The sequence below is a fragment of the Prionailurus viverrinus genome, chromosome D3 (genome assembly GCF_022837055.1).
Source record: "Prionailurus viverrinus isolate Anna chromosome D3, UM_Priviv_1.0, whole genome shotgun sequence".
In the NCBI taxonomy this organism is placed as follows: domain Eukaryota; kingdom Metazoa; phylum Chordata; class Mammalia; order Carnivora; family Felidae; genus Prionailurus; species Prionailurus viverrinus.
In genome coordinates, this window is record NC_062572.1 from 44,663,236 (window position 1) to 44,935,803 (window position 272,568).

At 41.2% G+C, this 272,568-nt stretch overlaps 1 protein-coding gene, 1 long non-coding RNA gene and 1 pseudogene across 3 annotated transcripts; 2 read left to right on the plus strand and 1 right to left on the minus strand.

Annotated features, from left to right (window-relative positions):
• Window positions 1-10,607: 10,607 nt before the first annotated feature.
• Window positions 10,608-206,802, plus strand: COLEC12 (collectin subfamily member 12). Of its 2 annotated transcripts, XM_047828769.1 has the most exons (10): window positions 10,608-10,821; window positions 29,905-29,955; window positions 157,514-157,636; window positions 164,265-164,363; window positions 165,586-166,632; window positions 179,661-180,149; window positions 181,371-181,507; window positions 182,764-182,873; window positions 190,757-190,902; window positions 205,353-206,802. In XM_047828769.1, exons 1-10 carry the CDS (start codon window positions 10,815-10,817, stop codon window positions 205,370-205,372), a joined length of 2,229 nt encoding a protein of 742 aa, XP_047684725.1. In that variant the 5' UTR covers window positions 10,608-10,814; the 3' UTR covers window positions 205,373-206,802. The 2 variants fall into 2 exon arrangements, with proteins under 2 accessions (XP_047684725.1, XP_047684726.1); XM_047828770.1 differs by lacking the exon at window positions 164,265-164,363.
• LOC125149634 (RNA-binding protein PNO1-like) lies at window positions 79,230-79,938 on the plus strand (annotated as a pseudogene).
• On the minus strand, window positions 194,047-203,763 carry LOC125149635 (uncharacterized). Its single transcript, XR_007145989.1, has 2 exons — window positions 203,562-203,763; window positions 194,047-194,100 (listed from the first exon to the last, which is right to left on the minus strand). It is a non-coding gene; the product is annotated as an uncharacterized LOC125149635 (long non-coding RNA).
• Window positions 206,803-272,568: the final 65,766 nt, after the last annotated feature.

A 272,568-nucleotide genomic window follows, 5' to 3' on the forward strand; every position in this document is an offset into this window, starting at 1 on the left:
CAAGCCCAGTCAGGTGGCAGCCTGCTTGAGAATAGATGGCTGTTTTTAAGCTACTGAGTTTTGCTGTACAGCAAAAGTTTTGCTGTGGTGATAATTGCTAACACATTATACTTTATTGTATTCCTGTTCCCTAAGTGTTTTGAGAATTTGCATTTACAGGCTTACTTTGAATGGGAGGGTTTTGGTTTATTTTCATCTTTCTTCTCTGTGTTTATCACTACCTGTGTAATACTTTTCAGAAGCCTCCATGCAAGCTCCCTGGGCCCTATGTCCAAAGTCAAGTCTCATTGACTCTTCAGATCCTGGGCTGGGGCATGTAGTTGGCTTTACATTTACCATTTGGGCACCCAGGCTGAGAGACAGCAGATACTGGGTCATGTTCTTCTCACAACAGATCATCAGAGAGCAGGAGGGCAAGCCCAAGAGCATAGGTACATTTCAGGTTACTTCAAATATGGCCGAAGTGGACAAGCCCAAAGTCAAGAGGCAGGGAGTATACTCCACCCACCAAGATGCCATAGTAAAGGTGTGAACATATCATTCTATTCCAGATATGTTTTTTAAAAAAATCATACAAGTGACTGCAATGAATTTCATGCCAGTAAATTTGGAACACTACATGAAAGAGAAAGGTTTTGAAATATCTAGTAAGCAATTGGACATTTGTGGACAATGTCCACAAAAACTCAGAAAACTCCAGGCAGGAAGCAGAGGTCATCAAAAACAAACAGTTGTTGAAGACTTGAAGGCAGAACAGATGCTAAGATCTTTAGGACCATCCTTATTTTGAAGCAAGGTAGATAAGGAAAAGCCACATCGAAGATCACAAGAGTGACAGAGTTAGTAGGAGAATCAGAGACATGTTGACAGCTATCGGAGGGAAGAGAAAGGTTCAAGAAGTTGGGTGTCAACAGAAGAGAAGTTAAATGAATTAAGAATGGAATGCAAAGTGTCCACTGGAGTTGGCAGTTTGAACGGCTTGAATGACCTTTGTTACAGCAGGGCCAGCGCCACCGTGTGGCAGGAGACATGTGGGCAATGTTGGAACATTTAAAGAGGGAACAGTTCCTGGAAGTGGACACTGCAAAATGTAGATGACTTCAGGAGCTTGGCTCTGACGAGAAGAAGAGTTTAGGAAGTAAAGGAAGAATCTATAGAGAGAAAGAGAGATACAGAGAGAGAGAGAAATAATAGATGAGGGAGGGTGGGACATGAGAGCAGGGAGAGGTGGGGTTTGAGAACACAGCTGGGTGGAGAGCCGCTCCTGCATGGCAGATGAGATGCTTCTGCCTGTGATAATTAGGGGAAGTGGTGAGGCCAGGTGCTAGACAAGATAAGTTCTAAAGTGGTAGGTGTAGGGGAGGGCATGGGAACTTGAGGGGATTCCTGCCAGATAACCCCCGATTTTCTGTAGAGGAGGAGATGAGTTCATATCTGCAGAGAATAAGAGGGTGGGTGTCAAGCAGGGTCCTGGGGAAAGTCAGGAGAAGCTGCTAGGAAAATGGGGGAAATGGACTGCCCAGAGCACGCGCAAGGACACTTGAGAGAGTAGTGAGACCACAGCAGAATTAGCTATGATCTGTGCTGGTACCAGGACCCTAGGGTCTAACTTGTGGGCATTTTCCTTATAGCACATTAAACTCTAGGATTCTAAAGGGGGCCTGCGTGGCTAACTCAGTTAAGTGTCAGACTCTTGATTTCGGTTCAGGTCATGATCTCACGGTTCGTGAGTTCAAGCCCTGCGTCCAGCTCAAGCAGTGCGGAACCTGCTTGAAATTCTCTCTCTCTCTCCTTCTCTCTCTGCTCTTCCCATGCACTCTGTCTCAAAATAAATAAATAAAATAAACTTTAAAAATAAATAAATAATAATAAAATAATAATAATAATAATCCCTAGGATTCTAGGGATCTTATAAAAATTTATAAAGATTTCATTAGCTGTACCTTCTCCATAGACAATATTAAATAAAAGGTAAGAATTATCTTTAAGCTACCCACATTCCTATGTTCCTGCAGCATTGTAGATTTAGTCACAAAATTCCTATTCTCTCTTCCCAGTCTTAAGTTTTTCATTCAGCTAAACTGAAGTTATTGGAAAATCATATTCAATTTGAGATGGGTTTATTTTGAATACATTCAATAGGAATCTTAATGGAACATTATTCTTGATTGTCTTGGACTTAGAAAAGTTGTGGAACACTTCTGGGATTTAGTTTCTACTATATGGATACTAAATATTTCAATTGTATGTGATTGAAAATCCACAACTTTTATAATCTATAGAGCAAATCAGCTTAATGGGCAATGTGAGAATTCACTAGAAGCATAGGAGCAATCAACAATGAACACTTTTTCCAATTCAGCAAAAAGTCTTTGCAAATAAAATATCTTATTAAATTGTTTGCACTTTGGTGCTATTTATTATTATTTTATTATTTTTAATTATTTAAAAAAAAATTTTCTCCCAGCCCCTACCTGACCTGGTGCTCTTTATTTTTAAGTAAATCTTTTAGAATATTGATATGCACTATTCTTATGCGCTGAGAAAGCACATTCTAGGTAAAGAAAAATTTAACCTCAATGTATAATGTGTTGCTTCAATGAAGATATAAATAACTAAAGTGGAAAGAATTATTGGATCTTAATCTTGAATAAAAAATGTAGTGTAAAATGTAGTGTGGTCAAAAACTCCAATGGAAATGGCTAGTTATTTATATGAAGGAGTAAAATTTTGCCAATCGCGAAAGACTATAATATCAACAGATAATACCACATAGGAATACGACCACACTGTGAAGCCTTACCAATCTTGATATGCTTATTTAGAATTTGTAACAATTTTGACAAAAGCTTAGAGCAAGTTTACCTTTTCACCATTATTAATCAAATTATAGTATAAACAATATTCACAAAGTTAATGTTTAAATTACTTTAGAGAACAGATTATGTTCAAATATCTTGAACGGACTGTATTTAGTAACAATGTACATATGAATTATAAACAATTTAATCTATCCCTGAAGGTAGTTCTCTTTAGGCTTTCTACTATTTTTGTACTTGTTTGCTTTTAAAAATAAAACTCTCTTTAAAGATACTCTATCATTCAGCTTTAAAATTAATTTTACTAGGTTTTTCCCTACCCAGCCAAATCGTTATTTCACATGAAATAATTGAACAAGATTATTTTACCTTTGTTCAATTTGGTCTTCTGTTTTACCTTAAAAAAGCAAAATAGAAGATAATAAATAAGTTCATTAATTATGAGAAAATTACTACAATTTAGTGAGTTCCTCCTAAGTAATAGGTAATATGTGAAGTATTTAAACCATTATCTTTAATTCCTCACAAAATATTGCAAGAAAGATATTGTCCTGGGGTGCCTGGGTGGCTCAGTCGGTTAAGCGGCCGACTTCAGCTCAGGTCATGATCTCATGATTGGTGGGTTTGAGCCCCACGTCAGGCTCTGTGCTGACAGCTCAGAACCTGGAGCCTGCTTCAGATTCTGTCTCCCTCTCTCTCTGCCCCTCCCCTGCTCTTGCTCTGTCCTATCTCTCTCTCTCTCAAAAATAAATAAACATTAGAACAAAAATTTTTTTAAAAATGTAGCCCTCACTTCTTATAGGAAGAAAATTGATATTCAAATTAAGTGATTTCCCTAAAGCCTCAAGTATTTTCTGAATCCGATAAATAAGATACAGTACTGTGTATCAAGGGCTAAATAAACCATCATAGAAAGCACTCAATAAATGTCAGCTATGGCTACTGTTATTACTCTAAAGAAGGGGTTTACTTTAAAGTTCAGTGAAAGTTGATGGACAGATAAATTAGTCTAGCTTTTGCATCTGTTTCAAATGCATTTGAATACTCATTCATTTATTCATTCAACAAACATTTACTGAATGTTTACGATACACTGAGAATATCACTGTGGATACACAAAGATGTACCTCTGAGGTAATCCAGTAGTTTTTTTTAAGTTTATTTATTTTGAGAGAGAGTGTGTGTTTTGTGTGCAGGGGAGGGGCAGAGAGACAGAGACACAGAATCCTAAGCAGGTTCTGCATAGTACCGTGTGCAGAGCCCAAAGTGGGGCTTGAACCCACAAAAGCATGAGATCATGACCTGAGCCGAAATCAAGACTTGGATGTTTAACTGACTGAGCCACTGAGGCACCCTGAGGAAATCCAGTATTTTAAAAAGCAATCAGCTACAAATGCATGTGTGTGTGCATGTGTGTGTACATATATATATATGTGTGTATATATATATATATATCATATATATATCTGATATATATATATATATATATCTGATATGTATATATATATCCAGATATATATATATATCCTGATATATATATATATATATATATATATATCTGATCAGGATATTATATCCTGATATATATATATATATATATATATATATATATATATATATATCTGATCAGGATATTATATCCTGATATATATATATATATAATATCCTGATAGATAGATAGATAGATAGATAGATAGATATGTATGTATGTATTTGTAGCTGATCACTGTGAAAGTTGGAAATTCAGATGCCTTTTGGATATGACAATATATATCCAAAAGGTATCTGAATTTCCAACTTTCACATTTTCTGTGTGGTTATTTTGTACTTAAATAGTATTTGTATGTGTTTCATGTTAGAGTTTTTGAGCCAAAAAGGATCTTGGACATGACCTAGTCTAAAATCCTTCATCTTACAGTGAGAATCCTTAGACCCAGAGAAGTCAGAGGCCTGCCCTAAATCAGAGAGGCACCTCTCACAGAACTGGCCTTGGAGTCCAATTTGACTGGTCACCAGATGGTGGTTTTCTCACATCCAACACACTTCATCTCCAGAGCAAATGAGCGACAAAGCCAAATGAAACATGAAGCCAAAGTAAATCCCTCTCATCTATGTCACTGCAATAGACACATATCAAAAGCAAAAGTAAACTCTTAATTTTATTTTACACATGTCAATCTGAAACGTATAGGTGTTAAACATCTGAAGCCTGGTAGGAAAGCAATCACCAATGTTTTGAGAGCTGGAACAGAATTAATGATCATCCACCTCATAGCTCTCAGGTCATGATGAGGTAATTGCTGCTTACCTCAAGATACACCCTGGTCTCCAAACTGAGACTCAAAAGCCACGTTTCTGTTTTCTTGGCCCCTTGCCTCTTCACTGAACTTAAAAAGAGGCCCCAGTACCATCCCGAGAACCAAAGTGGTTTGTAGTCGGCTAGAGGAGCAATTTCAGACTCATCCTTTGAACGGTGAAACATCAAATGGAATAGAATAGAGAATTTGGGGATGAGCAGGGAAAGCAGCTCTCAATCAGAGCCCTTTTCCAAAATGCTGTTTGTTTAAACACTAAAGAAAAAGAACACGAACTGACAAAAACCTAAGCTTTTAAAGACCTGAAAACTACCTCTTCATCCAAAAAACCTTTTCATGCAGACAGAATGAGACAGAGCACCTCGTGTCCATTACAGCACCCTTAGTTTCTTTATGGGATCTTTACATTTTAGTGGACTTGCTTAACAGCACAATGACTCATCAGTCAAAATAAAGTCTATTCTTTGTCAAGTATGGGAGAAAATATGAAGTGACTCAGAGGACCAACCTGAAGAAGCCAATATTCTCAGAAAACAAGCTTATTCTCCTGAATAAGCAGAGCATGTGTCATCCACAGAGGGCTATGTTAAGGGATGTTCCATACATTCTGCTTTCCCTGCTCTGCATTTTTTGGGGCACTGTCTTCCATTGCTAATCCCCTTTCCATTTATTCGGTCTTTCACTTGATCGTTAATTGCTGGAAGCTGTTGCTACAAAGATGAAGAAGACGTGGTCTTTCTCTTAAGAAGCTCATAGTCTACTGTGATGATCTTCCAAGCTTAGTGAGCACAAAACTCAGCTGGGGAGTGCTAGAAAATGGAAGCACCCCAAACCTCTTCCTGAAAGATTCTGATTCAGGAGTCTGAAGGGAAGCCCAGCCATCTGAACTTTATAAAAACACCCCTGAGTGGTCCTGATATAGGTGGTTCCCAGACGCCATTGTTCAACCTACTGGTCTGGAGAGAGAGAGCATTTTTCATGTTCTTTTGAATCTCAACTAACCTTCAGCGCCCAGCTTTCCATGTTACCTTAGTCAGAAATCATCATCACCTTATTTCCTTCTGTGGCCTTTTATCTGTATGTCTCATGACACTGGCCATCTCCCACTTTCTGTCTTTACTATGGATCCTTTCTGGAATGTCTTATCTCACCTACCAGACTCCTGGATGAGGGACCATCTGACCCAAATTTGCATTCTCTGCAGCGTGAAGCACAGTACCAATTATTAGTAATCATGTAAGTCTTGCTTGCTGGATGAAGGGCCCATTTGTAAAAAGTTGTGCCTTTAAAGCGGATGTTGGGGCGCCTGGGTGGCTCAGTCGGTTAAGCGTCCGACTTCAGCTCAGGTCATGATCTCGCGGTCCGTGAGTTCGAGCCCCGCGTCAGGCTCTGTGCTGACAGCTCGGAGCCTGGAGCCTGTTTCGGATTCTGTGTCTCCCTCTCTCTCTCTGACCCTCCCCCGTTCATGCTCTGTCTCTCTCTGTCTCAAAAATAAATAAACGTTAAAAAAAATTAAAAAAAATTAAAAAATATAAAGCGGATGTAAATAAATATACTGATACAATGGAGAAAGGAGGATGTTTTCAGATGTGCAATGCTAGCTAGGCTCAGTGCTTCATAGGTGGAGTAAGTACAGGATGTTTGGGGAGACACTGAATAGCTTGGCTAAAACAGAACAAAAGGAGCTGTATAAGGAGAGGAGAAAAATGAGTGGGCAAATGGAAGGTGGTAGTAGCTCTGACAGTTGCTGGAAGGTACTGGCTGCCCACCAGAGAGGAAGTATACAGATGGTCAGAGATCAAGGTATTGGAATGATCCTGCCACAAACTGACTGCCACTCTCTCCCCTCCAGTGCTCTGTCCTGCCTTGGTCTTCCTACCCTATCAGCTTCTCCTTCACTCAAGGAGCCGATTGGGCTCAGCCTGGGTTCCCCATTTCATATCATAGCCTGGAAACTCTGTAAAGGTAGTAAGCTGGGGAAACTGTAGAGCTTCCCATCTCTCATCTGTCCTTCCTTGCCTCTCTAGCTGCTGCGTGTTGGAGACCGGAGTGGAGAAGCAACAGTGGGTGTGGGGAGGCCACCTGCAAGGTCCTTGCAAAATTCCAGTTGGGCTCGAGTGGTCTTTACATGGGAGATGGAAAGAGGTGGAGAAGTGTGAGATATGCGCTTTCATTAGTAAAAAGGAGATACCTAGCACAAGGTTGTGGGGAGGATTAACTGAGATAATGACTTCCCCAAGTTTATAAGTGTAGTGCGAATGCAGAACACAGGTGCTGCTGCTGGTGGTGAGGAGGCCTCCGTGTGACCTAGAGGCCCTGTAGCCCATTTCCACTGAGGAGTTCAAAGCATCTTCCCCAGTATGATTCAGTCCTTGCCAACTACCCTCTTCTTCTTTACCTTTCCCTTTCCTTCCTGAGCCCCAGCTGGGTCCTCAACTTCTCTCACAGATCTTGATCAGAGAAATCTTGGTCAGCTGATGATCTGCATGTGTCCACACCTTCAGCCCCTGAACCCTCCAGAGTGGGACTCAGAGGGGGTGGCAGGCAGGGGACCTGTGGGATGTACCTGGGGGGCTCCTGTGCTGAAAGAGGCAATCTTCCAGGGACCCTTCTTAAAACTGTCCTCTAAAAAATTGCCAGGGCACCTGGGTGACTCAGTCAGTTAAGCCTCTGACTCTTGATTTTGGCTCAGGTCATGATCTCACAGTTCATGAGTCTGAGCCCCATGTCAGGATCTGTGCTGACACCCCAGAGCCTGCTTGTGATTTTCTCTCTCTCTGCCCCTCCTCTGCTTGCATGTACGTGCTCTCTCTCAAAAATAAATAAACATTAAAAAAGAAGAAGAAGAAGAAGAATTGCCAAGCCTGCTTCTTCATCAGCAGGTCTGTGAGTCTGGCTCATTATAACTAACATCATAGGTTTGGGGTTTTATGGGATTTTCTTCAATCTCATTTTTTTTTTTTTTGGTTAGAATTTTTTTTGTGGTAAAGTACACATGAAATTTAACATCCTAACCACTTTTAAGTGTGCAGTTCAGTGGCATTAGGTACATTCACCTTATCACCCAACCATTACCACCATCCATCTCCAGAACTCTTCACCCTGCAAACCTGAAACTCTGTAACAATTAAATACTGTGTCCCCATTCTTTCCTCCCCTCAGCCCCTGGCAGCCACCATTCTACTTCCTGTCTTTTATGGATTTGACTATTCTGGGTGACTCATATAAGTGGAATCATACAGTATTTGTCCTTTTGTGACTGGCTTTTTTTCACTTAGCATAATGCCCTCATGTTCATCCGTGCTGTAGCAGGTGTCAGAATTTCCTTCCTTTTTAGGGCCAAGTAATATTCCATTGTTAATATATACCACATTTTATTTATCCATTCATCTATTGATGGCACTTTGATTGCTTCTACCTTTTGGCGATTGTGAATAAGGCTGCTGTGAACATGGGTGTACAAATATCTATTCGAGTCCCTGTTTCCAATTCTTTGGGGGCATATATCCAGAAGTAGTACTGTTAGATAATATGATAATTCTGTTTCATTGTTTTGAACAAGCACCATGTTGTTTTCCACAGTGGTTGCATCATTTTACATTCTTACCAGCAATGCATAAGGTTCTAATTTCTTCACATCCTTGCCAACACTTGTTTTCTGCTTTTTTAAAAGCATTTTTATTTTTTATAATAGTCATCCTAATGGATAAGAAATGGTATCTCATTGTGGTGTTGATTTGCATTTCCCTAATGATTAAAGATGTTAAACATCTTTCCATATGTTTATTGGCCATTTGTAAATGTTTGGAGAATGTCAGTTTGAGTCCTTTGCCCACTTTTGAACTGGGTTGTTTTTTGTGGCTGTTGAGTTATAGGAATGTTTATATATTCTGGATATTAGTCCCTTACAAAATATATGATTTACAAATATTTTCTCTCATTCCATGGGTGGCCTTTTCACACTGTGTCCTTTGATGCACAAGTTTTGAATTTTAATGAAATCCGATTTATCTATGTTTTCTTTTACTGTTTTTGGTGTCATAGCTATAATTTATATTTTTAAAATAATTTTTTAACTGAAATATTGGAGCCAGAATCCTCGCCATTTTTCAGCTGGGGAAATTATTACACAAAGAAACTGATGGATTTCCTCTATTCCAACATTGGTTAGTAAGTTCTGGGCTGATAATCCATAATCTGAGTTTCCTTTGGCCACCCTCACTTGCCCAGCAAGACAAGGCAGGTAACATTGGTGAGACCTGGAGCAAGTCCCCAGGGACCCTAACGTTTAATCAACTCCTGAAGTGAAATAAAAAGTGTTGTTGTTTTTTACCTTTTTCTTTGCTAGTCATGTACAAGTTTCCCCGCTGGTGTTGACAAAAGAAGGACTCTGGAATGGAGAGGCTAAAATATTTTAGAATGTATTCATTTCTGGGCACTACCTTTTTCTAGAGCAGAATTCTCTGTTTAGAATGAATCAGTGGGTTGTTTACACCGCGTTACCAAATCCTCAGGAGAGGAAATCTGAAAAGCTGTAACCACCGCCCAGGCAGAATTGTATTCCTTTTGCTGTGTTACTAAGTGCATGGTGATTTTTCATTCCATCCTTGTTGAAGAAGTCTCTCTGCACCTCCCTCCCCACAGATCCACTCACCACTGAAACTTTTAAAGCAATAAAGCAACGAATGGGTCTGCTTAGGAGGTTCTAAAAGGGGGGGGGTGGTGGAACCCACATTGGGACAACATGACGGGCCACAATGGAGGGAACTTACGAAGAAGCCACTCAGTAGCCCAGCATCCCTCAACCTTATCGATTCAGGGGAGGTGGGTAGAAGGGTGACTTTTCTAAACCAAGGGGAGCGGAGAGGATTTTTTGGTCTGTGTCTTTGTGTTCTTGAAGGTCCAAAGTTGTAATCCTGCTCGGAGTTCTGTAGGGAGAGCATGTAATTGTGACTTCGGATTTAGCGACAGCTCTCCCGGGGTGACAGCGCGGTCGCCTGTGCCCGTTCTTCCTTCGGGTGTCCACAAGCGCACCTGGAAACTTGGAACCCCGAAGACGTTCTCATCTCGGTTTGATCTAATCCCGGATGCCCCAGAGACTTTTGGGGAAGGGACATGCTTACTCCGCCACCCCGGTGACACTACCGCTCCCCAACTCTCTCACCCCACTCTCTAGGTAGTTTGGGGGTCTAGAAACAAGCCCAGCAGCGGCACTTTTCGCGCACACCAAGGGTGAGCATTTGACCGACTGGAAGACGCCTTCTTCCGACATCGTTCTGCCGCTGGTGCGACGAGAAAAGGGAGACCCGGGGCGAGACACCGCGCGGGGGAGAGACCGGGCGAGAAAGCGACTGGGCAGGGGCGAGCACGGGCCGGAGGGCGGGGCGGGCGCGGGAGGGCGCGAGGGGGCGTGGGCGCGGCGGCCCGCGCGCCCCGGCGGGCCAGGGGGAGGGGCGCTGGCGGGAGCGGCGCCTCCCGCCCGGGGTGAGCGGCGCGCGCGGCAGCCCCGCGGCACAGAGCGCCGAGCGGGGAACGCGGGCGGGTGGCGGCGAGGAAGGGTTGGAGCGCAGACGGCCGACGCGCGGCGCGGCTGCCATGGACGCGCAGTGACCCGCTGTTTAGTGCGAACTTCCTCGGCTGCGCGGAGCTCCCTGGCTGGCGGTGCGTCTCCTCGGTCACCATGAAAGGTAGGGCGGCGGCGGCGGGCTGCGCTGGGCTCCCGGCCCGCAGGGCGGGCTTCGGGACGCGCGGGAGGGGGCGGAGGTGCAAGCTGCGCGAACTTTCTCCAGGCGGAGGGTCGGAGGAGATGCGGCGCGTGGATCGTGCGTGCACGCGTGGGGCGCTCCTCCGCCCCGCAGTTCCGCACGGCAGGAGACCCAGGGGTTCGGGTTTGGGGGCGTACAAGTATTCCTCTCCCCATCGTGTCTCTCTGCGAAGTAGTTTGAAGCCCTAAGTCGTTGTTTACAGATTCCAGTTCCCAACTTTTTAATTGAAAAAACATGCCGAGGAGAGTGGAGGCATCCTCATTCCTCCCAGTCCGTTTTCCGCTCTGAGGCGCTCCACACTGTGTTTGGGGGTCCTCTCCGCTCGGCTGGTGCAGTTTCCCCATCTGAGAAGTCGACGTGCTGCCAGCCGGGTGTTTCCTTCGGGACTCGGGGATGTTCTCGGTGCGCCCTCCCCACATCTGGCAATGATTAGGTGCCCGCGGAGTTCAGCTGGCTCAGAAAATGCGTTTGGCATCTTTCTCCATCAGACCCACCGATTGGAAAATAACTGCTCTCGGTTCCGCGTCCCTTCCATGTGCTTGCCTGTGCAGTTGGTGTGCCCACGTGTGCTCAGAGGTGACACAAATCATTCCGTTGATCGTCTCCTGGGCGGTGTCCTCTGCAGGCCGGTTTAGGGGAGTGCCAGATGTTATCGTACCTTTAAGCGGAATCACAAGGATGAGGGCTTTGCAGGGCAACTTTCTATTTATTAGAAACAACAGAATTCTGATTTATATGTGGGATAAATAATTGCAACGGGCATCAAAAGGGAATCATTTCGGGATGGCCTGGCGTGGTGTTTACACAAGACTGGAGTTTCTAGTTTTGTGCTAGGATAACACGGGCCGGGCTTGAGTGAGGGGGCTGGGTGCGAAATGCCATGTGACCGCCGTGACCGAATTTCCAGCCACCAGAGACCACGCGATGCGATCGCTTTGACTTGCCAGGGCTGTGGTCCGAGGGAGGTGTCTGGGAAGCCCCACACGCTTGGAAAGTAACTTTTGCCTCTAGCGTTCTCTGGAAGGAAGTTCTCGCTAAAGTATCCGGAGCGATACCGTCCTACCAATTAGCTGCCCTTCCAAGGTGTTAGTTTCCTAGTCAGGAGACTCGAGGAAAGGCAGGGACTGAACTCCAGGTGAAAAGTCACCCTCCCCAGAAGAGAAACGAAAAGATATGATACAATTTTCTGGCTAGGGAATTTCAAAACGCAGTGGTGTGTGTTTCTTGTTTTTCCACTCAGTTTGTCTTCTCTCATTTACATTTTAGGAAACACACTTTCCTTGGCTAGCACTGATTAAAGGATCCTCCCAGAAAGGAAAGAGTTCACATGGCTAAATGTTACTCTGGGGCTCAGTTACCTTCATATGAGCCAGAAGTTAATCTTATTGCTGGTCCCTGAGGCCAGTAGTTTTTGAACTTTTGGGAAGATCAGCTCCCATCTGGGCTCCTGAACCCTGAAAATTTTATGCTTTTTGACTGGGTAAATGACCATTACTGCAATTTGGGTATTTTTAAGTGTTAATTCAAATCTGCCAGGAAGACACACCTGAAAGTCCTAAATGTACATTTGTGAAGTTTCCGCTGCATTCTGGACCAGCTTGCAGACCCCCCTGGAGAAGTCTCATTGCTTACCCTCTGTGATCCAGGCACTGTCTAAAGGCCCCACTTACCTTGTGTCCCAGTGGGGGAGGGGGTATAAGGTACTGGTGAATCCCAGGGTAGACTACTTGCTTTGAAGGCCTCTTTTCAAAGGAAATATTCTGTAAGAGATTTGCTTACCAACTATTGCCATATAACTTACATTCATTTGTCTGGTTACTGAGGTGGGGAAAGGAGAGGATGGTAATAATTTTTTAGTATGTACTAAGTGCCAACCCCTGTGCTACACCCTCTACAAGCCCTCTATCAATTAATCCTCAGTGGTATGAGGTAGGTATTTTAACTCCTACGTTACAGATGTGGAAACTGAGTCTAGAACTTATAAGAACTGGAGTCCAGGAGTGTGGTAAGCACTAAAGACAAGCTCTGCCAATTTCCCTGTGTTCCTTGGAAAGGCCTAGGACACCAGGTATGATAACTTCTGGTATAGACTAGAAGAAGACAACTAAGTAGCCAAGTAACCCACAGTAGGTGCAGCAGTCAGGAAGGGGGTGGATCCAAGAAATTGGACACAAGGCTTCTGAAGCCAAGCAGAGAGTGTATTTCTAGCCAAGGAGGAAGGCTGCCTTTACCGAGTGGAATTATTTTGACAATTTGCCATAGGTAACCAATCCAAAGTTTTCCTTGGGTTTGTGATTATGTCTCGTAGTTACTAACTCATTATGCTGAAGAAAGCCAATGTTTCATTAGACTTTAACTTCCCTAAATGATACAGGTCAATGACAAACCTTGCAAATGCTTAAAGTATTAACTTAAAACATTCTTTAGATAAATAGAAAATTAGTAGACTCCTTAGAAGTTACAGAACTTTTTTTTTTTTTTTGCTAAAGCAAAAATTTAGCTCCTGTACGAGTCCAATGCTTTTATAAGGTACCTATTTGACTTTATAATTCTGATGTTTCAACCTGGGACATCTATGTAATAAACCTGGCTTTTGGAGTGTAATTCCACATCTGCCATGAGCCACAGCGCCACCTATCTGTTGCATTCAGCAAGTACTTGTCTCTGTTTATTTCCTCGATCTCTGGAATCACAAGTACCAAAATAATGACATCATTATATCTTTTCCAGAAGAAAATTACTTGCCTTGTGCTGCAATACTCGAAGTCTTTCAAACTTATTAAAACATGAAGTTGTTTTAATTTATTTCCAGTTTCATTTTCAATTAGCTGTGCTACACCATAAATCTCATGGTTTTGGATAAATAGTCACATTCTTTTTGAAGGAATTTGACTCCTCCAGAGTTAGGTGTGTCATTATTAAATCACGTTTCTAGTTCTGAAAGTTGGGAATATTGGTAAGTTTTAATGCAGCAGCACTTGTTGCCTAAGAGATGGCCCAAAACAGCCACTAGCAACTGGGACCACAGTGGTCCAAACCACTGTTCTGATTTAACACAGGAAGGAGGTTGGTGCCATCAAATCATAGTATTCAGCTGCTTATTTTTGTGCGCCTGTATATAAACATTTCTGAAATACTGTTGGCAAGAATACTTAAAAAATGCACTGGTAAGCAATATATGTCTATTGCCAGTTGTTTTTCTGGACTCATGGACTCCTTGCTTTACCACTGTCTCTCTAAGATTTCTTGTCCTTAACTGGGATAAGTAAACAAGCGTGTAAGGGCCAGCCGCATTGAAAGCATCATGTTTTCTGAGGGGGAATGGAAACAAAATGAGGCCTTTTCTCCTTCACTGATTTGGAATTGGGGCTGACCTTCCTCTAGAAGGCAATTTTACAATCTAATTATACTTTTGACTTTTCATTAGTTTGGGGATGCTTAACATTCTTAATCTGAGGTTTAATTATTGCTAAGTATAGATCTTTTCTGTGGTCTCTGCAGTTTCCCAAGATTGCTCCTATGTCCCCTCCCCCCTGCTTTTTACCATGCAGTTCATCTACTGATAAGGGTGTGACTGGGACAAGCTGGCAGATGATAGCTTGCAAGCTACAGCATAACCAGGTGTCTAATTTTCTGAATTAATGCTTATTAAAATAGTATTTTAAAACAGTTGATGCAGCTGCTGCCAAAGTAAGTTTTCAGATGGGAAAATAGACATTTAAGTTTTGTGATAGAAAAAAAATATATTTTGCCTCAGGTAAACGCGGAATGTGAGTAATCTCTCAGGTGGCAAATCTGACACGTGTCTCCCCATGGTGGGAAGAAGGGGTGGGGTCCTGGGAAAGGAGGCCCAGAGTGGTGGTAGAGCACAGCCTTCTTGCTGGCCGTGTGTACCCATGGTGCTTTGGAGCTTCAGCTGGTGAGTCTGAGTGAAGAGAATCAGGCAGTCAGGGGGAGTGGGGGCTGGACAGCATTCTAGGTCTGGAAGGTAATCATCTGTGAAGAATCTAACCCCACCTGGGGTCAGCTCTACCAGGCTGTTTCTGCCCTTTCCATCTTCTGCCATTCTGAAGGCACCGGCTGACTCCCACTCAGCTTCCAGAGTTCCTGTCAATGGCCTGGAGGAAGGAAACAGGGTCATATGTTGGAAGATAAATGGCAGGGACGAGGTTGATCTGTACCAAGGGGTGCACTTGCTAACAACTTCTTAGGTATGACTGATGGCCACTTAATATGCCCAGTTATTATTTTTCTCTTTAATAATAGCTGACACTTATTGAGCACCTGCCCAGCCGAGTGTCCTTATTTTCTCCATTTTGCAGATAGGAAAAGTTTGGCTCAAAGAGATATAGTTACTTATCTAAGGGCACCTAGCTGGTCAGTGGGAAAACCGGTATTCAAACTCCGACAGTCTGACTCCAGAATGCACATGACACCTCTTGCTTAGACTCCTTCCTAGCCAAACTCTAATATTCCACTCAATCAACCCATCTTTGTTAAGTACCTACTGTGTGTCACATTCCACTAGATACTAAGTGAGCCACATACAGTCCTACCATCTGGACTCAGACCTATAATAACCTGGCATCAAAGGTCTGAAGAAATTGATGTGCTCTACAGCCAGCCACTAGAAGAGCCTCTTTAGATAGAAGCTCTTGTAAAAGATATATCATATTCCAGAGTCATTGCCATGTGTACAGTTTATCTTCTGGGAGGTTTTGCTTATGACTGATTGAATGAATGTGAGTGGCTCACTGAATCCAACAACTCTGAAAACAGCCTCTGCACCACAGTTTTGCTGACAGATTTGCCATGAAACAATGGAACATTGTCAGAAGTGTCATATTCGAGAACAGACTGTAACCATCAGTAGATGATCAGTTATAAGAAAAATACATAAAAATAGAATAGTAGTAGTGGTAGTAAATAAACATTATGAGCAACAGATAGGGAAATAGAGACATTCTTCATAGAAAGTATTTCATTCTTTACTGCTGACACCGCTGTTTCTAACCATAGCAACAAAGCTTGAGGGAGGTAACTTTTCAATCAGTGATTTGATTTCTGTTTAAGTGAGTGATATTTGAAGAGCCCAAACCAATATAGTGCCTTGAAAAGATCCTGCTGATTGCTTAAGGGTCCTTTGTAATTATATGGCAGTGAAAACCAGCGTAAACAGAAATAAGTGATATCAAATTAAGATGCCAAAGAGCTAATTCCTGAATTTATCATGAATATTCAGTTAATACTCTTTAGAATATAAAGGAAGTATGTTTTTCAGCATGGGAGAAGTTTTAAAAATTAAGTAAATTTATTGGACTTTGATATATTAAATATGACTCTTTTATGTTTTCTTGAATGAATGGTTTGGGACTATAACTCAGTATCACATGAGGTCATATTCACTAGACTGAGATTGGATATTTGACATTCTGCCTGACTTGTGTTTGGCTTTTGTGGAAGCAGTTGCACTTCTTTGGGCCTAAGTCACTTCCTTGTGACCTAGAAATGTTAAGAAACCGATATTTATGTAACAACGTATTATTCACAGGCAAAATAGTTCAACTTTATACCTGATAACGCATACTTTAAAATATAACCATTTCATAAAATGTAATTATACATAGTGACCCCAGGAGTTGAGCCTGATAATTTTAGTGTGGTGGCAAGGGGTGTGGACTCTGAAACCAGAGGACCTGGTAACCACATGAAAATTACCTAACCTCCCCTGGTTAGGAACATAGCCCCTGGTTTACTTCTCTGTCAAGTGGGGGATAGTAATGACATCTACCCAATGCCATTTTTATTTGTTCGTTGTGTGGAGGATTAAATAGGTTGGTATGGATTGTTTAGAATAGTGTCTAGCACTTAATGAAAACTCAAGACATTTTAGTTATTGTTATACTGTGTAATTGTTAACCTGCTGCCTCCTCCAGGCAGTAATAGAATTGCCAGTTATGAACCATTTAAGTTAATCAAGTGAAACAATATATACCATGAAGAAAAAATTTCAGTTTTGAGAGAAAAGTAATTTTCAAATTATAAATGTGTTAAAGCTGACCTCAGAGGCTGGAGGGAGCTGTGCTCTCTATAGGAACGGTGCTCACATTGGTCTATCTTTAGCTGTTGTCTCTAGTGTTATCGTCATCATTGTATTATATAAAAACCAGCCATACTGAAAATGCAGGGACCGTGTTTATAGTGAGTTTGTAAACTATGGTAAAATCATACAATTTTCTCATTTGTGGTAGTGGTAGAAAATTGATTAAATAAATTTGTAAATACATTTAATTTGCCTAAGAGCATGCAATTTCCAGGAGCACTATTGTTCATGCCTACTAATAATGACATACTATTTTTAAAGATATGTATCTCAAATCCAGTGTCCAGATTTATCCAGTAAAAATACGACATCAAAGAATCAAAACATAAAACAAATTCATCTCTAAGGAAGCATTAGGACAGAGGCATATATATATATATATATATATATATATACTGTATGAGATCATGTCTATTTCACTGGTAGTGTTGATTTCCTACTGATTTGTCATATTTGTATTTTATTATTTATGATTGGGCCACCAAATCTTAACTAGCTTTCACTTACTCTTTATTTAATATATTACTTAAATATGTTCAAATATTCTTTATATCAAATATATTCAAATATTCATTTAGTATATGATTGAGATCTATTCAAATATTTAGTACATTATATAGTATATTATTTACATTATTTAGTATATTATACAGCTCCTGTCCCCAAAGAGCTTGCAGTCTGGTGGGCAGAGCAAGGCTTATGCACAAACAATTGGAATCTAAGGTAAAAGGTGAAATGGGGCCTATGTGAAGTTCAGATAAATGTTGTTGGAGGACAGGAGGAGAGGGCAACCTGGCTGAGAACAGGGATAATTTCATTTGGAGGGATGATGCAAGCTGATTCATTACCTTGAATTATATTTCATATTTCAGATTGCATTATTCTAATTGTAATTGAAGAGGGAAATGGTACATCCAGGCACCGCAAAACCTTGAAGTGAGGCATTTCACTGTAGGAGGTGAGAGAAGATCACAGTTTTCTCAAACTTTGTCTCCTGAGCTCAATGTTGGTCCATTATTTGCAATTAATTATAGTATATCACTTTGGCATAATTGTCTGGATAACCTAAACAGAAAGTTAAGTGATTTCAAAACAAAACAGATGTATCAGTTGTTTATTTATTATTTGGGAGGGGGCTAGTTAACAAAGACCACTTATTTTTTGCATGCCTCCAGAGAATTGGACAGCATTAGTTTTCCTTGATAAATGACCCATGTATTTGAGGCCGTTTCAGAGCCCTTATAAAATCTGAGGCAGTGATTCGTCTGCTCTGGACTTTCTTATTATTAACCTGACAATGTGATTGGATGAGGAGGTCCATCATAAAACAAAGAGAGGCATGTCCTCTGCCCTATAATTAGCCATGAATGGTAGATGTGGGGATCAAGGTTTTGAGTGTCATATTTGTTTCTTACTTTTTAAGTTGTTAAAGTTGGCTCCCAGGGGAAATCTGGTTTAGCCTACACTCCCAATTTAGGGGTAAAAGTAACAAAAAAAAATCACCTCAATTTGTTGGACTATAAAGGAATGAAAAAGGTGTGGTATCTCTCTTTAGCCTAAAAGCAAGTATTTGCTGTTTTTATAAGAATCAGAACCATAAGTTATACCACAAATTGGGGTCATTTTATGTCTGTAATATTGACTTAAAAAAAAAAACAAACTTATACTATTGGACCAAAAAGTGATCCTTTTGTTATAAAACATAAAGTTGGGAAAGCAGCTGAATAATTGAAATAAATCTTCTGTAATATTTGGAGTAATCTACAAGTATTTAAATTGCTACAAATTCCTTTATCCATTTGGAGTAGGGTAGTGGGGAGGCCTGGAAGGCAGATCTAATTACCCCATCAAAATTATGCTGAACCTCAGTATTATATTACACTGCACTGAGCTCTTTCACTTGCAGAATACTTAACAACTATGGCCCAGAAATGCCAATGGGCAAACCAAACTATACAAGGGCCATGCTAGGTTTTATATTTATAAAGCTATGAAGCCAGGGCAGATAGTACTAGTACGGCTCTTAAGGTTAAAGAATGTCTGCCTTTGGGGCGCCTGGGTGGCTCAGTTGGTTAACCATCTGACTTCGGCTCAGGTCATTGATCTCACGGCTAGTGAGTTCAAGCCCTGAGTCAGGCTCTGTGCTGACAGCTCAGAGCCTGGAGCCTGCTTCAGATTCTGTCTCCCTCTCTCTGCCCCTCCCCTGCTCACACTCTGTCTCTCTCAAAAATAAAAAGAATGTCTGTCTTCAGTTTTTACAGCCCAAATTTGTTAAGATAAATCTTCTTCAATATCAGATAGATACTTCAGTGCCAGTTAGCTAGGGTCCAAATTGAACCCACCCCACATAATACTCTTGCTAGTCAAACTTCCCTGCTGTTGACCTCCCCCAAATGCTCACTTCAGACTGGAGCTTTGAGTCTTTTGAAACTTGAGCACTAAAGTAGTCCCTACCTGGGGCACCTGGGTGGCTCAGTTGGCTTAGCATCTGACTCTTGATTTTGGCTCAGGTTGAGCCCCAACATCACGCCCCATGTTGGGCTTCTCACTGAGCCTGCTTGAGATCCTCTCCCTTTCTATTTCTCTTTCTCTCTTTTCCTTCCTCTACGCATCCCCCCTGCTCAGGTGTGTTCTCTCTCTCTCTCAAACATAAAAAATAAAAAAATAAGTGGTCCCTACCCAAACCTAAAGCTATCTTGTATTTCATGAGCATTCAAGTTTTGTGATATTTATTTTTGTCCTTAAAGCAGAGTACCGCTGTTACCACCTCTGTCCTCTTACTTAGAAAGACCCCTCATGTTTATTAAGCATTAAGTATGTGTTGGGTGTTTCCCACATATCAATTCCTGTTTGCCTCCCAACAATAAGTGAGATAGGAATTATTGGTCCCATCTTATGGGAGAATGAGAGGCAGCCTTGAGTTTATGTTGCCAGACGAGGTGGAGCCAGTGTTCGAACCCAGGTCTTCTAATTCCAGAGCCCAAGCTTTGGCTGGCTCAGCCTGGCTTTAGGAGAAAAGTCCCCCAGAACAGCACAGTGGTGTCCAAAGAGATGCCCAAAATATTTAGTAACCCAGGTGACATTCTCTGGAGGCCACAGTTCTGCAGTGCCATGAAGGTGCCTCCACGCAGCAGTGGCCAGTGGAGGGCAACTGTAGACTCAGGGGTCCAGATGACACTGGGTATTTGGCTCCAGGGATGCAGGGGCATTTTTTCCTCTCCTCACCACCCAGACCTGCTGTGATAGGTAGTGGTGGTGGGAACCCACAGGAACAGCTTGCAGGAATGCTCACGGCAGGCAGCGTATGTTCACCAGCTGGTTTGGAAGCATGGAAACATTCTAACAGCTGGTAGGACTGTGCTGTTCTGTTCTAACAGTGATGGCTGTACAAGAGCTGAGACTGCATCGAGGTAGAAACAGCATAGAGTAGCCGATGGATACGCACATGTGGACAGCATCACTGAGCCTAGCCTCTGTCCACGGTCCTTCAGCCTGGCTCCTAAGGAAGTCTGAACTTGCTCTGTTCAGTTTGGCGTTTGTCAGAACATACTTTGTGCCAGGGATTTAAGGCTCTAAGTCCAAACTTCTTATTCTGTTGCTTCAGGTTGAACTCTTCACACTGGCTCTTTGGAACAGGGTGGACTTTGGACCTTTTTCTGGTCATCAGCACTTTCATTTTTGTCTACCTGACTTTTATCTTGCACCCACATTCCTTTGTTTTGTTGGCTTTATTTTTTTTTTAAATCAAAGTTAGAGATGTGTATATTTGGAAGAGTCAAAAAATATTTATTATGAATGAGATTTATTATGAAAAACAGCAGTTTCCTGCTGGCCCACCTTCATATCATCATTTTCCAGTCCCCAGAGGGAATCTCTTGAGAACTTTTTTAGCATTTTCTTTTGGCATTTACTTTTCTTGCGGTTATCCTCTGATGCCTAACAAACCATCCCCAAACCCTGTAGTGTAAAACAACAGCTGTGTATTTGTTCAGGATTCTGTAGTTCGGCTCGGCTTCTGCTTCCTGGGGTGTTGACCATGCTGGTCAGCCGCACCCCCAGGGCCGGGCATCAGCAGGGTGGCTGGAATGGCTTCTTCCCCTTCGTCATCTCTTGCTCTCCCACAGATCTTCTCTCCCAGGGGGGCCTCCAGTCCAGCACGGTCGTGGGACATTTCACATGGCAGCTAGTTGCCAAAGGGCGAAAACAGAAGCTGAAAGGCATCTGGGGCCCAGTTCCTGAGGTCACCCACTGCTACTTCTGGCAAATTCCATCAGCCAAAGCAAGTCACAGGGCTCTCCCAGATTCAAGAGAGTGGAAATGGGCTTGCACGTGGAGGGATGGAAAGAATTGTTGGTAGTCCTTTATGCGGATGATCTGTCACAACCCCTTGTCTTTAAGTGAAATGCTTGTGGTCTTCTCCTCTTCCTTATTACTATTAGTACTACAGCAGTACTAGTTAGCAATTAGTTAGCAATTAGTACTAATTGCTAATTGAGATTTAGGCATATATATTGACTCCCCTTTATAGCAGATAAGGTTTAGTTCTTTCACCCTTCATTTCCACCTAACAACCCTCATGGATGCCGTCTGTTGCCCTCCATCATCCCAAAATAGTTACATCATAATCTTGATTAAATCAGCATTCAGTGTTCATATTACTATACTTATATAAATGCTATTCACAGCTGACTCATATTTCCTTCATGCATAACTTCTCTCCTCTGGAGTTAACAATTCTCTTGTTTTATTTGCTTAGCTTCCTGTGTGTGTGTGTGTGTGTGTGTGTGTGTGTGTGTGTGTGTGTGTATCTCATCATTCATCCCCAGAGTCTCTTCCACTTTTCTGAATCTCTACACATGTGTTCACCTATAGTAGATATTCTCTCATTTCCATATTTTTGAAGAAATCTTCCCTGGAGCTTTCTGACCTACTCAGGGTTAGGGTTAGATTAGGGTATATGCATGTGTGCATGCACACGGATACACACACACGTGTTTTTCTAGCTTTGTTATTTTAGTGGAATGCATTCTCAAATGTCTCGAAGAAAGTGTTCATGAGAAGTACATTTTTGGGGACTGTGTAGGTCTGAAGACATCTTTGTATTACCTACTCATTCACTGGAGAGATTTCTGTGTAGGAAATAATTTAGCCTTAGAATTTTTGAGGGCACTGATCTATTTTCTTTTAGTTTTGCTATTAAGAAGTGTGAGTGTGAGGTCTTCCTTTCCTTTCCTTTCCTTTCCTTTCCTTTCCTTTCCTTTCCTTTCCTTTCCTCCTCCACTTCCCCTTCCCCTTCCCCTTCCTTTGTAAGCTTTTAAGTTTTCCTGTCTGGAAGTTTTTAGGATTTTCTTTTTGTCCTCAGTGTTCCGAAATTTTACAGTGATATGCTTTGGAGTAGATCTCTTTTCTTTGTGCTGGGAGGAAACTGGCCCTTTCACTCTGGAGACTCATCCTTCACTGCTGAAAAATTTTGTTTAGTTCTTCCTCTGATAATTATCTACCCCTGTTCTTTTACCTGAAACACTTGCTATTTGAATTTAAATATTGGATCCACTGAGTTGATTTTTTTTTTTTTTTGGCTTTGCTCTTTTCTATTTATTTGTTTCCCTTCCTTCCCAGCCTCTGGAATATTTCAGCTGTGTTTTCCAACTCTTCTATTAAATTTTTGCTTTTGTGATCATACTTTTAAAAAAATGTTTATTTATTCATTTATTTATTTAGAGAGAGAGAGAGAGAGAGAGCGTATGAGCAGGGAGGGGCAGAGAGAGAGGGGGAGAGAGAGAATCCCAATCGGGCTCAGTGTAGTCAGTACAGAGTCTGATATGGGGCTCAATCTCATGAACCAGGAGATCATGACCTGAGCCAGAATCAAGAGTCAGACACTTAACCAACTGAGCCACCCAGGTGCCCCTTTATGATCATACTTTTAATTTCCAAGAGCTTTTTCTTTTTCTCTTATGGTTCTTTTTTTAAATTATGCCATCCTGTTCTAATTTTATGGATATGTTATCTTCTCTTATCTCTCTAAGGATATTGGTAGAAATTTTTTATGAAATTTTTTTCGTCTCATATCATATGTCTTTCCTCCAAATTTCTTTATCTGGTTTCCTTTTTTTTTTTTAGTATTTATTTATTTTGAGAGAGAAAGAATGCATGTGCATGAGCAGGGGAGGGACAGAGAGAAGGAGAGAGAGAGAATCCCAAGCAGGCTTCGTGCTGTCAGTGCAGAGCCCGACGTGGGGCTTGAACTCACGAACCACGAGATCATGACCCTAGCTGAAATCGGACACTTAACCAACCGAGCCACCCAGGCACCCCTATCTGGTTTCTTTATGTTCATATTTATTTTTTTCATATTAGAGGCTGTGTCAGATGTCTGGGTCTTATCAGTAGGAACAGACTATGGTAAAGGTTGATTAGAACCTCTTTGTTTTGGTGGGTTTTGTGAACTGTGACTGTCACTCTAGGCTGAACTGGCTGAGCTGTTCCACTGGGGACCACCCAGAATCAGAATCATTCGTTTATTTTTCTCTTAACTGGTCACATTTCCCAGGAAAAGCCTTCCAGTCTTTGACCTAGAGGGCACAGTCTGGCTGACTGGGAGAGGAAGACCACATGTCTGGACATTCAGTGTGCAAACGTTCACCTTTTCTCTGAGTCCCTTGCAGTCCCCTCATCTCAGCTGTTCCTGGTGTCTTCTAAGCAAGATACCTTTTGTTTCTGACTTCTCTGAAAAATAAACTTAGGTCTTCTGCTGTAGTCAGGGAGGGACAGTCACTTCCCTTGGCAGGGGAATTGGGAAGTCCAGCTGCTCCCTGCCCCGCCCCCCCCCCCCCCCCCCCCCCCCGCTGCCCCACGTACCACACAAACCATTTAAAGTGTACAAGTCAGTGGGGTTTTTTTGGATTTTTGTTTTGTTTTGTTTTGTGTATTCACAGGTTTTGCAACCATCATTACAATCAATTTTATTTATTTATTTATTTTTTTATTTTTTTATTTATTTATTAAATTTTTTTAACGTTTACTTATTTTTGAGACAGGGAGAGACACAGCATGAACGGGGGAGGGGCAGAGAGAGAGGGAGACACAGAATCGGAAGCAAGCTCCAGGCTCTGAGCCATCAGTCCAGAGCCCGACGCGGGGCTCCAACTCGCGGACCGTGAGATTGTGACCTGAGCTGAAGTCGGACGCTTAACCGACTGAGCCACCCAGGCACCCCTACAATCAATTTTAGAACACTTTTGTCACCCAAGAAAGAAACCCCATACCCATTAGCTGTCGTTCCCCATTTTCCCCTAAAACTTCTAGCCATAGGCAACCTTTAATCTGCTTTCCAACTCTGAATTTGTTTAACATAGACATTTCATTTCATATACATGGAGTTGTACAACATAGTCTTTCGTGACTGGTTTCTGTCACTTAGCATGATGTGTTCAGGGTCCATTCATATTGTAACACATGCCAGCGCATCATTCCTTTTTAGGGCTGAATAATACTCTATCGTGTGGCTCTACCCTAATTTCTCCGTTCATCATTTTGTGCACATTCAGGGTGTTTCCACTTTTTCCTGTTATGACTAATACTGCTGCAAACATTTGCGTACAAGTTTTTGTGTGGACATGTGTTGTCATTTCTCTAGGATGTATGCCTAGAAGTGAAGTGGCCTAACCCTTAGAGGAAGTGCCAGACCATTTTCCAAAGTGGCTGTACCATTTTACGTGTCCACTGGTAGCATATGAGAGTTCTGATTTCTGCACATCCTTGCCAACATTTGCCATTTGTCTTTTTGGTTATAGGCAACTGCTTCTTAAATATATGTTCATCCAGTCCTCCTATTTTAGCCTTATGTTGATTCTCCCTCAAGAGTGACCTGTGTCCCAAATTCCTCAGCCTTTTCAGCATTCTGTGGTATAAAGCATTGCACCTTAGCTTTTCTGCTGCTAGCACAGGGTTCAGTTTCTTGGGACTGTGGTGTCCTCATGGTGTGGAACTCGAGCCCTCCTCCCCCCACTGCTGCCAGATTCTGGGTCTTAGTCTTGGTCTGACTCCTCACAAGCGGTGAGACCTGGGGTCAAGTTATGTAACTCCTCTGAGCCTTAGTTTTCTCATCTGTAAAACAGAGAAACATAATGAGTAGGAAGTATCTGACATATGGAAGATATTAACTAAATATTAGTTCTCTTATCTTCCCCAAATGTGGTGAATATTTAAAAAGAGGAAGATTTAATCTCTTTTCTTTAGGAATTCATCAACTGGTAGTAGAGATAGACACATATATAACTCTAATCTGCTGAGTTTCAACAACTATTGAGTACCTATAAGGTGCCATAAATGTGCTGGTTGCTGAGGGTACATACAATGCAACAAGTTTCCTGTTTTCAAATGGCTTTCTATCTGGTGGCGTGAAAACCAGCAACTGGAACATGGGATAGACGGAGGAAAGTGCTGTCGCACTGACCTAAAGGGAGTGTAGGGAAAGGAGAGGTATATTCTAACTGTAGGGTGTCACACACTTGGTCCTTAAGTTGATTGGAACATCTTCACTTGAACCCATGGTACCCTGAAATAGCAAGACTCAAAGCTGTCAATCATCAACAGAATTCTCTTCAGCGTTCTCTATCATGAAACTTCTGGCGAGTGTGGCTCTGTGCCACATACCAAGGAAAGTAAAGAAAACAAATAAAAATCACTTTTTGAAACAGGCAAACTGAAGACGGGGTAGCCCATAGGTATTGAAACAAAAATGCGGAAATACAGCTGTGGAAGCCTAAAAGCATGTGCCTATAGATATAAGTCTCACATTGTTTTAAACTTGTTTTGTTATTTTGTTATGTTAAGGTTATGTCCTCTCTGCAGACAAACTGCTGTTACAAGCAGGGATCAGGTTAGGGCCACGCCAGAACTTAGAGGCCTTTCATCTTAGCCAAATCCTTGCTTGTATAGGGGTGCAACAGATGTGTGGCTTAGGTGGTGTCAGAGACAGATTCTGGAAAGTGGCAAGTTGCTGAGGTGACTGGATATTCTCTAGGGAGAATATCCTTATTTAAGAACACCACTTTTGGGGGCCCTCGGTACTGTAAAGATAGTCTACAATGCACTTCCCTTGGGTCTACAGAGCGTGAGGAAAAGTTTTGAGAATAGAATGCAACGTTGCACATCATGTCAGGCTTATTTATCTTCCTCAAACCTGTCTGTCTGCCACTGTGGGCTGAATTGTAGTCTTTTCCCCTCTAAAATCTTCAGGCATTGCTTTCTCTTTCTGTCTCTCAAAATAAATAAAAAAAAAAAAAGAGGGGTGCCTGGGTGGCTCAGTGGATTAAGCATCTGACTCTTGATTTTGGCTCAGGTCATGGTCTCAAGGTTCGTGGGATAGAGCTCCTGTCAGGCTCTGTGCTGACAGCATGGAGCCTGCTTGGCATTCTCTCTCTTTCTCTCTCTCTCTCTCTCTCCGCCCCTCCCCCCCCCCCACTCTGCCCCTCCCCAGCTCATGCTCTCTCTCTCTCTTTCTCTCACAATAAATAAACTTAAAAAATAAAGCATTTAGGCATTAAGAACACTTGACCTTGTCCTCTCTCCTGGGGCTCGTGTAGCCTGATGTGGGTTGCCCACGCAGCCACAGAGCCATCAGCCCTGGCCTTTTTCTCTTTTTCCATCCCCTAAATGCCTGGCTCTACCACTAGCTTGAGTGGGCTGTTTGTTGGCTGCACAGCTGGGGAAACATGGCAGAGGGCTCTGGGGGCCAGCCAACTATGCAAATGAACAACAGATAAGTGTTACCTGACTGACTTCACCTGGCTTTTAAGGATACGAGAAGAGGATTCTAAGATCAACTGTTGAAAACATGAGTAAAACAAAGTTAAGTTCTTTTTCCTCTTTCATAAGGGTTCAAAAACCCTTGTGAATCGCCAAGAAAGGAACATACTATACAGTGTTTCCAAAATTCTCTTTTTTCCTCCAAAGAAAAAACGTTGAGAAGACTCGTTTAAGATGCCTCTCTATGAGACCTTCCCTGATCATCCACATGAGATGTGATCTATGGTACTTGACGTGTACCCCTTAGGTCTCATGATTTTCTGTCTAGTTGTAGAGTTGGACGAGATAGTTGTTTGTATTCTTTTAGTAGCCGCTGTAAGAAGTCCTGATCTTTTTGGAATGAGGCTTAAGACAAGAAGCAGGAGATCCTCCTTGAGCCCTATTAGGAGTCACCTGGAAGGCCTTTGTTTTCTCGAACCCCTAATAGGTTTGAGTATGTTAATTTGGAGACAGAGCTGAACTGTTTTAGTAACAAAAATATGAGACATTTGAAGTTCCCAGGGAAATTTCAGGAAGGAGACAAGAGTTAGTCAGACTAAATGCTGCATGGGAAAAAGATCAGAGAGGAAAAAGAAAACAAACAAACAAACTAATGGTAGGCTTGCTGAAAAGAAGCTTTGGGAGGAGAACAGAAATGTCTAACGGGAAATTGTAAGCTGTTTGCTATCAGAGGTACAGCATAAACCGCTCTTTTGTTTCCACTGTGTGATCCTCAGTGATGCCTCCTTGCTTCACAATGTCTGAGGAGTCTGTGAGTAGACTCCTCAGACGTGGCCTGGTGGAGGAGGGGCTGGACCTGGCAGGGGAAGCTGACATCTAGGTGACACCATTACCTGTCTTCATGCCTCATCAACCCCATTAGGCTATAAGCATATGTTTATTGAGTGAATAAATAAGTAAGTAAATGAATGAATGGATTTATTTATCTGCAGAAGCAGTAGATAAGGATTTCTCTTTAACTGAGACTAGACCAAGCCTTTCAGCCATTAATATGATAGGATTACTTAGTAAAGCTGGCCCAGAGGAGCTTAATAGGTATTTGTGAAACTAACCAGTCACCGAGTGACTGAGAAAGGTACTGTTCTCTTGGTTGTAAGCATGTTCTTCCATGTAGAAAGAACTAAAGCTTTAATCTTTTTTTAAAACAAATTTTGATGTTTATTTTTGAGAGAGAGAAGGAGAGAGATTGTGAGCGGGGGAGGGGCAGAGAGAGAGGGAGGCATAGAATCCAAAGCAGGCTCTAGGCTCCAAGCTGTCAGCACAGAGCCCAATGCTCGAACCCGTGAACCATGAGATCTTGACCTGAGCCAAAGTTGGATGCTTAACCAACTGAGCCACGCAGGCACCCCTAAAGCTTCAATCTTTGACATAAGAAGACTGCTTTAATTATGAAGACCTGGCCTTCTGCATTCCAAGCAAGATTTCTTCCCTGTTCTCTGAATAAGGAAACAATGGTAAAATACAGATACACACTTCTCCATTCTCTGCTGGAAGTAATTGCTCTCTCACCGGTGTTTTCATAGCACTTCACAACAAACTAGTGCTCTGAGGCCACCACATTGTATTACAGATACCATGCCTCTTGGGTTTTTCTATAACAGTTCAAGGTTCAGATACATCCAGGTCCTGCATTCCATTTGGGGCCTGAAAAAAATGATCTCAGAGGCTTTGTTTTCCCCCTCCTTGACTCTCTTTCTTGAAAACTTGTCAGCTTCTTCAGGGAAGGGACTATGTTCACTCATTTCTGAAGCCCCACTGCCTGGCAATCTCTGGTCCACAGTAAGTGCCAAATAAATGCTTTTGAACTGAACTGCATAATGGAGATTACTGAATGCTGGTGCAATAATGGTGACCAGCTCAAGAATAATTGGTTAGGGCTCCCTGGAAAGGCCTCATCTTGACACTTTACTTGTTGTCAGAAGTATCCTTTAAGTGCACAAGAAACTAGACCCACACCTGGCAGAACTATAAAGTAGGTTCTTTGTCAGTGTGATAAGGAATCACATCACATCTGTCTTGGGGGTCTGGATTTAGATCTTTTGGTAGAAAGCTTGGCTGACCTATCTCTTTTGTTCCAGAGGGGCTCTACATTTAGGAATTCCCACAGCAAGTCTGTCTTTTGAAATGTATTTACTGGAAAACCATCTGTTGGTCCTGGTTATCCAATGGAAAGGGAGTGGGAAGGGTTTGTTTGTCACTGCAGGAGCCATGCTGGGCTCCTGAGATGTCACATTTAGTGAAACACAGGACCCCAGAGCCTGGCATCTGAGAGGAAGGGCTTAAGACTCAGTTACGTGACGATAACATAACCCTTTGGACAGCTGGTTATTCAGTCATCATTCAACAAAATTCATTTAGCCCCTGCTTTGTGGCATGCACCATTCTAGGCATAGGTGATTCGTTCGTGAAACAAAACAGAAAAAGTTTCTGCTCACAGGATGCAGGATGACACACACACACATAAATGAGGAGGATATCAGAGAGTAATATTAAAGTAGGGTGGTGTGACAGGGAGTGTCTGGGTTGTGGTCTGGAAAGGCATCTCAAAGGTGTCACTCTTCAGCTGAGACCTGGATTAGTAGGAGTCTCATCAAGAGCAGAAGAAAGAGCATTCCAGCCAGAGGGAACAGCCAGTGCAGGAACCCCATAGCTTTTCTTAGAAAGTGTGGCATGTTTTCTGGGAGCAGAAGGACACGTGTTGTGGGCAAAGGGGAGGGTGGAGCAGGTGGGGGAGGGTGGAGAAGATGGGAGAGGGTGGAGCTGGTGGGGGAGGGTGGAGAGGTGGGGGAGGGTGGAGAGGTGGGGGAGGGTGGAGCTGGTGGGGGAGGGTGGAGAGGTGGGGGAGGGTAGAGAGGTGGGGGAAGGTGGAGCTGGTGAGGGAGGGTGGAGAGGTGGGGGAGGGTGGAGCAGGTGGGGGAGGGTGGAGAGGTGGGGGAGGGTGGAGCAGGTGGGGGAGGGTGGAGAGGTGGGGGAGGGTGGAGCAGGTGGGGGAGGGTGGAGCTGGTGGGGTCCCAGCAGCTGCATTCCAGGTTGGCCCTGTGCATCTGGGCCTTGCCAGGGTTAACACTGTGCCTTTGCTTTTCCTGCAGACGACTTTGCAGAGGAGGAGGAGGTGCAGTCCTTCGGTTACAAGCGGTTTGGTGAGTGCTGACCAAGCTCTTCTTCTCTGTGCTTGATACGAGATACGGTGATAGCGCCATTGCTGGACCTTTAACACACATGGATGTGTGTGGTTCCGAGGCCCAGGTTTGACTGGAAGTTTTGAGTTTCCCTGTAACAGGTGGACGATTTCTCCTAACACCAAGGGTAATGGTAATGGAGCAGAAGCCGTGCCCAGGCACGGAAAGTGATGGGATGCTCACAGGGTTCGCTGAATATAAACCAGTCGGCTTAATAGGCAAAACTTGATGAAAAAGGTAAATCTGTGACAGGACAGGAGCAAAAATACACGTGATTTCTCTATGTTGATATTGAGAAAACATCTCTGCCTCTTTTCCTCAGGGCTCCTTTTTCATAACCTAGTGTATAGTGAGAAGGCGGCTTTCTCCAGGCACCCAGCCAGACACAGGTGCCCTGTGGTGGCTAGATAGCAGCCCCCAGGGGTATCCACATCCTGATCCCTGGAACTTGAATGTTACCTTGTCTGGCAAAAGTTGCTTTGCAGATGTGATTAAGTTAAAGATCTTGAGATGGGGAGATTATCCCGGGTTATCTAGGTGGGCTCTAAATGCAAAGTGTCCTTATGAGAAGGAGGGAGAGGGATATTTGACGACTGACAGGAGAAGGTGGTGTGCTCTGAAGGTGGAGGAAGGGGCCACGAGCCAAGGAATACAGGTGGTCACTAGGAGCTGAAAAAGGCAAGGAAATGGATTTTCTGGTCAGAGCCTCTGGAGGGAGCAGGGCTCTGCCAACATCTTGATTCCAGCCAACTGGAGTGGATTTCACACTTCTGGCCTCTCAAACTGTGAGAGAGGAGATTTGTGTTGTTTTAAGCCACCACGTTTGTGGAAATCTATTACAGCAGCCGTAGGGAACCAAAACACGCTCCTCTGCCTCCCAGACTGCCGCACACAGTGCTCGTCTCTCTTTGACCATGCTTCTCATGCTCTGCAATTTGGTTTTGAACTGGCAGTGAACACTTAAAGTTCTGAAGACTGTTCAGAGGAGCTGGGGTTTTTCTGTCCAGGGTGTTTCTGTGCCTTGGCAAGAGGAAATGAAGAAGGATAGAGGAGGAAATAATGAGTGTGTGTGCATGTGTGTGTGCGTGTGTGTGTGTGTGTGTGTGTGTGCGTGTGTGTGTTGGTGGGGCAGGGAGAATGGGAGAGAGAGAATGTGAAAGAGAATGAATCTACTTCCTGTTGACTAAAAAAAAAAAAAAAAGTCTCCTGGCTGGATTTTGATTAAAGTTAACAGTCCCCAGCTGCTCTGGCTCCCTCATTGCTTTACATTTTTCCTTCTGGATATACACTTCTACATTTCTTTCTGTGAAAAAGTCGGGCTTTATGATGGGAATGCACTGGCATCAAGCCGATGGCCACTCCGTTCGTCCACTGGCAGGGATGCTCAGTACTTTCTCCCCTCCTCCACACTGCTGTTCTTTGCACATTACATGTTTCGGGATTGGTGCCCTGTGTTGTTCTGCACTGCCATGGTGGGTTCACTGAAGGTGGTAGCAGGAGCAAAGATGAACCCAGGAATTATAAAGGAAAGAAAAACAAAACAAAAATGACAAGGTAGAAATAAAGAGGAATATCAAACTTGTAAAAATAAGGCAAAATCAATGTTGACCTGCCTATTTTGGAAATCAGTAGATTTCAGATCTTTCTTTGGACGTTAGTAGAAATAAGAAGAGCCATGAGAAAATGTTTCCTTTAAAAAGAGTGACCTTGAGAGAAATTTTTTAAAAATTTCATGACTATGTAACTAGCTATGTAACTAGCTAGGTGGATGGGGATTTGGTGAAAAACACGCAAAAATGATAAGTTGCTGAAATATTTAATTTGTGGTGGTTACATTATGTGTGGAAATCATAGACTGATGACTCGGAGGAGGCATGGTAAAAACTTACCAATATTGGCGATCATGAGCAGAGAGGCGTGGCAAGAGTGTTAGCAAGTGGTCTGAGTGGGGTAACATATAGGGTCTGTTGTGATTTATGCAAATCACAACTTGAATTTAGACCACACATGAACCAGGGATTTGTTATTCACAGGGCAAAGGGACCACTCACTGTTCTAACAATTGTTATTTGGTGGCTTGCTTCCAAAGTTATTTGTATACAGTTATTCAGAAACATTTGCTACATGAAATCGTAGCAGTTTACATAATATTTTGCTTTTTTAAATTCAGTACAAAATTATAGTAAAGTGCAAAATGGGTGATCTTTTCTGGTAATCTAGTGTGGCATGATATTAGGACAACCAGCCCGTGTCTATTTGGGGATTCATTATTGCATTTTGGTTTTAAATAGGTCTTCTGTTTTTCTTCAGTTGCTCTTTTTTTTTAATGTTTTATTTATTTTTGAAAGAGAGAGAGAGAGAGAGAGAGAACGAGTGGGGGAGGGGCTGGCAGAGTGGGGGGACAGAGGATCTGATGCAGGCTCTATGCTGAGAGTAGCGAGCCTGATGCGGGGCTCAAACTCATGAATCAGGAGATGATGACCTCAGCCGAAGTCAGATGCTCAACCAACTGAGCCACCCAGGCGCCCCACTTCAGCCTCTTTTTATGTCACACTTGTTAGCCCCTTTCCCAAAGTTCTGGACAGGTGTCTGGGGAAGAGGCAGAGTTAAATCTCATAGGTTTGCCATGCATTTGCTTCTCTAACAGAGGCTTCAATGAGGGGAAACTTAAAGGTTAATGAAGTAAGCATATACAAGTTTTAATCAGGTTCTCAGGGTCAGCATTTCTTGGACTCAGTATGCAGAGCTAATTAATTTGGGATATAACTATAGTTACAGTTTGGCAGAGTTCACTCTCTGAAACATGAGGCACCTGTATGTTAAATTTTTACTTTCTAGAGATAAAGTATGATCTATACTATAATGATATCTTTCTACATATTTCTCAGCTACTGTTTTCTTCAAAATATCATGTGGCACTAGTATTCTTTATTGTAGTTAGCAGAAAAGGAAGGAGAATTACTTCATATTATAAGGGATAAATATAAATTTATAAATTTTGGAACTTGTGATAAATTGATCCAAGAATGTCCCCTGAAACCTTCCGATTAGTCATATGATCAACATGAATGCATCCCAGGTTTTGTTTTCTTAAATTTTTCTTCATGAAAACGATGTGGAGTAGAAGGAATGAAGAATGTCTTTTCTTCATTGAATGAAGGGCTAAGTGTATCAGAATTCCATAGGAGAAGGGGAGAAGTGTGGGAAGAGGGGTGAATTCCAGAACATGTGTAGAAATGATCATAGCAAATCCAGCTCACATTTGTGTATCACATTTATCTTTCTAAAGGACTTACATATTTTTCCTTCACAACAAATCCATGAGGACAGCAGGCCAGGTGTCATCTTTCCTGTTTGATGGCTGCTTTTCATCTTTCCTGAGACATTGTGGGGGCAGTGGTTAGGTGTATGGGCACTGGAACCAGGTGTGTGAGTTTACTCACCAGCTGTGTGACCTCGGGTTCATTAGTGTCCAAAACTGTGAAGTCTGTTTCCTCACTTATGAAGTTTGGATCATAATAGGCCAACTGCATGAAGTTGTGGAATTAGATATGATGCTGGGTTAGCACAGTGCCTTGCACACTGTGAGCATCCCGTAAGTGTTGACCCTTATTCTAATATTAGGTTCCTTCTTGGACCTTCTGGCCCTGTGGCTTGAACATAGTGCCTAGGATTTAGTAGACCTCTGGAACCTTCTGATTTCTAGCAACCTCATGAATTCTTATTCTATCATATCTCTTCCTTTACTGCTAAAAACTAGGAAAGGTGAGAAGATCTGGGGACAGCAGTCCTGTGCCCCAGCACCCTGGTGGGTTGTGTGTGCATCTCATGGTGAACATCATACTGGATGTCGCGGGCCCTCCCTCTAGAGCCTGCTTTGCTCCTTTGTGTGCTGGGGCAGAAGGGAGCCTAGACCAACTTTGTTTCCTTGGTTGCTTTGGGTTCTCTTGAGTTATCTTTGGGATATGATCTGGTATAATAATAGGATGTCCAAAGCTGGAATGGTAGAGGAGCAAGAGATACGTGGTTCCGTCCGTGAAAATCATGGGTAGATTTAAGGGTTGCAAGTGACCAACTGGGAGTGGCTAGAAACATTTGTTGTTTGTATTTGACAAAGCTGTGACAAAATTGCTTCCTCGGGGCTCAGCTATGAGGAGCATTAATAGCTATGAAGAGAAAAAGATCTGAAAAATTGCAAACTGTGAAAGAGTAACAGAAAGTTAAAGAAGCATTCTCTGTGGAGTAGAATTCTAGTCGTTTGGAAAAACTAAGTGAGGAAGTTCTGAGAGAACTATTTAAGGGATACAGTCCCAGAAAGGGTATCAGATGCCTTTTCCTAAGTATGTTCCGGGAAGTGTGCCCTTGAATAGTTTTGTTCGCCTACAACTTCACAGGCCCCCCTGTATTTAAAGTTTCAAACATGCTGGGCTTTTTCTTTTTCCTTTCTTTTCTTGAATGATAATTTCAGTTTAGCAAGAATATTTTAGCAATTTAACCTTCAGGCACGTGGAAACAGCCTGAGAAATCTATGTAGAATAGAGCCCGGTCCTGCTCCAGAATGCCCCCCCCTGCCCCACCCCTTACCTACACCATCCTCCAAAGACATAAAATTCAAATCAGTGACTTCAGTTAAATCACTGAGCTGTTTCTTGCCAAAAGTTTTAGAGGAACTGAATGTCTAAAGGTGTGGAAGACCACATAGGCTCCTGAAAAATAGTGACATATATTTGCTCAGTCAGACAGCCAGAAAGAAGAGTTCTTTCTGAGATACATGGTGCATTTCTGCTTTCAATGCAGAGGATTGAGAAAGTTTACCAAGAGGACGCTGAACTGTGTTTGGGAAGCTGCTCAAGATAAACCCTTGATGCCTCAACTTCTGGTTATTTGGGTTTGGGGACCAGGCTGCCTGTCTCTTCTCTCCCACGACTGTGCTAGAAGCCTGTCTTCCGTGGTTGGGTTTGGTGAAGGCACTGCTTTGAAATCATCCACCTCCAACAACAAAGCAGGGATCCCCACATCCCTCTCACCACGGCCTGCAGGACTGACACCCGCAGAGCTCACCGGGGTCCCTGAGAAGAATGCCAGGAATGTCCATCATTTCCTGTCAGGAATGACTCAATAAGCTCAGCATGGGGCTGGCCTTTCAGCTGCACCTTTTCCGAGCATCTCTGAATGGAAATGATATAGGATCAATTGCAAAGGACTGACCCTGGGCAGAGACCAGGTTAGGGCAGGAAACAGGAATCTGATTTCTTGGAAATGTTCAAGCCATTTGCATCACTTTGTGGGAGGGTTTTATTTATGTGGCTTTGTGAATGCTAATGGAGTTGATATTTCTGATTTTTTAAGAATTTGGTGTCAAATGGCTTGTGGAGAAGTAGACACAAAAGAGATTCTCAGTCAGAGTCACCTTGAAGGAGATTCGTAGAATATCTCACCCTACTCTCTGCTTCCAGTCAGGCAGGCGGGGTTCCTGAGACCTAAGAACGGGAGTTCCATGGCTGTCACTTTCTTTTAAATAACCTAAGCAGGTTTCCTAACTTTTATCATTAGAGATGATATTCACACCATCTCTTGCACCAGTATTTGTCCAGGTTTCACTTCTGCTCCTATCAAGGTCCTCCCTGCCTAGTCCTTCTAGCTCATCAGTAAAAAATTTGTTCCACATGGTGTTCCCATGTGATTATGATATTATTTTAACCATTTTCATGTGAAAGAAACCATTAAGCATCATTTCTCATTTCTCGGCTATCTATTATGTGTTAGGCAATTTCCCACTCATTAGTTCATTTAATTCTCTCAGAAATCCTTTGAAGTGGGAATTACCTGCAGTTTGCAGGTGAGGAGGACTGAAGCCCCTAGAGCTGAGTGGCATGGCCAACATTTGTATTCAACCTGACTTCAGTCCCCACGATCTCTCCACTCCATCCATGGCTAAGAAACACACAGATGCATCCATTCTCAGAGCATCTCAAGATTTAAAAAAAAAAATGCTTATTTATTTTTGAGAGAGAGAGCATGTGGAGGAGGGGTGGAGAAAAGAGAGAATTCTTTTTTTTTTTTTTAATTTTTTTAATGCTTATTTATTTTTGAGAGACAGAGCACAAGCAGGGGAGGGACAGAGAGAGAAGGAGACACAGATCTGAAGCAGGCTCCAGGCTCTGAGCTGTCAGCACAGAGCCCGATGTGGGGCTTGAACTCACCAACCACAAGATCATGACCTGAGCTGAAGTCAATCACTCAACCAACTGAGCCACCCAGACTCCCCGAGAGAGAGAGAATTCTAAGCAGGCCCCACATTGTCAGCGTAGAACCCGAGGTGGGGCTCTATCCCATGCACTGTGAGATCATGACCTGAGCCAAAATCAAGAGGTGGATGCTCAGTCACCTGAGCCACCCACGTGCCCTGCATCTCAAGATTTTGATGGGAAAACAAACGATCACATGTATATGTGGATTAAATCAGCAGCTGTTTATACATGGTCTCATGTTTCATAATTCATAATATGTATCGATTGAATACTTGAGCCCTGAAGTTTTCAACCGTTTTAAGTAGAATTCCTCCCTGCCCTTTCCTGGTTTGCATTTGCTTACGAATCCTGGTAAGAGTGTGGGGAGGGAGAATAATTTGTTTGTCCTACAGTTGGGTTGAAGCTGAATGTGGTTTGTTTTTATTTTTGGAAAAACTAAGGGGAAAAAAAAATCTCCTCAGCCATTTTTCTGCTCAGACAGCATGAAGGCATTAGGTTGTTTCCAGTGCTTGGTCGTTAGGGGTAGGGTGGGAAAGAGTGATTCCTTTTGGTAGCAACTCCAAGTAACTTAAAACAGATGAACTCTGAAATTTTCCTTGAAAGACTTGAGCTGTTCATTTGGAGGCCCCCCAGGGAAGGGAATGATGTCTGAGAGTCGTTGGTTTTGAGGGAAAACACAGTCCACAGCAAAGTGGTAAGCTGAAGGGCTCCTCTCCTCCCTCACAGTCCCTGCTGGTGCCTCTGCTCTGCAGGATGCCAGCTCATCTTTAGATTCCTGTAGTCTGGTTCACATGCTGGCTTTGCCCCTTGCCACCAAATCACCCACTCTTGAAGTACCACTTTGCTCATCTGGGAAATGGGAATAACAAGAAAACCTTCCTTGCAGGATGTGTGAGTTATAACACTTACAAGTAATACAGAAGAGGGGCCAGGTATATAGTCGGTCTGCACTGACCTGTGGCTGCTGGTAAGTTGCTGACAACTCTCAACCCTCTTGCCCCCTTCCCCTCCATTTTCCAGGCACCAGCCTCCCGTGTTTGCGTTACCTCGGCTCTCCCTTTGTGAAGCCTGGTAGGCCTCATGCCCTCTGACCCTTTCTGCCTTCTGTCCTCCCTCCATCAAAACCTCATTGCCCTCACTCCTATGTACTCTTCCCTGTACCAGGGTCATACTTTGTTCAGGGAATATCGAAGGAGTCTATTGTCTTTCAGGCCTTTTTAAAAATAATTAAAGACCTAGTGGCCACTAGCAAAGAGGATATTTTAAAGGGAAGAAACACATGCTGGGGGCTAAGAGTAGCTTTCTTGGAGAGGTGACATAGCATCCTCATGGCTGAGAGATGTACCCTGGCTTGAATTTCCGGCTTTGCCACTTAGTGGTGAGACAGCCTTGGGTAAGTCAGCCTCTCAGTGCCTCATTGTCCTCATCAAAAAATGGGGGTAATTCGAGTATCTACCTGTAGGGAGGTGAGAACTGAATGAGTTAAAATACTTAGAACAGTATCTTGCATGTAAAGAGGACTGCATACAAGTGTGTGTTATGAAAAGTGACGGAAATGGTCACACGGTGGCTGCTGCAGCGGGTCCAGGTTGGTGAAAGAATCTGTGTTTCAGTGTCTTTTTGGAAGCAAGGAAACTATCCCAGAAAGCCTTCAGTAGACCCTCTGTCACAGGTCATTGGCCAACATTGAGCCTCAGTCTTTTCCTAAGTCAGTATGGACGAAGGGAGTAGGGCTGGCTCTGGTTGGCTTGGGCTAATCATTTAGGTGTAGAATGTATAGTGAGGAATTAAGGACTTTGACCACTCTTATTATGTAGAACTTAATAGCCATGGTATTTAACATAATATTATATATAGTATTGTCATATTTATAATTTAATGTTAATTTAGACTGAGTAATTATTAATTATTAAATAACAATGTGATTTATTTATAATCTGATCCATTATTACCTATGCTTTGTTCCACTTACAAAATTGTCAGGTTTTATATAGCACATTGAAAAATTCAGTTTATTTACAAAATAATTACAAGTTTACTTTTCAGTGCCTTATAATTTTGTTATAAATGGAGCTACAAAGGTGTTGAACTCTCAAGAATACAACTCTCATGTTGTATTCTTAGTGAACACAACTCTTGCCACAGGAAACATTGTGAAACTGGTCTCCTGAGTCATAACTATAAACACTTTGTGCTTCTTCCGATGTTTTTCATTTTTTAGCCTTTTTATAAGTTTTTGAAAACTGACATTTGGCCTTGATTGAAACAAGCTTCTCTTTTCATATGCTATGATAGTTTTTTTTTTTGATTGGTGTAAATATTTCCATACACAGATCAATTTTTTTCATACACTGAGAAGATGAAGAACTGTAGACTTGTCAGGAAAACAGGAGAATGGAACTAGCAGTCTGCAAAAGTTCTGGCAGAAACTTAGAATACATTCTTATTCTAAATGCCTAAAGATGCCTCTGTTCTCTAATATTTGAGATAGACTTTTTATTACATTCTTGTTCTGTGAAGCAGGAAAATGCGTAAGTAAAATTACTGTTGACATTTTAGATGATAGAGTTTTCAATCCAAGCTCAGGCATTCAAAGCAGTGTAAGCGAGAGATAAACATATTCTTCCCCTTTGGGTTTTATTTCGTTTTGTACTTGGAAGAGGAAGTCCTCATGATAGCTCATATTCAGTACTTTACTGGGGCCTTTTGATGAAGAATATGAAGATATAGTTATTGCTCTACCTCACATTTTACATAGAAATCTTACTGTTGAATTGCTTTCGAGATAATTGAGGAGAGATGGAAATACTTATCATTCATATGAGCTCTCACTGACTACCCACCATGTGCTGTGAATTGCAGTACAAAGATAAAGAAAACAAGGTCCCTTTCCTGACTATTAATTGTCATTGGCATTTATAATTCACTTTTTTTCAATTTCTCAGAAAATAAGAGGTATAATAATCCTTATGAAAACAAAAAAAACAATGCTTTAAAAAATCTGCATACTAGTGATAGCCTACTTGAGAATCCTCATCAAAGGGTTCCCCCAAAGACTCATAAAGTATAGGGAGTTTAGAGAGAGCTGCCATTTTGTGATGGAAGTGATATGAACCAGGGTGTCAGAGATTTGTGAATAAATTCTGCAAGCGGGAATGGAAACAGAGTTGGGGAACAGCTGGGGGTTGTGGGAGGAGATATCCCTTGGCCCAGAGAAAAGGCGAGTGAAGCATTAATAGGAGTTTGGGGAAGAGATTCAGGCAAGGAAGATGGGCCTTACACAGTGCTTTTTTCTTAGGAAATAGATGCAGTTTTTGAGATTTGCTGAGAAATTGAAGCAAGCAAGACTCATGGGAAAATGTCATTCTTAGTCAAGGCAATATGAAAATGATGTGACATTTATTAACTATCCATAACGTGTTGGGCATCATGCACAGTAAAGAAGGGAGATGTAAGCTTTGCCTTTGGGAATTTCCGATTTAATGAAAAGCAGACCGTTTTCCAACACTGGTACATTTGCATAAAAGAAAAATATCAGCCAGCCCTACAAATTGTTTCCCCACCCGCCAGCAGAATTTCAAAAGGCACAATAGAGGGCACCACATGCCAGATGGAATGGGAGCCGTCTCTCTCTGTCTCCAGTGTTGCTGTTAGTTCGCTATTGGCAAAACTTCAGTGGTTTCCGGGTAAGGTTGGGACTCTCCTTTGTACCCGCCCCTTCCCGTCTGTGCAAGTGAAGAGGGCATATGCAGAGTCTCTTTCCTTTGCTCCACAGAAAAGATTCAGGATGAAGTGTAAGAATCTGTTTGATATGAGCCCGTGAAAGAAGGTTGGAAGGTAATTTCCGTCTCCATATGGTGTACACACCAGCGACCACAGCTGTTTCTAAACTGCTGCCATGTGAATCCACTCTGCTTTTTAACAGCAGCTATATTCGTTTAAAACACAGTTCAGAAAGTGTGCATAAAATAATTTGGTTTGGAAGCCTTCACTGTTTGTTGCACTTTTGGTAGACCAAAATGTGCCTCCTCTAAACAGTGAAGCCTGTGAATGAGGAGGTCAGGGAGACCAAGTGACCTTAAACTTGTGAATTTATACCACCAAGCCTTCATTTGCTCTTTATGGAAAGAGAGATAACAAAACCACCTACGTCACAGGGCATTATGAGGATTCTTTGATGTAAGTGAAGTACTTCTCAAAATGCCTGGCACTTACAAGGTATTCCACAAATGCTCATTACTAATCAAGACAGAAAGACAAAGATAGAAAACTAGATTTTGTGAAAATAACTGAGTTCAGTACTTCATTTGAGCTGTGTCTCTCCCACGCTGTCTCTCCCTCCTTCTCTCTGTCTACACATGCACACCCCCCTACATGTGCATGCATGACTGGATATTTGAAGAATGGAGTTCAGAAGTAGTCTTTTTTTTTTTTTTTTTGCATATGTATTAACTAACTAGCTATGTGAATTTACAAGATGATGTAAACTCTCTGTGTCTCAAATAAGCCAGTCTGCAAAATGAAGGGAGTAGAGTAGGTGATTTTGAAACCTTCTTTAGGCCATGCAGTGTTATGGGTGTGATCTGTAATGTCATCCAGAGCTCTATTCCACCCCTACGTTTTATTTTATTTTACTTTTTTTTTTTCAAGTTTATTTATTTTTGAGAAAGAGTGAAAGAACACAAACAGGGGAGGAACAGAGAGGGAGAGAGAGAGAATCCCAAGTAGGCTCCACACTGTCAGTGCAGAGCCCAATGTGGGGCTCGAACTCAGGAACTGTGAGATCATGACCTGAGCCAAAATCAAGAGTTGGATGCTTACCTGACTGACCCACCTAGGTGACCCTGATTTTACATACATAGTACTGGTTTTTACTTTTACTTACTTCAACACTTCAGAGTAAATATTTTGGTACCTTCCCTTTAGATATATTTTTCCAGTTCTCTGAAACAAAAGTTAGTTGGTAAAAATTGACAGATGGAAAACTCTCATCTCATTAGTTTTGTTCAAAATATTAGTGATCTCATGATTATTGGTTTTCCATTTGGTTCCCTTCATGTAACTTTAGAGGTACTGAAGTATTTTCTAGGCTTACGTGTTTTGAACTCACTTTATTCTAGATTTCTACACTCAATCATGGAAGATTCTGGTCCCTCCCAGCTTTCATAAAATCAGTGGGTAATTATTCAAATATACATGTCTACAAATTTAATAAAAAGCATAACGTTTCCATTAATAATCCCAAGAAAACTTGCACTTTCTCTCAGTTCAGTGATCTGTTTATATTTATCATATTATGAAATTTTTCTTTGTGCTTCTCATGTTAATGAAAGCCACATTGAATGAAAACATAAATCTACTAGTTATCAACAAAGGAAAAAGAAATCACTTGAACCATGCTCTGTATTGAGATGGCTTGCTGGGAGCAGTGACTTTCTTACCTTCTCAGGCTAATGACCAAGTATTAGAATCCATCCACCAAAGGAAAAAAAAAAGGTGCCAGGTGGTCTTCTCTGCTTTGGAGCTTTTTTCCTTCCTCTGAGATTGTGGTTATGTAAAGTGGGAACACTTATATTTTAAAAGCTCAGCTAGTCCTTCTCCCAGCTAGGATATTATTAAATTGATTCCTTCCCTCTCTGCCTCTTTGTATATAGTTAACCTCACGTTCAAAATAATGAATAAGTCAGCATTTAGAATGAAGGGAAGAAGAAAAGAGTATTAACTTTTTTGTCCTATTTTAATTGCAAATACCTACAAAAGGTGGATTCTGATAAGTTCAGAGTCTTTTTTTTTTTTCTCCCTGGCTGAGCACAAGGCGGGGGGGGGGGGGGGGGGTGGTTTTGGTATGTATACCTAGGCTGAACACGATGGGAGGGGATGGTATGTATACCCTGGATGAGCATGTGGTGGGGGCGGGGGTAAGTATACCCACGGTTGGAGAGAGTGGAAGAATTTGGGGTTCCAGGGTGCTCAGGGAAGCAACAGGAAGGGAAGGACCCATGCGTGGGAAGATCTGGAGGGAGCAGAGTGTGCAGCAGGTTTCGACATTGGGGTATGAAGTGATCTTATTTAGTCCTCAAGGGCAGGGCTTATAGGCAGAAGGGAGTGAACAAACCCTTGCATCCTTACAATTACTTTTTTTGTTTTTAAATATTTTTTCTTAGCCGTGGTGTAAGTTTAATGGGGACAGAGTGTCTTGTTCATTACTGTACCTGGGACAGTTCCTCAGCTCAATAAATATTTGAGAAAGGAAGAGTGATATGTTTTGTGTGCTTATGATGTGCATCGTACTTAGGGTGTTTTCTTAAATCTTACTGAAGCCCATGATCTGGTAGGCCTCTCCCAAAAGGTGCCTGCCTATGGACAAAGAATATTTTCTAAAGTTGAATTCAGGGAAGGCAGAGGCTCAGACCCCACGTCAAATAGTTATAGCACAGACTCAGATCCAGGAAAAGTAAAAGATAGCAGTGGGTAGGTCTGAGAAGGGAGGAGACAAACTCGAGCCAGCCTTGGGGAGGAGGAGGTCAGAGAGTGACTAGGGTCAAAGGGAGAAGACTGAGCAAAGCAGGGACCTGCTGAAGCACCTGGAAATCTCTAAGGTAGGACCAGGTGTCTCTTTGCTTCTTCAGAAAGATACTGGGACAGTTCTTTTGCTTCATTTGAATTTACTCTATTTCCATTAAACTTAAGATTATAGACCTCTTGTGAAGTACAAATACACTAGGAAGTTTTAGAAAGAATGGTGGTTCTTAATGGTCACCTGCACTTCAGGCTGCACTGTTTAATCAGATTACTTTCTCCATAAAATCTCGCTGAGGTCCTTGAATCTGTTGTTAATAAAAGGTTCATGTTTCATAGATATAAGAGGTTCAAGGAGCTTTGGAATGAAGGCACCTAGGATTGGGGAAGAAGAGTGTTGAGATGTAGAGCAGGAATTCAGAGAGGTGAGTGTGAAACACAAACTTTGCATAATGATTTTCTTTAGGTCTGTTCCTATCTCCCTTCTTTCCAGAAAGCAAGTGAGAAGAGGCCATCTTTAAGGAGGCTTGAGGGAGAGTACAGTCTGCAGTCTGAGGGGAAGCTACCTTTATTTAATTTAATTTAATTTAATTTAATTTTATTTTATTTTATTTTATTTTATTTTATTTTATTTTATTTTATTTTTCAATATATGAAGTTTATTGTCAAATTGGTTTCCATACAACACCCAGTGCTCATCCCAAAAGGTGCCCTCCTCAATACCCATCACCCACCCTCCCCTCTCTCCCACCCCCCCATCAACCCTCAGTTTGTTCTCAGTTTTTAAGAGTCTCTTATCCTTTGGCTTTCTCCCACTCTAATTCTCTGTATGGCTTATTTCACTTAGCATAACACTCCCCAGTTCCATCCATGTTGCTACAAAGGGCCGTATTTCATTCTTTCTCATTGCCACATAGTACTCCATTGTGTATATAAACCAGAACTTCTTTATCCATTCATCAGTTGATGGACATTTAGGCTCTTTCCATAATTTGTCTATTGTTGAGAGTGCTGCTATAAACATTGGGGTACAAGTGCCCCTATGCATCAGTACTCCTGTATCCCTAGGGTAAATTCCTAACAGTGCTATTGCTGGGGGGAAGCTACCTTTAGATAGAGGTCCCCAGAGCAACAGTGGTGAGCCGGAGGGCATGCCGGCTTCCCTGGGCCCTGGGGCTGAGCCCCTCTCTGCATGCTGGGAAGAAGGACTCCTCAACCAAGTTCTGTGAAAAGAGTTAACTTTCACTAGGAAGAGGAAGTTTGCATGATTCCTGGGCCCTCCATGAGAGGTCCTGGAATAAAATCCTAGAGTATCTGTTATCTACCTATTATATCCTACCCCTGTGCTAGAGTGTGGGATTGTATTGCTGAGACATGGCATCATTATTTATGGTCGTTGTGGTCTAACAGAGGAGGGAAAAAAAAATCAACATAATCATACTATAGTTTGAAAGATGTTTGAAAGGAAATAGATGATAGATAGAGGACCCAGATTCTAAGGTTACTAATTCTGCAGGGAGGAGAGCAATGTGTGATCAGAGAAAGGAATAGGGAAGGATGATTGTTTAAGGGAAGGGGCATTAAAATGAGGGAGTCCCTAGGCAGTCAGTGGGAGGGTCTCGAGGCAGAGACAGACTGAAGATACAGCAAGGGAATCAAGGAGCATTAAGTACCAGTCTTCTGTAATCCAGTGTCCAGTGATAGTTGTTAATGCTGTGTGGCTTAGGCTCCCAATATGTGCTCGATGCCCTGGAAGATTCAGAATAGTAAATCTTGGTCCCTGCGGTCAGCATGTTACAAGCAAGTTAAGGAGACAAAAGTTACTGACAGGTAACAGTAGCAAACAGTGCCAGTGAGTTCCAACAGTAGCTCTCTGTGGTGAAGGTGCGTCCAAAGGAAATCAAGAAAGGAAGAGGAAAACCATTGTAGTAGTCTGGAGCTCTGGGTGAGGAAAGCAGGAGTTAGCTTAGGGAGCATGTGGGGATGGGAGAAAAGGCCCCCAGAGAGGGAAACTGTTTTCCTGACTGGAGCTGGGGTTGTAGGGAGGGTGTGGTGGGGGGTGGGTAAGGAGCCAGGCTAGGGAGCTGAAAACCAGGACGAAAGAATTTAGACTTGATTCAGTTAAAATAGCCCGTCTCTGAAAGTGTTTTAACAGAGCAGTCTGTATAGCAAAAGGGGTATTAAGGGATATTGAGGGTGACTGATGTGATGTTGCCTCGCAATGCTACACAGAAAGAGGAGAAAGGGGCAGTGAGGGGACAGGGGATGGAGCTGTAGCTATCACCAGCGAACAGGCTGATAACATACTTGTGACAGTAGGAATGAAGTGAGAGAGACACTGTAATCTGTGACTCCAGGATGTCTGCTGACTCTTCCTGCGGTCGCTGATAGCATCTGGCACTGAGGTTCAGAGGTCAGCACGCGAGGCCGCAGCTCGGCACAGACCCTGCTCCCACCACAGAGGAATCCAGGCACTTATGTTGCTTAGGACGCAGGCCGCCACCTTTCATTTCATTGAGACAGTTAGGCAACTAATTATTTTTCTTTGTGGTTTGTTACTTTCTTGATTTGAATAGATCTTTTTGGTTTGGTTGGTTATTGGGAAGTGGCTGAAATGCAGCCATGGATAGTCAGGTACAAATAATAAGTGCTTTTTACGAAGCAGCTGTTACTTCACCAATGTGCCAGTGTGGTCTTGGAAACGTTTTTGGTTTCGGGGAAATAAAAACAACCGGCAAACCAAGCCTAGAACAAAACATTGTAAAAGAAGTATCAAACTATAAGGGAGGACAGTAGTCTGCGGGTAAGTAAATCGCTTTCTGGAAGCCCTGATGCTGAAGGCTGGCGCTAGGGTCCTAAAGTCTGAAGCTGATTTTGGAAACCCATCTTGAAGGGGTAGTGAGTGGTGAATGAGTGCTGAGCTGCCCAGGAGGATGGCGGGATTGCAGGAGGAAGCGGGACGTCACGGTATGAGCCTGTACTTCTGCAGACCTGTCACCCTGTCGTCAAACCCCCTCTCGCCAACCCTCCTATGGAAAGATTGGCTTTTTCCTTATTACCAGGGAGGTCTTCAGTCTGAGATTCTACCCTTTGTTTCTCTTTATAGCCTCTGTCTAGGGAGAAATTAACCTGGAGCTTCTCTGCTTTGCTTTCTTTAAATAGAAGAAACATACTTCAGCATTTCAGCCATTGTTTGTATTGGTAGAATGCCTCTGTATCCATATATCTGTGGTCACATGGGCAATCCCATATGAGCACTTGATAAAATGTGGTGTTCAGGGGCCTCATACATTAGGTGGAGTCGTCTTTTGTTACTTTTTTTTTTTTAAATAACAGCGTTACTGAGACATAACTCACATATGATTCAACTCACCAATTTAAAGTGTACAATTAGATAGTTTTAGTGTATTCAGAATTATGCAATAATCACCACAATCAATTTTAGAACATTTTCATCACCTCAGAAAGAAACCTTGTACCTATTAGCAGTCATTCCCCTCTTCTCCCCAACTCTTTCTACCCCTTTGTAACCCAAGCTACTTTTTGACTCTATGGATTTTCCTGTCCTTTTTGACTCTGTGGATGTTTCATATAAATGGCACCATTTATATGAATGAGCCTGGATGGCTCAGTCGGTTAAGACTCCAACTTTGGCTTAGGTCACAATCTCAAGGTTCATGAGATCAAGCCCCCCTTTGGGCTCTTTGCTGACAGTGTGGAGCCTGCTTGGGATGCTCTCTCTCCCTTTTGCTCTGCCCCTCTACCACCCATGCTCACTTGCTCTCTTGGTCTCTCTCTCAAAAATAAATAAACATTAAAGAAAAGTATAAAAAAATAAATGGAACCATACAAGGTCTTTTCTCTCTGGCTTATTTCACTTAGCATCCTGTCTTCAGGGTTCACATGTGTTGTACACGTGTCGGTACTTCTTTCCTCTTTATTGCCGAATAATATTCTTGTGTATGTGCCACATTTATTCACTGATCATTTGATGGGCATTTGGCTTCTTTCCACGTTTTGGCTATTATGAATAATGCTGTGAACATGGATGTGTAAGTTTTTGGTGTGGATGTATGTTTTCACTGCTCTTGGGGAAGTGTTTAACTTTGGGAGGAACAGCCAGCCTGTATTCCAAAGTGGCTGCACCACTCCTTCATTGTGTCCTTTAACCCCAAAGGGGGAAAAACCCATCTTCAATTACTTTGCTATAGTACAGTGGTGATTTGTATTAACTAGAGAGGATAGAGCTGAAATGATCTGAGAGTGGTTTTAGGTATGGTGTCATTTGTTTACATCTCCATATCTGTACATTACAGTATACTTCAGTTTGCCACCATGTGAAAAAGAAAACCCGGTTAATATTTCTGTTCTCTTTTCCCTAAGTTGGTGAGGTGTGGGGCAGGGCTACATCTGAGCTTGCCAGTGTGGTAGCCAGGGGCTTCGTGTGGCTACTGAGCCCTCAAAAATGTGTCTAGTTCAAACTGAGATATGCTGTGAGTCTAAAATCCACCAGATTCGGAAGACTTAATATGACAAAAAGAATGTAAAATATAACGATTTTTATATTGATTACACATTGAAAGGATAATATTTGGGATCTGTTGGGTTAAATAAGATATACTGTTAAAAATAATTTCACCTGTTTCTTTGTACCTTTTTTATGTGGCTATTAGAAAATATTAGATTACATGTGTGGCTTATATTTCTATTCGGCAGTGCTATTATATACTATTTTCTAGGCTTTATTTTTTGAATACTGGAAAAGAAAAAAAATTTAACTCTCTTTTGGGTAGATTCAGATGGTTATTGGCAAGTTTCTTTTTTTTTTTAATCACTAAAGAAAGAGCAGAAATCCATTTGCTCCTTGACTGAGAACAGTGAGTCAGCCTTCAACAGAAGGGTGCTGACTGACCAACTGACCAGCCTTCCTTCAAAATTAATTCATCACCTAACCAACAAAATAAGACAAAGCCTTCACAGAAAAAAGAAACGTGACCATAAAGACATTAAAACAAACTCCTGTGATAATCGAATATAACTCCTTCACTGACTCTCCCAGTAACATGCTGGCCTAGGACAGTATCCCCTCTCTTTGTATAGCTCAGGAAAGTGACTGGTGGACATTGCAGGCCAAGAAAGAAAAAAAGACAATATACATGTGGCAAGTTGTTGGGGAAATGTTGGGCGAGGCTGATCTTTCAACTAATATGTGTGGATACCATTTAATCGTAGAGTTGGCCCTGTGTTTCTCACCTGCCTTTTTTCGTTCAAGGTCAGTTTTCAGATTACCAGGAGAGCTATGTTGAAGGCGTAACATACTTGGCAGGCATCTTCTGTAAAGCACACGTTATGTACTGGTGTTTTTAATCTCAACTATTTGGACATAAGATTACCACTGGTGGTTTCATGATTCAGAAAAGAGAACAGACCTTTTTTTTGGCACCATCCCCAGGTAACATAATTTAGCTTGACTCCAGACCTTAAGACAGATAAATTCCTGAATTTTACTCCAGTGGGAAGAAAACTCCTTCCCCTTTGGCTGAGACTTTCGCTGATGTGTAAAATGAAACTTGGGGTGGTGTTGGGGGAATGGATTCAAAAGGTGAGACAAAGTCCATAAAACCTTAGGGCATAGAGTAAATGAAGAATCCTGATCTCTCCCATGGCCCATCCCAAGTGACCATGGAAGAAGAAGGAGAAAAATAGGTGGGAGCCAGTCAGGATTTTGTTCTTGGATGACAGCAGAGGGATTCCACGTGTCTTTAAATGATGTCTCTTGTCCAAAACATTCTTAACTGTTTTACTGATGTTGTTTCTTTGAGCTCACTGCCAAATCAAAATAACTAAGTCTATTTTCTTCTTTCTCTTGATGAGTTAGTAAGTGAAGGATTTGGCAGGTTACTCAATCATCACTCATCACTTGTCCATTTTAAAGGAAGAACTTTAGGGAAGTCCCCCTGGGAAGTACTGAGAGGTCATTATGGTTTACTGAAAAACGGGGTAATTAAGAGAGAGAATGATCCAATAAACTAATTTCTGTGTTGAACACATGTGTTTTATTAGATTTCCTGGTTGATTTTAGGGCCAACTTTACGAGCAATGATCCCCCTTTAAGAAGCTCCTCAGTATCCTTTTTCCCTCCTGTACTGTCCTACCTCCATAACTAAGAAGCATGGGAGAGTCAGGAAATTGTATCCTGGCCCTGGCTCTACTTCCATGAAACTTCTGGAAGGAAGATGGAGAAAAGAATAAGCAAAGGTATTCTAGCACATAGGCAATACTTGCTGCCCTAGGTGTGCAGAGGTAGCTGGTTTGGGGTCTCTTGACGTAGACCTGGCATTAGCAGAGTTTTAAGGTAGACAGAACTATCTCAAATGCTCCTCTTATCTACACTCAGGTTTTACATACCACGCTCTGGTCAGTCTCTTCCAGGCATCCTGCCCCTTCACTCTTTCAGGAACCTGCAGTGTGAGAAAAGCTGTCTGATTTAGGATTTAACTTTTAAATACATTCTATACATATGTACCGGGCACTGTGCATGCTTACTTTTCCAGGTGGTCATTCACTCAAAAGGAGACCTTGATGTAAGAGCCCTGTGTAACTCCAAACAAGAACACGCAACAAATGACCTTCCAGACTTAGAGCTGATTGGCAGGGCAAAGTCCATTTCATTGGTACCCTTCACATCTTAATACAAGATGAATTTCTCTGCCCACACCTAAGTCCCTAAGTCCCTAATCCATCTAAGCTCCTCATTAGAATCTGGGTGATCCAACTCTATCCACCTGTTATTTAGATAGCAAGTAAGAACCAGGTGTGGTGGTAGAGCACAGAGGAAATTGGAGAAATAGCTCCACTTGGGAAAGAGAAGTCTTGGGGAGTGATCATCTGGGGAGAGAATCTGTGGTCATAAATTCTTCAGACAAGAACATAGATGGGAGAAGTCCAAAATAAGGAGGGGCTTATTTTAACAGGTGGAACTGTCCAACAGTGATCCAGGCCGCCCCATAAGTCTCTACTTCCATCCAGAACTGCTTCCCATTAACAGAAGTGAAGGCTTGCCTTCTGCAGAGAGGGCCAGCCCAGATAGCTCCAGCAGGCTTCCCCTCTGCCTGGCCCCACCACCCTCCCATCTTCTCAGTTGTTTGGATAAGTCCGCAAACTCAGGTGGAGAAAGGAGAATTGCTCTAAATTGTCAGAAATGTGTGTCTGTTCAAACACGAAACTCAATTCAGTAGCAGTTAAAAAGATCATTGCTTTTTCAACATGAGAAACAAAAATATGTCCTCAGCGGGGTGTTTCAAGGGTATGTTAGGAAATGACTGATAGAATTTTTGGTCCTGACAGGGTCCTCTGAGAGCATTCTTAAAAATTGCTCGTTTTATAGATAAGGAAATTTAGAAGAGTAAAATAACTGCAAATGGTACCAAAAACAAAAAAAAAAAAATCACAAGCAAGCTGAACATTTTTCTCTTTTTTCAACTCAGACTTGAGGTTTATCTCACATCCATAGTCCTCCTCTTGTCTGAACTCTTTCCTGGCAGGGTCCAGCAGGTCCCTTTGCCCCAAAGAAAATGCGGTACCTCTGGCAAACCACATCTTTATTCAGCCTTAGACATATTTATCTAACTCAGTCGGAAGAACTTAAAAAGATAAATTTCCAATTCTGCAAATTTACTGTAACTTTTGAAAAACGACCTATATCCTGCCTAAGATATGCCATCCCCTTAGTCATAAGCTCTAAATAGTCAAGGATCCCGTTTTTGTTGGCAGTGATGTTGAAAATGCTGAATGGAGAAGGCTTGTTTTCATTCTCCTCCACTTGGTATGGAGCAGTGAGAATAACAACAAGGGGGAAGCAGCTGAGAAACCCCACCACCATGGGGATGGCAGGATCTTCATGGAAGAGTCTAGTTGACTTCATTTACACCTCATTTCGTGTAAACACTGGGCTTCGTAGGCATCTATTTCTAGCCAGCTCAGCAAATCCACCGAAGGATTTTGCAGATTTTATCAGTTGCCCCACCTCAGTCTCAGAGATGAGGAGATCGAATCAACAGAATTTCGGTCCACTCTCTGAATATGTAAGCCTTGCTTGACTACTGTACTCAACTCCATCAGCTTGAGCATGTGACATGGACGTTCTTCAAGGCAGAGTTAAAAACATCTGCAGGCTCGAAATCAGCCGAGTTCCCCAGGGAGGGTGTTAAATCCAGAGTGTGCTGATCTGTTTCCTGTCTCTGTTATGATTTCTTCACTGTAACTGAATATCCTTTGGCGCTCCAGTGACTGGGTACTCTGGTGCAGCTGTGTCAGCAGGCCAAGGACTGTTGGCTTAGGGGGCTCCATTTGCGTTTACACAGCTAGCTTCCATAATTCCAGTCAGGCCTATTAATTTACAGGGTAAGCCACTCCTTGTCTGCACATCAGCATGCCTCCCTGTGCAGTCCGTGCTGTTAAACATAATCTAATTAAGGCTCATTAAGGGAGAGCAGTCACCTAGCTGTACTGATCCCTGCCAAGAGAAAACTCCCAGGGACATGAGCAAACTACCTTCCGAACAAAATGCCCATGGAAACACTGCCAAAGAGCAGTGAAACATTTAAGAACTTGAAGGTGTTCCCAGGCTCATCTTCAGAGAAGGAGCTAGGGCTAACTACTTGACCAGAAGGAGGGGGCTGAAATCTCAGAGTTGTGTATTGTGTGGCCATATCTGCATAGCTCTTACCTACCCCCTGTATTTTATGTTTACTTTCTCCTTGGAAAGCTGATCTTGCCTTCCCAACAGACTTTCATCCCCACGTGGGATCTCTGCAGAATCAAAAAGGTGAGCAGCTCAGGGGTTACCACTGCCCACATCCCACAGTTCAGTCAGAATCTGCTCTTTGTTGGAAGGGAAACTGTGCCTTTTGGAAATCTTGAAGATTACATAGTTTATTCTCAAAACACTGCATCAGCCATCAGTGGGTTTCCAGTAAGCTGTGAGAGCATTTAACCCAAAGTGGGCTTGTGACCTTCTTGAGCTGAGGTGTGGGAAGGCTCCAGTGATGTGGAGAACAGATCATTGGTAACTTAGAAGTCATCCTGCTGTTTCCGGCACTGAAGAGAGAATCCAGCCAATATAGAGTATTTCTCCAGAGGAGGTTTTTGGGAAGCTTTTCTTTCTTTGTGTAAAGTGTTTCATCTGTGTGGGCCTGGCTTATGAGCACAAGTTGCTCACAGCACACTGTTGGTCCAAACTCCCCAGCAAGGATCTGTATTTTGCATGAAGGTTATAGAACTGAGCACTGTGCGAGAGAGAAAGAAATGTTATCTTTCATTAAGGTTTAAACACAATATAACATCAACATCGTAGTTCTGCACTGAGAATTTGAATGGAGCATGGCTACAGTGTGCCTGTTGGATTTTAATGCTACCATGCCCCACCTCTGTGAGACAGGGTAAATGTGGAAGTCAGATGGTTTCTCTCAATTCCGTAGCTAAGTTCAATTCAGAAAAGTAGTAAAATTCTTTATATAATGTAATGCAAGGCCCTCTTAAAGCAGTCAGCCTTCAGCCACGTGCTTTATAATTCCACCTGAGGGCTAACATATGGCCTGATTTCACACCCTGCCTGGGTATGCCTGATGCACTTAAGTATTGTGTCATTTAAAATAGGTTGCGCTTTCTTTTTAAAGATAACATTATAGCATCATGGTGCCTTTCATTTCTGTTTATCTTCCAGTGTAGCTTTCCATTTAGGTACCACACAATCATGGAATGGAAAACTGATTTTTCATATTGTTTCTGTCTGGCTCACATACACCATCTGAATGATGGTGTATGGTCTGTGATTGTAAAAGGTGGCCCAGCTTGTGGGGGTAGTGGAGATTCTTGGACATCAGTAAGAGCAGGAACATTAGAGATCATCAGGTATGATTCCAACCAACATGTATCCTTCGTCTCTTTGAAAATAAAACTAAAAATCCTGATTATAGGAAACCCTTTCTGGCCAATCTCAATGGCTCCACATTTATTTATTGAGATACTGTTGACTATCTGTTATATGCCAGCCTCTGTTCTAGGCTCTGAGAATACAGTGGAGAACAGATAGAAAGCACCTATCCTCAAGCAGGTTGGTTGGGGGATAGGTAATAATCTAATGAGAAAATTCAAATAGTGACAAGGTGCTATGGAGAAATACCAAGACAGAGGACTAGGGAGATGAATGGTTGTTTTGGACAGGATGATTAAGAAAAACCTCTTGGAAGAGGTAACATTGGAACAAGGACACACATGAAATGATGATGGATGCTGTGATTTTGGGGAAGCATTATACGCTGAGGGTATAGTATGTAAAAAGACCCTGAGGTAGAAACAGCCTACAGTGTTCTAGGAACAGTACTAAGCCAGATATTGCTAGAATAAAATGAAAGGGAAGCGGAGGATATGAGGTCAAGAAGTGGGAAGTGTTAAGACCTGGCATCCATGGGGAGGATTTTGGAGTCTTGGAAAGCCTTAGTAGGGTTCGAGTAGAAAAGTAATGTGGTCTGACTTGCATCTTGTAGTATAAGCCACTCTGACTTCTCTATGGAAAAGTGATTATAAGGTATGAGGGATAAGGAGGCAAGTGTGGGAGCAGGGATAGCTAAGGAAGTGTGTTGGTAGACCAGATGGAAGATAATGGTGTGTTTGACCAGAATGGCGGTCCTGGAGAAGTGATAGGGTTCAGGGTATATTTTAGAGACTGAGCTGACTGGGCTTGCTGATGTGGGTATAAGGGAAAGGGTGGGGTCAGGAATGTTCAGATATTTGGTCTGTGCTCTTCATGTGTGTCGGGAAGAGCAGGGGAGTCGGGGCCTGATAACTTTCTTTTTCCTCTTTTCCTTTTATTTTCCCCTTTCTTTCCTTTCTTGATTAATTTCCAAATTCTGGAGCTCCCCAACCTGGCCGGGAGTTGATCCTGTGCTTACATCTCCTAGCATATTCCTGTCCTTGTCGATCTCCAGAACACGCTCAGTGACGCTGATCATTGGACAGTGATTCAGAATTCCTCCTTGCTAAATTCACCACCATATTTAAGTAGGGGAAGTTGAACTGTTTAGGGAAGGTGGGGGAGTAAACCATCAAATCCCAGAGACCTCTCTTTATTGTTGAGGAGCTCACTGTGTACTAGAAGATGGACTTGACAGTGTGCCATAAAAAAAAAACAAACAAACCAACAACACTAGTTTCCTGATGCTTTTTAGGGTGATATGTTTTGAATACATTCTTTCAATTTGTGGAATATTAGCTTCAAATTCCCATGGATTAGGATTTCTGATGGTGGGTGCCTGAGTGGCATTGTTTGGTGGGACAAAGGCCATGTCCTTACCCCTCTAAAGCAGCCCTGTGCTCCTGTTGGAAGTGTCTGGTCCTGGGGCGCCTGGGTGGCTCAGTCAGTTAATCGTCCGACTTCAGCCCAGGTCATGATCTCGCAGTCCGTGAGTCCAAGCCCCACGTCAGGCTCTGTGCTGACAGCTCAGAGCCTGGAGCTTGCCTCGGATTCTGTGTCTCCCTCTCTCTCTGCCCCTCCCCTGCTCATGCTCTGTCTCTCTCTGTCTCAAAAATAAATAAAAACATTAAAAAAAAAAGTGTCTGGTCCCAAGGCCCTTAGGTACTTGTGTGGCAGGAGAAACAGATGTGAAGTTTAGTGGAAGAGAAATAAATACACAGCAAAAAACATATCGGCAGAACACAGTAATTTAAAAAATAAGCAAGCCTACAAGTGCTGGAGATCCAATCTTGGGATCCTGGCTTGCACTGGGAAAATTTTTTGGTTTTGTCAGGGGTAATATCAGCTGATCTTCTGTACTCCCACAGAATCCTGCCAGAGCCCAACACCTGGAAATGCAGGATTTCTTCCAAGATTCTTAAGAAATGTTCTTTGATGATGATGAGGAGGAGGAGGAGGAGGACACTACTGCCAAAGAGGAGATTTCTAGAAGCAGCAGTCAGAACCCTTAAAGCAATAAAAACTAATAGTGATGTTAATAATCACCATTCCATGAGTGTTTACATGTACCAGGCACTGTGTGACACTTTTACATGCCTTATCTGAGCTGATCCTTAGTATAGTCCTATACAAGAGACACTAAAGGGAGGGATCCCATTTTATTGCTGAGGAAGCTGAGGCTTCAAGAGGCTGTATAAATCATCTAATGTTATATGCTAGTAGGTGGGAGAAATTTGAAACCAAGTCTGTCTGTTTTCAGAACCTAAGCTCTAATCTAAAACATATATATTGGAGACAGAAGTGCACAAAGTTGGTCTTCTTTTTCTAACACAATCTGTATGAGTGATGATTGATGCCAATATCTGTTCTGTTAACACTAGCCCATGCATTGTGGGGGCATTCAAAAAGATGTGACATTGTTTTTTTTTTTTTCAAGCAGCTTAGGTGTCAGAGAAGACATAATAAAAAAAAATAGAGACAAGTGTAAGGCAGTAGGTAACGAACTGCCTAATCAGAGCTATGGACAGATATTACAGATGCTCAAGGGAGAGCAAATGCAGTGACAAAGGTCAGGGTGATATCTTTCCTCTATGATGTAACTATCTTTTCAACTAATGGTGTATAAAACACCATCTTGACTGATACTTAGGATGTACCCTCTATCAAAAGGTTAGTAAAATCCCACTTTCAGAAATACTATCATAACTTTTGTTTCAATAGGAGAATTTATCTGTGAATCCCAAGGAAGACCTCAAATGGGATAGTTTTAGTGTTGTGTATATAATGCAGTTTCTTGAATGAGTTCACTGGTCATCATTTGCTAAGTGAGTGTCTTCTATGTGAGAAGTTCTGTGTGAGGCCAGTGGGATTCCAAGATGAAGGAGCTCAGAAGATAGGAGGGCAAATGTGAGAAGTGCAAGACTAGAGCATGGGGAATGAGCCCGTGAGCCCAGATGATAAGCACATAAACTCTTAACTTAAAGGCTTTATCTGGAGAGATTGAGAGATGCTGATGAAGTCAATAAATACTTAGGCAGATAAAAAGTTCTTTTGCACAGCAAAGGACACAATCAGAAAAACAAAAAGACAAACTACTGAATGGGAGAAGATATTTGTGAATGATAGATCTGATAACTGGTTAATAGACAAAATATATAAAGAACTTATACAGCTCAACAGCCAAAAAACAATAATCCAATTTAAATATGGGCAGAAGACATGAACAGACATTTCTTCAAAGAAGACATACAGATGGCCAACAGACACATAAAAAGATGCTCAGCATCACTCATCATCGGAGAAACTCAAATCAAAACCACAATAAGAGATTACCTCACACCTGTCAGAATGGCTAAAATAAAAAACACAAGAAACAACAGGTGTTGGTGAAGATAGTGGAGAAAAAGGAGCACTTGTCACAATTAGTGGGAATGCAGCCAGTGTGGAAAACAGTATGGAGGTTTCTCAAAAAGTTAAAAATAGAACCACCTTATGATCTAGCAATCATATTACTGGGAATTTACCCAAAGAATACAAAAACACTAATTAAGATGGATACATGCACCCCAGTGTTTATAGCAGAATTATTTACAATAGCCAAGATATGGAAGCAGCCCAAGTATCTATCAGTAGCTGAATAGATAAGAAGTGGTGTGTGACACACACATATGTACACACACACATGTACAATGGAATATTATTCGGTCACAAAAAAAGAATGAAATCTTGCCATTTGCAATGACATGGATGGAGCTAGAGAGTATAATGCTAAGTGAGATAAGTAAGAGAAAAACAAATACTATATGATTTCTCTCATATGTGGAATTTAAAAAGCAAAACAAATTAGCAAAGAAAAAAGAAAAAGACCCTTCGTAACTATAGAGAACAAACTGATGGTTACCTGGGGGAGGGGGGGAAATGGGTGAAATAGATGATGGGAATTAAGAGTACACTTCTTGTGATGAGCACTGAGTATAGAATTGTTGACTCACTATGTTGTACACCTGAAACTAGTATAACAGTGTATGTTAATTATACTGGAAATAAATAGGGGGAAAAAGAGCAGTCTCATCCAAAAAACTGTTTTTATATTGAAATGATAATATTTTGGACATGTTGGGTTAAATAAGATATTATTGAAATATGGGTACCCTGGGTGGCTTAGTCAGTTAAGCAGCTGACTTTTGATTTCTGCTCAGGTCATGATCTCACAGTTACGAGATGGAGCCCTGCGTTGGGCTCTGTGCCAGGAGTAGAGTCTGCTTATGATTCTGTCTCTCCCTCTCCCTCTGCCCCTCCCCACTCATGTGTGTGTCCCCCCTCAAAAAATAAATTCATGCATACATATATACATTCATACATACATACATAATTAGGTGGTAAAATAAGCAGGATTGAGCATGGAGTTCAGGGGAAAGCAAGGCATTGGGGAGAACTCCAACACTTCTGAATGGATCAGTGGTGGTGGTGTTACTATCTCACGAATGGAGTATAGGAAGAGCAACATGTTGTTTGGAAGGAGGATAAATTATGTTTTGCATAATGCTGAATTTGAGGTATTTATGGGTTGAGTTATGTTCCCCCAAAAGATGTTGAACTCCGAACTCCTAGTACCTGTGGATATGCCCTTATTTGGAAATGGGGTATTTACAGATAATCAGGCTAAGCTGTCATTAGGGTGGACCCTAATCCAATATGATGGGGGTCCTTATAAAAAGAGGGGAGATTTGGACACAGGACATGCACACAGGGAGAACGTCATGTGAAGATGAAGGCAGAGATCAGGATGATGAGCAGAAACCAAGGAATGCCAATGATGGTCAGAAAACCATTGGAAACTAGAACAGGTATGGAGGACACTCTCCATCACAGCTCTCAGAAGGAATCAGCTTTGCAGACACTGATTTTGGACTTGCAGCCTCCAGGACTTGGAGAGAATACAGTTCTGTTGCTTAAGCCGCCCAGTTTTTGGTACTTTGTTACAGCATCAGCCTTAGGAAACTAATACACATTTGGTGCTGTGGTAACAAATCCCTAAAAATGTGGAAGTGGCTTTGGGGTTGGGTAATGGGTAGAGGCTGGAGGAGTTTTGTAGTGCTTGCTAGAGAAAGCTCAGATTGCTTTAAAGAGATTTTGGTACAAATGTGGATGTTATAGGTGGTTCTGGTGAGGACTCAGAAAGAACAGGAGGGCTGTGTACAAGAGAGCTGTAGAGAGAGCTTCTGTCTTCTTGGAGAATACATAAATCATCATGAAAAGATTGTTGCTAGAAACATGAATGCTTAAGGTGCTTCTTGTGAGTTCTCAGATGGAAATAAGGAATGTGTTATTTGAAACTGGAGGAAAGGCAATCCTTGTAATGAAGTAGGAGAGAATTTGATTGTGTTCTGTCGGATGGAAAGTGGAACTTATAAGTGATAAACATGGATATTTAGCTGTGGAGATTTCTAAGAAAAGTGTTGAAAGCATGGTGTAGTATCTCCTTGCTGCTTTTGGGAAACTGTGAGAGAACAGAGATTATTTGAAGAAGGAATTGTTAAGCATAAAAGAAACAGGACCTGAAGATTGGAAAATTCTCAGCTTGTCCATATTGTAAAAAAAAAAAAAAAAAAAACAAGAAAGTCTACCATACAGAGAGCATCAAGGGTGTCAACCATCTCAGCAGAAATACTTCCAGTGTGGACTAAAGGGGCCAGAGATGGGATAAAATGAGGGAAGGATGTTATCAGACTTCTAGGAGTCTATAGGGAGGAGATGGGTCAATGGAGCTGTTTGGCCAAGAATATGTATTATCCTTCAGGAAGAGGGAAGAATGAGCCTGAAGGCAGTTCATAGGTCCCCAGGGCTGCTGTCATCACCATGGTCCTCTAGGACACAGGGCTGGGGTCAGTGCCTCCTCCTTGATTCCAGAGGGCTGGGTCTGGGGCCGCCATGCTGGTGGGCCTGGAGGACAGAACATGAAGCCAAAGAGGATTATTCCCAAGCCTTAAAATCTAATGGAATTTGCCCTGCTACTTTTCTTTCTTGCTTGGGACAACATAGTCCCTTTTTTCTCCTTCCAGTTACTCCCTTTTGGAATGGGAATATGTATCCTTGTATCCTATGCCTGTTCCACAGTTGTATTTTGGAAGGAGATAACCAGTTGTCCAGTTTCACAGCTGGAGAATAATTTTGCTACAGGATGATTCTTACCCCAAGTCTTACCCATTACTGATTTGCATGATGTAGATGATGAGATTTGGGACTTTGAGTTGATAGTGGAATGATTAAGACTTGGGGAGATATAAGTGATGAGGTCAGTGTGTTTTCCACATGGGAAGGACATGAATTTGGGGCAGCAAGAGAATAGACAAGTTATGGGTTGAATTATGTCCCCCCAAAGTTGCTGAAGTCCTAACTCCCCAGTACCTGTGGATATGAGCTTGTTTGGAAACAGGGTCTTTGCAGATTAAGTTAAGATGAAGTCATTAGGATGGGCCCTAATCCAGTATGACTGATGTCCTTATAAAGAGGGGCAGTCTGGACACAGAGGACATCCACTCAGGGAGAACACCATGTAAAGATGAAGGCAGACATCAGGGTGATGTATCAGAAGCCAAGGAACACCAGCAGTTTCCAGCAAACCACCAGAAGCTAGGAGAGGCAGGGAGGAGATTCTCCATCACAGCCCTCAGAAGGCATCAACCCTGCTGATCCCTGGACCTTGGACTTCTAGCCTCCAGAACTATGAGAAAGCAAGTCTTGCTGTTTATGTCCTGTGTTGTGGTACTTTGTTACAGTAGTTGTAGAAAATTAATACAGTACTCCATCAGTTTCTTGTGGTTGCCAAAACAAATTATCATGATCTTGGTTGATTAAAACAGCAGAAATTTCTTCTCTTATAGTTTGGGAGGCCAGAAGTCCAAAATCAGTTTTCACTGGGCCAAAATCAAGATGTCAGCAGGTGGGTTCCTTCTACAGGCTCTAGGAGGGAATCTGCTCCTTGCCTCTTCCAGCTTCTGGTGGCTGCTGGTATTCCTTGGCTTTTGGCCCCATCCTTTCTATCTGCCTTAGCAGTCACTTTGCCTTCTTCTCTGTGCATTTGTTGAATTTCTCTCTGCCTCTCCCTTGTAAGAACATTTGTGATTTTATTCAGAGCCCACCCAGGTAATCCAGGACAATCTCATCTCAGAATCCTTACTGTCTTCAAAGACTGTTTTTCTAAATAAGGTAACATTTACAGGTTCTAGGAATTGGAGTTGGTGATCTTTGGGGGCTGTTACTTGCTTACCACAGATCCTCTAGTACCAAGGTGGAGAGGTCCAGCGGTTAGTCAGATATGAGTCTGAAGTCCACAGGAGAGGAAATGACCACAACATATATGACAGTGAAAACCATCAGAAGTGGATATGACCACCTACAGGGAACCTGAGGGGGCCAAGGACAGAGCTCTGGAGAATGTCCATGTTAAAGAGGTAGATGGAAAAAGATGGATGATCCAGTAAAAATTTAGAGGTGGGAAGAGAATCAGGAAGGTATGGTGTCCCTGGAAGCTAAGTAAGGAATTAAAAAAAAAAAAAAAAAAAAAAAAAGGTCGTTCATGCTACAACACGAGTGAACCTTGAGGACATGATGCTAAATGAAATAAGCTAGTCACAAGAGGACAAGTACTGCATGATGTCACTTAGAGTTACATAGAGTAGTCGAAATCACAGGGACAAATAGTTGAATGGTGGTTGCCAGGGACTGGAAACGGGGCAGTGGGAAGTTGTTGTTTTATGGGTACAGAGTTTCAGTTTTGCAAGATGAAAGGAGTTCTGGAAATTGGTTGAACAACAACATGTCCTTAACACTACTGAACTTTATACCTAAAAATGGTTAAGATGGTAAATTCTATGTGTATTTTGCCACAGTGAATAAAGAGAAAGTTCTTGTATTTTATTAATACTTTGTTCGATGTCAACATTCTCCCTTTAAGTAGATGTTTCCTAATGTAAGTGAAGGCAATCTGTGCCTAATTTTTTCACTAAATATTTTATTAATAAATGATTTACCTAGCATACATATTTGACATGATAATAAAAGATAAAATGAAATTAAATAAGTGAAAATTGTTTAAAATCATAAGAAATATCTCAATGAAAGTTTTTTAGTCATATTTTTATTACTGATAACAATATTATTTTTGAAATGTTATGTAATTTCTGGGGACACAATTGTTTTTAAAAAGAAGAATGTTTCCTGGCTATGTCTAAACCAGAGTTAGTATCGAGTTTCTAGGAACTGCTTTGCAATAGAGAGGGGAAGCCAGGTCTGAGCGGGAGAGCACAAGGTGTTTGGATGATGTGTCCCAGACATTCTGTTCTCATTTAAAGATCTGTGTGTATACTACAGGTATCCCAGGGCTAGCTCAGCTCCCATTTTTCTCACAAGAATGTAGGTTGGAGCCTAAGGTGTCTACATTTATTTGAGTCCACTGGAAGGCACATGCCAACACAGAATTAATTGGTGGAAATGTCTTGTGAAGGATAATGGAGTGAAGAAGCCAGAATAACCAGAGAGAGCCTTCAGACTGTACGGGTCTGACACCTTTGAAAGAGAGGAGGAAGGAAGGAGGACTGGGTAGGAGAAGCCTCAGACTACAGTGCAGCCAGGGACGGGATCAGTTGGCCTGATGGGGAGCCCCAGAGCAGAGGCTGCCTGTTTAGAAGCATCCCATATTGAGAACTGACCTAGATCTAGTGTTCCTGCTATGCCCAGTCATTGACTGGGAGCAGACACAGGATAGTGTGGCCTCAGCAGGAACATTGTTGGAGATCCCAAAAGTATAGTAGCTGGCAGTCACAGCAAGTACTGTCTTGACGGCAGATCTGAGAGGCACACCTCCATGCCTGCATAGTAGTTTTTACCACATTCTAGAAAAGCATCTCAATATGGGAGCCCCTGTGTGAGTTTGCTGAGGAAGCTTCATTATGGTAGCTCATAAGGCAGCTAGTTAACAGCATTTCAGAGACTCCATGGCATTGCAGGTGGCCTTCAAGACAAGCTCTGATATTTGTATATTTCGACTGTAAACAACAGTGAGAAGAACATACTTTTCTTCAACTCTGCCTCAGAGAAAATCTCTCACACTGGAGTTATTTTTTTAAGTGACAGGTTTTTTCTTATTAGTTTAGAAATGTGTATTTTAGAATGTAGAGGTCTGCTGTAACACTCCATCCCGAAAAGACAATCATTGTTTTTAAAAAGGTGTATGTTCTATATTAAAAAAAAAAAAATGTTAATGCAGTTGACCCTTGAAAAACCTGGGTTTAAACTGCATGGGTCCACTTACACGTGGATTTTTTATAGTACAGCAGTATAAATGTATTTTCTTTTCCTTGTGATTTTCTTAATAACATCTTTTCTCTACCTTCCTTTATTGTGAGAATACAGTATATAGTGCAGGTAACATACAAAATAGGTGTTAATTAATTGACTGTTTATGTCATCGGTAAGGCTTCTGGTCATGAGGAGGCTATTAGGGGGCACCTCAATGGCTCACTTGGCTAAGTGTCCAACTCTTGATTTTGGCTCAGGTTATGATCCCAGGGTTGTGAGTTGGAGCCCCACATTGGACTCTGCACAGAGCTTGGAGCCTGCTTAGGATTCTCTCTCTCTCTCTCTCTCTCTCTCTCTCTCTCTCTGCATCTCTCCCTCTCTCCCTCTCTCCCTCTCTCCCTCTCTCCCTCCCCTCCTCTAAATATTAAAAAAATTTTTTCTCTCCCTCTGCCCTTCCCCCCCATTGAAAAAAGAGTAGGGTATCAGTAGTTAAGTTTTTGTGGAGTCAGAAATTATATATGGCCTTTTTTTTTTTTTTTTTTTTTTTTTTACTGTTTGTGGGGTCAGTGTCTCTAAGTGCATTGTTCAAGTGTCAACTGTATATAGACTTCAGTATGATTTCAATGAAACACATGAATTCAAGTAAGGGCACCTGGGTGGCTCAGTTGGTTAAGCGTCTGACTTCGGCTCAGGTCATGATCTCGTGGTTCGTGGGTTCGAGCCCCCACGTTGGGCTCTGTGCTGACAGCTCAGAACCTGGAGTCTGCTTCAGATTCTGTGTCTCCCTCCTTGTCTGCCGTTCCCTTGCTCATTCTCTGTCTCTGTCTCTCAGCAATAAATAAATGTTAAAAACAAACAAAAAAAGACATGAATTCAAGTAAACAACATTTATTCCCCTCCCCCCGCCACAGGTGTCATTTCTGTAGGAGCAGAAAAATGACCTTGTTTTGTGTATCTGGCCATTAATTTTTTTTATTGTTTGTGAACATACTGAGTGTACATCAGTCATTGAATGAAAATTACTTTTTAAAAGAAACCGTAGTATTTATTCCTTTGTACGCTACAACAGAAGGCACTGCTTTATTGTCATTAAATTTATGTATAATACAGTAGTTTTTTTAAATCTTTTAAACTCATCAGGAAGGGTTTTGGTACTTGTGTAATGGAAACAGCATCAGTTAAAAAGATTTTTCCCCACAAATTTCAATTAGTCATTTTTGTTTAGTTAATTGTTCTAATTTATGCATATTTTTGGCCACTGACAACCATAATGGCCTCACACACATCTCATTTTATTCAAAGTCCCTCAGTAATTAAAAACCATCTCCCTTTTGGATTCCATAGGAATTTAGACAATAACTGTGAAGTTTTTGGTACAGGAGTAGAGCTTGGGCTGCCCATATATTATGAAAAATAGAGAAGAGAAACATTACTTTTCAAGTAAATTTGGTTTTCCATAGAAGAGTCTGCGCTTAAGCATTCATTCACCACAGACCCATTGAGGGCTTTAGGAAGTCAGTCTGTTTACACTGTATCTTAAGTCAAGGGTCCTATTTTTACATAAGGTTTGCCAAACCGAGTTATACTACAGTAATGTTCTGCCAAGACAAAGATTACAGGATCAGGTCCTTTGTGAGCAATTGTTTGCCAAACAGTCAGTCATGTTTTATCTAGACAACCCCAGCCTCCCAGATTCATTTTGGAAACTCGATTGTGTTTATCCCACGATGATGACAAAGTGGTTAAAATAAAGATTACTACACAAAGTAATATTTTCAGGAGACACAAAAGGTATCGATGCAGACAGGCTTTAGAGAAAGACAGACTTTGTGGCCACCACTTGGGTATTTGAAAAGCAGCAGAATTACTGTTTTTCATTTGCAGTTGGTGCTGCATTCCACTTTGAGCTTTTTAGGTACGTATTTTCATACATACTGTTCCCCAAAGTCAGATTTCCATGCCCCTACACCCTCAAATTACCATTTACCTTGACTGTTGACAATTTTTGGAAAGAGTTCTAAAATATTTGATAATTATAAAAATGAAGGGTGGAGTTTTTCTCCCCATAAGATTATTTTATTGATGTATTCTGCTAGAGGAAAACAAAGTGATCAGTACATTTATACTTAATAAAATCAGGGATGACAGGATCTGCTTTTGCAGTTTTACTTGTATATTTACTACATTAGTGAAAGATCCAAGCATTAGAAACGGCTTCTTCATAATGTTGTCAAGTATATGTGAAGGGGTGAATTCCACAAAAGGAGAAGCTGGGTTGTACCCTCCAACTTTCGACAGTGCCCATAAAGAGCAGTACACCAGTTTCTCAGCACTCCGAGGTTATGCTCTGCTGTTTTTCCTGGAGTGCTTCTATGGTGGATCTGTTTCACTTGGTCTGGTGAAGTCATTAAATTCTATTGAAGAAGACAGACTGGGTGGCCGCCATTCAGCCTGCTAGGAAGAACTATGGTGAATTTCGAGAAGTGGTAGGCTACTCTGCTTTGCCTCAACCCCCATGAGAAATGGAGAACATTCATGCTGCCCAGGGGAGGTTGAGTGGAGATCTGATTGCCTTCTGATGAAGTCAGATCCTGCTCAGAGGAGCAAGGTATGTCTCCATATACGAAGGTACCACTGATCCAAGTATTTCTTAGATGGTACAACCATGGCTGACCCCAAATTACGAATAGAAAAAGTATTTACTAAAATATAACCATTTTTGTTGGTTAACAAAGGCCATAAGCCAAGGAGAAGGCCTGAATGCATGTGTTATCTATACAGTGTGAAAAGTCTTTCATAAAGAGGGATTCAGCATGTTTTAATCTAACTTAATGGGCATGTAATTCTCAGCAGGAAGTCACTCTGTCCAATCACATGAGCTAGAAGAGCCCATCAATAGTCAGTATCTTGAACATGGGAAGATAAACCAATACTTATGATCAAGAATAACTATGAAGGTGGTCCTGAGCACTCAAAGCATACTGTCAAAGATAATCGCATACTTTTTTTGGAAGCCTATTAATGTGCATATGCACTCAAAGATCTTATATTCTAAAGAAAAATGGCTAAAATAATTCACAATGATTAGGGAGAAGTCAAATGGAAAATGTGAATTAAATTAAGGCTTTTGATTGCTTTTATGGTTGCTTAATACAAATAAATGGCTGACAGAATGTTGCAATATACATAATATCAACTGAAATTGCTCTAAGAAGACGATAATTTGCCAGTAACATAGTAAAAATTTTATGCAAATAGTCCTGAAATGTTGAAAGGTTGGAAATTATTTTAGAAAAGGGGCAGAATATTCCTTTTTTTCTTTTTGCATTTCACATTTGATTTTGTTTACAAAACTTGTTTACATCAACAAGAAGGTAAGTGTCTGGTAGTTTCTCAAAAGATTGGACATAGAGTTTTTATATGGCTCAGCCATTCAGCCCCTAGATATGAAATGAAAACATGTCCACCTAAAATTTGCACACAAATGCGTATAGTAGCGTTATTCATAATAGCCAAAAAGGAGAAACAACCCAAGTGTTATTAACTGATGAATAGATAAATAAAATGTAGTATAATCCATAAAATGGAATATTATTCAGTTATAAAAAGGAAGTACTGGTACATGCTTCAGCATAGATGAACCTTGATCATATTATGTTAACAAAAGAAATCATACACAAAATGATTCTTTTCATGTGAAGTGTCAGAACAGGAAAATCTATAGCAACAGAAAGTAGAGTGGTTGCTAGGGATGGGGTGGGGTGGGGCAGGAGCTGGAGGATGCTAATGGGTATTTGGTTTCTTTCTTGGGTGATAAAAATGTTCTCAAATTGCTTATTGTGATGGTTGCACAGCTATACTAAAAACCCTTGAATTGAACACTTGAAATGAGTGAATTATATGGTATGTGACTATATCTCAACAAAGCTCTTCTGTTAAAAAAAAAAGTTAAATGTCAGTCCATCCCTATTAGAACTTTCACAGATATGAGTAATTGGCATTGAAATGAGTAAGAGCTGACATACAACATAGGTAACATCTACCACTTAAAAGGAGCAAGGCTGAGAAATGTAGCTTTAACTCAGGAGAGACTGATAAGGTTTTTCCCCAGGTGCTCTGAAATCCACACTAGCTGGAATCTGCTGATGCATACTTTATGCCACATTGAAAGAACAAGTGCATGTTGCTGTATGATCTGGCACTTTTTCCCTGGCATTCTGTTCTCCATATGAAAATTGTTGTCCCGGTCAGGTTTGATTACTTTATTATATGTTCCCCTCAGAGTGCAAACATCACGTGGGAAAAACATTTCCAACTGGAAGAAACAAACTGTGAATGTCGTAAGAAGAGGGCAACAAGTCAGAGTTGACTTCTGTTTTAAAGTCATATGTAAAAAAAAAAAAAGTATCTTAATGAGTAAAAGTAGCTTAAATGGGCAAAATAAAAACAAAACATAACAAATCAAGGAGTATTTGCCTAGATCCCGAAAAGTGTTGTACATGTTCCCTTCTGTCAGATCTTGCAGGCAGCTTGGAGAATTGCATTTATTGTGAGTATGAGACCTGGTGAGATGCTTTCAGGATATTGTTCCTGACAATGCTAAATTTCTTGCTTTAAGGCAATATGGAAATATCATATGTATATCTCATTTATATAGAGATATATAATTTTTAAAATAAAAGTTATTTCCAGGGGTGCCTGGTTGGCTTAGTGAGTTAAGCGTCCGACTTCGGCTCAGGTCATGATCTCATGGTTTGGGAGTTCGAGCCCCACGTCAGGCTCTGTGCAGACAGCTCAGAGCCTAGAGCCTGCTTCAGATTCTGTATCTCCCTCTCCCTCTGCCCTCCCCTGCTTGCATCCTGCCTCTCTCTCTCAACAGTAAATAAACATTAAAAATTTTTTTAAGTTGTTTTCACATGGGAGAAAAATAGTTTTCTTGTTTTTCATACCTGTACTTGTATTTTAACTTTATCTTTCCCTGTTCTATCCGATCTCCTGCTTCCCCTCTACCAAACGAAACAAAACAACACGAAGAAGCAAAACATATATATATTGCTTCAGAAAGAGTTGAGAGTGTCAGGACTATAAGCCACTTCTGGGAATATCATGTCTCAAAAATAAATTAATTTCATATCAAGACTACTTCTGATGTTTTATGTTTACACTGCAGTGTAAATATGGGCTCAGGGTTCTATCTGCATGGCTTTGTTATTATATTTTTTATATTTTCTATCTCTTTGCTGAAGTTCTCACTGATTTCTTCCACTCTCCTCTCCAGCCTGATGAGCATCTTTTTTTATTATTATTAGTTTTTATATTAGAAAGAGAGAGAGAGCACATGAGTGGGGCAAGAAGGGCAGAGGGAGGGAGAGAGAATCCTAAGCAGGCTCCACATTCAGCATAGAGCCTGATGCTGGGCTGAGCCACCTAAGTGCCTCAGCCTGCTAAGCATCTTTACAATCATTACTTTAAACTCTTTGTCAGGTGTATTGCTTATCTCTGTTTCATTTAGTTCTTTTTCTGAGGTTTTGTCTTACTCTTTATTTTGGAGTATATTCCTCTGTCTCCCCCTTTTACCTGACCTTCTGTGTTTGTTTCTATGATTTAGGCTGAACAGCTACTTCTAAACTTGAAGGAATGGTCTTGTGGATGGTTGTCCCTTATGTAGACCATGTGTACTTGGCGAATTTGGCTGGCGGGTTAGGGCTATGGCTGGTGTGGGCTGGGGGTCCTGGGGTACACTGTGCTGAGGCTGCCCTGGTGGGATGGCTGGAGGTGAAGTGGGTGTGGGCCAGGGCAGTCCTGAGGCTCTTTGCACAGAGGGTGTTCTGGCAGGACCGTTGAAGCTGAAGTGGGAGCATGGCTTTATTAGCTGTGCACATGGCATGTTGTTTCAATTATGTCAGCATTTTCACCCACCGTAGCCTTTGCACTGGACCAGCTCTTAGCTATGGAGTCTAGACTTTATACCAGTGATCTACAAAGTGCAGTATGAACGTGGTTGATTTTTATTTGACAAAAGAAAAGGACATTTAAACTGTAATACTATTTAATATGGACAAACATAGTGGGTGTGTATATATACACATATATATGTATGTATGTGTGTGTGTATACCTATATACACGCCTATATGCACACACACACATATATAAAATAAATATACTGAAGGACATTTTCTCATTACTTTGTTTCTGATAAGGATGTTTGAACAAAAGTTTGGAGCATGTTCCTTTCTTTGCTTTCTCTTTCCCATCATAATCTAACCCTTATTCTTATGCTCCAGCCTCCATGATTCATTTCCAGTGGTTCCCCTTCCCCTCACCCTGCACCATTAAGCACCATTAAGGGCACACAGGCACATATTGGGAACCAAGAGTACCTCAGGGTTCGCCAACAGATGCACATTCCCGTGAAAACCTGAGGACAGCCACACTTCCAGAGCCAACTGTTCTTAACCACCATTTCAATAGAAGGCCCAAGAGGATATTTAAATAAAAGGAATGGTTTTATTTTACTAACTGAAAGACATGAAAGTGAGATGCAAGCTAACTGAGTTTCTTCCAGGTTTGACCCGTGGTTTCTTTCAGCCATGAAAAATTAATGCATCCATTTTTCCAGATTTGGAGATTTTGACCAATAATTTAACTCCAATCTGAAGATACTTAAAAGTCAGTTCAGTACTCAAGTACATATGTTGTTTTAGGTGCTATGGGAAATATTAGAGAAGTACTTGTTCTTGGAGAGTTCATGCATTAGTTGGAAAGAGAATATGCATGTACAGAATACATATTTTTCATATTTTATATATATATATATATATATATATATATTCCATGTTAACACACATATAGAAAATTAGTGAACACTATGGATTGTATATGAGACAGCCTCGGGTGATCAGTAAAAAGAGGTAACTCTCCAGCCAGCAAGTGACTGGACCAAATGAACTCTTGACAGTGACTTCTAGATTTCCAAGAGATGGCTCTAGGATTATGAAAAGAGCTGGAAGTAAAGGTCCTGGGAGTTTGGAAAAAGCAGAAGTCATTCTGGGCCAGAGTACTTGAAGAAAGTTTCACAAGCAAGGTGATACTTGAACTCACTTTGGAGAGGCAGGATATGCAAAGAACAAAGGGCAGGAACATAGAAAACCTAGGAAGTAAGCCTTTCTTACTTCTGGGGCTATACATTGGCATGGGATTTTTACTCAGTCCTAGCAGGCTCAGCTATTTGCCCAAGGTCATGGCAATCAAGTGCCAGAGGCAAGCTTCTGCCTCTGCTCCAATCCAGTATGTCGGTAACCTGCCATGAGTGAGAGTAGGAGGTCATTGCAGATCAGCTTAGAAAGTTTGGATGCTGTCACGTAGTGGAAGGCATACTACAAACCTCTGTTTTAGGAGCATTTGTATATGCTAGTGTATAAAATGGGTTAAAAGAAAGGAAAGATTGGAATCAGGAACACTTGTGAGGTAATCTGTTGCTGTTACCTAATTTGAGGTAAACAACGTGAGGTCACGGTAAGATTTTTTTTTTTTTTAATTTATTTTTGGGACAGAGAGAGACAGAGCATGAACGGGGGAGGGGCAGAGAGAGAGGGAGACACAGAATCAGAAACAGGCTCCAGGCTCTGAGCCATCAGCCCAGAGCCCGACGCGGGGCTTGAACTCCCGGACCGAAAGATCGTGACCTGGCTGAAGTCGGACGCTTAACCGACTGCGCCACCCAGGCGCCCCAAGATTTTAAAGTAGAAGTATCCACAAAGAGGTGGATCCATCTACTGAGCTCAGGAGAGAAGTCATGGCTGCAGATAAATATTCAAATGCCCTCTATGTAGATGTCACAATCGAAGACTTGAATTTTATAATCCATCTCTATAGGAAATATTGTGGTGATGGAAAATCAGAGAGCCACAGCATGAATATGAAGGAAAGGAAATGCCAGTCTACATTTCACACTTGGTAACCTCTTCTTCATTCTTTGCATCCTTGTCTGACTGACTCCTTAGACATCCCCATCATTGAGGAGAATAGCACTGGCTCACAGGCTCAGAATCCCTGTGTGTAACACTTCCCATTTCCTGATGATGGTCATCAGAGGCAATATTTTGTTATTAGATTCCAGAACTTCATTTTAAGAGAAAGAAATGGTAAAGGAAATCAGAATGATAATGCTGAGAGAGACTTTACATTCTTTTATTATGGCATTCACTGTATCACACGGTAGTTTTGATATGCTTGTCTGTTTTTTTTTAATGTTTTTTTAATGTTTATTTTTTATTTTTGAGAGAGAGCACAAGCAAGGGAGGGGCAGAGACAGACAGACAGAATCCAAAGCAGGCTCCAGGCTGTGAGCTGTCAGCACAGAGCCAGATGTGGGGCTCGAACTTACGAACTGAGAGAGCATGACCTTAGCCGAAGTCGGGTGCTTAAGAAATGTTGGGAGAATCCAGTGCATTAACATATTGAAAATGATTTTATGTAAAACTCTATTTAAATGTAAGGTATTAGCAGTATTTCCTAATTATTATTACTGCATGTGCTTTTCTCCAAATAGATGGTATGTGAATTATATCTCGATATGCATTGTTAGGTAGGTAGAGAGAGAGAAAGTTGGAAAAATGAAAAAACTTCATACTTCTGGAAACCATGAGGTTCAGAAAATTTGAATTGTTGTGGCTGTGAGGGTATTCTTCTCTGTGTTCTAGGTTTTCTCTCCCTTGCCAGCCTAATTACCTCTTTCCATTTGCTTGTTCATTCATTCATTCATTCATTCATTCATTCATTTATGCAACAAATACTATTAAGCTCATCTTCAGATGAGCTACTATTTTGGTTGGTATAGGCATACGGACAGTGCCTGTGAAGGAAACAAAAAAAATCTCTTTTTTAAGTTCATGGTTTTGAGGAAAAGGCATACATGGAAACAAATAATTATAAAACAGTGAAGAATGTGCCATTGTGGAAGTATTTACAAAGAATGAGGAGATGCCCTTGATTTCTCAGAGCAAGGGCACTGTCAGAGGAAGGTAGAGAAGTTTGAGTTAATTCTGGAAAAAGTTTCCCAGATAGCTGAGGCATGTTAATAGGAACAGCCAGTTCCTATCCAAAATTATAAGTCCTGCTTCCTTTATTTATTATTCTTTCCTGCCAGCTGCTTCTTTAACTTCCCATAATTATGGCCTTGCCCCCAGACTTCTAGTCTGTTCTTTCTTCTGTTCTTTCTGTGACTATTCAGAGAGATTCAGTGAAAGTTTGTAGATGTGGGGTGCTTGGGATTTTGCGGAATGAGAGTTTTTGATCTTGCATTGTATCTCTTCTTTTTTTATAAAGCACAGCTAAACTTGATGTGTAAATTTTTAAAGTATTGCAAATAAAATGACATATGTTCACTTAAGATTTTAATGTGTTTAAAAATAATAGTTGGCAGAAATATTGAGTATATTAAAATTTAGAATGAATTTTAGCTCCATGATATAGTACAATTTTATATTTGAGGCTAAGCTATCAACTTGGAAGAAAGGAGTTAAGAAAAGTAAGTTATTAATTTATTTGTCAGCCCGGGTTGTAAGAGAGTAAGGTTTATGCTGGCATTCTGAGTATAACATCTGAAATCACTCATGTCTACTTTTCTAGATCCAACAGTATCTCTATGGCCAAATTAATTTCTTTTTTACATTCATTTAAGAATATGGCTTTTACTTTACAATCTAGCACATATGTCATCTTACCCCTTTTATCATTTTTTTAAAAGTTAAACTCAAAATATATCCCAGAGTTCAAAGCTGAATTATACTCAACTATATACATGTACCATGTGTATGTAGACTATAAATTTCTAAAAATTATATTTCTTCAGAAATATGTGTGCTTTGGGATGACAGGTCAAAGCTTTAAATTCTACTTTCCTTAGTCTGTTTTATTAGTTGCTAGAGAAATATTGGAGACTTGTTTTAAAACCCATTTTTGTAGCTCAAATAGTCCATTAAGTGAATTAATAGATGCAAAAGAGCTTAGGAGAAAGTGCCTGGCATCTGGTAAGGGCTCAGTAAATGCAAGCTCTTGTCATTCCTATTATTTCTCCAAAGACTTTTCTTTTTAGTCACATGCTGTGACATGAAGTATCACCATCTGGGTTGACTCAAACCACTTACCCAAATCAGAATAAAACTTTTAGCCCTGGAGTCATTTCCTGTCCTTTCTAATTGTACTTAGGAATATACTAAAGAAAGATAACTCAACCAGCTATCAACTGAGCAAATGATGCAAGTGCCTCATTCCATGTGTGTGCACATACACCACCAATGCAATGAAAACCAACTCGAGAGTATGAGAGAAAAGAGACTACGGAAATAGACTTTAAAAAAAATTCGGTTTAAGTGGAGAGTCATGGGACAGGTCAAAATGGGCAGGGGAAAGAATTTGAGAGAAATAAAAATGTGGTGCAGGTGGCCACCCTGAAGCTAATTTAACTTGGGTCATCTATGATCTCTTCCAGCTGTGAACATGTGCATGTGGCCCAGTGGCCCAGATGTTCTTCCTCGGTCTTTATGTTGCATAGCCCATAAAATTAAAACAGGATTGGAATTTAATTCTAGGGCTTTCAGAGTCCAATCATCAATATTTAATGGAGCTGTTCTCTGAAAATATAGAGTCCTGGTTAGAGAGTCCCTGGTTTGGGCCAAGACAGCCTACTGTAATTTTTGTAATTTCTCCTCAGTGACTGCTGACTCCCTTCCTCTACTGCCCCCCACCCCCTCCATCTTCAATTTTATTCTACTCAGGGAATGCTTTTCACCTCAGAAGCTGCTGGGTCATATAAATATGTGGTTATTTCTAGTCATGAGCTAGAAATCTCTGAAAGACACAAGTAGTGTGCTACTTTCTATAGCAAAATCAATTAGTTGAAGATATTTAATGAGCTTGTGCTATATATTTCAACACTGGCGACTCTGTCGGCCTGAGGAATACAAACAAAACATAAAACATGGAACCTGGCCTCAGGAAACATGCAGTCTGGTTGTGAAGGAAAGATGAACACATGTAAGATCATCAAAGAACAACATAAAACTCTTCTATGGCTCTTTAGAGGAAATCTACATGCTTCCTTGTGATGGCTACCTCTGGTTGTGACTTTTGATTCAGGTGACTCCCAGATAAACTGGAAGTAAGGCCTGAAAATCCCAGTTGAACACAGAAGAGATCTATGAGATGTCTGTACCAAACTACATTTACACCGTAGAGTCCCACATCTAAATTCCTGAAAGCCACCCTTTCTTTTTTCCTTTGTTACCTGTAAAATAAACCGATCTCTAGCTGAGAAAGACCCCTTTGTCTAGTTAGTCCTGTGGCAGAGCAGGGCCTATTTGAGCAGTATTTTAATCACTAAGTAGTGTTTTTTCATGCAGTCTAGTAACTTGACCAAGAAGCAACAAAGAGTTGATGGCTAGCTAGCTGGAGCTTATTTCGTAGCAATAGTCTGGCTGACATACTATGCACATTAGTCACGGATTCTGACTTAAATTCTCTCCAGAGACGACACAGACACATGGAAGACCAGAGGGGAAAGGTGAACAGTTATTAAGAATATCTGACTGCCAGAAACACAATCAGAGTCTTTTGTGGACAGTTGCTGTGAACAGAAGATGAAGAGTCTAGATTTCAGTGCAGATTTCTGTTGTGTGTTATCAGAAACAAGAGTGCAAAGTTCAGGAAATTCTTTAGCCTAACCCATCAAAATAATAGTCATTATATTTGGACACTTGTTGTGTTTTGAGAACAAATAAGTGTCTTCAACTTATGTGTAGGAGGCTATTCAGTATAATGCAATATTCAGATTTTAGATATCCAGAAGGATTCTTATCGAGCAGGCAAAATTCTGAATGTTTTGTCTACCTCAGAATATTCAGGAAAAAGCTATGTATAAAAAGAGACTTCAGATATATGTCAGCCATATATTTCTATGAATTTAACTTCTCATCCTTTCTCTTTTATAAGTTCAGCCTAATTACATTTAGTGAATATTAATAGTGTTCATTATGTGCAAGAGAGTGTGCTGGGTGCTAAAATCTTTAACAAATTCAGAATCCAGCTAGGGAAGTGTAAGTGAAGAGAATTACAGTATCAGGAATAAGTACTAAATGACACCAGAAAGCTGCTAGTCAACCTAGGCTGAGCATTGGCCTGGAGCAGGGGCCATGTAGGACACTTCTGTGAATGGCAAGTGTTTTGGCTCAACTGGGGAATGTAGGGATGGCCAGGATGGGAGATGAAGCAGGAAAAGATAGTTTAGACCAGAACAGTGGGGTGCAGTGGAGATGATGTTTGCACTAAAACCCATCCAAAGACTTCTGTAAGGAAAAGGTAGCCATTGTGTGATTGCAGAAGAGAAAGTAAGCTTCAAATATGAATTTTGGGAAGATAATTTTGATGGCTGTGTGAGTAGGGAAGTGATAAGAGAGGAGGTACCTCAGATAGGGGTTTGAGTTTGACAACCATTGCATCCCACTTGGCATGAGATGGTGGTAGCCTGAGCTGATCAGGACAGTGAGGAAGAGTGGCCGGGAGAGGCCTTGTGGAGGAAGAATAAGCTAGATGTGGCTGCTCATACAATATAGAAACATGGGTGATAGAAACCTAGTGCAAGGTTGGTTGTGAAAGCATGTCACCCCCAATTATGGAGATTTGTCATGGAAATACCGTGTATCACATTTATCTCTCTGGGTCATTATCAACCATTATCAGTTTATGTATTTTTAAAACATCTTCAGTTTTAAGCACTGTGTATCTTCCTTTATTTCTTCCATTTTCAAATGATGCTTTGAACCACTTTTCAGTGGTTGGCATGTTCTTTCACAGTTTTACATCATCAGTGGAAAGCATATATTCTAATAATTCCTGTTCCTTTTTCCCAGCCAGTAAGAATGGCTTAATGATATATGGATAATAGTTCAGTAGTATTATAGTATTAGTAGTAATAAGATGGCATCCTATGATTGTGTAATGACTCCCTTTTGGGATATGAGTTTGATTTTTATGGACAATCTTGCAGGGTACTTAACCTTCCTTCTTTTTAAAACAATTTTTTTTTAATGTTTATTTATTTTTGAGAGGGAGAGAGAGAGACAGAACAAGCGGGTGAGGAGCAGAGAGAGAGAGGGAGACATAGAATCTGAAGCAGGTTCCAGGCTATGTGCTGTCAGCACAGAGCCCAGTGCAGGACTCGAACCCACAAACTGTGAGATCATGACCTGAGCTGAAGTTGGGCGCTCAACCAACTGAATCACCCAGGCACCCCTAAACTTCCTTCTTTCTTCTCTTTTTTCCCATGATTATATTCAGAAGATTACCACCTGCCACAGCAGATCTCTTCTCCAGCCTTTTAAGAAACAGAGCAGACCTAGATTTAGGAGGTGATGATCAGGACCGGCCTCTAAAACCTTGTGTTGTCTTCCACAAGTGGTGACTCCTAGAGCTGATCGGCTTCTGGGCTAAGCAATAACTTGACTTCAGGGCCTCCTCGGGATGCCAGAATCTCGTAAGAAGCCAGCTGTTCAGTTGCCATAGGAGTCTCAGAGAAAAAACTGGCAGCCACACGCCAGTAATCTTCTGACTATATTAAGTTTCTTGGGCCCATACCAGTCCTACCTTACATGAAGCCCCAAGCATCCTTGATTGATTGTGTAGGAAACCAAGGGCCAGCCTTTCTAAAGTGCTGAATTTTCAAATGTAAGGAAGTAGGTGCTTTTCCTGAGGGAGTAGCAAAATGGACAGCAAATGTGTGGTCATTTAAATGGTATGACTTGGTCCTTTTTTCCCTTATAGGAGGGAAGAAACAAGTTCATACTTAATTTCTTTTTATTTTCAGCCTCCTGTTGATGTGATTCAGCATGTTAAGATTTGTTTAAAGGACTATCAAAGGTAAACATTCAATCTAGGAATGACATAGTGAAGTTTTGCAGAACTGAACATTAAATTTAAGCATGATCCGAGTACAGTCAGTTCTGCTATCATGCAGCATATTGCCTTCCTAAAAACCACTGCACTATGCAAAATCATGTGATAAAAACCACAGGCTAATGGGAAACGTAGGGTAAGGGGCACAGGGCACAACACTCGAAGACTTCACCAGTGACATATGTTTTTTTAAAAAAGATAAGATTCTGTAAAAAGATTAGCACAGTTTTATACACGTTAAAGAAACACATGTTAAGAAGCATGTAAATACTATGGTAAATGTGGCACTTTATGTTGAAAAGTTTGTTTGAGGAGGTAGATACTGAAAGGGTTGTAGCTTGTGAGTTTTGTGAAAGGGTGGAAGGAAGGTTATCTGATATCAGATAGAAAGTTCTAACACCAGATGTGGATGGGAATGGCTCACAACACACAGGGAACTGAGGTAGCTGGGTGGTGTTTAAAATGGGGGGGGGGGGAGGCACACACACACACTGCGCATTTTGTGTATTTGCACATGGCTCAATTCAGCTGGATGACGTTTTCTGCATTCACTTAGTGTTTGTCACAGAAGAAATTTTGCATTAGCAACAAAGTGAAATTCATGTTATGCTCAAATTGTTTTCTAATATATCAAATGGTTCAGAAACAATTTATATCTTCACACTGGCAATACAGCAGAACTCCCCCTTAGCTTCTATATAAGGAGTCTGAGACCCAGCCAAGCTAAATGAGGTTTCCTAGTCAGATTAGCAGTAGCTGAGCTGAGTGTGAATTCTTGGACACCCAGGCTCCTTTTGTAGTAGGAATGTCTATGTCGTCTGTTGCTTCTTTTACTGTTATATCTTTGATTTTTATTGTTAGTGATAACATTATTTTAGTACTTGTTTTAATGTAGGTGTAAGCACTTAACATAGTATGTGGAACTGAATAAATACTTGTCAGTAAATGAATTAATAAATTAATGAGGTTAGTGAATGGCCATAATCAAGCCCAGGTTCATTGTGGAAACAGTTCCAGACCTGCATGTAGAGGAACAAATAGAAAAGATATGTAGAGTTCAGGATGGCAGTACTCTCCTTATATACTCTTCAAGGTTTCTTGGGTTTGTTTGGATTTTTGTAAAATAATTAAGGTATAGGCTTGTGACAACAGACAAGCTATTCAACCTCCCTAGATAATACCAGAACTACCTCATTGGGTTTCTGTAACAGTTAAATAAAATCATGTATATAAACTCTTAGCATAATGCCTGGTACATGGCAATGGTTCATTAAGTGTTAGCATGTATCATCATCATCACTACTACTACTGTTGCTGCTGTTTTTCTAGCATAACCCTCTGTACGTTGGAAGGAACCAAGAACCAATGAATGTGAGAGAAGGCGCTCTGGTACTTTTCCTGAGCTGTGGCCCAGTTTTTCCAATTACTCACTGGATACCCCAACCCAGAGATACAATAGCACTTCAAACTCAACACATCCAAAGTCAAACTCATTAGCTTGCTCCCAGTAGACTCCTCCTCATGAGTTCCCACTTTCCTCAATTTACCCAAGCTAGACACCTCAGTGGTCCTTTATTCTCTCCTTCCTCCTCTACATTCCATGGGTCACTCATTCATTCAATTAAGATTTTATTGAATACCAAGTGTGTACGAGGCACTCTCCAAAGTGCCTCAAGAAATAAACGTGAATAAGGCATGATTCTCGTCCTGAAGAATCTTCAGTATAAGACAAGATGCAGAGAACGAAGCGCTGAATGCAAATCCCACATAGTAAGCCTGTCAAGATAAAATGTATTGACCGGCTGTAAGAGGCCACATGATGTGATCATGGTTCCTATATGTTGCCACTCAAATACAAAGTGGACAACCGTTTACATGGAAAGATGATGAAGGGTACCATCAGGGGATCATTCTGTATTTTAAAAATTTTGGTCCTTTTGGTTAGCAAAACACTTGTCAGGAAAACTAGTGTTTGTTTATTTGTTTTGGTTTGGTTTTTTTGTTTTTTGTTTTTTGTTTTTTTTGAGAGAGAGGAAGACAGAGGGAGAGAGTACACAGGAGCAGGGGAGGAGGAGGGGCAGAGGAGAGAGAGAATCCCAAGCAGGCTCCATGCTCAGCACAGAGCCCATCTTGGGGCTTCTCTAACTCACAACCCTGAAATCATGACCTGAGCCAAAAGTAAGAGTCAGACCCTTAACTAACTGAGCCACCCAGGCACCCCTGGGAAAACTAGTTTTATTACTTGTTCTCCATTTGGGTCCTAAAAATATTCTTTCACATGATGATGACTTTACAGTGAAAGTTTTCCCTTTTTTAGAATATTCAGTTCTTTTTTTTAATGTTTATTATTATTATTAGTTTATTATTATTTTGAGAAAGAGAACACAAGGAGGGGAGGGGCAGAGAGAGAGAGACAGAGAATCTGAAGCAGGCTCCAGGCTCCGAGCTGTCAGCACAGAGCCCGATGCAAGGCTTGAACTCATGAACCGTGAGATCATGACCTGAGCTGAAGTTGGATGTTTAACCAACTAAGCCACCCAGGTGCCCCTAGAATATTCAGATCTTCAGGTGGACTTGTGTCTGTACGGTAATTGTTTTTTGTGGTGATATGAAGGTAGGTTGAAAATAATTTAAAGTCGACTATTTGAAAATTTTTTTAATTTAAAGAAGTTTTAAATTTAAATTAAAGAATTTAAATTTCTACTTTTTATATACTCAGTTGGATTAATAAATTGAGCTTAGCCCATTTATTCTCATATTCTTAGCAGTTTTGTTGTACAAATAAAACCTTAGAGATTTTTAATTCACTGTAAGCTTCAAATGTAACATGTAAGTGAAAGGGAACATTATCTTTCAAATGCACTATAAATAATTTATTCACTAGTAAGTAATTAGGCAGTTAGGAAAGAGCTCTGGAAAAATAAAAGTTTTTAAAATAGGGGTAATTAATAAGCAAAGTTATCTAGGTACAGAGTCTGTAGTTCTCCAAAGGATTTATTTGTTGATAACTTCCATGTGCCAGGTCCTGTTCCGGGAGCTGGGGATGCAGCAGTGAGCAAACCAGAACCCAGCCTGAGACAGTTTACATTCTACTGAGAGAGACAGGAAATAAACTAATAAACAATAAACCTGTGATGCCAGGCAGTGATAAGAGCTGTGAATTAAAATAGGGGCAATAAGGGCAGCGCACACGCATTCAAGCCAGAAGCACAAGTTGGGACTGGAAAAATTCTTCCGAGGATGGAGGCACAGAGCGCCAGGGCTGAGGACAGCTTCACCCAGGTCACCCGCCAGGATGGCCCAGGGGCCCAGGGAAACAGCAGCCGCATGGACAAGGCAGGCAGAGGCCCGGCCGCAGGGAGGCCCGGTTTCCCACCCCTCTCGGGCCGTGGATTCCTAGGTGGGAAAGAAGAAACAAGGAAAATTCCAGTCCCAGCTAACAGATACATGCCATTAAAAGAGACCGGATGCAGAGATTTACTCCTATTGTAGAACATTTGTGACTTCAGATACGCTTTACCTTGAAATTCAGGAATGTGGAATCAGGACTTGTAAAGAAACCAAGGACGTTAGTATTTTGACAAAAGCAGCTGATTTTGTGAAAGCCTTTCTCTTGGGTTTCAGGTGGAGGACATACTTGCCCTCATTAGGTTGGGTGACCTTTTCCTAGAGTCTTTTGAAATTACAGATGTGATGACCCTAAAGGGAGACCACCTGTGTGGGGCAATAGGAAGAATCACTGGCAAAGGAGGAACCACCCAAATTCACCACAGAGAGTGTGACATGGACAAGGGTAATTTTGGCTGATGTGAAGGTTCACATCCTTGGCTCTTTACAAAATATCAAGATGGCAAGAACTGCCATTTGCAACCTCATACTGGGGAATCCTCCATCAGAGGTTTATGGCAATACTCAAGCCATGGTTAGTGGAGCAGCAGATTCATTCTGATTTCAAATCACAGACATTTTATCTTGTCTTTGGACTCTAGAGAGAAAGACTTTGCCCTCCACTCATGGTCACAAGAAACCATGTGAAGGATTTTTCCATTTCTTTAAGTCTCCATCACTTGTTTCGTTCTCAGCCAGAAGCATAAATAGAAAAGGTTTGATTATTCACATCCAGCAGCTTTGAGGGTAATTTCCATATCTAAATTTAGTACCGTTATTATACTTATACATTATTTATAATTTATCACTTCATTTTAAAGAAAAGATATGCATAGTTAATAATTCTTTTATTGGAGGAAAACATTGTTTAAATAGTCCTTTATGAATTCATAAATTTATTTATGAATGTATAACTGTTATAAATTGATAAACATTTCTTGTCTCTGGAGTATAATTGAAAGAATCATCTCACTAAAGAAAATAAGGGCAATAAGGGTTAGCGAGTAAAGAGTGCTTAGATGCAATAGATAAGGTGATGGGAAATCACTCATAGATTGTAGGGCTTCTCTCCCTATTTGGTTGTTCACTAAGATTTCATTATTCACATTGGCCTAAATCAGACATTCGAATTGACATCTACCATCACACAGTCCTACCTTCTCTTTCACTCTGGTGCATATTCTCTGCTAGCTTGTGTTGGTAATGAATTGCATAAGAAAATAGTTGCGTTGTTTATCAAATCTGCCATGTATAGAGGTTGTCTCGTGTGGCACACATTATTCTAACAATAGTGTAAATACTTTGAAATCTGCATCCTTACTAGTGGGGAGACAAAATGCTTTCATTAAGAAAACACATACATGAAGCACATGGCTAACTAACAGCATCTTGATGTGAGCAAATTTTAGTCTCAAATTCTATGGCTTCATAATCTCAGAGGGATTTTCCTTCTTACTGTTAAGGAAAACTGACTCCCCACTGCATTTTAAAGAATTAAAAGTCACATTTGTATGTTAAGAATATTCACTTTGGCCTATTAAAAAAATTATGATTGCCCCCCAAAAGGGGGCTTTTATGACCTTTTACATTTTTAAAGTAAAGCCTTCCATCTGGCTAAAAAATATCTAAAAAAAAAATTCTTTTACTGTGTTTGTCTTTCCTAGTAAATGTTACATTCATTCCTTAGAAAATTTGCTCTAGGGCAAGTTCATTTTGGCCTGATGTAATTTAATCCAAAGGGAGAAAAACATTAAGTTAATGAAATCTTAATGGAAAGCCATTATATATAGTGTGGTGTCTTAATTATTATTCTCCCAAATTATATTGGCTTATAATTTTTAATTTAGGTCTAAAAAAAAGATACAGTGTTTAGTTACCTAATTAAATGCAATGCTGATTCATTAGGGGAATAATACATTATTTAATTCCTTTTAAATGAGCTCCCACAGACATGTGTCTGTATGTATCAATTGGATATCATTTCTAGTCAGTCACTTTTTTAGCCATGATAATAGATTGCTGAGCAATCCGTGGCATCTGTTCTGACCACTTGGAGTTATTCAATGAGTAACTTGAAGTAACCAATTATTTTTAATTATTTTTAACAAAAAGATCAGATTTCTGTATTCTCTGAAAATGGGAACTACCACAGAATCATATGAAAATCAACCTTCTTTGCCATCATTTAACTTGGTCTGAAGAGATATAAAAAGTGTGAGTTTTTATTGCTTAGGTTATTTTATTTTATCTTTGAAACTCAAGTTAAGATTTCTAACAATTTTTTAAGGTTTCCTAGTATAATATAAGTTTGCAAACCACATATCCAGTAAAGGACTAATATCCAAAATACACAAGGGACTCATCCAAGTCAATAGCAAAACACCCAAATAACCCAATTAAAAATATTTTCTTTCATTCCATAGTTACCTTTTTATTTTGTTGGTGATTTCCTTTGCCTTGTAGAAGCTTTTTAGTTTGAAGTAGTCCTACGTATTCATTTTTGTTTTTCTGCCTTTGCTTTCAGTGTCACATCCAGGAAATCATTGCTAAGACCAATGTCAAGGAGCTTATACCCTGTGTTTTCTCCTAGAGGTTTTATGGCTTCAGGTCTTATGTTCAAGTCTTTAATCCAATTTGAGTTGACTTTGTATATGGTCTAAGATAGGGGTTCAGTTTCATTCTTTTGCATGTGACTGTCAGTTTTCCCAAGGCCATTTATTGAAGAGGCTATTCTTCTCCCATTGTATATTCTTGGCTCCTTTGTCATACATTAATTGATCATATCATTGTGGGCCTATTTCTAGGCCCTCTAATCTATTCCACTGATCAGTGTGGGTGTTTTTATGCCAATACCATACATTTTGATCACCATGACTTCATGACATAGTTTGAAATCAGGGAGCCAGATGCCTCCAGCTTTGTTCTTTCTGATGATTGCTTTGACAAGCGGGCTTTTGTGGTTCCATACACATTTTAGTATTGTTTGCTTTGTTTCTGTGAAAATGCCATTGGAACTTTGATGGGAATTTGCAGGGACTCTGTAGATTGCTTTGGGTAGTATGGATATTTTAACAATATTCTTTCAATCCATGAACACAAAATATCTTTCCGTTTATTTGTGTCATCTTCAGTTTTCCATAAATGTCTTACAGTTTTCAGTGTACAGGTTTTTCACCTCCTTGGTTAGATTTATTCCCAGGTTGTTTTATTCTTTCTGATGCAATTTTAAATGGGACTTTTTTCTTAATTTTTTTTCTGATAGTTCATTGTTAATATATAGAAATGCAACTGATTTTTGTATATTGATTTTGTATATTGATTTTGTATCCTGCAACTACTAAATTTGTTGACTAGTCAAACCATTTTTTGGTGTGGTCTTTAGGATTTTCCTTTTTAAAAAATTTTTTTTTAATGTTTATTTATTTTTGAGAGAGAGAGAGCACAAGCAGGGAAGGGGCAGAGAGAGAGGGAGACACAGAATCTGAAGCAGGCTCCAAGCTCTGAGCTGTCAGCACAGAGCCTGACGCAGGGCTCAAACTCGTGAACGTGATGAGATCACGACCTGAGCTGAAGTCAGACGCTTAAACAACTGAGTCACCCAGGCACCCCAAGGGTTTTCTATGTATGGTATCATTTCATCTGCAAATAGAGACAATTTTACTTCTCTCTTTATAATTTGGATGCCTTTTAAAATGTTTTCTTTTAGCTTCATCTGTTTCCTCCCAACATTGTCTCACCTTGAAATGAACATAAACTCTGTGGGAGGAAAGACTTTCTCCATTTTAATCCAGCACACAGAACATGGCATAACCCATGGCAAACATTCAGTCAGAATTTGTTGGGAAATGTCATTACTTTTTATTCTTTTAAGTTTTTAATTTGTTTTGAGAGAGAGAGAGTATGTGCATGAGTGGGAAAGGGGTAGAGAGAGAAGCCCAAGCAGGCTCTGCACTGTCATCGCATGGAGACCCATGCAGGGCTCAAACTCATGAACCGTGAGATTATGACTTGAGCTGAAACCAAGAGTCGGATGCTTAACCAACTGAGCCACCCAGGTGACCCAGGAAAATGTCATTAAGTAGGCCCTCCATGAGGGCAGATAACAGTTCATGTAGAATTGTGCACTTTTAAAAGACAATAGTTTAACACCAAAGACAACTTTGAAAGGAGAAAATAATATCTCCCAAAGACAGCCAGAGAGGAAAGTGGAATCCAGGGAGCATGTCCCACATGAACGTGGTACGGTGGGCTTGGCATCTCCTTCATTTGGGATAATACCAAGCATGTGGTAGATGTCTAAAAAATGTTCGTTGTATTAATTATTTAACTAGCTATGGGCTTATCTTCAGTTACATTCAGTGAACATTTGAGGATTAGTTATGAGCTGTGTCAATCACTGAGCAGACACAAAGATGAATAAGAAAAGATCTTTTTCCTCTAGAGATTAGTAATTACATAGATAAGCCTCAGTCTTGTTAGTCCCAGCCATAGAGTTTCACTTTTCTTCCAAGAGGGCTGCATCCCTGAGTTACCCCCAGAGATCCACTGAAGAGGCTTCCAAAGGGCTCAGCCTTGTGGGGATCACCCAGGACAGTTCTGCCCATGGGGACAAGATATAGAACGCTTCCACCTATGTGTACTGGATGACCTGCAATTCTTTCTTCTTTACCAGTTTTTAAATGAGGATTTTCCCCTCCCCGGAGGCCCAGATTTAAGTACTGAAAGGGCAGGGACCCACGTACGTTACTCCATGCACGTTGTCTTTGTTAGCATTGTGGGCATAACTGAATTTGTCCTCCTCCTTGACCGTCTTGTCCATCTGCTCTTCATTACTTTAGACTAACCAGAAAAATTGTGTCTTGTCTAGGGTGACACTGCTTTTCAGTAGCTGAGCCAGGGCAGGAATGCACCTCTTGTTTTGTTATGTTTTTTTTAATTTTTTTTAATGTTTATTTTTGAGAGAGACAGAGACAGAATGTGAGTGGGTTGGGACAGAGAGAGAGGGAGACACAGAATCTGAAACAGGCTCCAGGCTCTGAGCTGTCAGCACAGAGCCCGACGTGGGGCTCGAACTCACGAGCTGCGAGATCATGACCTGAGCTGAAGTTGGACGCTCAACCGACTGAGCCACCCAGGTGCCCCACGAATGTACCTCTTCTAACTATGGGGCCAGTGCTGTATCCAGGACACTAACTTCCCTCAACTCATGCTGCGTGAGAGACAGATGACATGGAGTACACATTACGTGTGGGAAAGTACTTTGGAAATTGTCTATCAGTAGGATGTTGATCAACAACCAGAATGAGAATGACTTTAACTTCATGGTGCATGAACTGCAGACCACCATGCAAAATTGCTCCAGAGGAACTCACATGCCCACCCCTGTTGAGGACCCTTGCTGCCCTAATTATTTAGTTCCAGATACTGTAGACCCCAAGGAAAAATCAATAGCAGTGGCCTCAGAGAGAAGTGATTCCCTCTTTTACTGACTCTGGGACCTTGAGCAAGCTATCTAATCTTTCTAAACCTCTATCTTCTCATCTAGAAAATGGAGATTATGAGTGCCTGCCTTCTGATGGCTGTGAGAATTCAGTGTATGTAAAGCCCTTAGTAAGGGCTTCTAGTAAGTGCTCAAGAAGTGTTAGCCATTGTTAAAGGGTGATTATTTTAAAAGGGTAAATGATGACTCTCAGATATCAAATGAACACGTGTCAAGGATTTATTTAATTCTCTCATTAATGAGATAATCAGTAGGTTGTTACAATCAGGTACCTGGAAGGCTGCACCACACAATGCTTAGTTTTCTGCTGATAACACCCATTAATCATTCTGATCCATTTCAGAATTTTTCACAATTATTTTCTGCATTTTTTTTTTCTTATTGCTAGTTCCTTATTTGCATGCTAGGAATGTTTTGAGGACCAATAAGATAATAGATAGGAAAATTTGCCATATAAGCTGTGATATATTTTGCAAATAGTAGAGTACAAAAGAGACAGGTGAGGCCAACCTGCATTTCAGACCAACTTCTGATACTTCCTGTGATACTGTGATCTTGAGCAAGTCACAGAACACCTCTTTGCCTATCTTTCCTTAGCTGTAAGTTAGTGTATTTAAGATTCACTGCACAAGGCTATGGTGAGAATTAGATGAAGTTACGTGTGGGAAAGTACTTTGGAAAATAAAAAGAATGCTATAGAAAGATGGGATGTGATGTTATTGCTCTCAGCTTAGATTTGGTCCATTTTTCTTTAAGAAGAGACTTTAGAATAAGAGATGGAGTGGTGAGTTCTTAAACTCACCAGGTCATTATTACTGCAAGTTGTAAATCACGTGGAGAGGTCTTTAACTCAGTAACAGTGATTTATGGCACTACTGTTGATCCAAAAGCACCTCTCCAATATTCACCCACATGTCCTGATGGCTCCAGAGAGAAGTTCATGGTGCCAGCAGTGGTAATGTTGATGCCCATGGGGCCATGTGTCCTTAATTAAACCTGTAAGAACGGTATTTTACTCTCCTCAACCTCTTCCCCCAGTGCTGTCATCCCAGAGTCTCCCCTGGTTATCCTGTAAAAAGAGATTCATTTAACCAGCCTGTGGAGACTCTCAGGAATTTGCAGGAATTGGGAAGGAAAAGTCTTTGGCCCAGCACACTCCTTTCCTGGCCCAGTTCTGGGTTTTGTAATTGAGAAGGGATAAGGAGGGTTTGGAGTGAGTCCAGGACCCGACACTGAAAGCATTGAGAGGAGTTGAGCGAGCTCTGGTGGGAGGGGCCAGGACTGCTTCGCCTGGAAAGGAGCAGGCCACAGCGGGACTCTATGGGCAGATGCTTCCACAGAGGCAGTCTTTCCACCATGCCTGCTGCAGAAGAGAGTGACTTTACCTCAAGGGTTATAGTTATGGAGACTGAAGAACTGTCTGCCTAAGCTAGTGAGTGCTGTGGACACATTTATGAAGGTTCTACCAAGTTCTTCTCTAGAGATTTTGAAGAACAAGATTGGGTCTCTCTTAATCTGAAATATTACAGAACATGTCTCCCCCGCTGCCCCGCCGAGGCAGAGGCTTGATTCAGATATGAAGAAGGGAAAAGCTGAGACAAGGGAACCATACCTGATTGTCCTACCTTGTCTATTGTGACTAACAGAGCCAGGTGAAGGTGGGAGAGAGATTGAGTAACTGAGCTGACTTCCCTGTTTACCTTCCCTTCCCTGTGCCCTGTGAGGGGACCCCAGCATTTGTGACAGCGTTTATCACACTTACTTCCTCTCCTTAGACTGAGCTCTTCAAAGGCAGAGCCTTGGTCTTCACCCCTGTGTCTCTAGCCCCTAACATAATACCTGACACGTAGTAGGGCTCAGCAAATATTTGTTGAATGAGTGCACAGATATGAATAACTCCTTTGACAGGCAGAGGTCAAGTCAACAGAAACCTCAATGCTGGAGACACTGACAGAAACCCCATTTAAAAGCCAGTTGACCAGCCCAACCTGTGAGTGCTATTGAACTGTTCACCATAAAATAGTAAGGGAAGCCTGAGTTCAAACTTCAGCATTCGTAGTGAGACTATTTTCAGCTTTCTCAGAGACAGCATCTGTAAATAATCAGGCAGAAGCCTTTTATAAAACAACACAGAAAAACCTCAAAGACTATTCTAAGGCTGCAACATTTAAACAAGATTTTAACCCATGGGGACGCCAAGATCAACACGGAGCTTCCTGAACATAAAAGCCTGGAATGTCATAGCAGTGTGGGGGCAAAAGCTATGATCGCATTTCCCCTTTTCTAAATTATATACTGCTTAGTGTTAATGTGAGCGGAGGGCTGGGACAGAGACGGCCCTGTGGGTTACGTAAGTAAATCTCCTTGCACCCTCCATCTCAGCTGTAATGCAGCATCCATGGTGACAGTGGTTGGAGGGAGTCACCAGGCTGGCTGGACTGACGGAAGGCAAAAGGTCACTTGTAGGTCATGCCATGATTTAAGTACTTGATGTAATTTATAACTGGGCTTTTGCCCTATGTAGAAAAATGATCAGGGACATTTGTTGTGTAATTTCTTCTCTTACTAGAAGATGTTGTTCTTAAAACTGAGTTTAGTGGCAGCTATGAAAGACCATCTGTAGCACATTCCAAAATCACTTTCTTTTCCTTCCCAATTGGAAAGAGGGACAAGAAACCAAATGAACCCTTTAGCTCTCTCAACCTGCATGATTGTCACCTGAGGAGGAGAGACAGGTCTCTAGGTCACATCTTTCCCTGTCCCTGTATTAGGGACCACATCAGCCAACCTCAATTATAAACAAGTGAAAACGAGCGCTCCTAAACCAATCTTACTATCAACCTTACTATGTGTGTGGCCAGTATGATATAAAAATCTGCCCATTTCTCAAGTTACCTGCAACGTTACTTCTTAAGGCTCTTCCAGGGAGACCTGCACTAATAATGAGTCGTCATGTCTTATTACCTGGGCGAGCTAATATTTGAACAACTATCATAACACCTGACAGTTGATACAACTAACTTTAATTCCTTAAATCATTTTAATTCTTTAAATCCAAAAGGATTTTTGAGGTTATTTTCTTAAAAAAGAAGAACGTTATTTGGAAAAATAGTACACATATTCATTTTAATTCGTGTGTTCTGGACTTGAGGATAAGGCTACATCTTCATTTTTGTACTCCTAGTTGGTGTAGTGTTTGGAAGATGGTCTAAGCCCAATAAATATTTTTTGAATCACTGAGTGAGAGGAATATTTACAGAGCAGAAGCCTCTGTGCTGGTTGGCTGTGAGTCCAGTGGTGTCTTCTTTCTGCAAACTCTGAAAATGTGTATAAACAAAAAGATCAGAGTGAGAATTTAAAAAGAACATTTATTATAATTTTCAATAATATGTACTTTTTAAGCTCATGAATACCATATCTGAAATTGTTCATGGACACACATACACCCCCAACACTTCCCATAGGTACATGCTTAGACTGTCACGCATAGACTGTGTGTGAGTGCATGTATATATATCAATGGTTTTTTTTAAAAGATATGGAAAATATAGTTAACAGTAGTTATCTCTAAAGAAGGAGTAAATTTGGGAAAGATAAAGTGTACTTTCACAATTTAGCTTATATGTTTCTCATTTTCAAATTCTTCCTATGAGTATGCATTTGTATATCTCAGTTCTTAACACGTGGTCTGGCACTTAGCAAACATTAAATCAATGTTAAACACACACATAAAGTGAATCAGTGAATGGAGTGACATGTAAATTATACTCAAAACATTTGACTTTGAGAGAGTTAGGAGTAGAATGGTGATAAGGAAATTGAACTGAAGACTTAGGAAAGAGAGGGCATCATCTGGGTCTATCAACGAAAGAAGCCATCAGAAATATAGGAATAGTTTTGGGTTGCTATTGATAAATATATTTTCCAATTAAAAAAAAAACAAAATGGCCCCAAATTTACTGCCCACTATTAGCAAATAACATAGTATTATGTAGAGTAACATGGTATTACACATAATTGTATGTGTTCCTCTGGGCTTATATATTGCCTGAACAAAGGCCAATGGCCTGGCAAGAAGGCTACTAACTTTGGTGATCTGTTAACCTGATAGGGCTGGACAGGCATGGCTTCCTGAAAGGCCTTTGTACTCACAGTCCTGTTCAGGTAACGCTGGTTTGCCACATCAAATAAAGAACTAATGAGACCATCTGGGGAAGGAGACAGCAATCTAGTGGTTCAAGCATCAGTCATTTGGCCCGTCCATGAGCTTGATGTCCAGAAACTGACATGATGCGTGAGAATGTTTAACCCCAATCCAGCTGGCATGACCCCAATGCAAGAAACCCTTTTTTGGCCCCTCATCTAGGAAATGAGTTGGCAGTATTTAAAAATGCTTGAACGGCAGCTTGGAGTCTATTTGAAGAAGCTGGTAGAAAGATCCCAATGGCAGGAATGTCCAGATAAGATTACCACCAGTAGTCGGTTGCTGAAATCACTTAAGTATTTTGATCAGGTGAAAAAAGTGCCACTTAGCTTCAGTCTGGGTGGCGGAGTCCTTTTAAATGTAGCTGCAGCACAGACGTTCTGTGCATTACTCATGCTGTGAAGTACGTGATTTAAGCCACTGACTTCCTAAATTAAAGACACAAAAAGGCAGACATGTAATTCTTTTAATTACACCTCCAAATTTCTCCTACATTCCTTTGAGTTTGTCTCCTGTTTGTCCGTGTTTGCCTGTTTGATCAACCTACCAGCAGAAGATGAGCAGCGGTGAAGGTAGAGGATCTGTAAGAGGATAAAAGACTTGACTTAATTTGTTTTCACTATAGGAAAATGAAGGCAGTGTTTTTGGAAGTTGAGAAGATAAGAAATCTGATTTCTGCTGATAGTAGAGCATTTCAAGGCAGAACTGAGACATAATGTTTGTATGTTTTTTTGGTATCTGCTGTCCACTAACATGGGTTATTAATAAAACATATTTGACTTATATCACCAGGCAAGAAGGTTCAATTTTATCTTGTATTTCTAGTAAAGTACAGCCTTCTAACCTTAACATGTAGTTTTCGTAACTCAGCAATAGAGACAGGCTGCACTTTCAGAAGGTTTGTAGTCATGAACAACTTAAAGCTGTGTGTACTTTTTAAAACTATGCAACCATTTAGATATTTATTTGTAGGAACTAATTGAAGTAGGTACTTAGAAAGCCATGTAAGTTTGTTTTCTGCTAGATAACATGAGAAACTGAATTTTGGAATTAAGCAGCTAAGTTTCTCTCCTCTTTCTCACCTGTTCCCCTTTGTAAGGAAGGGGACATGATGACTTCTTTTACTGTCACAGTTTCTGGGTTGGTTTTCTGATTATAATGGGAGACGTGCTAACCCATCTGTACTCCCAGACTAGGCCTCACTGACATCAGTGCACCAGTCTGAAGGTTGTTAGGTCTCTGTGCCAAGAAAAGCCTCTCTGTAATCCCACGGTCATTAAACTAGTGTAACCTCACCCACCCCAGATTTCTCCCCCAGGTACACTTGACCTCAGCTAAGTCTTTGAACATGTAACCCTTTGAATGATGTTCTAAGAATGTCCATGTTGGATATGGCCTGGTAAGAGAAGGCTACAATCTTTATTGGGGTTTCTGAGGGAAAGGAAGGGCAGAGCAGGATAAATAGGATTGGCTAGTTTGAATAATTTCTGAGGGATTTTGGCAATGGGGATGGTCTGTAGTTGCCTGGTACCTGGCCCTGGGATGATTAAGGCAGAGGAATATTGTATCCAGGGTGAAGGGAACAGAATGAGGAAGTCTGGCTCTGGATTGGTTAGTTTGCATATCAAAGGCATGCTCCCAGCTGGGCCCTTTGCTATCTCCAAGAATTGGCTATCCCCAGGGGAGGGGGCAGTCTCTTTTCAGCTAGAAAGGGTTTTTTTAAGGTGTCAAAACATCATAATGTATAGAAAATAAAAAAAATACATACAATACAAATGAGCTTAACATATCTGTCTGAATCTTTCTTAGTTACCTTTTGTGGGTTTGCATGAGTATTTGCCAAATTATGTTATAAAGTGATTTGCCTTTAGTGGTCTACATGATTTCGAATGAATGGTACAGTATTTATACAGCCCTAAGTTACTGTCCAATACCAACTTTACCCTCGACTGTGGCAGGCAATCCAGAGCCCTCTTCCCCTCACCCAGAAACTTTTTGAGGGCTCTTATTAATTAGCCTTTTAGACTTCTTTTTTTTTCTTTTTCTTTTTTTTCAGATTTCTGCAGAAGAGATTTTAGCCTACATAGATTTTGTTGCTTTACAAAACTTAATGAGGCTTTTCCCCTTTTCACCGTACTTGGAAATACTGAGGACTCATTCCAGTTACCCATAATTTCTCAGACACCCACTGGCAGCTAGCCATAGGAAAATGTTTTCCTGTTCTAGGACTGAGGCAACTGTGGGGCTGAAGTTTCATTTTGGTGACACACACACTCATAAATAACCATCAGATATTTTATCATTTCATGTTTGGATGATTTTCCAGTTATCTATTTTATCTATTGCTCTGAAACAAACCACTCCAAAACCTAGTGGCATAAAGCAGTTTATTACTCTTATATCTCTGGTCTGTGGGTTCAGGATTCTGTGCAGCTCGCCTCTGCAGCACCACCCTGGGGTTTCAGCTGGGATCATAGGAATGGCTGGAACTGGAAAACTTGGGGGCAGCAGGGCAGGTCTCTCTCCTCATATGGTCTCTCCAAGTGACTAAGTGCAAGCTTTCTCACAGAACAGCAGCCTCAGGGTGGCCTTCTGACATGGTTGCTCTGGGCTCCAAAAACAATTCTTCAGGAATCAGAAAGGGGAAGCTGCTGGTCTCTTAAGGCTGAGCCTGGAAATTGGCAGGCTACGGCATTCTTTCTGCCATATTGGTTAGGTTGGTTAAGTTTTCACAGAGACACCCACACCCCACCCTGCAGATTCCAGGGCAGAGGACAGACTTCACCTCTCAGTTGGAAGATTAGCAAAGAATCTGTGGTTATCTCTACTCTACCGCATGGCGTTTAGCATATTGACAAAAAGAAGATTATTTTTATCTCACTCTGTACCTACCTTAGAAAAGTAGATATTCAGCTGTAGCTCATTTCAGAGGTCTCTCTCTATGAAGATTGTTGACTGATGGAAAAATTTTGACTTCAAACTCAAATTATGACTTGGTAATCATCTAAACTATATACAGTGTATAGTGGGATATCCAAATGTATATCCTTGCACTTATTGGATATTTTCCAAAGAATTTTAAGATGTATTAAATGATTCTTACATCTGTGCTTGAGTATTACTGTCTTCGTTTTGTTCATGAGGAAGTGGAGGCTCTGAGTAGTTACATGTCCCACATTACATGGCTACTCATGGTGGCAGAGACAGGACCAGAATTAGGTTAGCTGTATACTTTTCACTGATGGCATCTTTGTATTCCTTAATATAGATAAAAGGAAGTCAACGACCATGATAAGAACTTTTAATAAATTTCATCATTTTGGGTGTTAATTTCCTGAAATGAAGAACAGATCTTTGGTTTCAAGTACATGCTTAGTGTTTGACAGCTCTTAGAGACTTTGTCCCACATGCTGATCTCATGGGAGGTATTGTTAAAGCACCATTTTTCAGATGAGGAAACAGAAGTACAGAGAGGTTAAGTAAACTGCTTGTGGATTGGTCACATGGCTGACTGGTAGAGCTAGTGCCCACGCCCAGAACTTGAAACTCTGAATCTTGTCATGTCTACCTCTTGAATCCCCACTCCCCCACACCCATACACCCTGTTTCTTGGCCTTGGAAGTCTTAGGACAGCATACAAATGGCTCAGTTGTATAGACCAGGACCAGCCTTCTCAGGGACAAAAATGGAGGCCTCAGAGGACTGAAAGAGCAGTGAGAGAAAGGCACAAGGAACAGGGCAGCACTGGCATTATTAGAGGAAATGGGGAACACTCTAATTGCAGGCAGTTTCAACTTTGTTTCCAGGAAAAGCTAATACTGTTATGATTTCTCCTGATGCATGTGAAATCAGTTGCTATAGCAATGACCAGTGTTTGTTGGAACTTGCTGACAGCAGCAGGCCTTAGGAGTAAAATCTCTCTGTTAATCATGCTTCTGATGCTGATAGTAATGAACTTGGATCCACCATCTCAGCCCCTCTACCATGTCCATTTCCCACCATGATCTCCTGGCCAGAAGGAAGGGCAAGACAAGTCTCTGCTCATGTCACTAGATAGACATGTTGACAATGGCCTTTGGAACATGGTTCAGCTGTGGCCATGTTCTAGGGAAGGGGAGCCAGGCTGATGATAGGGAAAATGAGGAGTTGGAGCCCAAGTCTGAACCGATCTTGGTAAATGTTTGGGTAGATCCAATATCGTCCATACATCTGTAGATGTCGCAAAGAGACTAGGAAATAAATTATTTTGTTATTTGTTCAAGCTGAAACAACATTAGCAAACATTTCCATTTTTCCATTGAGATGTAAGCAGATGTTGGCAGTAAGCTACAGGACACATTTCCCGGTTCCACATTCCTTCCCCACTGCCACAGCGGCCCTCTTTCACTCCTCAAGCTTCTACTTGCGTTGGGATCTCTGCAGTAGCTACTCCCTCTCCCCAGTGATCTTGTATGACTAGCTCCTTGTTAGAGCTCTGCTTAATAACCACTTCCTGACTTAGTTTTAAATTATTGTTATTGATTTAGGGTTTTTTTAGGTATAATTGACATACGACATTATATTCATTACAGGTATACAACTTAATCATTTGATATCTGTATACATTGGGAAATGATCACCACAAATGAACTAGTTTACATCCATCACCTTATGTAGCGACATTTTTTTTCTTGTGATGAGAACTTTTCAGGTTTACTGTCTTAGCAACTTCCAAATATGCAATACAATATTGTTAACTATAGTCATTGTACTATACATTACATCCCCATAATGTATTTATTTTATAACTAGAATTTTGTACTCCCTGCCTCTGGAAATCACTGGTCTATTCTCTGATTCTATGAGCTTGATTTTTTGTTTGTTTTTTAGATTCCTTATAAGTAAGATCATATGGTATTTGACTTTCTTTGACTTATTATACTTAGCATAATGCCCTCAAGGTCCATCCAAGTCGTTGCAAATGGCAAGATTTCATTCTTTTTTCTGATTGAATAATAATATGTACACACACACACACACACACACGCGCACACACACACACACAGAAGTAGAATTGCTGGATCATATGGTACTTCTATTTTTAATTTTTTGAGGAACCTCTATACCATTTTCCATAGTGGCTGCACCAATTTACATTCCTACCACCAGTGCACAAGAGTCCTTTTTCTCTACATCTTTACCAACACTTGTTATTTTTTGTCTTTTTGAATATAGCCATTTTAACAGATGTGGGGTGTTTTATCTCATTGCAATTTTGATTTGTATTTCCTTGAGGATATCTGGTGTCCATCTTTATATCTTCTTTGGAAAAATATCTGTTTAGATCCTCTGCCTATTCTTTAATCAGATTTTTTTGAGTTTTTGTTCGTTTCTTTGTTTTGCTATTGAGTTAAAGGAGTTCTTTATATATTTTGGATATTAACCCCTTACCAGATATATGATTTGCAAATATTTTCTCCCATTTCATAGGTTGCCCTTTTATTTTGTTGATGATTTCCTTCACTGTGCAAAGGTTTTTAATTTGGTGTAGTCCTACTTGCTTATTTGTGCTTTTTTTTTTTTTAAACATTTATTTATTTTTGAGAGACAGATAGAGACAGAGCATGAGCAGGGGAGGAATGGAGAGAGAGGGAGACACAGAATCCGAAGCAGGCTCCAGGCTCCGAGCTGTCAGCACAGAGTCCCACGCGGGGCTTGAACTCATGAACTGTGAGATCATGACCTGAGCCGAAATCGAGTTGGACACTAACCGACTGAGCCACCCAGGTGCCCCAGCTTATTTTTGCTTTTGTTGTCAGATTAAAAAAACACAACCTATGTCAAGGAGCTTACACCAGTGTTTTCTTCAAGGAATTTTATGGTTTCAGATCTTACATTCAAGGTTTTAGATCATTCTGAGTTAATTTTTGTGTATTGTGTAAGATACTTTCTAGTTCCATTCTTTTGCATATGGCTGTTCAGTTTGTCCAGTCATCCATCCATCCATCCATCCAATTATTTATTGAAGAGATTGCCCTTCCTCATTGTATATTCTTAGTTTCTTTGTCATAATTGACCATATATGTGCAGGTTTATTTCTGGTCACTCTGATCTGGTCTTTTGATGTGTGTCAGTTTTATGTCAATACCATACTGTTTTGATTACTGTGGCTTCAAAATATAGTTTGAAATCAGGGAGCATGATGCCTCTAGGTTTCTTCTTCTTTTTAAATTTGCTTTGGATATTCACATCTTTTGTGGTTCCACACAAATTTTAGTATTGTTTATTTCTGTGAAAAATGCCATTGGAACTTCAATGGGGATTTCATTGACTCTATAGATTGCTTTGGGTAGTATGGGTTATTTTATTTTATTTATTTTATTTTATTTTATTTTATTTTATATGGACATTATAACAACATTAACTCATTGAATCCATGAACACAGAATATTTTTCTATTTATTTATTTCCATTAATTTCTTTCATTAATGTCTTAAAGTTTTCAGTGTACAACTCTTTCACCTACTTGGTTAAATTTATTCTTAAGTATTTTGTTCTTTTTGATGCCGTTGTAAAAGGGATTGTTTTCTTAATCTTTTTCTGATAGTTTGTGATTACTGTATAGAAATGGAACAGATTTTTGTATCGTGCAATCTTACTGAATTCATCCATTAGTTCTAACACTTTTTTGGTGGAGTTTAGTGTTTTCTATATATAATACCACATCATCCGCAAATGACAATTTTCTTCTTCCTTTCCAATTTGGATGTCTCTTATTTTCTCTTCTTGCCTAATTGCCCTGGCTTGGATTTCCAATGTTATGTTGAATAAAAGTAGTCAGAGTATACATCCCTATCTTATTCCTGATCTTAGAGGAAAAGCTTTCAGCATTTTACCATTGAGTATAATGTTAGCTGTGGGCTTGTCATATGTGGCCTTTATTATGTTGATATACTTTCCCTCTATACATACTGTTGAGAGTTTTTTATTGTTGAATTTTCTCAAATGCTTTTCTGCATCTATTGAGATGATCATATTATTTTTATCCTTCATTTTATTATGTGATGTATCATAATGATTGATTTTTGTGGAGTTGAACCATTGTGCATCCCTGGAATAAATCTTACTTGATTATGGTGTATGATCCTTTTGATATATCATTGAATTCAGTTTGCTAATATTTTATTGGAGATTTTTACATTTATGTTCATTAAGGATATTGATGTGTGATTTTTTTTTTTTTTTTTTTTGGTGCCATACGTGTCTGGTTTTGGTATCAGGGTAATGCTGGCCTTATAAAATGAGTTTGAAAGAACTCTCTCTTCTTCTATTTTTTTGGAAGAGTTTAAGAAGGATTGGTATTCTTTGGATGTTTGGTAGAATCACTAGTGAAGCCATCTGGTCCTGGACTTTTGTTTGTTGGGAGGTTTTTTATTACTGATTCAGTTCCTTACTAGTAACCATTCTTTTCAGATTTTCTGTTTCTTCATGATTCTGTCTTGGCAAGTTATATGTTTCTAGGAATTTATTCATTTCTTCTAGGTTGTCAGGTAGTAGTCTCTTATAGTCCTCTGTTATTACCGTGGTAGCAGTTGTAATGTCTTCTTCATTTCTGATTTACTTATTTGAGTTTTCTCTCTTTTTTCTTGGTGAGCCTAGCGAAAGAAAGGCTTGTCAATTTTATCTTTTCAGTGGACCAACTCTTAGTTTCATTGATCTTTTCTATTATCTTTTTAGTATCTATTTTATTCATTTTGGCCCTGATATTTATTTCTTTTCTTCTACCAACTTGTACTTTGTTTTTCTTTATCTATTTCTTTGAGGTATAAAGTTAGGTTGTTTGAGATTTTTGCTTGTTTTTTTTTTTTTGAAATAGTATTCATTGCTATGAATGTCTCTCTTAGAACTGCTTTTACTGTATCTCATAAATTTTGGTTTGTTGTATTTGCATTTTTATTTGTCTCAAGGAATTTTTAAATTTCTTCTTCAACCCATCAGTAGCATGTTGTTTAATCTTCACATAGTTGTGAATTTTCCAGTTTTCTTGTAATTAATTTCTACTTTTACACCATTGTGGTCAGTAAAGATGCTTGATATTATTTCAGTTCTTCTTAAATTTATTAACACTTGACCTAAGATATGATCTATCCTGAACATAGTGAGTGTTCCATGTGCCCTTGAGAAGAGTGTGTGTTCTATTGCTTTTGGAGAGAATGTTCTGTATATATAGGTTAGGTCCATCTGGTCTAACATGTTGTTAAGGCAGATGTTTCCTTGTTGACTTTTCTGCCTAGATGATCTGTTAGCCTCCTGATTTCTGAAGGACCCAATGTAAAGTAGCCACTTTGATTCTCAGTGTAATACTATTTGAAATTTTCATGTTATTTTATTTGTTTATTTTTCGTCTCTTCCCACCCCCCATACTCTGTCTCAGAGGCAGGTTCATGGAGAAGGGACCTTGTCTGTTGGTCACCACTAGAACCCGGAGAACAATGCTTGTCCCAGGTCTCAACAAATACATGTAAAATTAATGAACTCTTCCTAGTTACTGCAGTTCTTTAAACCAGGTATACTTTCCCACACATCAGTACCTTTGCACATGCTGGACCCTCTACCTGGAGTGCCCTTTTCCTCCCTTCTTCTTTTTCTATAACCCCCCAATTTGTTTACCAAACTTTATCTTGTGCTGTCCAGAATGTGGGCAAGATGAATGTTCTAACTTTAATTTTATTATTACTATTACTATTATTATTATTATTATTATTATTATTATTATTTACATACTTTAGGTGAAGAGATCTGTCACTCTGATTGTTAGAGCAAAAGATCTATCCTCTGATTAAGGACTTCAGTCTTCACTAGAACTGGTACTTTCCCATGACACATTCAAGAGAAGCATGTGAACAGTGCCTGCACAGCAGGTCATGGAAGAGACCCAAAGCCTCATTGTGTGGATGGAAATTTGAAGTTATCTCCCTGCTCTTAACAGGAGAGATTCCCTACTAGAGAGGAGGCACAGAAGCCACTTTCAATGGCTTGTGAAGTTCTTGTAGGATATAATAACAAGATATTTAAATAAAATGTTGGGAGAGCAGTTAGAGATGTATAACTCCTAGATATTGTGACAGTGTCTCTCAGTACATCCCTTTTCAATCTCTGACTTTATTCATCTTTCTTTTCTTTTTTTCCTCTACATCAGATAATCTCATGAAACTCAGTTCTGCTTAATGTTGGAATCATCTACAATAACCAGCATGTGATAAGTACTTCACTAGATATTCCTGGCTGCTCTTTGTTAGCTTTTGCTTTTTCCTTAAACAGTTCTCAAACTGAATTTTTTGTGGGTCAGTACAGGTAACATGTTCATTTTGAAATTTGATCTGTTGGACCTTCTTGTTTCTTTAACAGCAAAAAAGGAACTGGAGAATCTAGAGAGAGTTTTAAAAGTCATCTCTCCACCCTAAAAATATTTCACCCACATCTCCTAGCATGATGATAACTCAGTTGAGGGCAGTGAAAATCAGTAGCCTGAGCAGGATCTAGTGCTGTTGATTGTCATTTCTTATTTATTTTTCTTCAGTCCAACTTATTTTAAGCCTAACGTATTCAACACCAGAGTATTGAGTAGTTGAAGAAAGACAGATGTGAATTACAACATAATTAGGTTCATATGTCAGGATGATAGGCAACTGAATAAACCTCCATGTTATTGCACATTTATCCAGAAAAGCTGTGCTAATTATTCTATTTTTCTGGGCCTCCATTTCTTATCTTCAGATTAATAGATCAAACTAGTTGATAATTAAAAGTTCTCCTACCTCTAAGGGTCAGCGTTTGCATGAGTGTTCATTTTTTGCTTGTTTTGTTTTGCTTTTGCTTACTTTCCTTACTAGTTTGCAAGTCACCTCTGAAGCATTAAATTTTAATTTTTTTTTTTTCAACATTTTATATTATTTTATTTTTGGGACAGAGAGAGACAGAGCATGAACAGGGGAGGGGCAGAGAGAGAGGGAGACAGAATCGGAAACAGGCTCCAGGCTCTGAGCCATCAGCCCACAGCCTGACGTGGGGCTCGAACTCACGGGCCGCGAGATCGTGACCTGGCTGAAGTCGGACGCTTAACCGACTGCGCCACCCAGGCGCCCCTGAAGCATTAAATTTTAACTTAAATTTTGTTTTGAAATCATTGTAAAATCTTATGCAGTTGTAGGAAATAATACAGAGTAAGCTTGTGTATCCTTTACCCAGTTTCCCCCAGTGGTAACATCTTGTAGAACTATAGGACACTATCACAACCAGGATTTTGGCAATGGTAGAGTCAAGATACAGAAAATGTCCTTTGTCACAAGGTTCCCACACATTTCCCTTATATAGATAGCTTTACTAACTTCCTTCCCTTCCACCTTCTCGTAATCCCTGGCAATCACTAATCAGTAGTCCATTTCTATAATTCTGTCATTTCAAGAAATGTATAAATAGGATTGTACTATATGTAACCTTTCATGATTGACTCCCCCCTCCACACACACACACTGAGCATTCTGTGTAGCCTCATTAAGATTGTTGTGTGTATCAGTACTTCCTTCCTTTTTTATTGTTGAGTAATATTCCATGGGATAGTCATTCATTCACTGAAGGACATCTGATTTGTTTCCAGTTTGTGGCTATTATGAATAAATCTGCTATAAACATTCATTTACAGATTTTTTTTTGTGAACGTAAGTCTTCCTTTTTTTCTGGGATAAATGCCAAAGGAATGCAATTCCTGGATCATTATAGTATTTGCACATTTAGTTGTTTAAGAAACTCCCAACTTTTTTTCAGAGTGACTGCACTATTTTACATTCCATTCACATTCTAGAGTGATCTAGTTTTTCCACACCCTCACTAGCATTTGGTGGTGTCACTATTTTTTATTTTAGCTATTTTGATAGATGTGTAGTGGTATATATTATTGTGGTTTTAATGTACATTACCATCATGGCTAGTGATGGTGGATATCTAATGGCTGATGATGTTGGATATCTTGTAATTTACATGACTCTAATGGCTGCTGATGTTGGTTTTAATTTACATCATTCTAATGGCAGGTGATGTTGGATGTGCTTATTTGCCATCTGTCTATCTTTTTGGCAAAATGTCTCATGTTCCTTTGAATGTCTCTTCATGTTTGCCTATGTTCCAATTGAAAAATTTTGCGTTTTTTTTTTTTTTTTGTTCTTGAGTTTCTGAAAATGCCTTATACATTCTATATTAGTTCTTTGTTTGAATATATGGTTTGCAAATATTTTCTCCCTCTCTCTAGCTTGTCTTCTCAGCTTCTTAGATAACAGGACTTTTTTCCAAAGGCAAAGGTTTTAATTTTGGTGAAGTTCAACTTACCAGTTTTTTTTAATGTATTTTGCTTTTCGTGTAAAGTCTAAGAACTCTTTACCTAACTAAAGAGCCTAAAAATGTTCTTCTATTACTTTTTCTTTATAAGTCTTTTGTTTTATGTTTAAGTCTGTGATGCATTCAAGTTAAGTTTTATATCAGGTGTGAGAATTGCTTGTCAATATCCAATTGCTTCAGCATAGTTTGTTGGAAATGCTAAATTTCCTCTATTGAATGGCTTTTGTGCCTTTGTCAAAAATCAGGTGGGCATGTTTGGGGTCTGTTTCTGGGTTCTCTGTTCTGAATCACGTATGCAGTACAAGCTTGATTACTGTAGTTATATAAAGCTTTGAAATAGGGTAAATTGATTCCTCTGACTTGATGATTCCTTTTCAAAATTGTTTTAGCTATTTCAATTCCTCCACTCCTTCTTGGGAGCTTTTAAATTATGAATTCATGGGGTGCCTAGGTGGCTCAGTTGGTTGAGTGGGCGACTTTGGCTCAGGTCATGATCTCATGGTTCGTGAGTTCAAGCCCTGTGTTGGGCTCTGTGCTGACAGTGCAGAGCCTGCTTTGGATTTTCTGTTTCCCTCTCTCTCTGTCCCTCCCCTGCTTGCACTCACTCTCTCTCTCAAAAGTGAACAAACATTTAAAAAATAAATAAATTAGGGGCTCCTGGGTGGCTCAGTCAGTTAAGTGTCCGACTTCAGCTCAGGTCATGACCTCAGCATTCGTGAGTTTGAGCCCGTGCCCCACATCAGTCTCAGTGCTGACAGCTTAAATCCTGGAGCCTGCTTCCAATTTTGTGTGTGTCTCTTTCTCTGCTCCTCCCCAGCTTGCACTCTGTGTCTCAGAAATAAGTAAACATAAAAATTTAAATAAATAAATAAATAATAAATAAATAATAAATTCATTTTCCTCAATACATATAGGAATACATATATTATTTCGTGTTAAGTGGGTTGTGGTAGTTTGGGTTTCTTTGAGGAATTTGTTCATTTCATAGAAGTTGTCAAATTTATTCATGTAGAATTGTTCTTAATATTGCTTTATTATCCTTTTGATGTCTGCTGGGTCTGTAGTGATATCCCATTTTTTTCCTGATACTGTTGGTAGCTTACATATATATTTTTTGTCGATCCTACTGAAGTGAATTTTTTGTCACTTTTATTATCTTGGCAAAGAACCAGCTCTTCAGTTTACTATTTTCTCTACTGTTTTTGCATTTTAATATTCATTGGTTTCTGCTCTTATCTTGATTATTTCCTTCCTTCTGCTTGCTTTGGGTTTATTTTGTTTCTTTGTAGGTTCTTGAGCAGGGAGCTTAGATTATTGATTTCAGACTTTTCTTCTTCTTTTTTAGTTTATTTATCTATTTTGAGAGAGAGAGAGAGAGAGAGAGAGCGAGCGAGCATGAACTAGAAGGGGTAGAGAGAGAGGGAGAGAGAGAATCTCAAGCAGGCTCTGTGCTCTCAGCATGGAGCCTGATGCGGGGCTCAATCCCACAAACTGAGAGACCATGACGTAAGCTGATACGAAGAGTTAGATGCTCAACCAACTAAACCACTCAGGTGACCTCCTTCTTTCTAATGTACATATTTAGTGCTGAATATTTTCCTCTCAGCACTGATTTAGTTGTGTCCCACAAATGTTGATATGTTGTATTTTCATTTTCATCAGTTCAGTGTATTTATTTCACTGAAATTTCCTTTTGACACATGGATTACTTAGCAGATTGTTATTTAGTGTCAGTGTTTGGAAATTTTACTGTTATCTTTCTGTTACTGATTTCTAGTTTGATTCCATTGTGATCAGAGAACACACTTTGTATGATTTCAACTCTTTTAAATTGATTATGTTTGTATTATAACTCAGGATTTGGTCTATGTTGATATACGTGCTGTGGGCACTTGTAAAGAATGTATATCCTGCAGTTGTTGGGCAGAGTGTTCTAGAAATTATAATTAGATCCTGTTGGTTGTCGATGGTGTTGAGTTCTTCTATGTCCTGCTGATTTGCTGTTGAAAATCGTTTTCGAGGCGCCTGGGTAGTTTGGTGGGTTAAGCGTCTGACTTCAGCTCAGGTCATGATGTCATGGTCTGTGGGTTCGAGCCCTGCATTGGGCTCTGTGTTGACAGCTCATATCCTGGAGCCTGCTTCGGATTCTGTGTGTGTCTCTCTCTCTGCCCCACCCCCACTCACTCTCTGTCTCTCAAAAAATAAATAAATAAACATTAAAAAAAAAAACCTTAAAAAAAAAGAAAATCAATTTCAACCAGTTGTTGAAAGAATGGTGTTAAATTTCTCAACCATAATTCTTAAGTTGCTTATTTCTCCTTTCAATTTTATCAGTTTTTGCTTCACATATTCTGCAGTTCTGGTGTTTGGTGCACATACACTTAGGATTTCCAAGTCTTGTTGGAGTGACCCTGTTATTATTATGTAGTATCCCTCTCTGTCTCTGGTCATTTTATTTTCTCTGAAGTCTACATTATCGGATATTAATATAACCACTCCTGCTTTCCTTTGATAATATTTGTCTGATGTATCTTCTTCCATCCTCTTACCTGAATATACCTTCCTATATTGCTATATTTGAAATGAGTTTCTTGTAGATAACATATTCTTAAGTAACACTTTTAAATATGTTCTGCCATTCACTATCTTTTAATTGGTTTATTTAGATTGTTTGCACTTAATGGATTTATTGATATGTTAGGGCTTAAGTCAACTGTTTTATTTTTTTTGTCATTATTCTCTGTTTTCTTTTGGTTTTTTTTTTTTTTTTTTTTTTTTTTTTTGCTTTTCAGTGGGTTATCTGAACATTTTTTAGAATTCCATTTTGACTTATTCATGTTTTTGGGTGTATCTTTTTGTATAGTTTTCTTTTGGTGGTTGCTCTAAATACTATATTGTGTATCTACATAGTTTATCACAGCCTACTGCTATTTTCTTTTTACCAATTCAAATGAAGTGTAGAAACCTTACCTCCCTTTACCTTTCTCCATTTATAATATACTTGTCTTAAATAGTTCATCTACATACATTTGGAACCAAATCAAACAGTCCTGTTAATTTTGCTTCACCATCAAACATAATTTAGAAAACTCCAAAGGAAGATAAAAGTCTATTGCATTTATCTTTTTTTTGTTTGTTTACTGTCTCTTCCTTCTTGATGTTCCACAGTTTCTTTTATGTTTAGAGAACTTTCTTTAGCTGTTCTTTCAGAGTGGGTGTTTTAGCTACAACTTTTCTTGGTTTTCCTTCTTCTGAGAGTGTCTTCATTTCTCCATTCCTTCCTAAAGTATGTTTTTTCAAGGTATAGGATTCTGTATTCACAGTTGTTTTCTCTCGGCACTTGAAAAATCTTGTTCCCCCTTCCATATTCTCAGATGAGAAAACCACTGTTGTGTGAATTGCTTTTCCCCTGTAGGTAAAGTGTTGTTTCTCTCTTGCTGCTTTCAAAATATTTTCTTGTCTTTTGTTTTCAGAAGTTTAATGATGATGTGTGTTGGCATAGATTTCTTTGGCTTTATCCTGGTTGGGGTTCACTCAGCTTCTGAACTTGTAGGTTCTGTCTCTTGCCAAATTTGAGAAGTTTTCTCAGCCATTATTTCTTCAAGTACTTTTCTAGTTCCTCCTTCTTTCTCTTTTCCTTCAAGACTCTGCTGACATGAATGTTAGATTTTTCTAACAGGTTCCTGAGGTTCTCTTCATTTTCTTTTTAATCTATTTTCTCCCTATTCAGATGGGTAGCTTTTATTCTTCTGTCTTCCAGTTCACTGTTTCTTTCCTCTGTTCCATCCATTCTGCTGTGGAGCCCTTCCAATGAGCTTTTTATTGTAGTTATTACATTTTTGTTTGTTTGAAGTTTCCATTTCATTTTTCTTTAGGTCATGTGGTTTTACACTTAAACTTTCTTTTTCTTTTCTAACTTTTTAACTTGTTTCATTTGAAATGTATTCATAATTGCAATACAAGAAGCAATTTATAGAAGCAATTTATAATGGCTGCTTTAAAATCTTTGTCAGGTAATCCCAAAATCTCTTGTCATCTCATTACTGGCAGCTGTTGATTGTTAGTTTTTACTGAGTTTGAGATTTTTCTGCTTATTGGTATGACAGGTGATTTCAATTGAAACTCAGTTATTTTCATATTATTTTATGAGACTCTGGATTTTACTGAAACCCTGTTTTAAACTGGCTTTCTTGGGCCTTTGGCAGAAGAAGGCGTGAGCATTGCCTCATTACTGTTTAGGTGGAGGCAGACATGCAGGTCCCCTACTCAGCCTCTGTTGACACTTGAGGGGTGTCATTCTTGTTCGCTATTATCATTGCTCATTATTAAGCATTATTGCTGGACAGGGGTGGAGGTTCTCCTTTGACACCATAGGCAGGGTGGCCTCATTATCACTAGGCTATAATGAAAGTCCTGACACCACCACCACCCCACTGCGGGTATTTGGGCACCTTATTACAGCCTCACAAGGGTGGAAGTCTAGGCTCCCCACCTGGGAGGTTGGGTCACATTTTTTGTGTGTGCAATGTTTAGCTGGAGCACAGTGTTTTGTTTTGTTTTAATTTTTTTTAATGTTTATTTTATTTATTTATTTATTTTTCTTTAAACTTTTTTTTTTTTTCAACGTTTATTTATTTTTGGGACAGAAAGAGACAGAGCATGAACGGGGGAGGGGCAGAGAGAGAGGGAGACACAGAATCTGAAACAGGCTCCAGGCTCTGAGCTGTCAGCACAGAGCCCGACACGGGGCTCGAACTCATGAACTGTGAGATGATGACCTGAGCCGAAGTCAGATGCTTAACCGACTGAGCCACCCAGGCGCCCCTGGAGCACAGTGTTTATTAATTTAAAAGTTTACTACCTTGCAAGGCTGCCCCTTTCCAAAGCAGGCTTTTGTTGGGGGTATTTGACATACAAAGAAATAAGAACAACTCACCACTGTGTTGTTCCATGTGTCCTGAGGTCTCTAACTAGTCTGCCTTCTCCTTCCTCTCACAGTGTCACATTTGTTTAATATCTGACGTCCAGGGTTTCATTTTTACTTAGTAGGAAAAACGAGAGTAAGTGCATCCACTTCATCTCCCTGGAAGCTGGAAGTCCTGGAGCTTTAGTTTTAGTCAGCTTGGTTTTCAAGCTCAATATCGTACGAACACGCAGTACCACTTAACAAACCAGAAGGACACCAAACCACCTGCAGGAAACATTTGTTTCTTGGGTTTATGCAAGAGGAAAAGTGTCTACCACGTGCTTGGTACTTTATGCATAATTTCACTTAATCCTCAAAAATAATGCTACAGGGAGGGTATTATTAACCCTATTTTGCAGAGGTGAGAACTGAAGTTTAGAGAAATTAAGTAACTTGTTCCAGATCGCACAATTTAGTAATTTGCTGACATTTTTCTTCCACCACATGCCTCACTCAGCTTGTTAACTCAGCCAGGACAGAGATGATCTTTCCTGCTTCTTTTGCGTATGCATACCTAATAAATCCCATGCAACTCCACTCAGTTTTCAGTTAGGTGAACCGTATTCTTATAGGTGTGGTTTTTGTGTATAAATATAAATACACCTGCATAGTTAGGAGTCCTATACTAACAGTAGGAAACTAATAAATACCTATTGTATCAAATCAGTGAGAGAACCCACCATGTTAGTGTGTTCCAGTATTGCTATGTAAGTTGTGCCTGCAATGTAATAGACTGATTTCGTAAGTAAATACATATGTAAAAAATCATAAGTAAAAGAAGGCATTGCCACTTTTTATAGGAATGCTCACATTTTGGGGAAAGGAGACATTTCTTTAAGAACTTAAAAACATTTGTCTGCTAGCAGAATATCCAAATGATATTCTTTTGGTTTTGAAGAATCATTGCTCTATTTAAGGTTAATAAGCTGATAATAATTGTCAAACACGATCATTTCTGAGTTAGGCATTGCAAGCCTTATTTTAGTGTGAATTAATTTGTGGCAAAATTATTTTTTGAGGGGCTTTGGACACATTACGGATTTTAGACCTATTTCCTGTCTCTGAAATTTGACTTAAATCATCTTCATCTCTTTCTTCCCTTTTATTTTCCCCCATTTTTTCCCTCAATATTTGGCAATACTTGAATTCCTTGGAGAGTTTCAACTTTGAGACAGCTATGAATAATTCAAGTTTAATCCTGCATTCATACCTTTTCAAGTTCAAAATCTGACATCTTTTTTTTTCTGTTTATGAACCACAGGAGTTTTTGGTACAAGATAGTGATTGAAAAGAAAGACTGCTAAAAGAGATGTGGTATGTGATGTATTATTTATGTATTGAAAACATATATGGGATTACATGTATGATGGTAACGTTTTCGGTTCTCAAGTTTTAATAATACTTGATCCCTGCTGAATTTAGAGGACGAGAATGGCCTTTGCTGGTATCCTGTCAGGGTCGGGCATTGTGCTGACCTTCTAAGAGTGTCGACTCAGCCATCATTATCCCTAGTTTACCAGTAAGGAAATGGGGGTTGCAGGGGATTTGTGAGAGGCTAAATAACTCTGTGGTAGAGCTGGGATTGAACCTAAGTCTTTCAGACCCTGAAACCCATACACTTTCCAGGATACATTCCCCACGCCAAGCTGGAAAATCCTCTTATGCTGAAAACCAAAGAAATTGACTTAACCTCTTGCATTCTGAAGAAGACCTACTAAAAATTCATCTCCTAGGCTAGTGCCAGCAACTGGATTCCATCTGTTCATCATTTCTCCAACCATTTATTGTATTCCTTTAGTCCAGAGCTTTGCAATTATGACCACATATCAGATCATTGGGCAGGTGTTTTTGTTTTTTGGGGTTTTTTAATTATGTCAGGCTCCATCTCACAGAGGTTCTGATTTTTTGGCCAGAGATGGGGCCCAGACAGCTATTTCTAAAGTCCCCAGGTGACTCTGATATGCAGCCATATCAGATTGACACCTTGCAGTCTCCTTGCTCCCTGTAATCTGTAAGGTCACTTTCTGTGATGGTCAAATCTCATGTGTCTATTTGATTGGGCTGTGAGGTGCCCAGACATTTGGTCAAGTATTTATTCTAGGTGTGTTTGTAAAAGTGTTTCGGAATGAGATTAACTTTTGAATCAGTGGACTGAATAAAGCAGATTGCCCTCCCTGATATGAGTGGCCATCTACAATTAGTCAAAGACCTGAATAGAAGAAAAAGGCTGACCCTCTTGGGAGTAACTGGGTCCTTCTGTCTGACTGCCTTGAGCTGGAACCTTGGTCTCTTCCTGCCTTTGACTGAACTGAAACACTGGTGTTTCTTGGGTCTCAACTGGCTTTCAGTCTAACATCATCAGCTCTCCTGGGTTATAGCTTGCCAAAGGCCAGTCTTGGGACTTCTCAGCCTCTATAATTACACAAGCCAATTCCTTATAATAAATCTCTCTATACACATATGCATATCATATTTTAACTAAGACTTCTTGACACCTTTTCCATCTCTGAGATTTTTCATACTTTATGTCCTTCTAGATATCATAAGGATAGCTTTTTTGAAATGGGGTTGGATGGACATTTCTTTAACATTCTTTAACATTCCACCTCAATATTGATGCTGGGGATGCAGTTCAGCCACAGGAAACTCACATTCCTGCCCCTGTGCTTCCCTCAACCAGCTTGATCTGATTCTTGGCCTCTACACTTATGTTCTTCCAGCAGAAGCAGCTGTGAAATCAAGGAACACAATACCTTGCTATCAAAACACAGCCTAGATAAAGTGGCCTCAACACAGGAAGAGCAGCCTGGGGGATAAAGGCACCTTATGGTACCTATTGTGTTTTTTTGTTGTTGTTGTTTGTTTGTTTCTTAAATATAATTTATTGTCAAATTGGTTTCCATACAACACCCAGTGCTCATCCCAACAGGTGCCCTCCTTCAGCGCCCATCACCCACTTTCCCCTCTCCCCCAACCCTCATCAACCCTCAGTTATGGTACCCGTTGTTAACGCACACTAGTTGTCCCTCCTGGTGGTCTGGATCAGTCTGCTCAGAGTTTTGGCCAGATGCCCAAAGCTGAACTTGGCATCTAGAGTCCAACACTGAGTGGGGAGGTGACTACCCAGAGATACAAGAGCAAAATGAACCAAAGAGGAGTACAGGCCAATCCTAGAGAGCACTGAGGGCCAGGCTAGGGTCCCATGCCAGTCCAAGGGGCAAGCAGGGAGCCAGAGAGGGAAGAAAAGCCGAAGGTCAGAGCCCAGTAGATGTAGCCAGAGGAGAATAGGATGGGGTGGGGTGAGAGGGAGATGGGAAGGTAAACCAGATGTTCCCATCATTGCATATCTGATTCATTCATATTGACTGCCAGCCATATGGCCATGAATAAATCAGTTTGGTTGAAAGTCCTGTGTTGGAATGGCTATTTTTTTAAAGTTTTTACTTATTTTGGAAGAGAGAGAGAGAGTGAGTGAGTGCAAAGTGGAGGAGGGGCAGAGAGAGAGGGAGAGAGAGAATCCCAAGCAGGCTCCTTCAGCGCAGAGCCTGATGTGGAGCTTGATCTCATGAACCATGAGATCATGACCTGAGCAAAAACCAAGAGTCAGACGCTTAACCGAATGACGCTCAGGCGCTCCTGAGTGGCTACTTTTTCATTCAATTTTTACAGCCCCATCCTTAGTTCCACTTTATATTAAGATGTGGCTCCATCTGTCTTTTGAATATTTCATTTTATTCAGTAACATAAGTTCATGACTTGGTCAAAAAAAAAGCCTTGGTTTATAACACCATAAGCCAGTGCCTCATAAATTTCTATCACACTGATCATATCTTTAAATATATGAAAGGCACTTTGGGATTCCATATTGTTAGAGTAAATTTTAATTTATTTTAGTATCTTGTAAATCGCTGGCAGAGGAGTGATACTCTTGTTTTATCATTTGCTTCCCCCCCCCACTTTTCCAAACTTTGAAAAACAATTGCTAATAAACAGAGCCATAGGAATTATTCTGGTTCAAGGGAATAAACGGATTTTGAGAGATCAGAAGTCACCGAAGTTTATCTAGGGCTGCTTTCATGACTATATCCTACCAGCACATCAGGGCTGCTGTGTGTGAAGATAAAAGCATCAGAGTTTCCATTTCGTGCTTAATTTTCAGATGGTTTTGCTATTCTCATTTTACCTAAAGTAAATTTAAAAACCCAACTAGGAATACATTTGGGGAAAAAAAGGAAGATGCCCTGGGTTGGATCTTGGAGTCCTTCCAATTCTATAGCAGCAAAAGAAAACCTCTTCCAACCCCTCCCCCCCTTTTTTTAGAACCATAGGTATGTGAGAACAAAATGTAACCATCCCTTTTTCATGTTTGCTTGGCTTCAGGGGAACGAGAAGGCTGCCCAGGGACCTGAAAAAATTGGGACCATAGAGAGTATGGACACTTTAGATTTGAAAAGATAACTTGTCTTTTAGTTTTGTCCAAGCTGGATACTTTTGTCAGCTCCCCACTTTGGTTAGCTAATGGAAATACAACTTTTTAATCTTTTTGTCTCCATTTATCTTTTGGATTGAAATTTCCAGCAGAAATTAGATTGATAGGTTTTCATACCAAGCTGTTTTTTCAGAAATTTGGACAGTAAAGAGTCACTGAAGGCAAAAGAAAATACTCTTTGCTTCATATTCTGTTGTTTTATGCATTTTTATAAGTGGTATTAGCACACGCAGTGCTGTATTGGAAGGTTTGGCAAATGGGTGCTGTTAGTCTGGATTTTCCCACTCTGGGCATCAGAATCTTGTCTTTTATAGGCACCTGTGTCTACCCAGGTCATATGTTTATTTACAACAACCTCTGAAAGGTTGTTTTTTTTTTTTTTTTAAACTCAGGGTCTGTATGAAGACAACAAAGGAATTTCTTGGGAGTGATTAAAAACACACCCTCTGATAAGTAAGGACCTTATACAACTTGTGTAGACACCACAAACCATAAATAAGAGAATGGGTTTTGCTATCAGTTGCTGGTTCCATATCCCTGAGGATTTGGTCACCCTTAGTGGGGCTCTGCTCCCGTCTGAGTCCTTTCTATCATGATCTTGTCTCACTTGGTCTGGTTTGCACTTGTTACCTCAAGGTCTTTCATAAGCTGGTTACACATAGCTGTTAGTCTTTGTTTCTTAAAGTTTAGCTCTTAAGAAGCAAGTATTTAAAAGTCCTCCAAGGATTAGCATTCTTCTGAATGCGAAGGCTACAGATGGGGAGTTGAAAGTCCTTTTGAAGGGCAGAGTAACTTAACCCTTAAAGAAGTGAACATGGACTGCTCATTATCAGAAGCACCAACACTATTTAACACTATAGACTCTCCCCAAAATTGGCAACTCAGGCCATAGCTGTTTAATCACTTTGTGCCCAGTACACGTTTCCTGCTTTTGTGCACACCTAATCCACCAAGTTCTCCCACGCACACACCCGAAAGCAAGGAACAAATGTTCACTGCTGCCCATGGTGGGGGATGGGGGTGGCAGTGGAATTGTGTCAGCCATGGAAATAGCCCTAATTCAACTACTGCTAAGACGGCAACTACTTTATTATGTGAAAGTAGAAGTTCTGGATCTTTTAGATTAGACAGGAGACGAGACATGGGCATCTTCTTTTTTTTTTTTTTTTTTAATTTTTTTTAACGTTTATTTATTTTTGAGACAGAGAGAGACAGAGCATGAACAGGGGAGGGGCAGAGAGAGAGGGAGACAGAGAATCCGAAACAGGCTCCAGGCTCCGAGCTGTCAGCACAGAGCCCGACGCTGGGCTCGAACTCACGGACCGTGAGATCATGACCTGAGCTGAAGTCGGACGCCTAACCGACCAAGCCACGCAGGCGCCCCGAGACATGGGCATCTTCTGTACCTCACTTCTGGTTCATCTTTGTGTCATCTGGCCAGGCTATCATAAGTTCCCTCTTTCATACAGTTACATTGCAGCTTTGCTCCACCACAGTCTGCTAGGACATGATTCTGACTAAAATGGAATTACAGAATCATGCAACAAATCTGAAGGTGTCCTGAAGGTTGTTGAATATCCAACTCTCATTGTATAGGTGAGGAAACCATGAAGTGCGGTAAAGCAGCAGTTGGACTCAGAATGTATTAACTGTGCTTTCCAGTGTTTAGTTCTTTCTGCTGGTGTAACATAGAGGAGGACTTTGTCAGAGCTAAGTGTTGAGTCTTTCAAGAAGCCACCCATCCCTTTCAGGCCACCTCTGGTCCTCTGAGTTCCAGACCATCATGTAACACAGCTAGTTTTCAGCCTTCCTGTCCCTGGACCCTGAAGAAAGAAGGTTTGAAGCCTGCTGTGAAGTCTTATACAATATGATGTGGCCAGTGCCATGCCTCCAGGAATTATACAGAAGCAAGTATTTGAGCGTATTCCTTTGAGGTATTTTGTGGAGTATCTGTAAAGGATAAGATGGCCCAGCTTCATAAACAAGAACATTGAGATGCCAAGAGGATGCACAGTGGAGCTAAGCCAAGTGCTAGCATTGGCCCCACCCACGACACCTGGAGACTTTTGATCTGAGATCACAAAACACTGAGGAAAAGTCCTTGGTGACAATTAGAAAGTATCTTTTCTGTTGATAATAATTGTACTTTCATGAGCAGCTAAGGCGCCAAGGACCATTTGGCTTTTTGAAAACCTGGTCTGTTTCCCTTGGAATAGGGGTTGAATCCCTGTAAGGAAGCCAAAGGTAACTGCATTGCTTTGAGTGGCGGAGTTACTGGAGATTTTACAGAGGAATTATTTAAAAGGCCAGCTGGTGTGAGCTGGTTACAGATCTGAAGAACTATAATGCAAATACAAATATTTTATTTCACTTATGAATAACTAATTTTAGATACCTAAATACTAAGAAGGTTGAAACAAGCCTGAGTGCAGATAGTATTGAAAAAAAGCACATGTTTGTGGCTCCTAGGTAAGAATTGTTGTTTCATGATTAGAAGACATTCATGTGCAAGATAGTCTACATTCCATTAGCCCCTACCTCCAGAGGCTCTAATGAGATTGATGTTCCCATGTAGATAAATTCCAAGGAAATAAAATTCCATTAACTAATCTAGTCTTGGTTTCACTAGGAATAAAGAATTCATCTTAACAAAATAAGAAAGGAAAGTTTATTTTTCAGGAAGCTGAAACCATATGTTCCCAGATGCTGCCTTGCTACAAAACTTGGGGAAAGAAGGTTGAGGCTATTTCTTTGGGAAGGGGGGGGAACACTCAAATTGTTATTTCTTAAAACAGAACAACAAGCCCTCAAAAATAGTAAATGTTACCAGAACAATAATAAATAATGGCACAAATGCCCATCTTAAGAAACATGGTCAGTCACGTCTTCCATTGCGCAACAGACAGCCATGTGCTCAGGCATTTCTGTGATGATTGAAGACACATTCCGACAGTTATAAACATCCATCACAGATTCAAGTATGCAGCTCAGGATTCCAGAACCACAGTCTGCCAGTTGTTGACCGTTAGTGACATACCAAATATTACTGAGATCTCTGCAAGATATCTGGATTTGCACGAAACAGCTGAAATACTACTCAGAATAAGAAAGTACCTGGGGTGAAATAACCCTTCAGGAAGCCTAATAAAAGAAGAAAGGAAATGTGCCATTTAAAGCTAAAATTGCTTTCCTGAAGCATGGTCAAATCATACATGAAACACAATGGCCTTTCCATGCCAGAGGAGTAATAGCTCATTTCCCCTGCACGCCCTGGACTCTCTTTTCCCTTAAGTTTTATTACATGTTTAACTATACATTATTGGTTATTCCAAGTGCATGAACTTATGACAGATCAGAAGGATCTATTCATTCTAGAAACTGTTGAACATTCAGTTGGTGTGATTTAAACTGAAAGTTGCTCCACTCGTAGAGCACACCAGTGCTTCATTATCCAGTACCCAGAGATTATCCAGATTAGACTTTATGTGTGCCCTTTCCAGCTTCTAGATATCCACTTGCCACTGTCTTTTTGCAGTTTTACTCCTCCCAAGCACTACCAAGCACTACCTCAGTCTGCACTGAGGACGCAGATGGAGATGAAAAGGGTTAACCACTTACACAAAGAGAGAGCTGAAAGTCTAGCTAAAACTGTGTCTTGGGACTTTCTATAGACTCTGAATAAATATAGCCTCTCCAGTCATTGCCCCCCACCCCATGTACACCCTTTAACAAGGGTTGTCTGAGGACTGAGCCAAGAACCGGGGTCTGTTATAGGTTGTGCTAGTCCCAAGCAAACTGTGAAACAGACGAAAATTAATTTCCCAAGTGCTCTACCATGGTTCCCACCACACATCTGCCCCAGTGCTTCCTTCCAGGTACTCAGTATCAGTCTGAATTTCAAAACCCTGCTTAACTAACAACTGGCAACAGCCAAGTCTAATTCTGCCCCACAGTGTCTACATGTTAACCAGGATTAAAACTCAAGCAAACAGCCTGCCAGAGAGACTTAGAGAAAGCTCCAAATGAAGGTAGAGGCCATGTGTGTTCCATTCATGTGTATATCCCCAGGACTTGACCCTTAGGAGGAATTCAATAAATATTTGCTAAATGGACAAATAAATTAGTAAATGACATGACACGGATGGCAGAGCATGGCCTGCCATTGGGGAGAGTTTGACAGAAAGGACTCCCAACTAGTAGGAACAGCTACAAGGGCACAGAGCTGTCCACCTGGGACTGAGAAGTACCTTTCCTTCCTTCCTTCTTTCTTTCTTTCTTTCTTTCTTTCTTTCTTTCTTTCTTTCTTTCTAATGTTTATTTTTGAGAGAGAGAGAGTGAGTGAGTGAGCATGAGTGGGGGAGGGGCAGAGAGAGAGGGAGACACAGAATCTGAAGCAGTCTCCAGGCTCTGAGCTGTCCACACAGAGCCTGACGCAGGGCCCCAACTCACGGACCATGAGATCATGACCTGAGCTGAAGTCGGATGCTTAACCGCCTGAGCCACCCGGGTCCCCCGAGAAGTATCTTTTCAACTAAGTTGCTCTCCTGGCTCATTTCCCTGTCACACACCCCAGGTCTCTAGTGCTGGTGGTCCCCACCCCAGTCATCTGAAATTCAGTCCTGAGACAGGGTGGAAAGTGTCCTCAACCTCAGACTCCATTGTGCATTTTCTGGGATGGCATTTTGGGTTTGTTTTTGTGTGTTGTCTTTTGTTGGTTTATTTGGTTGGTTTTGCTTTTTTATAAATAGTGCCTCGAGCTGCTGATAAAGTAGCTTGGTATACATGGGTGGCCCTCAACTGCTTGGCATTATTTGGACCTGCTTTGTTTGCTTACATTGATCTTAACAAGATCAGAAGAATTTGGATATGTTTGGGTTAGGATTTAGGTCTGGATACTACATATAGGCCAGCTTTTAATTCCTTCTTTTCTTCTTGTATTAAGTCCATGGGCACTTAGAATCCCCTAGTGCAAAAAGAGGCAGCACGTAGAACTTGAGGTCAAAGCTGTCAGCTTACATGTTCCCCCCATTCCAGAAAAGACTAGAGATTCTGGATGTCTCAATCCATAGCCTCAGTTGGCTTCAGTGCTGGTTTTCTTCTTGTTCTTTATAATAACTGACTTCTTTGAACTTCATTACAGATGCCAGTGAATCAGAGAGTTCATTGGAGAAGCTAACTTAGAGTTAACTTATGGTTAACTAACTCCTCTAACTCTTGCACAGTTTGAATCTGCTTTTCCCATCGATAGAATTTTCCTGTGACTGACCCTGCTAAGTTGCTAAGTCAGCTTCCCCACCCTTCCCCCAGACTCCCTCTCTTGTATCAGGCCCACTGAATGCACAGAGATGCTTCTGCCGTCTCTCTACAGAGGGGAGACCTGGCTCAGAAGGGCCAGTATTCAAGCATTGGAGAAAAGTCTTCCCTGGCAACATTGGAGAAATGCGCTGATCTTGTGTTTTTACCGTAGAAGTGGGTGGAAAGGGGAATTTGTGGCTAGTTCCTTTCATCTTGTTGGTGGTTGCTTTTCTTGGATAAAGTAGCAACATTCCTCAAAAACTAGAAATCACGACCCTTCGGATTGAAAATGTATATAGCAGCTCTAATTTTTCAAACCTAGAATGGGGTGACAAAATCAATTTACAGAAGGTGTTAAGACTGTAGGTGTTATTATTGCGGAAGGTAAGGCAATGTGGGCTAATGGAAGGAGGAACAGCATGCCTTTTGCTGCTGTCTTGTAGCTCCCGTGCCTTTTTTGAAGTGCCCATGGAGGAAAGATGAGTGAAGACAGACCCTGTTTTTTTGTTTTGTTTTGTTTGTTTGTTTCAAGCCTAGAAAGTTAGGTCGTATACTTTACCTGCTTCCCTTTGGAGGCATTTAAGACATTTGGACATACATGGTATCTGTAACTTCCTTTCTCTTGCTAGGAAGTGCTCTGAACCAGAAATGATGTAGATGTGGAGTCAGCTGTGAAATTCTCATGTTTCTGGTGGCTATAAAACCCACTGCATTTTTTCCTGGCTGGGTGACACGGTATTAACCCTAAGTGAAAGAGTGGGCCAATCTTTAGACTTTTGTCTCCAAGTTCTGAAAGGCAGAGAGTACTCCATGCTTGGTTACTGGTACCTAGTTGAATGGTTTTAACAGTTGTATTGTCTAGTTTTAACCTCCACGAAATGAACATATGACTTTAAAAGACCCCTGTAGGGGCATCTGGGTGGCTCAGTCAGTTAAGTGTCTGACTTCGACTCAGGTCATGATCTCACAGTTCATGGGTTTGGGGCCCACGTCAGGCTCTATGCTGACAGGTTATGTGGAGCCTGCTTTAGATTCTGTGTCTCCTTCTCTCTCTCTGCTCCTCCCCTGCCCATATGCTTGCACATGCTCTTGCTCGCTCTCTCTCTCAAAAATAAACATTAAAAAATAAATAAAAATAAAAGACTCCTATAAAGGAACCATGGATTAAAGATAGCATTCTATCAGTACATCCTTGAGAGAACCAAATAGACAAAAATTGAACACAGGAAACACTTCTCCTATGCCTCCCAAAAATGGTTTGCCAATCACATTATAAGGTGACAGTGTTACAGGGTAGACACAGTGACAGTCTCTTGTGATTTGCCAAGCATTAGCCAGAAAACCATCAAAATTATTAAAATGTCACTGGGGGATATGGATGAAAATTTACATGTGTAATTGTTACGATAGCTTTCACTCTAAGTGTATTTTGAACTGTTAAGTAGTGATGTGATAGCCTGCATCGATAATTTATCAGTTAACAAAGAATAAATAAAGTAATGAAGTTGGGGGTTCTATGTTCGAATGCTTGGAACCCATTGAACTAGGAAATAGCACCTACTAAAGTTGGTGGTCAGAGTTTGGTGGTCTGTTCAAAGATAGAGTGGCCACAGAGGACAGGCCTGCCTGCAAAATCTGAGGGATGATAGAGGCCACTGACAAGAAGTGGGAAGGCATATACAAACCAGGAGGACAGGAAATCTCCCTGTCATTCCAGAGGTATGCAGAACTAAGGACGAAGCTTAAGAAAGTGGACACAAACTCACCAAAGCAACAAGTTCTGTCTGGCAGCTGGTTCTTGGGCAAACTGAGGATTATCAGCTCATCTGGCCAGATGGAGGCCCATCGGGTATGGCTAACTCATGCCAGCCTTGCCATCCAGCCCTCTGTGGGACTCAGCATTCAGCAAACACAAATAAAAGTATATGGTAGCGTTTTGTGGTTTTGTTTTTTTTTTAATGCTTATTTTTGAGAGACAGAGTGTGTGAGCAGGGGAGGGGCGGAGAGAGAGAAAATCCCAAGCAAACTCCAGACTGTTAGCACAGAGCCCGATTCAGGGCTGAAACCCATGAACTGTGAGATCATGACCTGAGCCAAAGGTGGTCACTTAACTGAGCCATCCAGATGCCCCATGGTAGGTTTTGATTAGAACCTTTGACCTCTTGCATTTAATCATCCTAGTGTGGCTTTTCCAGTTAAAGCAAATAAACTTCAGAGTTTCTGTCACTTTTTAAGGTCTCTGGAAAGAAAAGGCCTAGGAAAAGCTCTTGCCAGGGCTGCTGCAGTCACTTGTGCAGGTTTGGCTCTGCAGAAGGGTTTCCAGAAGGGCTGATCTGCCTGGAGGGTCACCTTTTCCTAAGTCATGCAAAGACACTTATGTTGTCCTGCCATGGCTTTGCAGTCAATTTTGGCAGAATAGAGCCAAAAATCAGAAAAAAAGATCCAACAGGCAAAACACTAAGTCTAACGAATTTTCATCCTTCATCCCAGAGTGTGGCTTTATGTAGGTCCAGGTAACGTAGGTTCACGTTGCCATCATCTTCAGTGTTGTTAGAGAAGCCACTTGAATTCAGATTAGGTGGTGCAGAGAAGCCCAGTGTGAGAATTGTATTGCAGTCACCAGGAGCCACCCCAAAGACAGCAGGGATAAAAAAAAAAAAAAAAAAAAAAAAAGGAAGAGCACGTAGATTTCGTTTTGTGACCAAGACTTTTTGAGTTGCTGCACAAATGCCATTAGTTTCCAACAATTAACAAGCTGTGTGTTTCTCATTCTCATTAACTGCTGCCACTCTTTCCCAGACACACTTGCTTTAAGGTCTTCACCCACTGTGTGACTAAGAAGGGGAGTTAGTTGTGGCCCAGACTAGAAGTGAAAGAGAGCTCACTGGAGGATGGGAAGGTGTTCTCTCCACATACAAAGCTGGGAGCCATGTAATCAAACCAAGCAGCACTGAGAGCCCAGCCCGCCTCCCTGGCAGCTCTTTTCATCACAGTGTGCTCTGGGTTACAGAAGACCTGTAAAACTGCATAGTAATGGCTGATTCCTCAGCAGGAATAAACATGTGCTTTGAGTTTTCCAAATGAGTCAGACGCACGCTGTGAGATAAATACTGATAGCAAGCAGATGTGACGTGTGCTTTTCAAGAGGGACAGAGAGGGATCATGTGTTGGCATCTCCCACACTTTCTGAGATGATGGACTGACACTTAATGGGGTCTGGTCCCTTAACAAGAAACATTGGGTGATTTCCCCCCCTCATTCTTTCTTTCTGTAAGAAGAATCTACATTTTAAGCCTTAAATGTAAACGTGTCCTGGCTCCAATTTGTCGGCTGACTCTAATCGCCTCGGAACTTATATAAACTCTAGGTGAGTAATTTCCCCAAGTACAGTGCCCCCTTGGAATGTGTGTGCTGTGAACTCAGATTAAACTTTTAACCTCACATTTTTCTGGGAAGGATTATGATCCATGTTTTTATTGTTTAAAAAAGGCAATCAGAAACTCAAAAAAGTCTAGTGCCCTTCCCGTGGTTGAGTCGGTACATCCTAACATGAGCCTTTGCCTTGTGCTGTGCGTGCCCAGGGATTGTGGACACATGTGGCCCCCTAAAATTGGGATATTGTGCCAGAATTGAAACCAGAAGGCACCAGCACTCTTGTGTTCCTTATGGCACTTCCAACTGAATTGTGAACTGTTTGTAGAGCCCTGTGCCCTCCCAGCTCAACTGCAGAAACCCTGAGTGTCTTTTTGCTGATGCACGCCATGTCCCAGTTGCCAAGTGACATACATAACACATTCGTCAGCAGAGTAGGAGATCTGAGACCAAGATTTCTGCTGCGTTCTTGCACACCCTGCTTTCATTCACCTCCTCTCCTTCTTCCAACACTTGGGTCAGCAGATGCTAGGCTCTCCCCAAGTGTTTACAGAATCAGTCCCAGATGCCAAGCTCAAAGATAGAACATTTCTTTGCAACCTTGTCCCTGTCCCTGTACACATTAATCACTTGCTCAGATGTTTAACTGAGTCTGTTAGCCCTTTAATAGAGGGCTTTTTTTTCTCTTTTAACTGAGTTGGCGTTAATGTAGAAACAAGTGGGTTGGTTTATTCTCCCAGGAGTTTCTGGTTATTTGTACTTAATTTTTGTCTGAGGACTACCAGGAGGCAGCTGGCATGAGATCCTGGGAGCAACAATGGTCTGAGTATCAAGCATTGGTTCTGCTGCCAGTTCATTGTGTAGCATTGGACAACTCAGTGTATCTGACAGGGCCTCGGCTTGCCCACTTGTAAAATGGAGGTGTTGGACTCCGTGGTCTTCCTGTTGAAACTGTAGTAGTCCTATTTTACGGTGAGGTTTCCAGGAAAGCAAACACCAAGCAAAAGGCAAAAATGGGAAAGCTCCAAGGCAGAAAGTTACTGCTTACTATATTAAAATTGCTCTGCAGTGCCCTTTGAATGTGTTTTGGTGCAAGACTCTTCTGTAAACAGTGTGATGCTATTTTCATGTTCTGTTTCATCATCCAGTGGATATTTTGGATTCTTGAACAAATGAGAAGTTATGCTGGCACTGGAAGGACAGGGGAGGCTGTGGTAGCATCATTTCCATCCCAGTGTTTGGAAAATTGATTGAATCATTGGTTGCTGGTGTTAGCTTTCCTCAACATTCATATGCAGGCGTGCACCCTTGAGGCCCCCAGTATACCAGACTGCTTCCTACCTGCTCCCTTTACCTGGGCCCCTCTTCTCTGTCCCGTGGAATCAAAAAGCAGAATCAGGTGTAGCTTTTTTTTATATTTTGGGTTTGATGTTGTGGTGTTAGCATCACCAATGCCAAACAGCTGGAATTTGTCCAGGTAGCAAATGCCACAGGCAAGAGTCGTGGGGGGAAAAAAGCATCCCTGTATTCCTGTCTCCAGAAGAAATTTGGAGGATTGGGGTTTGCTCTGAGGAAAGACTGATGTAGCCAGTTATCTCAAACTCTGGAAGATACCAGCATGTGTACCTGTGCCTCCAGCAGCCACCACTGTGAAGCCCATGTGAATACTGAAATGCAGCTTGTTATCAAACTTCGTTACGAGTCTCCCAGGGGTCCCAGTTCTGGTTCTGGAGCTGGTATATGGAGCTGTGGTGAGGCACTGGAGATACAAAGATAAATGCAAATTGCCTTCAAGGAGTTTATGATCTAGCAAAGGACCCAGGTGTATACCTAGTGTACTGGAGATAATATAAATGCTATCCTGGTGGCATGGATGAAAAGCCATACAGGAACAAAGACAGAAACTATGAGTTCTGCCAGGATTTCACTTGACTAAGAAACAGGCAAAGGGTCTTCCAGGCAGAGGAATCTGCATAGACAGATGGAGAACAACACAGAAGGGCACAGCATAGTCAAGGCATGATGCAGGTCAGTGTGACTGGGTCACAGAGTCATGGTAGAAAATGACAAAAGACAAGGCTGGAAAGGCAGATGTGATCTGGCAGAGCCTTTTCAGGGTCCACAAGTTAAATGCACATTTGTTCTCCAAAAATTTAGGAGAGTTTACGGAAATACACATAATAAACACATTAAGAAGAAATTAAACAGTAGAAAGTATGAGGGATGAGGATGGAAAAGACCATGAAAGTTAGTTGTTCATATACAGTTTATGTACAGTTAGTTGTTAGAGGTAGCACAAAAATTTGACTCTGTGCTTCCTAAAACCACAGCAAAAAGGGAAATAGGCACTTTCCTGTGCCCATATCAAGAAAGCCAGAGAAACAGGTTTGTGCTGGAACTAAGACCCAAGGGACATTTCTCCACTGATTCTCATCAAATGCTCAATGTGGAGATACAGTGGAAATATCTTCAACAACATTCTTACACTAGCAGTTTTTATAGAACTGTTTCTTATAATGTCCCTCACTACAAGCCAATGGCATACTGCCAAAGTGTAATTCAGTAAAAGCAGCTCTACACAGGGCCAGAGCGGTTCAGCCTAAGCCTCCTGCTTTTTTGATCGTTTGGCTTGATGTGCGGATACAATTTTGGGTATATAAAGGGATAGAAGTTCTTCGTATCTTTTAGGCAATCATCCATGAATATTATTTCTTACAACAGGACTCTTAAAAAGTATTGGACAGCAGGCAGTGAACTTAAGCTTCTATTCATTGTCAAAGAACTCAAGAACAAAAGAGTTTGAACCTTGGGTTATGTAACACAGAAATCCTTTCCAAAGATGTTTAATCATAGAAGGAACGTAACTGTCATCCTGGACTAATAGTGTAATCCATGGCTCAGCTCCAGCTGACCTGGAATTAGGACTGGGTTGCTAAAGTGAGTTCCCTGACCTGACAGCACGTGTCTTGCTGTGAACTCTAGGTTGAAGGTAGATGTATAAAGAGCCCTTACATTATACAAGTCAAGCTGTGAGCTGAGCATCTTTTGACATTAGCCCTTTTCCTTAGCAGCTGAAGCAATAGTGTGAAGCATAAACATAGATCCAACAGGCTGGTGTGTGTGTGGCATTCACCAAATAGCATGTAAACTAAAAGAGTGTAAATTTTACCACATATAAAACACACTTACCACATATTTATGCAACATTGTACAATTTATAAAGTAGATTTCCATCATTCCGACCCAGCATCTAATTTGAATTGCATAAAACTTTGAGCAGGACTGGTATGATTATCCCATAATACAGATGAGAAAACTAAAGGCTTGACCAAGTTGACATGGACATGGGGGAGGAGAACAAGGGTCATAACCTGGGTCTTTTATTTTTTTCTTTCTTCCAAGATGTATCTGACTTATCCAAAAGAATAGTGAATTGTAGGTTATGATAACTGTGCTCAGCAGCCACCAGGCTATATACTGCCAATTGGAAAAAATTCCATGCACTGTAAGGATGGAAGGCTCCCTGCAGTTTAAACCAGAAAAAAATATCAACTCCTTAGGCAGAAATGCTAAAGCCATGTACTTCCTATTTCCTGTGCTCCCTGGATGGTCCCAGGTACTCATGGGCCAGAGACCATCCAAGGATTTGTTCTTTCGGTCTTCTATTTACTAAACATACAAAGTTTATTGCCACACATGAGTGTGTGGACGTGCATGTTCTCAGTATAATGTAAGATTAGTTCCAAAAACATTGTATAAACTTTAAGTAATCTTATCTGTTGATATTAAATGACGAGATCTTCCCAAAGGTACTTACTCACTATAGATGTAAGGATGAACTTGAACTCTGTATATTGTAATAATTGGTTTTCTGAGTACTCTACTTAAGTAAAAATAAACTCTTGCTGCCTCCTACCTACTTTTTCATTGAACATCCAAAGAGCTAACTTGTATCTAGTTAACTTTGGTGTGCAGCAGGGAATTTGTGGTTGTAGGCTGTTTTCTCTTGGTCCCCCCCAAAAATACAAATAGGAAGTAAAATTCAGACATCGATGGCACAGTGCACTAATTATAAACTACTGTACCAAAAGACAGAATCTCCTCCCGATCAACAAGAGTTCTTACAAGAGAGCCACAGGCACTCAAAACGGTGATCTCAAGATAGCACTAAATATCTCCAGTTTATTGCCCAAGAGGAGATGGCAGATCTTATTATGGCATACTGCCTGTTAACTTATAACATGTTGTGTATTTGCTGAAAAATGGAGACACTTTTGCTGCAGTTACTTGCCAAAGATACCCCAAAGTAACCCCTCCCCAAATCAATCAGGGTAAAACATTCCAGAACGTCTTTCCCTATTCTCTTCTCTGTTTGGGCACACACATTACCACGCACCCCTTTCCAGTTGGCATCCAGTTGGTACATACTCTTCAAATGAGAGAATGTATCATCTCCTAAGTCTTTTTCAGTTCAAAACATTGGGAGTCTACAAGATGAAAGTAGGTACATACCCAAAGAGCTTTCTTCTCTCCAGCCTCCCAAGTTGTTAGAGATGGAGTTCATGTTAAGTCGGTGGAAACAAGACTCTGTGACATCCAAACCTGAGACTGGTTTGGAAAAAGCCATTAAATGGCTCTGCAGTAAAACTGGAAATTCACATGAGAAAGAAAGGAAGAGAGAAAGAGTGGAACCAGTTCCCCATCAACACACAGCTTCCCTCAGCCACCTGCATGGTTACTTCCTAACAGATCCCAGTTTGCTGCTGTGGGGATGATGTCTGACCCACCAGTGTAGCAGGCAAGGACTGTCCTTGTGTCTTTGTGACCTGCTGCTGTACTGTGACCAGGGCATTAGGAAAACAGGGCCTTCTTAAGTCTTTAGGATTATAATTCATGCACCAAAGGAGCCTTTGCCTTTGTTATCTTTTTAACCTTTAAGTACAGTGAAGGGTGATTTGCTAAATGATCTTTTGTGCCTTGAAATAGTTAATGGAACATTTCTGAAAATATCTGGGTCCTGGAAAGTAGTTTCTGCTTTGAAAGATTCTAATTCAACTTACTCATCTTGCCTCTTTTTCAAAAATAGCTCACAGGACAACAGGCGTAGGCCTGTTCCGTAACAAACCACCGTTTGTGCAGCAGGACTGGCTTCCCTTCCCAGATTTTGAGAGCATCTGAGGCCTGCTCTTGGGAAATGCAGATGTGATTTGGAGCACTCTAGCCCCTTGCTGGGCAAAGCACTTACGGGTCCTGGGATAGGCCTCGGGTTGACATGGCATCCTGTGAAATTAGAGTCTGACATTGTGTTTGCTGTATGTTTTTATTTATTTGTGCGTTTTTTAAAGGTTTACTTACTTTAGAGAGGGGCAAGGGCAGAGGATCTGAAGCAGGCTGTGCACTGACAGCAGAGAGCCCCACATGGGGCTTGCACCCACGAACCGTGAGATCATGACCTGAGCCGAAGTTAGGCACTTAACTGACTGAGCCACCCAGGTGCCCCTTTGTGCTTTTAATGTTAAGGAAAAATTCCATCAGGATCTTATCGTTGGCCTTTCAATTAGAATGAAAGCCAGTCATCAGAAAGCTGTAGATGAGGTCTGTGGATACCATAGCAGAAAATGGATTTGCATCTGTGGCCTGATCTGTGAGTGTGATTTTGACCACAGATGAGATTTCCACATCCATTGGCCAGGGTCAGGGCTGAACAATTTTTCAGAGGTGCTGTGCCAGGTTTTCAGCTCTGTTCTTCAGGCTTGAGTCTGTGGGTGGCATTTTGAGTGAGCTTGATTCTCTCGGGGAGTAGGTGGAGCAGAGGGGATGATTATTCTGAAATAGTGGGAGAAGACCAGTGATGACCTTATTTTTGACCTTGTGGTTGGATTAAAGAATCCCCAAAGGGGCTTGCTGTTACAGTACCTTGGAGAGTTTCCACTTAAGTATATATGGCACTATGTCATTTTAAAAAATTGCTGCATAGTATTGTACAGCATGGCTGTGTGTGTGTGGAATGGATATAGGTATCTTTTCAAACATCCTTTCCTTATTCTGCCTGAAACAGCTTCCTTTTCAAAGTTACACTGGTTGGAAGTCTATCAATGATAAATTCAATATTGTCAATAAGCTCATCCTTTCAATTGTTAATACCCTTGGGAGAGTTGTGGCTAGTTGTTCTATTTTCACAATAAATTGTGAATCATACAGACAAGTTGTTTCTTTCTAACACCTGGCTTACATCCTCACCAGGAGAGGAAATGTTTGTTATAGAAGGAAGAGGTCGTCAGAATCCAGGGGCATTGGAGAGGGCAGCAAGTGAGGAAATGCCACTAGCTGATAGGCACAGTGAGTTCACCAGGAGCCGGGAGACAGGTAGATGGCATTCGGGAGAAAGAAGAGCAATGCAGAGATGGGGACAGGAGGACTCCAAAGTGATGGGGACAGGAGGACTCCAAACTTCTCCCTATGTTGAAAGTGTAAAGCAGACCCTGGCTTGGGACGAAAGGTGTGTGATCTCCCAAGTGTTCCTTGGCCTGAAGGAAAGGGAGCAGTAATGGTGAGTGAGAATTTTATAAGCACAGTCAGTTATTACAAGTACTGATGTGCCTGCTCCTCTTCAAGTGTCCCTGGGACTCTGATTTTGTGACAAAAGCTGGCTTCAGGGTCACATTAATTAGTTGGTAGCCCATCATTGCCAGGAATACCTCCCATTGTTTCTCCAGTGTTATCTCTATTTAGTCCATCCCTGTGACATACTGGCTCTTGGACATTGGCTGGCCACAAGTAGTTCATCAGTTCAGTAAGTTAAAGTTGAGGTTTACCACCTTCACTGGATGTATGCTTGGCATTTGGGGAGACCCACATACATATGTTTGAGTGAATCTCTTCATAAAAAGGCCGGTGGGGGCGCCTGGGTGGCTCAGTCGGTTAAGCATCTGACTTTGGTTCAGGTCATGACCTCTTGGTTTATGAGTTTGAGTATCGCATTGGGTGAACTCAAGCCCCACTTCAGGTGAGCATGAGTCCCACTGTGGGTGATCCCCACTTCTCTCTCTCTCCCTCCCCCCTTCCCCCCTCCCCCTCTGCCTCTAGTGGGATTCTTTCTCTCTGTGTGTGTCTCTCTTTCCCTCCCTCTCTCTCTGTGTGGGATTCTCTCTAGTGGGATTCTCTCTCTGTGTGTGTCTCTCCCTCCCTCTCTTGCTCTGCACCCCCACACATGCACTCTCTCTCAAAAAAAAAAAAAAAAGGTAGGTGGCTAATGCTAGCTGCTACTTGGAAGGCATGTGAGTGTGTGCAGTATTGATGGCGCCATGCTAATTAAGACTAATGGCCAAAAGAGCCATTGCTGATGACCCAATTAGGCAGATTTAGTTAGAGATTATACAGATAACTCTGGTTAAGACATCAATCTAGTTCAATTTTACAAGGCTTCCATTTAAAATGAGGTGGTATTTGACTATAATAAAATAGTATAATAAGTAGTTTACTGTGTCTTGCCATTGTGGAAGCTGAGTGCTACTAACAGCCTTAAAAATTACCATTTTAGCTTGATTTTTTTCATGTACCAATTATGTAGATGGCTTATTACCAAGTTCTTTTTGCTCATTATCCCTCCTGTTGTCCAGCTGAGATTGTTTTACAGTTCCCTAGCCCCTTGACAAGAAGGTAGACATGAAGAAGGTGAAGCTCACATCTATCTGCCTAGCAGCAAATCCAGTAAAACATTTTGTGGGGAAGATACTGAAACTATTGGCTTAAAACAGACCTATGTGTTCCCGCATGGATTACATTTTCCTTTGATTCCCTTAGATCCCCAATGTTGGAAAGAGCTAACAATTGGCTGAACTGAGTATTTCTTGGTAGGATAAAAAGTAAACTCAGCAGGATTCTGCTTTATGTGGCATTAATTTTGTTACATGTAAGGAAAAACAGTGATAAATCCAACAGGATTTTGAAGATTTTCAAATTACACATGATTTGTACAGTGATTACACTCATCAAAACAGTTTTTGCCTAATTCTGTAAATACTGTCAACAAAGTTTCTGAATTTTCTTAGAGTACATTATTTTTAAGAGCTATAAAAATACAGTCATTTATAGTTGTATCTGAATCAATGGTGCTGAGATTGATAGTTCTCAAATATTGCATAAGAAAATATCACCGAGGGATTGCCCTATGGCTTAGAAGCCTTCAAACATTTCTTATGTTTTTGTTTTTTAATTTTTACTTTTGAGAGAGAGACAGAGCATGGGCAGGGAGGGACAGAGAGAGAGGGAGACACAGAATCCAAAGCAGGCTCCAGGCTCCAAGCCATCAGCACAGAGCCCAATGCAGGGCTTGAACCCACGAACCGTGAGATCATGACCTGAGCTGAAGTCAGCGCTCAACTGACTGAGCCACCCAGGTGCCCCACTTCAAACATTTCTTAAATGGGGAGAGGGAAATCACAATATTACACCAGTAGAAATTTTATCATGGGGCTTAAACTGGATGCAGAAGTTTTTCTGCCTCTTGCCTTTAAGCACGGGTTTGGTGGGGAGGAGAAAGGGGGGCAGTGAGAAGATTGAGAAAAGGAAAAAGGCTAGTAGAAGGGTATTCCAGCTTCTGCTAGTTTATTGCTTTCTCTAATGCTCCTAGTCACTGCCATATGATAAATAGCTCAGTGCACCCTTCAGTTTCTTGCCCTGATGCAAGAAAACACCAGCTAAAGAAGGACATATGTTACCCCCCTTGGAAAAAGAAATAACAAATAATTAAGACCACAGCTCAGAGGGACCCACATTTATTGGCAGTAAAAGGCAGCTGTGCTGACAACTCTACCAATTAATCTGCCAAAAGCGAGCTTGTCACTGTGTTAGAAAACAGCACTGGAAACATCCAGGGATCTATATAAAGCTTGGACAGCAGTCTTAAAGAACATGGGCAGCAGTGTGGTACCCCACCCTTCAGCAGATGAAGTAGAGTTCTCCATTCTTTTTTTTTTTTAATTTTTTTTTCAACGTTTTTTATTTATTTTTGGGACAGAGAGAGACAGAGCATGAACGGGGGAGGGGCAGAGAGAGAGGGAGACACAGAATCGGAAACAGGCTCCAGGCTCTGAGCCATCAGCCCAGAGCCTGACGCGGGGCTCGAACTCCCGGACCGCAAGATCGTGACCTGGCTGAAGTCGGACGCTTAACCGACTGCGCCACCCAGGCGCCCCGAGTTCTCCATTCTTGCCCAACAAAACTCCTCACCATGTGGAGAGCCCCTGAAGCCTCAGTTAGGAGTGCAGCTGGCCCCTTCCAGAGGTTCTGTGCCTCTGGAAGGTACCAATAGGAACAATAACTTTTTGGAAGTTACATTTTTTGTGGACCTTGAGCTCTTTCAGGTGTTTCACTAAATCTTCACAATTATGCTACTAGGTAAGTATTAGCATCGTAGTGGCCACAGGTGAGGAAACTGAGGCACAGAGCTTCCAAATTCAGGTCTCCCTGGCTTCCATATTCATTATTTTCCCATAACAACATATGTTTCCAGATGAAGCAGCAAGAAATGTGTGTGCTGGGCCTGGCTTCCATGAATTTATGGTGTGACTTTGGGCAAGTCGTTTAACTTCTCTGGGCCTCGGCTCTGTAGCTAAGAAATGAAAGGTTATTCTTGTAAAACTAAACATACTGTTACCATACAATCCAGCGATCATACTCTTTGACATTTACTCAAAGGAGATGAAAACTTATGTCTACACTAAAACCTGTGCACAGATGTTTATAGCAGCTTTATTCATAATTGCCAAAACTTATAAGCCACCAAGATGTCCTTCAGTAGGTGAATGGATAAACTATAATGCATCCAGATTATGGAATATAATTTAGCATTAGAAATAAAGAAGCTATCAGGCCATGAAAATACATGGAGGAGACATAAATGCATATTACTAAGTGAAGGAAGCCAGTCTGAAAAGGCTACATATTGTATAATTCCAACTGTGTGACATTCTGGAAAAGGCAAAACTATGGAGACAGTAAAAATGTCAGTGATTGTCAGGCGTAATGGGGAGGGAGGGATGAATACATGGAGCACAGAGTTTTTTAGGGCAATGAATCTACTGTGTGTGATGCTATAATGGTGAATACATGTTATTATACATTTATCTAAACCCACAAAATGTGCAACATCAGGAATGAACTCTAATGTGAACTGTGGACTTTGGGTGATCATGATGTGTCCATGTACGTGTGTCACCTATAACAAATGTGCCACTCTGATGGGGGATGTGGATAATGGGGGAGACTGTGCAAGTGGGTAGGCAGGAAGTACATGGGAAATCTTGTACCTTCCCCTCAATTTTGCTGCAAACCTAAAACTGCCTTAAAAATAGTCTTTTTTTTTTTTTTTTTTAAATGGGAGGATAGAAATTCTAAGGTCTCTTACCAAAGTGCTTCTCCAGCTTTAATGAGCCAAAGGAATCACTTAAGGATCTTGTTAAAATGCGGATTCTGATTCAGTAGGTCTGGGGGGAGGCCTGAAGTTCTGCTTCTGAGAAGCTTCCATCCAGGTGATGCTATTGCTGCTGGTGCACAGATAGCACTTTGAGCGTGGAGGTCTTTTATTTTTTAATTTTTTTTAACTTTTATTCATTTTTGAGAGAGAGCGACAGAGCATGAGCAGGGAAGGGGCAGAGAGAGGGAGACACAGAATCCGAAGCAGGCTCCAGGCTCTGAGCTGTCAGCACAGAGCCTGACGCGGGGCTTGAACTCATGAACTGTGAGATCATGACCTGAGCCGAAGTCGGATGCTCAACCGACTGAGCCACCCAGGCGCCCCGAGTGTGGAGGTCTTAATAGCATTATCCTCCTGAGACTCGAAGATGGCAGCAGGCATGTCTTAGTCTTCCCATCATTGCTGTATGCTCACATTTGGTTAGATGCCTTGCATGTAATAACGTTAGACATGTTGGATCTAGTTAGTACAGAAAAGTGGCTCAAAGGGACATAGATGGATGGGAGTTTGTAACTTTAGCTGCTCAGTGATTCTGTAGTCCTCTAAAGGTTCCATTCCTCCAGGACCAAACCAAGACTGTCGTTATTCCCATCCCCACCCACAGCAGGTTTCCTATTAATCCTTTCTCCCAGGTGGGCATACCCACTCTAACTCTATCCTCAGTTCACTCTGACTGACTTGATCCAAAATGAGATGACCTTAAAGTACATCTTAATCGTAGATGACATTAGGAAACACCTACCCTTCCAGAGATTTTATTTTGCATGTTAAATCACATCCTCCCCCACATGCATTGTTACATATAAAGTTTCTTCCTCCAGTCCAACACTGCTCTTTGCTCTGGTAATCAATACCTGCACTTTATTAGCTGTCTATGGTAGTACCATGCATTTTTCCTTGTTCAGTGGAAGTGACTACTCTTAGGAATGGTTGCAGAAACCAGAAGTCAGCTTTTCATTATTTCTATGGGGAAACATATTCATAATCTCAGGACAACAAGATGGCATGAATTCAAAATTTCTTTTTTAAAAAAATCCCATTATAAACTACTTGTTTAGAGTTAGGTTTAATTAGAGTACTTTACAAATAAGGGCTTATTGTGTTGAACCTATAAAGAAGTAGATGCTATTTTTTTAACCTGATCTTATAATGCCCAGAAGGATAACACTATGTATTTTTGTATGACTATCAAGGGACAGAGGCAGCTCCAAACATTTGACCTAGATAAACAGATTACCATTCACTTCATCTGAAAATATAGGGATAATTAACTTGGACAGCCATATAAACAGCAGGGAGCTCCTCCAGAGTGTCTGCCTTCTCAAATCAGATAGCTCCTGGAGAGCTGCTGCAGAGAGGGCATTCAGCGTAGCTGCCTTTCACTGCTGTATTTTGAATTGTTCTAATGAACTGTATGGTATTGTGGAAAGAGCTCTGGGGCATTTTAGTCTTCTTGGGTTTGTTCCTACATCCCAGCCCACTCATGTTTACCCATTAGGTAAGGGTTATTAATGGATTTGTTTTCCTGAGTTAAACGAAATTTTTTTCATCATGTAAAGTTGATAACTTAGTCCATTACTAGCATCAAGCCCCGGAAATCACAGAGCTGCACCAGACCTGAAAAGCTGTCCAGTCTGATCCCCCATCTGATGCCTGATTTCCCATTATAGAATCTCTGGCCTCTGGGGCCTCACACCAGTCTGCGCTCATTCACGGCCAGCTGTGGGTTGTGCGTTCCCTCAGGGCCTCTTCATCTTTGAAGAGTTCTCCTTCTAAGAAAGTTCTTCCTGAGATTGAACTGAAATCATTTCCCTCTAGTTTCCATCCTTTGATAGTCATGCAGGGAGAACAAAACAATTTTTAAAAAAAAAATTTTTTTTTCAATGTTTTTTATTTATTTTTGGGACAGAGAGAGACAGCATGAACGGGGGAGGGGCAGAGAGAGAGGGAGACACAGAATCGGAAACAGGCTCCAGGCTCCGAGCCATCAGCCCAGAGCCTGACGCGGGGCTCGAACTCATGGACCGCGAGATCGTGACCTGGCTGAAGTCGGACGCTCAACCGACTGCGCCACCCAGGCGCCCCAAAACAATTTTTTTCCTCCACTTGACAGGGCTCCAGGTATTTTATTTTATTTATTTATTTTTTCATAAAAAAAAATTTTTTTTTAAATTTTTCCTGAAGTTTGAAATATACATTTATAACTGACCCATCTCTGTTTTCACATAACACTTTTTATTTTATTTTATTCTATTTTATTTTATTTTATTTTTAATTTATATCCAAATTAGTTAGCATATAGTGCAACAATGATTTCAGGAGTAGATTCCTTAGTGCCCCTTACCCATTTAGCCTATCCCCCCTCCCTCACCCCTTCCAGTAACCCTCAGTTTGTTCTCCATATTTATGAGTCTCTTATGTTTTGTTACCCTCCCTGTTTTTATATTATTTTTGTTTCCCTTCCCTTATGTTCATCTGTTTTGTCTATTAAAGTCCTCTTATGAGTGAAGTCATATGATATTTGTCTTTCTCTAATTTCACTTAGCAAAATACCCTCCAGTTCTATCCACATAGTTGCAAATGGCAAGATTTCATTCTTTTTGATTGCCGAGTAATACTCCATTGTGTGTATATATATATATATATATATATATATATATATATACTACATTTTCTTTATCCATTCATCCATTGATGGACATTTGGCGTCTTTCCATACTTTGGCCATTGTCGATAGTGCTGCTATAAACATTGGGGTGCATGTGTCCCTTCGAAACAGCACACCTGTATCCCTTGGATTAATACCTAGTAGTGCAATTGCTGGGTCGTAGGGTAGTTCTATTTTTAGTTTTTTGAAGAGCCTCCATACCGTTTTCCAGAGTGGCTGCACCAGCTTGCTTGCATTCCCACCAGCAGTGCAAAAGAGATCCTCTTTCTCCACATCCTCACCAACATCTGTTGTTGCCTGAGTTGTTAATGTTACCCATTCTGACAGGTGTGAGGTGGTATCTCAGTTTGTATTTCCCTGATGATGAGTGATGTGGAGCATTTTTTCATGTGTCAGTTGGCCATCTAGATGTCTTCTTTGGAGGAGACATATTCATGTCTTTCGCCCATTTCTTCACTGGATTATTTGTTTTTTGGGTGTTGAGTTTGATAAGTTCTTTATAGATTTTGGATCCTAACCCTTTATCTGATATGTCGTTTGCAAATATCTTCTCCCATTCTGTTGGTTGCCTTTTAGTTTTGCTGATTGTTTCCTTTGCTGTGCAGAAGCTTTTTTATTTTGATGGGGTCCCAGTAGTTCATATTTGCTTTTGTTTACCTTGCCTCCTGAGACGTGTTGAGTAAGAAGCTGCTGCGGCTAAGATCAAAGAGGTTTTTGCCTGCTTTCTCCTCAAGGATTTTGATGGCTTCCTGTCTTACATTTAGGTCTTTCATCCATTTTGAGTTTATTTTTGTGTATGGTGTAAGAAAGTGGTCCAGGTTCGTTCTTCTGCATGTCGCTGCCCAGTTTTCCGAGCATCACTTGCTGAAGAGACTGTCTTTATTCCATGGATATTCTTTCCTGCTTTGTCAAAGATTAATTGACCATACGTTTGTGGGTCCATTTCTGGGTTCTCTATTCTGTTCCGTTGATCTGTGTGTCTGTTCTTGTGCCAGTACCATACTGTCTTGATGATTACAGCTTTGTAGTATAGCCTGAAATCCAGAGTTATGATGCCTCCTGCTTTGGTTTTCTTTTTCAAGATTTCTTTGGCTATTTGGGATCTTTTCTGGTTCCCTACAAATTTTAGGATTATTTGTTCTAGTTCTGTGAATAATGCTGGTGTTATTTTGATAGGAATTGCACTGAATATGTAGATTGCTTTGGGTAGTATCAACTCCACGTATGTTAAGTATCGATTATACACCCCCTGAGTATATTCTCCTCATCTCCATGTCCCTTGCCAGTTGTCCTTCTGTCACTATCCTGGTCATTCTCATTTGAACAGGCTCCCAACTCTCCAATCTTCCTCAAGTTTGTGGACCAGAACTGGTACCATCCTCTGGGTTCAAGTGGGACCAGCATTCTAGAGCAGTCATTCTTGACCTTGACTGTGCATTGGAATCACCTGGACTTTACTGACCTGGGTTCAAGATTTGTACAGACTTCTGGGGTATATCATGCAACTGAGCCTGAGAACCACTACTGTAGAGTCTTTACTGATCAAAGGCATTCCTGGGTGCATGGGCTGAGTGTGGAGAAGGGATGGGGAGGGTGGTTAGGGTGGAGGAGAAGCTATAACCTGTTGTTGAATTGGTAGGTTTCTCCTTAAGATGGAACTAAGGTTACTTGGTTTTTAGGTTTTAATCTTGAATTATGTTGCATTAATACAAAACCAATATAATCATAACTTAAGCTTCACGGCTGAGCTAGGTAAGCTCATGTTTTCATGTTCCACATTTTATCATGTTTCTGGCAGGTATTTTGTTTTGCTATGGGATGTTATGACAAGGCATTTTGGGAGTTGGGATATGGGACATACAGTCTCCCTCCTGAGGTATCACTCCCCTCCATACCTCTATCACACTACATATTACACATTAGCTACACCAGATCCCTAACTTATATTGAATTTGCTACTCACCTAAACTCCTAGTCTTTTTTCCCTCATGCTACTACTAAGCCATTACCCCATCTTATATTTCAGCAGATGCTTTTTTTTATTAATTAAAAAATTCACCTTTAATACTGATAAAGGCTAGGTAGGAGGATATGGCTTAGGTGTACCACAGCTTCCCAATCCTGGACTCTAGAATTAGCTGGACTTTCCCACAGGGAATACTAGAAAACCACAGACTTCTTATGTGGGGACTGTCTTGTAAAACGTACTGCGTGGAGGCACAGACCATAAAGTGTGTTTTCTGTCTGCAGGCAGACATCCCAAAAAGGGAATTACATTTTACAAGGAAAGAAGAGGTAACTATGATGCATTGGCCCAATATGTACCACATTTACCATATTCATTGTAAATGCATGATTTCACTTAATCTGTACAATAATTTTGTGATGTGCATGTAATTATGCCCACATTACAGAGAAGAAAGCTAGTGCTCAGAGGGGCAGAGTGCTAATAAGTGGAGTGTCAGGAGCAAAATGTGTGTCATGCCCTTTCCACCACACCATCCACTAAGGTAAGGGAGGCACTTCATCTGTATTGAATTTCATTGTATTGGGTTCACTCCAGAATTCCAGGCTGTCAGTCTTTCTGGGTCCTATTTCTGCATGGCGTATATTTGCTAGGTTACAAAAACCTGCTCCACTGTGATGAAATGCAGGACACTTAGGAGATACTCTACCTTCCTTGGAGCAACTTGCTGTATAAAGTAGTAAGTCAGACTATACACTTGTGAAACTAATCGATCCTATATTCTTGACTCTGCATGAAAAGTAGAAGAGGGGACTTTTTTTTCATCAGTGTGTCTGAATGATTTATACAGGTAGTTCCTAACTTGGAACAGGCAAAGTAATTTGTAAGGCAGATGTTTGATCATTTAAAGATACATTTCTCTCTAGAAGTAATGTTTTACCTTCTGATCATCTGCAATGCCTGTTTAACCCACTGTATACCTGGTATGTATAGTGAAAATACTATTCCAACTCCACCATGAATATATTATGGATTATTATAGCAGTGTATTCCTAATTCCTAGTAAAACTCCTGTCTTCCCTGTGGTGGCAGTAGCAGTTTTTAGATCTCTAGAAGATCACAGACCTGGTATGCTTGTTTAACGTGCCCAAATAATGAGTTCTTGACATTTGTAAATCCAGCAGTTTGTTTCCTGATGAGAGGTGAGCACACCTACAAACTACCAACTACACCCAGTTTCAGAAGTGCAGAATATTCCAGATTTAGATACCCCTTTCTTCTCCTGTCAGTTTCATGCCAGACTTCTTGAAAATTGAGGTTTTGGAGCAGAATTATATCTCTGTACAATGAACTATTTCAAAAATTCCTTTGTACATAAATACCCACTTCTGTACTTTTCTACACTTTTCTGCACATGCTTTGGAATGCAAGGGGTCCCTTCCTGCATTTGCCTGACTTTCTCGGAGTCTGGCTCCACTGCCTTTGACATTTACAAAAGTCTCAAGTGCTTACCTCAGCATCTTTGACATTCTGTGGTTCTTGGGAAAAGGCTAGTTAAAATGGATGGAAATAATAAATGACTCTTTATATAGAACCACTAGCCAGGGGCCATTTGCCCAGGAGGCTGGAAGGGGGGGACCAGGAGTAAGACTCTGCACAAGACCCTGTACCCCCTCTGTCTGCTCTCACTCACTTTGATTTACAACCTCCCTACCCCCCACGTGCAAACATTTATACTCTGAGTTGAAGGCTAAGGTCTGTGGATAGGAAATACTTCTAAGCATTTGAAGCCATTCATTTCCAGGTTTCAAACTTGATTTCAGATAGACCACTCACTCTGTTCATCACATCACATCTGTCCCAACCTTGGGGCCCTGGTCAAAAACTTCTAACCAGTGTCCTAACTAGAACCCACAACCCTAGAGATGCAGGAGGTGATGACAGTGTGTGTGTGTGTGTGTGTGTGTGTGTGTGTGTGTGTGTGTGTAATTAAATATGTATACATGTAGAATTGAAACAAATGATATCTGAATATTCTGAATATGTTTGGGGCACTGCCTGTGTGCTAGGCACTGGTTGCAAAAAAATGGAAAGATACAGCTCTAGTCTCTATTACGGTAAAAAAATAATTAGTAGAATGGAAACACATTGAAGTTCTGTGGGCATCCAGGAGAGGGAACGCCTTAGAAGTCAGGATTCACAGAGGAGCTGGAGTTTTAGATGGGTTATAGCAGATGAGTAAAATTTGGGCAGGAAGGCAAGCAAGCAGGAGAAAGTGTTCGAAGCAGAGGGAAAATCATGAGACAGTGTAATGTGTTCTGGAAGGTGCAAGTCCTCTGAAGTCTGAGCTGAGAATGCGGGAAGAAGACAAGAAGTGTTAGGCAGAGGTCTCTTCGTGATGGCCTTTGGTGCCATGCGGTGCGTTTACGTTTTACGCTCTAGGCAGTGGGAAGCTACTGAAAAATTTCAGGCAGGGGAAGACAGACATGGCCAGACGTGTTGGGCATCAAAGCTGAGGCATGTATGCTAAAAATAATTCAAATCAGAGGGAAGTAGAATTCTTTCTTCATCACTGGAAAAAAAAAATAATAAAATAAAGCTCTTACCTCAGCTTTGGGTAGAAGTCTTTGCTTTTTCCTCCGGAAATACAGCTCCATCTTCTCCTTTGTGGTTTCTGGGCTAGTGCTTTCTTAATCTGGTCTTGCAAGCAAAGCTACCAGATGGCTCCTGTCCCTTCTGCCGTCCTGGGCATGCCCGCCTGTCAGGGTTGATGGATGGACTCCTCCCTTGTATTTCTGACCTTTGCATTGCCACCTTTCCAACTGTGTGACTCCAGACTCTCTCGATCTAACCGTCACGCATGGAGATTCATGAGCCCCCTTGGGAGCAGACCACTTGTCTTAAATCACTTGTCAGAGGCACTGAGAGGCTGCTACTTAGTGGAACATTAAAAACAGTTTCAGTATTTTGAACCTTGACCTGTATCCAGTGTGATCACTCTGAAATTGAGTCTCTCTCTCCTGCTCTTTATTCCTTTTATTTCTTCCTTTTATCCTCCAATTTTCCTTTTTTGCTTTAACAGAATTTTTAGGCTGCATGGATCTGGGCTGGGAGTAAGTGACCTGTTCTAACTTTTTCTCCTAGTGAAGATCTAGTTTGTGATAAAAGAGTGAACGGTCCATCCAGCTCTGGCCTACCAGAAGGAATCCTGGGCTGGTGGGGGCATGTTGTTGGAAACCATCCTTCACATTTCTACCTTGCCCCACTCCGTCCTCAGTCACAAGCACTCGGGGTTCTTTCTGGTGGTCCAGATGTAAGGTTCTTGAAGGCACTGTTGGAAAGAAAGAAATAGAGCTGCTAAGAATCAAAGAGACTGCCATGGAGAACTGGTTCTAGGGAAAGAAGGAAAAGAAAGGTGAGAATGGAGAAGGTAGCGATCTACTAGGAGTGAGGAGGAGAAGGGAAAATAGACTGGGAAGAAAAACACTGTGTCAGAAGAGTCCTGAAAGGACAAAACAGGGGCACCTGAACCATCTGACTCTTAATTTTGGCTCAGGTCCTGATCATTATAGTTCGTGAGTTCGAGCCTCACATTGGGCTCTGTGCTGATAGTATGGGGCCTGCTTGGGATCTCTCTCCCTCCCTCCCTCCCTCCCTCCCTCCCTCTCTCACTGCACCCCCCCTACTCTGTCTCTTAAAATAAATAAATAAATAAGACAAAACAAACTGTGGTTCTGTCAGTATCTCCTTTAGCACTTACAGTCTTTCCCTGCTGAGTAGTGACAGACTGCTGCATGGAAGGAGCCTAGTTATCTACAACTATGACAGTAATTGCAAAGACTTCGATTGTAAGTTTCTGGAGGCTGAGCACTGGGTGCTTTTTGCTTCTTTCTTTCTCCCTCCCTAGCCATGCCCTTCGGGACTTGATGTGGGTCTTCCTGCTGAAGGACCTGTGGCAATCACATCTGAGTTTTTTCATTCACAAAGCAGTACACTTGGGGTTTTTATGCAATTTGACAGGAATGGAAGAATTTTCTCCAAGCCCTGGCACCTGTCCTCACAGCTCCTTTCCCAAAACAGTGGAGCAACTTAAAATAGCCATTCATCGTCTACTTTTATAACAGTTCTTGTTTTTAATTCACAACTGGGGCACGCAGTCCATCTTCTGATGTACCATTGAGCTCTGTGTGGCCAGGTGACCATGGAGCAGGGCGCCCTCCAGGCAAAGTTCCAGGCAGTGAGAGCTGCGTGTCAACAGTGGAAAGTGTTGGCTGCTCTGGGATATTCCACCCACAAGTAATTGCTGTGGTATTTTTAAAACATCTCTGTCAGGATATAGATAGGGCTGATGCTCAGCAGGGAGCACCATGGTATATTCCGTCTGATTGATCAGTGCCCATGCCAAAGCATTTATTAAATATTTGGACAATCACCCCCAGATATGGGGTTGGGGCTGACGTGCACAATCACATATTTTCCTTTTGGTTGAACTGGTATTTGGGATATGGGATGTTTTAATGTCTGAATTAAACCTCAGTCCTCTCAGTGGGGAAGGATGTAGCCCCCCCCCCAAACCCCACTTTTTGACAGGCTAGAGCCAAAGAGTAGGGCTTAAAGGTGCCCAATGAGGGGTGCTCCTTGAATCTTCTTTCCGCGTGCTGCTCATTGGCTTCCCTATCTTTCTTTGAAAGGCAAATGCTCCAAGTTCAGGCTCTGAATAGACAGAGGATTAAAGGCTTTTGAAGTCAAAAATAGGTCTTCAAAGCTGCCAGCAGTGGCCAAGGATTCCCTCCACTATAGCATGGGTCCAAAAACCCAGCCCAGCACACTTCTCCCAAATGCTTTGGGAAGCTCATTTCCTTTGTGCAACAAGACCTGTGTTGTCTGTGAGCCTCAGACTTGGATGCTGGGGAGCAAGCATTGCTGGAGGAGGGAGGGAGGTGACTTCTGTGCTGACTGATCCAGTACTGGAATAGTACAGTCCAGCCAGGGGACCCAAGTTTGCTGGGGGTCCATTTCTAGTTCATATAGGTTCTTTATGAGTGTGGGCCACCAGCCCTGCTGATGGGCATCAGATCCCTTGGGCTCACTTGTGCTGAGTGCATCATGTGCTGGTTGTTCTCCCGCCATCTGGAAATCATTAGCATTGAAATGGTTTCAGCCACTGTGTACTTGGTGTGTCACGGGAGGCGCAGCCCAGCACAGCCCCAGTTCTAGGAACCAGGAGCCTTTTGCTTCCTGTAGGATTTCCAGTTTAAAACCCAGTGAAGCCCTAGCCTCCAGGCCATCATCAGGTCCCCTTCTATCTCTTCCCTTTCCTCTCCTTTTGGAGCCCAAGAGTAACGACATTTGCAGGGAGATTCTGACATCTATCTTTCTGTCATTTCTTGCCTACCTTGTAGGTTTGAAGGGGTGGGGTGTGCAGGTAAGTCACTCTTTAAAAAGCCCTCAGGAGAGGATTTGCATTTTACATCCTCTGCTATGTGCATTTTGCAAACTGGAATGTCTCAAACGAACCCTCAGAGGAAATTGGGACTCAAGCCTCTAGCCACCTAAAAATCATCATAAAAACTATATTATAATAATAGCTGCTGGCGGTGCCTGGTAACATGCTAGGAGTGACGTCTGCCTTCCTTACTCCTCACATAGCCCTGTGGACGAGGACCCTGAGTCTCAGAGTGCTGCACAGCTAATAAAAGAAACAGTGGATTCTAACCATGATCTTTGTGAATCCAAAGCCTACGCTCTTTCTGCTCTACAAGCTCATGACCTGGTTAGGCCTGGGCAGGGTGGAAGCCCCAGGAGGACAGAGGAGCAAAGGAGGAACAAACATCTGCAATTCACACTAGATAGTCCAGTCATGGGTTTCTCTAAGGAAGCAAAATGATCTTTTGAAAGGAAACTCACGCAGTCCATCAGCTTCTTGCCAACATTAGGACGGTACAACTTGCCAAAAACAGCCAAACCTTGTTTTGGGTATGAAAGCAGCTGTTATAATAAACTCCTCTCTCTACCTCTTTTTCCTGTTATGGTAGAATGACTGTTTAAAGTAAATGTCTCCAATACATGGATTTTCTGGGGTCATGAAAACATTTTTTAATTGGCAGGCTCTTCTACATTTTTCGGTGAAGTTAGGAAGTAAACAGAATGCCACACGCCATTTCAGATTCACGCAATACAAAGGTCTCTGGATTCGAGAAACTTTATTCCCTGCCCCCCACTCCCTTGGGCTGGAGCCTTCTCAGGCTTTGTGGGCTTGTTCCAGAATGAATGGATTGCTACCTCTCTTCTGTGCTGGGAATTACAAAGCAGAGTGAGGGGAATGAGCACATAGAACTTAGAGTCAGATCTGGGTTTGAATCCTGGTTCTGCCAGTTGCTAATATGTCACCTCAAGTGAGTTACTCTGAGCTTCAGTCTCCTAATATGTAAAATGGCATAGTAGTAATTACTCATTAGGTTGTCATGAAGTTTAAAACAAAATTCAAAATGGGGCGCCTGGGTGGCTCAGTCAGTTGAGCGTCCAGCTTTGACTCGGGTCATGATCTCGTGGTTCGCGTGTTCGAGCCTGGAGCCTGCTTCGGATTCTGTGTCTCCCTCTCTCCCCCCACCCCCCTGCTCACACTCTCTCTCTCAAAAATAAACATTTTTTAAAAATAATAAAATAAAACAAAACTCAAATAATAGCCAACATTTACATAATTCTTGTTATATGCTCTGTGCTGTTAGGTTTGACATGACTCATTTAATCTTCTCAACAACCCCGTGGGGTAGGCACCATACTAGCCATATTCTAGCCCTTGGGGATATAGTAGTGAGTTGCAAGTGACTGACAAAAATCTCTGCCTGCATGAAACCTACATTCTTTTTGAGGAAAGACAAAAGATAAGTAAAATAAGTAGCATGTTAAATGGTGCTTAGTGCTATGGAGAAAGATAAAACAGGAATGGGGAATGGTGAGGGATGGGTAGTGTTGTTATTTCTCAAAAGAATGATCAGGGAAAGCCTCTCTGACAAGATGATATTTGAGTAAAGACTTTAAGGGAGAGAGGGAGCCATGAGGATATCCCAGAGAGAGAGAATCTGGGTAGAGGAAAAGACAAATGCAAAGGCCCTGTAGAAACATGTCTAGTGTATCCAAGGTGCAGCAAGGAGACCAGTGTGGCTTGAGTAGAAAGAGCAGATGAGGTCAGAGAGGTCAGGGTTGGGGCACAGACTGTGTAGGGTTTTGCGGGCCTTAGCTCTTTGTCTCTGTGAGATGAGAAGCTACCAGAAGAACTTGAGCAGAGGAGGGGCATGATGAAGATGAAGCCAGATGTGTAGAAAGGACACTTCTGATTCATTCACTACAGCTGCTGCCCCTGCTGTTGGTTCCCACAAGGACAGTTGCCAACTTTTTGAGACCGTTTAAGTAGGAAATTTCTTAACAGGACATCTGGGCCTCCACTGTCAACATTGTACTTGTTGATTTTGACAGCAGATGAGCTTTCCCCAACTTCCCCTCTATCTGGGTCCAGCCTCCCTTCTGGATGATTCTGTCCTTTGCTGCCTCTCTGCACTGGATTGTCTCGATGATACTGCTAATGTGGTCTATACTTGTGATTCATAATGTGTTGCTGCGTTTGCATTAGTTATTGGGACCGGGAACTCACAGATAAATATTGCTTTGGCTGGGCAACCAAGAGAACCAGTGGAGACCAAGGATGTGGAAAGCCATGTTTGTCAATGAACTTGCCTCCTGCAGTGTGGCAGACAGAGAACTCACTAGCACCTATAAATTCCTTTGGGAAAAGATTATGATATCCTTATATTCCTGTGAGGGGCCAGGCATCACAAACTCTGAGCCTTAGGTATGGCGAGCTTCTAGAGCCCAGAGATCTCCTGAAATAATGTCCAGTGTACATCCAGGTACATTTTTCTGGAGAGAGGTCATAACTTTCATGTTGCTTGTTCCTTGAATGATTCATCACAATTGCAGGCCATACTTACATATGGATATGCTAGTGCACTAACCTATATGCCAGCATGTGGCAATATACACATTTCAAAAAGGGGCTTAAAGGGATCTTTTAGTTTCCTAATATTAAGAATCTGTAAAATTTCTATTTAACAAATATTACTTGTAGGATTTCTAAGATAGAAAGATAAATCATGGTCTCTAGGAAGGCATGGAATGTATTTTTGAGGACATCAAGGTGTGTTATCACACAAGGTCTGTTTTGCCTCCATGCTCAGTGACTAAACTGCTAGGAATTCACCCGCTGTATTAGATCACTTATTCTCATATGCTCCTCATTGCCTTTGAAACACCTCCAACTTTAGCAATGCTTTACAGACATGCACATGAGCCAAATGGTTTAAAACAACAACCTAGGCCTTAGGTATTTGGAAGCACCCGCATCCCCTTGGGTCCTTAGTGGAACAGAGCTCACACACAACATGAGGTCTAAGCTGCAAAGGGGAAAAGAGAGGAAAATTTAATAGGGAAGCATAGTGACTTCGCAGCAGTGCAGTGATAGAAATAGACGTTCCTAAAGTCGTGCTGGCACATCTTGACTGTACTGGAGGCAGGCTATGCACCTGGCATATCTATTGGTTGCCGCTCATCTGCAGATGTACCCGAAGCACACCAGGCGGAATTTGGTGGGTTGCTGCTTCCCCTGGGCACATTAGTCCATGGGGCCCAGTGCAGAGAAGCCCTCAAGGGGTTCTTAGCTGGGACTTAGAGAAGTCAACAAAAGGATTTGTTGAGAATGACTGATCCCACGCCCTGGAATGCAAACCCTGCACAGTTTATGGTACATAATTATATACAATAAACTATAAAGGACATACAGTGGGTTTTGATATCAGGTTCCAGCTCCTCCTCACTAAAGGAACTGGTAAAAACCCTTCATCATTGTGGCTAAGGAAATAGTTCTGGTCCTGTCTGAATCTGCTTCCATAGGTCCACCCTGCTCTTCCCCCACTGTTTAGTCTCACTGACTAAAGAGATGTCTGCTTCTCACGTCAGGGTCAGGAACATCCATAAGCCTTCCTATTTTTTTCTGTGGAGGGGAAAAACTAGGACCATCAGAAACATGGTCAAATATGATTAAGCTTGTATTTGATAACTGGAGAAGATCCATGATACACATTATGAAACAGAAGCCTGTTTATTTTGTTCTTCAATTGCATAGAAATTTCACATTTTTTATTGAGATGAGAACTTTAAAAAGGAAAACTATGAAAACGTTTGCTACGGTTCAGTCTGTGTTTCTGTCCACCAACACGAGCAACATTTCAGTTTTATCCTGGCCACAGGGAGCCCTAGTCTCTGTTCCTCTCTAACTTGAAAGTCCTGTCGGAAGATAAAGTGAGGCATGTTAAGAATTTTAAGAGTTTAAGCAAACATCTGTTCAAATTGGAGCAGGCAAACCGGAAGTGGTTAGGAGCCAAGGGAAAGACTTAAAAGAGAAGGTGTGGAAGCAAGGAAAGGAAAATATTTGATTGGCTAATGCTTAGGCCTAGTTGGCTGTTTGTGATTGGCTACTCTTGGGTTGGGATTTTGTAACCTTAAGGCATTTACAGACTTAGGCTTTGGTTTGCTTATGTAGGCTGCCAGGGCATGAGAGCCACCTCAGTCTAATGGCCTCCTGATTTAATTAATTTAACAATACCAGTCTCTCAAAAAGATTCATTATCTTTTTTTTTTTTTTTTTTTAAATTTTTTTTTTTTCAACGTTAATTTATTTTTTTGGGACAGAGAGAGACAGAGCATGAACGGGGGAGGGGCAGAGAGAGAGGGAGACACAGAATCGGAAACAGGCTCCAGGCTCTGAGCCATCAGCCCAGAGCCTGACGCGGGGCTCGAACTCACGGACCGCGAGATCGTGACCTGGTTGAAGTCGGACACTTAACCGACTGCGCCACCCAGGCGCCCCTCATTATCTTTTGCTACAAAGCTGTAATCTCTGTTTCCTGGAAAGATGGGAGGAGGTTTAACCTCTTTGGCCGGAACCTTTTTTCTGCTGGAAGATCAGACCAAAAACTGGATCCCCTATTTGGGAGGTATCAGTACACTTCCTGTGTCACGTTACATGTCCACTTGTCAGAAAGTGCTTTGCCAAAAGTGCTGCCCAGTGTCAGTAAATAACACTTATAGGTATACCCTACAAGATGATAGAGCTGGGAAATTATTTTGTTCCCACTTCTGCACCATCTTAAGGGATGGACTAGTTTGCTCCCAGCTGTGGCTCAGAGACTTCAGAACTGTAGTACTTGACTTACTAGAAATGAGATAGTGCAGTAAAAATAGAGTCAGTTTGGTCTCTTCAGTTGATTACCTGTTTCATGAGGGTGGGTAGAGGAAAAATAATTGAGGTTGAGGAAGAACTCTGAAATGGGTCTACTAAAAAAGAATGCTTTCATTGTCTAGACATAGCACCCCAAGTAGGGAGCACCCGACCTGTGTGCTGAGCCACGGTGTTTGGGTCCCAGTGGGGGCCACACAAGAGCACCTGGCCATGATGTCCGTGGTGGGAGGAGTGGTGAGGGTTGAGTGGAAGCCGAAGTCTCACCCTACTCTGAGGACCAGGTGTGCAGCTATAAAACCTTAGTATTGGCCATTTGGGAACTTAAGAATCACTGCATTTTAACAGCAGGAGCTCCACTGGTACTCATTTCTTTACCTAACAGACTTACTTGATTATGCCCTAGATGTCCAAGTAATTTTCTATGACTTGTGCAGATACTTGTATCATGCTCTAGTTTGTTTTCTCTTTACTTTCTAGAACCCACTCTTCATTACTAACAGAAATAATCTATATCATCTCTATGTTCCAGTGCATGGAGCACAGACATTCCACCTCAGGATTTCCCCGCTTGTTGGGACACAAATGACTCAGTGATATCAACCTTCCTTATAGTGTCTTTCAAGGCCTTTTGTTGCTTATTTTCATTCCTCTGTTGCTACAGCTCTCCCCTTTCTTTTGTTATTTCTAGATACTCACAAATCTTTGCTCTTCTAAAAAACTTTTTTTTGGTTATTTCTGTCTCCTACTCTGAGATCCTTTCCTTCCTACTCTAAAGCCTGTACAGCTGAAGCCCTTGAGAGGAGTGCTCCCTGAGCCCCTGACTCTCCCAGCCCCACTTGAACAAACATTTCCATTAGGTGATTTGTGCCCACTTGTTTTGTGTGCCTGGGAAGTAAGCAAGAGTAGATGGAAACTGACAGATCTTCCCACCCAGCTCAAAGCCAAGAAGATTTACTTCTACACGCTAGTCCCATAGATACAGTTGAGTAAATCTACAATCACATAGTCATTGGGGGCTCTGTATACCCTAGTAAATTAGTGCTTCTAATTTTATAAGGACTGTCATAACCACAGTTGTAAGTGGGATTTTTCCTTTTACTGTAGTATATGTTCCTGTGCTTTACTAGGTGTTGTTTATTAGGTGTTGTTTCCCCTAAGTGCTATATAAAGTGACAGATTGTTTCAAGGCAACCAGTAGACTGTATTTACAGGTGGTTGGTTGTCTTTACTAGCTTTACTGCTACAACACAACTGCTTTCTGGCAGGAGGGAACATCACATACTAGCTGGAGTTATTAAGTCCAGACTTTATTCTATTCCTCATTTAGGAATGGATGTTCTGTGAATCACTGAATCCTTGTTTAGTTCCTCTTCAGGGCCATCTGTGACGTCAAAGTAATGAAATAGCACTGTCTTTTGATTGTAGGATCACACTGCCGGACTGTTAGCAATAGGATGAGAGCTTTTCCAGCACTTCCAAGACTTCATGGGGAAGTCTTGCCGCTCAAGGAAGGAAGATCCCTGCTTAGGCTCTGGTTTGTTGTTGTTGTTTTTAAGTTTGTTTGTTTGTTTATTTATTTATTTTGAGACAGGGGCAGGGGGGCAGTGGGCAAAGAATCCCCAAGCAGGCTCCACACTGTCAGCACAGAGCCCAATGTGAAACTCAGACCCACAAACTGTGAGATCAGTACCTGAACCAAAATCAAGAGTCGGGCATTTAACCAACTGAGCCACCCAGGTGCCCCAGGCCCTGTTCCAGAAGGGGTGTGTGTCCTTGGTCTGCTGAGCCAAGCCAGGCCTGTCCCTCACATCCCACTGTGCAGTGACCACTCAAGACAAGTACTTCTTTACTGGAAGGGACCAGAGGATATTTTAAAGAATAATAAGCAGTGAACTCACACTATATTCCAAACTATATCTAGCTTACTAGGAATTAATGTAAATAAATATGTGCTACAAATTAGAAATGAAATACATGAATGACTCACTAGTGGGTGATTCTGATACAAATTTCAAATTCCACATTCACTGGCATAGTGGAGAAAACCCTGACTTGGGTGAGGGTTAGACAGCATTGTTAAGAACTTGTCCTAAACCTCTTCTTTCCATCTGTTTAACCAGTTTACTGATGTAATTAAAAGCTGTTTGACCATTTGGGCAATAAAATGCATTTTGTGGAGCATGGAGTAGAATTAAGTGATTTGACCCTAAGAAGTTCATATTGGTGAAATTGTGTGTATACTGTCTGCATCTCTGATCTCCATTAAATAATGAACCAGAGCTAATGTGGCCCTGACCAAATTTTGCCATTTTCTGCTACAAGAGGTCAAGTTCAAAAGGTATTCTGCCTCCACTGTCTGCAGCTCAGGTGGTGTACTTCTGATGTTTTCCTGTTTCTGTCTGTCTCTGGGTCTGATGGATGCTGTCACAGATATTTGTGTATCTCATGAATGTATAGAGATCTTATGCTCCTTTGGACTCTTGGACATTTTTAATTTTTAAAATTTATTATTATTATTATTATTATTATTATTATTGTTATTATTTGGCCTAGCAGATAGTGTTTTAATTCCTTCAGAATTTTAGGAGGCAAAGAGAATGTCTTCCAGACTGAGGCTTGTCATTTGATGTGCCCTCTACAACTCTCTGTCCTTAGACTGATTCATCTATGCTCCACCTTTTAACTTTGCTGCACTAACTTCATGTAGGTGACAGACTAGGCCAACCCTTCTGCACATATCTCCAAAGTGAGAAGAAAATTCACTTTCAGGCTGGTTGGTCAGAATTAAGTCAAACTTGTATCCATGGTATGAAGTTAACAGACATGTGGGAATTGAATCCTAAACATTGTCAGTTTCACTAGGAATTGAAGATTATTGTACCCCATAGAGATTATGAATTTGAAATGTATTAAGTATCCCTGGAAATTTTGAATTCAAAACATCTCATGTGCACATATTCACTAATAAGAATACGCATCTGATCTCCATAACCTGGAGGGGGAGAGAAGAAACAAAGGTCCAGTGTTATCTTCACTCTGTGCAACGATCCCGAACTTCTCAAGTGATTACTCCAGATGGACAGAGCAGTTTGATTTGTTTAAATGTGATGGGTCAATTGAACCAGGCTGAGTAGTGTGCTGGCAGATGTTTAACAACCAGCTTTCCAGGGGACAAAAGCCCTGATTTGTAGCATTTGCTGATTTTTTTGGTGTAAATACTCCCAGTGTGACCAGTTCCAAGCTGTCAATGTAAAGTCACTGAACGTAGAGTTGTGAAGAGATACAAATACTTGGTTCTCACCAGTCAGTGTCAGCTGGCTCAGGCACACACCTGAGGAATCCATGGGAAATTGTGAATTTGGATTTTGACTTAGAGATCCATTTTTAAAACATTTCTACTGTCAAGAAAATCACTTTGTGTGTGTGTGCATATGTATACAAGTGTGTGCACTTATCCATTTTTTTTTATCTAGTTATTTCAGTTTTAGATAATTTCCTAAATTTAACTCTGCGAACTCTTTACAAAGTCATGGAAAATTTAATAAGCATACATCTTCCCATTTATTTTATGTTCAATTATAATTCACTGCATGCCTTCTGACTCTCTTGTGTAGTGGGTTTCCATTTTTATATTCTTTTGACCTCTACAACCATAGCTGCCTGCCCCATGGAAACATTTCTTCCTCTCTCTGTCCTTTGTCCGCCCTTAATAACAAGTAAGAATAACAAGCTGGTGAATGGGATGCTCTTCACTGAATCTGGGGACCTCATTCTACTCACCGCTGGGCCATAGTCTGTAAAATAGATCCCCCCCCGCCAATTCCCTCATTATTTATTTGCCAACTCTTCCTCATTTGGGTCATTTCAAGTTGATTGACTCCTTTCTCATCAAGGTTCAGAACTGGGGCTACATTCAATGCAGAGTAGATAATTACTTTAAAACACCAACAGTAAAATTTGTTGCTCTGTCTTGGCTCACTTTTCCCTTAATTTAAGTGTCCTCAACTACAGTGTTCACTTGAAGAAAGTAAAAAACACATATTCATAAAGGAATGAGGAATGTCTGTCAGGCTGATTGATATTTTCATTTACATCAAGGCCCCTTTTTTCCCATCAAAACACTAGTTCTGTTGGTTTGAAAAAATCAAGTAGGTATGTGAGAGAGTGGATTAGTCTCCTTTTTATGCCAGCACCTGCTCCACAGCATAATTTCCACATGTCCCAACACTGTTTCAGTGATAAACAGCAAATACACTATCATTAGCTGAGACTCACTCCCCCTTGGCTCAGCAGGGTTCCCATCATCATGATATTAGCTCCTCTGCTGCCCCCCAAATAACACTTTTTAAAGCAAAAGCACTCTGGGCCACCTCTTGATTTCAGCTCAGGTCATGATCTCACGGTTCCTGGGTTCAAGCCCCATGTCGGGCTCTGCACTCAAATTGCGGAGCCTGCTTGGGATTCTCTGTCTCCCCCTCTCTCTCTCTGTTCCTCCCCCACTTGTGTGAGAACACTCTCTGTCTCAAAAATAAATAAACTTTTAAATAAATAAATCTTTAAAAAAAAATAAAGCAACAACACTCAAGGCAGATGTTGGATTGCGGGTTCACTTTTCTCATCTTTGCCCTACTGGATTTAGTTTTGTGAGTACTGAGGGACAAAAAACATAGAAATGCTGCTGCATGCCCCACATTAGATCTTGGGATTCATTTCAGGCTGGGCTGGGGTCTAAAGAATGCCTTGAGTTTCTTTGGTCAGTAAACCCCACTGCACTCCCCACCTCCCGTGGTGAAAAAGAAAACTCTTCCTTTCAGGCTGTGGGCTCCTGACTGTTCCAGGCAGTGTTGTTATGAATGTCTGCATTTTGACTGTCAGGCCTCTGAGCTGAATGCCTCTCCCAGGATGGCTGCATACATCCTGGCCCGCAAGTGAGATCAGCATGTCACTCATCAGGTAGAAGGCAAGATGGGAGAAAAGGCTGTGAAATCCCAGCACCTGAGAGCTGAGGGAAGTGGCCACTCCCGGTTTGTGTGAGAGATCTTCACCAAAGGAGTGACAGAGACTGCTTTTCTCACTTTGTTAAACGGCTTGATGTGTAGGGTTCTAGAGAGAAATAACTGGTTTGTTTAGAGATATCCCAAAGCAATCATGCAGAGAAATAAAATTCCCACACCTACAAGAGGTGGTAGCCATACATATGGCCTTCAAAAACCCAAATGAGTATAGATTTATACACTGTAAACCACACAGGTACTAAAGGGGTTCAGGCCCAGCTGGGCATGGGGTGGGGCTAATTTTACGAAAGGATTCACAAATGTGTGAGTAAAGTTTTAAAAGAAGTCGTTTGATGGAGAGGAAACGTTTTGCAGGGAGGAGGAGGAGGACAGATCTCAAGACCTGGAGAAGGAATGAGCACATGTTTGGGGAATGTTTGGGGCGTGCAGTGTGAGCTCCACACAGGTACCCTGGTGCTCTTTCCCACATTCCCCCAAGCTTTTGCTTCAGTGTTACTCTCTGAAGCCTTCTCTGACCACGCTATTTAAATTGCCATCCAGGGGCGCCTGGGTGGCTCAGTCGGTTGAGCGGCCGACTTCAGCTCAGGTCATGATCTCTTGGCCCGTGAGTTCGAGCCCCCCGTCAGGCTCTGTGCTGACAGCTCAGAGCCTGGAGCCTGTTTCAGATTCTGTGTCTCCCTCTCTCTGACCCTCCCCCCTTCATGCTCTGTCTTCCTCTGTCTCAAAAATAAATAAACGTTAAAAAAAAATTTTTTTTTAAATAAAAAATAAAAAAAAATAAATTGCCATCCATCTCCTCTCCCACAAGCCCTTTGCCCATTCCTGGCTTGATTTTTCTCCATAGTGTTTATCACCTTCCAACACCTTACTGTATCTTCCTACTGGTGTGTAAGTTCCATAAGAGCCAAGATTTGTTGTCTGTTTTGTTGACCATTATACCCAGTGCCTGGTACATAGTTGGTGCTCCATATTTATTTCTTAAATAAATGAATAAATGGGATGTAACAAGAAAGAAGCATAAGGAGGTGGGCAGGGTTTGGGGGTCTAGATTAGAATTCTGGCAGAGAATCGGGAAACCTGAATCCTAAAGACAGGGCTGGCCCGTGGAATGGGGCAGATAGTGGAGTTCACTGGGCTGTAGTTTCCTCACTGTAAGACGGATGTTGGCCTAGATGACAACTGATTCTCCTCCTGGCCCTGAGGTTCTTCAGACCTGTGTGGTTAGAGGAAGCTAGCTGGCGTGCATCTTGGAATCTACTTTGAGCCACCTGGAACTTACTATGGCAGTGGAGAACACCATGGGTTTCTGAAGCTTTGGGTCAAGCTGGTATTTGTGAAAAGGTTTTCCCAATATACTCAAGCAGATTTTTTGTTTGAGGGGTGGTTAAGAGGCTACAGATAAATTATTTTTTTTGTCACCATTTAATTAATCCTTCTTGCACCTCCTTCTTTCCACTAACTTATCTCACCCAACTTCTGCAGGTGTGAACCTCCTGTTAAATGGTCCATTGGAGACCGGCTTTTGTGGCTACTGTGTCATGTACTAGAAGTTCAGAAGAAAACTCCTTAGGAGCAACCAACTTGCTTTGGTTCCAAGCTTAAACTGTGCAAGCCCCCTGCACGTCTCATAGTTTGCCTTGAAATTATAAAGCTGCGTTCTCTTCCTGGCCCACCCCATTCCAAAAATTCCATCACCATTGGTGGCTGATTCCCCTGAAAGGCCAATAGACCTTAACAGCCAACCTTCAAGACAGTCCTGACCTCTCACAGAGATAATGAGCATTTATTTAGGGTGGAATTAACTTGCTTTTCAGTATGTCACCACAGAAGAGTCAGAGAGAAATTACAGTCAGTAGAAGCCCCAGGCCTGTAATAGTTAACTTACTGGAGACTGAATTTTACTGCTCATTTCTGAGAAAGGCTTATCTATCAACATTTGAAAAGATGTTTCTACACCGCTTTATTTTGACAGAGTGCTTCTAGAAGTCTAACCTGTCAGTTTTCTACAGTTTATCTTGTTAGGCATCCTTAATCTCACTTTGTTTTGCTTTCCACTTCTGGAAGTCACTGAGCTTGGAGAAGCAGCATATGATAACTATGAGTTCAGCTCACAGTTCAGCCGCTCACTGGCTTGGATAGTCAAACTCTTTGATGCCCACTTTCCCAAACTCTGTAACATCAGGGTCAGAATTCCTACTTTGCAGAATTGTGAAAGGGATCGTAAGTAACTAGGAGAGGGTGCCTGGCACATATCAGGGCCTCAGGAAGAGCAGCCGTCCTCAGCAGTGCCTCTTTGCCTTAGCAGCAACGGCAGACTCTCACCCACTAAACAAATGTTCAGTGGCCGTCCTCCAGATACCTGTGCAGTGTATGTGTCTGGCTCAGTTATACAACAGACTCTGATGGCCTGAGCTGGAGCTGCATTTTCATAAGTCCTTTTCATTAAAAGATTCAGTGCCTAATCACAGAAGGACATTGTTTGGTAGTGCCAGATAATGAAGTAGTCAGGGCTGCTGAAATGTATCAACAGGATTGTTGACAGCTCACTCTGTGTCCATAGGATAAAATGAACAGGACTGGAGCCAAGAGGAGGGGGGCCAGCGAGGAGGGACAAATGCAGGAGATGTGATGGTTGAGCTCCCTGATGAGCCCGGATTCCGTTCCTCAGATTCGAAAGCATTTGTGTACGGTTCATATAATAAAGGATTTCTTATTTTAAAAGCCACAAAGAGAAAATAATGGTGTTCTGTCGAGACAGTATATATTCTGGCAGACACTATATACTCTGAGTGGCTCATTACATCTGGCTTTTTCCTACAGTAGTTCTTTTTTAGTAGGCAGGGCACTAATGATAAATTTTAAACAAATAACACATACTCTTTTTTAAAACATTAAACCCAAACCAGAACTGCCATATATATATAAATATATATACTTATTTATAAATATATATATATTTATATATTTATAAATATATATGCTTATTTATAAATATATATATTTATATATTTATATATATATGGCAGTTCTGGTATATATATTTATATATATGTATATATATAAATATATAAAATTGTTTTAATGAAAAAAACTATACCCTTGTTAAATGTGCAGAATATTAATATAAGCTCAGAAGGAGTACTGAAGATTTCAAACTCTCCTCTAAATAATTTTCCTGGTTTGAATATACTTTTATGAATGCATAAATGCTGTAAGGCTTCATTTATTTTGTGTGGAAAGTTATTTCATTCCCAAGTCTTGTCCTTCCGTTTTCATGATTCTCCACATCGTTTAGGAAACTTGGCATAATAAGGTGTCCAGGGCTGGGATTTATATTTGGGGAACTAAATTACTCATTAATAAAAAAAATTTTTGCTAACTAAATCCATATTCCACCATTTAGTAAATGGCCTTTATAATAAGCAAAAAAACTAATTATTCGTGGGATAAAGTGTTTCATGTATTTAACTTTTGTTCTTATGATATTGCATAATATCCAAATAACTAACCAGGATGTTAACTCTTACTGTTTTGTTGTTTTTGAGGGCATTTTAATTGTAGGAGTTTATTTGAATCATCAGTTTTACTGTTAGAGCCAAATCATTCTCATGGGCTTATGGGAATATATGCCACCAGGCGGTAGATTAATAACTATAAAAAAACCACATGAAAAGGTCACTGCAAATCTGGGATCAAAACCTGTGGTTTTCTGGATTTTGCAACCCACCAGCTTTTTGAAGCTCCTCTCTGGTAATATGATTTTTATGACAACACCACAGAGCTTTTATAGACACTTGTGATAATTAGGAGAGACCAGGAGTACTCCACACTTGCCCACAGTGCCAGGCTTCTTCACCTGACAAGGAAGGACATTGATCAGCACAAGTCTGTTTCAAAAGACAAGCCATCCTTGTGATGGCAGAAAAGTACGATAGTGAATGAAGGAGACCCTTTTGTTCTCCAAACAGATTGGGAAAACAGACTGGATTGGAGCCTGGACCGCAGCACTTGGGAGGGCTCTTTATGGAGAACCACAGCAGAAAGGAATTCTCTGCTGGAGAATTCTGGCCCTTTGCACTGTCATTCCTGCAGTGTTGCAGTTATTCTCTCCAACCAGCTAACCGCCAGCCCCCTGATCAGCGGCCCCACCCGCCCCCCATCCTTCTTACTTTAAACATGTGTTATTGGAAACAGGGCAACATGAGGAACTTTGAGTTTGGGCCCTGGGGATCATATTGTCAGTCTATTCTGAACTTCCGTGCGATACCCAAGGACTTAACTGGGAGTGATTCTGATTTCACTGGGCCCCCAAACTTACTTTTGCATAAGAAAGAGTAGGACCCTGGAAAACACATTTAAAACATGAGCCAAGAATCAAGTTCAGTGGGAGCTAGTTTAAGAGGGATAACCAACAGAAAAGCATGGATCCTTCAGGCACGTTCTGTCTGTGGCCTGCTGAATCACAAATGTGCCATTTGGGCCAGGTTTTTTGATCCGCTGAGTGTCCTGGTGGTACAGGGGCAAAACTGCTTCATTTCCTGAACTAGAATGCCTTATCTCCAGCGCTCTGCAGACTGATTCCCTTGCCCTTCCTTCCACCCCCAGCCCCTCCAACAGGAACAAAGTCCCCAGTCTCTGGAAAGTAATGCTGAGAAAACAAACAGTACAAAGGCTGGTAACAGGGGGATATCTCTCTCGAATGTTTTTTGTGACCATCTAGGTTCAAGGAGGAGGGGTCCCCCAGCTACGTGAGCCAGCAGGATCTCTTTGTAGTAGGCATCTGTATGTTTGGCCAGGTGTCCTCCCAGCAGAGGGCAGAGAGGGAAAGATAAAACAGAATTCTTATTAAAAATAAGTCTCTGGGGAGAGAAAAAACAAGACACAGAAAGTGTGTCAAGTGGAAAGGGAGGCCAGGCGGTGCCATCTGATATTGATTAAATGCTTGATTAGGCCAGCAGGGAGAAAGGCACATCACGAGGAAATGACCCTGCTCTTCAGAATATGAACCGGTGACAGCGGTCTGGGAGCAGGTCTGCATGAATACCATATGCACAAGATGTCTGGTGGTAAACACAGTCCTAGCACACATGGCCAGAATGGGAGGGAAAGACCCTTTCCCTGAGAGTGAGGACGCGTGGCTCCTGATTTGCTTTACCTCGCCGGCCTCACTTTCCCCATCAATAACACAATGACACTTGACCAGATGACCCCTAAGCAACTTCCTCGCCCTAGATTCTGTTATCTATCCTAACCTCTCTGGTGACCAACTCTTCTGAGGCTCTGCTAATGGAATGCAAGAAATAGCCCTGGAGAGACATAAAGAGCTCACCCACCACAGTCCTAAAACCCAAAAGGAATGAACCCCCTCCCCCATCAGTCATAAAAATGTCATCCAGTCTTTCCAAGGGAGGTTGGTCCAGCATTGCTGTGTCTATCATCTTTCTGTGTTTATAGTTGCCACCAAAGCAAGTTTATGGTTTCTGAACATGAGATGTGGCATATTTGTGGGTCTATTTACACTTCCCCCCTCTCCCAATTCCAAAAATATTTTCATTCTGACTGATGTAAGGGCTCTTTGTTTTGTTTTAAGCTGCCAAATTGTAGAGAATCTAAGAGCTGATGGGTGTGTGTGTGTGTGTGTGTGTGTGTGTGTGTGTGTGTTCATACTTTATTCAAGGATGAGCTATTGAAGTGTTTTTGTTTTTTTCTCTTTGGCATTGTCATGAGGACAACAGCATCTGAGTACAGGGTGAGGCCAGATTCCAGTGGGAATGGAAGTAGAAGCTCCCACTGAGATGAAGGGCCAGTGAAATCGAGATGAAGGGATGACCAGAGAGAGTCACCATGGCAAAGTGAGATCATGGCATTTGAAGTTGGGCAGACCCAGGTTTGAATCCTGGCTGTGATGTCTATGGGATGTCATTTCAGCTCTCACTGCCATGCCTCCTTGAAGGGTGATTACAAATAAAGGTGCTGTGTGGAAAGTACCTAGCTCAGAACCTGGTACAGTGTAGGCAGTAAATGAACAGCAAGAAACTATAGATGAGATAATAGTGATAAAAATATCCCCAGGGAGGATTCACAGAGCCTGGCAACTGAGTGAATTAAAGAATAAGTACAAAAGAAGACTTGAGTGTGTCTTTGAGTGAGGGACTCAGATAGTGGTACTATTTAGGTTGGATGGAAATATGGACATTGGTGGAAGTTAGAGATCTGGTTTGGTGAAGATGGTACCGAGGTAGTTTTGGACAGGAGAGGTGGTGCAGAGACGGTGCGGAGACATACAGGTGGCAATTAAAGAAGGAGGATGAAAAGGAAACAGAGTGAAAGAAATAGGAAAACTGATAACAAAAAAGTTGATTTTCTCTAGTCTGTTTGACCATTGAGTCTGACTTTACAGCTTCACCTTCAAGGGATTGGCTACCCAAAGGTTGATCCGGCATCATCATCTTCTCAGTAAACCTTAGCTCCTCATAATGTGTGTCTCCAACTAAGCATCTTCTAGACCTTGTTAGAAATGCAGAATCTTAGCTCCTACTTCAGACCTGCTAAATCAGAATCTGCATTTGACAGTGTGTTTTGTAAGCACTTTATAGTTTGAGAAGCACTGTTGTAAAGCAGGTGGCCAGACTAGCAGTGTCAGCATCCCCTGGGAACTTGTTAGAAATCCAAATTCTCAGGCACCTTCTCAGGCCTCCTGAATTAGAAAGGCTGTATTTTGACGACTCCGATGTACCCTAGAGCTTGAGAATCACCACTCTAAGTCATGGAACAGATGGATTGAACCCCCTCCCCTTGGGTCTGTAGCACAGAACACCAGAGGGATTGGTTAAACCCTGAAAGTTAAAATGGAGTCATTGTTCTATGCTGTTTCTCTCATCATTTTGCATTAAACACAGCTGAAGAACTCTTTTCACTGAAGAAGGGCACTATGCGTAAAATTGCAAACCAGAAGGGGGGAGCTTTGGCTGAAGCTTAATCCTCACGACTTACCCATCAAAAGTTATTGAGCACAATTATAGGAGATCAGTACTTTATGTGCTGTTGCTCCTGTGGGACACTATTAGTAAGACACACATAGGAAAACAAGGAATCTCCTGATATTTCTTACAATGTGATTTTCACATTTAAATGTCCACCGTTTTTGTCTTCTGTGATTGTAATCAATTTAATGGAAAGTTCCCTTTTTATAGGTTAGTTTCTGGAGTCACTTGCAGAAGTGATGGTGGTTTACCACTTAGACTAGAATGCTTTTCAAAAAGTTGAACTGTAAGCAGTAAAAACTTACCTCCTTTCATCAAAAATGTCTGGTTTTTCTAGTTTCCTAGTCATTATTCAAGTCACTGTGATAACGTAAATGAGAGTCAGTGTCTGTTTTCTGTATACATATAATGTACAACAATAGTTATATATTGAGCATTTTAATCATGAAGTTACCTATATTTTCTGCTTCAGGTTATAGTACATTATAGCCAGTGGCATAGTAAACCAGTTCGGTGTTGGGAGGGTGGGGGGGATGAATGCATGTCACAGTTTATGGTGGTTGCTAATTTCGATGGTGTAAACACTCCCTCCTGGGCCGACTTCAAGCTACCAACAGTTTAACAACCAGCTACCCAGATTCCCACACACTTAACAGCTGACTCTTGTAAAGCCAGTAGGAACTAGCTCGAGTATACCACTGAACAAACATTAAGGGACAGGCCACAGTTTTTTTGATTTGTGTGTTTGAATTGTGATAGGTCCAATAATAGCTGAAACAAGTAGATTTGGGTGTTTAAAATCTTCTGTCATGTAGAGATTTTTATTGAAATTAATTATTTTTTTGTCATGTAGAGATTTTTATTATAATTATGGAATTTGATCTGAAATTATTCTGAGACAAAGTTATATGCAAATGCCCAATCTCATTAAATACAACAACATTAAATTACAACATAATGGCATTATTCAAAGTCTTTGTGTTGCTAAAGTGGTATGTTTAATTTTAAAATACCATTCATTCTGGGGCACCTGGGTGGCTCAGTCAGTTAAGCATCCAACTCTTGGTTTCTTCTCAGGTCATGATCTTTTATGATCATGTGGGTTATGAGTTCGAGCCCCATGTTGGGCTCTGCACTGCCAGTGCAGAGTGTGCTTGGGATTCTCTCTCTCTGCCCCTCCCCTGCATGCACGCGTTTTCTCTCTCTCTCTCTCTCTCTCTCTCTCTCTCTCTGTCTCAAAATAAATAAACTTAAAAAAAATACCACTCATCCTATAGTAAGGCATGTGGAAAAATTACTTTTTTTTTTTAAAGTAGGCTCCATACCCAGCATGGAGCCCAACCCAGGGCTTGAACTCAACTCAAGACCCTGAGATCAAGACCTAAGCTGAGATCACGAGTTGGATGCTTAACCAACTGAGCCAGCCAGGTGCCCTAGAAAAATTATTCCTAATCATAGTGTTTGAAGCAACATGCAGAAAGATAGTTTTCAAAATGAGATCTCTGGTTACTATTATTAAAATTTGACATCTCTTACAGGTATCCAGGAAGGAACGCAGTGTACCAAATGTAAAAATAACTGGGCACTGAAGTTTTCTATCATATTATTATACATTTTGTGTGCCTTGCTAACAATCACAGTAGCCATTTTGGGATACAAAGGTAAGTACTCTTTCCTTTTTCCTTCCAAATGGCAGGTTTCTCTTTATGACTTTAAACATGAAAAAAAAAGACACCCCTGTTTGCAAGTATGAAGTATTTCATTAATTCAGCTCAAACGCACAAGTAAGCAACATGATAAACTTTGTGTCTTGAGCCTCTTGTAGCTGTGGGATCAGAGTCCTTTTGACTCATTTCAACAATAAGAAAGGTCCTCTATGACTTCTAAAAATTTCTCTCACTGTTGCATTTTCCTACCTGTTTCTAGTTCCACCCTCTTTTTTCATCTTCTCTCTAAGAGGTGCTATGGAAACCCTGAGTCAGCACACAGGAAAATTGTACTGACACAGGGTAAGCCAAACACAGTCTCCAGTGATACGACTTACTTTACTCAGGGACTGGGCATCCAGTTCCCTTTTTTCCTCTTCAGCACATTTACTGTGACCACTGTTGTTTATATAGCTCCATAAAAATATTGCCCTGCAGAAGTTAAACACAGAGGGAGCACTGCCACCTCAACAATACTTTATAGGATGTTAGGTATTCTTTCAATGTGTTTGGTTTCAGGTCAGTGGAGAATTATTGCCTCAGACTTGCAAACAAAGCGGGTTCACCACCATCACCACCACACCCATTCTAGATACAGCAGGTAAAAGGTGTCATGATTCAGAATCACAAGCTACATAAACCTTTTTACAGAAAACAGCCATAGAAGCCTTTCCATCAAAGATATGTGAGACAGGCATGTCATCTGGTTTTAGCAAGAGGCAGATGTGGGGTCTGCTAATCTTCAAAACCTTCACTCAGCAGTCATCTCGGCTGCCTTCCCTCAGAACTGACAGATTAACAGTGGAGAATTCCCACAGGTTCTTGGTTCATAGATTTACTCTCCTTGGGGAGAGAAAGATTCAAAGTGAATTCCCCCCAAGCTGTAACTTCTGTCTCCTCTCTCCCAGTGTCTAGAAGCTTCCTGAGGAAACCCAATGTGTTGAAATGAGAATGGGCTTTGGAGCCAGATGGTCAAGTTCATTCTTGATTCTGCTGTTTGTAATACAATTAATGTTTATTAAGTGCTTGTTGATATTCTAGGCATCATGCTAAGTCCTCTGCATGGTTGTGTAACCTGGGTATGAAGCATAACTTCTTTGAGTTTACTGTTTCTTAAAATGGCAATTAATAATGCCATTTTTCAAGGTGATTGAGATGAGCAAAGATGATGTCATTGAACCACCTGTCCATCTAGTCCTACTAGATAGTGGCCATATTTCTGTGTTTCCTCTTCATAACTGCATTTATACAGCTATAGCCATTAGAATGGCAAAATGTTAAAAATATTCAATATAGGTGAGGCTTGGAAGTCTCATCTCTGAGGTCACACACGGAGAAAATTATGTGTGTCCTATAGTGTGTTGACTGATGAATTTGAGCACAGTGGAAATTTGGAAAATTACCATGTAATTTTATCCATTTGTGATTAGTTAATCCAACTTAGTATTAACAAAGTAAGTGTTAAGAAAGGTTATTAAACTGTGGTAAGGCAGGACAAGGAGTAGGGAGGGATCCTAGTGAGGAAAAGGAGGGTCTTTTATGTCCCAGGTAATTCAGACTGGCTCTCCTCCTTTACCAAGTTATTTAGGTCACTGCTCACTTCTCCTTGACTGTTTCCAGCAAACTCAGATAAAGGAGAAACTTGGCAAATGGCCATTTAATAAGTACCTTTAGGGCTTAGTACTATGTGATACCATGAAAGCAAACATTTACTACTGAAAGAGAGATGACAAAGGTTTGAAGAGCATACCACCATATGGGATTTTGTAATTCTTACCACTGCAAAGAAGTAAGATCTGGATCTTGATGCCTTTAGAATGATACAGAAAGATCCAAATTTAGAGGAGGGTTTTTTTTTCTTTGTTTTTAAAGTACAGATGTTTCCTCCATTTTTATGACATTTGAAAGCCCTTCTCAGCTCTGGCATGTTTTGCGTGTGCTGGTCCATTTGCCTGGAACACCTTTTCTCTGCTCTCTACCTAAAATGACACCTTCTTTCCCTTCATGTTTCACTCAGACATACATCCTGCAAGAACCCCCTGAAGGCTGAGTTAGGTGCCCTTGTCACACTGTATCATTATGACAAGTGGGCTTGTCTGTCTTACCACCCAAACTATAAGTTCCATGAAGACAAGAGACTCCTATCTTTAGTTTGTTATATCTCCCATCTAGCATCTAGCCTCATGGTACTTATTAGGCACCAAGTGAAGTTACTGAATAAATTAATGAGAGAATGGATGGATGGATGGATGGATGGATGGATGGATGGATGGATGGATTGTAGATCAGGGCTGACTTCTGTAAAGACAATCAGGTGGTGCCCAGGGACTCTAAAACCATTCTGCACTTAAGGCATTGCTACCACTCAGATCCCTACCTGTAAGCCTAAAATCCTGAAGATCAAGCATGGCCTTCTCCGTGGGTGTCATCTGTCCAGGATGAAGTGGGGAGAGGTTGAGGGAACCAAGTACAAGTGGACACAAGATGATAGTCTTGCCCCTTTTTCCTCCTTCAGGGGCCCCCATCTCTCAGGCATCTACTTAGAAATATAAGATAATACAACATGCAGTTTGGTTTCCAAACAAAGTCTTCATAAACTAAAGTGTGGATATTTTCCAGGTGTGTTTTCTCTTGTACAGTGATTCTTCTTTCTTGCTAATAAGATTCTAGTAACTGCACATTGTAAGAGGCAGAAAGATAAGACCTAGTTCTCCCCTCCCATGTCTCCCTTTGAAGTCTAGAGAAACTCTGTCCATTGCAAAAAAGAAAGGAAGAAAAAGAAATATTCAGACAAAGAAGATGTTTCTCTGAAGGAGAAGTTAGAAAGGAAAAAAAATAGAAACTGCTTTATATATCAGAGTTAGCAAAGGCAACTCCATACTGTTTTTCTCAAAATTGTGTTTTTACTTCTCCTTTTATGTCACTCAGACAGCTACAAGTTGGGATATAACTTAGTTCCTTCTAGAGAATTTGCTGCACAAGTCAGGGAACTGCTGAGTCACCCACACAGGTCTGTACAGTGGCTATGACCATGATAGTCATGAGCTACTTTATAGAAAGCGTGTTCCTGAACAGTTTCAGCTTGGGTCATTCTCTGCTTGGGTTTTTTATCCTCAGTCATGGAGCTTCCATGGCAGAAGCCATCTTTTAATTTCAATGAGTTGTGTTTCCTCCAGAACATTCCCTGAACGGGGAAATTGTACTCAGTTGTCCTTCCCAGCAGTCATCCATCTTAAGGTAATGAGGATAAAGAAGAAAGACAGAAATCTGAATATTTCTCAAGAAGAATCTCCTATAACTCAACATTCCTAGTCACAGAAGGTCTACCTTGCTGCTAAGCTCTCCTAACCTAGCAGTTACGTACATCAAATCACACTGAGTTGGCTACGTTAGAAGCCAGGGTAACACCATACAACCATATCTCCTAAGTGTTTGTAATGAAACCTGAAATAGTGTTCAAGGTAGAAACGTCTTTATTGCATTCCAGGGGAGTGCAGCTGGTAGTCCCAGAAGTCCCAGGTACCAATGCAGGGGTATCTCCACCCTCACCCAATCCCCCATTCAGCCTGGGACAGACACTCATGAGCACCAAGCAGGAGCTCTGTGCCTTGCTGCTGTTCCTTTCCTCAGGGACTGGACCATGAGCTATGCCTCTTGTGGGAGGAAACCATATTTAGGAAAAAGAAATAGTAAATAAGAAGCAATGTGGAGTTATAGAGAAAGCATGGGGTTTGGAATTAGATCTCCTGGCCTGCCAGCCCCCTAGTCATTTACAAGCTGTGTGATTTTGGGCAAGCTACTGAACATCTCTGAGCCTCAATTTCTTCATCTGTAAAATAGCAGTTTTAAGGATTAATTGCAGTGATGGCACAGTGCACCTCTCAAAGAGTACGCCCTCAATAAAGAGAGGCTGTTACTGGTGTTATCACTGGTGTGGTGTGGAATCCGATCATCTTGGAAGGCTGAGCATAGTTGGGGTGGTCATCTTGGAGTGGACCGTGAAGGATGGGTGGCATTAAGAGAGAAGGAGGTTGATGGTCCAGGCCAAGGGATGGTACCAAAATGCTTTTGTAGAAAAGGGATTATTGTCAGATTATCCAAGGGAATTAGGCTTTGGGTACTTGAAGAGGGCTGACCCTTTAGCTATAATATCTGAAGCAGCAATATTCTAAAGAAAAATTCTCTGTTAAACAGTTTCTAGTAAAGCGGAGCCCATTAAAAAAACAGACTGCTAGGAACTCTTCTGTTTCATGTTCATTTTCCTCACAGGAGAGGGATCTACAGACAGAGGTCTGCATCGATAGACTGAGTTTCTAGTCTAAGAGAGAATGGCTCTGCCACCGTTTTCCTGGTTAACAACTTGTGCTGATAAGAGTAAAAATTGACGAAAATGCTGTGTGCTATTACAGCAAGTGTTGGCTCTGGATGTCCATCAGCTGGGTATTTTTATGTAATACCAAGCTGCCAGCTTTGCAGCCCTGAAGTTTGCAGCTTTATACCCAGATCCTATTTTTAAACACAGACGCACACACCCCCCAGTGCATGTAAGCAGTTCATTAGCATTTGTGGTCGGGGCAAATAGCTTCCTCGCTGAGCGGAAGAGAAACCTAACAGGTTTGTTATTTGTTTGTAACAAATGTATTCATTCCCTTTGCGCAAACCTGAATTATCTGTCCATGAAAGTTCTGTGTTTTTTTAAACTAAAATGGAAGAAAAATTAGAGAGGGTAGAAAAATGACTGCCTGTCAGCATATTTAGAGGTTTTTTTGGCTTCCGGGGGAAAAAAGGGCAGGACTTAAAATCCTGTGTGTGGTTTGAGGACAGACTGAGGCATGTGTTTTGATTTGAGGATCAAAACTGAATCTTAACTCATAAACATTTTATACTTTATTTTTTAAAAGTTTAATTTTGCTTAAATGCAGATGAAACATTTTTTGTTCAGTTTCAGGGATTTATGAATGTGCATGCCTATCTAACAATCCTAAGGTACAGATTACTGTAACTGTACCTCTCTTGTCTATATAGTCACTTACCAAAAAAACAATCATCATTCAACTGGATGTTGTACTCGTTGCCAGTGCTGAGGCTTCCCTGGGGCATCTGGTTTGTATGTTTGTTTGCATGACCTCTATCTAGCTCAGCCAGTTTTTCACAGGCCTCAGTAACCAGCAGGCAGACTCTCATTTATTTAAATAAATAGCATTATAAACAAATATGTGTTGAATGCCTACTAAGTGCCACACACTAAGAGGTACGGATAAAACTGCGTACACATTTTCCTGCCTTAAAGGATCTAATAGTAAACAAGCCATGATAACACATTGAAGGAAGTCCTACAGTAGGGAAAGGACTACTTGCCAAAAGAATTCTGCAAGATGCCTGGCAGCAAAGATTTCCCACAGGAAGTAATGAGCTGAGTCTTGAAGAGCAAGTAGGGCTTAGCGTGGTGAAGAGTCCAGGGAAGAACATTCTAGGCAGAAAGAACACATGGAAGGGCTTGGGTGGGAAAGTATTTGGTACAGTGACAGCATGGCAAGGTTCTCCAGGGAAGGTGCTAGGCACCACAGGGCTGGGTCAGTTTAGGTCATACAGACACATGGGAGCATACTTCTGCTTCCTGATAGGAGCCAGGGGAATCTTCTCACACGGTCTTGCATGGGTGGGACACTTGATAAATAAAAACAAACTGGCTCCATTACCTCACAATTAACATACAAAACATATTCATGCTTAAAAAAAAATAAAGTCCGTATTTTCAGAAAGCCGTTGATACCAAGAAAGACTGCATCTCAAGCTGCTGGAGGCTGGATCTCACAGGAGTCACTTCTGGAGAAATACACTCTTAATAGATATTTTAGAAAGAAACCATATTCACAACCATAGAGAATGACTGCCTTCTGAGAACAAAGAGAACAGAAGCTTTTACTTAACATTGTATCACTAACTCTTTCCCTATCGCGTACAATCAAGAAAATGCTAAGAAAAAAAAAAAGGAAAAGTCTTCATAGATCATTGTTTGGAAACCTACTTAGTCATCTCCTTGGGAACTGATAAACTACAGATTCACTTGTCACTAAGGAGAACCAAATTTTTCAAGCCTCCTGAAAGAGAACGGCAAACACTGTTTCCCTTTCACGAAGACTGTTTATAGAATTAAGCTCGGTGTTCTTTGCTATGGACTCTGCTTCCAGATAAGTGAGTACCACCTTCCAGGAATAGTAGGGAGTCTGATGAATGATGAGATTTTGTAAATGATCTACCTATGGAAGTTCCTATAGAAAATAATACAGATCAAAAGCTTATATAATACATAAAAATTAAAAATTAGTTTCAAACAAGGTCTGGAACATCTGAGGCAATACAGAATCATAAGAACATACAGTTCTCAACCAAATAAACTATCACTGGGTTTTGTGACAAGTTATTTTTCTACGAGAATGGCTTATTCCTCATATTTGATTTCATTTATACTCTTTTTGTGTCAATCTGTTTCCTGTATTCTGTAATGAAATGGTCTTTTGTTGAAACTGAAAAATAAATTATGAGCAGGTGTGTGTACTAATCTTTAGTTTCCAAATCTTAGTTGTAGAAAAAATGGACAATGTTACAGGTGGCATGGAGACATCTCGCCAAACCTATGATGACAAGCTCACAGCAGTGGAAAGCGACCTGAAAAAATTAGGTAATCTGCAACAAGAATGACCCATTAAACTAAATCCTCTAATTCTACATTAAAAGACCATAGCTCTTTAGAATGACGTTGCTATAAACTCACATCCACCCAGAAGGACATTAATTTTTGTGTTGTGTGTTGAGTTTTTCCTCACAATTTAATTTAAAGGCGTCTACGTTTTAAAGTTAAAGAGCAATCTTAGAGTTGGATTCTCCCCACCCCCAAAAACTACTCCATATGCCAGTTAAAATCTGAAGACCAGGCACGCCTGGGTGGCTCTGTCAGCTAAGCATCCAACATCAGCTCAGGTCATGGTCTCACAGTTCATGAGTTCAGGGCCCACGTCAGGCTCTGTGCTGACAGCTAAGAGCCTGGAGTCTGCTTTGGATTTCGTGTTTCCCTCTCTCTCTGCTCCTCCCCTGCTTGTGCTCACTTGCGCGCGCGCGCTCTCTCTCTCGCTCGCTCTCTCTCTCTCTCTCTCTCTCTCTCTCTCAAAAATAAATAAGCATTTGAAAATCTGAAGACTGGGGCACCGGGGTGGCTCAGTCGGTTAAGCGTCCTACTTCAGCTCAGGTCATGACCTCACAGCTCGTGAGTTCAAGCCCCGCATCGGGCTCTGTGCCGACAGCTCGGAGCCTGGAGCCTGCTTTGGATTCTGTGTCCCTCTCTTGCTCTGCCGGTCCCCTGCTCATGCTCTGTCTGTCTCTCCCTCCCTCTCAAAAATAAACTTTAAAAAAAATGCTTATAAAAATCTGAAGACCAATCCTGATCAAAAAGTACCACAAATACACTTTAATAAAAGCTCTTTTATAAAATTTCCAGTCAATTCCTATTTGAAATATTCTAAACTGCATTGAAGAATTATGAAAATTAATTTTTTTAATGAAAGATTCCAGTTCTATCCTTGAATTTTTGTTTCCATTTTTTTGGAAGGAATTAATGGTAAATTTAATAAAGTTTATTGCCTTCTTGACACCCTGCCCAGTGCTCTAGAATCTGGTAGAATTCCCTCCTTCTTTGAGAAAAGCACTTACAAAGTTAGTACCCTTTCCACTTTTCCAGGACCCAGTTTTAATAGACACGTGGGTTTTACTAACGTAGACCATTCTGCATATATCACAGATTTTATATCTGAAATACGCAGTGCATACTAATTAAGTCTCTTTGAGATCTTTGACCTCACGTGAACATTTCTTCATATCACTAAGTAACAAAACATGTCTTATTCCAGGGGACCAAACTGGGAAGAAAGCTATAAGCACCAACTCAGAACTCTCTACCTTCAGATCAGACATACTGGATCTTCGTCAGCAGCTTCGTGAGATTACAGAGAAAACCAGCAAGAACAAAGACACGCTGGAGAAGTTACAGGCAAGTGGGGATGCACTGGTGGACAGGCAGAGTCACCTGAAGGAAACTTTGGAGAATAACTCTTTCCTCATCACCACTGTAAACAAAACCCTCCAAGCGTATAATGGCTATGTCACCAATCTACAGCAAGACACCAGCGTGCTGCAGGGCAATCTGCAGAGCCAAATGTACTCTCATAATGTGGTTATTATGAACCTCAACAACCTGAACCTGACCCAGGTGCAGCAGAGGAACCTCATCACTAATCTGCAGCGGTCTGTGGATGACACGAGCCAGGCCATCCAGCGAATCAAGAATGACTTTCAAAATCTGCAGCAGGTTTTCCTTCAAGCCAAGAAGGACACTGATTGGCTGAAGGAGAAAGTGCAGAGTTTACAGACGCTGGCTGCCAATAACTCTGCCTTGGCCAAAGCTAACAATGACACCCTGGAGGATATGAACAGCCAGCTCAGTTCATTCACAGGTCAGATGGACAACATCACCACAGCCTCACAAGCCAATGAGCAGAACCTGAAAGACCTGCAGGACGTACACAAGGATGCAGAGAACAGAACAGCCATCAAGTTCAGCCAGTTGGAGGAACGCTTCCAGCTCTTTGAGACGGATATTGTGAACATCATTAGCAACATCAGTTACACTGCCCACTACCTGCGGACGCTGACCAGCAATCTGAATGAAGTCAGGACGACTTGCACAGATACGCTGACCAAACACACAGACGACCTGACCTCCTTGAATAACACACTGGCCAACATCCGTTTGGATTCTGTTTCTCTCAGGATGCAACAAGACATGATGAGGTCAAGGTTAGATACTGAAGTAGCCAACTTATCGGTAATTATGGAAGAAATGAAGCTGGTAGACTCTAAGCATGGTCAGCTCATCAAGAATTTTACAATACTACAAGGTAAGTGAAAATTCCGAATTTATTTGTGTTAGTTATTGATTGCTGTATAACAAACGACCCTAAAAGCTGGCAACTTAAAACAATAAACACTTGCTATCTCACCATTTCTGTAGGTTAGGAATTCAGGAGTGGCTTAGCTGGATGATTCTCACTCAGTATCTTTCATAAGGTTGTGTCAAAATATTGGCAAGGGCTGCAGTCATCTCAAAACCTTAACTGGGGCTGAGAATCTGCTTTCAAGATGACTCACGTACATGGTTTTTGGCAGGAGGCCTCAGTTCCTCACAACGTGAAGTTGCTTGAGTGTTCTCACAATATGGCAGCTGGCTGCCTCCAGAGCAGGTGATCCAAGAGAAAGCACAAAGAGAAGTCACATGCCTTTTATGACCTAGCCTCAGAAGTCACATACCATCACTTCCACCATAATCTGATAAATCACTAAGTCCAACCCGGGGAGATTAAGCTCCACATCTTGAAAAGAGTTTTAACTATGAATTTGTGGTCAGTGGTCAAAGACAGTCCATTAAATATTTGTTGAATTTGGACTTTGTCAGTGCCTAGCTCTTTCAAGTCTTTATAAATTGGGCTCCTTTGAAAGCAAGATTAATTTTTTTAGGTCACAGATATTCCTAATTTTTTTTAAGTTTATTTTTAGAGAGAGAGAGAGAGAGAGAGAGAGAGAGTGTGTGTGTGTGTGTGTGTGTGTGTGTGTGTGTGTGCGCACGCACACAAACATGACAGGGGAGGGGCAGAGAATCCCAAGCGGGCTCTGTGCTGTCATTGCAGAGCTTGATACAGCGGGGCTGTATCTCATGAACTATGAGATCATGACCTGACCCCAAATCAAGAGTCAGATGCTTAAATGACTGAGCCACCAGGCACCTCAGAGATTCCTATTCCTAAGTGTCATGAGCAGATGGATGGATGGCCATCCCAGTAACCATAAGGCCACAGAGGAGAGAAAGAATGTGACTTGCATATAAAATCTGAGTTTTACTTTCATCCAGGTCATCCATGTAAATTGAAAATATTTGGCTCAAATTAAGTCTCCTTCTGAGATTTGCAGCAACCATGTAATAATAGTATTTTTTAGTCATAAACTATCTTCACGGGTTTTAAGTTGAAAGTACTATGTGAAAGATGCTGTGCTGAGCCCTCTGAGGTATGCAGAGAAGCCCAGGTGGTCTCTGCCCTCAGGTAGCTCAAATCAATAGAAGGTCAGGGGCGCCTGGGCAGCTGGTCGGTTAAGTGTCCAACTTTGGCTCCAGTCACAGTCTCACGGTTCGAGACTTCAAGCCCCGCATCAGGCTTTCTGCTGACAGTGTGGAGTCCATTTCTGATCCTCTGTCTCCCTCTGTCTCTGCCCCTCCCTCACTCATGCTCGCTCTCTCAAAAATAAGTAAACCTTTAAAAAAAAAATCAAGAGATTTAGAGTATCAGGAGACTACCTGTTAAGCAAAATAATCCTGATTTTCAAAAAGAGGATATAGGTGGATTCTACACACTGTGTAGAATGGGAATTTGTCTTCAAGCCTGAGAAGAGGATAATTTGTGAACCTTCAGGAAAGCAGCAGTCATCACAAGGAGTTCATTAAGAAAGCAGGTGATGGGGGGTGGGAGGGAGGAGAGGGTGGGTGATGGGTATTGAGGAGGGCACCTTTTGGGATGAGCACTGGGTGTTGTATGGAAACCAATTTGTCAATAAATTTCATAAAAAAAAAAATTAAAAAAAAAAAAAAGAAAGAAAGCAGGTGATGGGGCGCCTGGGTGGCTCAGTCGGTTGAGCGTCCGACTTCGGCTTAGGTCATGATCTCACGGTCTGTGAGTTCGAGCCCTGCGTCGGGCTCTGTGCTTACAGCTCAGAGCCTAGAGCCTGTTTCAGATTCTGTGTCTCCCTCTCTCTCTGCCCCTCCCCTCTTCACGCTGTGTCTCTCTCTGTCTCAAAAGTAAAAATAGGGGCGCCTGGGTGGCGCAGTCGGTTAAGCGTCCGACTTCAGTCGGGTCACGATCTCACGGTCCGTGAGTTCGAGCCCCGTGTCGGGCTCTGGGCTGATGGCTCAGAGCCTGGAGCCTGTTTCCGATTCTGTGTCTCCCTCTCTCTCTGCCCCTCTCCTGTTCATGCTCTGTCTCTCTCTGTCCCAAAAATAAATAAACGTTGAAAAAAAAAATTAAAAAGTAAAAATAAACGTTAAAAAAATTAAAAAAAAAAAGCAGGTGAACCTAAACTTATTTCTGCATATTAACAGAGTTATTCGATTGTTTAAACTAGGAGAATGAAAAATAGCATATCTGGATTTTACCAAGGCATTTGTCACTAATGCTGTTAAGAACAAGATGGTAAAAATAGCTACTGGATTATAGCACAGTTAGATGGGTTTATGGGTTACGTTGGTTTTCTGTGCTATGTAACAAATTACAAACTCAGCAGCTTAAGACAACTACCCATTTCTTTCTTTTTTTTAGTTTATTTTTTATTTTGAGAGAGAGCAAGCAGGGCAGGGGCGGAGGGAGAGATAGAATCTGAAGCGGGCTCCATGCTGTCAGCAAAGAACCTGACAAGGGTTTGAACTCACAAACTATGAGATCGTGAACTGAGCTGAAATCAAGAGTTGGATGCTTAACTGACTGAGCCACCCAGGTGACACCCATTTCTTGTCTCACAATATCTGTGGGTTAGGAGTCTGGGCAAGGCTTGGGTCCTCTGCTTAGGGTCTCTCACCAGGGTGCAGTGTCACTGAGGGGCTGAGGTTTCATCAGAGGCTTGACTGGGGAAAGATCCATTTCCACACTCCCTCAGGTGCTTGACAGAATTCGTGTCCTTGCAAATGTGAGATTGAGGTTCCCGGGGGATTTCAGGGAAGTAAGGGGTACTGGCCTAGAGACCACCTACAGTTCCTTGCCATGTGACCATCTGACAACACTGCAGCTTCTTCAGAGCTGGCAAGGGAGTCTCTCGCTCCAGTCTGCTGAGACTGTGTTATGTAACGTCATCTCATCTAATGTAAGTCAAGGGGGTGACATGTCATCATCTTTGCCATGTTCTGTTGGTTAGAAGCAAGTCACAGGTTCTACACTCAAGGGGAAGGGATTACACGAGGGTATGAGTCATTGGAGATGACCCTAGGGTGTGTCTACCACAGAATGGGTCTAAAGAATGGTAGTTAATGAGCCCCTGTGAGGCTGGCAGCAAGTCTGGATGGCAGATGGCAGGGGCCCATTCAACAGCTTTGTCCGTGACTAGCATGAGGATATGGATGACCTGGTAATCCAATACTTGTATGACATGAAACTATATATACTAGCCCATGCATAGAATCATAATCCAAAATGACCTGGAGAGGCTAGAATAATAAAAAGATACCAACAAATGAAGGAGATAGGGAATACATGTAAAATCCTGCTGGTAGGTGGAAAAAACCAAATAGAACAATGTTGATGGGAGGGCATGGCTTAAAGAAGTATGCATGAAAAGCATGGTGGTTTTAGTTGATTGTAAGCAAGTCACTGTGTCTGCCAGTGAATCTAATGTGATCTTTGACTATATCAATAGAAATATGTCCAAAATGAAGGAGGTGATATCTTACTCCATTCAGTGTGGCAAGACTACCCCTGGAGGATAGTGTGTACTTTGGAGGGGTCCCTTTCAAGAGGGACGTTCACAGAGCAGCATGTTCAGAAAAATTTGCCCAGGATTATGCAGTCTAGATGTGCTCAAGGAAAGATTGAAGGACCTGGGAACTTTAACCTGTAGGAGAGACTGCTTAGTGGGAGACAAGGCTGCTATCTATAGCTATTTAAAGACTGTCACATGGAAGAGATTTTAAATGACATCTGAGGAGGGTGAAACAAAGACTAACGAGTATTCATTAATAGAAAACATTTTGGTTTTATAGGATGTTGCTTATAAAAATTGGCATTGCCTGTAAATATAATGGCTTCCCTGAGAAATATGGGTGTCCCAACTGGGGGATGGACAGTTGCAGGGACACTGTGGGTGTAAGTCATACTCTGAATAAGGGACAGGTTTTCAAATGATAAAAAAGGTATTAGGGGACTAGTTTTTCCCTGTTTTTTCTCAAATTCAGAATGAGGGCATATCTCAATAGATAATGCAACCACATGAAATAAGAGCTTGCTAAATTTCTCTGGGCATTGTAAAACCTTAGAAAATCCTATTGTAGTTTTCTGGCCATTTTCCAGCTATAAGTTTTATGGTTTTATTATTCTATTAGTCCAATTGCTAGCTTGTCTTCTACAAGTAAACTTCTGACATATTTAGTGTGTATAGACAGTGTGACTTGTCAGCTAGGGAAGTGTGTGAAAAGCTTATAGTTGAACATTCAGACCCTGGCTTTAAATTAATGTTTCCATTATTGTGATTATTTTTATTGGCTAATGTTGAATGTGAGTATACTGAGTGCTTTACACAAACTCTGTAGGATAGGAACTTATAAGATCATAACCAGTTTACAGATGAGGAAACTAAGGTTTAGAGAGGTGTTTAAGGAAACTGCTCAAATTTACAGAGATGGTAAATAGCTAAATAGTATCAAGTCCAGGCTTCCTGGTGCCAGAGCCCATGCTGCCAACCCCATCAGTAATCACTGAAAGTGAGTGACCCTCCTCTACAGTCCCCAGCTGCCCCTGAAGTAGTCTGTGAGGGCAGGGAGCTGGGATTTCATTCTAAGTGCGACAGGGAGGTTTTAAGCAAGGTGGTGACATGGTCTGATTTATATTTTTAAAAGGTCATTCTGGGTGCAGGGTCAGGGGGTGAGGTGGGAGAAGAATAGATTACAGGGGAGCAAGCAGGGTGATGGGGGTCCAGTGAGGAGCTATGGGCCAGATATAAGTGACGTGGATATAAGAGAAATGGGTCTCATCATTGAGGAGGAGTCTTGTAGGCAGACTCAAGGGCAGCCTTACCCTTCTGTGGTCAACAGGGCCCTGCTCTAGAAGCCCTGACTGGCTTCCTCTGGCTGTACTCTGCCGAGGGGGAGGAGTCTACAGGTTCAAGGGGCTGCGAGTATTCAGAGCTCACATCAACCTGTTCTTGACCCCATTTGATGCCCAAGACCCTAGAATTTCCTACGCAAAGTGTCCGAAGCCCAGAGGAGCAGCCGTGAGACATGGTGTGTTGTAGGGGTGGTGGTGGAGGGGTGTGGACAGAAACTGAACACAGGGTCAGGGGCCAGTGTATGTGGCTAGATGAGGCTGATGGGTGGATTGGCTGTGAGGGTGAGGGAAAGAGAGGAGCAGGATATCTCCTTAGTTTTTAGCTGAAGCAAGTAGGTAGATGGACAGACTGGGGAGGTTCAGGTTGAGAGGCCCGTTTAGACATATTAAGTGGAACATATCTGTTAGAATGAGGTTTCTGACTCCGTGCTTCTGAAACACCTGAGACCCTGGTTTCTGAATGATTTTTTCCTTTTCACATATGCCTTTCCTATATTACTTTTATCCTTGGTCTTTTTATTACCTGCACTTTCTGTGAGGTAAATGAAACTTCTCAGGCCAAACAAACTGCCCCCATTCTATTCCATCTGTTCATCTTCCTCCAGAACAGGAATGCTCACGAGGTGTTCCCATGGAAGAAGAGACTGGGGGCAGAGCTCCATTTCCCCTTGCACTTCTCCAATGCCTTTCCTCTGTCCCTCCCAGCAAATCTGGTTCCCGAGGATGAGGGAAAGATGAGATAAAGTAGGATGGAGCAGGATTGGATTAACTTTGGGTTATGTTGGGCTTGCCTCTGCAAGATTCAGAATACCCTGATGCTTCCAGGGAAATCCTTTGGACTCGCACTTAATGAGCCCTCATGCATATGGTGCATGGCGTTCAGTCACAGGAGACATTGGCCTCATTTCGAAGTAGAAGCTGAAGCTGCCTGCTTGCACTGAAGCTAGGTGATAACTGGAAATAGATTTTAAACCCCATGTTGAATCCCAGCAACAATTATCTCTTTATCCATAAACCAAAAATACTTGATTGGAAAAGCCTTGTTTTTGTTACAAATAATGTAAATATCTTTATGCTCATTGTGTATGTGGAGGACTTCACTCGTCATAACGTCACAGTGCACTCTTGGGTAGGAAGCAAAGAATGCAAGGTGCACCTTCCTAGCACAATCAGAGGGCTCCCTTCCTCTGTTCTTGTGAGAGAGGCAACAGATTTAGTGGGTAAGAACAAGAGCTCTGGAAATAGACCTGAACACAAATACCAAGTTCCTCATCCTCTCCCTGCCTCAGTTTCCTATTCTGCATCTACCTTTCGAGTTATGAGAACTTCATGAGATAATGTCAATAAAGCTCTTCGTACAGTGCCTAGCAGGCAGTTGGCTAATATTCATACTCAAATGTGAGTAAGTTCAGTGCCTACCCAGGATTTCTGCTGCAGCCCCAGCTGCTACGTCACAGTGCCAAACAACAGCTTCGTGTGCTCAAGGAATAAAATTGTACAGATGGGGTCAGTGTTGATTTGGTTCCAAAAGTACTTACTGCTGGCAGCCCAGTGCCTAGCCTTGGAGAGGACTCAGAGTCAGGTGCTGCTGACAGCTAGCTTTCACTCACTTTCCAGTCCGTTGTCTGCAGTGTGCCAGTCATACTGCTGAGCACTTGGTTAATTTGTCTGTTTTCCTTGTTCCATCTCTTTAAGGTAGGAATTACCAGCATTCCGCATTTGCAGGGCTGGGAACCATGGCACAGAGCCTGAGTAACTTATCCAAGGTCAAGGAGCTAGTAATGTCAGAGAGTACTAACCCTGGATCTAATTCCCAAACTGATGCTTCTACATGAGCCCCTGCTGCTATGCAACGATGTAAGAGAAAAGATGGCATGTTTGGGAAGTTGAAATGTGGAAGAGTTTGTTTTCAGTAGAACAGTCGGTTGAGGTGTAAGAGATTGACATTTGAGCTGGACCTTGACAGATACAGGTAGGAAGGTAGATATAGGTAGGAAGGCTGAATGGATCAGGCAGGAGGCCTCAATTTCTCTCATTGCCAACTGCCATTCTTGTCATGCTTCCTCAAAGAAGACTGCTTGTCTGAGGACTTTTGAGAGCAGGCATTTGAGGGCATAGAAACAGAACTGTGGCCAGTTGGTGAGAAATGGTGGTTTAAATATACCCTGTGGACAAGGGTATATTTGTGGAGAGGGAGCTTCCATGGCTTTCCAGAAGCCTGTCTTAAACATGAGGTTAAGAATCAAATTATTTTTCAAAATTATTGCCAAATAATATCTTTTAAATTTCCTCAAACAAGTACTTTTAAAGCACGTCAGTGACAACAAACTGAGGGTTGATGGGGGGTGGGGGAAAGTGGGTGATGGGCATTGAGGAGGGCACCTATTGGGATGAGCACTGGGTGTTGTATGGAAACCAACTGGAAAATAAATTTCATATTTTAAAAAAATGAGAAGAAAAAATGTCTCAGATTATACGACTAGTTTTCTCTATCTTCTAACCTTACCACTAGAGGTTCTAAAATGAAGTCTCCAAAATCTTGCAGGGCAGTAAGAATTGAAGTGGTTTCTCTACTTTCTGCTTTATTGGAAAACAAATTGGAAACTTCTCTCAGGGGTAGGACACAGGGCTGGTCCTCCTCAGGGCCTGCAGTTTGGTTTCCAAAGCAGAAACAGCAAAGTGATGTAAATTTACTCTGTCCTCTTTAAACTGTTTTGGGGGGCCTGGGTGGCTCAGTCAGTTGGGCGTCTGACTTCGGCTCAGGTCATGATCTCGCGGTCCGTGAGTTCAAGCCCTGTGTCAGGCTCTGTGCTGACAGCTCAGAGCCTGGAGCCCACTTCGGATTCTGTGTCTCCATCTCTCTGACCCTCTCCCGTTCATGCTCTGTCTCTCTCTGTCTCAAAAATGAATAAACGTTAAAAAAAAAAAATTTAAACTGTTTAGAGGATTCAGGTGTTCAAGGCTCCCAATTCTGGAGGGTGGGGAACAGGGAGGATGTTTTGCTGGCAGTAAAACACAGGCTGCTCAAAGATCTGGTCTAGGTCATATTCAGGCATTTCTGGAGCTTGCAATGGCTTTACCAGCAACCTGGGTATTCTGGCATTTCAGAATCTTGAACCAGGGAGCCACTCACTTGGTCTTGAAAGCAAATCTCAAATTTGCTTCTGAAGGGGGACATCACATCTGCTTCCACATGTAGCATTTACCACATTCTCGACTCTGAACACAAGTTGTTACTGCCCAAGCTCATAAATAATCCTGGGTCATTTATCTCACTGTTGCGGTTTTAAGGCACTAGGGGTGACTTGTCTTTTATTTCATCTTCTTTTCATTTCAGCAGCTGCCCAATTAAAGATTCAAGTAAGACCTAAAAGCTTGGGATCGTCCAGATACTAATATTTGATGCTAGCATCCCAGGTCCTAGAAGAAGATATACCCCTGGCATTAATAATCTATTTTTTACGGGTAACCAGTATGGCTATTTTACAGGTAGCCAGTGGTTTTAGCTTTTTTTCCTCAGTAATTTTTAAAAAGAAACAAGTTGGAAATTTCTAGTTCTTAGTGAGCAAAGTACGGTCTTACTGAATACTTAAGTATATGAATGAATCCTCTTACATATGGGACACATAGAGTACATTTTTACTTAGCCCAGCATTGGAAGGTAGAGTGCCAGCTTCCTGCTCTAGTGTCATGATGGTTTTCTCCCAAGGCTGGGGCAGCTATGGATGAAGAAATCGATAACACTGTGCTTGTCAGGAGTTTATCCACAGTCATTGATATTCAACCTTGTCTTATTAAGAGAGATGTAGCAATTCCTGTAAAAAATTCAGTTTTCATTCTAATCCAGCTGGGAAATGCATCACAAATAAGATTTTCAAGGTGCCTGGGTGGCTCAGTTAGTTAAGCATCCAACTCTTGATCTTGGCTCAGGTCATGTTCTCACAGTTTCATGAGGTCAAACTCCACATCAGGCTCTGCGCCGACAGCACGGAGCCTGCTTGGGACTCTCTCTCCCTCTCTCTCTGCCCCTCCCCCACTCTCTCTCTCAAATAAATTAAAAATAAAATTAAAAAATTTGGAGGTGCCTGGGTGCTTCAGTTGGTTGAGCATCCGACTTTAGCTCAGGTCATGATCTCAAGGTTCATGGGTTCAAGCCCCGTGTCAGACTCTTTGCTGACAGCTTGGAGCCTGGAGCCTGTTTCAGAATCTGTGGCTTCCTCTCTGTCTCTGCCCCTCCCGCATTCATGCTCTGTCTCTCTCAAAAATAAATATTTTTAAAAAAGAGATTTTCGACCTTTATATCAGAGGCAAAACCTTGCATATTGACATCTTTTCCCTTTCTTCCCAAGATCTAGAAGTTAGCACCTGCTGATATTTTGCACTGACTGTGGGATCCATGTTTGATGCCATTCTTAAAATAAGTCACAACTTTTGTGTGGAGTGAGTGGGGACATTTGAGAAGCACTTCAGAGGGAAATAGCTAAACACCATAATAAACCCACCCAACCTCAGAGAGAAATAAGATTAATGAAAAGCTGTCATCCTACGTAAGGAAGGTCTCGGATTCATACCCGGAGAGGAATAGAGAGTTGTGTGTCTTCGGAGTTCTGTTAGAAACAAGAGGAAGGTGTTCTGGAAGAAATATAACTCCCTGTCATGTCAGGAAGACAAGTCCCAGAATAGTCACTATTCCATGGGCATGGGTAAACCCATTTCCCATAACCTGCAAGTATAGTACCAAACCCAGTTGTGAGTGATTGAGAAACACTAATTGTTGGCAAAACCCATAAGGAGAATAAAGAATAAAGAATCTAAAGCACTTGAATTTCCCCCCAAAAAAACCTCTTCATTATTTGGATTTCTAAAGTCTAAACATAGACCATAAAAAGAAACAGGTGAGAAGAAAAGCTACTTTTATTTTTGCTATTATTCTAACTAAATTAGAATTTTGTTGTTTTTGTCTTGGCCTATTTGTCAGTATTATTCCACTAGAACCTTCCATAATATTACATCCATTATGGAGGAATGAATGCACACACCACCATCCCCACTATTAATCTCTAGGGCAGTATTTCTCAACCACACAAAGGAACTAAGATACTTTTTTATAGAAGATCGATTTGACAATGAAAATCCACCTTCTCTATCTTTACCAATACATTCCAAGAGCCTCCTCAGCTTAAAAAGAAAAAAAAACCCTCAGATTGCAGATGAAGAGACTACTGGATCAATTCTTAAATGTGTGTAGAGTCAAGAAAGATCTCCCCAGGACCATTCCATAGCAGCAGCCAGGAGCATCCTGATACATAGACTGAGTGGAGCTTTACTTCTTAGAAAGGTAAGGGGCACCAAGCAAATCGCTGCTCCCCCCAAATCTCTCCCTTCTGGTCTCTCCTGGGGCCCAAACTGTTGGCATCAGCATGCTAGGCATTTAGATCTGTGATGCACATTGGTTTGATAAACACTGTCTGAATAAGGACTATACACCAGACACTGCTAGCTGCTAGATGGAGAAGTGTTCTCAAAGAACAAACAAGTACTAAAAGATTAGAGAAAGAGGAAAAACTTCCACCTGGGAGGATTACGTGGTAGGTGGATGACAGTTCTCCAGATGGATATGAGCAGAGGCAATTTTAAGAGAAGAGATATGCAGAAGTGCAGAGGAGGATGGACTAAAGACATGTTAGACCAGGTCATGAAAACCCTGATTTAATACCACATGACCAGGTAGTGGGGACAAAATATTTTAGGGCAAGTAGAGATCAGAGCTGTGGGACAAATGTGGGAAAGATACAGAGTGGAATGAATGGAGAGGAATCAAAGGTAGGAAGAGCAGTTACTATAGAGGATACTATAAAAATCTGCCAAAAAGAGAACCCGCACACTGGGTCATGATGAAGGACAGAGGGAAGAGGTGGTTGTGATGATGTAGGATGAGGGATGATGGAAGAAGGGCATAAACAATAAAGAGGTGATAAGGTCAGTTTTAGACATGTCAGGTTGGAGGTGCTGGCAGGACATCCCAGAGATAATGGACTGTCCAACTATGAGATGGAAATAAGGGCCAGGAGAACTAGTGATGGAGAGCAGCCAATAGGAGCTGGTGGGCAAAAGTCAGTGAGTTGGGTTCGGAGAGAAAATTCTTCATTACAAAGTCTTCTCAAGCAGATGAGAAAGACCCCTAGAAAGGGTTCTCAAAAAAAAAAAAAAAAAAAAAAAAAAAAAACAAACACGCTGAAGCTAGTCCTAACCATTAACATGAACTCTCTTACAGCTTGGTAGTAGGTCTGCCAGTCAATCCAGGGCAACATCATGAGTAACTTAAATGAGGAAAGCTGAGTCCAGAGCCAAGGTTCTTGCTACGGGAGAACAGAGATGGGTGGGCTAGTTAGGGCCATGGATAATATGAGGGTACAGTGGACATCCATCAAGGCCTAGAGAAGGGAGTGGGGCAGAGAGACGCCCCCTCCCCATTGAGGCGGGAAGGCCTGCTTCAGTGTTCTGTCCTGACCAGCTGGTGGGGGAGGAGTAGGGTAAGGGGATCAAGAAAAACATAGGGTGGGAGGCCTATCTACTCTCCCTCTCCCCAGCACTTCTGCCCGTCCAGCCTGAAAGGCTTTCCACTTCTATGGAAAGAACGAGTGTGGATCTCTTTTACTTATTCACATAGAGAACAATGAGATCTCAGACACTCAAAAGTTCCGGGGAGTAGAATATTTGAGAATAGTGTCCTCCTAGATACAGTCATTGCAATGAGAAGACAGGAATTACCCTCCCAGCTCCACCACTAGCCTGTAACTGTTCATGTCTCATTCTCCTGGATAGATCTGTCTTGAAGAGCTAGCATGGAATAAGAGCTTGGTGTCTCTGGCCCTAAACGTCCTCAAATGTGCTCTGGGAATATAATCTCATAGATACAGTTCAGATGACATAATGTATGTGAAACTAGCTCAAAAACTGTCAAGTCACCATATGAATCCTGGTTGTGGTATGTTTGTGTGCAGTTCCCTGTCACCTCTAAGAATTTACAGAAAACAATCCCAGGTTGTGTGAGCATCTCTAGGATGACAAGGGATGAGCAGGTATTTGCCTTCTTCCTTTGAGGGAAAAATGTTGTTGTTGTTTTTCCTCTCCCTTGCCCAGTTAGATGGTCGCCTATTTTTTTCTGTAGCCCACAGCCCTATTTGCATTATTAGACTAACAAACTGGGGAAAATGACACTTAGCCCAGCTCGTAGAACACTTTCCCCCAGAGACCCTCTGAGCTGTTCCACAGGTGAGCAAGACTCAGCCTCAAGGGCAGCAGCATCCCTGCAGCACTGGCAGAGGGGCCAGGAGGGCGGGAGTGAAGTGTCAGAGGAGAGGCTGCCACTTGGTGAGGATGAATTAGCAGAATGGTGCCTCTCAACATTGGATGGGATATTTCATTCAACTCTATGAAAAGAAGAGGAAATAGTAGGAGAGAATCCCCATCCCAACTTGCACTGCTTTTCTCCTGGTGATGGAACAGTCCCAGACGACTAAGGGAGCCCAGGTGAATAGTGTGAGTCACTGCTGTGGTTGTTGGCGTGAAGCTGTCCCTCCCCCTAAAACATCAGTGGATACCGGAGGGTTGTGTGCCGTTAAGATATATTCTAAATGCAGGGCGCTTGGGTGGCTCAGTCGGTCGGGCATCCGACTTTAGCTCAGGTCATGATCTCATGGTTCATTGGTTTGAGCCCCACGTCAGGCTCTGGGCTGACAGCATGGAGCTTGCTTGGGATTCTCTCTCTCCCTGTCTCTCTGCCCCTCCCCTGTGCGCTTGCTTGCTCTCTCTCAAAAACAGGAAAAAAAAACAAAACATTAAAAAAAATATATTCTAAATGCTTGGAGCAGAAAGGGTGAGCTTAGTTAAGAAACCTTTTTGTTTGAAAAAAATACCATCGACAACAGTATACTGAAACAAGAAGCAGTCCTTTAATGAATATATTTTATATGTCTAGATTTTTTTTAATTAGATATTTTATAAGATAAATTCTTCACTATCACTCACAATGGATTTTTGTTCATGCCATGTACATTTTTTTTATGTTTTAGGTCCTCCTGGCCCCAGGGGTCCAAAAGGCGACAGAGGACAGCAGGGACCCCCTGGTCCCACTGGCAACAAAGGACAAAAAGGAGAGAAGGGAGAGCCTGGTCCACCCGGCCCCGCTGGTGAGAGGGGCCCAATTGGGCCAGTTGGCCCCCCTGGAGAGCGTGGCGGCAAAGGCTCCAAAGGCTTGCAGGGCCCCAAAGGCTCCCGTGGATCCCCTGGGAAGCCTGGCCCTCAGGGCCCCAGCGGAGACCCAGGCCCTGCAGGCCCACCAGGCAAGGATGGACTCCCTGGCCCTCAGGGCCCTCCTGGCTTCCAGGGATTGCAGGGCACCGTGGGAGAGCCGGGGGTGCCTGGACCTCGGGGGCTGCCAGGCTTGCCTGGGGTGCCAGGCATGCCAGGCCCGAAGGGCCCCCCTGGCCCCCCAGGCCCATCAGGGGCAGCGATGCCCCTGGCCCTACAGAATGAGCCAACCTCTGCACCTGAGGCCAATGGTAAGTCTGAGCCCTCCCTCACAACTAGGGTCAAGGGCACTGTGTGGGGTTGTGCCCAGCCCCCAGCATGCAGCCCATATGCCACCCACACCCCACTTCTCTTGGCATTGAAGGCACCACGTGGGCAGGCATGGACCCCGTTGCTCTCACAGGCCTCTGCACCAGGCAGTGTCACTCAGGCACATGTGTTTCTCTCTAAACACTCTCAGGTTCTCTAGCACTTGTTTGTTTAGCTAAGTCAAGTCCTCAGGGACAAATGCGTCCCCAGACATTTCCTTTGTGACAGTCTGAGGCTGGCTACCCCCGACCCATTTTGTTCTCATTTTATGCCCTTCAATCTGGGGGATAGACATCCCTCAGTAACTACGTAGATGGGATTTTGTTACTAAAGCCCAGATTTCATTGTTTCGAGAAGGTGTTATGGTGCTTCTAGTTTTTTTATAATTATTAAATTTGCTTACTAAATTTTGATAACTTGGCAAAACCCTCAGTGTTTGGTTATCAACCAAGCCTATTTTTCTCTCCTTTGAATCACACCCAGTTCCACCTGATTTCCTTAAGCATGACTCTGGTCATCCTTGTAGCTCCACAAGCCCAGTTTTGGTTCTGGGTGCTCCCATCTAGTTACTGATTAGTTCCATGTGACTCCAGACTGATGTGGAACATCTGCATTGCCTTTTGTTGTTGTTTCTGTCACTGTAAATATTAATCCAGACACAGAGGAACTAAGACCCAGCAAAAATAATTTTCCAGGCTACGTAGGTTTGACTACTGTGTGCTCTGTGGCCTGCCCTCCTGGACCAGTCTTAGCTCCCAAGGTGTCTGTCAAGGGCAGTCACAGGCTCACACACAGACGCTGGAACTGCTCACTCCTGGCCTGTGAGGGAAGTGAGGCCAAAGCCATGGCCTCTGACATATAACTGAAGAAAGGCATAGTGCTTCGTGTGTGTGTTTGTGTTTTCATTAATATTTTTTAAATTTTTTTTTAATGTTCATTCATTTTTTGAGAGACAGAGACAGAGCATGAGCCAGGGAGGGGCAGAGGGGGAGGGAGACACAGAATCCAAAGCAGGCTCCAGGCTCTGAGCTGTCAGCACAGAGCCCAAAGCGGGGCTTGAACTCACGACCTGCAAGGTCATGACCCAAGCTGAAGTCGGCCACTTAACTGACTGAGCCACCCAGGCGCCCCTAATTAATAATCTTAAACATTTGCATTCCTAGGCTGCCCACCTCACTGGAAGAACTTCACAGACAAATGCTACTATTTTTCGGTTGAGAAAGACATTTTCGAGGATGCAAAACTCTTCTGTGAAGACAAGTCTTCACATCTTGTTTTCATAAACACAAGAGAGGAACAGGTATGTTTGCAGCATACTTGGAGAAAACTATAATTTAAGGATAGTTTACATCTGGAAATTGCATGCTTACTGGGAATTCGAAGATATCAAGAATCTATAGTCACATAAACACAGAAGGCCGCATTCTGGAGATTTGGGCTTTATCCAGTGACAAGAAGCATTCATGGCACGGGAATTCTGTCCTCTTGCTTCATACCTGGAAGATACTGCGTTATTAAGCCAGAGATCTGTGGCTCCCCCCAAACCCCGCCTCTGGTGGCTGTCAAAAGAGCCGTAATGTGGAAAAGAAGCCTGCAGGCTGGCATCAAACGCCTGTGGAGAGAGAAACAAAGGGGCATGAACACTGTAGGGGTGGGTGCAAGGGACCAGATCTGTGGCTTCAGCAGGGTCAGGAAGAGCAGAGAAGACCACGGGGTAGAGCCCATACATAACGATGTTGACTACTCCCTAGGCCCCTACTGTGTGCCAGGCACGGTACAAGGCATTTCTCCTTTACACCTCACAACAACCTTAGAACCTAGGGGTATTATTATCCCCTTTTTACAGATAAGAAAACTGAGGCCCCACAAGGTTCAATGGCTTTATTTATGGGATTAAAAAGTAATGCAGAGCTGAGACTGAAACTGAGGTCCCTCTAGCAACCATGCCAATGGGCTTTGGTGCCACACTGTTCCAGTGGCCTCCTTCCTTTTCTCTAAGTATCTCCAGCAGACACAACCCTGAAAACAGATGTTTCCTGCAATAACTGGCCAGGAATGAGCATCCAGTCAGGTGCCTGGGCTTTAGACTGTGTAGACTTGGGTCTAATCTCAGCCCAGCCACTTACTATCTTGGTTACATAGGTTGCCTGTGAAGGCTTAGAGACATGTGGCATGTGACACACTGGACGTGGGACGTGGCCAAAGGAAGAGCTCAATAATGCCACGGTTGTTAGTAGTATTAGAACATGGGAGCAACAGCTGATGGAGAGGGGTGGAGCCTGGTGGGATTCATTGAGTTGTCTGGGTGATTTACAAGAGGAAAAGCGTCCCATAAACGTTACTTACAAACTTATAAGAGGAGAAAGTGTCAAAGCCCCAAAACACTGCAAAACAAAACAGGTGCAGTAAAAAAGAGAGCAGAAGCATGTATGTGCTCTAACAAACATCCTCTTTTAAATGTCCTTTTTTCCCCCAAATGCTGCAGGGGACAGGCGAATTCCCCCAGGTATGTGTGACCCCAAAATAATAACACATTGTCACTGTTTTGTTTTTCAGCAATGGATAAAAAAGCAGATAGTAGGAAGAGACAGCCACTGGATCGGCCTCACAGACTCAGAGCACGAAAATGAATGGAAGTGGCTGGATGGGACGTCTCCAGAGTACAAGTGAGTGCTCAGAGCCTTCCAGATCCCTGGGAAGACTTGGGCTGCTCTTGTTTTTCACCTTTTGCCTGACCCCCTGCAGTTTCTTCTTTAACCACCGATGCCCTAGATGCCCCTCACACTGAGGCTTCTGGTACAAGTGTTGTGTATTTCCACGTGTGCTTGAGAATCACTGTGCTATAACATAAGGTTCCTTTTTCTTTTCATGGAGTGAATTTTTTTCATTTATATGGGGAAAAAAAAATCAGAGACTCATAAAAGCTCACAGTATGGTACTTGGACTGAGGTGTTCTCCTTAAATGGTGCTCTGAAGGATAAGGAAGCCCAGACTACCCTGTTCCTGACAAGAGCTGGGAGTTCCCTTAAGGATAGCACCATCACTGCCCCTGACCCCAGCGGGGCTTCTGGCCAGAGTGTGACTATGAACTACAAGTTTATGACAGGTGCACTGTGAACAAAGGTGTGTGTTGTAAGTCCAGTGTGACCTGAGTTCTGTAAAGGCAAAGACAAAGAATGGAAGCCCTTTATAAAACCTGCTCAGACTCCCAGGCTCATGGGGACTTCTGTGCCCCTAATTCAATCCCGGGGCTGTCATGTCAGCTCCTTCCCTAATCCTGCCCAAGGGTCATATGGTGGTTGAATTGTACCAATCTGAATTTCACTTCTTCCAACTCCTGTCTTGCCTCTACTGGATGTGAAAATAGGCAACAAGCTGCACCACATGGAGCAGAATTTATGCAAACTCACCTCCGAATAACCAGCCTTTCCTGTGCTGGAGAAGAGAAGGCAGACCTGCAGAGGCTCAAGCAGGCGTGGTTTGGAGACAGCAGTGACCACGGCACCCAGGAAGGAGACAGTGAGGTGTTTCAGGACTAAGATGGTGTCAGAGGTATTGAGGCCGAGCCTGTAGCTGTCAAGGAGGAGAAGCAGGGGCCAGAGGCGGTGGAGAAGCCAATGAGAGTTTTTAAAATGTTTCTGTGTGCCTGTGCACAGGTAGACAGACAGGCAGCTTAGCTTTGTACTTTTAAATCTTCCACGGGACCAGGATTAGAGGGTATAGGTAGAAACCTGAGTAAGGCCATTTCTTTACAAAACAGTGACCAAACATCAAGATGGAACATGAGAAGGTTTTAGGTCTGCTCCGAAGGCGAGCCTCACAGTGCCCACAGGGCAATTGGCTTTCTGCCTGCTGGCCTGACAGATATCCTGTCGGCTCCCTCTGCACCTGTCCTTGGGGGAGAGGAAGCTATGCCACACCCTGACGCTCGGGGAATTGGCTGACAGCCCACCCTGAGGACCCAGTGTGGCAGAGATGTACTCAGGAGACGCGAAACAGTTGGGAGGGTTGGCGGTGGAGATGGAAGGCATCTCCCTTTAGAGGATAAAGCATAAATCTTGTCTTCAACAGACAGACAGGAGTGCCAGGATCTTTTGTTTTTTTTTAAGGGTGGGCAAAGTTAGGGGCGCCTGGGTGGCTCAGTCAGTTAAACACCCGACCTCAGCTCAGGTCATGATCTTGGGGTTCGTGAGTTTGAGCCCCACATTGAGCTCTGTGCTGACAGCTTGGAGCCTGGAGCCTGCTTCAGATTCTGTGTCTCCCTCTCTCTCTGTCCCTCCCCTGCTCACACTCTCTCTCTCTCAAAAATAAATAAACATTACAAAGGGTGGGGCAAGCTTTAAAAAAATCAGCCTTCTCCACTTTCCTCACAGCTATGAGTGCATAAAAGGTCTGGGTTAGACTCACTGAGAAATTCAATCTTAAGCCTTCCTCCAAGAAAAAAACTAGATTGGCCCATATGGGATGGATTGAGCTGAAGCATTATTGTCTGTGCCAACTCTCCCAAAGGGGAACTTTTCTCCTCTTCCCTGGGCTCCAGCAGGAATTTGGTGACTGGGAGGAGAGCACCAGTGTCAGTACCTGGGACCTGAGAGGGATTAGATGATCAGACACTTTGCTGGGAACTCCTCCCCAGCCACAGCCACCCTGGAGCCTCCTGAGAGCCTTGGCTTCTGACCCTAACCACAGCACACAGTGCACTTCTCGTTTTCCACCCAGAGGAACACATATGTAGTACGTGAAAAGTCCCCAGGATCAAGTTTTAAAAGCAAGAATAAATTAGGCAGACATATTATGAGGCCTCAATAATGGAGGGCTAATTTAATTTGACATAGAATAATAAACACTGCTCAAACTAGAAAAAGAGCCAATGCAGTGAGGTCTGGGTTCCAGGGTTTGACGTGGCATTCGTAGCTTCCAGTTACTCCACCATGTGAAATCTCATGTCTTCACCTGGCAGTGAGTATTACAGAAGGACCTATGTTGGTATTGTGAAAATTAAATGAGATTATGTATATAAAGCATTTAGTTCAGTACTTGGTTCATGGGAAGTGCTCAAGAAATGTCACCTACTAGTATCAGTATTATCACTATTAATGTCATAATTTCAACTATCTTCATACTAGTCAGTAATTGCAGAATAACACTACCTAGCATTTATGTATTTTACCGTATCCTTACTCAGATGCCACACATAATTATCTCACTCAGATCCCACACCAGGGTTGTGAAGGCACAACCTTGTGCCTTGCCCAGGCTGCAGAAGAATCAATCATGTCTCCTAGATGTCCTCTTACCATTTTCCTCCAACACACACAGCTTCACACCCACCCACACCCTCACTCTCACAGCCCTTTTGAAATTGTTTCAGGTGTTTGTGGTACTGTTGAAGTGGAAATAGACAAGAGATAAAAGGTTCTCCCTGCCTGTTGCCTACCCACCCCCCCACCTCCATTTTTATGCTGAGACCTAGTTGACAAAGACTGCTGGAAAAAAAAAGACAAAAAGCAAAGGTAATAACATGGAATGGATGCTAGATGCTAAAGGGTTGGGTCATACACACACCTGCACTAAGATTTATTTCTAATAAAATATATGACCTGCCTCAATCTGTGGTGGCTCAGGATGCTGCCCAGGACAGTTTCCCAGATGCTTTGGGTCCACACTCATATATAATTCCAAGGGAAAGAATGGAGGGCTGAAATACGTTGCCAACATTTTATTTGCCACTTAAGGACATGTTTTTTAAAAATTGCCTATCAACAAATCTTGGTATTAAAAAACCAAGTCTATAGTCCTTTCCAAGAAGACACTTGGCCATCTCTCTCTCTCTCTCTCTCTCTCTCTCTCTCTCTCTCTCTGTCTCTCTCTCTCTCTCTCTCTCTCTCTCTCTCTCTCTCACACACACACACACACACACACACACACACACACAGTTGTCCTTTTCATTTCACCACAGAACTGTGAAAACTTCTTTCCTGGCCAGCATCAAACCCTGACTAGAGATTGGAATCCAGGGCCATAGTCCTATGTCAACATTCAGTGAATTATCCTGGTGAGTCCACTGTGAGCCAGCCTCTGTGCTGGCCTAGAGGATCTTTTCCAGAGTACAGAGGCAACAATGAGTGAGACATGTTGCTGCTCATGTAAAAAAAAAAGTCTAATTTCCAGGACCATGTCACAATCAAGAAAATAGACACACCAACCCTAAATGTGGACACAGCAAAGAGTGGGGCTTCAAAGGAGATTTCAACATTCTCCTTATAGTAATTGATAGAGCAAATAAGTAGAAAAATCAGTAGGGATATGATGGACACTATTAACTAACTTGACTTAATTGATGTTTATGGACTGTTTCACCCAAGAGCTGTAAATGCACTCTTCTCAAGCACATTCGGTACATTCACCAAGATAAACTATATGCTGGGCCATCACACAAGTCTCAATACATTTAAAAAGAACTGAAATTATACAGAGTATGTTCTCTGACCAAAATTAAATTAGAAATCACAGCAAAAAAGATATCTGCAATATTGTTAAATATTTGTAAATTAAAGAACACACATCTTAATAACCCATGGATCAAAGAAGAAATCAGAGAGGAAACTTGCAAATGTTTCAAAGAAAATGAAAATATATCAAAATTTATACAGTTAAAACAGTGTTTAGACTCCTCTAAAGTACTTATGTTTTTTTAAAAAGTTTTTTATTTTTTTTAATGTTTATTTTTGAGAGAGAAGGAGCATGTGCGTGAGCTGTGTTAGAGCAGAGAGAGGGAGTCAGGATCCAAAGCGGGGTCTGCTCTGAAAGCAGACAGCCTGATGTGGGGCTCAAACTCACCAACCATGAGATCATGACCTGAGCTGAGCCAGGTCGTAATCAACTGAGCCACCCAGGAGCCCTTGAAAAAAAGTTTTTAAGTTGAAAATCCATGATCTAAGCTTCCACTTTATGTGGGTAGAAGAAAAGCAAGTCAATCCCAAAATAAGTAGAAGGAAGGAAACAATAATGACTGGAAAGCAGTGAAACAGAACACAGACACATGAAAGAAAGGATCAGTGAGCCTAGGAACACATCAAAGCTGATCTTTCTACTCTGGATGTAATACATGCAAGTACGTTGTTTGGCAGAGATCATCACTGTTTACAGAGGCTGCCTGGTACGGGTGCAGGAATCAGACACAAGTGGCATGTAGGTTCTGCCCACTGACTTGGCCCAGAGCACAACCGAAAGGGAGCCTTGTAAGGCCTTTTCCAGCGCGCTCTGCTTGCTGTTGTCCACCTTACTTAGATCACCAAAGATGTGAGTATCTTCCTGAGGGTTTCCCAAAACACACTTGAAGTTCCTCTATTCCTCTTGTCCACTTCTTAGTCCCCTGAGCAGAACCTCATTTGGTGGGAATATGCTGTTATGTGTAACACTCTCATCTCTGCATTGCAAAGATAAAACCTGGGTTGCCTCTGTCCATGTAGACTGTTCCGTTATAATATTACGTATTGTGTTTTTAGACTGTAGAGCCATAGAATGGTGGAGACCAGAAGGGAACCTTCAGAGTCATCTAATTCACTAAAAACTCACTCTGGTTGACGCTTCATGTTTCTGTCAGAGTGGCATTGGCTTAGGCCACCAGAGAGAAACCTATATAGACCCTGGTATCAGGAGAACATTCTACAGCAAAGTAATACTTCTCACTAGTAAGATTTTCCTGTTTTGAGGCCAGGCTCTTACCAGCAGAAGTTTCTTGGCCATGAGGCCTCAGTCTTGTGGTTGATGAGAAAGTATTAAGTCGTGAGGTTGGAAGGGGCTATTCCCAAGATTGAGACTTTGTGCTCTGCCACCATTAGGAGAAACCAAAACCCTGGGTGAGGGAGTTCATACCCACTAGCTGATGTGCTTGTGTGTTTCCAGCTGACAAGAGCAGTGAGTCCAAGTGCTTCCAAGGTCCCTGGAGTACTTAGAGAATGCTGTCCAGGTACAAATGTGTGTTGGGATATGTGTTATAATATGGGATTCAGGGACTTGGGGCCCATCCTTCAGCCATCTTCTTTCCAGAATCTACCTGTAAAGGAAGTTAAGGCGCGGTATAACCTGAAATTCTTCTCTAAACTATATACACTCTCTTTATCTGACATGTTCTATTCTGTTTAATGACAAGCATGCAGGCTTGGGGGTTTTGCTACAAATCACTCCATGTGATTTGGCTTTTCCAAAGATATGTTTTGAGACTGGGTGAAAGACAAATTGCCCCCTGGAGCCTGGCTTCAGGTTACCCTACCGCCCATCCACACTAGTATCACCTAAGTCACACACTCATACCCACAGAACTGCATTCTACTTCTAGTCCCAAAGGAAAAACTTGAGTACCATATGCAGAGAATTCCAATGACTTAAAAAATAATGGAGAATGGTGATAAAGGTTATCTCTTTTTTGTAATTGTTTTAAGTTTGTTTATTTTGAGAGAGAATGTGAGCGAGCACACAAGCGGGGGAGGGGCAGAGAGGAGAGAGGGCATCCCAATCAGGCACCATCGGCACAGAGCCTGATGTGGGGCTTGAACTCAGGAACCAAACCATGAGATCATGACCTGAGCCAAGATCAAGAGTCAGAGGCTCAACCAACTGCGTCACCCAGGCACCCTGATAAAGGCTGTCTCTTATCTTTAACTTATCTTTTGGTCTAGTCTATAAAGCCCTTTTATCTATTTAACTTGAAGTAAATGCAGGGGAAAAATACTAAGCAGGTCTTCTTTCAGAACTCCTATTTATACAACTTCCCAATTAACTGAGATAAAGAATATCAAATGTCCCATCATTATACATTCAGGAATTACAGACCTCAAATTCTATAAACAAAATTGGAATAAAACCCCTTCATGTTACTGACAGAAATTAACCAAATATACACCAACAGGATCAAACTGCTCAGGCATTGTTGACATTGCTGAAGGGTCCTACAGGGTGGATGAAAATATACAAAAAAAGCAGACGTGAAAGTAAACTATTTTTCCTTCTAACTTCATCTGTCTTTGGCCCAATCACCGCGGCATTCTGAGATTTTTAATTCACTTGTTTGTTGCCTATTACATAAGTTCTCCGAGGGAGGGAATTCTCCCTAACCCTAACCCAACCCTAACCCACATGCTGTGCTGCCATCATGTAGCATCATCCCTGGCACATAGTAGGTACTGTCTGGATATCTGTTGAGTGAATGTGTGAATGAATATTTCTAACACTCCCTCCTAAGTATCATCCCATTTTTATTCTTTTTAGTTGACGGTTTTGTCTAAATTATCTGTTTATCACTAGATTTATTTAAGTGAGGTCACTTTACATTTTTTAAAAATCCATGTGTGTGTATATATATATATATATGGATCCATATATATGTCTGTGTACATATATATATTTTACATATATTTATATTATATATTATATACATTTACATATATATGAATTATATGGTGTGGGGAGTCAATTCTGCCTTGTTTCCCCACCTTTTAATTGTAAATTTCACCTGTCATTTCCCACTGCCCTCTAGTCTTACTGATCCTATTGTGAAAAGATGTAGAGCAATATGGGCTCTATCCTCAGATTACCCTAGGACACCCTGTGGCTGATGGGGTAGTGAGTCATTTATGGGAAGAGCCTTCTGCTGCACATGTTTTTTTAGACCCTCCACGCAAGGCAAGCTTGTCTTCTCAGGCAGTAACCACAAATTTCTGTGCAAGAACCTGCTTCTTAGAGAAAATTGAGCTCTCAAGTTTTGAGTCCTGGAAGCACAACTAATTTATTGCACAGAAAGACAATCAAGAACAGTGAACTCTGACAAAGTGGTATTTTAAGCTGTGGCATCCAAGTTAACAAGCCCCCAGTGAACTCCTGAAGAAAATATGTTTTTGAGAATTTCCCTCCCCAAAAAGGCAGTGAAATGTCTGAGTCATTTTCAGTAAGATTCAATTAGTACTTCTTTCTAAAGCAGTCAACTATCTGCAGCTTAGCCAGACAACCCATAACCAAGGGTTTGTAATTGTAAATTCTCGTAAATGTGTATATTGGCGGTCCCTCACTTTCTCTGTGTGATGCTTTGACTTGTCAGAGGCAAGGAATCAAGATGCACAAGGATCCCTCTGGGCTCCCATAAGAGTGAGAGAGACTGTGTATGTGTGTATCATGTCCTCAGCGTGCATATATATTCACACACAGACATATTCACACACACCCAAAAGTCAGCATTCCAGTACACACTGGAAAGTTACTCATCTAACTATGTTGCCGAAGGATTTACTCCCTCAGCATTGTGATGAAGCAGCTCAATGAGTTGATTTCATTCAAAGATAACAAGCCCACAGGGAGATGCTACATCACACACCACTCTGCAAAACAGCTGCTTTTTATTCTAAGAGCAGGCACAGCTTTTTAAACAGTGTATTTTTATTCCAGGACAAATGACATGGCTTCAGTTACGTTTTTTATATTTATATGCTGCTCTTGGGTAAAAAAAACTTCTGCATGACTTGCAAATAACACTCCATTTCTGTTTTGTTAAAAGAAATTGGAAAGCTGGACAGCCAGATAACTGGGGTCATGGCCATGGGCCAGGAGAAGACTGTGCTGGGCTGATTTATGCTGGGCAGTGGAATGACTTCCAGTGTGAAGACATCAATAACTTCATTTGCGAAAAAGACAGAGAGACAGGTAAGCAGGAGAGGGGACTGAAGAGCGAGCTGCACAGCTTATATTCTGTCAAAGGGTGAGATGTGAGGAGTAGAAGGGCTCTGAATGCGGACTCTGCAGTCAGGTTCTACAGCCTGTGGTTCTGCCTCTTACTGGTGGGGCAGCTTGTTAACCTTAGGGAAATAATAATAGTATCCTCTTCGTGGGGTTTTCATGAGAGTTTAAACAAGTTAATAAATGTGCCTAACTTCTAGGAAGTAAATATCAGATTAACTGTTCTAGGTCACTATCTCATAATATTGTCAGTTAATAAATATGGTACCAGTGTTATCATCGGTTTTATAGTTTCATATGTGGACAATTTAGGTGACTAAGCATTCAATTCCATGCGTATTTACTGAGCATCTACTATGAGCCAGATGCTATGCCTGATAATAGAGGGAGATCAGCTTAGAAGCTTTTCGGGGGTATAGACTAAGAGCCTTTTGTGTATACGTTGTTTTTTTTTTTTTTAATTACAAAAGATACCTATCTAAAGTTTCATTTAATACATGACCCTTTTCAGAATGGGTGTCTTAGTTTTCTTCATCAGACCTAGATTTAAACATTTATGGTGGGGGAAGGAGGGAATGAGGAGTGAATCCTCATGAGTATGGATTTCTTTTGGGGGTGATGGTATGTTCTAAAATTAGATATTTCTAAATTTTACACATCTTTGAATATACTAAAAGCCACTGAATTGTATACTTTAGATGGGTAAAGTTTATACGTGAATTACATCTCATAAAGCCTTTATAAAAACGGTGGTGGTAAACAAAAACCTTAAATACATTTGCTCAAACCATTATTGACAGTAACCAGGACACAAGTTATCCATACATCCATTCAACATTTATTGAATACCAGGCACTAGTCTCCAGTGCCACAGGTCTTGAGACTCACAAAGAACTCCTAGCCTGGTCAGTTACAGGGGACAACTACAAATATCTAAACAAGAAATGACCCCTTGCAATTCATGATGGCATGTCCCACAAACACACCAAGTCTACAGCTACATATGGAATAACTGCCTCCGAAAAAAACTTAAAGCCTGGCCGAGCAACTGCTACACATGAGGCAAACAAGAACAAAAACCACATCGAAGCGGGTAGGAGAGGCGGGGACACAATCTTGCCATAAATCTCACCCTCCTGCACAGTGACACCTCAGTCAGAGGGGAGCTCAAAACCCAGAGCTTCTTCCGGAGGAGAACCCTACATCTGGTACCCCAAGTTTTAAGACTTGCACCTGAGAGACAAGCCCCCAAAACCTCAAGCTTTGAAAACCAAAGGGGCTTGTATCCATGAGACCCACAAGGCTATAGCAAACTGAGAAATGGGGTCTTAAAGGGCCTGCACACTTGGACTCACCCACCCCACGGCCCAACTCACAGGCAGTCAACTGCACCCAGAATTTACATGAAAGAAGCTCATTTGCTTATATTAAAGCATAGGCCTGGGGGCAGGCATCTAACTTAACATACGTATCTAGGAGCCTGGTGGAATACTGTCTGAGACCTGACAGGCACCATCCTTACTCTCTCCCTTGGCCTTGCTCCACGGCACCAGTATCTCCTAGATAAATGTCTGGTGCCTTGGTTTTTGCCCGTGACACTGCCCTTGATCACCCAGCTCTGGAGGCCGGGGAGACTTGGGTTCCTGGGTTCTATGGGACTGTAGCAATCAGACCATTCTTGACAGACTACTGCCCCAGGACACTGCACAGACAGCAGGCTGCAAGACACCCTCAGTCATTCCGTGAAAGAAGCCTATTTGCTTGTCCAGGAGCCTAAGGAACAGGCCTCTGGTTTGGCACACATCTAGGAGCCTATACATATGTTCTTCAGGAACAGAGGCTGGTGGATTCAGTCTTTGCCCTCTCCCTCAGAGTCACTTAGATTCATCGGTGTCTCCCAAAGAGGAGCTTAGACCCTTGTCTGGTGCCCTAATTTTTGCAGCTGCCACCAGGGAACAGTTCTACATGACTTGGTATCAGTGGACATGGGTCCCACAGGACTATACCGACAGAGAAAGAGTTGTTAAACAGCGGCCACCCCCAGGGCACAGCAACAGGTAACAGTCCCAGAAGCTCAGTCTATCTGTGAAAGATGCCTGTTAGCTTATCATCATGGCTGCAGCTGGAGGCACAGGCTTATAATTAAGCACGTATCTAAGGACTGATTGTAAGCATTTCCAGAGACCTCTCCTCAGAGGGCAGTCACTATCTCCATCCTCTCTGCTGTGCTCCAGAGCACCAGAATCTCCTGGTGGGCTAGGTACCCAGGACAGCTCTTACACATGTGTGGTGGGCTAGGGAACCTATCAGGTTTGGCACACATCTGAGGTGCTCCTAGGGAACAGAGGCTGGGGGATACTTTGTACTCTCCCTGTGCCTCATGAAAGCCCACTGGTATCTCCCAGAAAGGAGCTTGTATACTCACGTAGAGCCTTGGTTTTTGCAACTGCCACTGAGGGTACACCTCCAGATCACCTGGCTCTGGTGGCCAGCAGACCTTATACTCATGGTCCCACAGGACTGTATATATTTGCATATTTTAAACACTGTTGCCTGAATGTCTGACTTCCAATGTGTGTCTGCCTACACAAGGTAGAAAGCTTATGAAAGAAATTAAAGAAGACAAAAAGAAATGGAAAAACATTCCATGCTCATGGATTGGAAGAACAACTATTGTTAAAAGTTGATACTACCCAAAACAATCTACGCATTCAAAGCAATCCCTATCAAAATAACACCAGCATTTTTCACAGAGCTAGAAACAACAATCCTAAAATTTGTACGGAACCAGAAAAAATGTTGAAAAAGAAAAAGCTGGAGGGATCACAATTCCATACTTAAAGCTGTATTACAAAGCTGTAATCACCAAGACAGTATGGTACTGGCACAAAAACAGACACATAGATCAATAGGACAGAGTAGAACCCAGAAATGAACCCACAAACATATGGCCAACAATTCTTTGACAAAGCAGGAAAGAATATCCAATGGAATCAAGACAGTCTTTTCAGCAAATGGTGTTGGGAAAACTGGACAGTGACACGTAGAAGAATGAACCTGGACCACTTTCTTACACCATACACAAAAATAAACTCAAAATTGGTGAAAGACCTAAATGTAAGACAGGAAGCCAACAAAATCCTAGAGGAGAAAACAGGCAACAACCTCTGACCTTGGGTGCAGCAACTTCTTACGAGACATGTTTCTGGAGGCAAGAGAAACAAAAGCAAAAATGAACTATTGGGACCTCATCAAGATAAAAAGCTTCTGCACAGCAAAGGAAACAGTCAGCAAAACGAAGAGGCAACCGATGGAATGGAGAAGATATTTGCAAACGACGTATCAGATAAAGGGTTAGTATCCAAAATCTATAAAGAACTTATCAAACTCAACACCCAAAAACAAATAATCCAGTGAAGAAATGGGCAAAAGACATGAATAGACACTTCTCCAAAGAAGACATCCAGATGGCCAACAGATACATGAAAAGATGCTCCACATCACTCATTCTTAGGGAAATAGGAATCAAAACCACAATGAGACAACACCTCACACCTGTCAGAATAGCTAAAATTAACAACTCAGGAAACAACAGATGTTGGCAAGGATGCAGAGAAAAGGAAATTTTCTTTTTCTTTTTGAACTGCTGGTGGGATACAAACTGGTGCAGTCACTCTGGAAAACAGTAGGGATGTTCCTCAAAAAATTAAAAACATAACTACCCTATGACCCAACCATTGCACTACTAGATATTTATCCAAAGGATACAAAAACGCTGATTCGAAGGGGCACATGCACCCCAAGGTTTCTAGTAGCACTATCACCAATAGCCAAAGTATGGAAAGAACCCAAATGTCCATCAACTGATGAATGGATAAAGATGTGCTACATATATATACATACATACACACACACACACACACACACACACACACACAATGTAACATTACTCGGTGATCAAAAAAAGTGAAATCGTACCATTTGCAACAATGTAGATGGAACTAGAGTGTACTATGCTAAGCGAAATAAGTCAGAGAAAGCAAATATCATATGATTTCACTCATATGTGGAATTTAAGAAAGCAGATGAATATAGGGGAAGGGAGGCAAAAACAAGATAAAAACAGAGAGGGAGACAAACTGTGAGAGACTCTTTAATACAGAGAACAAACAGGGTTGCTGGAGAGGAGTTCGGTGGGGGGATGAGCTAAATGGGTGATGGACATTAAGGAGGGCACTTATTGGGATGAGCACTGTGTGCTCATGATGAATCACTAAATTCTGTTCCTGAAATCATGATTACACTATATGTGAACTAACTTGGATTTAAATTTAAAAAAATTTTTTAAATTAAAAAAAAAAAAAGACTGGGAGAGGTGGTTGTTTCCTCTAACACATAGAAACCAACAGAGAGAGTCAACCAAAATGAAGAAACAGAGGAAAATATTCCTAACAAAAGAACAAGATGAAACTTCAGGGGAAAGAAAACCTTCATAAAATGAAGATAAGTAATACACCTGATAAAGTGCTCATAGTAATGGTAATAAAGATGCTAACTGGAACACCAGGGAAGATGGCAGAGTAGGAGGATCCTGAGTTCACCTTGTTGCAAGGACACACCAAGATAGCAGCTACCACCATGTGACTTAACTCTGAAAACAACCTGAAAAGTGGCAAAACAGACTTTTCATAACTAATAATAGGAGGCCACATCATAAAAGGTAGGAAGGACAGAGATGTAGTTGGAAACCAAACCCCGACTATGACTAACTGAAAATGGGAGGGACATCACATCAGTGGGGCTAAAACCCCAGGAAGCTGGAGGGCAATAGGAAACTGAATCCCCACCTTTAAAGAGCCAGAAAAGGAAACCATCAGTAAAACTAAAAGCCTAGTAAATGAGAGAAAATATTTGCAAATAATATATCTAAGGGGTTAATATACAAAAACTATAAAGAACTTATACAACTCAGCACCAAAAAAAAAATTTTTTTGACTAAGAAATGGATAGAGGACCTGAATAGACATTTTGCCAAAGAAGACATGCACATGGCCAGCAGACACATGAAAAGATGTTCAACATCACTGATCATCAGGGAAATGCAAATCAAAACCATCAGGAGATGTCACGTCACCCCAGTCAGAATAGCCAGGCTAGTATCAAAAAGACAAGAAATAGGGGCACCTGGGTGGCTCAGTTGGTTAAGCATCCACTGTCAGCACAGAGCCCACTTCAGATCCTCAAACCCCCTCTGTCTCTCTGCCCCTCCCTGCTCTCATTCTCTCTCAAAAATAAACATTAAAAAGATAAGAAATAACAAGTGTTGGTGAGAATGTGGAGAGAAGGGAACACTTGTGCACAGTGTTGGGAATGTAAATTGGTGCAACCACTGTGGAAAGCAGTGTGGAGATTCCTCAAGAAATGATAAATAGAATTACCATATGATCCAGCAATTCCACTACTATTTACCCAAAGAAAAAGAAAGCAATGACTTGAAAAAATATATGCACTCTCTATATGTTTACTGCAGCATAGTTTATAATAGATAAAATATGGAAGCAACTCCATGTCCATTGATAAACGGATAAAGATGTGTGTGTGTGCATGCATATATATAGAGAGAGAGAGACACATGCACACAGAGGAATACTACTCAGCCATAAAAAATGAATGAAATCTTGCTGTTTGCAACAACATGGATGGACTTAGAGGGCATTACGTTAAGTGAAATAATTCAGAGAAGGACCAATACCATATGATTTCATTTATATGGAATCTAAAAGACGAAGCAAATGAACAAAGAAAAACACTCTTAATTACAGAAAACAAATTGGTGGTTTGGAGGGATGGGCAAAATAGATAAAGAAGATTAAGAGATACAAACTTACAATTATAATGTAAATAAGTCACCAAAATGAAAAGTACAGCATAGGGAATATAGCCAGTAACATTGTCAGAACATCATATGGTAACAGATGATTATACTTATCATAGAGAACATTAAATAATGTATAGAATTGCCAAATCAATATATTGTATACCTGAAACTAATATAACCTTATGTATGTCAATTATACCTCAGTGATAATTATTTTAAAAGATGCTCACTGAACCTGGGAGAATGGATGAACATGATGAGAACTTCCAGAGAGATAGAAAATACCAAACAGAAGTCACAGAGCTGATGAATGTAACAACAGAACTGAAAAAATATCTTAGAGGGGTTGAACAGCAGAATAGATGAAGCAGAAGAAAGGATCAGTGAATTCACAGGACAGTGGAACTCACCAAAGTAGAGTAACAAAAAAAGAGAATGGAAAAAAGTGAAGATACCTTAAGGGATTTATAGGACAACATCAAGTATACTAACATCACATTATAAGGGTTGTAGAAGGAGAAAAGGGGGTGGGCAGAAAACTTCCCTAACCTACGGAAGGAGATAGACATTCAGATTCAGGATGCCTCGAGAGTTCCAAAGAAGATGAACCCAAAGAGACCAACACCAAGACATATTACAATTGAAATGTCAAAAGTTAAAGACAAGGAGACAATTTTAAAAGAAACAAGAGAAAAACTTGTTATGTACAAGGGAACCCCCATAGGACCATCAGATTTTTCAGCATAAACTTTGCAAGACAGAAGGGAGTGGCATTATATATTCAAAGAATATTTTTTTAAATGCTCAAAGAACAGAACTTCCAACCAAGAATACGCTATCTGGCAAAGTTATTCAGAATTAAAGGAGAGATAGAGTTTCTCAGATAATCAAAAGCTAACAGAGTTCATCACCACTAAACCAGCCTTACAAGAAATGTCAAAGGGACTTCTTGAAGCTGAAAAAGGGGTGCTAATTAGGAACAAGAAAACACACAAAAGTATAAACCTTAATGGTAAAGGTAAATAGTAAAGGTGGTGGATTAGTCATTTCAAAGACAAAAGTAATAAAAATAACTATACAATAATTAAGGATACACAAGATAAAAATATATGAAATGTGACCTCAAAAAAATAAAATGTGGGAAGTGGGAATAAAACTGTAGAGCTTTAGAAAGCAAACTTGTTACCAAGTTAAAATAGACTGCTATAAGTAGTTGTATATAAGCCTCATGGTAACCACAAAGCAAAAACCTATAGTTGATAGATAAAGAATCTAAGCACACCAGTAGGGGAGGTCATAAAATCACAAAGGAAGAGAAGGACTAGAAAGGAACTATAAAACAACTAAAAAGCAACTTTTTATTTTTTATTTTATTTTTTTTCAATATATGAAGTTTATTGTCAAATTGGTTTCCATACAACACCCAGTGCTCATCCCAAAAGGTGCCCTCCTCAATGCCCATCCCCCACCCTCCCCCCCCCCCATCCCCCATCAACCCTCAGTTTGTTCTCAGTTTTTAAGAGTCTCTTATGCTTTGGCTCTCTTCCACTGTAACCTCTTTTTTTTTTTTCCTTCCCCTCCCCCATGGGTTTCTGTTAAGTTTCTCAGGATCCACATAAGAGTGAAAACATATGGTATCTGTCTTTCTCTGTATGACTTATTTCACTTAGCATAACACTCTCCAGTTCCGTCCACGTTGCTACAAAGGGCCATATTTCATTCTTTTTCATTGCCACGTAGTACTCCATTGTGTATATAAACCACAATTTCTTTACCCATTCATCAGTTGATGGACATTTCGGCTCTTTCCATAATTTGGCTATTGTTGAGAGTGCTGCTATAAACATTGGGGTACAAGTGCCCCTATGCATCAGTACTCCTGTATTCCTTGGGTAAATTCCTCGCAGTGCTATTGCTGGGTCATAGGGTAGGTCTATTTTTAATTTTTTGAGGAACCTCCACACTGTTTTCCAGAGTGGCTGCACCAGTTTGCATTCCCACCAACAGTGCAAGAGGGTTCCCGTTTCTCCACATCCTCGCCAGCATCTGTAGTCTCCTGATTTGTTCATTTTGGCCACTCTGAATGGCATGAGGTGATATCTGAGTGTGGTTTTGATTTGTATTTCCCTGATGAGGAGGGACGTTAGGCATCTTTTCATGTGCCTGTTGGCCATCTGGATGTCTTCTTTAGAGAAGTGTCTATTCATGTTTTCTGCCCATTTCTTCACTGGGTTATTTGTTTTTCGTGTGTGGAGTTTGGTGAGCTCTTTATAGGTTTTGGATACTAGCCCTTTGTCCGATATGTCATTTGCACATATCTTTTCCCATTCCGTTGGTTGCCTTTTAGTTTTGTTGGTTGTTTACTTTGCTGTGCAGAAGCTTTTTATCTTCATAAGGTCCCAGTAGTTCATTTTTGCTTTTAATTCCCTTTAAAAAGCAACTTTTTAAATGGCAGTAAGTACACACCTATCAACAATTGCTTTAAATGGATTAAATTCTCCAATGAAAAGACACAAAGTGGCTGAATGGATAAGAAAACAAGACCCATGTATATGCTGCCATAAAGAGACTCACTTCAGACATAAAGATACACACAGACTGAAAGTGAAGGGATGGAAAACGATACACCATGAAAACAAGCCAAAAGATGGGGTTGCGGTATTTATATCAGACCAAACAGACTTTAAACAGAGACTGTACAAGAGACAAAGAAGGGCATTAGGTAATAACAAAGGGGTCAATCCAACAAATGGATATAACATTTGTAAATATTTACAGACCCAATATAGAAGCCCCTAAATATATGAAACATATATTAACAGACCTAAAGGGAGAAATAGGCAGCAATACAATAATAGAAGGGGACTTTAATACCCCACTTACATAAATAGATGGATCAGCCAGACAATAAAATCAATGAGGAATCATCAGCCTTAAGATCAGAAGGACTTAACCAACATATACAGAACACTCCATCCTAAAGCAACAGAACACATATTTTTCTCAACTGAACATGCAGCATTCTTCAGAATAGATCACATATTAGGCCACAAAACAGTAAATTTCAATAAATTTAAGGAGATTGCAATCCTACGAGACATCTTTTCTGACCATAAAGGTATGAAACTAGAAATCAGTTGTAAGAAGAAAACTGGGATATTCACCAATATGTGAAGATTAAACAACATGCTACTAAACTACCAATTACTCAAAGAAGAAATCAAAAGAAAGATCAAAAAATTCTTTGAGACAAATGAAAATGGAAATAGAACATACCAAAAGTTATAGGATGCAACAAAAGGAGTTGTAAGGGAAAAGTTCATAGCAATAAATGCCCACCTCCATAAACAAGAAAAAGTCAGATAACATAGCTTACACCTCAAGGAACTAGAAAATGAAGTCCAAAGTTAGTAGAAGGTAGGAAATAAAAAGCAAAACAGAAAGGAATAAAATACAGACTAAGAAGACAATATAAAAGCTCAGTGAAAATGAGAGTTCATTAAAAGATAAAATCAACAAAACTTTAGTTTCAAGAAAAAAAGAGAGTGGACTCACTTAAGGAAAATCAGAAATTAGAGATATTACAACTGATACCACAGAAATACAAGGATCATAAGAGACTATTATGAACAATTACAACAAATTTGACAACCTAGAAAAAAATGGATAAATTCTTAGAAGCATAAACCTACCAAGACTGAATAACAAAGAAAACAGAATATGTGAACTGACAGATTAGTAGTAAGATTGAATTAATAGTAAGGAGTATGGTATTGGCATAAGAACAGACACATAGATCAATGTAACAGAATAGCCCACAGATAAACCTATACATATATCATTAATTAACTGACAAAAAAGCCAACAATATACAACAGCAAAAGGACAGTCTCTTTAATAGTGTTAAGCAGACTGGTCAGCCATGTGCAAAAGAATGAAATGTACACAATACACAAAAGTTAACTCAAAATGGATTAAGAATTTAAGACCTGAAACCATAAAACCCCTAGAAGAAAACATAGTAATCTCCTTGGCATCAGTCTTGGTAATGACTTTTTTGAATCTAACACCAAAAGCAAAGGCAACAGAGGCAAAAATAAACAAATGGGACTACAGCAAACTAAATAGCTTCTGCACAGCAAAGAAAACCATCAAAAAAATGAAAAGGCAGCCCAAGCATCCATTGATAGATGAATGGATAAAAAAGATGTGGTGTATATTTACGATTCAGCCATAAAAAAAAAAGAATGAAGCCTTGCCATTTGCAGTAACATGCATGGAGCAAGAAAATGTAATGCTTAGTGAAGTAAGTGAAGACAAATACCATATGATTATACTCATGTGGAATTTAAGAAACAAAACAAATGAACAAAGGGAAAAGAGAGAGACAAACCAAGGAACAGACTCTTTAATTATAGAGAACAAACTGATGGTTACCACAAGGGAGATGGGTTGGGGGATGGGTAAATAGAAGATGGGGATTACAGAGTATATTTATCATGATGAGCCCTGGGCAATGTATAGCATTATTGAATCACTATATTGTACACCTGAAACTAATATAACATTGTATGTTAACTATACGGGGATAAAAATAAATTTTTTAAAAAGATTTGAATAGGGGCGCCTGGGTGGCGCAGTCGGTTAAGCGCCGACTTCAGCCAGGTCACGATCTCGCGGTCCGTGAGTTCGAGTCCCGCGTCGGGCTCTGGGCTGATGGCTCGGAGTCCGGAGCCTGTTTCCGATGCTGTGTCTCCCTCTCTCTCTGCCCCTCCCCCGTTCATGCTCTGTTTCTCTCTGTCCCAAAAATAAATAAAAAACGTTGAAAAAAAATTAAAAAAAAAAAAAAAAAAGATTTGAATAAAAACCATGAGGATAAAAAAAAAAGGCCACCTGTGGAATGGTAGAAGATATTTTCAAATCATATATCTGACAAGTTGTCAATACCCAATATACATAAGGGAATTCAAACAACTCATTAACAAAAAGCCAAATAACCCAATTTAAAAGTGGTCAAAGGACCTGAATAAGATATTTTTCCAAAGAATATATACAAATGGCCAACAGGTACATGAAAAGGTGCTCAACATCACAATCATCAGGGAAATGCAAATCAAAACCACAATGAGCTATCACTTCACACCTGTTAGAATGGCTGTGCTCAGAAAGAAATAAACAAGTGCTGGCAAGGATGTGGAAAACAGGAAATCCATGTACACTGTTGGTAGGAATATACCAGCCGCTATGGGAAACAGCATAGAGGTTCCTAAAAAATTAAAAATACAATTACCATATTATCCAATAATTCCACTTCTGGCCACTTATCTGAAAAAAATGAAAACACTACCTCAGAAATACATATGCACCTCTATGTTTATTGCAGCATTATTTACAACAGCAGCCCAAGTGTCCATTGATTAATGAATGGATAAATGTGCAGTATATATATAAATACAAAGGCATATTATTCAGCCATTAAAAACACTGAAATATTGCCATTTGCAATGATATGGCTGGAGCTAGAGGATATAATGCTCAGAGAAATAAGTCAGAGAAGAATACCATATGATTGAACTCATATGTGAAATTTAAGAAACAAATGAACAAAGGGAAAGAGAGAGAGAGAGAAAGCAAGAAACAGATTCTGAACTATAGAGAACTGATGGTTACCAGAGGGGAAGTTGGTGGTGGGAGCGTGAAATAGGTGATGGGGATTAAAGAGTGGACTTCTCATAATGGGCCCTGGGTGATGTACAGAATTGTTGAATCACTATACTATACACCTGCAACTAATGTAATACTATATGTTAACTGGAATTAAAATAAAAACTTAGGGGCACTTGAGTAGCTCGGTTGGTTAAGCATTGGACTCCTGATTTTGGCACAGGTCATGATCTCACGATACAGGAGTTTGAGCCCCATATTGGGCTCTGCACTGACAGTGCAAAGACTGCTTGGGATTCTCTCTTTCCCTCTTTCTCCCCCCCATCCCCCCCGGCTTGTCTCTCTCTCAAAATAAATAAATAAACAAACATAAAAAAAATTAAAAAGCCATCATAAAAAAATTTTTTCCCACCAGAAACCAAAATATACCTAGGAATAAACCTAACCAAAGTGGTGAAAATCTATACATTGAAAACTATAGAAAGCTCATGAAAGAAATTGAAGAAGACAAAAAAATGCAAAAATTGTCCATGCTCATGGACTGGAAGAACAAATATTGTTAAATGTCGATACTACCCAAAGCAATGTACATATTCAATGCAATCCCTATCAAAATAACACCAGCATTCTTCACAGAGCTTAAAAAAAAAAAAAAAAAAAAAAACCTAAAATTTGTATGGAACCAGAAAAGACCCCAAATAGCCAAAGAAATCCTGCAAAAGAAAACAAAGGCTGGAGGCATCACAATTCCAGACTTTAAGATGTTTTACAAAGCTGTAATCACCAAGACAGTATGGTACTGGCACAAAAACAGACACACAGATCAATGGAACAGAATAGAGAACCCAGAAATGGACCCACAAACATATAGCCAACTAATCTTTGACAAAGCAGGAAAGACTATCCAATGGAATAAAGACAATCTCTTCAGCAAATGGTGTTGGGAAAACTGGGCAGTGACATGCAGAAGAATGAACCTGGACCACTTTCTTACACGATACACAAAAATAAGCTCAAAATGGATGAAAGACCTAAATGTAAGACAAGAAGCCATCAAAATCCTCGAGGAGAAAGCAGGCAAAACCTCTTTGATCTTGGCCACAGCAACTTCTTACTCAACATGTCTCCGGAGGCAAGGGAAACAAAAGCAAAAATGAACTATTGGGACTTCATCAAGATAAAAAGCTTCTGCACAGCAAAGCTGTTTAATTAGCAAAAAGATAAAACCACTAACAGAATGGGAGAAGATATTTGCAAACGACATATCAGATAAAGGGTTAGGATCCAAAATCTATAAAGAACTTATCAAACTCAACACCCAAAAAACAAATAATCCAGTGAAGAAATGGGCGAAAGACATGAATATGTCTTCTCCAAAGAAGACATCTAGATGGCCAACCGACACATGAAAAAATGCTCCACATCACTCATCATCAGGGAAATACAAACTGAGATACCACCTCACACCTGTCAGAATGGCTAACATTAACAACTCAGGCAACAACAGATGTTGGTGAGGATGTGAAGAAAGAGGATCTCTTTTGCACTGCTGGTGGGGTGCAGCCACTCTGAAAAATGGTATGGAGGTTCCTCAGCAAATGAAAAATAGAACTACCCTGGGCCACCTGAGTGGCTCAGTCGGTAAGTGTCCGACTTCAGCTCTGGTCATGATCTCACGGTTCGTGAGTTTGAGCCCTGCATCAAGCTCTGGGCTGACAGCTCAGAGCCTGGAGCCTGCTTTAGATTCTGTGTTTCCCTCTCTCTCTGCTCCTCCCCCACTCACACACTCTCTCTCTCTCTCAAAAATAAACATTAAAAAAATTTTTTTAGATTAAAAAAAAAATAGAACTACCCTATGACACAGCTATTGCACTACTAGGTATTTATCCAAAGGATACAGGTATGCTGTTTCAAAGGGACACATGCACCCCAATGTTTATAGCGGCACTATCAACAATAGCCAAAGTATGGAAAGAACCCAAATGTCCATCAACAGATGAATGGATAAAGAAGATGTGGTATGTATGTATGTATATATATATATGTATATATATATGTGTGTGTGTGTATATATGTATATATATATTACAAAATGGAGTATTAGCAGTCAAAAAGAATGAAATCTTGCCATTTGCAACAACATGAATGGAACTAGAGTATATTATGCGAAGTGAAATTAGAGAAAGATACTTATGACTTCACTCATACATGGAATTTAAGATACAAAACAGATGAACATAAGGGAAGAGAAGCAAAAATAATATAAAAACAGGGAGGGGCACAAAACGCAAGAGACTCTTAAATACAGAGAACAAACTGAGGGTTGCTGGAGGGGTTGTGGGTGGGGGGATGTGCTAAATGGGCAAGGGGCCTTAAGGAGAACACTCGTTGGGATGAATCACTAGATTCCACTCCTGAAATCATTATGGCACTATATGCTAACTAATTTGGATATAAATGAAAAGGTAATTTTTTTTTCCTGTGTGTGATGACAAATGTTAACTAGACTTATTATGGTGATCATTTCACAATGTATACAAATATCAAATCATATTACACACCCGAAACTAATATTGTATGTCAGTTATATTCAGTTAAAAAAAAAAAGAATTACAGTAGAGGGTGAGAAGTGACCCAGGTTTGTCATTTGTTTGCCTTGTTTGGCCACTTGAGATTTAAGTTGAGCCCAGAATGGACTCCTTAAAGGAGACATTTACCTTTTAGTTAATCTGGATATGAACTTACAGGCATTTCTTGAAAAAAATAATTGATGTATTTTGGAATCTTTCCTACAAAAATATGTGCTCCTTTTTTTGAATTGTACATAGTTATTCTTTAAGAAAAACTAACGCCCATTATTTTTCCTCTTTTGTAGTACCACCATCTGCATTATAATGGACTGTGATGTAATAACAAGAGCAGATTTTCAGATGGTTCTCAAGGGCAAAGGATACTTCTTTCTGATTGCATCATCTTCTCACCAGATTGAAAAAAAAGCACTGAAAACAAATTACTGAAAAAATTGACAGCTAGTTATCTTTACCATCTTCCTTTACTCAAGGATTTCAGAACTAAAATGTTCCCCCTAGTATGATGTATTGATTTTCAGTATGCAAATGGACTGAATCACATAGATTTTTTTCAGCCAGTAACTGCACAGTTATGCAAATCACATCTTCCAAAGTATGGATTGCTCCAATCAGAAAAAAGACTATCATTGGTTGTTGAGCTTTAGGGAGAACTATACTGTGTAAACGTACCGTACATTTCTAAAATCCCAAATGTAAGAAAAATATGCAGACACACAGATATATAGGCCAACTCTTAGTAATGATATGAAATATACTTAAAGAGCTTTTAAAACTTTGTATTTTTGTACAAAATATTTGCCTTTTTACAATTTTTTCCTTTTCTTCTTTTTTTTTTTTTTTGGTCATCTTACCAATATAATACATGGAGCCAAAGAAAACAATAATGGTACTAATAAAAAAAACTCTTAGGGTTTCTTGTCAGACTTAATTCTACCCATTGGCAAAGAAATTTTTCAGTTGTGGTTTTAAAAAATTAAATATGTGTGTATATATATATTTTTTTTAATGTATCATTTCCTCAGAGGAGTCAATCACTTGAAATGTCTAAAAATATCCTTGCAGATTTTGCCAGGGTAGGTCAAGCCTGAGCATATACATGGCTCAGTCAAGTGGGCTGTGTTTTGAGCCCATCACCAGCCAACATTCTTACTATGTGCCTGGCCAGGCCCAGAGAAAGTGGTCAACTCAGGATGTGCTTCTACTTCATTTTGGTGGAGTTAGGGGTGGTGGAGAGGTATCTGTTGGGAAAGAATCTGGCTATCTAGAAAGCCCTATTTTATGGCTGAGTTATGAATGTGCTTCATATCAGACCAATAGCAGAGGCACTATTGACTGTCAGCAAAGTATGGCATCTCATCAACCAAGGCAGAGATGCAAGCAAGATGGGGACAGCTATATGCTACCTGGAAAGTTTGTGTTTTCTTAAGGCAGGTTCCAAAAAACATAACTCCAAGGTACACGTATGATGAAATGCAAGAGTAAACTTTTGGCCACTACATTGAACTGTTGCAAAGAACCTTTCCTCTGAGCCCATCTACCTTCTACACCTTGACTTGCCATCAAAAAGTCTAACATGAAATGTGCTGAAAATAGGCATTAGATATAATTGATGCTCAAAGGTAAGATTTCCAACCAACAGATTCCCTCTCCTCCCCTTCCAAGGAGCTCCCCAGGCAGTGCTGCTACCTATCCCAAATAAAATGGTAAAAGAATAAAGACAGAGTTTGACTTTCACACCTGCAGCCGTGTGGACTATGTTGTCTTAACCCCTGGTCACCATTCATGCCATCTCTGTAGCTGAAAACGACCATCTCCTCGCACCTTTATGCCCTGCTGTCCTGTTCACGTGGCCTGGTCAGGTTGCCAGCACTCACCGTCATCTGGGCCCTGTGACACAAGGCAAGCACTGGACTCCAGTATTTTCTCAGGTCAAGGCCTTCCACAGATTAAACCCAATCCCTCAAGACCTTTTATAGATTAAACCCAATCTGCTTTTTCATCCTCTTCCTGTTTAAGTGTCAATTCATATTCATGCCCAGAAGCAACTTAAATGTGTGATGCCATCATCAGAAGGGAACAGTGCTAGCTCTCTCAGTTGAGATGGTTCTCTCCAGCCCTAATCATAACTTACAGTGGTGTCATTTGTCAGGTACTATGGGAAGTACTTCAGTCAGACCATCTCACGTCATCCTCCTAACAGCCCCATCGAGCAGGCCTTGCTACCCTCCCCATTGACAGAAAAGGGGAGGGTCTCAAGGAGGTGACACCACTTCCTAGGTCCCACCATCACTAAGGAGATAGGATTCTGACTTGAGCTCTGAAAATTCTGTTTTTGAGGAACAGGGGTCCTTCTTAATAACACACTGAATAAAATCAGATGAATATCACACATTATAAGATACCTTATGTACTTCTCTGTACATTTAGCTCTTCATACAACAGGTTTCTGTTCACCTACTCACAACTGATGCTCTTTTGGGAGGAGAATTTTAATGAGATATGATAAAGTCTGTTCAGGCACGTAACCTGATACACACTAGGAGAAGGAGAATGATTTTCTTTCTTTTTTTAAGTGTATTTATTTTGAGAGAAAATGCACATGCAGCAGGGAAGAGCAGAGACAGCAGGAGAGAGAATCCCAAGCAGATTCCACACTGTCAGCACAGAGCTTGATGCGGGGCTCTAACTCAAGAACCAAGAGATCATGACCTGATCTGAAATCAAGAGTTGGACACTTAACCAACTGAGCCACCCAGGCACCCCACATTTTTCTTTCTAATGGTTCTTAAAAGAATGAATGCACAACCAGGAGGGGAAAAAACCCTTTCTTTTCTATTACCTTCTATTATGAATCTCCTCTCACCCTTCCAATTTGTAGGAGTTAAAATGTAAGCTAAAGTAGACAACAAATGGTAATAGCCACTCCCATTTTAAAAACCAGATATTTAAGGAAGTAGAGAGCTATATAAATCAGGTAACAATGCCAAGCATGTGTTTTTTGCCTCAGATGACAAAGCTGGTCTCTTCTTGAAAAAGTAAGCATATTAACTCATGACTCAGAGAAGTCACACAAGAATAATTGTTTAAATGTTTAGCATTTTCACATACATTATCTCCTCTAATCTTCATGCAAAACTGAGGAAACAGGATGATTGGAAGACTTGTCCCTAGCCCACACTGCTGTCATAGTTGCCTTCAAAAATGCAAATCTGATCAGGTTCCTCATTCTTAATTTAAAATCCAACTCTATCCTACCCCATATCCCTAGCCTAAAATCTTCAAAAGGATCCCAGGTTCCCAACCACATGTCCAGCCTTCCCTCCAGCTGCAACCCTACCATCCCTCACCCATGCACCAAAACAGCCTTCCAAGCCACCTGTACTTTCTCCCATGCTCTTTCTCACCCCCATACTCTACCTGGATTCCTTCCCTGTATTTTATACCTGGAGAGTACCTTCTTTAAGATTCAGCCCAAGCATCACTTCTTGTCTGAATCCTTTCCCAAAAAATGTAGAGCAGATCCCTCTTTCCATGCCAAATACTGTGCACAAGTGATCTGGATGAAACAGAAGAAAACTCCTTCAATGTGTTAGATGATCTACAGATTAGATGAGAGACCTAAAAATTACTGAATTGAGAAGAGAGAAAGGTGAATGTGGCCAGTCAGTTATGAAATCTTAAAAGAACTGAAGAGTAGAAGAAGCCAAGCTAGAGAAATGAAGGGATTCATGTTGCTAAAAGTTGGTTATTATACATCCAGTATATTGCATGTATGCTTATTATATTTGTATCAGTCCATCAAAGTGAATGGAAGATAGAGTGGAAAGAATCAGATGATAAAACAGATTCATTCTATTACCCAAGTATGGCCCTGAGTCAGGGAAAAACTTTAGAAACCTTTTCTAAATGGTAGTGTGATGGAGCATCTCTTTTCTTACCATTATACTCAACAATTTTACAAGTACAGATAGACTTTTCAGTCTTTTTGAGGTGTTTCTCTGTACAACAGTTCCATTTTCCTGAGAAGAATCCCTTAATGGCATGGTGTCATATTTATTTGATAAGTCACATAGCAGATGTTGAAAAGATTTTGCTTCACCTGTTCATCCTTTTTCCTGTCCTCCAAGATATCCTTGTTCAAATAAGTATATAGCATGCCCAGTTGAGCAAAAGTCCAGAAAAAAGCAGGCTTAAGAAAACTAACATTAATTCCCCAGAGACAGGACTCCTGGTTTTCATATTTTTCAATGAATGGTCTATGAATAAACTATCTCAGTCCACTCCAGCCTGCCATAGTCGGGATTGTGTCCCAGCCTCCAAACTCCGTCCAAGGACATTAGCCCTCAGTTTGCAAAGCAGGGTCACCTGTGCAACTTGAGCAGGAGGAAGCTGCCAGTGTAGAGACTTCTGCTAACAACTCATTCAGACAGGTCATAAAATGGGCATAACCAAGGGTCTCAATTTAGTCTTCTTGGCCAGGTATGTAGAATTGCCCTTTGACCAGTCTCCTAACCTTTGGCACCAGAGTTTTGTGTATTCTTTACATGTCACTAATTGCCAAGACCCACCAAATCATGGCTGGAAGCTGCAGGGAGTTACAAGCTTCTTAAAATTAATTCCTGTGCCATGAAGCAGGAGCCAGGCCAGGACTGACATTAACAAGCACAAAGTGCTGGCTCTATAGTAGCACCTACTATAGGTTAGGAAGTTGACATATACTATTTCCAACCCTTATGCAAGAAAACTAAAGATTGGACTGATTAAATAATCTTCCAAGAACTGGGATTTGAACTCATGGCTGCCTAGCTTCCACCCCTCCATACTGTCTTCTATACTCCCAACCAGGACCTTCCTGAGAGCCTAGGCTTTTCCCATTGTATTTTGTTCTTTGCCACAAGAAATCTCAAACCACCAAGATTACCTCTCTCTAACAGGACCAGAGAGAGAATGTAGGAATCCTGATTTGCACAGTTTAGATAAAAGTGCTAGACCATTGCCTTCAACGTCAATTAGCAAAGAGGCCCCCAATGCCATGGATGTCCAAAGAGGCTAGTTTGAAGAACCCACTCTAGATTCTAGAGTAGCTGGACCTCTCCCAGTTTTCTGATATAATTAGTGCCAAATGAAGAGAGATGGGCTTTGGAGCCAAATGGGCCCAAGTTGGAATCTTGCTCTCTACTTCCTGGTTATGATACATACTCAAGTGGCAAAGAGCTCTCTCCCCTCATTTCTCTCTTTGCCTGCCATGCCCTCCACTCACATATAGAACCAGCATTGTCCAGAACTGGTTCAGACCTGTCACTACCTGTCCCAATATCATTAGGGAAACTGCATCAGCAACTAGCTCACTGATAATGCATCCTTTCAAAATACTAGATAGGGATAACATGGTGAAAAACTAAAATTATGAGATCTCTTCTCCCTTATACCAGTAAGACTGAAAAAAATAAAAACAAAAACAAAACTTGTACCTCTTTCTGTGTTATCCCTTCCATTGGGTATCAAAGGAATAGAGGTTTTGTGAATTTGTATTAATTACAGATTTGGCTGATGAAATAAAGACCCAAAATAGCAGCAGCCTTAAAAAGTTGGAGGCTTCTTTCCCTTGCACCTGACTATAGGTACATAAGCAGCCCGGGGAGCCGCCCTCCTGCAGTCTTCTTGCTCTGCCATCCTGAAGCAAGCATGATCTAAGAGGGCTCAGCAATACATCCACATTCCAGGAAGCAGGCTTGGGGGAGAGGGTGGGAAAGAAGTTAATTAATCCCTTTAAGGGCAGAAACCGTATATACCACTTCTACTCACATCTCTTCACCCAGAACTTAGTCAAATAGCCTTACTTACTTGCAAGGAATGCTAGGAAAAACTGTCTTCAGCTGTGAAATACAGTCACGTGTCAAGCTAAAAATTCTATTATAAAAGGAAGGGACGATGGATATGGTGGGGGTGGGAGTACAAATAGAAGTTGTACCACCCAAAGCTGTTCACACTAATCCCCCTCCTGAACAATCCATTTTCCACCTCATCCTCTTAAGGGAAATTTTGATAGGCTGAATTACTGGTTCCACTTCTTCACACGCAACCTGGCAATTTCCCCATCTCTCTGAGAGGAGGGGACCTTCTTGCTCCTTGACTTGGGCTCAGCCACATGACTTGCTTTGGCCAATATTGGCAGATGTGACATGACCAACGGCTTGAGAAGTGTTAAAGTAACGGTCTGCCCTCTTGTACCTCTGTCATCACCTTGAAGAGGGCCTCCCTGGCTTCCAATTGGTTTGGACAATGAGACGCACTGGGAGAAGAGAAAGAGCTAAGTGGGGTATTTATTTCCCTCGTCTCTTCCTTGAAGGTCACCAGGAATAAGTGGGACCTCTCTACCAAAGGCCACACCTCCTGTTAGGTGGTCCAGTTCTGTCCCTGGGTCCAGGAGTAGCAACTTCCTCTTACCCCTAGTAATGGCTTGCTGATACACTAGCTCCAAGATTCCACACTTTTATTGTTTTCCTTAAACCTGCTGCAGCTTTCTCAATCACCCCATCATTACACTCTCCTCAATACCCAGCTTGACTATGCCACCTTTTCCTTATTGGACCCTGACTGACACCCTTTCTGCCTCTACCCCATCTCCCCCTCCAGGGCCTTTACTCATCCTATCTCTGCCCTTTACCTTGCCAAGAATTGTGTCCCCCAACTCTCCTGGTTCAAACATGACTCCCTTTCAAGACATACCCATCTTCAAAACACTTCCTCCAAAGTCTCCAGCCCCAGTGAACTCTCCCTTCCCTTAATCCCCCACAAGATCCACCACCCAAACCACATCATCAATACTTTGCTTTATACCAAAGCACAGCAGTCTGTAAACTGTGCTCTGGGGAGCCAAGGGATCTTGTGAAGTTGTCACAGTAGTTGGGAGGTGGGTATTTGCAGAGCAAATGGAACTCCAGATCACTTTTCAGATGGCTATGTATTTATCTCATATATGAGGTTTCTTTTGAGGTTCACTGTTTTTTTTAGTGTTTACTTATTTATTTTTGAGAGAGTGTGTGCACGTGAGTGGGGGAGGGGCAGAAAGAGAGAGAGGGAGACAGAGAATCCCAAGCAGGCTCCACTCTGTCAGCCCAGAACCTGATGTGGGGCTCAAACCCATGAACCATGAGATCATGACCTGAGCTGAAATCAGGGTTGAGGGTTGGATGCTCAAATGACTGAACCACCCAGGTGCCTCGAGATTCACTGTTTAAAAAAAAGTTTGAAAACTTTGATGCAGTACACTACCCTTTAACTTTTTATTCAATTGAATTATATCTCCCCAAAAGGAACAAAATCAATTCAAATATCTCCAAAATCAAGGAATTTGTGTTCCCCCTTGGCTATAGGGGCAGATGGATGATGGAGAAATGGATGATGTACTGATAGAAGGTTGGAAGCATAGATGGATGCATGGATGGACAGATGCATAGATAAACAGCATGGATGAATGAGTGGACACATGGATGGATGAATGAGTGGATACATGGATGGATGAATGGATGCACGAATGCATGCATAGACAGATGATAGATAGATAGATAGATAGATAGATAGATAGATAGATAAAGAAGGCTCTGGCCCCCAACATAAGCAGTTTCTTCACAGGCTCTACCCATTGCTCATAATCTATAGGAACATGGCTTTTTGCTCCTACACAAGTCCCCCTGGAAGTATCTCTCCTGCAACTTCAAACTCCAAGAGGTCACAACTAAAGAGGAGCTTAAAGGATATGTGCAATGGGCAAGGCTGGCTGAACTCAGCTGCACTAAGCAGCTCCAGATTGCACTGACGGAGACCTGGGGGGAAAGTGATGCTAGAAGAATGGCATAGAAGCCTGAGGCTATGGGAACTCCTGCTCACACATATTAAAAGTAAGGGCCCCCAGTAGACTGGCAAATCTACTCTATCATGATGCTCTTAAGTAGTTAAATGAATAAAGAAATCATTTTTCTTTTGCTTAATCAGCACATACAATGGTCATATGTGTTGTACCACTCATACTACCTTGTTTTTTTATGGTGACAATTACTTGTTTCTAAATAACTATTTGCTATGCCTCTATTAGGACACTACCATGTGAGAAGAAACTGCTTTTTTTTTTTTTTCTCCAAAGGTATAGTCTGAGGCCCATTTTATATAATAGTCTGGATTTCAGGTTCTATAAGATGCCACCTAATAGACACTCCGCAAAACGATAATCATTTTATACTGTAACTTCACTTATTTCAACCTTATACCTCCAGCTTCACAGGATGAAATGTACCAAAAGTCCTGAATCAACAGTCACAAGGAATAGTGACCAGCATCTTCATACAGATCCTGACATTTCTCAAATAGGAGAAAAAAAAAAAACACCTAGAATTAGATGATAGATGGATGGATAGATAGGAAGATACATACATACATACATACATAGAATGGAAGGGAGAGAGAAAGAGAGAGAGATTGAGGGTTGGCTAGAAAAAAGTGGTTAGTTTTTAACCCAGAGTCCATTTGAAAGAGTTCTTTCAGTGGAAAAAGCACAGCCCTCCAGTCCATTGAAGTCCGTCACCTGCTTCCATGCCTGAGTTTTAAATTATAATAGATAGGGGTCCCTGGGTGGCTTGGTCGGTTAAGCGTCCAACTTCAGCTCAGGTCATGATCTCACGGTCCGTGAGTTCGAGCCCCGCGTCGGGCTCTTTGCTGACAGCTCAGAGCCTGGAGCCTGTTTCAGATTCTGTGTCTCCCTCTCTCTCTGCTCCTCCCCTGTTCATGCTCTGTCTCTCTCTGTCTCAAAAATAAATAAACATTAAAAAAAATTAAAAAAAATAAATTATAATAGATAAGGAAAAGCTGGCTCTACTGCATATACCTTGCTGAAGGCATGAAAAAATCATGTGCCCCAAATCATTTTTGCTTACTTTTCAATACTCTATAGCTATAATATTTGGCAGTTATTTACAGACCTCCCCACCCCTCAGAAATTACCTTTCCCCATTTTCATAACAGGCAACAAAACTACATGCATTGCATTCTCCAGTTTGCAGTAAGAATTGGTGCCTTGGTCAACTGGCCCTGGCATTTGGGATTGCTACATCCCTCCTCCTGCAAGGACAATTTACCTCCCTTTGTAATTCAGCTCAGTTAGTTGTACTGTGGAACAACAGGCACATAGGGAGACCAAAGCAGGAGAAGCCAGGAACCCAGTGTGTTATCCAAATACAGGTAGAAAATGAACCTCCCCGGGAGCAGATGCACCAGGGGCAGACTAGTCCCAACAACCTAAAACCCTCGTGGGAAGGTGCCTGGCACCAATGAAAAGCAGGCAAGGTTGATCGTCTGCTGTCACCTCTACTGTGTAAACCTTTAAATGAACTCCAGAGTTTCATCCTTTCTGGTCCAGCCCCTTTGCTATTTCTGAGTAATAATCTTATACTTAGTACTAGAGATTATATAAGAAAGAAAATACCACTTCTCATAGGAAAATAAATCAATTCCCCAAGATTAGAAGGATAATGTCTCAGACCACACAGCCTAACGTGTCCCCAAACTTCACATTCCCCTCAGGCCCACACTATCCCTACAGTCATCATAGCAAGGAGGGGAGTGTTGCCCCTTCACACCCAAAAATGGACCAAATCTCTTCCTTTCAAATTCCCAAGGTTGGAAGATCTGCAGAAGGCTTTGCAATAAAAGCTAGCACACAATAAGAAGCAAATAGTCACAAAGAACAACCAATTGTTAGACTACCAGAGTTCACAGTCCACAGAAGATTCCAGGGCAAAGAGGTCTCACCTAGACTCCTCCTGTCTTAGCTCCAGCTTGCCTCCAGGCATCACCTTTAAAACCTTCCATCCAAGAGCACCTTGTAGGCATCCAGCCCCCTGAAGTGCTTTTCTCCTACTTGCACAGACCCATCCATCCACTAGTCTCAGACTGTTAACACAAAGGCAGACCTCAGCCTTTAGGCAAGATTTCAGCCTTTCTCTATAGCCATCTGCACCAGAATAAACAACCTCCCAATAAACCACTCAAACCATTAGTACAAGAAACAGAAGAAGGAGTAGGGAGGGAAAGGCAAACCTTGGTAAAAAGTCTAGGAAGGATGGCACAAAAAGCAGATCAATGGAACAGAATAGAGAACCCAGAAATGGACCCACAAATGTATGGCCAACTAATCTTTGACAAAGCAGGGAAGAATATCCAATGGAATAAAAACAATCTCTTCAGCAAGTGGTGCTGGGAAAACTGGACAGCGACATGCAGAAGCATGAACCTGGACTACTTTCTTACACCATACACAAAAATAAATTCAAAATGGATGAAAGACCTAAATGTAAGACAGGAAGCCATCAAAATCCTTGAGGAGAAAGCAGGCAAAACCTCTTTGATCTTGGCCACAGCAACTTCTTACTCAACACATCTTCAGAGGCAAGGGAAACAAAAGCAAAAATGAACTATTGGGACCTCATCAAGATAAAAAGCTTCTGCACAACAAAGGAAATAATCAGCAAAATGAAGAGGCAACCGACATTATGGGAGGAGATATTTGCAAATGACATATCAGATAAAGGCTTAGGATCCAAAATCTATAAAGAACTTATCAAACTCAACACCCCAAAAAACAAATAATCCAGTGAAGAAATGGGAAAAAGACATGAATAGATACTTCTCCAAAGAAGACATCTAGATGGCCAACCGACACATGAAAAAATGCTCCACATCACTCACCATCAGGGAAATACAAATCAAAACCACAATGAGATACCACCTCACATCTGTCAGAATGGCTAACATTAACTCAGGCAACAACAGATGTTGGCGAGGATGTGGAGAAAAAGGATCTCTTTTGCACTGCTGGTGGGAATGCAAACTGGTGCAGCCACTCTGGAAAACAGTATGGAGGTTCCTCATCAAATTAAAAATCGAACTACCCTACGACCCAGCAATTGCACTACTAGGTATTTATCCAAGGTATACAGGTGTCCTATTTCGAAGGGGCACATGCACCCCAGTGTTTATAGCAGCACTATCAACAATAGCCAAAATATGGAAAGAGCCCAAATGTCCATCGATGGATGAATGGATAAAGAAGATGTGGTATATATATATATATGATGGAGTATTACTCGGCAATCAAAAAGAATGCAATCTTGCCATTTGCAACTACGTGGGTGGAACGAGAGGGTATTATGCTAAGCGAAATTAGTCAGATAAAAATAAATATCATATGACATCACTTATATGAGGACTTTAAGACACAGAACAGATGAACATAAGGGAAGGGAAGCAAAAATAATATAAAAACAGGGAGGGGGACAAAACAGAAGAGACTCTTAAATATGGAGAACAAACAGAGGGTTACTGGAGGGGTTGTGGGAGGGGGGATGGGCTAAATGGGTAAGAGGCATTAAGGAATCTACTCCTGAAATCACTGTTGCGCTATATGCTAACTAATTTGAATGTAAATTAAAAAAATAAAATTAGAAAAAAAAAAGTCTGGGAAGGGAGCACTTCACCCAAAGAATCATGTCTCCAAAGGTGGACTCGGTTATTGTGTAGAGGAATCTGGGAATAGGAAATAAAAACAGTGGGTGGGGGTGGAGGGTAGCAGCTGACATTTATACATGGACCTTGATTTTTTTTTTATCTCTATAGGTATTACTTCTATGAGGCAGTTATAGACTTACAGAAAAATGGATCAGAAAATACAGCAAGTACATATCCCCCCTTGCTCCCTGTTCTCACCATGCATTTTGTATTGGTGTGGTACCTTTGTTACAGATGATGATCCAATATGGATGCATTATTGTTAACTAAGTAGTTTACATTAAGTTTCATTTTTTGTGTTTTATAGTTGTCAAAATCCATAGAAAGTACAATGACAGGTGTGAGAAATAAGCCCAGTGACCCAGTTAAAGGAGGGATGCAGAGACTCGGAGCACAGTGAAGAGAGGCTTTTAATCAACTTTCTTGCAAAAGCAGGTGTCTAATGGACAGGCACACTCAGGGCAGCTACAGCAGGCAATTTATCTCCTAGAGTGCAAGTCCCTCCCCTGATTCCTCATTGGCTGAGTACTACAGAGGTTACAGCCTTATTCAGAAGTTCCCTATGCCCATGGAAGAAAAAAGGTCTGATTAGAACAAATGCTCATTCCTGATGTGATGCAGAGACTTCAGTTCTTTGGCGCATGCTCATTGCAAAGCCCCTGAAAAATAAGCCTGCGAAATGAAGTGTCTACGGGTTTGGGACTCCATTAAGGGGGTGTGTATACATTTCCAATAGGCTGTAAACCTATTGTTAACTAGACAGCACAGCTTTTATTTGGTATTTATGAAAACGAATCATCTCACTTACTTCTCACAACAGGCATCCATCGTCACTGGATCATACAGAAGTTCCACTGCCCTAAAAATCCCCTGTGCTTTCCCTATAAGTGAACCATGTTTGATGAACAAAATATCAGAATAGGGTATCTGACAAAGCGTTTTGCTAAAATATGTGAAGTGAATGTGCATTGGGAAAAAAAAAAAGCTTAAAAAGATCCCCCATTTCTCCTCCTCAAAAATCACATTTGGTCATTTGAATTCCCTTTTTACTCGGGAGACTGACATCACACAAACCCTAAACTCTCAAGGAAAGTTCAGACCTGCGTGGTAGCTAGAGAGCCCCTCCCTCCACGTAAAGCCGGCCCTTGGAGGGTTCAGCTAGCATATCACTGTCTCAGGGGCGCTGGGCAGGGAAGAGAAGCCCCTGGGGGCAGAGAAGCAAAAGAAGCCACCAACTTTTTATTTCTCTCCCAAGATCAGACAACTCTGCAAAAGATCACCATGAAACAAGGAAGCAAAGATTTTTCACATTTTGTATCATCACATGGTGGTTTTCTTTAAGGATCTGCCTTTTACCACGGGAAGGCTGCATACCAAGCTGGTGTAAACAGAACAGATTAGAAGGAGTGGTTGAGAGCTGAAGGGAGAGAAGAGCGCCCTCTTTTTTTTTTTGCCTTTGAGCTAGGATTCTGGGGCCCTGCTGTAATACTTTCCAAAGCTTTCAGATTAATCACATATCCTACATATTAATCACCAGACAAGTTCTCAGACATGTTCATATCACATCTTTGCAAAAGGAGGATGAGCGAACACTTGAAACACACTAGTGTGTTTATGAACGTGCACACACACTCCTACACGAAACCCAGCTGAGGATTCCCATGCCTACCTACAGTGGCATCTGAACTCATCTGCACACCATCACCCCTCAGCATCTGGTCTTCACTCTCTATGATACTCCCTGCATTGACTGTTAGAAATTTCTCCTGTGTGTTTTAGCCTCCAGTTCCTCCCTGTGCTAGTCTGCTAGGGCAGCCATAACAAAGTACCACTGGGTGGCTTAAGCAGCAGAAATGAATTTTCTCACAATTCTGAAGGCTGGATGTCTAAGATGGAGGTACTGACAGGTTTCACCTGAGGCCTCTCTCCTTGGCTTGGAGATGGTTGTGAGCTCCCATGATCTTCCCTCTGTGTGCCTGGGTCCTCTTCTCTTCTTAGAACGGCACTTGTCATAGTAGGGTCCACCTTAATGACCTCATTTTACCTTAATCACTTCTTTAAGGACCCTATCTCCCATATAACCACCTTCTGAGGTATTAGGGGGTTAGGAGTTCAACATAGGAATTCTGGGGGACACAATACAGCCCTGTAACACTCTCCATGCCTCCTTCACTCTTAGTAAATGGCTGTTTCTGCCTCTTTATTAAAATGTTGAGGCCAATCAAAGTACACTCTTCTAGCTTCCTCATGCCCATTTTTTTAAATTCCCTTTATAGATTTCACCCATCCCCCTGCCCACTACTTCTCTGGCAACCACAAGTTTGTTCTCTGTTAAAACAGTTAAAAGTCTGTGGGGCTGTCACTTTTTTTGTTTCATTTCTTAAATTCCACATGTGAGTGAAGCCATATTGTCTTTCTCTGTCTTATTTCATTTCGGATTATACCCTCTATATCTATCCATGTTGTTGCAAATGGCAAGATCTCATTCTTTTTTGTGTCTGAGTAATATTCCATTGTATGTGTGTGCACATGTATGCATATATATCATCTTCTTTATCCATTTGTCTATCAGTGGCCACTTGAGTTGCTTCCATAATTTGGCTATTGCAAATAATGCTACAATAAGCATAGAGGTGCATATATCTTTTTGAATTAGTGTTTTCATTTTCTTTGGGTAAATACCCGGTAGTGGAATTACTGGATCATGTGGTAATTCTGTGCTTAATTTTTTGAGGAAGCTCCATACTGTTTTCCACAGTGTACCAATTTACATTCCAATCAACAGTGTATGAAGGTTACTTTTTCTCCACATTCTTACCAACACATTTGTATTTCTGGTGTCTTTGTTTCTAGCCATTCTGACTGGTATAAGGTGATGTCTTATGGTTTTGATTTGCATTTCCCTTATGATTAGTGATGTTGAGTATCTTTTCATTCATCTGTTGGCCATCTGTCGGTCTTCTTTAGAAAAATGTCTATTCAGGTTCTCTGCCCATTTTTAACTGGATTATTTGCGGGATGTTTTCTTTTTGGTGTTGAGTTGTATAAATTCTTTACATATTTTAGATATTAACCCCTTATCAGATATATCATTTGCAAATATTAATTTCTCCCATTCAGTTGGTTGACTTTTCATTTTGTTGCTTGTTTCCTTTGCTGTGCAAACACTGTTTACTTTGATGTAGTCCCAATTGTTTATATTTGCTTTTGTTTTCCTTGCCTGAGGGGACATATCTAGAAAAATATTTCTAGAAACAATGTCAAAGAAATTATTGCCTATGTTTCTTTTAGAAATTTTATGGCTTAAGGTGTCATGTTTATGTCTTTAATTCCCTCCTGCCCATTTTAATATCTCTCTCTGCCTTCACCTTTTCATTCCCTTTGTTGAGGAGGAAGTCCCTCTCACCTGGGCCACAGCCCTCCTGTCTCCCTGTGCCCCTTGACTTCATCCACACCTATTTCCAGAACCAACTCACCACACCACTGGGAGGCACATCACATTGCCTACCCCAAGAATACATCACTCAAGAAACCCTTCTCTTGTATCTTCAGCCTACATGTCCCTTCCTCTCTTCTCTATCTCCTATCCCCCCCCACCACACACACCTAATTTTTTTTAATGAAAGGAAAAATATCAAAAGTGACTTTCTTCCTCTTTCTTAAACTGCTTCCCTTTCTCCCTCACTTCCTGTTAAAGACATTGCTTAGAATGACTTAGACCTGCAGACTCCACTTCCCTTTCATATTCTCACTCCTTTACCCCTTGCAGACCTGGCTCCCACTCCCACTGCCTTCTGGAAAAAATGCTCTCCAAGGTCACTAGTGACTGCCTCAGTTTGGGGGGTGGGATAAAGTTAGAAAATACAGGTTAGGACTTTAGAGCCCAGAATCTGGCCCATGTGAGTGTTCCTGGTTGTTATTACTCATGCACCAACCTGCCCCAGTGCGCTTCCCTCCTGTCACACTAACCTCATTTTTGTGCCTCCACCTGTGGAGATACTCCCAGTGACAGGGCCACCTCTAATTGTACAAAGAACCCAACTGTCCAGGCCTGAGCTCCTCAGGATTCAATGTATGTGCCAAATGGCCCTTCACCTATGGGCCCACTGATTGATGAGACAGTTGTTAGGCCAAGAGGCAGAGGCACATAGCTACAGAGATATTTAATGTTTATTTATTTTTGAGAGAGAGTGAGACAAATTGCAAGCAGGGGAAGGGGAGAGAGAGAGGGAGACACAGAATCTGAAGCAGGCTCCAGGCTCTGAGCTGTCAGCACAGAACCCAACACGGGGCTTGAACCCATGAACCATGAAATCATGACCTGAGCCGAGGTTGGGCACTTAATGGATGGACAGAGCCACCCAGGCTCCCCGATTTTTAAATATTTTTTAAAGTTTATTTACTTATTTTGAAAGAGAGAGAGAGCACAGGTGGGGGAGGAACAGAAGGAAGAGAGAGAATCCCAAGCAGGCTCCATGCTATCAATGTGGAGCCCAATACAGGGCTTGATCCCACAAACTGTGAGATCATGACCTGAGCCAACACCGAGAGTTGGGTGCTTAACTGACTGAGGCACCCAGGCTCCCCTTGTCACCTCTTTCTTGTGAAGTTTGTTCTGCCCCCTCTTCTCTTCCCTTCCAAGACCTATTTTTTATCCTTTTTCTCAATATTAATTCCCATCTTTCCAGGAAAGCACTTTTGGTTTATTTCCATAATCAAGGTAGCTGGGAACTTTATACAATACTCAAGTCTCAGGCAGTCCTGGGAAAAAAGGCAGAGAAACAAACTGGGATCTGCTTTATATCAGGTGGCCTCGGGTCCACAGAGGAGCAAAAGCCCACAGTTTCTATATCCATGGCCAGCTTCCCTGGGTCGAATACTTTTTAGCCACACATATATCCACCCAATGAACTCAGGCTCTCCTTACAAATTCTGCCTCAGATGCTATGTCCTCCATGAAGACCCCAACCAGAAATAATTTGTTTAACTCTCTCGTGCCTCTTTCTTCCTCTCTTAAGGCACTGACTTTCTGCCAGTTACCTGAATATTTGTCTACCTTCCTACCCCATAGGTGACAGACACCTCTTGAGGCAGGAGCTGGGACTTCATTTCACCTTTCTACAGCCACCTGCCACAGTGCCTTGTACATAGGAGGCACTGGATACACCGGAGTCAAACTGAATTAAGATAGGAACATGGGAGGAGGGGAAGTGGGGAGTTACTAATCAATAGGCATAAAGTTTCACTTAAGCCAGATAAGTAAGTTCTGGAGATCTGCTGGCCGACATCAAGCCAAAAGTCAACAATACTATGCTATGCACTTAAAAAAGGTTAAGAAGTGGTGATAGGTATTAAGTATACCATTATGGTAACCATTTTACAATATTAAATCATTATGTTGTCCACCTAAAACTAACACAATGCTATATGTCAATTATATCTCAATAAAAAAATGTTTAGATGGTAGATCTCCTGTTAAGAGTTCTTTCCCACAATAAGATTCAAAAAGAAATGGTTTAAAAAAAAATGAAATGAACAGGATCCTAATTGAGCTCTACTTAATTTGAACTTCAGTTTTCCATAATGTTTGTTTCTAGAAGAAATGAAACAAGCAGCCAAGGGTTTGTCCTCACAGCAGAGGCCAGCCTTCCCCCACAGGCTGCCTCTTCCCGCCACGCACATGCCATCCCCTCTCCCCCAGCCTGTCTCCACTCCTAATCTAGCACAAGACCACAAAGCCCATTGAAACTGCACAAGTGAAGCAAGGCACCTCGTTTGAGGTCCTGGAGGGGACAGGTCTCTGTGAGGCCATTTGCCTTGGAAACTTGGCTGTCACAAGGCATTTAGAAGGCAGGTTCAGAGAAGAAAAAAGAGAGAGAGAATTAAAATCTGTCCTCTAAGATTCAGGTAGCAGCCAACCCTACCGAGGTAAGATGACAAAGACTCCACACGCTTAGCACACAGACAGTTGGGGGGGGGGGGTGCGCAAACTGACATCATTTACTTAGAAGAGTTTGCAAAAAGTTTTTAAATACAGAGAACAAACTGAGGGCTGCTGGTCAGGAGGTAGGGGAGGAGATGGGCTAAATCGGTGATGGACATTAAGGAGGACACTTGTTGGGATGAGCACTCGGTGTTATATGTAAGAGATGAATCACTAAATTCTACTCCTGAAACCCACTACACTATATGTTAACTAATTTGATTTAAATTTAAAAAAAGAAGAAGAAAAGAAAAAAAGAAAGAAAAGACAATGCCAGCTCCAGGAAAAAAAAAATTCTATTGTGGATGGCAACTGTTAGCCTATCTTTGGAGGGGCAGCCCTTTGGCCTCTTCTCTTTGGTGGAAAATTTGGGGGCACCCTCATGTCCTCACTCAAACCCTTTTATCTACTCCCTTGAACACCTTTTTCTATGTTCTTCAAATCAGCACCTTCCTCTACCCATGTATCTTGTGTAATGGTCAAGTACCCTACATCCTTGCTGACATTCTAGTCTTTAGAACCTCCCCCTCCTGGACACCCAGAATAAAACATTTTAAGGACGCACACTCCTTGGGAGCTCCTCACAGTCAGCAATACCTCAGTGGAGCACCTGGCCTCAGGACCAAGACTTCTGAGTCTGCAGTCTTGTGTTGGGGAACAGAGTCTGGCATAGAGCAAACCTCTCAGTGGTTATCTGAACATCTATCTCATTTGAAAAATCTCAGTCTTCATTCTTACCTCTCTGGGCCTCTCTGCAGCATTTGGACCTGCTGAAACTGAAAACTCCTTCCTTTAATAACTTTCCCCTCCCCCCACTTTGGGTTTGTTTTGGAATCAGGCAGGGCTGGCTGCTGACCTGGATTGGACCTCCACATCTTCCACTCTCTCTGGTGTGCCCTGGGTGAGTGGTCTAGCCTCTGGGGGCCTCCGTTTCCTCACGGGTGAGGATGCATGGATGATATTTTGAGATGCTATCCTAGGTTGCTCCTCCTCCTCCCTCCTTGTGCCCTTCCCTTGGCTTCCTCATTTAGACAAAGAAACAGAATCCTAAACTTATCTGTATTCAGTCGGTTCTTAAGCTTTTCATAATGTTTGTTTCCAGGAAAAAACAAACAAAATGAAAGCAGTTCTCTATGCATACTATTCTTAGGGGGAAGGCAAATGTGCTAAACTCAAAGAAATAATTGTTAACCTGTGAGTTCTGAATTAGACTCGTTAGAGCCTAGTGCAGAGATAGTATCTTGAAAACAAAGCTTTTTTGCTGCAGCAGGCAGGGGGTTTGAGAGAGAAAAATGTTTGTGACAGAAAATGTTGAACTAAGGAACTAGGATCCTTGAGGATTCTGCGTATTGTATACTATGAACTAAAGAACAGAAAAAATGTAGGGTGACATTAAAACATTTCTCTCTACTTGAAAAGACCAAAGATGGATTCAGTGACTGTGGGATAAAGAGTAAGCAGGGCAGGGGCGCCTGGGTGGCTTAGTCGGTTAAACGACTGACTTCGGCTCAGATCATGATCTCATGGTTCATGAGTTTGAGCCCCATGTCAGGCTCTGTGCCAACAGCTCAGAGCTCACAGCTCAGAGCCCAGAGCCTGCTTCAGATTCTGTCTCTCTCTCTCTCTCCCTCTCTCTCTCTCTCTCTGCCCCTCCCTGCTCACACACTCTCTCTAAAATTAAAAAAAAAAATTAAAAAAATAAAAACATTAAAAAATTTTTCAAGAGTAAATAGGGCTATAGCCAATGTTTGGATCCCTAAGAAGCGCCCTGGGGCACCTGGGTGGTTCAGTCAGTTAAGCTCCCGACTTTGGTTCAGGTCATGATCTCACAGCTCAGGGGTTTGAGCCCCGTGTCACTGTCAATACAGAGCCTGCTTTGGATTTTCTGTCTCCATCTCTCTGCCCCTCAACTCCCCTCTCTCTCAAAAATAAATAAATAAACATTAAAAAAAAAAAAACAGAAGTGCCCTGAACAATGGTCCCCTCTATGGACCCAAAACCTTGGACAGAAGGGGAGAGAGAAATCCCGGATAACCTTAAAGCATCTCCAGAGCCAAAGAGACCACTGTCTGGCTTCCCAGGAAGTAACTCGGAAGAATTCAGGTCTTGAGGAAAAGCCTCACATCCAAAATGGCCCCAGAGGGGTAGCCTGACAATGACTAAGGATATTTCCAGGTCAGATGAGCTTCAGGGCAGCCTCATAGAACCATAAGCAAAAGGTTCCTGTGAGTTGCTGCACAAAAAGGAAAGTAACTGAGCACAAGCCACAGTCAAAAAGGAGCCAGGGTTTGGGACAGAAGAGGGAGGAGTGTGTGATCCTCACAGGCATGATAAGAAACCATGAGGACCACATGGACTAGAAAAGACACACTTTTTAGGAGAATACAGGAGACAGAGGCTGGTAACCACCTCTCCCCACCAGGATGTTATATAAACCAACACCCCAGAAACATAGCTCACCCCACCCCCAGACAAGGAGTGAAGGAGTGGAGGGGGGAACCTGCACTAATTGACTAAAAACTACACTAAACTGTAAAAACGTATTAACTACATTTAAATCTAGAAGTGACTGTGTAACCTTGAGTTGACAACATGAAATTTCCTGCTCTCTGGAAACTGAGATGTCATGACTTCAGAAGAAATGTTTATACATGGAAAATTGAATGAACTAACTATAAAATTTAAACTTGTCAAATGTGAAATAAGTGTGCCAATACCTACCCTCACAGAATTATTGCAAGCTTTAAGTGAGTTCAAGGACAAAAAGCTCCTAGCACAGTGTCTGGTTCATATGATACAGGCAAAGATCTTGGTCTTTTTCCTTCTTGTGGTACTCTTCTAGTCTCTGGTGCAGCTAAAGAAATAACAGGGTTTCAGTCATCCCAGACACTTAATAATATGGCCCAGTGAGTGGGTGAGCAGTTTTATGGATAGACAAGTGTGGCAGTTCCTCCCGTAGCAGGTTAAGCTCCACCCACAGAGAAGATGGGACCCCAGGTAGAAAGCAGGGAAGCAGTTGTGTTTTCTAAATAGGCTGACAAGTTAGGCTCAACCCACCTAGAGACTTTGTAGTCTGTGAGTTAAGACTTTCAGGAAATGAGTGGATGTCCTCCTCAGCACTATATTTGGAAGAGACTTCAGAAGGAAAGAGGCAGAGAGTGGTTTGTGTCTTTCCACACTTACTCTAGACAAGGAGTCAGCATACTACAGCATACTACAGTGGGCCAAATACAGATCATTGTCTGTTTTTATAAATAAAATTTTATTGGAACACAGCTATGCTTATTGGTTTATTTGCTGTCTATGGCTGCTTTTGAACTGCACAGGGAGAGTTGAGTGTTGCAACAGAAACCATTTAGCCTGCAAAGTTGAAAATAGTTACTATCTGTTCCTTTACAGAAAAAGTTTGTCAACGCCTATGCTAGACAGTAATAACTTATCCTTTTATAGAGCTTAGAAAGTATTTCACACATACAATTTCATTTATTTTAAACAAACATCTCAGTGGATTAGGATATTTTCTCCATCATAATATCATTGTGTTGCTGTATGTTTCCTACCTTACAAAAATGAGGAAGCTGAGGCTTAAGGTGTTAATGGACTTGGTGCTGAGTAACAGAGTGGTCCTCAGACCCAGTGCAGTTTCCATCCCACTCTATCACCATGCTCCTTACACTAATAATGTCCTTAATATGACCTGATGAAAGTCTTAAGGGCACACAGAATCATCTTAAGGAGCTTTAAAAGCAAAGTAGTACTTTCAACAGACTCTCTTGTATATAACCACATAGCACCACTCATCAGAAATGCTCCCCTTGGCTCATCCTTAGAAGTGCTCACCCATCCCAAGGCCACATCAAGGTCCATGCCTATGGAAATGAGGTGGGTGGCCAGTCTTAGGTCCTACAGCATGTTCCCCAAGCCACAGGAATATTTACATCATCCCAGAGGCATTTTATAAAAATAGCATGTCAGCATATGATTGCCAAGAGAGTAAAAACAATTCTCATGCAAATAATGGAGTGGGCACACGTTAATGAGGGAACTGGCAAGACAGAAAAACTCATTCAAAGGCATACACAAGAAGTGAATATATATAGTCAGTGAAAAAAAAAGGGGGTTGCTAGCAGAAATATAGCAGTTTTATTCATAATGCTAAAAACCGGAAGCAACCAAGATGTCCTTCAATAAGTGAACGGATAAACAAACTGTGGTACACTGTGCAATGGAATATTAGTGACAAAAAGAGATGAGCTATTGGGGCGCCTGGGTGGCGCAGTCGGTTAAGCGTCCGACTTCAGCCAGGTCACGATCTCGCGGTCCGGGAGTTCGAGCCCCGCGTCAGGCTCTGGGCTGATGGCTCAGAGCCTGGAGCCTGTTTCCGATTCTGTGTCTCCCTCTCTCTCTGCCCCTCCCCTGTTCATGCTCTGTCTCTCTCTGTCCCAAAAATAAATTTAAAAAAAAAAAAAAAAACGTTGAAAAAAAATGAAAAAGAAAAAAAAAAAAGAGATGAGCTATCAAGCCACAAAAAAAAAAAAAAAAAAAAAAAAGGAAGAAAACTTAAATGCTCATTGCTAAGTAAGAGGCTACATACTGTATGATTCCAATTATTTGGCATTCTGGAGAAGGCAGAACTATGGAAATAGTAAAAGATCAGCAGTTGCCAGGAGGGAGGGGAGAGAGAAGAGAGAGATGGATAGGCAGAGCACAAAGGATTTTTTTAGGACAGTAAAACTGTATGATGCTTGACATTATACATTTATTAAAGCCCATAGAACTTTCCAGCACCCTAATGTGTGGGGGAAACATTTTAAATCATTTAGAGCTTGAGGGATCCCAGGATGGAATGCTAACTGTGATATGAGAATCTGGCCGTATCACAAATGTATGAAACGACCTTACTGGAGAGGGAGGGGGTAGGTGCTGACCTCAGTAACTCTGGAGATGAGTGGAGTCTACAGACTAAAGGCAGAAGGAGCTGGGCATAAGCACTGTCCCCCAGCAGATAAAGTGGTTTCCCAGGGGGGCACAGATTAACAGTTATTACAGTGCTTTACATGAATCCTGGAATTGAACAATTAAGTGAATGGATGGTGGATGGTAAAAGTCAGCCTTCTTACTCCTGAAGTGAAAATTACAGGGAAGCCAGGGAAGGAGGCTAGAATGATGCATGTAGTTGGAGTTGGAGACATCAGTAAGAACTCATGTGTAGCTTACGATAGCTACAGACAGCTACATATAGAAATAGCCACAGACATGTATGTACACACAGATTAATATACATACACAGATTTCCCTGCTGCAGCTGACAGGGCCCAGGAGGAACAACACCCCATCAGCAACAAGTATACCCAGTGCCCGGTAGCCAGGAATACATATAAATATGATATAAATACATGATTCAATAAGTTAATAAGTGGGGGAGAAGAAACAAATATCCCATGAAGAAGAATTCCAAGCAATTTATGTAGATCTTCCACCCTCAAGGAGGTAGAGCAAAACTCTCCAATCTATAGGAATGAACTGCATACAGTGGCTTCCTTCCAGAGAGAGGACAGAGTGGAATAGGGGAAGAAAAGAGTACATGCACAGTAGAGAAACGTGACAAACACTACCTCTGCCAGGTGCTCCGGGCCAACCTGAGTAGTCATATACCATATTGATATATGTTATATCAATGTGTGTCATATATATATATATATATGACACACATTGATATAACATATATATATATATATATATATATATATATATATGTTATATGTATGGTATATACCTGTGATATGATGTAATGAAAATGGCACTATATCTCCATGGTCTTTTTCCCAAAAGCCCATAAAAACAGTCTAATCATGGAGTTGCGGCAAGATGGCGGCTTAGGAGGACGCTGGGCTCACCGCACGTCCTACTGATCACTTAGATTCCATCTACACCTGCTTAAATAACCCAGAAAACCGCCAGAGGATTAGCAGAACAGAGTCGCCGGAGCCAAACGCAGACGAGAGGCCCACGGAAGAGGGTAGGAAGGGCGGCGAGGCGGTGCGCGCTCCACGGACTGGCGGGAGGGAGCCGGGGCGGAGGGGCGGCTCGCCGGCCAAGCAGAGCCCCCGAGTCGGGCTTGCAAAAGCGGAGGGGCCGGGCGGACTGTGTTCCGACAGCAAGTGCGACTTAGCGTCTGGGAGGTCAGAAATTAACAGCTCTGCTCGGAAAGCGGGAAGGCTGGAGGACAAAGGGAGGGAGAGCTGCTGAGCCCCCTGACAACAGAGCTCAGTTTGGTGGGGAACAAAGGCACTCGCCAGCGCCATTTCCCCCGCCCATCCCCCAGCCGAAATCCCAAAGGGAACCGGTTCCTGCCAGGGAACTTGCTCGCTCCGCGCAAACACCCAACTCTGCGCTTCTGCGGAGCCAAACCTCCGGCAGCGGATCTGACTCCCTCCCGCTGCCACAGGGCCCCTCCTGAAGTGGATCACCTAAGGAGAAGCGATCTAAGCCTGCCCCTCCTGCCCCCGAGCACCTTGCCTACCCACCCCAGCTAATACGCCAGATCCCCAGCATCACAAGCCTGGCAGGGTGCAAGTAGCCCAGACGAGCCACACCACCCCACAGTGAATCCCGCCCCTAGGAGAGGGGAAGAGAAGGCACACACCAGTCTGACTGTGGCCCCAGCGGTGGGCTGGGGGCAGACATCAGGTCTGACTGCGGCCCCGCCCACCAACTCCAGGTATACACCACAGCACAGGGGAAGTGCCCTGCAGGTCCTCACCACACCAGGGACTATCCAAAATGACCAAGCGGAAGAACTCCCCTCAGAAGAATCTCCAGGAAATAACAACAGCTAATGAGCTGATCAAAAAGGATTTAAATAATATAACAGAAAGTGAATTTAGAATAATAGTCATAAAATTAATCGCTGGGCTTGAAAACAGTATACAGGACAGCAGAGAATCTCTTGCTACAGAGATCAAGGGACTAAGGAACAGTCACGAGGAGCTGAAAAACGCTTTAAACGAAATGCATAACAAAATGGAAACCACCACAGCTCGGCTTGAAGAGGCAGAGGAGAGAATAGGTGAACTAGAAGATAAAGTTATGGAAAAAGAGGAAGCTGAGAAAAAGAGAGATAAAAAAATCCAGGAGTATGAGGGGAAAATTAGAGAATTAAGTGATACACTAAAAAGAAATAATATACGCATAATTGGTATCCCAGAGGAGGAAGAGAGAGGGAAAGGTGCTGAAGGGGTACTTGAAGAAATCATAGCTGAGAACTTCCCTGAACTGGGGAAGGAAAAAGGCATTGAAATCCAAGAGGCACAGAGAACTCCCTTCAGACGTAACTTGAATCGATCTTCTGCACGACATATCATAGTGAAACTGGCAAAATACAAGGATAAAGAGAAAATTCTGAAAGCAGCAAGGGGTAAACGTGCCCTCACATATAAAGGGAGACCTATAAGACTCGTGACTGATCTCTCTTTTGAAACTTGGCAGGCCAGAAAGAATTGGCAAGAGATTTTCAGGGTGCTAGACAGAAAAAATATGCAGCCAAGAATCCTTTATCCAGCAAGTCTGTCATTTAGAATAGAAGGAGAGATAAAGGTCTTCCCAAACAAACAAAAACTGAAGGAATTTGTCACCACTAAACCAGCCCTACAAGAGATCCTAAGGGGGACCCTGTGAGACAAAGTCCCAGAGACATCACTATAAGCATAAAACATACAGACATCACAATGACTCTAAACCCGTATCTATCTATAATAACACTGAATGTAAATGGATTAAATGCGCCAACCAAAAGACATAGGGTATCAGAATGGATAAAAAAACAAGACCCATCTATTTGCTGTCTACAAGAGACTCATTTTAGACCTGAGGACACCTTTAGATTGAGAGTGAGGGGATGGAGAACTATTTATCATGCGACTGGAAGCCAAAAGAAAGCTGGAGTAGCCATACTTATATCAGACAAACTAGACTTTAAATTAAAGGCTGTAACAAGAGATGAAGAAGGACATTATATAATAGTTACAGGGTCTATCCATCAGGAAGAGCTAACAATTATAAATGTCTATGCACCGAATACCGGAGCCCCCAAATATATAAAACAATTACTCATAAACATAAGCAACCTTATTGATAAGAATGTGGTAATTGCAGGGGACTTTAATACACCACTTACAGAAATGGATAGATCAACTAGACACACGGTCAATAAAGAAACAAGGGCCCTGAATGAGACATTGGATGAGATGGACTTGACAGATATATTTAGAACTCTGCATCCCAAAGCAACAGAATATACTTTCTTCTCGAGTGCACATGGAACATTCTCCAAGATAGATCATATACTGGGTCACAAAACAGCCCTTCATAAGTTTACAAGAATTGAAATTATACCATGCTTACTTTCAGACCACAATGCCATGAAGCTTGAAATCAACCACAGGAAAAAGTCTGGAAAACCTCCAAAAACATGGAGGTTAAAGAACACCCTACTAACGAATGAGTGGGTCAACCAGGCAATTAGAGAAGAAATTAAAAAATATATGGAAACAAACGAAAATGAAAATACAACAATCCAAACGCTTTGGGACGCAGCAAAGGCAGTCCTGAGAGGAAAATACATTGCAATCCAGGCCTATCTCAAGAAACAAGAAAAATCCCAAATACAAAATCTAACAGCACACCTAAAGGAACTAGAAGCAGAACAGCAAAGGCAGCCTAAGCCCAGCAGAAGAAGAGAAATAATAAAGATCAGAGCAGAAATAAACAATATAGAAACTAAAAAAACTGTAGAGCAGATCAACGAAACCAAGAGTTGGTTTTTTGAAAAAATAAACAAAATTGACAAACCTCTAGCCAGGCTTCTCAAAAAGAAAAGGGAGATGACCCAAATAGATAAAATCATGAATGAAAATGGAACTATTACAACCAATCCCTCAGAGATACAAACAATTATCAGGGAATACTATGAAAACTTATATGCCAACAAATTGGACAACCTGGAAGAAATGGACGAATTCCTGAACACCCACACGCTTCCAAAACTCAATCAGGAGGAAATAGAAAGCTTGAACAGACCCATAACCAGCGAAGAAATTGAATCGGTTATCAAAAATCTCCCAACAAATAAGAGTCCAGGACCAGATGGCTTCCCAGGGGAGTTCTACCAGACGTTTAAAGCAGAGATAATACCTATCCTTCTCAAGCTATTCCAAGAAATAGAAAGGGAAGGAAAACTGCCAGACTCATTCTATGAAGCCAGTATTACTTTGATTCCTAAACCAGACAGAGACCCAGTAAAAAAAGAGAACTACAGGCCAATATCCCTGATGAATATGGATGCAAAAATTCTCAATAAGATACTAGCAAATCGAATTCAACGGCATATAAAAAGAATTATTCACCATGATCAAGTGGGATTCATTCCTGGGATGCAGGGCTGGTTCAACATTCGCAAATCAATCAACGTGATACATCACATTAACAAAAAAAGAGAGAAGAACCATATGATCCTGTCAATCGATGCAGAAAAGGCCTTCGACAAAATCCAGCACCCTTTCTTAATAAAAACCCTTGAGAAAGTCGGGATAGAAGGAACATACTTAAAGATCATAAAAGCCATTTATGAAAAGCCCACAGCTAACATCATCCTCAACGGGGAAAAACTGAAAGCTTTTTCCCTGAGATCAGGAACACGACAAGGATGCCCACTCTCACCGCTGCTGTTTAACATAGTGCTGGAAGTTCTAGCATCAGCAATCAGACAACAAAAGGAAATCAAAGGCATCAAAATTGGCAAAGATGAAGTCAAGCTTTCGCTTTTTGCAGATGACATGATATTATACATGGAAAATCCGATAGACTCCACCAAAAGTCTGCTAGAACTGATACAGGAATTCAGCAAAGTTGCAGGCTACAAAATCAATGTACAGAAATCAGTTGCATTCTTATACACTAACAATGAAGCAACAGAAAGACAAATAAAGAAACTGATCCCATTCACAATTGCACCAAGAAGCATAAAATACCTAGGAATAAATCTAACCAAAGATGTAAAGGATCTGTATGCTGAAAACTATAGAAAGCTTCTGAAGGAAATTGAAGAAGATTTAAAGAAATGGAAAGACATTCCCTGCTCATGGATTGGAAAAATAAATATTGTCAAAATGTCAATACTACCCAAAGCTATCTACACATTCAATGCAATCCCAATCAAAATTGCACCAGCATTCTTCTCGAAACTAGAACAAGCAATCCTAAAATTCATATGGAACCACAAAAGGCCCCGAATAGCCAAAGGAATTTTGAAGAAGAAGACCAAAGCAGGAGGCATCACAATCCCAGACTTTAGCCTCTACTACAAAGCTGTCATCATCAAGACAGCATGGTATTGGCACCAAAACAGACACATAGACCAATGGAATAGAATAGAAACCCCAGAACTAGACCCACAAACGTATGGCCAACTCATCTTTGACAAAGCAGGAAAGAACATCCAATGGAAAAAAGACAGCCTCTTTAACAAATGGTGCTGGGAGAACTGGACAGCAACATGCAGAAGGTTGAAACTAGACCACTTTCTCACACCATTCACAAAAATAAACTCAAAATGGATAAAGGACCTAAATGTGAGACAGGAAACCATCAAAACCTTAGAGGAGAAAGCAGGAAAAGACCTCTCTGACCTCAGCCGTAGCAATCTCTTACTCGACACATCCCCAAAGGCAAGGGAATTAAAAGCAAAAGTGAATTACTGGGACCTTATGAAGATAAAAGGCTTCTGCACAGCAAAGGAAACAACCAACAAAACTAAAAGGCAACCAACGGAATGGGAAAAGATATTTGCAAATGACATATCGGACAAAGGGCTAGTATCCAAAATCTATAAAGAGCTCACCAAACTCCACACCCGAAAAACAAATAACCCAGTGAAGAAATGGGCAGAAAACATGAATAGACACTTCTCTAAAGAAGACATCCGGATGGCCAACAGACACATGAAAAGATGTTCAGCGTCGCTCCTTATCAGGGAAATACAAATCAAAACCACACTCAGGTATCACCTCACGCCAGTCAGAGTGGCCAAAATGAACAAATCAGGAGACTATAGATGCTGGAGAGGATGTGGAGAAACGGGAACCCTCTTGCACTGTTGGTGGGAATGCAAATTGGTGCAGCCGCTCTGGAAAGCAGTGTGGAGGTTCCTCAGAAAATTAAAAATAGACCTACCCTATGACCCAGCAATAGCACTGCTAGGAATTTATCCAAGGGATACAGGAGCGCTGATGCATAGGGCCACTTGTACCCCAATGTTCATAGCAGCACTCTCAACAATAGCCAAATTATGGAAAGAGCCTAAATGTCCATCAACTGATGAATGGATAAAGAAATTGTGGTTTATATACACAATGGAATATTACATGGCAATGAGAAAAAATGAAATATGGCCTTTTGTAGCAACGTGGATGGAACTGGAGAGTGTGATGCTAAGTGAAATAAGCCATACAGAGAAAGACAGATACCATATGGTCTCACTCTTATGTGGATCCTGAGAAACTTAACAGGAACCCATGGGGGAGGGGAAGGAAAAAAAAAAAAAAAAGAGGTTAGAAAGGGAGAGAGCCAAAGCATAAGAGACTGTTAAAAACTGAGAACAAACTGAGGGTTGATGGGGGGTGGGAGGGAGGAGAGGGTGGGTGATGGGTATTGAGGAGGGCACCTTTTGGGATGAGCACTGGGTGTTGTATGGAAACCAATTTGTCAATAAATTTCAGAAAAAAAAAAAAAAACAGTCTAATCATGAGAAAACACTGGACACATTCCCACAGAGGAACATCCTATAAAATATCTGAGCAGTACTCCTCAAAACTATCAAGGTCATCAAAAGCAATCAAAAACATAGAAACTGCCATAGCCAAGAAGAGCCCATGCAGACCTGACCACTACATGTAATGCGGTATCCTGGTGGGATCCTAGGACAGAAAAGGATATCAGGTCAAAACTAAGGGAATCTGAGTCAAGTATGGAGTCTAATAATAATGTATTGTTACTGGTTCACTACGTAAAACACATGTACCACATTAATATAAGATGTTAAAAATAAGGAAAAGTGTAAAAGAGATCCTCTTTCTCCGCATCCTCGCCAACATCTGTTGTTGCCTGAGTTGTTAATGTTAGCCATTCTGACAGGTGTAAGGTGGTATCTCATTGTGGTTTTGATTTGTATTTCCCTGATGATGAGTGATATGGAGCATTTTTTCATGTGTCGGTTGGCCATCTGGATGTCTTCCTTGGAGAAGTGTCTATTCATGTCTTTCGCCCATTTCTTCACTGGATTATTTGCAGCCACTCTGGAAAACAGTATGGAGGTTCCTCAAAAAACTAAAAATAGAACTACCCTACCACCCAGCAATTGCACTACTAGGCATTTATCCACATTTGTAACAGGTGTGCTGTTTCAAAGGGACACATGCACCCCCATGTTTATAGCAGCACTATCAACAACAGCCAAAGTATGGAAAGAGCCCAAATGTCCCTCGATGGATGAATGGATAAAGATGTGGTATCTATATACAATGGAGTATTACTCAGCAATCAAAAAGAATGAAATCTTGCCATTTGCATCTACGTGGGTAGAACTGGAGGGTACTATGCTAAGTGAAATTAGTCAGAGAAAGACAAAAATCATATGACTTCATTCATATGAGGACTTTAAGAGACAAAACAGATGAATATAAGGAAAGGGAAACAAAAATAATATAAAAACAGGGAGGGGGACAAAACAGAAGAGACTCAAATATGGAGAACAAACTGAGGGTTGCTGGAGGGGTTGTGGGAGGGGGGGATGTGTTAAATTGGTAAGGGGCATTAAGGAATCTACTCCTGAAATCATTGTTGCACTATATGCTAACTAACTTGGATGTAAATTTTAAAAAATTAAAAATAAAATTAAAAAAAAATAAGGAAAATGGGTCAGGGCATAAGGAAACCAACCCTCTGTACTCTCTTCTCAATTTTCCTGTAAATCTAAAACTGTTCTAAAAATCATTGGCAGCTTATCAATTATCTTCATTAACATCTAGCTTTACAGGTCTGACCCATACTTGACATATTGTCCCAGTGTCATTCTCCTAGAGGTCTTGATGGCCCTTAGATGGGTTTGTTGGTCAATTTGACAGATGACATTTACATGCATATATATACATTCATCCTTCTACTTTATTTCCGAGTTTTGGATAATTTTCTCTTAACAAAAGTAACACAGACTGTTTTCTTCACAGAAATCACCACTACCAGCTAAATCCATGGTTCTAACTGGTAGGTCACATATAGGACTGTGGCATCTCACAAACCCATTGCTAACACACAGCCAAATATTTCACAAGGTATAAATTTTATTTGGGGCACAACTAGAGTACTTCCTGTTACAGAGCTATCCAAAAGATGAAACACAGAGGTGAGAAGGTTGTGAAAAGCAATGACCAGCAGTGTGAAACTTACAGGAAGGCAATAAAATGTAGATTTTTACCAATCCAGTACTAAAAGCAAATTTTACAATAACTTAAACATGTGAACAAAAGGCCAGGGCAGTGAAAAGGTCACCTCAAACAACAACATAGGCCTGAAAAACTGCCAGGTGAATGAAGTAGTAATTGTGGATGCTTTGTAGACACCACAAGAAAGCATTATACCTAGCAGTGATCACATGGGAATTTATTGCTTGTTTACTGCTGAGCATTTCAATCTCTTCAAGTATGCCACCAAAATTCTCAAATAGGAGAATGGTCTAGAAACATTAAGAGTTGAGAGTCATGAACCAGATTCCAAAATGTCAAAACGTAGAGCAAAAAAAGTGGGGAAGAGGGTGAAAAGCTGATAGATTTCTGACCTTATTCAAAGTCTTCCACAATTAGGCAAAACACTTCCAGGTCCACCCAGGCTTATGATTACATTTCAGAAGATGGCTCATATGTTGGAGAATTCATCTCCCACCAACCGATCCCAGGAGAGAGAAATGAAGGGGTGGAGGGAAAGCAATTTTTCATCCAGCTAAGCCTCAGACCACTGTCAACACTGTAATTATACTACGCTTGCAGTTTATTTTGGTAATTTATCAGGGTAAGGTACATGGGGTAATTGAAAAACTAAATTCATTCAGTCACTTACAAAAACATTCAACTAGTTTATGTGTGGAGCAATAAAGTGGGAAAGTGACACAGCATCCAAATTGTAGCCATGTGTGACTTGGCTTTTTCACTTGGGGGAAAGAAAATGGTTAAGCCTGAAGGATTGTATTTCTCTCTGTCACTCCGACTCTGAAGGAATAATGAGTTCCTGCTGGTGACACAGTGGCTTGGGGAGGCAAGCAGAGAGGTGGTTTGGTGCATTTCCAAAGCTGTGTGTGAGCCTTCACCATGAGACCCTGGTTCTGCGGGAGGGGCAGTTAGCGAACCTTGCTGAAACTGGCTGGGAGTGCCACGTGCCACAATACAGACTTGGCCCCAAGATCCCTAAGCACATCTCAAACGTGAATTAACCTGAGGACCTTTACCATAGAGCACAAGGCAGTTGCACAATTATACATTCACCAAAGACGTTCATATGGTCAACCACATGGGGCCTCCCTGCTTTGTTCCAGATCCTGTGCCAGGTGCTAGGGATCTTTCTTCTTGAGTTCCCTGGGAAGTAGATCGTGGGACAAAGACTCTATTTCCCTCCTCTACCACCCATTCTAATTTCAGTCACCCTTGGCCAGTGCTCCAGACAGCCAAGGCTGCCTGCCCAATGGGCTGATCCAGGACCTCAGCCTTGAGTCTTGAACTGCCTTGCCGTCATCAAACCATAGCTCTTGAAGTTGCCCGTTTACTGTTATCCCTGGCATAGAAGCACCAAGAGACACCCAAGCAAGTTCTCTGGGTTCTAGTCTACTCCTCCATGCTTTTATTAAGTAGAAGCAACCCATTCCTCTCAGTAATTGGGGTCAATTTTGCCCACCAATGCAGCGATTCTTTTCTTTGTCAGTTCTTCCACGGACATGAGGCGACTTAAATGACCTAGCAGTAGCCACAGCTTCAAGTCCAATTACTGCCTGGTGTTTCCCTTGTGGGAATCAGGACCTTTAATATGGCAGAGCCTGAAGTTGCAAGCTTGAGAAGCAGTGTTTATGAGAGGCTCCACACATACTCCTTCCCCTTGGTTCCTGTATCTGTGAATTCTAGGTATCGGGAACATAGCACTATAGCCACTGATTTAGTGCATATACTACACACTGAAGAACAGCAGCACCCCAACCCTATAGGTTATTGCCCCGAGGCTAGCACCCAAGCTGAGCCTTCAAGACTCTTTCCACTGTCCCATTAGCCTAGCTACTCCTGGTTACTCAAATATCTGATAAGACCAGTAGATCTCATGGTCATGTACCCATTGCAACAGTGTTGTGCAGGATGCCATGTCAATAGATCAGGATGTCAACAGCACCCTTGGATGGTGGTGCTAACAGAGACACGGGGGCAATGTAGGTATCAACTCTGGTAAGGACAAGTTGAAATTGAAATCACTCTGCCCCCAGGTGGTCTGGTGTCCTCAAGGCTCATCACTAGTTGTCCACAGCCACAAAATAAGACCTCTTATTGACCTCATTGTTGACAGCTTGCTCTGCAGTGGAAGTTCTCTGGTGGGCATTAATGTAGGATATAAGAAACACACACTTTGGGCCCACAACCTCATCCCTCTCCCCCAGATTACCCTATCACGGACCTTCCAATCTGGTTCCTCCATGGCCCTGACCAAACAGCCAAGCCATTCACCCTTGTCCTCCAGTTCATAACAATCTGTATCTCAAGCCACTTCTCCCTCTTTATAAAGTGAGCCTCCAAGTATGCGGTTTGTACCTCTGCCCACTGGAACAATTGCTGTCACCACTTTCTGTTAAGGCCACCATGAGAGGGCTTCTCACACGGCAGCAGTCCCTTCCCCAGTGAGCAGTGAGATACTATGATCCTTCTCTTCCACTGTGTCTGTAAATGGATGGTAGGTGTCTGGTTAACTTTCCTGCTGTGGTAGGTTCCGGGCAGAGACGTGATATGAGTGAGGCTCGTTGACACTTAAGTCTGTACTTTTCCTTGGCGACCCACCCTGCCAACCCAGAGAGCAGCACTGGGCTGAGGAACACACGGCTTCTCCCCGAAGTGTTTTGCCCAGTGGGTGGTCACTACTCTAGCAACCAGCCAGAACATGATACCCTCTACAGAGCAGGTCAGAAAAATAACCGTGCGCCAAATCCCACTCTGTCCAGTTTTGGGGGGCACACTTGAGGCAGCAGCTGTTATTACCCATTTGAATGTCATTGCTACAGAAGAATGAAAAACCACAGTTTGGTTTGGGCCAATCCTGGTCCTCAAATTGTGCTCTAGCCAGCTGAGAGGCTGGCATTCCTGAGAGAATAGAAAAGTTAAGAAATCTGTAAGAGGTCTGCGTTGTGTTGATTTTTCCAGGGATTTTGAAGTTGCTGGATGCTTCGAAGTATTGAGTGACTAATTTCCCTTCCTTTTTTTCTAAAACCTCACATGGTAAACATTTATTTCCTGAAAACCTGCCAAAAGAGTAATTTTTTTCAGAGTTGGAATATTATCTTAAAATGTAAAATGAAGTCCTGATAGCAAATATGATCAATGCAGGCTCTTGAATCTACATAGAGCAACTTAAGAAGTATTGCCTTCTTTTGGTTTCAGGCTTTGGGAGTTTAAAAGAGAGAGAGAGAGAGAGAGAGAGAATTCCAAATGTTTCTGAAGTGCTTATTTTTCTCTAAGATTCAGGCTTACTTCTTGGACGAGAACGGTCAAACCAGGACAGTTGGCAACTACAGGTAAAAATGTGCCTACAGTTTGTTTTTAGTTGTGTTATTACACCTTTCAAGCCAAGGATGCAGATTGGCAGTGCCATGGAGAAGGGAGAGAACTGGACAACATCCACCCCTCCCCTCTGGGGAGGCCTCCAGACAGAGCCTGGAGCAGGGCCCCACTGGAAATGACCCAAAACAGGCCTCCCTGTGCTGCCCCAAATGAGGGCAGCTCGCTCAGAACCAATCTTCACTGGCTCCCACTCTGTACTGGCCGGACTAGCCATATATCCAGATTTGCTTTAGCAAATCTGGGTGTTTGTGTCCTGAGAAGTATCTCTGTCAAATCCATAATTTAGGTTGGAGGATGGTGATAAAATACTATGGGAACCACTACCTGTTTTTGCCATTTAGTGAAGGTATAGATAGGCCTTTCATTGCAAATAGTGCTGATTGAAAATAAGGTACTTTGCCACCAGAGGTAGATATACAGCTAACTTGGAATTTTAAAATATTTTCAAAAAATAACAATACAACTTATTTAAATGAAACAATTTAAGTGCCCTGTGAGTTACGAAATTCCTTTGATTAGTAAGTCACATTATTTATGGACTGTTGGAAGACCAACCTTTCACTGTAAAAATTGCCAATTGATAATTTGGGAAAAGAACCAGAGGGTCAGGAAGAGCGCTTTATTACACTAATGCAGAAAGACACACAAAGCCTGACCCAGATATAAAAAGGGGCCAGCACTTCTAGCAGATGCCATTCATGGTTGAGCTGAGGAGGCTGCTGCCTGGGAGAAAGACGAACAAACAAAATGATGGAAGAGAGGTGGGGCCAGGAGCCAGTGGGGGGGGGGGGGGGAAGGGGGGGCACTGCCCAGGGTGAGACACAATGGGGAGACCAGGAGGGTCAGGTTTCAGTAAAGAAAACAAGATGTGAAAAGATTTCCATTTTTCTACCTTCTTCCCCTCCCTCTCCCTTCTGAAAATCTGAATCCAACTACACAACATATGTGATGGCAGAAATCTACACTTTCCATGTGTTCCACCATGGTTATAGTTATGAAAAAAGTGTAGCACTAGCTGCTATAACAAACAGCCCCTCAAAAAAGGATACAATAGCTTAATGAACACAGCAGTTTATTTCTTACGCATAATTCAACGTAAGAGAGAGAGATTCCTAGTTGTTTGGCAGCTCTCTTCCATATGGCGACTCAGGAACCCAGGCTCCATCTGTTTTGTGGCTGTGTCATCTCCACAGTCTTGTCATTTTCTGCATCGAGACACTAAAGGGAACAAGTATGAAGAGGCACTCCTGCCTCTTAAAAACCCGGGTTCAAAAGTGACATGCAAAACGTCTACTCACAACCCATTGGCTGGAACTTAGTTGCATTCTATGCCTACCCACAAGGGTACAAGAGAGGTCTAGATGCACACCCAAGAAAAAGAAGAGTTGATTTTTTGGCTAATGGCTAGTCATCTGCTTGGAAGCAAGATAAATGCCTTATTCATTTTTGCAGGAATGCAATGCAATGCTGGGCATTGCAGGGTTAGTGGCAATGAAACATCAGTGAGACAAAGAATGTTTTAGTGATACTGAAATCCTTGTAATAATAATAAACATTTGTTGAGCTTTATTATGTGCACCTAAGTCACTTACGCATAGGATCTTATTTAATCCTCAAAGTTTTGTGTACTTTTTACAGATGAGGAAACTGAGACACGGAGAGATTAAGCAACCTTCTAAAAGTCACATAGCCAGTAAGTGGCAAAGCTAGATTCTGAATCCAGATTCCTCATTCTTATCCACTATATTTTGCCTCCCAGAGTATAACTTTTAATCACAACTTTCATTCAAGCACACAGAAACCAGCTTTTTAGAATTTTATAACCCTAGGGAGCCTGGGTGGCTCAGTCTGTTGAGTGTCCGACATCGGCTCAGGTCGCAATCTCGCAGTTGGTGGGTTTGAGCCCCATGGTCAGGCTCTGTGCTGACAGCTCAGAGCCTGGAGTATGCTTTGGATTCTGTGTCTCCCTCTCTCTCTGCCCCTCCCCCACTCATGCTCTCTCTCAAAAATAAACATTTAAAAATTTTTTAAAAAAAAGAACTTTATTACCTAAAGTTTAGCGTGACATAACGTCGTGTATCTCAAAGTGCATTCTTAGATGGGGTCCCATTGAATTCACTATGACAATTTAAAATTTGAGTTTCTGTTGTAATGATAACCTTTTTAAAAAAATGTCATGGGGGGTGGGTATCAATCTCAGTGTGTAAAATTATGTACGGACCCAGCTATAACTCCCCCTCCTGGCTCACCCAGTGCTGAGTCAGCTGACTTTTTAAAAAGTTTTTATTTTAATTCCACTTAGTTGATATACAGTGTTATATTAGTTTCAGGTGTACAATATAGTGATTCATTACTTCCATACAACACTGGTGCTCATCATGACAAGTGCATTCCTTAAGCCCCATCACCTATTTAACCCATCCCCCACCCCCTCTCCCCTGGTAACCATCAGCTCTCGATAGTTAAGAGTCTGTTTCTTGCTTTGTCTCTCTCTCTCTTATTTTTTTCCCTTTGCTTGTATTGTTTCTTAAATTCCACATGAGTGAAATCTCATGGTATTTGTCTTTCTGTGACTTATTTCGCTTAGCATTATACTCTCTAGCTCCATGCATGTCATTGAAGATGGCAAGATTTCATTCTTTTTTATGTCTAAGTAATATTCCATTATGTATATATGCCACACCTTTATCCATTCATCAATCAGTGGGCACTTCAGCTGCTTCCATATAGGTAATGCTGCCATAAATATGGGGGTGCATGTATCCCTTCGAATTAGTGTTCTTACATTCTCAGCTGCCTTTTAAAGTTCCAGGCTCCAAGACCCACTGGAATTCAGCCCCTCTGGTTTTCAAAGCCAGATGTTATGGGGATTCGTTTTCCCTGTATGGGCTTCCTGGCGCTTTCCCCTCTCTGCAACTGCAGCTTCCTCCCTCCTGCAGACAGCTCCGGACCACCATTATTGCCCTTGCTAACCTCTCCCATGCAGCTTCTTTTCTATGTTTAGTTCTGGAATTTTTTCTGCCAGTATTCAAATTGCTCTCTGGCTTATTGATTCAGATGTGAATGATATCTAGGTGTAATCATGGGATGGGGTGGGCTCAGGATTCTCCTACTCCACCATCTTGCACTCCCTCCTACTTAATTCTCTATAATTAAACTTAGTTTCTCACTTAAGTCCACCATTCCACTAGGAAGCCAGACAATCTCAAGTCTCCTTCCTCCCCTCACCTCACATATCCAGGGCTTTATCACAACCCCACAACCTTTCACAGAACCCAAACACCAAAGTATGGGGGACTGTGTGGGAGGCAGGACATCTGTCCAAACAGCCACTGAGGTGTGCCCCTACAATCTCAGGCCAGTGCCTCCAACTGACCAAACTGAAGCAGCCAAAAGCCAAGAGGGTCCAGTTATGCAATTCATAAGGGTCAGCCTCCAACGCACAGATGAGGATGGAGGGAAATGGAGAGTGGATCTGGAGGTATGAAGATAAGCATCACACGGAGGAAGGGTATACTCAAAAATGGCTTTCATCTGGAGGCTTAAGGAACAAAAACCAAGAAAGCTTGTAGACAACCTCTGTTTCTCTGACCCACTAGATCTCTCCAGTGAGGTCATAGGCATAGAACCCAAGTACCTGCCTGAGTGGCTGAAGGAAGAAGAAAGAAAAGGGCTGGAGAAAAACAACACAGAGAGAAATCAATAAGTAAAATAACTCAAAATATTATCTCAGCAATATAAGCACACTTGGAATCATCTGGATGACCATCTAACAATCTATTACTACCATGAGATTTCAGGCCCTGCATTTATATTTAATAAGGTATAAAAGCCCCATGTCATGCAACTCTTGTGCACTGCTGGTGGGAATGCAAACTGGTGAGCCACTGTGGAAAACAGTATGAAGATTTCTCAAAAAATTAAAAATAGAACTACCCTGTGATCCAGAAATTGCACTAGTATTTACCCCCCTCAAAATACAAAAACATTTATACAAAGGGATGCACCCCTATGTTTATTGCAGCATTGTTTACAATAGCCAAACTATGGAGCAGCCCAAGCGTCTATCAATTTATGAATGGATAAAAAGGATGCGGTATGTATATGTATGTACATATATAATAGAATATTATTCAGCCATAAAAAATAATGAAATCTTTCCATTTGCAACATGGAGAGAGCTAAAGAGTATAATGTTAAGTGAAATAAGTCAGAGAAAGACAAATAAATACCAGATAATCTCACTCATATGTGCAATTTAAAAAACAAATGAGCAAAGGGGTTAAAAAGGAAAAGACACACAAAGCACAAAACAGACTCTTAACTATACAGAACTGATGGTTACCAGAGAGGAGGACGGTGGGGGGAAGGGGGAAACTAGAGGATAGGGATTAAAGGGGAAAAAAAGAGGTCTAATGAGCTTAAATCATTTCTGAAGCTCAAGATACGATTAAAATATAAATTTTTTTAAGCTTATTTACTTTGAGAGAGAGAAAGCACAAGCAGGGGAGGGGCAGAGAGAGAAGGAGAGAGAGAAAATCCCAAGCAGGCTCCAAGCCATCAGCATAGAGCCTGATGTGGAGCTCAAATTCACAAACCATGAGATCAAGACCTGAGCAGAAATCAAGAGCGGGACACTTAACCAACTAAGCCACCTAGGCACCCCTACTATAATTTTTTTTTTTAAGTTATGTTTTTATGGGCACCTGGGTGGCTCAGTCGGTTGAGCGTCCGACTTCAGCTCTGGTCATGATCTCACAGTCTGTGAGTTTGAGCCCCACGTCGGGCTCTGTGCTGACAGCTCAGAGCCTGGAGCCTGCTTCAGATTCTGTGTCTCCCTCTCTCTCTCTCTCTCTCTCTCTCTCTCTCTCTCTCTCTGCCCCTCCCCTGCTCATGCTCTGTCTCTCTCTCTGTCAAAAATAAACATTAAAAAATTTTTTTAATTTGTTTTTTTCCTCAAATTGGGGAAACTCTTCATTTTTTATTTTAAAAAAGTTTTTTTAATGTTTATTTTTGAGAGAGAGAGAGAGAGAGAGAGAGAGCAAGTGGGGGTGGGGCACAGAAAGAGGGATACAGAATCTGAAGCAGGCTCCAGGCTCTGAGATGTCAGCATAGAGCCCAATGCAGGGCTCCAAATCATGAACGGGGAAATCGTAACTTGAGCTGAAGTTGGACACTTAACCGACTGAGCCACCCAGGCGCCCCAAATTTGGGAAACTCTTAATGTTATTCAAATCTCAGCTCCCGACTTACTACCAGTCTGATATCTCTATCAGACTTTATTCCCTCCTCTATGAAATAGGGATAATACCAACACATCATAGGGGCTGTGTTGGGAATTAAATGAAAAAAATGCATATGAAAGAATTGTCTGGCACTTCCCTTTCCAATAGGAAACATTTTCAAAATAGGGAACATTTTCAAAATGATAAAAAGAAAATACTTGAAATGAGAAACTAATAAGGCCATTTCTTTAAAGAATTCTTTCTTCTGGGGCACCTGGGTGGCTCAGTCAGTTGAGCATTCAACTTCAGATCAGGTCATAATCTTGCAGTTCATGAGTTCGAGCCCCACATCGGGCTCACTGTTGTCAGTCTGTCAGCGAGGAGCCTGCTTCGGATCCTCTGTCCCCCTGTCTCTGCCCCTCCCCTGCTTGTGCTTGCCCAAAAATAAATAAATATAGAGAATTCCTTCTTCTCAAGAAAATGTAACCATAATTTGCCTGGAAATTTCCAGAGTCTCATCAACTAGGAAACTGTTCAACCTGCAAAGAAAATAGAAAAGAGGAAGAAGCCATAGCTAAGCAAGAAAGGCAACGCTCCAGGTGCCTGGGTGGCTCAGTCAGTTAAGCGTCTGACTTCAGCTCAGGTCACGATCTCATGGTTTGTGAGTTTGAGCCCTGTGTCGGACTCTGTGCTGACAGCTCAGAGCCCAGAGCCTGCTTCAGATTCTGGGTCTCCCTCTCTCTCTGCCCCTCCCCCACTCACACTGAGTCTCTCTCTCTAAAATAAATAAAACATTTAAAAAATAAAAATGTTAAAAAAAAAAAGAAAGGCAACACTCATGCCACAAATCTAAGTGAAAGTCTAGCTTCTAATTTTTTGAGAAAGAAATAAAAAGGAATGTTGGAGATACAACCCATCAATCCAAAGTTTCTGCTCCCACACAGCATGCTCAAACAGCAATAAGCTACCTCAATAATTTAAGAAAGGAGTGTTGCTTCTCTGAATTCACCCATTCTGAATACGCAAATCCTCCCTGTAGTAGTTTGGGTGGGGGTTGTTGTTCCTTAATTTCAAGGTCCTTTTGGTCTTTCTATTTGCAAAGGCTCAAAGTTCATTTCAAGTCTAGCCTTCAAATACAGCTACTTCTTTAATTTGTTAACCAAGGTGATAGTTTTTTCTATTCTCTTAGCCTTGTATCCTTCTATTCCCTCTACCTTGTGAGCTCTGTGTTGAAACTTTAGTTACTGCTTCCCTCAGTACTCTCTCTCCTAGTAACCATATTCTGGGGTCAAAGGAGGTGGACTTACTTTGCTCCCTTTGGAAGGAAGAATCACTTCCTTGTTGGAGTTCAAGTTAAAAATGGAGTTCTGCACCATGTAAAGCAATGGTTCTTCCAGTAGAGCATCAGCAATTACATCCTCAATCCTCTGCTTATCTCCCTCACACACATTCTAAGAAAAAGTACTCAGGACTGAAACTCAGAGCAGGTGCAACGAACACAGTCAAATAGATGGATCAGGCAGGGTCAACCACAGCAGGTGATAAAACTAAGTCTTAAACCCAAGAAGGATTTGACCAGTTAGAACAGAGGAGAAAGGCATTCCAGAAGAAGTAAAGACATATACAAAAGTTATTAGACATGAAAGGAACTAAGAGTAGCTCAGTCTGACTGCAGAGCATGTGGTTATGGGGAGAGGCAAGATGAGAGGAGTGTAATATAGAATTATGGCTTTGGAGTCAAATACATTCAAGTTCAAATCCTAGCTGTATAAAAATTTGAGTTCTCGGAGTCTTGGTTTCCTCATTGGCATCCAACATTTCAAAAAGGAATAAGTGAGATCATGTATATACAGTATGAAAGACAATGATGACATACTTTATAACTAAGTATTAGTATTCATATATATTTCTAAGTAATAGGTATGAATATTATACCCTTTGAATAAGGCTGACAGATTAGTCAGGGCCACATCATTAATAGTTTTGAATGTGGAGCTAATTCAACTAGGTCTTGAAAGCTATTTGGAGTCACTGATGGATTTTTAGCTGGGAATGGATTGATCAGGTTTCTGTTTATTAGGGCAAACATTCAAGTGCAAGGCACTGTGCTAAGCACTGTAGAGAAGGTGTTTAAATAAAAATGCTATCTAGAGTCCCTATGATTCATTGCCATCACTGACAATTTAGTCTAGTGCTGACTTCAAAACAGGAAATTCATTGCTATTTTCCATTTACAAAGTGGGTGGAAGTAAGCTGGAGTTGGGTGAAGACACATTGTAGTGGAAAATCTAACCAGAACCAAATGGCAAGAGACCTTCTCTAGCCCTGGGGGCAAAGTGCTTCATTTTCCTCTAAGAGAAAGAAAAACACCATCAAAGTGAAGATGAGCCTTCTTCAATTCTGCAACACGGAACTAAGATGCTCAGAACTAACAAAACTTGAGCATTCTAATACAATACTATATATATCATTTTCTGTAATAACTTACTTAAAATTTGCATTGACTAAGGCAGTTGAAGGTCAGTACCAGAATCCACTTCAGATAGGAATACATCTAAATACAAAAAATTCACTTTTGTTTTTGGTCTCAATTTTTCCACTGTACTACTTTGAGGGAAATATTTCCATGCAAATGCTGACCTCTTGTGGTAAGAACCAGTTACTTCAAAGAAAGCATCCAATGGAATTTAAGATCAGTCTTATGGATAGAAAGAGGCAAAGTTAAATGATATTTTAAGGGAGAGAAAAAAAAACACCTTCGTCTACAAAATGCTTTGTCCTTGGAAATCCACAGAACTTTCTCTCCTCCACAGGATTTCTCATTTTGCTTATTACATTTCTATTGAAAAGTATAAAACATGATCACCCCAAACCAGTGATCTATTCCCACTGAAACAAGTACATCTAGTTCCTTCATTTTTCACTGCTTTATACACTCATCAAATGAATATTTAAAAACTTATTCACCAATTCATTGATTGACACTGGTGTTTCTAAATCTGCAGCATTACCAATGGTACTGAAACAAACCTATACAGGTCTCTTTGTATACATGTGTAAGAAATCCTCTTATCTTTATACCTAGAGTTAGTAGGTTAAAGCATATTACATCCTCAATAATACTAGAGTGCCAAACTCTTCCAAAATATTTGGACCAGATTACATTCCCATCATTTGAATACATGAGCCCCACCTCCTCAGCAACATTCATCAGGCTTTTTAACTCATAATCGGACAGATGAGAAAACAGTATCTCAGCATTGTTTTATGCCTTTCCCTGATTCCTTGTGAGGTTAGCAGGTTTTCATGTTTCCTCTTCTGTATGAATTTCCTGTTTACATCTTTTGCCATTTTTAACTTGGTCATTTGCTATTTTTTTCATTGATTTTAAGGTTTTCAATATATTCTAGATATTAATCACTGGTCATATGCGTTGTAAATATCTTCTACCACTCAAGTTCTATCTTTCCATTTTTATTATGGTGTCTTTTGATGAGCCAAAATTATTTTTTTTAAGTTTATTTATTTTGATAGAGAGAGACAGAAAGAGCACAAGCAGGGGAGGGGCAGAAAGAGAGAATGGGAGAAAGAATCCCAAGCAGGCTCCAGGTTCAGTGCAGAGCCCGACGCAAGGCTCGATCTCACACCTGTGAGATCATGACCTGGGCCTATATCAAGAGTCAGACACTTAAACAACTGAGCCATGCAGGCACCCCCAAAACTCATTTTAAAGTAGCCAAAATTAGGGGTGCCTGGGTGGCTCAGTCAGTTGAGCGTTCAACTCTTGATTTCAGTTCAGGTCATAATCTTGTGGCTCATGAGTTTGAGTCCCAGGTCCTGCTTGGGACTTCTCTCCCTCTCTCTCTGCCCCTCCCTCACTCAAAATAAATAAATACACTTAAAAAAATTTTTTTTAATAAAGTAGCTAAAATTATTGATCTTTTCCTCTATGGCTTATTTTTTTGTATTTTGAAAAATCCCTCCCTACTCCAAGGAAATTAGGATATTTTCTAAATAATTTAATTTTGCAGTTCATGTCTTTAATCCACCTGGATTTTTTTTTTTTTTGGTATAATACGATGGATCCATTTTTATTTTTTTACATGTGGATAACCAATTTTCACAGAATGACTTATCATACAATCTCCTATTTCCCTACTGTCACAGTGTCTTATAATGTGATACGATGAAACAGTAAAAAGCTTCTACATATATGTGGGTCTGTTTAGAGGCTCCTCATACTCTTAGTCTATTTATCATTCTCTAAATCATTATTATGGCACCTAATTTTTATGATTATAATAATTTTTTATTTTTTCCAGTGTTACTGAGGAATAATTGACAAAAGTATGTATTCAAGGTGTACAACATGATTTTTTTGTTTTTGTGTAGTTGACATACAATATTATATTAGTTTCAGGTGTCACCCATAGTGATTCAACATTTATATACATTATGAAATGATCACCATGATAAATCTAGTTGCCATCTGTCACCACACAAAGTTGTTATATATTATTAACTATATTCCCAGTGCTGTACATTGCATTCCCATGTCTTTATAACTGGAAGTTTGTACCTTTTCATACTTTCCTGTATTTTGCCCATCCCCTCTATTCTCCTCCCCTTTGGCAACCACCAGATTCTTCTATGTATCTATGAGTCTGTTTATGTTTTGGTTTGCTCAATTGTTATTTTAGATTCCACATATAAGTGAAATCATACGGTATTTGTCTTTCTCTGTCTGACTTAGCATAATAACCTCTAGGTCCATCCATGCTGTCATAAATGGCAAGATTTCATTCTTTATAATGGTCAAGTAATATTCCATTGTATGTCTGTATGTGTACATACATATATATTCACACACACACACATCTTCTTTTATATTTATCATCTATTGATGAACATATATCTTGACTATTGTAAATAATGTTGCAATGAATTAAAGTTTATTTTCTTCAGATAAATACCTAGAAGTAGAATTGCTAGATCATATGGCAGTTCTATTTTTAGTTTTTTGAGGAACCTCTGTATTGTTTTCCAACAGGACTGTACCAGTTTGCATTTCTACCAACAGTGCCACGAGGGTTTCCATCTCTTCACATCCTTGCCAATTTGTTATTTCTTTCTTTTCTTCCCTTTTATATATATATATATATATATATATATATATATATATATAAAATGGCCATTCTGACAAGTGTAAGGTTATATCGATTTGTGGTTTTTATTTGCATTTCCCTGATGACTAGTAATATTAAGTATCTGTATGTCTTCTTCAAAGAAATGTCTATTTAGGTCTTCTGCTCAATTTTTAATTGGGTTGTGTGTTTTTTGGATACATGATGTTTTGATATACATACACACTTTGAAATAATTACCACCATCAAGTTCATTATCATATCTACTACCTCTCATATAGTTACCTTTTTTGTGTGATGAGAACACTTAAGATCTACTATCTTAGCAAATTTTAAGTACAGATCTTTCTCGATTTATGAGGTTACATCCTGATAAATCCATCATAACTTGAAATATCATTAAGTCAAAAATGCATTTAATACACCTAACTACCAAGCATCATAGCTTAGCCTCGCCTACCTTAAACGTGCTCAGAACACTTACATTAACCTACAGTTGGGCAAAATCATCTAACGGAAAGCCTATTTTATAATAAAGCATTGGGGCTCCTGGGTGGATCAGTCGGTTAGGCGTTGACTTCAGCTCAGGTAATTACCTCATGGTTCAGTTCACGAGTTCGAGCCCCGCATTGGGTTCTCTGCTGTCAGCACAGAGCCTGCTTTGGATCTTCTGTGCCTCCCTCTCTGCCTCTCCCCCGTCTCAAAAATAAACATTAAAAAAAGAATTTATAAAAAAGTTTTGAATATCTCATGTAATTTATTGAATATTGTACTAAAAGTGAAAAATGTAATGGTTGTATAGGTACAGAATGGTTTTAAGTGTATGGCTTGTTTCCCCTCCAGATCACGTGGCTGACTAGAAGCGGTGGCTTGCTGCTACTGTCCAGCATCATGAGAGATTATCATAGGGCATAACACTAGCCTGGGAAAAGACTGAAACACAAAATGTAAATTTCTATTGAATGCATATCACTTTTGCACTATCATAAAGTCAAAACATCTTAAGTCAAACCACTGTAAGTCAGGGGACCATCTGTATATAACACAATGTCATTAACTATAGTCACCATGCTATACATTCGACACCCAGGACTCATTCATCTTACACTTGAAAGTTTATACCCTTTGACCAACATCTTTTCCTTTCCCCCATGCTCCAGCCCCTGGCAACCAACATGCTATGCTCTGCTTTTATGAGTCTGACTTTTTTAGATTCCACATATACAAGAGATAATATAGTATTTGTCTTTCTATGTCTGGCTTATTTCACTTAGCATGATATCCTCCCTTCAGGTTCACCCATGCTATCACAAATACCTGAATTTACTTCTTTTTTAAGGTTTAACTATATTTCATTAAATATGTATATATGTGTGTGTGTGTGTGTATATAAATTTACTCTATCCATTCATTCACTGGCAGACACTTAGGTTGTTTCCATATCGTGGCTACTGTGAACAGTGCAGTAATGAAAATTGGAATGCAGGTATCTCTTTGAGATACTGAGTTCATTTTCTTTAGATACATACCCAAATGTGGGATTGCTAGATCTTATGGTAGTTCTATTTTCCATTTTTTGAGGAACCTCCATACGATTTTCTGTAGTGGCTACACCATTTTGCATTCCCCCCAACAGTGTACAAAGGCTCCTGTTTTTCTACCCCCTCACCAAGACTTGTTATCTTCTTTTTGATAACAGCCATTCTAACAAGTGTGAGGGAATATCCCATTTGTTTTGCCCTTTCCTGACAAGTAATGATGTTAAACACCTTTCCATGTACCTATTGACCATTTTTATGTCATCTCTGGGGAAATGTCTGTTCAGGTTCTTGGTCCATGTGTGTGTGTGTGTGTGTGTGTGTGTGTGTGTGTGTGTGTGTGTGTGTTGTGTTAATATTTTATTTCTTTTTCAACATAATTTATTGCCAAGTTAGCTAACATACAGTGTATACAGTGTGCTCTTTCCTTCAGGAGTAGATTCCCATGATTCATCGCTTACATATAGCACCCAGTGCTCATCCTAACAAGTGTTCTCCTTAATGCCCATCACCCATTTTCCCCTCCTCACCATCCCCCATCCCCATCAACCCTCAGTTTGTTCTCTGTGTTTAAGAGCCTCTTATGGTTAATTGGATTATTTGGTTCTTTGATGATGAATTGAGTTCCTTATGTATCTTGGATATTAACACCTGATCAGATGTATGGCTTGCAAATATTTTTTTTAATATGAAATTTACTGTCAAATTGGTTTCCATACAACACCCAGTGCTCATCCCAACAGGTGCCCTCCTCAATGCCCATTACCCTCTTTCCCCTCCTTCCCACCCCCCCCCCCATCAACCCTCAGTTTATTCTCAGTTTTTAAGAGTCTCTTATGGTTTGGCTACCTCCTTCTCTAACTTTTTTTCCCTTCCCCTCCCCCATGGTCTTCTGAGAGATGGCCTCTGTGAGATGGTCTTCTGAGAGATGGTCTTCTGAGATGGCCAACAGGCACATGAAAAGATGCTCATCAGGGAAATACAAATCAAACCACACTGAGATATCACCTCACACCAGTCAGAGTGGCTAAAATGAACAAATCACGAGACTATAGATGCTGGAGAGGATGTGGAGAAATGGGAATCCTCTTGCACTGTTGGTGGGAATGCAAACTGGTGCAGCCACTCTGGAAAACAGCATGGAGGTTCCTCAAAAAATTAAAAATAGATCTACCCTATGACCCAGCAATAGCACTGCTAGGAATTTACTCAAAGGATACAGGAGTGCTGATGCATAGGGGCACTTGTACCCCAATGTTTATAGCAGCACTTTCAACAATAGCCAAATTATGGAAAGAGCCTAAATGTCCATCAACTGATGAATGGATATAGAAATTGTGGTTTATATATACAATGGAATACTACTTGGCAATGAGAAAGAATGAACTATGGCCTTTTGTAGCAACGTGGATGGAACTGGAGAGTGTTATGCTAAGTGAAATAAGTCATACAGAGAAAGACAGATACCATATGTTTTCACTTTTATGTGGATACTGAGAAACTTGCAAATATTTTCTACTGTTCTGTAAGTTGTTTCTTGACTCTTTTGATTGCTTAATTTGCTGTGTAAAAGCTTTTTAGTTTGATGTACTGTTGTCTATTTTTGCTTTTGTTGCCTGTGGTTTGGACTCATATCCAAAAATCACTGTCCACACCAATGTCAAGAAGCTTTTTCCTTATGCTTCCTTCTAACAGTTCTATAGTTTTAGGTATTACATTTAAGTCTTTAATCCATTTTGACTTAGTTTGTATATATGGTGTGAGATAAGGGTTCAATTTCATTCTTCTGCATATGGATATACGGTTTTCCCAACATCATTTATGGAAGAGACCATTTTTTCCCAATTGTGTACCTTGGGCATCTCTGTTAAAGATCAAGGGCACCTAGGTGGCTCAGTCAGTTAAGCATCTGACTTTGGCTCAGGTCAGGATCTCACGGCTCCTGAATTCTAGTCCTGTATCAGGCTCTGTGCTGACAGCTCAGAGCCTGGAGCCTGCTTCGGATTCTATGTCTCCCTCTCTCTCTGCCCCTCCCCAGCTTGTGCACTCGCTCTCTCTCTCTTTCAAAAATAAACATTAAAAATGAAAAAAAAAAAAAAGAGATCAGTTGACCATGTATGCCTAGTTTATTTGGGGGCTCTCCATTCTGTTCAATTGGCCTATTTGGCTTTTTTATGCCAATGCCATATTGTTTTGATTGAACTTTGTAATATATTTTAAAATCAGTAAGTGTGAGGCCTTCAGTTTTGTTCTTGCTCAAGATTGCTTTGGCTACTTGAGGTCTTTCATGGTTCCATTTGAATTTTAGGATTTTTTTCTATTTCTATGAAAAAAGACATTGGAATTTTGATTGATATTATATTGAATCTGCAGATCACTTTGGGTAGTATGCATATTATATTAATTCTTCCAATCCATAAACATGGGCATCTTCATATGTGTCTTTTTAATTTTCTCTCACCAATGTTTTATAATTTCAATGTACAAGTCTTTCACCTCTGTAGTTAAGCTTATTCTGAAATATTATTCCTTTTTCTTTTATTGAAAATGGGATTATTTACTTAGTTTCTTTTTCAGATAGTTTAGTACTACTGTATAGAAATACAACTGATTTTTGTATATTGATTTTGTATCTTGCAACTTTACTAAAATCATTTATTAGTGCTAACAGTTTTTATGGTCGAGTCTTTTGAGTTTTCTGTATACAAAATTGTGTCATTTGCAACAGAAATAATTTTACTTCTTCCTCTCCAATTTGGGCATCTTTTATTTCTTTTCCTTTCCTATTGCTCTGGCTAGGACTTCCAGTACTACACTGCACAGGAATGGTGAGAGCAGGCATTGTTGGGAGTGGTCATCGAGAAGCTGTGACCACTGGTTGATCCGTGAGCTGGACCCAGTACTTGGAGGCTTCTCACCCCTCCCCTGTCCACGGAATGTGTATTCTGCTTGCCTTCTCCACTCTTAGAGGCTGTCCCAAGGACACAGCCTTATGACAGTGATGTGATGTTGAGATCATCTGGATGATTTATAGGACTGAACCCAGTTAAGACCTCTGTATAAACTTAAGACTTGGCAGGCAGGTGCAGAGATCTACTCTTCTTGCAGCCACCAAAGACAAGCCTCACATGTTAGTTCCCTTGTTTATTAAACCTACTACCTACCAATCTCAACTGGCTGGCCCCTTTCTTTGGTCTCTCCTTGCCCTCCATATAGGAGAGTCAGTTTCAGATTATACCTGGGAAGCTCCCAAGGAGCTTATGAACCAACAATTGGTGAGCCAGCCAGGAAACCAAAAAAATGCACCTTAGGAAAAAGGCATCATGGGGGTAATCCCAGGTTGGCCATTGGCCACTCTGTGGGTTGGAGTAGCATGCATATCAGATGCTTGCAGACCACCATGTCAGTTCAGGGATACCCCAAAAATACTGGCTGCTTTAATGAGCTTGTTTGAGAAACTGCACATAGCAGCACACTGCAGTGAAAAAGGGAAACACGTGGCTTTCACAGTGGGCTGGCCTCTACTGTGGGCAGTTAAGCTGGCCACTACGCCTAGCTCGAGGCTGACGCTCAAGTTAGAATGTCAGAACAGCTAAGGTTAGAGTAGGACATGTGAGTGTCCACTGGTCTGCTAGCTTTGGGGATGGCAGACAAAATGGGAGAGCAGGGTAATAAGTTGGAGACTTTATTTTACGAGTGTTTTGCAAAGCTAGGAGGGCACAATATGCTTTGGATAAAGCCTGATTAGGATGCTAAGAGGGAGAATCCCCAGGGAAGTGATGAGAAGAAAGAAGATGTGGTGATTGATGAGGAAATTGATGAATGCCCAAACCAACTGATCCACAAAGGAAATTTTTAAATTGAAATTACCAAAAAACTCTTAGAGGAAAACTTACATTCTTTATCTGTCCCTTGAGATTGTAAATTTTATCATATCTTTGAAATGTAAAACCCCAGGAAATAACCAAAACACTGCCCTCAAGGTTAAAAAGAAAAAAAAATTAATACTAAAAGTACACTAGTGCAAAATTAGAATTTGGTTTTGTCTCCACTAAAAGGACAAAGGTTTCTTAGATTATTGGTCTGCTCTTAATAAGAACTTGTAAAAGTCATTTTTACCCTTAATGTAATCTGCCAAGAAAAAAAAATTCTGTTTTGCCTTTTATCAAGCCTTGAATTTTTTTTTTAATTTTTTTTTAATGTTTATTTATTTTTGAGACAGAGAGAGACAGATCATGAACGGGGAGGGTCAGAGAGAGAGGGAGACACAGAATCCGAAACAGGCTCCAGGCTCTGAGCAGTCAGCACAGAGCCCGACGCGGGGCTTGAACTCACGGACCGTGAGATCATGACCTGAGCCGAAGTCAGCCGCTCAACCGACTGAGCCACCCAGGCGCCCGAAGCCTTGAATTTTTAAGAAAATGGTGTCTTCTCTATTAAAGGAGCTAAGTTTTTTTATATAACTATGTGACTTTGTATTCATTAAGTCTCACGGAAAGTGCTGTCAAATAAGTGATGCTAAAGTTTATTTGTATGAAATTCCTAAAAATCTGATATGTCCTGGTACAATGTTCTCAGTCATAATTTTAAAATGTCTGCAACAGCAATAACCAAAATCCCTTGTCAATTACATTAAAATGAATTCTCATCAGATCTTTAACCATAGTCATTTCTTAAGTCTTTGTGATTTACAGTTATTGTTTTACTCTGATGCTTTGACCTAAAAAAAAACAGTGTTCTTGTAAAAGTGCTTCATCTGTGAGGAGATTTCTGGAAAAGACTTTTATTTTAATAACTAAGATCAATTTGCATTCATGTAGGAGGGACACATAATAAACCTTTCAAGTGCTTCTCCCCAAAGCTACTCACATGGCCCCACCATATCTCATGGGATGTTCGCTTGACACCTGTCCTCATTCTCCTTTAGCCCACATCAGTAAAATGGGCCATTACTTTGATGATATAATGCTAACATGTGAAGATTTGCCTCCGCTGTGGGACACCCTACAGGCTTTGCTAGAGCATCTACAAGAGATAGGATGGGCAGTGAACCCCCAGAAAACTCAAGGCTCATAAGGTTTTGTGAGTCATTTGGTTCAATAAGATTTGGATTGTCCCAGAAGCTGTGATTGGTAAGGTGCAAGCCTATCTAACCCCTAAAATTATGAAAAAGGTGTAAGTTTTTGTAAAGATTTCAGGGGTTGGAAGAATTTTATTCATGATCTGACACAGTATCTGTCCCTTGTATTACCTGGAAAAGAAAGAGCACATGTGGGGGTGGGGATCAGAGCAGCAAACCACCTTTGGGAAGACAAAAATACTAGTATAGTCAATTAAAGCCCTGGGCATCTCCCAAGCAGGGCTACCATTAGAGTTACATGTGTCTGTGATTCTGGGAGGTATGGGTCAGGCGCTGTGACAGACAAAAGAAAGGCAGAGTGCCCCTAGAATTCTGTTCCTGGCTCTGGAAAGGAACAGAAATGTAATATATCCCCATAGAGCAACAGCTTGTGTGGGGTGGCATTTGGGTCCACCTGCAAGAGCCTGGTCCTCACTGTCTTCCATGTTCCAGCTCATAAGGCACTGACACTACCTGGCAATCAAGAAGCTGATGCCCTAGTGCGGGTACAAGCCCTAGCAAATGACCCTTCAGAAGTTACAGCAGATTGGATGAATAGAAAGAGTGGCCACCTCAGGGCTCAGGTAGAATGACATACTGCCAAGGATGATGAATTGCCCTTGAAGTATGGTGACTTGGTTAACGTGGTAGCAGCATGTCCTGTGTGTTCTAAACAACACCCAAGGCAAGTGCTAAAAGATTCTGGGGCCATCCACCAGATTTCCCAGCCGGTGAGGGATTGGTAAATGGATTATATGGGCTCCCTCCCTCTGAGTGAGGATTCTAAATACATCTTGGTTTGTGTTGATACCACATCTGGCCTAACCCAAGGTTTTCCCAGTCACCATGAAAACCAGGCTTCCATCACTAGAGGTTTAGAGAAGCTGAGTACCATGTATGGATACCCTCATCAACTAGACAGTGATCAGGAGTCATATTTCAAAAGTCATCAAGTATCAGACTGGGCAAAAAAATATGACATTAAACAGAAGTTCCATCTCCCCACAAATAGGGTTGGTAAAAAGAAAAAAATAGAATATTAAAGCAGTGGATTAAACACTAACAATTACCTTGGACAGATGACCTAAAGTACTATTCCAGGCTTAATCATCTGAATGATCAACATTAGGGCCTGTTGTCCCATATGCTAGACTGGGGACTCCTGCCAATGTACCCAATATCATGAAGGCACGAAAATCATGGGAAACAGTCATTTCCCTGGCTCTCACCATGGATCAACATGCTATGCTGCCACATCACAACTGTCAAAGGCGTTATCTACTAAAATTTGCAATGGGACGTCCCACTGTAACGGGTAACTTCACACACTTGGGTAAAGAGAAATTACTCAATCCCCCTTGGGATCCTATTGTCCTGTTGCAAGTTGGACCTGCTGAAATACACTCCTCCTAGAATGGAATATGCACCATTGAAAGAGCAGAGAAGGTGGGGGTCCTGGTCTGGTATATCCCACCCCCAGTCCATCTCCTCACACCTGACAGTACTATCTCCCCCAGCCAACATGTATGGTATGAACAAGTAGGTCAATTTCCTAAAACTGCCAAACTCCCTCTCCTCACTGCCAGGTAGGCATGTTTTGTTTCCCACCGTTAGGATCATTTGGCCACCATCTTTGTTCCTTCCATTGACCTGAAGGATGTTATGGCACATATAGAAAGAAGCTCTTTCTAAATTCACTCAACAATCCTTGATGACAGCCAACAAAGCCTGTCCTTAGTGAACACTGAAATGTCTCTAATGAAAAAAGCTGTCCTCCAAAACAGACTTGGAGATTATTGCTGTCTCACGAGAGGCACGTGTGCCATTATCCAAACAAAATGTTGTGTGCTCATACCTGATGAGTCTGCTAACATGTCATCTTTATTTAAATCCTATGAGGACACAAATAAATGCCCTCTGTGATCTGACCCTCTAGCTTAGGGAACGTAATAAATCAGTCAGATCACTGGGTTTCTGGTGAAAAAAATTGTCACTGACTTTGAAAATTATTGTCTTATTCTGTATCTTCTCTTACATGTGCCTGTATTGTTGCTGTGGCATCTGTCTCTAATGCAGCCAGATAGCCACCTCCAATGTCTTGAAACATCTTGCCAACTTCTCAGGGCCCACTGCAGAAAAGGAGGGCATGTGGGTTTGCAAAAGCCAATCACAAGGGGTGAAGTTTCGGGGTAGGTCATCAAGAAGACATAACAGCCAGTTGATCCATGAGCTAGACCTGGCAATCAGAGGCTTCTCACCCTCTGCTCTGTCCACGGAATATGGATTCTGCTCCCTGAGCGTGTCCCAAAGACATAGCTTCCTGATAGTGATGTGAAGTCAAGACTATCTGGTCAGTATATGTGACTGGACCCAGTTAAGTAAGGCCTTTATATAAACTTTGAAGATTCAGTGGACAGGAATAGAGATCAACTTTTCTTGCTGCCATCCAAAACAAGCTTCAGATGTAAGTTGTCTTGCTTATTAACCCTGCTACCCACCGATCTGGAGTGGCCTGCCTCTTTCTTCAGTCTTTTCCTGTCCTCTATGTGTGGTGTGCAAGGGTGGGGGGGGGGGGGAGGCAGTTTCAGATTACAACTGGGAAGCTCCTGAGGAGTTTGTGAACCAGCAGGCATCCTTGTCTTGTTCCTGAGCTTAGAAGAAAGGCTGTCAGCTTTTCGCCACTGAGTATAATTAGCTGTGGGCTTTTCATATATGACCTTTATTATGCTGAGGCAAATTCCTTCTATACCTAATTTGTTGAGAGATTTTTATCATGAAGTATACTTAATTTTTGACTGTTGAATGTTTTTTTTCTGCATCTATGGAAATCATCACGTGATTGTTATCCTTCATTCTATTAACGTGGTGAATTTATTACATTTATTGATTTGCATATGTTGAACTATCCTTGTATTCCAGGAATAAATCCCACTTGGTTGTGGTGTTTGTTTTATCTATCTATCTATCTATCTATCTATCTATTTATTTAGAGAGAGGAGGGAGGGGAAGAGAGCTAAGGAGAGAAGGAGAATCCCAAGCATTAGCCCAACATGAGTCTCGAACCAACAAACCAGGAGATCATGACCTAAGTCGAAATCAAGAGTCAGGCACCCCAATGTATAATCCTTTTAACACGCTATTGAATTTGGTTTACTAGTATTTTGTGGAGGATTCTTTGCACCTATCTTCATCAAGGATACTAGCCCGTAATTTTCCTTCTTGTGGGTCTTCCTCTGGCTTTGATATCAAGGTAATGCTGGCCTCATTTGGAAGTGCTTCCTCTTCTTCAATTATTTGGCATTCATTTTTTACATGTTTGGTAGAATTCAATAAAACTATCTGGCCCTGGGATTTTTGTCTGTTGGGAAGTTTCTGATTACTGATTTAATCTCCTCACTAGTTAGATCTAATCAGTCTTTATTTCCTCATGATTCATTCTTGATTAGTTGTATGTTTCTAGTAATTTACTCATTTCTTATGAGTTATCAAGTTTGGTGGTATATTATTGTTCATAGAAGTCTCATGATCCTTTTTATTTCTGTGACATCAATTGCAATGTCTTCTCTTTCATTAATTTGATTTTGTCTTTTTTTTTTTTTTGACTAGCTAAGAGCCTGCCAATTTTTATCTTTTTTAAAAACCAACTCTTAGTTTCACTGTTTTTCTACTATTTCTTTTCTTTTTTTTTTTTTTTTTTTGGAGAGAGAGAGAGAGAGAGAGAGAAAGAAAGAACACATGCATACATAAGGGAAGGGTAGAGAGGAGAGAGAATCCCAAGCAAGCCCCACACTCAGCATGGAGCCCAACACAGGGTTTGATCTCACAACCCTGAGATCATGACCTGAGCCAAAATCAAGAGTTAGACACTCAACCGACTAAGCCACCCAGGCACCCCTATTTCACTCAATTTCAAAGTCATTTTTGTACATGATGAAAAGTAGGAGTCAGGTTTTTTTCTTCCCCCATGTGAATATTCAATTGCTCCAGCACTATTTATTAAAAAGATCTTCCTTTTCCATACTGAATTTCATTTACACCTTTATCAAAAACCATGTGATCAATTGTCTGAGTCTATTTTTAGATTCTCTTCTGTTCCTTTGGTCTACTTTTTTACCCTTATTATTTTAATGATGTTATTATAATAGCTTTATAGAAAATCTAGTAGTGTAATTCCTTTGTTCTTCAAGATCATCTTAGCTATTTTAAGTCCTTTGCATGTCTTTGTAAATTTTAAAATATGCTTGCCAATTTCTATAAAAAGTTTGCTGGTGTTTTTTAAATTAAGATTCTATTGAATCTATAGATCAATTGGGGAAAAATTTACACCTTTTCAATACTGAATCTTCAAATCCATAAACATCATTTGCCTTTCCACTTATTCATGTCATCTTTATCTCAGGGTTGTTTTAAAATTCTTTTACATTTAAAAAAAATCATTCATAGGTATTTGTTGTGGTTTATGCTATTATAAACAGTATTTATTTTTAAACTCTATTTTCCAAATTTCTAGAATTACCACAAAGAAATAAAACTATAGATTGATTGATCTTGTATCCTATAATCTTGCTAAATTCACTTATTAGTACAAATAGCTCATTTTTAGATACTTTTTTTATACCTTTGCATTTCCTACATTAAAAAATCATTCCATTTGCAAATAAAGACACTTTTGAATTCTTTGTTTTTGTTTTCTTGTGTTAATTCATTGCCTAGGACCGTCATTATAATGTTGAATAAAAGTGATGAATATGGGGGTGCCTGGGTGGCTCAGTTGGTTAAACATTCAACTTCGGCTCAGGTCGTGATTTCATGGTTCATGGGTTCAAGCCCTGCGACAGGCTCTGTGCTAACAGCCTGGAGCCTGGAGCCTGCTTCGGATTCTGTGTCTCCCTCTCTCTGCCCCTCCCCAGCTCACCCGCTCTCTCTCAAAAATAAACATTAAAAAAAATTTTTTAAGTGATGAATATAAATATCCTTATCTTCTTCCAGATTTTAGTGGCAAAGATTTCAAAATTTATTGTTATTATGTTAGCTGAAGATTTTTTTTTATTTAAAAAAAAATTTTTTTTTAATGTTTATTTATTTTTGAGACAGAGAGAGACAGAGCATGGACGGGGGGAGGGGCAGAGAGAGAGGGAGACACAGAATCGGAAGCAGGCTCCAGGCTCTGAGCCATCAGCCCAGAGCCCGACGCGGGGCTCGAACTCACGGACCGCGAGATCGTGACCTGAGCTGAAGTCGGACGCTTAACCGACTGAGCCACCCAGGCGCCCCTAGCTGAAGATTTTTTAAGATACTTTTTACCAGATTGAAAAAGTCCTTTCTATTCCGAGTTTCTTGATCTTTTTAAAAATTATGAATGGGTGCTGAGTTTTATCACTTTTCCTGTATCCATTGAGATGCTTATATTTATATTTTTCTCCTTTATTCTGATAACATGGTGAATAACATATTAAACCAAACTTCTATTCCTGAGATAAACCTTACTTGGTCATGATCTACTAACTTTTTAATATATGGCTGGATCTAAGTTTTTTCTTTTGGTACTTTTATACCTAAGTTCATAGGGACATTAGTCTGTAATTTTATTTTCTTATAATGTACTTTTAAGATTGTGAAATCAGAATTATGCAAGGCTCTTAAAACAAGTTGGTAAATGTCCACTCATGGCTTATTCTCAAAAAAACCTTATGTAAAATTACCATTACTTCTATAATAGAATTTACCAGTGGAGCTATCTAGACTTGGAGTTTGCTCTCTGGAAAGGTTTTCATTACACATCCAATTTCTTTAACAGAAATAGCACTTTTCATATGTCCGACTTCTTCTTTGTCAGTTTTGGCAAATTGTGTTTCACAAAAAGTCTCCAAAATTTAAAAAAAAAAATTTTTAAGTTGTCAGATTTATTGCCTTAAAAATTTTAAATACTGTCCTATTATATTTTTAGTGCCTGTAGGATCTGTAATGATGTTCTCTTTCTCATTTCTCATAATGACAATCTGAGTTTTCTTCTCATTCTTGATTATCTTGTTAGAGGTAAACCAATTTCACTTCTCTCTTCATAGAACCAGCTTTGGTTTTCTTCATTTGCCTACTGTTCGTTTTCTATTTTGTTGCCTTTATATTCATTATTTACTTTTCTACTTTCTTAGGGTTTAATTTGCCCTTCTTTTGCTCACTTCTTGAGATGAAAATTTATATCATTGATTTTTAACTCTTTCTTTTTTCTAATGATTACAAGCTATATAAAATATATAACACAACATATTCAAGCTATAGATTTTCCTCCAAGTATTACTCTAGCTATATTCATAAATATCAGTAAATTGTGTTTTTGTTATTATTGGTACACAATACCAAAATATACCATAATTGGTACACGATTCAGAATTTTGTTTCTTAATTTCCAAATATTTAGTGATTTTGCTAGATACTCTTTTGTTATTGATTTTTAAATTCCATTATTGTCAGAGAACACATTCCATTTTAACCCTTTAAAAGTTTTCGCCCTTGCTTTATGGCTAAGCATATGGTCCATTTTGGTAATGACTCAGGTGCACTTGAAGAGAAAATTCATTCTGCATTTCTTGGATGTAGCATTTTACAAGTATCAATTATGTCAAGGTGGAAAGCAGTGTTATTCAAATATTCTTTGCTTTACTCATTTTTTTTCCTGCTTATTCTATCAATTACTGAGATAGATAGTATTAAGATCTCCAACTATGATGATGTATTTTTCTATTTATTCTTTTAGCTCTGCCAATTTCTGCTTCATGTATTATGAGGTTTTGTTTTGAGATGCACACACATTAAAGATTATGATTTTCCAGGGGCGCCTGGGTGGCTCAGTTAGTTGAGCCTCCGACTTCGGTTCAGGTCATGATCTCCCATTAGTGAGTTTGAGCCCCATATCGTGCTCTGTGCTGATAGCTCAGAGCTTGGAGCCTGCTTCAGATTCTGTGTTTCCCTCTCTCTCTGCTCCTCCCCTGCTCATGCTCTGTCTCTGTCTCTCAAAAAATAAAAAAAATAATAAAATAAAATTTAAAAAAGATTATTATTTTCATAATGAAAGTATCATTTAATTATGAAAGAAACTTCTTTATTTCTAGTAATACTTTTTTTCATTTCTCCAATTTTACAAAATTAATATAGTAAGGCTATATTTTTCATCATTAGTGATTGTACAAGTATTTTTCCATCCTTTTACTTTAAATCTATCTGATCTTATTTTTAAAGTGTATTCTTACCATCAGCATATGGTTGAGTCTTGCTTTTTTTGATCCAGAATGACATGATCTTTATTTGATAGTCTATTAACATTTTTTAATAAAAATTCTATTTTGGAATAACTTTAGATTTATAGAAAAGTTGCAAAAATACTATAGACAGCTCCTGAATACCTCTCACCAAGTTTCCACTAATTTTCCTACCTTACATAAACTTTTTTTTTCTTTTTTTTCTTACATAAACTATTACATAGACTTAATACCAAGAGAAATTAAAGAACTGAAGTTCTTAGAGCAATAAACATCACCTGCGCAAGAAATCGCAGAGGAAATCACAGATGTGGTATACCCAATAAGGGGTTGTGTGGCTGAAAAATCTCTAAACTACCAATATTAACAAATATCCACTATGCTAAGTAAAAGGCTGAGTTAGCTTTCTATTCTTTTTAATAAAAACATTATATAAATACTGTATTATGACAAGGTAATCAGAGAATATGCAGTCAAAAATGTAGGAGAAAGCATTATGGAGGGATATCAGAGAGTTAACATTACTTTGAATTTCACGATGCTTGTGACATTCGTAATGGCTTGCCTTTCTTTTCTCATTCCAAATATTCACTTCATATCTTATTTTGTATTTACAATTTTGTTATTCTTCTTAAAGACAACACCTCCCAAATTGTATAAACTTCAGGCTAGATCCATCCCTCCTATGATGTGTGTCTGCTTTTGTTTCTACAATCATAATCTTTAATTTACTAGATATACATATGCCCTCTTTCTCCATCTAAACACACACACACACACACACACGCACACACACGAGAGAGAGAGAGAGAGAGAAGAGATTTTGCAGTTTTCCTGTCTTCTAACTCTTGTTATATGAACTTATTTTTTTCTTATTATCTACAGTGATCTTGGGGGTATACATATGATTTTAGATTCTATTGATGTTTATCACTTATGTTTTTAAAATCTATATGCTTTAATCTATACTTTTTGTGCTTACCTAAGACGCCACTAAAGAGTTTATTTTGGTTCCCCTTATGTATGATTAAGAATTCAGCACATTTCCTCCCCTTATATTAGACATCCCTTGGCCCTGCCTCACATCCCTTGGACCCACTTTTTATTCTAGCCACTGTTGACAGCCAGCTCCACCCAGCCAGATTCACCTCAGTTGCATCATACACCTGGTTTTTTTTGTCCCAAGGCTTCTCTAATATTGTGCTATTGCAAAATCCCGTGGGAACTCTCTATGTGCTTCTGCATGCACAACAATGATCTCTCATAAGTCAGCTTTTGATGAATAGGGATTCAAAGTCAATGCATAAATGCTTTCCTCCCCTTTCTTTGGGCAGGCACTTTTGAGGCACATTATATACAGCTTCTCAAAATATTCCAGTGCCATTGAGCTCCATTCACTCATAGCAGTGACCGGTACTATAAGGTACCTTTGTAAAGGCTTTTCCTCCTGTTTCATTCTCCCTACTTCCACTGCTTCCTTGGATCACTTTTCAAATAAATTAAGTCTTTAATTTACTGGGGGGGAGGGGGAAGGGTGGTAATCCAAACTAAAACACTCTTCTTCCATTTTGCTCCAAAACTTCCCAAGCTTTGTTGACATAAATTGAGGTCTTAATGTCACTATTACCATAGAAAAGGAATCCTATTTATCAGATCATTTACTGGTCATGTAATGATAGGCTCATATTCATGTCTACAGTCATTCAAGTCATGCCTTACCCAAGAGGAGGCATTCCTGCTACTTTCCTGTGCATTGAGAAAAAGATCTATCACTGCTCAGAAGCAAAATCCAATTAGACTTCACCTGGCTCACAGGAGGTAATACAGGTAGACACCTGCTAGACCATAATCTCCAGTGCACTGGATCATTTAAAAGTCAATCTACCCCATTCAGAACATCACAATGGGGTAGCCCCATCTCCACTTTGTGGGATTCAGAAATGAAAAGGAAATTAAACCTACCTCAGCTCCTGCATTAATTGGGACTCTTTGATGCCAAACAAAAGAAATCCAACTCCAAAGAGCATTAAGTTATTATAAAAGGTAATGGTTTGTTTTAGAAGATGCCCTGAAGTAGTCACCTCACATGAAAAAGCCTAGTGCTCCAACTTCTCTGCAGTTAACTCTTCCCAACACTCTCCCATTGCTCTCTCCCCCTGCATCTCTCCTCCCCACCTAATTAATATATTTCTCCTCCTCTTTTCATTGTCTATAGCCCATCTTTCAACACTGTTTCTGTGTGTTGGGCTCATTTTCTCTTTCTGTAGATGGGCTTAATCCAAGTGATGGGGAAGATGGCAACGTTAGGTCAAAATTAATCACAGCCCCTGAGACAACAGAGAATTGTACTGGGCAGCCAGTTTGGCCAATGGATATTTTCTTACTGACTGCTCGGCATCCAAAGACCCTTTCCAACTGAAGGAAAATCCCAAACGGGGCTCATTACAGAAGCTGAAAGCAAGAAGGGATGGTTATCACTTTTCCTGTACTCTGGAAGCTACAGCATGAACACAAGTCCTGAGGATAGCCAATCAGATACTCCCAGCCATGATCTCATACCTAGAGGAAGAGGTGCAAAATTTTAGGGCTGGAGATGATGCAAGGATAGCTGCAGCAGCATGGTGTGGTGATGAGTGTTCAGTGATGTGATGACAAATGTCCACAGAGATCAGAAACCAGGAGCAGAGACAAGCCATTGGAGATGATGTTATCAGGGGCATCTTAAGACTGATGCTATGTCTTGCTTCCCATGAAGCCTGCCCAAGCTTTATCTCTAGCCTTTGTTGTATAAGCTTCCGAATACCCTCCAAATAGCTTGCTTTACAAAACACTAACCAGAGAAGATTTCTATTGTTTATAAAAAAAGAACTCTAGGGGCGCCTGGGTGGCGCAGTCGGTTAAGCGTCCGACTTCAGCCAGGTCACGATCTCGCGGTCCGTGAGTTCGAGCCCCGCGTCAGGCTCTGGGCTGATGGCTCAGAGCCTGGAGCCTGTTTCGGATTCTGTGTCTCCCTCTCTCTCTGCCCCTCCCCCGTTCATGCTCTGTCTCTCTCTGTCCCAAAAAATAAATAAACGTTGAAAAAAAAATTTTTTTAAAAAGAACTCTAATAGCAGTCATATTTTCCAGACACAGAAGCAAAATTTCAAAAACTTACTGATAGCTAGGCCCAGTCATATGCCCACCACTGTTTTGTCTGTTACAAGAATGGGATGAAGTGGGGTGGGAATGCCAAGTGAGGAGTGGGAAATGTGCTGAATAACCCCTGCAATAGCTCTTCGGACTGAGCAATCTTGACCTCCATTTATAAACATGAATACATAATGAAAAATCTCCAGTAACATGGAGAGCAGAAGCTCTCCAGAGTGGAAGCAAGGTGGCCAATAAAAGCAAATGACTCTCCTCAGAAACAGTTTATGCAAAAAATAGAGAACGTTTAAAACAAACTTTTGTGTGTTCAGTGAGATTCCAGAGAGCTATAGCATACCATAGAGGAGAATGAAACCCCAATGAAGGACAAGGTCCTGAACAATCTGGCTCTGTCCATTTGTCCAACCTCATTGTCTGCTGCTTTCTATCTTGCTCATGAAGCCTTCCTTCAGTTCTCAAATATGCTGATGTCCTTCCTAACACAAGCCATTGTACATGCTATTCCTTCTACCTGGGATGTTCTTTATTACCTTCCCCTGCCAAATCCCACCCTCACAAATACACAATGAATCCCTTTCCATCCTGTAAGTTTTAGCTTAAATATCACTCCCTCAGAGAAGTCTTTCCTTGACAACTCTATTTACATACTACCCTAGCAGTCTCCCTGAGTCTCTCACTCTGATTTCAAGTGACCTTAGGGCTAGGTTACTTCAGCACTGTTCAAGTTCTACACCTGCAAACTGGGAATAATAAAGAGTAAACTTTTTTTATTTTTTTTAATGTTTATTTATTTTTGAGAGAGAAAGACAGACAGAGCATGAACAGGGTAGGAGCAGAGAGATAGGGAGGCAGAATCAGAAGCAGACTCCAGTCTCCAAGCTGACAGCAAAGAGCCTGACACATGGCTCGAACTCACAAGCTGCGAGATCATGACCTGAGCCGAAGTAGGATGCTTTACCAACTGAGCCACCCAGGCACCCCAAGAGTCAATTTTATAAGTTTGCTGGGATGATTAAGGAGCTCATACATGTAAAGCACTTAGAATTCAAGAACACAACAGCACTCAATAGATGTTATTATTTCCTGCACAGCATTTATCACACAATGAAATTCTGTTATATAAAAACTCCATGAGGGCAAGAACTCGTCTGCTCACAGTGCCAGGTTCATATATATTTGTTGAGAATAAACAAATGAAAATATTTTCCAAAAGTGAATGAATAAAATGTTATTATATGAATACCCTAGGATACTGTAGCAGCCCTGAAAATGCTCCACCCAGATATTTTTGCTTGTAGGGAGCAAAAATGACTGACAGCCCTAGCTGTTAACCTCTGGATCCACTACATTGGCACGGAGGCCAGGCTTTCCGAGGGCTATTTCTAGTCAATGACTGAGCATGGCAGAGGTCCTAGTTCAGGCTCATTCTGGCAAACTGCAAGAGTCTTCTGACAAGAAGTTTCACCTGAGGACTCCTCATTGGCAGAGTCATACCTTTCCTGGAGCTGTGTTTCACTCAGAAACTTCCTACCTAGCCCTCCTTCCTTTCTCCTCTCCTCCCACAGGTATCAGTCCTGTGTTGTGGTCCATCAGCTTTCTGCCTGCTCCTGCTCCCTCCATAACAAATTCTTGTTGGTGTCTGCTTATTGGTAGACCCAAACTAACACAATCAGAACCTTCAGAAACAAACCCTGAGGTGAGAATTTGTGAGCAAATGATTTAGGTGCTGTCAGGAGAAGCCAGTAAGGGAGAGGGAGAATCAGGATAGAGAACAGGAATAAACCAAGCAATGGTACAGTTTCAGGTAAAAATCTCTGCTTAACCCTGGAGGGAAGTTAGGCTTACTAGGGCAAGAAGTCATCCATTTCTGTGACTTCTATTCTCACCTTGAATTACACTCAATCTGTGTGGTTCAACCAAGCTCATGATTTTACAATGTACATTTGACAATGACATTTACAGTACTTAAAATGTAATAAAACATAATACTGCATACATAAGCCAATAATATTGTATTTGTGCCTGGTAGATAGTAGGCACTCAGTAAATATGTACTGAAAGAACATTACAATAATAACAATATAAAATGCTTGAAAATTGCCACCACCCTATAAAAAATATAGTACCCACAGTTTTCATATAATTCCTCTTTTTCCACAAAAATTAAGTCCCAAAATATACACAAAGTGCCATCTCTCTTCCATTCTTATTCTTTGCAGTTCCACTTCTCTCCAAATGTAGGAGTCTCATTCTTTTTTCTCAGCTTTGCTTCTCAAACATCAACTCCCTATCAATATAATGATTTCAATCCACTCAAGTGACAGAGAGAAAGGGAAAGATGGCTAAGGGCCCAGAACCTGAACCAGCAAAAGCTGCAATCCAACATCCTAACGTAGCTGGTGATCACAGAACAAAAAGTTTCCTTTGGCCTGGACCAGAGGATAAACACCAGAACAAAAGCAGACTAAGCTTCCTCCTTGGTCCTTTTCTGTTATTACTCCAATGGTAACTTGAATCCAAGTGAGAGTACTCCAAAGAAAAAGAATAATGCTGTGAATGCTTAGAACTGATCTAAACCACTCAGCCTAGAATTCCCCATGGAGGGTATTTCCTAAGAGAGGCAGTCCCTGGTCCACCTTACCTTGCTAGGAAAAACAGGTGCTCAGTAACTGTAAGTGAAGATGTTATGTGCATTGGATGCCTGCCCTTTGAGTGTTATTACATACTTTTGAAAATTCATATGTTATTGATGACAGTGGGATCCTCACCCATATCTAACTGTAAGGAAATAATTATGGGATATTAATTAGGCCTATGACTTGGTAATGATTCAAGAGTTAAGACTTTAGAAAAATACAGGCTTTGGGATTAAAGGTAGGCTCAATTCCCAAACTAGCTTTCTCTAGCCATGTGAGCTAGGACAGCTGAAACTTTTCCTCACTGTTATAGAACTATGCACAATGTTGTTGTAAGGTATAGAAATACTACAAGAAAGTGTCATAAGGTGGTGGTCATTAAAACTTGACCATTACCCATGACAATATAACATACTATCATGACAGTAATGAGCACAAAGTTTGGAATCAAAACTCCTGGGTTGTCTTATTTTGCTGATTCCCGATATCAAGAACCCTATTTATTTGAGTTTGCTTCCTCATGGATGAAATAATTGTAAGATAATTGTATTACCCACCTCAAAATATCACATAGAGGATCAAATGAGGTACTACATGTCAAGTGCACTCAGAATTATAAAACATTTATTAACATGCTTAAATATTTAAATGCTTAAATATTTTACTGTAGTGATTTTTGATGGACACCTTTTAAAAACGCATTCTCTACTTCTTGGCCTTATTGAATGAATATAATCTTACCTTGAGTTCTCAAGATCATACCAATGTCTTTGATGTTTGTCTTTAAGGTATCTAGCATCAGAGTGCTACCTTTTTAAAAATAGGTTTTCTTTTTAAATTTTTATTGTGGTAAAACATACATAAAACTTAGTATTTTAATCATTTTAAGTGTACAATTCAGTGACATAAGTACATCATATTATTGCACAATCATTACGACTATCCATTTCAGAAATTTGTCATCTTCCCAAGCTAAAATCTGTACTCATTAAACAATAACTCCCCATTGTCACCTGATTACGTTTTTTCCTACACTTTCATCTGGTGTTGCCTCACTCATTAGCAGCAAAATGGCTCATTTCTCTCCTTCACTCCAAAATAAACTGCCAGTAATAACCTGCTGTAAAAGCCATTTTTAAACCCATAACATTCTTTGGCCGCAAACATCAATACAATCTGGTTCCAGCTGGACGCTTCAGCCCTATTTCTGTGCAGAAGCCAATGTTAAAGTAAAAATAAACAGCTATCTTTCACTGTGCCTTCTCCCTTCCACACTTCTGCTCATACCATTCTATTTGGAAGATCTCTCCTATTCAGTGTGTACTGAAAGAGAAAGATCGAAGAGGAATGCATGAAGGTTCCTTGACCACATGTGGTATTGATTCTCTTTTCATCACTTATAGCAACTATTACCTAAATTACTGATAGAAATTGTATAGTTTTCCTTTATGTCAAATAGAGTTCCTCAAAAAAGAATTAAGCTATATTATTTTGTTCAATCATTTGTTCAAATAGTTATTATTTATTCAACAAATACTGTCCACTGTATACAAGTGCCTAACAGATGTTTGTCAAATAAACAAATAGAATTCTAAGTCATGGGGCTTTGGTGAATAATACACTCTAGTTCTTATGTTTGAATTCTTGTAAAAAAAAATTTTTTTTAATTTACCTCTCATGTCTTAGTTGTACTCCAGATAGTTAATAATGATCTGTAATATAATAATAATCCTATTACATCAGCTAATACCAGTTTATTTAGTCAACTTGTAAATTTAAGTCATACACTCAAACATGAGTAATTCTGTTGATTCTAAGTTTTCTTTAACGCCTATTTATTACTGAGAGACAGAGACAGAGCATGAGTGAGGGAGGGGCAGAGTGGGGGAGAATCCGAATCCGAATCAGCCTCCAGGCTCTGAGCTGTCAGCATAGAGCCGGATGCCGAGACCGGGAGATCATGACCTGAGCCCAAGTCAGACGCTTAACCGACTGAGCCACCCAGGCGCCTGGATTCTGTTGATGCTAAAAAAAGACTGCAATGCTCCAGGTAGCCACCATTGTTCACAATTCCCACTTAGGGGCAAGATTATGCAAAATTATCCTTTGGTTAGCTTCCTGTATTCTTGTTAGAAGCCAAAGAAGGAAACAAGGTACACATGGAACGGTCTAAGATCGTTAGGGAAGTTCCTCCCGTTTGGGTCAGTGCTGCTTTCCCCACAGCATTTAAGTCCAACAGAGAAAGTGCCCCTTGGCCTTTCATTGGCCACGCCTCCCCTGTGAGGACTAAGGGTTTTGCAACTGGGGTCTCTACCCTGGATGCAGTGCCATCCATTTTCCAACGAGCCTCGAGTTTTGCATTCCTCTTCGGTCTCTTTCAGTAGACACCTCTATGTGCAGCAAAGTTAACTGATACCAAGGTATTGATAATGATGCTCATATTCCCATTACAAGCCACATTTGCTTTGTTTCATTTGAGCTTTTCGACAGACTTGTGATACAGGCTTTTTTTTTTTTTAACATTTTATTTATTTTTGAGAGAGACAGAGTGCGAGCGGGGAGGGGTAGAGAGAGAGGGAGACACAGAATCCGAAGCAGGCTCCAGGCTCCAAGCTGTCAGCACAGAGCCCGACGCGGGGCTCGAACCCACGTACCGTGAGATCATGACCTGAGCCGAAGTCGGACGCTTAACCGACAGAGCCACCCAGGCACCACCCTCCCCCCCCCCTTTTTTTTTCTATTTCACATAAAAGGGAACTGCTCCTAAGCTACAGAGCCCATGAACTATAAAGGCCCACGAACTACTCAGCAAGGCCGTAGCTGAGACCACTCCCTCCGGAGAACGACTGCGGTCCGGAGATCACAGGCACTGCCAACAACTTCCCCAGCCTGGGGCACTCCCAGATAACCCACCTGCTCTGGATTCCCGGGCAGCGGTTACCTTCCAGCGCGACCCAGTGAGCCTTACTACCCGCCATTCACC

Coding starts and splice junctions, on each gene's coding strand:
- COLEC12 (XM_047828769.1), top strand. Junction 166,633..179,660: donor GAATTTTACAATACTACAAG/GTAAGTGAAAAT, acceptor TTTATGTTTTAG/GTCCTCCTGGCCCCAGGGGT. Junction 181,508..182,763: donor TAAACACAAGAGAGGAACAG/GTATGTTTGCAG, acceptor TTTGTTTTTCAG/CAATGGATAAAAAAGCAGAT.